The sequence below is a fragment of the Mesoplodon bidens genome, assembly GCF_964165515.1.
Source record: "Mesoplodon bidens genome assembly, contig: HAP1_SCAFFOLD_129, whole genome shotgun sequence".
NCBI classification, from domain to species: domain Eukaryota; kingdom Metazoa; phylum Chordata; class Mammalia; order Artiodactyla; family Ziphiidae; genus Mesoplodon; species Mesoplodon bidens.
Genome location: NW_027671294.1, coordinates 323,523 through 583,396, shown reverse-complemented (window position 1 = coordinate 583,396; position 259,874 = coordinate 323,523). Strand labels below are relative to the sequence as shown.

Sequence of the window (259,874 nt, the reverse complement as noted above, 5' to 3'; positions counted from 1 at the left end):
TGAATCAAATTCTTAGGTGCAAATTTCACAAAAACATTGGAAGACTTCTATACTGAAAATAACAAAATATCATTGAAAGAAATTAGAGGGTCTAAATAAATGGAAAAATATCCCATGTTCATCAGAAGATGAACAGTATTGTTAAGATGACAGTACTCCCCAAATTAATCTAATGATGCAATGGAATCAGCATCAAAATCCCAGCTGGCTTCTTTGTAGAAACTGACAGGCTGATCCTATAATTCATGTAGAATTGCAAGGGACCTTGAATAGTCAAAACAAGCCTGAAAAAAAAGTTGGAGGATCCATATTTCTCCATATAAAAGCTTACTACAAAGCAATGGTAATGAAGATGGGGGAAGGGTAAAGGCATACAGGTAGATATCTAAAACAGTAGAATAGAACTGAGCATTCAGAAACTCATAGGTCCATACTCAACTGATTTTTGACAAGGGCATCAAGGCCATTCAATAGAGAAAGAGTAATTTTTTCAATAAGTGATGTTGGAACAACTAGATTACCACATGTAAAAGAATAAAATTGGACCTTTACCTCATAACTTATACAAAAATTAACACAAAATGTATCAAAGACCTAAATGCTAAGAGCTAAATCTATAACACTCTCAAAAGAAAACATGGGGGTATATCTTCAGGATCTCAGATTTGGCAATATATCCTTAGACATGACATCAAAAAAATAAGCAATAAAAGAAAATAAATTGGGCTTCATCAAAACTAAAAGCATTTGTGCTTCAAAGGACACTATCAAGAAAGTGAAAAGGCAATCTCAGAATGGAAGAAAATATTGGTAGATCATATATCTGATAAGGGCATTGTATATATTTTATTTATTTATTTATTTTTTTTTTTGTGGTATGCGGGCCTCTCACTGTTGTGGCCTCTCCCGTTGCGGAGCACAGGCTCCGGACGCGCAGGCTCAACAGCCATGGCTCACGGGCCCAGCCGCTCCGCGGCATGTGGGATCCTCCCAGACCGGGGCACGAACCCGTGTCCCCTGCATCGGCAGGCGGACTCTCAACCACTGCGCCACCAGGGAAGCCCAGGGCATTGTATATAGAATATGTAAAGAACTCTTACAACTCAATAATAAAAAGGCAAAGAACCCAATTTAAAAATGGGTGAAGGATCTGAATAGACATTTTTTCCAAGGAAGATATACAAATGACTGAGAAGCACATCAAAAGATACTCCACATACTTTCAAGATTCTCTCTTTGTCCTTTGGCAGTCTGACTGTGATGTGTCAAAGTGTTGTAACATTGATTATATCCTATTTGAATTTCATTGACTTCTTGGGTGTGTAGATTGATGTTTTTCATCAGATTGAGAAATTTCAACCATTATTTCTTCAAATATTTTTTCTGCCCTCTTTTCTCTTGCTTCTCCTCTGGGACTTTCATTACACGTTGGTTGATATGCTGAATGGTATCCTACAAGTCTCTGAGACTCCATTCATTATTTTTTTTTCATCCCTTAACTTTCTGTTCTTTAGACTGAATAATCTACATTAATCTACACCAAATTCAGCTGATCCTTTCTTCTGCAGCCTCAATTGTGCTGTTGAGACCCTCTAGTAAAATTTTCATTTCAGTTATTTTACTTCTCAACTCCAGAATTTCTATTTGGTTGTGTGTGTGTGTGTGTGAATTTTTGTCAAGCTTTCATTTAACTCTTTAAATATGGTTTCACTTAGTTCACTTAGTTCTTTAAACATATTTCTAATACCTATTTGATGTCTCTATGAATTGCACCCAATATCTGGGCTTCCTTAGGGACAGTTTCTATTGACTGCCTTTTTATCCTGTGTATAGCCACACTTTCCAGTTTATCTGCACGTCTTATTTTTGTTGTTGTTGAAAACTGGACATTTTAGATAATATATTGTTCTGATACCACCTCCTGGGGTTGTTGTCATTTCTGGCTTCCTAGGGATTACCTTGGGTCAGCATAGTTTAGTAGTCAGTCAGATTGAATGCTGCTGAAACTGCACTCCGTCTTGAATGTGACTCGAACTCAGCCAAAACTCAGATTGGGACTTGAACCCATGATCCCTGACTTAGGAGACGACTCACACCCACTGTCTTTTAATTGAAACTGCTCACCTGGTGTCAGGACTTATTGAAGCTCAGGTTCTTTTTTCTCAATGCAGAAAGAATTCAGTGTGAGGCAAAGTGATTGGCAAAGAGTGAGCTTATCAGCATAGAATGCTTGTGAGAGATACAAATGGGCAGGCAAGGGAGCACAGCAGCCCCAAGAACAAAGCAGGCTATGTTTTTATAATCAAAGAAAAAGTGGGGAGGGGAGAAGACCACTTTCTTCCTCATTTTGTGGTAGATATCAAGGCTTACATCATTAGTTCCTCCTTTGGCCCTATATGGTCTAAATGGGACTGTCATGGTACTATTTAAACATACGTATATTAGCAGAGGGGTGGTAACATATACTAAAATATGGTACTCCATATCAGGTTTCAGTATAATGTCCCCTTTCACCTAGTTTTTTTCCCCTTTCACCTATATTCCTGCCTTGGCCACATGCAGAAATGCTACTCTTCGAGAACCATTAACTCCCTGAATTCATGTAACAAGATTCAGAACCCATATCTACTGTCTTGCATTTTAATTATCAGGACTTGTGGCTTGAGTGTGCCTGGTGCTTGAATGTGCCTGGTCTTCCTTCAAGTAGTGTAGATTGTTGCTAGGTTACTGGATTCTTTTCTTGCATGGTCATTAGCTTACAACAGTCTTGCAGACTCCCTTAAAATTCTCTCCCTGTCTTCAATCCTCCAGTGGGATAGTCAAATTAACCATTTAATTACCCTACTCTATCACTTTGAGTTGGTTAGGCTTCCATTCAGTGCAAAGGTGATCTATGTATGGGTTAGGGAATGCATTCAAAATTCAGGGAGTTAACAAGTCTGCCTGGTCTTTCACTTCTTGCTTGCACAGGGTCTAAATGTCAGTCAGATATGAACAGTAGACTGGGGTCCTCTCTGGTGTTTCCTGTGTGTGAATGTAGGCCTACCCATGTGCACAGCTTTCCAAATCAGCAGGAAAAAGTCAGAGTTTTCATATCCTTATTTGAACTGTCTTATTCCCTTCATTTTAAACTTTTGGCTGGTCTCTTGCTTGCCCCTATTGTTATTACAGCCTTAGGCAGCTTCCGTGTTGGCATTTGACTGTTTGCTACCAAGCACTATTGTTTTTAACAGAGCTGTGGACATGGGGTTTTTCCTTGGAACTCCAAATCATATCAGTCCCTTCTGGCACCAGCAAGGTCTATAATACCATGTTGCTGAGTCGGGGAAAGTGAGGATGGAACAAGTTCCAAGTTAAAATGTCACAGACCATATTGTTCTTACCGAGGCTCAGTAGTTTTTCTTGAATAAATGTTTCTCAACTTGTATACCTCTAGTAAATTTCCAGAGTTCTGAAATGGTTGTTTCTAGTAATTCATCAGTTTTTTAGTTGTTTCTTTTGGAGAAAAGATTTGTCAAGGTCTTCTATCTGTTCTTCTGGAAACTCTTCATGAGTATAATTAAAATTTTTCTAATATTTATGTTTAAAACATAAAAAGAACAGGTAAAATTAATATTAAATTGTTTTATTTAATCCAATATATCAAATTATCATTTAAACATGTAACATATAGTTTTTCCTGCTTTATTGAGATATAATTGACATATAACATCATGTAAGTTTACGTTGTACAATGTGATGATTGCTACAAGTATATATTGTGAAATGATTGCCACAATAAGGTTAGTTAACACTTTCATCACCTCATATAGTTACCATTATTTTTTGTGCAGTGAGAACATCTAAGATCTACTCTCTTAGCAACTTTCCTGTATACAATATGGTATTGTTAACTACAGTCACCATGCTGTACATTAGGTCCAGAGAACTTATGTACCCTATAACTAGAAGCTTGTACCATTTGACAAACATCTCCACATTTCCCCTACTTCCCAGCCCCTGGCAGCCACCAAGCTACCTTTTTTTTTTCTGTGAATTTGGCTTTTGTACAGTCCATATAAGTGAGATCATATAGTGTTTGTTTTTCTCTGTCTGACTTATTTTACTTAGTTAATGCCCTCAAGATTCATCCATGTTGCAAATGGCAGGATTTTCTCCTTTATTACAGCCAAATAATATTCCACTGTACATATATCAAATTTTCCTTATTCATTTAAATTTTGAAGGACACTTAGGTTGTTTCTATGTCTTGGCTATTTTGAATAATGCTGCAATGAACATGGAGGTGCAGATATCTCTTTGAGACAGTGAATTCATTTTCTCCAGATGTATACACAGAAGTTGGATTTCTGGATTATATGGTAATTCTGTGTTTAATTTTTTGAGGAACATCCATAGTGTTTTCCATAGTAGCTGCACCAACTTACATTCCCACCAACAGGGCACAAGGATTCCCTTTTCTCTATATCCTTGCCAACACTTATCTCTCTCACTCTCTCTTTTTTTGATAACAACCATTCTAACAAGTGTAAGGTGATATCTCATTGTAGTTTTGATTTGCACTTCCATGATTAGTGATGTTGAGTACCTTTTCGTGTACCTGTTGACCATGTATATCTTCTTTGGAAAAAAAATGTCTATTCAGGCCCTTTTCCAACTTTTAAAGTGGATTATTTGTTTTTGCTTTTTTGCTATTGCATTGTATGACTTCTTATGCATTTTGGACATTAACCCCTCATCAGATATATGGCTTCAAACATTTTCTACCATTCAGTAGGTTGCCTTTTTATTTTGTTAATTTTTGTGTGTCTGGTGCAGAAGCTTTTTAGCTTGATATAGTCTTATGGGTTTATTTTTGCTTCTGTTGCTTGGTGCTTTGGTGTCCAATACAAAAACTCATTGCCAAGCCATGCCAGGAAGATTTTTCCTGTAATTTCGTTTAGAAGTCCTATGATTTCAGATCTTACACTTAAGTCTCTAATTCATTCTGTGTTAACTTTTGTGAGAAGTGTAAGAGGGGGGTCCGATTTTATTCTTTTGCATGTGAATATCCAGTTTTCACAACACCATATATTGAGGAGACTATCCTTTCCCCATGAGTGTTCTTGGCTCTCTTGTCAAATATTAGTTGATCATATACATGTGGGTTTATTTCTGGGCTCTTGATTCTGTTCCCATGAGTCTCTGTGTCTGTTTTTGTGCCAGTACCATACTGTCATAATTACTATAGCTTTATTAGTATAGTTTGAAATCAGGAAGTGTGATGTCTCCAGCTTTGTTCTTCTTTCTCAGGATTTCTTTTGCTATTTGGGGTCTTTTGTGGTTCCCTATGAATTTTAGGATTGTTTTTATCTATTTCTGTGAAAAATGCTATTGAAATTTTGATAGAAATTGCATCAAATCTATATGGCTTTAGGTAGTATGGACATTTTAACAATATTAATTCTTCTGATCCATGAACATGGGATATTCTTACATTTATTTGTGTTCTCTTCAATTTCTTTCATCACTGTCTTATAGTTTTCAGTGTAGAGATCTTTCACCTCCTTGGTTAAATTTATTTCTAAGTATTTATTTATTTATTTATTTATTTATTTTGGCTGTGCCTTGTGGCTTGTGGGATCTTAGCTCCCAAACCAGGGATTGAACTCGCACCCTCGGCAGTGAAAGCACAGAGTGCTAACCACTGGACCACCAGGGAATTCCCAATATTTTATTGTTTTTGATGCTATTGTAAATGGGAGTGTTTTATTTGATTATTTTTAGCTAGTTTATTGCTAGTGTATAGAAATGCAACTGATTTTTGTATGTTGACTTGGTTATATAAATATTGTTAATAAAATACATTACATTTTTTAAAATACTGTCTTTGCAATCTGATATATATTTTACACTTACAGCTCATCTTAATTTGGATTAGTCACAATTTAAGTGTCTAATAGCATATTGGCTAGGGGCTACTATACTGAGCATGCAGCTCTAACATTTGTTAGAGTAGAGAAAAGCAATTGATTTTTAATATCAATCTTATGTCTGGTCACTTTGTTAAACTCTCTTGTTATGTCTAATTTTCTGTCTTTGGATTCTTTTAGATTTTCTATATATAAGACCATATCATCTGCAAATAATAATGGACTTGTTTCACCTGTTCCAACCATTACACCACTTATTTTTCTTCTGTTCCTGTGATGTCTAAGACAGTTATAAATAGAAGCAGTAATAGTGGGCAACACTGTCCTGTCTGATTTTACAGGAAATATTTCTAAGATTTTGCCATTAAGATAGATATGTAGAACAGGTTTTTGGTAGCAACTTTTCACTAGATTAAGGTGGTTGCCTTCTATTTCTAATTTGCTTAATTTACAAACACACACACACATTCTTGGTAGGCATTTAATTTGCTCTTTATGCTTCTTTTGACATGGTCATATGCTTTTTATAGTAATATAAAAATTATATTTAGATATTCTCTAACTTAAGCTACCTTTGCATTTCTGATAAAACTTTCATATCTATACATTTTGGTCATTGTTGTTGTTTGCAAACTTTTTTTAAAAGGATTTTTGTATCTGTGTCCATGAAATAAGTTGGGTCTCTCTCTACTCTCCTTTAATTCATTATCCACACAGAAGTTCTAGTAATCTTTGAAAAATATTAAACTGATTACTCTATATAAGGCTATCAATAATTTTAAATTTTAATTAAAAAAAATCCAAATTCATTACTATGACCTATAAGGCTTTACAAAATCTGGCTGCATCTTATGCTATTCTCCATTGCCTTAAGCTTTTTTCAACACTACTCAGTATTTTTCTGGAGATCCTAGCACATCAAAGCAAGAAAAAGAAATAAATGAATTTCAAAGGAAGAAACAAACTATCATAATTGTGGATGTTAGTGTATATATGTACAAAATGCAGTATAACCTATAAATTATGAACAAGTCTGATGGATGTAAAATCATGTAAAAAAATCAAATATTTCTATATGCAAGTAACAAATTGTTGGAAAGTTAAATTTGAAGGATGCCATTTTCATTAACATAAAAAATCAGGTAGCTGAGGGACTTCCTGGTGGTCCAGTGGGTAAGACCCCGTGCTCCCAATGCAGGGGGCCCGGGTTTGATCCCTGGTTGGGGAACTAGATTACACATGCCTGCTGCAACTGAGTCCGCATGCTGCAACTACGAGTCGCATGCTGCCACAACTAAGAAGTCTGAATGCCACAACTAAAGATCCTGCATGCCGCAACCAAGACCCGGCGCAGCCTAAATAAATAAAATAAGTAAATATTTTTAAAAAGTCAGATAGCTGAGAGTAAACTTAACACAATATGCATAAAACCTCTATGGCAAAAATGATAAAAACTTTACTAAGATACCTTTGAAAGACCTAAATAAAGTTATACCAAATTCACTGGGTGAAGGACTCAATATTTTTTTAAAAAAACTGCCAGTTCTTTAAACATTGACCCATTAGGTTCAAAGCAGTCACAAGCAAAATCAGAATGAGACTTTTTTTGTACACTGACAAGCTGATTCTAAAAGATCTATGAAACTACAAAGGGCCCAAATAGCCAAGTGACTTGAAGAAGAATAAGGTAGGGGACATGTTCTAATATTATAGTAAGTCTATAGTCATTAACAGAGTATGGTATTAGCACAAAGGTAGGTAAACCAATGGAACAGAATAGAGAGCCCAGAAACAGAAATCTATACGTTGGGTCCCCCAGGAAACAGACCCTGAGACTCTGAGATTTGTGGCAAGAAGTTTATTAAGGAATGTTTTGGGGCATAACACCTCTAAAAATGTAAGAGAAGCAGGGTTGGGTGGAGGTGATCTCCAGCTGATCCTCTTAGGAAATCTAGTTCTGAAGTCACCTTTCACAGTTGTCCCAGTTGAGTCCAGATATTTATGTTCACACATTGACTAGCCATTAGAAGTAGGCTGACACCAGGGAAAGCATGTAACTTCAGATAAGAAGCTTCTTTTGGCTGAAGGCATTTTCTGGAGAGTGAATGAGTTATAAGCCAGCAAAGCCCAGACTTTCTAGCAGCTGGAGGAACGAGTGCCTTGGTCCTGAAGTGGGATCTGGGTAGCACTCTATCCTCTTCTACTACTCAGATCCACCTCCTTCATATAAATCCACTCCATCCAGAACAACTCTTCCAGGATTCTGGTTGTTCTCTTCTGAGGAATAGAGGTAGGCTAGTGGGATGAAGTATATATAGCACCTTCCACTACAGCTGGTTCCCAGGTCACAGCTGGTAACCATGTTCTCCTTCTTCCACAACTGGCTGAAGTGTTTCAGTGCAGCTGACTTTTATGACTCATGTTCACATTGTTCACATACCAGGTAGGAAAATAGAGATTTCACCAAGGGGAAAAGAAAGATTCTCTTCGTCTTCGGCTAGCTCCTTTACTGATCTTGGTGACTCACCTGGTGAAGTAAGTCAGACCTTCAACCCTGTGTGGTCTGAGCCCCTAGTCACTGTGTCCTTCTCAGGTCATTGCTGCTATACTTGTCCATTTACTGTCAAGACTGGAAAATAGAGTCCCAGGAGCACCAAGTGGATCATCTCAGTGTCTAACATGTTCTTCCTGTCTCCATCGTGTAACAGCAATCCTGCCTCCTCCTAATGGTCGGGGTCAGTATTCTGACTCACTCCTTTCCCTCTTGGCACAAGCAGCACAAAGGGAATGGGCAGCAGTCGTAGCTTAAAGTTTTATGGGACTCTTTCTGTGTCCATGTGGGAGCACTCTCCCTCTGAGAATGAAGACCTCTGGAACAATGGAGCATAGAGTTGTGGGGAAATAGAGCACAAATTCCCCTCATAGCATATTTTTCCCCACCACAGATACCTCTAATACCAATAGGTCAGCCAGCTTGTATAGCCCAAGTGGCAGGGCTGTGTACACCGAAGCCTAGACCTACTACATAGCCATTTCCTGCTCTGAGCTCCATTTCTGAATAACTTCTTCTACGGCAGTGCTGTCACTGGAGGATATTCACCACTGAGCTTCTTGGTGATGCTGGTGACCCTCTCAATAGCACTTCTCTTATCACTTTAGTAAATGCAGCATCCTCCAGGCCCTCCTACAACACGTAGTCAGCTGATGAGTTTTCTGGTCTTATAGAATATGTTCCCTCTAGCATGCCCACTTCTGGGTCTTTTGATTCCTTCCTATACCATTTTCCACAGCATTTCCAGCATTTGTACTTTACATAGTGTGATGGCACTTTTTCTAAGCTTCTAAGAGCAATTCTAGAAGCATACTAGATTTGCCTCTCAGGGTCCTTGCCAGGATATTAAAATCCTGTGTCACAGGTGAGTTCTCCCATATTGATAAACTCTCCCTCTTCCAAGCTTCTGTTTCACCGACCTGCTCACCCTGGCCTCTTTATCTAGTACCTGGAGGATTCAGGTCCATATATACTCTTTCAGCTCTCACCAGTATTTGTTTGCAAGGTCCTGGAGCTTATTTTTCCCACAGTCCCTTTCTTCACTTAACAGGCCTAGGACTTCCCTGGCCAGGTTAGTTGTTGGTCACCTGAGGGGAGGTGTGGGAGGACCCTGAGTAAGGCGAATGCTGACTTGTGAAGCAGAAGTCTCAGTATCTTCAAGCATGGGGGGCAGCACTGGCCTTTTACAGGGAAGAGTAGGCTACTTCTGCATGCCCAGAAGGCTCAGAGCATTCTAAGAATTCAAGATACTTGAGTGCATCAACTCAGATAGCCTTATTCCAAGTGTCAGGTCCTACCCCTTCCCACATAGGGTCCTGACCACGGCATAGAAGACTTACTGGGGTTGAGAAGTCAACCTCTGAATTTCTACTACTCTTATAATTAAGTCCTGTGAATGTTGGCTATGCACTCTTTCTGGACTTAGTGATTGCTTATGTATTTGCCTTGTGAGTTTTCTTTACCCTGGGTATGGGCAAACTATGGCCAGGGTGGCCAAATCCAGCCTGTTTTTTGTAAATAAAGTATTATTGGAACAGTGCCATGCTTGTTCACTTACATATTTTCTATAGTGGCTTTTGCACTATAACTGCAGAGTTGAAAAGCTGTGACAGGCTGAATGATCCACAAAGACTAAAATAGTTACTATCTAGCCCTATACTGAAAAAGTTTGTCAACCCTGCTTATACATTTCTTTTTTTTTTCTTCCCAGATCTTACATTTGCTTTTATACTTATTTCATTGATTCTGTGATACATTTTTTTTCCAATTTGGGAATATGATTTTTTAAAAACATAGCAATAATCCCTGTAACTAAATAATTATACATTGGTCAGATTATTTCCTTGGGATAACTTCCTGGAAGTGGAATTCCAGTAGAAGTGTGTACACATTTTTTAAGACTTTCTGATACATACCCCAAAAACTTTATATCACAAGATGATATTTTTTTATGTTTTCCAAGTCAATAGGCAAAAAAATATACCTTGCTTTAAAATGAACATATCTGTTACAACTTAAAAACCCCAAATATTTCAAAAACCTTGCTTCTACTTTTCAATATGTTCTTTTCTGTGCATGCATTATATCTCACAATTTAAAATGAAAAAAAAACCTTTCCGTTATCTACATAATCTGAGAATGTATATATTACATGCCATTATTATGCTTTCATGTTAATAATTCTTTGTTGTATAAAACCATCCTAAATATTTACAAATGCCCTTCATGGTGGAGACATCACACAATAGCCTATAATTTGGTCTTGGGAATTACTTGAGTCATACTAGAGAAACCTGGAACTCATAAATCTTGTCTCACTGTCTTACCCCCTTTCACATTGCTGCAGGCTAATTCATCAGTCCAAGGAGCACCACAAGATAGCTGTCTGAGGGCCATCAAAAGTGATCTGAAAAGTTCTTTTCTGTATCTGAGACATGACCTTGGGAATAGGGCAACACTGGGGAGAGTTAAACGAGGTGACTTGTTCAAGGGAAAGGTGATATGTGTTTACCATTCGGGGGCATAATACCTTTTTAACATGGGAGTGTAGGCATGTAAAAGAGCAGATGGGTCACTGGAGATCTTTACCTAGACATGAGAAGATTGAATAGGTTTGTGCATGAACATATTCACTAACACACAATTCTGGTTATGTGTCTAATACAGGGGTGGATTCTTTGGGGAATGATAAAGAGGTGGTAGCTACAGCCCCCTCCTCCGTGTGTGTGTGTGTGTGTGGTGTGTGTTTAATGAAGGGGGAGGGATATGTCATGGTAATGCATGAAGATATTTTACAAGGGTGATGGGAAAACTGGCCTTTTTTTGCATCCTTTTTGCTGTGGTAGATCTATATTCTTTTTTTCTCCCTGCTCCTCTTCCCCCTTCCCTGCTTTGTTATAAGTATTGCCTTTTTAAACAGCTGAGAAGGAGGGTGAGGGTAGTGTCATATTTTGAGCTGAATCACAGGGAACTCAGGCTCTTAGGTACATATGGAAGCGGTGGCATTCTGAGAGATTTAGGGATAGGATATTTCAGACGGGGAGTTAAGGAATTCAGTGAATGGAAGCTCCTGAGAGAAGTTTTTGAGCTGGCTGGTGACAACTTTAGGTCTTCTTGGTCTCAATCAGGTTGAAGCTACCTTTTTGAGTCAACAGCTCACTTTTCCTTATTTTTGTTCTCTTTCTTATAGGGTAGAGAGTATTTTGTGGAGAAAAATAGATGATAGAACTGCAAAATATAACCGCAAGAATGAGGTGTAGGCTTCCCAACTAGAATATTAGGAGCCATATCTGCATCTAGTGAAGGGATGGGTCCCATTCTTGGTTAACATCCTTAATGTGAAGTTGCATTATGTCACTTTCATATTATTTTCCTTAAATAAGAAACGTGGCTGCTTTTGGCCAAGAATTCTGTTAATGCTGATTCTTTTGTTCATGTCTTCATGTGCCATGTAGATTGGGATTAGTTGTCTTCAGTGACCATATGTTTCCATAACTTCTGTTTTCTTAAGCCAATCCCAAGCTGGGGAAAGTTTACCAGAGAGACTTTTCAGAAAAATTAGATCAACATAAAAATAATGATTTTTTAAATTAAAGATATATGTTCTCATTTTATTCCAATGTAAAATGAACCTAGGAATAGTAATATTATATTAATTTTCAGGAGCTATAGTGGAATGTTCTGATGGTAGGGGTTCATTTTCCCTTTTACCTGATATTCATTTTTTAAGTTATTGAGGTATAATTGACATATAATATTATATTAGTTTCAGGTGCACAATGTAATGATTTGATATTTGTATATATTGCAAAATGATCACAAGAAGTCTAATTAACATCCATCACCATATGTTGTTACACATTTGTGTTTGTGTCATAAAACTTTTAAGATCTATTTTCTTAGCAACTTTCAAATATGCAATACAGTATTAATAACTATAGTCACCATGCTGTATGTTACATCTCCATGACCTATCTATTTTATAATTGGAAGTTTGTGCCTTTTGACTTCTTCACCTATGTTGGCCTTCCCCCCACACTGTGTTTCCCCCTCCCCACCTCTCACCCCACCTTCACCTCTGGCAACCTCCAATCTGTTCTCTGTATCGATGAACTCTGTTGGTTTTTTTTAAACATTCTACATGTGAGATCATATAGTACGTGTCTTTCTCCCATAAAAATAGCTTACTGATGCAGGGAATGCTAACTGTCCCTAAATCTACTTTTTCCTACTTCCTCAGTAATAGTTCTCCTCCCCAATATTTAGCAGCTGATAGTCAGACTAAAGACTCTATTTTGCCAACTCTGTTGCAGATTGGTAAGGCCTTGTGAACAAATTTCAGGCAATGATAAGTAAGTAGAAATGTTCCTAAATGTTGAAGGTATACATTTCTATTCTCCTTCCTCCTCCTGCTGGCTGTGATGCAGATGTCATCACATCCGCTAGAGCAGGAATCCACAACCCGTGGGCTGGCTGGCTGTTCTAGAAACAAGGTTTTATTGGAAATCAGCCTTGCTTATTTATTTACATATTGTGTATAACTGCTTTTGTATTACAAAGATGGAGTGATAAGTTATGACAGAGACCATATAGCCAGCAAAGCCTAAAATATCGAATATCTGGCTCTTTAAGCAAAGTTTACTGACTCCTGGGCTAGAGCATGAATTGCCTTCTTGGACCACAAAGACACTGAGAAAACAGTACGTTACAACTTAATGTTCTTTTATCTGGGGATTTCTTTTAATATATAATGTTATCTATGTACCTATTTTTAACTGATAGCTTGATGAAGGGATCATATCACTAATTATAGTTTATAATATTTTCTGTGCATCTTAGCCATGAACGTTTTATTAATATTTGATTGAACTTTTAATTGGGTTTCTTATTAAAACTAATTTAAAAGTAAATTTGGTATTAAGACCTGGGAAGTATATACATTCCAAAGTTCCATCTGGGTGATGGTTGGAGGCACAGGCATGGACAGGGTCAGTGGACGGACAATGGAGGGACATGGGCATGGGTGAGGATGGAGTCCTGGGGGGCAGCAGAGTTTATGGGGTGGGTGTAAGAGACAGTGAAGGAGACTGAGAAAAAGAGGCCAGAGATTCAGGAACAGAACCTGGGGTGAGCAGCAGATCTCAGGTACCATATAAGGGGAGAGAACTGAGTTGTGTCAAGAATTGTGTTAAAAGCTAAAGAAAGGACACATTGGATAAAGAATGAGGAAAAAAATGAATTAAAAAGTTAGGAAGTCTTTCATTTTCAAGGAAATGCAAATTAAAACCATAATAAGGTATGATATCACAGCCCCTAGGATGGCTAAAATCAAAATGTTAGAGAATAACTAGTCTAGTGAGACATGTAGAAACTGGAACCCTTGTCCACTGCTGAGAGAATTAAAATGGTACAGTCTGATAGCATCTAAATGTTAAATATGGAGTTACCACATGACCATATGACCTAGTAATTCTACTTCTAGGTATATATCCAAGAGAAATGAACACATGTTCACATAAGAACTTGTTCATGAATGTTCTCACCAGTGTTATTCATAATACCCAGAAGGTGGAAATAATCCAGATGTCCATCAGCTGATGAATAATGAACAAAATGTGGCATATCCATACAATGGAATATTATCTGGCAATAAGAAGCATTGAAGGGGGCATCCCTGGTGGCGCAGTGGTTGTGACTCTGCCTGCCGATGCAGGGGACATGGGTTCGTGCCCCGGTCCGGGAAGATCCCACATGCCGCGGAGCGGCTAGGCCCGTGAGCCATGGCCGCTGAGCCTGCGGGTCCAGAGCCTGTGCTCCACAACGGGAGAGGCCACAACAGTGAGAGGGCCATGTACACCAAAAAAAACCCAAAGCATTGAAGTACTAATACACACTGCAACATGGGTGAACCTTGAAAACATTATGCTAAGGAAAGTAGCCAGTCACAAAAGGCCATATATTATAAGATTCCATTCAGATGAAAGAAAATAGAGTGACAGAAAGTATATTAATGATGGCTCAGGGCTGGTAGGGGATGGTGGGAAGATGTGGAGTGATTGCTAAAGGGTATGGGGTTTCTTTTTGAGGTGATGAAAATGCTCTAAAATTGAGTGGTGATGATTGCACATATCTGTGAATATGCTAAAAATGACTGAATTTTGAGCTTTAAGTTGGTGAATTGTATGGTATGTGAACTATATATCAATAAATCTGCTTTAAAAATTAGGATGTCACCAATAGCTTTTGAGGAAGCATTTTAAATAGAGTATAAATAGGTGAGGATAGAAGACTGTGGCATGTGAATGGGAGGTGTGGAGCCATGTAGGGGAAGCAGTTTTGAGAGAAGGTTATTTTAGGTTTGGGACGATGTGAAGCCACTTGGAGAGCAGCAGGAGAATCCTGTAAGTGTAGAGTAAGAGTAGTCACCAAGGGAGAGAAGGTATTTTTAGGTTTGGGACGATGTGAAGCCGCTTGGAGAGAAGCAGGAGAATCCTGTATGTGTAGAGTAAGAGTAGTGACCAAGGGAGAGAAGTGATGATTGATGTAGTTAAGGCCAAAGGAAGTTCTTAGGAGATATAGAGATGGCAAGGTGAACTTTCTGAAACCTGTTTTTTTCCAAAATGTGAGAGAAGAATCCTGGGAGCTCATTGAAAAGAGGAACGGCATCAGATTTATTTTTGTAATCTCGGTATCTAGTTAACTTAATGGTAAAGGCACATTTATTCATTCTCTACACATTTAACAAGGGCATACTCTGTGCCAGGTACAGAGCTCATGGCTGGGGATCCAGCAGGGAGGCCTAACAGATAAATCTCTCATAGAAGTCACATTCAAGTTTGTGGGGTAAAACAGTGCATGGGTTGTGGAGGAGACAGTGTTCACTGAATATTCATGTGCTCCTCTCTTTTTCCCAGCATTCCTTGCAGTGAGGTTGGAACCATGTGACTAAATCTGGCCAATGGACTGTGGGCATTCATAGATTTCTGGTTTAGGCTGTATAAAGCCAGTGTGCAGCCTCCATATCTCCTCCTCTGCTATGGTAACCTTGGAAACCACATGCTCATGAAATAATACTTATCCATATTAACTGCAATATGCTCTCATATCTCCTATTTGTTTTGATTCGCCTTCTCTCCATTTCTCTTTCCGTCTCCTGCCATCTCTTCTTCCATCCCCCTGTCCTGATTTTTCTTTCAAGGGCTGGTTCCAACAGCCTAAACTGATTTCATGAGTGGTTATTAGGCTCTTTGAAAAAAGTATTGTAGATCAGCATTTTCAACATTTAATCTGTACATGAATCATAAGGGATCTTGTTAATGCAGATTCTGATTCAGTGGGTCTGAGTTAGAGCCTGAGAGTTTCTAAAAGGCTCCCAGGTGATGATGGTGCTTGCTCAAGGACCACACTTTATATAGCAAGGTTCTAGAGGGTATTCCTCAACTCTGGTAATGAAATTTCTGACAAAAATTTATTTCTCTGGAATAATGCACACATGCACACGCAACAGATTTGTATGTATGCATACAAACATATGCATATGTATATGTGTCCTCACAGTTGCTTGACAATATATCCCCTCCCAGGCACCCTCAATGGTACCTTTCTTCTTAAAGACAGGATATGTTCAAACTTTTGTTTATTAACTGGTGTTTTAGTAGTGTGCCATTTCCTTATATCTGTTGAGAGGGTGAACACACATAGTCATTCTTGAGAACAGTTATGAATGTCTGTGTGTGGAGGAGAGATGCTAGGGGAAGGAGATCAAAACCTTATGAGAGATGAAGGAAGCTTCTTGTGCCTGGCGGAATTCCCACTCCCTTGCTTGGCTTCATCCAATCTCTGTTACTCATGAGAGCTCTTTTAGAGACATCAGAACATGTAATTCCTGCTGTCTGTAAATGTCTCCTTTGGTTTTCATCTCCTAAATGAAGTTCATCTTCTCTGTGTCTGTTGACATGTGCCATAAGTCTCATCACCTTCCAGTCTCCTAAATCCTCTGCTTTTATTCACAGGACCCTACACTTATGTACGTATTATTATCGTTGGCACGGTTGTTTTCATGACAATACATCAACGTGTTTGCTAACAATGATGAACCTGGGGGAACAACTGATACAAAAATGTGAGCTTTACACAGAGAAGAATTAGCTGAAAGTACATAAATCATCAACATTAATACTATTAAAGTAAGAGCTGACTGTAAGGGCCTCTGTACCGCAGCATTTAGTGTTTTGATGATAACCTTTACATATATACTAATTTTATGTCATTATAGGAGTAATGTTTAGGAGAAAAGCAAAACAAACTTTCTTCAAATATGCACCAATAAGAAATACAATAAATCCTTGAACATCCTCTAATTTAGAGTCAAAAATGCCTTACATTTCCAGTCTACTCTTTTTCTTTTCTTTTTTAAAAATTTAATTGAAAAAATTGAAGTATAGTTGCTTTATAATGTTGTGTTAGTTTCTGGTGTAGAGCAAAGTGATTCAGTTATATATGTGTGTGTGTGTGTGTGTGTGTGTGTGTGTGTGTATATATTCTTTTCCATTATGGTTTATTATAAGATATTGAATATAATTCCCTGTGCAATACAGTAGGACCTTGTTGTTTACCTAATTTATGTACAGTAGTTTGTATCTGCTAAACCCAGACTCCTAGTTTATCCCCCACCTCCCCTTTCCCCTTTGGTAACCACAAGTTTGCTTTCTATGTTTGTGATTCTGTTTCTGTTTTGTAAATAAGTTCATTTTGTATCATATTTTGGATTCCACATATAAGTGATAACATATGATATATGTCTTTCTCTGACTGACTTACTTCACTTAGTATGATAATCTCTAGGTCCATCCATGTTGTTGCAAATGGCAATATTTCATTCTTTTTAATGGCTGAGTAATAGTCCACATTATATATATATATATCTCTCACACATTCTTTTCTTCTTTATCCATTCATCTGTTGGTGGACATTTAGGTTGCTTCTTTGTCTTGGCTATTGTAAATAGTGCTGCTATGAACATTGGGATGCATGTATCTTTTTGAATTATAGTTTTCTCCAGATATATGCCCAGGACTGGGATAGCTGGTAACTCTATATGGTAACTCTATTTTTAGTTTTTAAAGGAACATCCATACTGTTTACCATAGTGGCTGTACCAATCTACATTCCCAACAACAGTGTAGGAGGGTTTGCTTTTCTCTACACCTTCTCTAGTATTTATTTATTTGTTTATTTAAAGAATTAATTATTTTTTTGATTTATTTATTTATTTATTTATTTATTTATTTATTTATTTATTTTTTTTTTTTGCGGTACGCGGGCCTCTCACTGTTGTGGCCTCTCCCGTTGCGGAGCACAGGCTCCGGACGCGCAGGCCCAGCGGCCATGGCTCACGGGCCCAGCCGCTCCGCGGCATATGGGATCCTCCCAGACCGGGGCACGAACCCGTATCCCCTGCATCGGCAGGCGGACTCTCAACCACTGCGCCACCAGGGAGGCCCTTGATTTATTTTATTGTTTTATTTATTTACTTTTTGGCTGCGTTGGTTCTTTGTTGCTGCATGCGGGCTTTCTCGAGCTGTGGTGAGTGGGTGCTACTCTTTGTTTTGGTGCACAGGCTTCTCATTGTAGTGGCCTCTCTTGTTGCAGAGCATGGGTTCTAGGTGTGCGGGATTCAGTAGTTGTGGCACGTGGGCTCAGTAGTTGTGTCTCGCATGCTCTAGAGCACAGGCTCAGTAGTTGTGGCATGTGGGCTTAATTGCTCTGTGGCATGTGGGATCTTCCCAGACCAGGGCTTGAACCTGTGTCCCATGCATTTGCAGGCAGATTCTTAACCACTGCACCACCAGGGAAGTCCTCTCCAGTATTTATTATTTGTAGGCTTTTTAATAATGGCCATTCTGACTGGTGTGAGGTTATACCTCACTGAAGTTTTGATTTGCATTTCTCTAATAATTAGCAACATTGAGCATCTTTTTTGTGTGCCTGTTGGCCATCTGGATGTCTTCTTTGGAGAAATGTCTATTTAGGTCTATTTAGGCCCATTTTTTGATTGGGTTGTTTGGTTTTTTGTTATTGAGTTGTATGAGCTGTTTGTATATTTTGAAAATTAAGCCCTTGTTGGTCACATCACTGGCAAATATTTTCTCCCAGTTTTATGGTTTCCTTTGCTGTGCAAAAGCTTTCAGTTTGATCAGGTTCCTTTTGTTTATTTTTGCTTTTATTTTTATTGTCTTGAGAGACTGATCTAAGAAAACATTGCTATGATTTATGTCAGAGAATGTTTTGCTTGTGTTGTCTTCTATACTTTTCTGTTTTTCCTAATCTCTTATGTGTCTGCTGGCAAAAATCTGAGGAGAACAGCACATGAGCATTTTAACTGGACCCTTGGTTCTGAGCAAAGTTGGCTTCCCCATGCACTAATCTCTGTACTTTAGCCCACAGAGACCAGCATTAGGCATGGCTTTGAATTCTGGTAATGACATATTTCAGCTGATTTGTCAACCAGAACCGTTTGTCAGTGGCCAGCCTCTGTAAGTGGCATAAGGAATCCAGTAAAACAGAACCTTAAATCAGAACGGTAATGATTCATGAAATGTAAAACAAACCTTAAATCTAAAGGGTACTTGAGTACCATCTCTTGGCCATGAGGCCACATACTACAAACTAAGGCAAAAACTGAAAACCTGGAGCGGCCTGATGTATGAGAATAGGAAAGTTGTCCACAGCCCCAAATAAATGGCAGACCACACAATTCTGCCTCCAGAATGGTTAATAAAGGTGTGTGGAGGCTCTTCTCCAAAGATGGCCTTCCAATGAGGCATGCCTCCCTTGACAGACTTTCTGGCAGGTGGGTGTGCCAACAGATGGGTGTTCAGACACACAGATGTCCAGATGTTACTGGCAATCTTGGATCTACATGCCCTTCATGTAGCAAAGACAATCTACTGACACTGGTTGTAGTGAAGGAAAGTAAAGTGCTTATTGCAAGGCATCAAGCAAAGACAAAGGACAGTTCTTGCTCAAAAGACCAGAACTCCCTAATGGCATTCAGGGAAGTGTTTTTAAAGGCAACATTAGGGGTGTGGGTTTCAGGGTGTCTGATCAGCTCATGGACACTCTTCTGACTGGTTGGTGGTGAGGTAACAGGGTGAAGTTTCAAGAATCTGAATCATCAACCTCTGGTCCCAATGAGTTCAGAGTCTGTGTACTTGTGGTCAGCAGTTTCCATCTGGTGGGAATCTGGTTTCTGTAAAAACAACTTAGGAATGTGCGTCAGACATTATTATCTATGTCTTTCAGTGAGAAATGGAAGGTCTGGTGGCTCTGCTATATGGCTGATCTACTGTTTAAATTTTTACCAGTTTCCCTGCCTGACAGCTATTCTTTGTTTCTACATGTTCACATTTTCCTAATCATTAACTCTTGAGCCAGCTTTTGAGACTCAGGGGAGCCTGAAGCAAAGCCTTTTACTTAAGAGAGCCGGAGCACGGGGTGGTGGGCTTGTATACCTGAGAGGGTCCTAAAGAGTCCTGCTTGGTATAACAGACAGACAGATGTTCAGACTGATTTCAACAGATTGACAGATGTTCCGACAGACAAGTTTTGGACACACGGACATTCAGAAACACGATTATCAGACACATGGACAGGGGTTCAGACTGACGTTTAAACAGACTCACATTCAGAAAAATGAACAGATGTTCAGACAGATGGTTGGTTGGACAGATGGATAGATGTTCAGACAGAGAGCCATTTTTGCAGATAAGCATGCAGACAGATGGATGTTCGCACAGACAGACTGATGTTCGGACAGTGGGTGTTCAGACAGATGGACATAAGTTAAGAAAGATGGACATACAAACAGATGGACATTGGAACAGATTGATACACATTCAGACAGATGGGCATTCTTAGAGATGGGTGTTCTGACACACAGATGTTCTGAGATGGACTTTCTGAAAAATGGATACTCTGATAGATTCATATTTAGACAGATTAATATTCAGAAAGACATTTTTACAGATGGACATTCAAACACATGGATACACATTCTGACAGAGAACCTTTCTGGCAGACAGACTTTCTGACAGATGGGCATGTGGACAGATGGGTGTTCAGACAGACCAGTGTTCAGATGGATGGATGTCCCCACTAATGGACAGTTAGGCAGATGAACAGTTATTCACAGAGAGGGAAGTTCAGACAAACAATTCTTCTGACAGACATTTCGGCAGACAGGTGTGCTGACAGACGTTTTGTGGCAACCCTGCATGAAGTGAGTCTATCTATGCCATTTTTTCCAATACCATTTGCTCACTCAGTGTCTCTGTATCACATTTTGGTAATTCTTGCAATATTTCAAACTTTTTCATTATCATTTAATTTGTTATGGTGATCTGTGATCAGTGATCTTTGATATTACTATTGTAATTGTTTTGGGGTGCCAAGAATGGCACCCATACAAGATGGTGAACTTAATTAATAAATGTGTGTGTTCTGACTGATTCATTGACAGGCTGCTCCCCCATCTCTTTCCCTCTCCTAGGGCCTTTCTCTACCTTAAGACACAAGAATATTTAAATTAGGTCAATCTAGAGGCCTACAATGACCTCTAAATATTCGAGTGAAAGGAAGAATCACATGTGTCTCACTTTAAATCAAAAGCTAGAAATGATTAAACTTAGGGAGGAAGGCCTATCAAAAGCTCAAATAGGCCAAAATCTAGGCCTCTTATGCCAAACAATTAGCCAAGTAGTGAATGCAAAGGAAAAGTTCTTGAAGGAAAGTAAAAGTGCTACTCCTTTGAACACATGAATGATAAGAAAGTGAAACAAACTTATTGCTGATATGAAAAGAGTGTTAGTGGTCTGGGTAGAAGATTAAGCCAGCCACAACTTTGCCTTAAGCCAAAGCCTAGTCCAGAGCAAGGTCCTAACTCTCTTCAATTCTATGAGGGCTTTGAGTAGTGAGGAAGCTACAGAAGAAAAGTTTGAAGCTAGCATAGGTTGATTCATGAGTTTACGGAAAGTAGCTGTCTCTACAACATCAAAGTGCAGGGGCTGATGTAGAAGATACAGCAAGTAATCTAGGACATCTAGCTAAGATAATTAATGAAGGTGGCTATATCAAACAACAGATTTTTAATATAGCCTCATACTGGAAGATGATGTCATCTAGGACTTGCATAGCTAGAAAGAAGTCAATGCTTGGCTTTAAGTCTTCAAATGACAGGCTGACTCTCTTATTAGGGGTTAATGCAGCTGGTGATTTGAAGTTGAAGCCAATGCTTATTTACCATTCTGAAAATCCTAGGGATCTTAGGAATTATGCTATATCTACTCTGCCTGTGTTCTATAAATGAAACAACAAAGCCTGGATGACAGCACATCTGTTTTCAAATGGTTTACTGAATATTCTAAGCCCACTGTTCAGATCTTTCACTCAGAAAAAAAGATTCCTTTCAAAATATTACTGCTCACTGACAATGCACCTGATTACCCAAGAGCTCTGATGGAGATGTACAACAAGATTAATGTTTTCATGGCTGCATCCATTCTGGGTCAAGGAGTAATTTTGACTTTCAAGTCTTCTTATTTAAGAAATACATTTTGGGAATTCCCTGGTGGTCAGTGGTTAGGACTCCATGCTCTCATTGCCAAGGGCCTGGGTTCAGTCCCTTTTGGGGGAACTAAAATCCCACAAGCCATGCAGCACAGCAAAAAAAAAAAAGGAAAGGAAAGAAAGAAACACATTTTGTAAGGCTATAGATGCCATCGGTAGTGATTCCTCTGATGGATCTTGGCGAAGTAAATTTAAGGACATTCGTGATTCATGGGAAGAGGTCAAAATATAAACATTAACAGGAATTTGGAAGAAGCTGATTCTAACCCTCGTGGACGACTTTTTGAGAGGTTCAAGACCTCAGTGGAAGAAGTAACTGCGGATGTGGTGGAAATAGCAAGAAAACTAGCACTAGAAGTGGAGCCTGAAGATGTGATTGAATCGCTGCAATCTCATGATAAAACTTAATGGAGGAGTTGTTTCATACAGATGAGCAAGAAAAGTGGTTTCTTGAGATAGAATCTACTCCTAGTAAAGATGCTATGAAGATTGTTGACATGAAAACAAAGGATTAAGAATATTTCATAAACTTAGTTGATAAAGCAGTGGCAGGGTTTAGAGGATTGACTACAATTTTGAAAGAAGGGAGGGTGGGAGGGAGATGCAAAAGGGAGGGGATATGGGAACATATGTATATGTATAACTGATTAAATTTGTTATAAAGCAAAAAATAAAAAAATACTACTTGAATTAAATTTAATCAAATATAATTCAATTATGTTTGAATTAAAAATATTAAATATCCAATGGACAAGAAACGTCAACCCCCTCCCCAAAATATACTTAAATAGGTTTTAAATATCCTCTACACTGTCTGTGATGTATAGTATTGGTTTTTAAAATATATACATATACAGATACATACACACAAATATTTGAAAATGATTAAAGAAAATACCTCAGAATTCATTTCCTTATTAGTCATTTCTATCTCCTTTTGTTTGGCAAGGTGACTGGTCAGGATTCCATCTTGTAAAATTCTGGCATTCTGCTCTCGAGAAAGCTGCCTCTGAGCGTCGTTTCGCTCTTCTACAACCTGGAGACACATTTCATGGGGTTTTTGGTCTCATACCATTAAAAAAAAATGTCAAAAGCTTAAGAGCAGAATTAAAAAAAAAAACTGTTAAAAGGAAGTAGCCTTTTAAAATAAACACAAGGATATTTATCCCACATGAATAACTTAAGATTTTAATTTAAATGACTGCTAAACTTATCACAGAGCAAAAATACAGGGAGATATAGTATTGTGAAAGAAAATTTTTTACAAAGCATTTACCTAGTTCCATCGCAGTCTCAAGGCAATTTACCCTGTATTCTAACATAGAAAAGCCAAAATTAACACATGGATTGGAATTAAGAATATTACTTTCGAATGGACCAAAAATGCCAATCATTATGTTAATCATTAAGCTCAATTTACCTTCCATTCCTCCATTCAGAAAACATACACAGAGCATGTATTAGAAGCTAAGAATGGCAAGAAATTAATAATTTAAGCTATAAATGTCATAGTTCATATTTAGGATGAGATAACACTTTTTATTTGTTTTAAACCTAAATAATATATATTAAATCAAAGAGATATTACAAATAATACTGAGGAAATACTGTTGGAAATTTGAAATTTTCACCAAAGATTAACTTACCTGATTCAGATTATTTCTCACAGTCCTCAGTTCCATGTCTAGTGCTCTGAGACTGAGTTCAAGTTGTTGTTTCATTTCAACTTCTTTACTGTATTGCTCTTCTTTTCTTCTTAACTGCTCCCTAATTTTTTCATATAACCTGTCAGCATTTCTTCTCTTCTTTTTTTCTTGTTTTAGGGTGAATCTGCAGTTAAATATGCTTACCTTAAAATGTGTTTTGTTGGAAAATAAAAAGTTCATTTTATGATCTGGCTCTTCACCCGCTGATTTAGTATCCTAATGAAATTTCTGTTCTCCAGTTTTTTTTTTCCTTTCTAGGTCTCATATTTTTAATTCCTCACTTCAATCTCTTCATAAAGATATATATACTTGAAAGGTAGCAATGAAAAAACATTCTGCCACTTAAGTAAGTTTTAGTCAAGAGTAACTCTGGTGAATAGTGTAGGAAAGAAATTTTGAAATTATTCAGTGAGGTTAGGCCGAAAATTACCCTGTTTTCCACACTGTCATAATTACTCCTCCTTTAGGACAGATAATTTAGTTACTAGTTAAGAAGAGAAGCTGTTGTTTAGAAACAAGTTTATAAGTTCACTAGAAATAAAATTTCAACTTCATATAATACTACAGGTACCCCTAAATGACTTACAGTGCCAGATAAAATCTGCAGATGCCTTTTACAGAACATATATCTTCAGACACTGTAATCCAAGACTAGGCTAGGGAGTCTAATATCTGTTGCCCCACACTTTTTATGTTTCTTCTTTTGTAACATTTTCAACTTGTTGATTATTATCTATTTAATAAATAATTTTAAAGCCCGTAAGGCAGGATCCATATTAATTAATTAAATAGAGAGTATTTTGTGCTTTCAGCACAAACCTGTGAACTAATTTATCTCTGTATGAAAGAGATATTGAATAAACTACTCAGTAATCACCTTCCATTTTTACCTTTTATTTCATCCATGCATATGTTAAGAATAAAACTACATAAATGTTTTTAAAAATTTTGTCTTGAGAAAAATGGCAATTTCATACTTCTGTGGGTGGGAGTGTAAAGAAATATAAACTTTCTGGAGAACAATTTAGAAACATGGATCAAAGACCTTTTTAAAAAGTTCTCATACTTTAACCAAATAACACAATATTAAAGAATTTATTCAAAATAAATAATCAGAAATGTAGAAATGAATTTATAGAAGAGACATTCCTTGTAGCATTAAATATAATACAGAAAAATGAAAAATAACTGAAATTCAATTTGCTAAACAAATAATGACCATAATTCAAAAAGACACAAGCACCCCAATGTTCATTGAAGCACTATTTACAATAGCCAGGTCATGGAAGCAATGTAAATGCCCATCAACAGACGAATGGCTAAAGAAGATGTGGCACATATATACAATGGAATATTACTCAGCCATAAAAAGGAACGAAATTGGGCCACTTGTTGAGACGTGGTTGGATCTAGGGACTGTCATACAGAGTGACGTAAGTCAGAAAGAGAAAAACAAATAGGTATATTAACACATATATGTGGAATCTACAAAAATGGTACAGGTAAACTCATTTGCAAGGCAGAAATAGAGACACAGATGTAGAGAACAAACGTATAGACACCAAGGGGGGAAAGCAGGGGGGTGGGATGAACTTGGAGCTTGGGATTGACATGTATACACTAATATGTATAAAATGGATAACTAATAAGAACCTGCTGTATAAAAAAATAAAATTAAAAAAGATATTACAAAAAAAATGAGGCTTCGTATGGAGGACTTCTGTATGGTCATGAAAATGATGATTTGTAAATATATACATTAAATTATTAGTAGAAGTATCCACTTTTAAGAACTTGCTGTATTATTTCCAAGAATTTCATACTCCACAATACTAATGAAGTTTTCTCCCCTGTAAAATCCAAGCAGGCAAGTTAGCAATTATAAAACTTCCCGTAGTATTAAAGTAAATACACATCTGTAGTATTACAGTAAATAAAAACAGTTCAAATATTTCTTGAAAACCAAGATGTTCAATACCTCAAGCTGCAGAGCTATTGTTCCCACTCCACTTTTTGATGCTCTAACTGTGATTCCATTTCTTTTGTTTCTGATAGCTCCTTTGGTAGCCCAGTAACCTTACTCTCCATTTTTTTATTTTTTCCTGTAAGTAGTTCACAGTAATATTTCTTAAGTTCTATTAATCTTTCATATGAAAGAACTGCATCCTGAATTTTCAATAAGCTAACAGAATCTGCATTAGGAAGAAAACAAAGATAGAAATGAAATATATGAGTAATTTTTATGTATAAAGCACTGTGCATTTTCACCTTCACTCATCCATACATTGAACAAATACATTTTTTGTTTTTTGGCCATGCCGCACAGCATGCGGGACCTTAATTCCCTGACCATGAATTCAAGTGGCTAAATATACAATGCCCCAAAGAGGTGGAGGAAAGAAACAGAAAAAAAATATTTGAAGAAAAGAATGGCCAACAACTTTCTAAACTTAATGAAAACTACAATCCCACAGATCCAGGAGGATCTGGCAAGGAGAGAAGAAGTGGCAGTAAACTATTTTGTAATATTCTTATCCTATATATGATGTGGTACAATATTACTTGAAGGTGGACTGTGATAACCCTAAGTAAAATACCGTAAACCCTAAAGCAACCACTAAAATAGTGAAACAAAAGAGTTACAGTTAATAAACCAAAACAACAAAAAAATAAAGCTACATCATAAAAATTACTTGATTAATCTAAAAGATGGCAGAAAAAGAAAAGGGGAACAAAGAACAGATGGGATAAACAGAAATCAAACAGCATAATGACAGATTCATACCTATTGTATCAATAATCACATTAAGTGAAAATGGTCTGAAAACCTCAATTAAAAAGCAGATTGTCAGGGACTTCACTGGTGGAGCAGTGGTCAGGAATCCACCTGTCAATGCAGGAGACACAGGTTTGAGCCCTGGTGCTCCCACACGTCATGGAGCAACTAAACCCATGTGCCACAACGACTGAGCCCACATGCCACAATTACTGAAGCCCATGGGCCTACAGCCTGTGCTCCACAGCAAGAGAAGCCACCACAATGAGAAGGATGTGCACCACAATGAAGAGTAGCCTCCACTCGCCGTAACAAGAGAAAGCCTGTGCGCAGCAATGAGGACCCAACACAGCCAAAATTAAACAAATAAATAAATAAATAAATTTTAAAGAAAAAGCAGATTGTCAGACTGGATCAAAAAGCAAGACCCAACTGTATGCCACCTATAAGAAATGCACTTTAAACATACAGACATAAATTTGTAATAAGGTTAGAAATAAGATATACCACACTAACACGTGGCAAAACAAAGCTAAGCTAGACTGGCTATATTAATACCAAACAAAGTAGACTTCAGAGCAAAAAACATTATCAGCAATAAACAAGGTCATTTCATAATGATAAGAGTGTCAATTAATAAGAAGCATAACAACCCTAAACGTTTATGCGCCTAGTAATTTCAAAATATATAAAGCAAAACTTGAGAGAACTGCAAAGAAAAATAGACAAATCCACAATTACAATCTGAGATTTCAATACCCCTCAATGAATAAGTGATAGAAAGAGCAGGCAGAAAATCATCAAGAATACTGTAGACTTGAACACCACCATTCTTTTCAAGTAGCCATGGAACACTTACCAAAAGAAGTCTATATTCTGGGTTATAAAATAAAGGAGTAAGTCAAAAGGATTTAAGTCATACAAAGTATGTTCTCTGACCACAAAGCAATCAAACTGGAAATGAAGAACAAAAATATTTCTGGAAAATACTCCAATATTCGAAAACTAAATAACACACATCTAAATAATCCTTGGATTAAAGAGGTAATGAAAAGAGGAATTACAAAGTATTTTGAACTGAATAAAAATGAAAACATAAAATATTACAATTTGTGGAATGCTGCTTACTTGCATGAAAATTTATAGCACTGAATGTCTATATTAGAAAAGAAGGTCTCAAATCAATGACCTTGGGTTCCAATATAAAAATCCAGAAAAAGAGTAAATTAGGGGACTTCCCTTATGGTTCGGTGGTTAAGGATCTGCCTTCCAATCCAGGGGACACGGGTTTGATCCCTGGTCGGGGGACTAAAACCCCACATGCCATGGGGCAACTAAGCCCGCCCACTGCAATGACTGAACACGCAAGCCACAACTAGAGAGCCAGCATGCCGCAACTACAGAGCCCACACACGCTGGAGCCCACACCCAATTTGGAGTGTCACAAATACTGAGCCCACACGCCACAACTAGAGAAAGAAGCCCATGCGTGCAACAAAAGATCCCACGTGCTGCTACAAAGACCTAACGCAGCTAAAAATAAAATAAATAAATAAATATTTTTTAAAAAAGAGCAAAGTAAACCAAAAGCAAGCAGAAGAAAGGAAATAAAAAACATCAAAGAAAAAATCAATGAGAAAAAACAAAACAAACAATACAAAAAAGACATGGAAAATCAATAAGGGACTCCCTGGTGGCACAATGGTTAAGAATCCACCTCCCAATGCAAGGGACACGGGTTGATCCCTGGTCCAGGAAGATGCCACATACCACAGAGCAACTAAGCCTGTGTGCCAAAACTACTGAGCCTGCATTCTACCATCCGCAAGCCACAACTACTGAGCCCGCATGCCACAACTGCTGAAGCCCATGTACCTGGAACCCATGCTCCACCACAAGAGAAGCCACAGCAATGAGAAGCCTGCACACTGAATGAAGAGTAGCCCCCGCTTGCCGCAACTAGAGAAAGCCTGAGCACAGCAATGAATACCCAACAGAGCCAAAAATAAATAACTAAATAAATAATTTTTTAAAAAACCAGTGAAACCAAATATGTTCAGAAGATGAATAAAAGTGATAAACCTCTAGCCAGGCTGATAATGAAAAAAAAAGAGAGAGAAGGCACAAATTACCAATTTCACAGAAATGAGTAATGAGAAATTACTACAGATTCTATAGATATTAAAAGACTGACAGAGTAATATTATGAACATTATGTAAATAAATTTGACAACTCAGATGAAGTAGGTAAATTCCTTGAAAGAGGGAAAATACCAAAGCTCAATCAAGAAAGAACAAATAGGGCTTCCCTGGTGGCACAGGGGTTGAGAGTCCACCTGCCGATGCAGGGGACACGGGTTCGTGCCCGGGTCCAGGAAGATCCCACATGCCATGGAACGGCTGGGCCCATGAGTCATGGTTGCCAAGCCTGCGTGTTGGAGCCTGTGCTCCTCAACGGGAGAGGCCACAGCAGTGAGAGGCCCGTGTACCACAAAAAAAAATAAAAGAAAAAAGAAAGAACAAATAAACTAAATAGCCCTATATCTAAAAAAGAAACTAAAGTCCTACTTAAAGACCTTCCCACAAAGAAAATTCCAGGCCCAAATGGCTACACTGGTGAATTCTACAAAATATTACAACAGTATACACAAAAATATACATATAAATATACATATTTATACCATGGTCCTACCTATACACTCCATGCCATGATGTTCTATTAGCAACATGAAATTCTTATGATTAGAGTAAAGCATCTGGCAATCCTTAAAAGCTGTTTCAGATGACTGAGTTAAGTCATCAAGGTCATCCATAGAATTAATTTGCTCTTTGACCTACAAATAAAAAATACTATTTCACAATGTCCCCAAAATACTTATAAAATATACTAAGTGTACAGAGGTGATAAATATCTCTTTATTAAAGAAAAACACAGATACTTCTTAAAAGAACAGATTTTTATCAAAGGGATAATTTTATCAACAGTGATTCTAAATAATTTTTTCAAAGTAAATGTTTCTACAACAAAGGAAGATTTTCTATTTTTCCACTATACCTTTCACAAAGTAATTTTTTACTACAGGATAAAATTTTTTATAATTAGTTTTTTACTCTACCTTGTTCTTTTCATTAGATGTTTCCTTTGTAGCCCTGAAAAAACAAACGATTCTTTTCAGGCAAATATTAAATACTTAAAGTACAAAGAATACCTAAACCTATTGTTTTTTACATAAAATCTTTGCATTGGTAATTAATTTTCTATAAAAGAGATTAAAAAATAAATAGAAAGAGTAACATTCAAGGACAAAGAAAATACTCCATAATAATATTAACAAAGCATTAAATTAGATTAAGCTGACAATCAAAGGAAAAACATAATGTTACTTGCATTATTTGAAAGGAAGAAATATACAAGGGTTTTTACTTTTTTACTTTTAAACACCCACATGTTGGGGTCATGTCAGCATCAGGGCTGAAAAATAGGTACCTCATAGTATCCCTCCACCACCAGCAACAATTTGGCATCTATCCACAGACAAAAGTGGCTTTGTGGCAGTTGCAGGATCCAGGACCATAAACCAACGGACCTGGGAAGAGTCCTGCCCACCCAAGTGGTAACAGACATACAGACCACAGCCCAGCTGTGGACCCTGCATGGTCCATGAACTTGTTCCAGCCACTCTTAGCAACGTCCAGGGAACCCCTGGAAAACACTGTCTGAGACAATCACCCACAGACGAGAGAGCCTTTGTGGAAATACGGGTTTCCAGCAGAGAAGTGCCAGCATACCACTGGAACAAAAAAATGCAAGTTGGGATACATTGGAGAGGGCAGTTATTAAAGACTGGAAGAGGTGACTGCTACTTCAAATTCAAAGACAGCAATGCAAAACTTCAGGTAACATAAAAAAAATCAAGAAAACATGACACTACCAAAAGATCACAATAATTTTCCACTAGCAAATCCCAAAGACATGGAGATCTGCAATCTACCTGATAGAGAATTCAAAATAGTAGTTTTAAGGAAACTCAGTGAGCGACAAGAAAACACAGAAAGACAACCCAATAAAATCAGGAAAGTAATACACAAACAAGATGAGGAGTTTAACAAAGAGATAGAAATAATAAAAAATAACCAAATGGAAGTTATGGAGCTGAAGAATACAATGAATGAAAGGAAAAATGCAATAAAGAGCACTGACAGCAGAATGGATCAAACAGAAGAAAGAATCTGTGAGTTAAGAGACAGGAGCTTTGAAATTATCCAATCAGAGGAGAATAAAGAAAAAAAGAATGAAAAAGTGGGAAGAAAGCCTACATGAATCACCATATACCATCAAAGGAAATAATTCATAAATCATTGCAGTTCCAGAAAGAGAAGATAGGGAGAAGGTGGCAGAAGCTTATTTAAAGAAAAAATGGTTGAGAACTTCCTAAACCTGGCGAGAGATTTGGATATCCAAGTTCCTAAAGCTCATAGGTCACCAAACAAACTCAAGTTAAAGAAATACTCGCCAGGAGACATTATAACAAAACTGTCAAAAATCAAAGACAAAGAGAGAGTCTTAAAAGCAGCAAAAGTAAAGAGGCTTGTAAATTATAAGGGAACCCCCATAAGTCTAGCAATGGATTTCAAGAGAGTAGGACGACATATTCAAAGTGCTAAAAGAAAAAAACTGCCAACCAAGAATACTCCATCCAGAAAAGTTGTCTTTCAGAAATGAAGGAGAGATAAAGGCTTTCCCAAACAAAGCAAAGCTGAGGGAGGTCATCACCACTAGACCTGCCTCACAAGAAATGCTGAAAGGAGTCTTCAAGCTGAAATCAAAGGATGCTAATTAGTAACATAAAATATATTTAAATATACAACACTCTGATAAAGGTAAGTATACAGTCAAATCCAGAACACTCTAATACTGTAATACGGTGGTGTGTTAACCAATTAACTCTAGTATTAAGGCTAAAGAACAAGAGTATTAGAAATAACTATAACCCTAGAAAAATATAAAATTTGTTAATCATGAACATTAGCTCAAATGAGAACTTGTTTTATAGGAAAATAACAATTATCTATTGTTAAATACTGACATAGGCTTACCTATCAGAATCTTCATTCTCCATGGTAGGAAACTGTTGGTTATTAGTTTTTCTGCTCTTTCTCTGTTGAATTAATCCACTATCATCAGCATCATATATGTTTTCTGATACTTCCATTTCACTACTTTTGTGCTTCTTCTTTGCTTCTTCAACCTTTAATGAAAGTTTGACACCACATATAATTGTTATTACCTTATTCATTATAAAGACCTTTTCATTGTCATTAATTACTTGACTCAGAGTTTGCCCCGGCTTTAAGCAATAAAAATAGTTTTGTGCTTACTTTAATTTTTTTAATTACAAGTCATTGAAATTTTTGTAAAGTCTGCTTCTTTCTGTTTGAGGAAAAGAAATAAAATTTTAAAAATTTCAAAAAGGGCTTTCTTAATGTGGTGCAGCTATTCACATCCACTCTTCCCTGTCTGATGGCAGAGACAGAGAAATAAGAGACAAAGACACAAAATTTGTCCTCTTTGGTCTTTACCACCTGGATTTTGCATTAAACAGCCAAATATAGAGGATGGGACACCTTGGTGCTTCAGTAACAAAAAGGAAACATCCTTCTTTCTGCACTGAAGCTATTCTTCCCCCACTGCCTTTTACAATTCTTTTTTCATTTGGATCCTGGGAATATCAAAAAAGTGACGGTGTTCACTAAAATATATGAACCAAAGTTTACCAAAAAACAGGAGTAGAGTGAAATTGATGAATTGTTAGTTAGTGTGGAATTCTGGAAAATGAGTAATGCCTCCCAATTTCACATTCAATAACCATGAAATTTTACAGCTAAAGGGTACAGAAGCAATTATCTACTTTAGCCCCACTATTTACCAATAATGGGAATAAAAACAAGAAAGGTTCAATGATTTGTCCAAAGCCCCTAAAGTGGCATTTCCTATCATTTCATGGCACCAAAAGAGATGATACAATTCTGTAACACTGAATCTGATAAATTACCAAATGAATTCATCAGATTAATCAGATAAGTTAAAAGTGTGACTTTGGCAAAGTAATTTAATGCCTCAGTTGGGGGTAGGGCTCATCTCTTTTTCTTTTAAAGGAGAATATCTACAGATTTTTGTCTACTTTAAAACTCAGTCAATGCACCTCTTACACAAAAGAGCAAACAAACAAATTAAAAAATCTATTACTGGAAGGAAAAAAAAACCCTCATTGCACATCAAAACTCAGTTTTCTCCTTTGGAGATAAATACTGAATTTGTTTGGCTGAGGGTTTATACTACCTAAATGATAAAATCATACATGTCAAAACTTACCACATTTTATTAAACAACACAATGTAAAGGTCTGACTCAACAGAAACATCTGAGAGTGGTGATTAAAGAATATGTGGGAGTACATGTATTTGTTATTAAAAATATCTTGAAGTGGCCATGTTGGAATTCTAAGTGCCAAGCGATTGAGTAAAGCAGAGAAGATCGCATACACTAAAGCACAATAAAGAGATTAGTTTACCAGGAATACGTGTTTATGTCCCATCTTTCAGTCACTGCTTCCTTCCCATACCATAGAGTGTAATTTATATTTAAAACCCAATAGATTAAAAAAAAAAACCCCAAACCCTAGCTTATTATATTTCTTAAGCAATTTCCTTTGTGGAAATTCTGGCTCAGAAGGTCACATGGTATGTAGCTAAATTAGTTTCCCAGTTCATATAAAAGACTGACAGAGAGAGACTTAGGTTGATTAAGGAACAAAAACCATGAAAATAGTTTCCTATTATTTAGATGGCAGAAGTAATCTATTTCTACACAATTACCTATTTAGCTGACCCCATTTTATTACTAAGTGGAAAATCAGAATGGATCAGATCATTGATAAAGAGAAAGAACAAAGTAGCAGCAAATGAACCTCTATCTCTTTTTGAAGTTGAATTTTCTCTTTTTCCAAAGCCAGGAACTCTACTTGTAACATGCCTATCTCATTCTTAAGCCTTTGCATATCTTGCTGTAATTCTTCATTTAGATACACTTTGGATCTTCTGTTACTATTCAGTGGAGAAGAACTCCCATTTTCTAATTCAGGTTGCATGCTTTTATAGTTATTAGCACTGCAATTATCTGCAAGCAATGGCTTCTGGAACCAGTCTTGTATTGGTATGGTTTTCTTATAAGTATTTGTAACAGCAGAAATATCACGACTTTTTATTTGAATCATGTGTTTCATTTCATTGGAGCGGGCAAGCCATAAATCAAAAAGTCTTTTGGGATTACAAGACTGAGGTATACATCCGAGTCTAATTTCCAATTAGTGGTATTTTGGTTCATATTTTGTAACATTTGCATATCAAACTCTTGGTCTTCTTGCATTTCAAATGTAACTACTGAGTCCCTTACTTTTTTATTTTCTGTATCATTATAAAAACTCTCCTCATTTTTGTTAAAAACATGTTCAGTGTCTGGTTTATCACTTTCATAGTCTAATTTATTTTCATTTAAATAAAGCTGTGAAGATGACGGACAAGAATGTCCCCAAGGCCCAGAGGTTAAATAAGATGGAAAAACATTTTCAAGCCTGGGTTCTTTTTGTTCAGGAAATGCTTGGAATGCTAGAGAGACAAATACTCCAAATGCAACTTTTGCCTGACAGTCAGGTATACTATTTGTCAAATTAGAAGGTATTTCCTTTATGTTTGCTCCTTCTTTAGGGTTATCATGTAGTGGCTCTTCCTCAGGACAAACAGTAATTTTGTATTTTTCAAAAGTTCCACCAATCTTCCACTTTAACTTATTTGTGATGCGTTTGAAGTTATTTTTCCACCCTAATTTGCCTCGTTTGATCCACATTTCCTCATGCTTTTGTACACAAGGAAGTCCTGAACATACAGATATGTCCTCTCTATCACATTCCTTATTCATTTCTGGTTCTTGAGGCATTTTTTGCAGATGCAAAAGCGGAAGATCAATTGGCTTGATTTGATTTTCAGATGTCTTTTCTGTCAGGGTACATGTCTGTAAAATAACTTTATCCTTAAGTAATCAAGGACAGACAAAGAAAAATTAGAAAATAATTAAACTTTAACCATTAAACTTCTTAATCTATGTTTAGCTACTCACAAATCACTGGATTACAACTAAGAAGTGAAAAATAACTTGCCTTAGCCTGAAACAGGAGAAAAACATGAACTCACAAACCCAAGTTTGTCACTGTTTGTTTGAACTAAATAATTCATATATGTTAAATCTACCAAAAATGAATTAGGAGATGATTTTTAATGTTACAAAGCCTTCCTTACTTAAAAATATTTCACCTCACCGTACCTTAAAAAGTCCCTATGTGCACATAAGGATTTTTTTTTCAGGACCAGTAACTGGAGAATAGACAAACCTTAAATTACTAGGAGCCAAAATCAATTAATACCAATCAGAAAGAGGAACAAATTCCTAAATTTTAATGCAAATTATATACTATGATAGTATTATACATTGATGTAATACCTGCTTTCATTCAGTTATATTATATTCTAATATCCACTAATGAAAGTGGATAAAACATTGTTTAATATTATTTATTGGTTTCCTACCCTGAAATGAAATAAATTAGAAAGTTATTGTTTGTACCCTAACAACAAAGGTCCAATTCTGGAAGGTCTGCTTCCTTAATAGGCAATTGGGTTGATTGTATGACCCCTTCTCTCCCTGAGTGTAGATCTTTAGGTCGATTACATAGAGGTCACAAGACAGAATAAATCTTTAATCTTGGCATTAGTGACTGGCAATTTGAAACTGCAAATTTTGAAGAGCTGGGAATGATTTCTCCTTCCATGAATCTAACTCACGGACCATCACTGATATACTGTTCATAATTTCAACTGCTTAATCATACGATTCAGTATTTGATTATCACCTTCTTTATCATATAAGGAAGAAGCAAACAATATTCTGGAAATTTTTTTGCCTCAATTCCAAGGACAAAGTTTAACTATAAATTATAATAGATTCTAACAATATTTTAAGCTTTGTAATTAAAGCACTATAAAAACTAACTATTAAATTATTATCTATCAATTCTACGAGGTTAATTTTGAAAGGTAATTTCACTTGAACTCTGTTGTTAAAACATAGAAAACAATATTGAGCCAGAAATTTACATTTACATTTTTACATACCTGTGAGTGGTTATTTTCACTTCCATCAAGCGTTTCTTGTGCTTCCTCCGATGTTATTTCTAAGTCTAGTTCTGCTGACAAATCTATATGTTTAGTTAAAATTAACTACTTAGAACAGTTAGATAAAAGACATAATCTTTATAAAAATAGATTTAAAAAATTTTATCAAATGACAATTTAAATTAAGCTTAATCTTTAGCTGAATATTTACTTCTTTAAGAAATACTTCTAATTACCTAAAACTCCAACAAACCATCTGGGAAATACCAGATGTCACCAGGTTAGAGGCACACAAACATCTCAAAGATTCATTTACAAATTCATCCACCAAACATCAATGAACAGAACAATCAGAAACCAAACAAAGGGCTTCCCTGGTGGCGCAGTGGTTGAGAGTCCGCCTGCCGATGAAGGGGACACGGGTTCGTGCCCCGGTCCAGGAAGATCCCACATGCCGCGGAGCAGCTGGGCCTGTGAGCCATGGCCGCTAGGCCTGTGCGTCTGGAGCCTGTGCTCCGCAGTGGGAGAGGCCACAACAGTGAGAGGCCTGCTTACCGCAAAACAAACAAACAAACAAACAAAATTTAAAAATACAGGACAAACATAGAAAGTCACAATATACTCTGTTCTCTACTTCATAATAGTACCTATTTAACAACACACCAAGCTTCAACTGCAACGTTATTCATGGTTTCCAAAATTACTGTTACTTTTCATGCTTTTGTCAGTTCCTTAATCTGAAATGTTTTCCTCTACTCTTCTGACAAAGTTCTTTTCATCTTTTAAGACTCAGCCTGCTTTGTGAAGTCCTGCTTGATTACAGCTCTCTTTCCCCAAATAGGTGTCTCTTTCCTAGTAGCTACATTACTACTTTATAGATTTTTCTAGTGTATCTTCATCCCCTGAACTGTAAATTATTTCTTCACATCTATCCTCTTTGCTTCTAGACTGTAGAGGACAATCTCTTGAAATCATCTTTGTATAAACAGTCTTTATTTTACTCAATAATTATTTATTGAGTTCCTGCTCAGTACTAAACATGGACGTTAAAGAAGAATGTAGATAAAAGGTGTCAGGGATGGCTTTTCTAGAGATAATGCCTGAGCTGAGACTTACACAGTGAGGTCAGTCAGATTCAAGGGAATAGAGGGCAGGAAAGGGAGAGAGCATGGAAAGCTGTAGCAAGACAGGCAGAGAAGCATACATAAAACAGGGTGAATATTTGTCTAAAATACAGGGATAGATGAGAGAGCATCACCAGCAGTTCAGAATTCCAGAGCAAAGGACAGACAGAAAGGGCTAGAGAGGGAGAGTCAGGTAGAAGTTAGATTATGAAAGCCTCGTGTCATTCTAAGATGGCTGGACATTAATATGCTTTAAAGAGTGGTTCACGATCACTGGTGCATTTGACATAGATCACTCTAAATGCTGCAGGAGGGATGAATTTGAAGGCCATACAAATAAATAGAGGGAGAAGAATTTGATGGCATTATAATGCAAAAAAAAAAAAAAAAGATGATGCAGGCTTACACTGAGGGACTGTTTCCAGAAATATTTAGGATATAAAATTACCAGGACCCAGCATAGAATAAATCGTTATTAAATAAATAAATGCATGAATCCTGGGCCCCTCAAGAACTAGACTCTGCTTATTACTTTATAAAAGGCATCAACTGAGAAGAGAAATGATCTGCATGAACTGTTTTAAGTTGCTTGTATTTAGTTTCCAGTTTTCCTGTTTCACATCTTCCTGTGTTGAGGGGGCTCGTGTAGGTGTTTCGTTTGAATTTGTGTTTCTTGGACCTACCAAGCTCATGGAGAAATGAGAGCAAACAAGTCACTTGTATAGATAAAAAAAACTTTGAGTTTATAGCTTGTAGTCACTACTCTAGGAGATAACTGAGAATCTTTTGTAAATGTAACATTAATTCCACAGGTAAGGAAAGACAAGAAGATAAAACTATAGGACTGGAAAAAGAAAACAGTGTATGATTTATTACTATAGCCCTGATCATATGACTGATTAAGGGCCCTAAATTAATTGGTATTTATATAGAACATATATTAGATGTGGTTAATCAAGAGACTGGGCATCCTAGTAGAATTAGAATTGATTTTCCTTACACTATCTTTAAATGATCAGCACTCCTTAAAACCAATATCCCTTGTGAACTATTAATTCATTAAAAATAATAAGTTGATATACTATGTGGACACAGCTAAGAAGGAGGGACTATGTAGCAATCCCCAATGACTCCCATTACTGCTGGGAAAGCCAATTCTAAAATATATAAACTCATACAAAATACAAGAAATAGTTTAGTATTTGGTTTTGGAGGTGCTTTTTTCGTTACATTGAATATAGTTTTAACTAATATAGTTTTAACTAATATAGTTTTAACTAATGAATTCAGAGCTAAACAAAAATAAAGCTAAGAAACTACATTTTGAGAAGGGAATCTTGAGATGTCTACCTAGGTTTCCCAACTAGTCCCAAAGTTCTAAATATAATCTTGCTACCCACTCTCAGGTGTATGCTAAATACTAGCCTAACGAACCTATTCTCTCTCCTAATTCCCTTTGTTATTTATTATGTTGCTTTGGTCAGAGGAAGAATGCAAACGTCTTGCTAAAAGACGTTTGGCTGCAGGTTGAATAAAAGGAGTAAACACAAAGCAGATTTTGCCACAAAATGATTTTGGAAACATCAGGATTATGGTGAAGCCATGCCGAGGTGGCCTACGGTTGAGCGCTCTGTGCTTATTTATTACATTGTTTGCTTTCTCTGTTTTCTGGCAGTTGTGACTCACACAGGTCACGAGTGTGTAATCCCCTAACAGAAACAACACTCTGATATTAATCTTTTCTTTATCTGTTAAGGTCATCTGTCCAAATTCTGTGGATGCTGACTGATTTTTGGTCATTGATGGTGACACAAATGGATATTTATCATCAACTTTCAAATGCCCAGCTCTTTGACAAGTCTCATTATTGAGTGACAAACTAGCAGAATCCCACTCTGAAAAATCCGAAAACAAAGTTTCCGTTTATTAGAATGTGAATACTAATACAAATTTGACTAACCTGAACAAATTCTTTCTTCAGAGAAGCAGTCCCATGTCCTCCTCTCCCCCCAAACACACTATTCCTTCATGGCTTATTGTATCTTACACGTCATTGCCATTCATATAGATACGTTAAGTATTGCCTCTCATTTTTTCTAATTTTTAATTTTCTAGTGTTACTTACTTTGATTCACTCATCAATCTCTATTACATATTCTGTATACCTTAAGAGCTTTATTAATAATTACGTTTCTTCAACATATAATTTTTTTCATTAACAAAATTATGTCTAACCATTTATTTTATGTTTAAATATGCATGACAGTATTGTGTGTTCCAGAGACATGGGTTTTAAGAAATCTTTTAATGAATGGTACTACTTTAATACAATGAGATGGTCTTTCTTCAATGTACCAATATCTTCAGAACTCATTTTTTAAGGCTTGGATAAATATCATAAATTTACAAAAGAAATGATAGCCTTGAGTGACTAATTGTTTCCTGGTAAAAATAGGATAAGTCTAGGTCCACACTAGATCCAAAGAGCATACAGTGCCATGACACAGGAAATGAATACATAACAAAATTATTTTCCTTTTTTTTAACGAAAGTAAAATTGTCAGATTTCAATTTCTTAAGACAAATAAGAGCTGTACCAAGATGGTGGAGTAGAAGGATATGCTCTCAGTCCCTCTTGTGAGAACACCAGAATCACTACTAGGTGCTGGACAATCATCGACAGGAAGACACTGGAACTCACCAAAAAAGATACCCAACATCCGAAGACAAAGGAGAAGCCACAATGAGACAGTAGGAGGGGCGCAGTCACAGCAAAATCAAATACCATAACAGGTGGGTGGGTGACTCATAGACTGGAGAACACTTATACCACAGAAGTCCACCCACTGGAGTGAAGGTTCTGAGCCCCACATCAGGCTTCCCAACCTGGGGGTCTGGCAATGGGAAGAGAAATTCCTAGGGAATCAGACTTTGAAGCCTAGTGGGATTTGACTGCAGGACTTTGACAGGACTGGGGGAAAAACCGACTCCACGCTTGGAGGGCACACACAAACTACTGTGCGCAGTGGGACCCAGAAGAAGGAGCAGTGACCCCACGGGAGACTGAACCAGACCTCCCTGCTAGTGTTGGAGGGTCTCCTGCAGAGGCGGGGGTTGGCTGTGGCTCATCGTGGGGACAAGAACACGGGCAGCAGAAGTTCTGGGAAGTAGTCCTTGGCGTGAGCCCTCCCAGAGTCTGCCATCAGCCCTACCAAAGAGCCCAGGTAGGCTCCACTGTTGGGTTGCCTCAGGCTAAACAAACAACAGGGAGGGAACGCAGGCCCACCCATTAGCAGTCAAGTGGATTGAAGTTTTACTGAGCTCTGCCCACCAGAGCAACACCCAGCTCTGCCCACCACCATTCCCTCCCATCAGGAAACCTGCACAAGCCTCACAGATAGCCTCATCCACGAGAGGGCAGACAGGAGAAACAAGAACTACAATCCTGCAGCCTGTGGAACAAAAACCACATTCACAGACAGATAGACAAGATGAAAAGGCAGAGGGCTATGTACCAGATGAAGGAACAAGACAAAACCACAGAAAAACAACTAAATGAAGTGGAGATAGGAAACCTTCCAGAAAAAGAATTCAGAATAATGATAGTGAAGATGATCCAGGACCTCGGAAAAACAATGGAGGCAAAGATCGAGAAGATGCAAGAAATGTTTAACAAAGACCTAGAAGAGTTAAAGAACAAACAAACAGAGATGAACAATACAGTAATTGGAATGAAAACTACACTAGAAGGAATCAATAGCAGAATAACTGAGGCAGAAGAACACATAAGTGACCTGGAAGACAGGTTGGCGGAATTCACTGAGCAGAAGAGAATAAAGAAAAAAGAATGAAAAGAAATGAAGACAGCCTAAGAGACATCTGAGACAACATTAAACGCAACAACATTCGCATTATAGGGGTCCCAAAAGGAGAAGAGAGAAAGAAAGGACCAGAGAAAATATTTGTAGAGATTATAGTCGAAAACTTCCCTAACATGGGAAAGGAAATAGCCACTCAAGTCCAGGACGTGCAGCGAGTCCCATACAGGATAAACCCAAAGAGAAACATGCCGAGACACACAGTAATCAAATTGGCAAAAATTAAACACAAAGAAACATTACTGAAAGCAGCAAGGGAAAAATGACAAATAACATACAAGGGAACTCCCATAAGGTTAACAGCTGATTTCTCAGCAGAAACTCTACAAGCCAGAAGGGAGTGGCATGATGCACTTAAAGTGAGAAAAGGGAAGAACCTACAACCAAGATTACTCTACCTGGCAAGGATCTCATTCAGACTCCACGGAGAAATCAAAAGCTTTACAGACAAGCAAAAGCTAAGAGAATTCAGCACCACCAAACCAGCTCTACAACAAATGCTAAAGGAACTTCTCAAAGTGGGAAACACAAGGGAAGAAAAGGACCTACAAAAACAAACCCAAAAGAATTAAGAAAATGGTCATAGGAACATACATATTGATAATTACCTTAAACGTGAATGGATTAAATGCTCCAACCAAAAGACACAGGCTTGCTGAATGGATACGAACACAAGACCCATATATATGCTGTCTACAAGAGCCCCACTTCAGACCTACAGACACATACTGACTGAAAGTGAGGGGATGGAAAAAGATATTCCATGCAAATGGAAATCAAAAGAAAGCTGGAGTAGCAATACTTATATCAGATAAAATAGTCTTTAAAATAAAGGATGTTACAAAAGACAAGGAAGGACACTATATAATGATCAAGGGATCAATCCAAGAAGAATATATAACAATTATAAATATATATGCACCCAACATAGGACCACCTCAATATATAAGGCAACGGCTAACAGCTGTAAAAGAGGAAATCAACAGTAACACAATAATAGTGGGGGACTTTAACACCTCACTTGCACCAATGGACAGATCATCCAAAATGTAAATAAATAAGGAAACAGAAGCTTGAAATGACGCAATAGGCCAGATAGATTTAATTGATATTCATAGGACATTCCATCCAAAAACAGCAGATTACACTTTCTTCTCAAGTGCGCACAGAACATTCTCCAGGATAAATCACATCTTGGGTCACAAACCAAGCCTCAGTAAATTTAAGAAAATTGAAATCATATCAAGCATCTTTTCTGACCACAACACTATGAGATTAGAAATGAATTACAGTGGAAAAACATAAAATACACAAACACATGGAGGCTAAACAGTAAATTACTAAATAACCAAGAGATCACTGAAGAAATCCAAGAGGAAATCAAAAAAATACCTAGAGACAAATGACAATGAAAACACAACAATCCAAAACCTATGGGATGCAGCAAAAGCAGTCTTAAGAGGGAAGTTTATAGCTATACAAGCCTACCTCAAGAAACAAGAAAAATCTCAAATAAATAATCTAACTTTATACCTAAAGGAACTAGAGAAAGAAGAACAAACAAAACCCAAAGTTAGCAGAAGGAAAGAAAACATAAAGATCAGAGCAGAAATAAATGAAATAGACACAAAGAAAACAATAGCAAAGATCAATAAAACTAAAAGCTGGTTCTTTGAGAAGATAAACAAAATTGATAAACCATTAGCCAGACTCATCAAGAAAAAGAGGGAGAGGACTCAAATCAATAAAATTAGAAATGAAAAAGGAGAAGTTACAACAGACACCGCAGAAAGACAAAGCATCTTAAGAGACTACTACAAGCAACTCTATGCCAATAAAATGGACAACCTGGAAGAAATGGACAAATTCTTAGAAAGGTATAACCTTCCAAGACTGAACCAGGAGAAACAGAAAATATGAACAGACCAATCACAAGTAATGAAATTGAAGCTGTGATTAAAAATCTTCCAACAAACAAAAGTCCAGGAGCGGACGGCTTCACAGGTGAATTTTATCAAACATTTAGAGGAGAGCTAACACCCATCCTTCTCAAACTCTTCCAAAGAATTGCAGAGGAAGGAGCACTCCCAAACTCATTTTACGAGGCGGCCACCATCACCCTGATACCAAAACCAGACAAAGATACGGCAAAAAAAGAAAATTACAGACCAATATCACTGATGAATATAGATGCAAAAATCCTCAACAAAATACTAGCAAACAGAATCCAACAATGCATTAAAAGGATCATACACCATGATCAACTGGGATTTATCCCAGGGATGCAAGGATTCTTCAATATACACAAATCAATCAATGTGATACACCATATTAACAAATTGAAGAATAAAAACCATATGATCATCTCAATAGATGCAGAAAAAGCTTTCAACAAAATTCAACACCAATTTATGATAAAAACTCTCCAGAAAGTGGGCATAGAGGGAACGTACCTCAACATAATAAAGGTCATATATTACAAACCCACAGCAAACATCATTCTCAATGGTGAAAAACTGAAAGCATTTCCTCTAAGATCAGGAACAAGACACGAATGTCCACTCTCACCACTATTATTCAACATAGTTTTGGAAGTCCTAGCCTCAGCAATCAGAGAAGAAAAAGAAATAAAAGGAATATAAATTGCAAAAGAAGAAGTAAAACTGTCACTGTTTGCAGATGACATGATACCATACATAGAGAATCCTAAAGATGCCACCAGAAAACTACTAGAGCTAATCAAAGAATTTGGTAAAGGTGCAGGATACAAAATTAATGCACCGAAATCTCTTGCATTCCTATACACTAATGATGAAAAATATGAAAGAGAAATTAAGGAAACACTCTCATTTACCACTGCAACAAAAAGAATAAAATACCTAGGAATAAACCTACCTAGGGAGACAAAAGATCTGTATGCAGAAAAGTATAAGACACTGATGAAAGAAATTAAAGATGATACCAACAGATGGAGAGATACACCATGTTCTTGGATTGGAAGAATCAATATTGTGAAAATGACTATACTTACCCAAAGCAATCTACAGATTCAATGCAATCCCTATCAAATTACCAATGGCATTTTTTACGGAACTAGAACAAAAAGTCGTAAAATTTGTATGGAGACAAAAAAGACCCCGAATACCCAAAGCAGTCTTGAGGGAAAAAAACGCAGCTGGAGGAATCAGACTCCCTGACGTCAGGCTATATTACAAAGCCACAGTAATCAAGACAATATGGTACTGGCACAAAAACAGAAACATAGATCAATGGAACAAGATAGAAAGCCCAGAGGTAAACCCACACACCTACGGTCAACTAATCTATGACAAAGGAGGCAAGGATATACAATGGAGAAAAGACAGTCTCTTCAATAAGTGGTGCTGGGAAAACTGGACAGATACATGGAAAGAATGATATTAGAACACTCCCTAACACCATACACAAAAATAAACTCAAAATGGATTAGAGACCTAAATGTAAGACTGGACACTATAAATCTCCTAGAGGAAAACATAGGAAGAACACTCTTTGACATTAATCACAGCAAGATCTTTTTTGATCCACCTCCTAGAGTAATGTAAATAAAAACAAAAATAAACAAATGGGACCTAGTGAAACTTCAAAGCTTTTGCACAGGAAAGGAAACCATAAACAAGATAAAAAGACAACCCTCAGAATGGGAGAAAATATTTGCAAACAAATCAACGGACAAAGGATTAATCTCCAAAACATATAAACAGCTCATGCAGCTCAATATTAAAAAAACAAACAACCCAATCCAAAAATGGGCAGAAGACCTAGATAGACAGTTCTCCAAAGAAGACATACAGATGGCCAAGAAGCACATGAAAAGCTGTTCAACATCACTAATTATTAGAGAAATACAAATCAAAACTAGAATGAGGTATCACCTCACACCAGTTAGAATGGGCTTCATCAGAAAATGTAGAAACAACAAATGCTGGAGAGGGTATGGAGAAAAGAGAACCCTCTTGCACTGTTGGTGGGAATGTAACTGATACAGCCACTATGCAGAACAGTATGGAGGTTCCTTAAAAAACTAAAAATAGAACTACCATATGATCCAGCAATCCCACTACTGGGCATATACCCAGAGAAAACCATAATTCAAAAAGACACATGCACCCCAATGTTCACTGCAGCACTATTTACCGTAGGCAGGTCATGGACGCAACCTAAATGCCCATCGACAGACGAATGGATAAAGAAGATGGGGTACATATATACAATGGAATATTACTCAGCCATAAAAAAGGAATGAAATTGGGTCATTTGTTGAGACGTGGATGGATCCAGAGACTGTCATACAGAGAGAAGTAAGTCAGAAAGAGAAAAACAAATATCGTATATTAACGCATATATGTGGAACCTAGAAAAATGGTACAGATGAACTGGTTTGCAGGGCAGAAATGGAGGCACAGTTGTAGAAAACAAACGTATGGACACCAAGGGGGGAAAACCGCAGGGCGTTGGGGATGGTGGTGGGATTAATTGGGAGACTGGGAATGACATGTATACACTGATGTGTATAAAATTGATGACTAATAAGAACCTGCTGTATACATTAAAAAAGAGACAAATCAAAGAAAAAAGCAAGAAATGTAAAAGTGAAAGTTTAAAGCCTGTTTCATCACAAGCGTCCCTTTATCATTTCACATCCATGAGCTCTGTAAATGGTTTAAAACAGTGGTTCTCAAGTGTCACCTGAGCATCCCTGGAGTCCCAAGACTCAACCGTTCAAGGGGTCCAAGAGGTCAAAACTATTTTCACAATAACAGTAAACGTTATTTCCATTCTCATTCTGTTTTAAGTGTACAGAGCAGTTTTCCAGAGACAAGATATGTGATAACGTCATACTTCTAATGGCTAATAGAATGTATGATTGTGTGTGCTTGTATTTTAAATTTTTCAGTTTTATTTTCCAATACAGTAAACATCAGTAGATACAACCTACTTAAACAAAAGTTCCTTGGAATTCTCAATAATTTTTAAAAGTATAAAAGGATCCTATATCTGCATCATAAAAAATAACAAACAAATAAATAAAAGGATCTTAAAGCCCAAAACTTTCAGAATTACTGTTTTAAAAGATTGTGTCTATCAAATCGTCATTAAGGTATGATTACTTTCCCCCACTTTTAATAATCAAAGACCACACACACGCACACACACACACACACACACACACACACACAGAGTCTGCTAATCGAAACATCTGGTTGGCTTAAGCTCATCCGTGTAACACCACTAAAATGAAATAATTAAATTTGAAATACAATTGACATGTTAGCAAGTGAAGCTTTACTCTAGGTTAAGGTCAGAATTCAAATAAGCATTTTATAAAACTGGAAAAATCTTAGAATCTAATAATTAACCTCTGAGAATCCCTAAGAAGTACAGAGATTCCAAACTGAGAACTTTAGGGTATTGAAACGTACATAGAAACATCTGAGTTAAAGCTTACATTTTAAAAATATCTTTTTCTTATGCTTGTAAATATCTTTTTTTCAAAACATGGATACCAACAATAACATGTGCCTTATTTATGTCAAATCCTTCAATTAAACTTGCAAAAACAAAAGAAAAAAGAATTAGGAATATGAAGGCTGTGAGTGTTTCAAATATTTTAGTGTACCTCTTTCCAGAGTGAAATTTGCACTGCAAAATTTACCTGATCTGGCTGTTTGTAAATCCTTCATTCCTACTGCTTTATTAGGAACAGAATCTTTCACTCCAACTGCAGGCTGAATGGGTTTTGAAACAAGTTGATTAATAAATAATGTACATTTGATACAATCTGTAGTTAATAATTGAAGACAAAAGTATAAGTTTTTACCTTCAAGTGAGGATATTTTTCAGGAGAATCTAAAAGGCAAAAGGGACATAGAATCAATTACACGTAACTATGAAAGCCAACTATATATTCATGCAGTTAGTACTGAGCAGAATCCTCATGCTTGGCCTTGGCAGTGAATACTTTAGGTTTTGGTGTTTTGTTTCTTGGGGGAAGTTAGGACTGCAACAAGACAGACATATGAATCCACTATAGATACTGAAGAAAAAATAGGAGTACAGCTTTAACAAAACATGCAGTTAAGATTTCAAAAGTAAGATTATGTTCCAAAAGCCTTTATAAAATAGAAAAATGCACATGTACCAATGTGAACATGCTGATTGATGAGGAGAAAAGTGATCTTTAATCAGAGCAACAAATCATGACCCCGAGAAGGTAAATGTGAAAGCTGATGGTAAAATGCAACAGCACATCTTGAATGCAATACAGCAGCATCATTTACACCATTATACTACAAGTATTTATCATGTTCTTCAATTTGTCCTGTAATATAGGAAGTGCACAGTTGGGATGACAGTTCAGTTGAATGTATAATTCATTTCTCATCAGAGAAAGTGTTATGAACTGATCAGCTTGGATATACACTTGTAGAATTATAGTTCATAAAAATATTCATGTTTTTCCATACCCATGTGGGCTACTGGTATGCCTACATTTCTTGGATCCTCTAGTTTAGTCATCTTAAAGTTTCTCGATCCACTCATGCAAGAAGGTATATAAGGCACATCTAAGAAATAACGTATTATAAGTTTTCAACATCGAAGTACGATTATCAAAAAGGAAAAAGTAAATTTTACTGCCACAGAATTATTAGATATTAAAAATCTTTCATATTTCAAAATCAGTGTAGTATTTACTGAAAATAACAATTTTAGCATTTAGGGAATGAACCCTATTAATTTCTTTTGTTTCCAAAATTAGTTTGGTTCAGTATATCATGCTAATGTTTAAAAGGATTTTTGTGAAACAATTATCAGCAAAAAATTAGCTATCTTAGGGACTCCCCTGGTGGTCCAGTGGTGAAGACCCCATGCTTCTACTGCAGGGGGCACGGGTTCAATCCCTGGTCGGGGAAATTAAGATCCCACATGCCAAGCCAAGCAGCCAAAAAAAACCCCACAAACCTATCTTAAAAAAAAAAAAAAAAAAACAGCCAGTGCTTCCATATTCAAATTAATCTCATTTGAATAACACATACCAACACAACATATATCTTTGATGCCTGATAGTTACAAGGAGGAGCTGGGGTTTACCTCAATTCTAGCACCCACTCCTGCTTCCAGTATTCTCTGGAGCAGCAATGACCTAACCTTGTTTCAGTGTAAATACACTGAAGTCATCTAACGAGAGTTCTCTCAAGTTTCCTCATCACCTCCACAATCACCTCCCTAACACCCTTCTTTCCCCCCTCTTTCCTTTCACTATATTCTTTCCTCTTCAAAGGTAGTCTCTGGATCTGTGGTCTTAATTCTCCCCCTTTGACATTCTTTTTATGGATCATCCCCACCACTTCTTTTTTCCTCTTTGCTTAGCAGTGGCACCTTACCTCTATAAGTTCTACTTCAACGCTTTGCTACCCTCTGGCTATAAACACACTCAGAAAGAAAAACAAAATAATGCTTTTCCTTGATCCTGTTCTGTCTTGAACTATCCAGTGGCTCCTCTTCCAGATTTCTCTCAATGCAAGCCTACACCCTTGCTACTCTGAGAGCTTGTCAGAAATGCACAATCCCAGACCTGCTGCTCAGCATGTGCACTTTTCACAAGGTCCCCAGGGGACTAATGAAAATTTGAGAAACTCTGATCTATCAGTCTGCTTCTACATTCCCACAGTAAGAGTGGGAAAGCTTTGCTGTTCGTCTCTGACAAGTTTCGGTGCTGGAAGCTCACTTCAAATTTGTCTCACGTTTCAAATACTCTTCGCTTCCCTTTTCTAAAGACCTATTTTACTTTGCCCCCGTCCTCCACAGACCCCTGCTTCCTTTTCCTTCATTTACTCCCTGTAACCTCTGCCTCTCTCATTCTTTAGTCCTTCTTTCCTCTTCCTCATTTCCCGACTTTCCTTAGGTTGTAGAGTACCTTGAAACGGAACTAATAATTTAGCTCCTGAAAGGGGACTCTCAATTTAATCTGTGGCTGACACCAGATAAGATACACAGCTTCCTTCCTTTTCTCGTCTTTTTCCTCACTATGCATTTGACAGGTGATTTTCTTTTTTTTTTTTTTTGCATCAACAGTGTTATGTTTTTTAATAGTTTTCAGAATATAAGCTGCATAGCTTTTTAGAATAAAAAATGATATAACTTCAGGTACATGCTTTAGGACACTTGGTTCAACAACAAGCAAACTGTGTCTTTGAGGACCACCTCAAAAGGGTGGCACACTTCACAGTGTAACTTGGTAACAGACATGGAGATAGATGATTCTATCATGGCATGTTGTCTACAAAAGAACATCTGGACACTCAGAGCTTAAATAGAACACAGCACACAGTTAAGTATTCAAGCACTGCTTTTTGGCCAAATAAAAACTGCCTAAAAACTGCTGATGGATTTTTGACAAGAAAAAAAGATGTAGCTGCTTAGTTCTTCTGATACAGCACTTCTTTTCCAGAATGAGACAGGCTCAGTTCAACTTGAAATCAGTGTGAGGAATGATTCTTCCTCTTAACCGACAGGTGATTTTCTTTGGCTATTAGAATATATCAGAATTCCCATTTTAAATCAACATGCTGTCAAATGACTTTTTCATAAAAATATAGTTCTTACCTTCTACTTGTCCATTTAATATATTTTTTCCTCTTTGACCTGCAGCTCCAGATAAATGATCAACATACTTCTCTGGAAGTCTCTCAGAGATACTCTGTTAAAATTGATATTAATAATGAGTTGCATAAAGCTTTCCTAATCCCCTGCTAATAGCTGAAAATACCCTACTTTTTAAAAATTTCCTACTTTACAAGCAATTAGATTTAAAAATAAGAGAAGCATGCATTGAAAACCCAAACATTTAAATAGAAAACTTCATATACACTCTCTAGATCAAGTCTATCTTTTATCCTCATTTGGCTACTGACTCTGTAAACTGAGCATGGAAAGCCAGAGGAATTATTTTCACAGACAAAAAATGTGCCTGACTTACAGGCACATTTCAGCAAAGAATTAACTTCAAAACACCTAACTCTACTTTGCATTCCTTGTCAAACGAAGAGAGTATTTTTTTAAAATATGTGTTTAAATAAATGCTTTAATAAGTACACTTGCTATAAATTTAAAATATTTCTAAAGACAGAAATTTTTTAGTATTAAAATAATATACTTGGCATGAAAAGAAACCATGAAGTATTTCATGTTGAGCATAAACAGAACACTGTAGAAGCTGCTTCATTTAGGTAAACAAGGGCTTATAAGAATCTGTTATTTGATAAAATTTTTATTGATAGGAAAAATAGTTGAATAAAATAGCGAAGTAGTAAGAAAAACTTTTATGTTTAAATAATAGGAGAAAATTTAAATATAGTTATGCAACTCTTCAAAAAAGTACAGCAAGCTTTAATAAGGGAAGAATAAGAACATTTATTTATTAATCATCTAAATGTGCCAAGCTTTTCTTATGCACATTTTATTTTCTACATACAACAACAATGATAAAAGTGATTGTAAGGACAGTTACCCCACTTCCTGTTTCCTGGTCCTTCCAAGATGCGAGAGTGTAATGATGGGATCCGCTGCTCTCTTTGTCCAGAATGTCCCTCCCCTGGACCCTGACGTGACTGGCTCCTTCCCATCCTCCCCTTGGTAGCTTTTCTCACATGCAGATCTTTTCTGACTACCTAAATTCCACTCCCACTCCCATCCCCATCCTAACTACAAACTCTCTCAATGTTGTCTAACGTAACATTCTCCATTTTCTTTGTCTCTCACTGTTGTGGCCTCTCCCGTTGAGGAGCACAGGCTCTGGACGCGCAGGCTTAGCGGCCATGGCTCACGAGCCCAGCCGGTCTGCGGTACGTGGGATCTTCCCGGACCGGGGAACGAACCTGTATCCCCTGCATCGGCAGGTGGACTCTCAACCACTGCGCCACCAGGGAAGCCCTCTCCATTTTCTTTACATGAAGGACTTAACAGTGACTTATAAAGGATTCCTGTTTGGTTTTATGTTCCCACCACTACAGCCTAACCCCTCAATTGGTACAGTCAGTGTCTAACTGCCCAGTACATAGTTGGTATTCAATAACAGGAATTTATTTAAGATCAAAACATTTAAAATGTCGAGAGGACCTCAAGTACCAAAGCACTTGATACCTATAGGAGATCTCCGATAACAGTCTATAGAAACTTAACATACCCCAAGCTAGAAATCCACATGCCCGTTCTAATTTTCCTATTCTTAACACTACTGTCATTTTATTGTCCTTCAGGTTTTAAAAAAGTGCCCCAGCATTTAGTGAGCCACTAATTGCCATTGTGATCATTTTTTAATAGTTTCTGCTTTATAACAAAGTGAATCAGTCATACATATACATCTGTTACCACATCCCTTCCCTCATGCAGCTCCCTCCCTCCCACTCTCCACATCCCAACCCTCCAGGCGGTCACAAAGCACCGAGCTGATCTCCCTGTGGTGTGCGGCTGCTTCCCACTATCTATCACCTTACGTTTCGTAGTGTATATATGTCCATGCACTGTGATCATTTTTGTGTTACATTTCTATAGCACCCTTTACAGTTTACAAGGTGTGTTCACAGCTCTTACAACATCTGTTCCCTACACATACCTGAGAAGTGGGTACCAGTACCATTTTTACGAAGGACGTCACTGACGCTCAACCAGGGTAGACAAGTTTTTCCGAGATCCCACAGCTAGTGACAGAACCAGGATGCTACCATGTCTTTTGACTTTAAACACTGCTGTATCACTGCAGCAGCTACCTATATCTAACAGATCAGGCCCTTCTTATCTCTTTCCATAGCTGTCACCTTACAACAGGTCATCATTACTTTATATTTACGTTACTTCAAGTATGGCTGCCATAAAGGTACTCAACGCACACTAGTTTATCCAAAATGGTGTGTACTTATTAAAACATCGCTAAACCAAACTGTTGTTATTATAACGCCACGTACTTATTATTCCCCATTCTTTTGCTTCTCTTGAAACGTTCCTTGCAGATCTATTTGAAAATCCAAATGTACTAATACTTTCAAGTCTCAGGCACTATCTTTTTCAGGTCTAAGTGGTAAAAAACTACATTTCAACCTGTTTCTCTCTGAACCTCACTAGGAGTTTTACACATCCATATGTACCAAAGAAACATACATTTGCTTGGGAGACTGGGACTGACAGATACACCCTACTATATATAAAATAGATCAATAATGAGGACCTCCTGTATAGCACAGAGAACTCTACTGAATACTCTGTAATGGCCTATATGGGGAAGGAATCGAAAAAAGAGTGGATATATGTATAACTGATTCACTTTGCTGTATATCTGAAACTAACACAACATTGTAAATCAACTATACTCCAACAAAAATTTTTTAAAAAAAGAAAAGAAAAAAGAAACATACATTTGGCCATAGGCTGACCTGGAATAATGCTTCAGTTTTTAGATAAATTTAACTTCAGAACCCAAACTGATTCCTTATGACTTCTAAGCCTTGGTTTTTGCTCTGTGCTACACTGGTTTCATTAGGTGAATCTTGCAAATTAACAAAAGTGCACTATGTGGTAGTTATTATACTTAGCACACAATTATTTAATTAATTACAGGTTAAAAATGTAAGGAAAATCTTTTGATGGGCAAATGCAAAGGTGAGAAAGTAAAGTCAAAGCACCCCCCCTTTTATGTTTTAACATCATTCAGTGCTTATATTTTAAAATAAAAAAAAATAATAATAATAGAAGACAGTACCTCAGAATCCCAAGGTGATTCTATAGCTTCCTCTTCTCCTAATCCTAATGCTGACATCATATCTGTAAAATGCAGCCACAGATACATTAATGAGAACATTTACTACTATGAATTTTAAATACATATATGTCTATCTCCATCCACAAATATTTAAATAAAATAAAGTAGCAGAAAAGAATTTCAGAGGGTTGAGGCATTTTCAGGAAGAAAAAGTTGGTAGTAGTTGGGATACTTCTGAAGAAACGGAGCAAAAGAAATATACTTAAAAAGAAATGGAAAAAAAAAAAGGGCTTCACTGGTGGCGCAGTGGTTGAGGGTCCGCCTGCCGATGCAGGGGATACGTATTCGTGCCCTGGTACGGGAAGATCCCACATGCCGCAGAGCGGCTGGGCCCGTGAGCCGTGGCCGCTGGGCCTGCGCGTCCGGAGCCTGTGCTCCGCAACGGGAGAGGCCATAACAGTGAGAGGCCTGCGTACCGCAAAAAAAAAAAGAAAAAAAAAAAAAAAGAAGTCAAATTGTTATGATCTGTTTGATCCTGTGGAGCACGTTCAATATCAGTATCATTTTCTTGTTCTCCAATTTCTGGATTTGTTGCTCCTTCCTATAAAAACAAAACAAAATAAAACAAACACCTCATTCCAGAAAACATCATATTCATTCATTTGGTCATTCAATCAATCAGTAAGACCACAAACATTTACTGGATCTGTCAAATCATAGGCACTATCCTGGGAGAAAAGCTGGAAATATAAATAAAGACCGATTCTGCTCTGTATTCCAGGAGAAATAGAGCTACATGAAAACAAGTAAGAACAGCAAAGTATCATTCAAAAGCTCTACAACTGATGTGACCAGAGTACAGGAAGGGCACACAAGAAAGAGGAGTCAGTTGTATCTGGGTAGCTCAGGAAATGCTGCAAAGACAGGTCTGTGTCTTAAAAGACACACACAGTGTAGAGCGGGGATGTGAAGGGGATTCTCGAAAAGGAAGCCTGAGCAAAAGGACGAGGCGTGAAACAACATAACAAGTCACGTGGAAAACTAGAACACAGTTACCGGGAATGGTATGGAGAGACAAAACTGGAGGATCAGAGCCAAATCAAAAAAAGCAAGTGTCCTCCTAGAACATGAACATTCTCCTTCATGTGATGGGGATCCACTACATAAGTAGAGGTGTTACATCTTCACAAATATATTTTAGAAAGGTCACTCTGGCAGCAACGTAAAGATGAACATCAGGGGAGCAAAACTAGAAAAGAGCATTTCAAAATTATAAGTGAGAAAGTAATAGGAAATGAAAAATGGTAAGCAGGTAGAAAATACTGAACTTGATGAGCAACAGGATGTGGTGATTTCAGGGAGGGATGGAGTCCAGGATTTTTCCTGCTTTGGTATTTCAGTGATGTTATCTACTAGGATGGGGAAGACAGATGACAGAGTAGCTTACAAAGAGTCAGGAAAGAGGAAAGCATCAGGGACAATGTCTTCAGTTTGGGGCATAACAAATTTGAGGCACCCAGGGGACTTAGAAGAAAGATTTGGATAAATGCATTTGGATTAGTAATAGATAAACTTATTCAGGAAAAGCATATGATGTTAAGATAAATATCTGTAAAATATACTAACCTGGTATAATTAAATGATGCAAACCTATGCAGAGTTCTGAACTTTTGAAAATATAAACAAGACTGGGAAAGAAAACTATGAGATTCAATTTTTCGATTATATATCGCAACATTTGTTTAAGGATATAAAATATACTCTTTCACGAATATGTGCAAATATTCATTTCCTGGATATTATAGCAATAAGCATTTTTAAGTTTAATGAAAAGATTTAATTGTAAAACACCAACTCAAGAGACTACAAGAACACTCCTTTTCAAAAATTAATCTGAAAAGACAAGTTTTAAATTGTAGAAGAGAATGTTTATGTGATTATGGAATTATAAGGCATTTTTAAGTACTACTATGATGTATGAAAGAAATATAAGACCCTATTTTGAGTGTTGCTGTAGATCAAAAAATTGTTTCTTAAAGTCATATAAGACATTCTGGAAGTCTAGGAGCAAATAATTTGAATTGGTAAACTTCAAAATGTTTTTCAAAAATTAGTCGGGGACTCAAGCTTTTTGTGTCAGGTCATCTCTTCCTAACTAGAAAAATTATTATGAAGGTATGTAACCACAGATGACCTGGTGATTTATTATTAACACTTTTATTGAAGTGCACTGGCATTTTAAGAAAACAAGTAGAGATGCCTTATCATTTTGGCCATTAAAAAGATCAATCCCTTTTCTTTGCTGTTAGTAAGATTAACGATAAACAGTTTTGCATAGAACATTTCTACATGTGTGCTGTTTTAATTTTCAATGAAAAGGTCCTTTTTTTTTTTATAATAGTTTTAAGCCCAACGAAGGAGTTATCATCATAGGAGCCACAAACTTCCCAGAGGCATTAGATAAGTAAGTATTAAAATTTTTGTGATATATTCTAGAATAGTGATGAACTTAAAAAATATTGTGCTAAGTGAAGGAAACCCATCACAAAACATCACATATTATATGATTGCTTTTATATGAAATGTCTAGAATAAGCAGATCCATAGCAACAGAAAGGAGTTTAGTGGTTGCCAGAGGTTAGGGAAAATGCGGAATAACTGCCAGTAGATTTGGGGTTTCTTTCAGCTGGAGAAGAGAGGGAGGGGGTAAAAATTCTCTAAAATTAGATTGTGGTGATGGTTGGGCAACTCTGAATATATTAAAAACCACTGGATAACACTACCAAACATAAAACAGATAGCTAGGGGGAAGCAGCGGCACAGCACAGGGAGATCAGCTCGGTGCTTTGTGACCACCTAGAGGGGAGGGATAGGGAGGGTGGCAGGGAGAGAGATGCAAGAGGGAGGGGATATGGGGATATATGTATATGTATAACTGATTCACTTTGCTATACAGCAGAAAATAACACAACATTGTAAAGCAAATTATACTCCAATAATGATGTTAAAAAAAAACAACACTGGGTTTTCGACTTCAAATTCTATGATATGAAAATTGTATCTCAGTAAAGCTGCTAAAAGAATCTTCTCACAACTTAAACATCACAAAGCTTTTGGGTGGGGGGTAGAGAGGATTTTTAGAATAAAATTTACTATAGTTTAAAATTTTTATTGGTTTTATTATATAGAAGTTATTCATACTTTCATTTGATCTAATAGTTGGTTCTTGCCTAAGACTCTAGTTTAACATTTTGTACTTAATAGCAGTAAGATGGATGTGTAGCTCTCATAAGAGGTTGCTGTAGAATTATTTGTTCCTTGACTGGCCGACTTGCATGTCTTTGTCTCTGAAGGGTTGTATGCTATCTAGATGCACACATTTATCCATATGAACCTTTGTTCTGCCTTCTGGTTATTGAAACTGTTCTTTGAGCCACGTTTTATAAGGAACTAATCTGAATATTTATGTTCAAAATAAATATTGGTTGCCATTGTCTTTCCATCTTCTCTTTAGGATGTCAGTCCTGTTGAACTTGACCTTCAGCACAGTCAGCTTATTAATTTATATTTTCTTTTTGTATACTCCCTTTAGCGCCTTAATACGTCCTGGTCGTTTTGACATGCAGGTTACAGTTCCCAGGCCAGATGTAAAAGGTCGAACAGAAATCTTGAAGTGGTATCTCAATAAAATAAAGTTTGATCAGTGTAAGTCTTAATTCGACGATACAGACATTATCTCCATAAAATGGTAATATATCAATCCACCCTGTTTGTGGTCCTTACTCAGGATGTCTTAAAAGACAAATTCCTTTAAATGTCTATTTTTCTCTCCTCTTGTTTGTCCATAAAGTCCATTTCTCAATGAACGTGTGTCCAGAGATTCTGTCATTTTGAATCCCGATTCTAAAGAAAGTTTTCTTTTGAGTACTTAGATAATACTTGATGAAATCTATGTATAAATGTTTCTTTAGATGAATTTAAAATATAAAATAATATAAAAAGAACCTGTATATTATGAGCATAGTACCTCATGATATAGTCACTTTAGGGCCAAAAGAGGGGAAGCAGACTATAAAACAAAACACATGGAAATATTATGGAACTACCTGAGTAATAAAAGCAGCTATTAAAGCTGCGGTATTTTCAAAGATATCTGAATCTATTCTTAAAACCAAATATGTTTCCGATAATAAGGGGGGCTATTATGTCCAAAGTTATTTCAAGATGAAATTCTGAAAACAAAATGTCTATGAATGTGCTTTTTCAGTTTGTGGTTAGGCCATAATTAAAGATTTGTAAATCGTTATCTGGCAACTCTACCTTTCTCTGTTTATCACAACGTTATTTAAATATAAGAACTCTTGTGAAAAAAAAAAAAGAACTTTTGCGATTTGTCCCAATGACAATTTTAATGGTGTGTTTACTAGCAGTTTTGGCTTTTTTCCCCTTAGAATTTAGTGAAGTAAGCTTTTTTAAAATTATAGTTCATGATGGCTATCTTCTTTTTTCATTTGCAATGTTAGTTCTTTATGAAGAGCTTTTTATTAGCTCTTCTGAAATTTTAATATTGTGTCCTGTCTGCATATAGCTGTTGATCCAGAAATCATAGCTCGAGGTACTGTTGGCTTTTCTGGAGTAGAGTTGGAGAATCTTGTGAACCAAGCTGCTTTAAAGGCAGCTGTTGATGGAAAAGAAGTGGTAACCATGAAGGAACTAGAATTCTCCAAAGATAAAATCCTAATGGGTAGGTTTTCTTTTTTTTTTTTCCCAATCTTATACTATTCATTACGTTAGAGAAAAAATTCTTTATTTTAAAATTGCCACTTGGTAATTTTTTGTTTGGTGGTAATTCACTGTTTTTTAAAAAATTTTTATTTATTTATTTATTTATTGGTTGCATTGGGGCTTCGTTGCTGCCTGCGGGCTTTCTCTAGTTGCGGCGAGCCGGGGCTACTCTTCATTGCAGTGCATGGGCTTCTCATTGTGGTGGCTTCTCGTGGAACATGGGCTCTAGGTGCGTGGGCTTCAGTAGTTGTGGCTTATGGGCTCTAGAACTCAGGCTCAGTAGCTGTGGCACATGGGCTTAGTTGCTCCGTGGCATGTGGAGTCTTCTTGGACCAGAGCTCAAACCCGTGTCCCCTGCATTGGCAGGCCGATTCTTAACCACTGCGCCTACAGAGAAGTCCGAGAAAAAACTCTTAATTTTGAGAGAAAGTTTATAAAAAAGAAAGGTATAGAAACATGCAAATATATACTCTAAGAGAGCAACACAGTTTGGCCTGTTACAGAACAAATATATTATAACTTATATTACACTCTTTGGGGGCATGAGTGCCCATGTCTTTCCTCTTGTCTGATATTGCTGATAAAAGAATAGTTAATTTTACTGTTTTTCAGAATTTAATTTTTACTTTAAATCTTGAATTGCCTTCAAAACAGGTTAGTTATGATATTCCTGTTAAATTAGAAGTTTATTTTCTAGAAATAGAATACAGCTTTTCCTTTTGATATAAGGATTAAGATGATAGTTTTTACAGTTTGGTTTTCAGTTGACAAATTATGGTTTACATGTGTTGTAGAGTGGAATCTACTCATTTTTTAAACTTTCAAACTTTTAAAATATTTATTAATGATATTAAATCATATGACTCTAAGAATGACTTTGAGACAAAGGAGCTTCATTCATTTAAATATACCTTCTTAATGGAGTATTTTAATTAAGTAAATTTTTATTCTTAGAGCCTGAGCGTAGAAGTGTGGAAATTGATAACAAAAACAAAACAATCACAGCGTATCATGAATCTGGTCACGCTATTATTGCATATTACACTAAAGATGCTATGCCTATCAACAAAGCTACAATCATGCCACGAGGGCCCACACTTGGACATGTATCTTTAGTTTTTCTTTTCTTTCAAACAGTGCTCCCCAGGAGCTTATGTAGGAAATTGCTGATGAAAACATTTCAAAAGAAAATTCAGCTACTTCCTAGGTGTGTTGATACTTTCTTCTTTAACTTCCTCAACTGTCTTGAAATCAGACATACTTGTGAAATTTACCTGCTAATAAAGGATATCCTTAATATTTCAGATAATATATTTACATTATGAAATGTAATTCAGGAATGACAGCAAAATATAATTCTTAAATATGTAGTTGCTCTTTTCCCCTCAAAACAAATTATGTATCATAGTGACTGGTTCAATAGTTTTTCTAAGTTTTTTCTCATTGAGTACAAGTTTCATTTTCATATCTTTCTAATCATAGACGTTTATTTTTATTTATTTATGTTTTAAATTTTATTTTTGGCTGCGTTGGGTCTTCTTTGCTGCACGCGGGCATTCTCTAGTGGAAGCGAGAGGGGGCTGCTCTTCATTGCGGTGCGTGGGCTTCTCATTGTGGTGGCTTCTCTTGCTGCAGAGCACAGGCTCTAGGCGTGCGGGCCTCAGTAGTTGTGGTACATGGGCTCAGTGGTTGTGGCTTGCAGGCTCTAGAGCACGGGCCCAGTAGTTGTGGCGCACAGGCTGAGTTGCTCCGCGGCATGTGGGATCTTCCCAGACCAGGGCTCGAACCGTGCCCCCTGCATTGGCAGGCAGATTCTTAACCACTGCACCACCAGGGACGTCCCTATAGATGTTTTAAACATTTTTGTGCAACGAGGGACAAACAGTTGTATTGCAGCATTAACTACTTACTATTTATAAACTGCACTTTTGCTTTCCTCATTTTATACATAGCTGGTTTGGTAATCAATCACCATGACCATCTCTATTAAATGCCGCTGAGCTTTCAGCATCATGGTATTAAGTAAGGTCATGAGAGACAAATGATAATTCAGGTTATTAATGTAAGTGTTTCAAAACTGTGTCTGAACTTTTTCTGTTTTTCAATTGTCTAGGTGTACCTGTTGCCTGAAAATGATCGACGGAACGAAACTAGAGCTCAGCTTCTTGCTCAGATGGACGTCAGTATGGGAGGAAGAGTGGCAGAGGAACTTATATTTGGAGCTGATCTTATTACAACAGGTTGGCTGTAAAGAATAGCTTTGGTTCAAATTGTGTTTGTTGGTTTAAAGATTTTTTTTAACTTGAGTTTTATGTATATTTCAAAATTTTAGGTGCTTCCAGTGATTTTGATAATGCAACCCAAATAGCAAAGCAGATGGTCACCAAATTTGGAATGAGTGAAAAGGTAATGGCTAATTTTAATCCTTCCTCATGTATCAAATTTTGATGTGCCAAGTGTCTCTTTGTGAGAGAGGATTCTCATTATAAATTGATAGATTTTCCCCTGTCTCATTCCAAATGGATTTAACAAAGCTGACTCTAAACTAAATGTCATTTTCTGAGAAATGTAACACACTCTTTCCATTCCAGCTGCTCAAACAGTAAGAGTTATTACTTCATGAATTAACCAAATGATAATATAAATTCTTTAGCTTTTTTATTCATATGACATCGAACCTACTTGTTGAGCTTGCTTACTTTGCCCTTTCCACATACTTCACGTTCCAACGTTATCACTGTGGCTCCATAAAGCAATTCCAGTACTCTGTGAATTGTGGATTTCTGGACTAGAATAGCTGCTAAGGTTTTCTAAGAAGGTACTCAGAACGATACTTAGGATTTAAAATTTTCTCTCTTGTTCACACTTTTTAGTATTATACTTTCAGAAGAATAATGAAGTTTTTTTGCCCTCAAGGGCATTTTTATATTGTATTTTTTCCTTGCCCCCATGATATGTATTTTCTTATGTATAGGATAGTACTTCTTCGGTTACATACATTAGTGTTGGAGGTTTTTCTGTTGGATTTCTTTCTTTTCATTGATTTTAGCTTGGAGTTATGACCTACAGTGATACAGGGAAACTGAGTCCGGAAACTCAATCTGCTATTGAACAGGAAACCAGAATCCTTCTGAGGGTAATGATCTTTTTTTTTTAATGTTTATTTATCTATTTAGTCAAAATGTGCCTAAATATTTGGGTGCTTGCAAAAAAACTAAAGTTCCTTTGTTTTATAAAGTTAATAGGTGCACCGTTGCTGCCGTGATTAAATATGTCATAGACTGGATCTTTGACATAGACTAGAACCCCTGATCATAGACTGGATCTTTATTTTATTCTGGCCATAGGCTAAGAACAATTTATATATATATATATATATATATATATATATATGTGTGTGTGTGTGTGTGTATATATATATTTTTAAAATAAATTTATTTATTTTATTTTTGGCTGCATTGGGTCTTTGTTGCTGCATGTGGGCTTTCTCTGGATGCAGCGAGCAGGGGCTGCTCTTCATTGTGGTGGCTTCTCTTGTTGCTGAGCATGGGCTCTAGGGCACGGGCTTCAGTGGCGGTGGTGCGGGGCTTCAGTGGTTGTGGCACGCGGGCTTAGTTGCTTGGCGGCATGTGGGATCTTCCCAGACCAGGGATTGAACCTGTGTCCCCTGCATTGGCAGGCGGATTCTTAAACACTGTGCCACTACGGAAGCCCAGAACAATTTACATTGTGATTTAAATATTCAGTTCTTCTTTAGCTGATATATTTCTAATATTTTATGTATTTTCTTTAATTTGATTATTTTACTTGGACATGGTTATATTCAAAATGTCTACTAATTGTATTGTGTTTATATGAGCTGTGGTTCTCGGTTTTAGTAAATTCATTTTTACATTTTCCACCCAAGTTTATAAGGACAAAAATATAATTCGCTAGTAAAATATTGGCAGAAACATTGTACAGGCAAATATGACACTGCCAAAAATGAAGTGTTATTACTGCCGTTATTCATAAGCTGATAAACTTAATTCAGACTCACCTTTGGAAAGAGAGTTGAAGGATTTAAATGAAAAGTTCAAGGTGGGTTGCAAAAAAAATCAAATGTATGGAAGTCAACGATCACCTCTAATCATACTGTATTACAGTATTGAGAGGTGAGTGTGTTACCAAGTAAAAGAATGGAAATTATATCTTTTCTGGCCATTCTAGATTGAGTAAATTGGTGAAATCTCAAGAGGCAAAAGGAGCAAACTCCCTTTCCTTTTAGCACGTATACTGAAAAGAGAAATAGATTTCTGTGTTCACAGACCTTATTTAGAAAGCAGATGAGTACAGTGTATACTTTTATTTCTTAAGTAGCTTTTTGTTTAAGTAGTCCTCAGTTATCTCTATGATAGACTTTGAGGTTAAAAATGTAACATTTGAAAGTATGAAAGAGTTATCTTTAGGGAACCAAGCTTTTAAATGCATTTATCTTTCATAACTAGAAGTCAATAGATTTTATAGTTTTTTTAGGGTGCATAAAGGCTTTTTATCTCATTTAGGGTTTTTGCTTCTCCTAAGGTTTCTGCCTCTTACATATCTGCTTTGTTTTTCAGGATTTGTATGAGCGAGCAAAACATATCTTGAAGACTCATGCAAAAGAGCACAAGAATCTAGCAGAAGCTTTACTGAACTATGAGACTTTGGATGTCAAAGAGATTCAGATTGTTCTTGAGGGGAAGAAATTGGATGTGAGATGATAGCTCTTGATGCATTGTTGGTTGTATTGCAAGACCATAAGTAGCACTGCAGTAGTCGTATTTTGCAACACTTTTCTCCCATTCTTGGTATCACTCAAGGGTGTGAAACAGTTTGTCAGTCTTTTGTCACATTTATCTAATTTTGATTATTCTCATGATGGACACCTACTGCAAACAGCAATTTATTAAAGAAAATAAAGAACTATCAGGATTGAAAACAGCTTGTTTGAGAAATGTCAATCACTTATTGAGTTGAAAATAAGTAATGATTTTATGGTTGGTTACAGTGCTAGATGTGAATAGAAATTGTGCCGTTATCTCTTGGGAAGTATTTTTACTTAGGAAAATAAAATTCTTGAAGGATTGTTTTTATTTCTAGACAATACCACTTTTCTTTGATAAAGAAATGATGTTATTTGGCTATAGGTAAATCATATTTCTACATACATCAGTGGAAACTTCATTAAGATGCACTTAATTATGATCTAGATTGACCATATATAAAGTGTTTTTTTAAAAATCTAAGAGTAGAGAATTGTGAACCTACAGATTCAGTCGGAATTTAAATGATTATTATAAGCTTTTTAAAATGCAGCTTGCATTTTCATGGTCTTTATTTTTAACATTACTATCACTCTGAAAATGAAGTTTACTTCAGAGCAGCAGTATTTTGTTAAATAAACAAGTAACACACCTCAAATTATGAATAACTGTGTAATTATGCTTTGCGTTAAAACCAAAATAAAACCAAAAACCCAGTCCCATTCAGAGTGAACTTTTGAATTATGCTGTGTTAGAAATGGAAAGTTGTGTTTATTTTTCAGTCAGATTTTGTGAATATGAATGTGTTGTTACAGAATTTACAGATGACTTTATTTAACTCAGTAGAAAAATTATTTTAGAGCACATTGTAGTGGTTTTACAACCATACTATATTCTTGAAGTGATTTTATTAAAATTACCTACAGTTTTCTAGTAACTTTTAAGCTGTATATGGTCTTCGCTGAGGTTGGTAGAGGGAGCTTGCTACATGATATTCTTGCCCTCTATTTGGGTAATTTAAAATTTTGATGTACTTTCAAACTTAGAGAAACATTACCAGAATAATACAAGGAATTCTCATATACCCTTGATTCTGATATACCAGTTATTTTCATTTGCCCGTTTTTTATTGCCCCTGCTTCCTTTCTCCCTTCCTCCTCTCTTCCCTCCCTCCCTCCTTCCCTCCCCTTCTCTCTGTGTTTATATATATATGAGTAGACATGTCTTTGCGTGGACACGTTTTCATTTGTCTTGGTAGACTTCTAGAAATTGCTGTGTGATGTGGTGAGTTTCTGTTTAACTTTTTAAGAACCTGATGAACTGTTTTGAAAGTAACTATATAATTTAATGTTCCAACTACCAGTGTATGAAGGTTCCCGTTTCTCCATATCTTGTACAGTGTTTCTTATAGTCCTGTCCTTTTGACAAAGCCAATCTAGTGGGTATGAAGTAGAATCTCATTGTGGATTTAATTTACATTTCCCTAGGACTAGTGATTTTGAACATCCTCTGCTAGGCTTTTGGTCATTTGTATATCGTCTTTGGAGAAATGTCTGTTGAAATCCTCCCTCCCCTCTTTGGGTTGTTGTCTTCTGTGTTGTAAGAGATCATATATTCTAAAGACAGGTCCTTTATCATATGGATCTTGTTTTTTTGGTTTTTTTTTTTTTTTTTTGGCGGTACACGGGCCTCTCACTGTTGTGGCCTCTCCCGTTGTGGAGCACAGGCTCCGGACGCAGAGGCTCAGTGACCATGGCTCACGGGCCCATCTGGCAGCAGCATGTGGGATCTTCCTGGACCGGGGCACGAACCCATGTCCCCTGCATCGGCAGGCGGACTCTCAACCACTGCACCACCAGGGAAGTCCAATCTTGTTTTTTTTTAATCCAGTCTGAAAATCTCTGTTGTTTGAGTAGGGTGTTTAGTTCATTCATATTTAATATTTATGTAGTGGCTTTTACATCTGCCATTTGCTATTTGTTTTCTGTTTTTCTCGTATCTAAAGAGATCCCTGTGTTCCTCTTCTTCTTTTTTGGCTGCACAGCATGGCTTGTGGGATCTTAGTTCCCCAACAGGAATTGAACCTGGGCCCTTGGTAGTGAGTGCACGGAGTTCTAACCACTGGACTAACAGGAAATTCCCTGTTCCTCCTATTGTGAGTTATGTCTTAGCAGTTGCTCTAGGGATGACAGTACGCATTTATCACTCTTAATCACAGGCTCCTTCAAAATAATACAAGTTTAATTCTGTCACAATGCAGTAAATTTGTTCCAGTATATCTCCTTTTCTTTCCTTTGTGCTATTGTTGCCATGTTATATCTGTACGTGTTACAACAACTTAATACAATTATTAACTACTGGTTTATATAATCTTAAGTCCTCTGTCTTTATCTGGGGATGTCTTTATTTTGCCTTGTTTCTTTGTTTGTTTTGTTTTTTTGCAGTACGCGGGCCTCTCACTGTTGGGCCTCTCCCATTGCGGAGCACAGGGTCCGGATGCGCAGGCTTAGCGGACATGGCTCACGGGCCTAGCCGCTCCGGGGCATGTGGGATCTTCCCGGACCGGGGCACAAACCCACATCTCCTGCATCGGCAGGTGGACTCTCAACCACTGCGCCACCAGGGAAGCCCAACAGTTTATTCTTTAATCACTTTGAGTGTGTCGTCCCACAGCCTCTGATTTCCATTATTTTTGGTGAAAAGTCAGCTGTTAATGGTAATTTTGGTCTCCTTTTCCGATAGGTTGTTTTTCACTTGCTGCTTTCAAGAATTTTTTCTTAGTCTTGTCTTTTAACAGTTTGACTATGATGTGTATAAGTGTGGATATCCTTGAGTTTTTCCTACTTGGGATTCGTTGAACCTCTTGGATCTGTAGATTAATGTTTTTCATCAGATTTGAGACATTTTTGGCAATTATTTCTTCAAATATATTTATTTGCCCTTTCTCTCTTCTTCTGGGATTCTCCTTTCACATATGTTGATCTGGTCTCTGGGGCTTTGTTCATTTTTTTCATTGCTTTTCTCCCTCTCCTCTTCAGATTGAATACTTTCTGTTGATTCAGCTTCAAGTTCACTGATTCTTTCTTCTTCTTTCAACTGCATTTTTCATTTCAGATATTATATTTTTCAGCTCCAAGTTTCTACCTGGTTCTTTCATATACCTTGTATCTCTTTACTGAGATTCTTCATGCATTGCACCATTTTCATCATAGCTCTCATTAATTCTTTAAACATGAATTCCATTAGTTCTTTGAACATGTTCATAATAGCTGCTTTTAAGTCTTTGCTCATTCTAACATCTGGAGATACTCAGTTCCTATTGAATGCTTTTCTTCCTCAGTAAGGGTACACTTTCTTCTTTCGTTGCTTTGTAATCTTGTTGAATTTCAGATAATGTAGCAATTACTAATTCTGAATTTTTCCCCCGAGGGTTGTTCTTGTTTTATTTAGTAACTTGCCACCAGTAAATTTGTGAAATCTGTCTCCACGGCAGTGTGCAGTCACCAATGTCTCTACTCATTTTTTAAAATAATAAATCTTGCTTCCTAAGCATTGCTGCTGGATTGCATAGCTTAGCATATAGCCAAAGACTGGACAGAGGTTGTGTTCAAACCCCATCAGTCAGGCCTCCACTCTGCCAATGGATCTGTGTGGGCTGGCAAGTACATACAGTGCTCAGGTCATTTTCAAGTCTGCTCTGGTCTGAGCTTTCTGATGGGCTTTTTTGCTTCTCCCTTGTGCATATGTGCAGGCTTTGGCAACCATGGGTATGTGGGTGGCCTGAATCAGCTTCAGTTTCCGCTTTGCATGCCTGTACATCTGGAGTATATAGAGTGCTTATCCAACCCAGATGGCTGTCTTACCTCCTAGAACTTCCAGTGAAATCCCTAGCTACTCTGATGTTTGCCCCAAACAGGACTACAACCTCACTGAGCCTTGTTTGCTTACCACTGAGCTCCCAGGTTAACTTACAATGCATCATATCAAATGAGTCCCCTCTGGCAGTGACAACAAGCCTTGTTCCCTGGGTCTGTTGTTGCCCTGGTTGAACTACTGCACCCGTAGACCTGGCCCAGGGTGTGGCAGCACAGTAATCCCACAGGCTCACAGGTTCTTTCCCTAACTGGGTTTCATGAATAAGCACTTCTTAGTTTGTTGTAGATCTTCAGTTAATTTCCAGAGTGCTGAAATGGCTGTTTTATTAAACAGCTTATCCAAATTTATAGCTGCTTTTTAAAAAATGGAGATGATTTGTCAACCTCCTCCCCTCATCATGCCGAAAGTATATTTCCCCAGCTTATTCTGAATCACATTTCAACCAAATCAGTTTAATAAGGATGGACTTTGAGAGGACTTGTAAACTTTTTTAAGCTGTCCATTGAAAGCTACCACAATGCCAGAGTTTTACAAGTAACCTATACCTATTAAATAGATTACTTGTGGTAATTGATACATGTTTTATTTTTAGATATTCTTTGTTCATATTCATTTTAAAGTAAATACTGAGTTACTACAATCTGGCTAGTTATAAGCATTTTTCTTAATGTAAGTATGTAATATTTTAATAAAATATGTTGGAATGTAGATTTGATCTTTGAATTGAAAAAATAACACCTATTCGTGGACATAAAATTTGGAGAGTTGATACATTTGAACTGAGGATTTTATTTCTATGCAGATTCTCCCCCGCCCCCGTTTTGTCACATGAATCCCTATTCTTTTGGGCAAGAATGTGATTCCCCAACACACACCCCTCCCCACCTTTTAAAACAGAAACTTAATTTAGTTATGTATCAATGCTTCATATGGGAATATAATGGGTAGCTAATCCGTTATGAATTTGAGAATGTATTTCATGAAAAAACAAATTACAGAGCTGCCAAAGAGAGAGGGTGAGAGGGAGAGAGGTTGTAAAACCTGGTTTGGGGAACTCGATATGAATCTAATCTCCCGCAGTTCTGGGAGCAGGTATGTAACTCATACCCAGGGAACCTGGAATCTGAAGGAACTCGTAGGTTACTTTGGCTCAGGACAGGAGAAGAACTGCTAATGTGTTGAGACTGTTCTTCACTCTCAGCATTTGCTTTGACAAAGACTGTTTGAGTGCTTATCGAGGACCAGATGTTAGTCAAGCGTGAAAGAGAGAAAATGAGCCCTGGTGGTGGATCCACATTGGATACCGCACAAAAGGCCACTTAGAGGCGTGAACAGGCCTCAGAACAGGATAGTCCAAAGTGGGGCTCTGGATTCCTTAAGAGCTAAGAAGAAAGAATGGAGTACATTCACTTAGGTCAAGGGAGTTACAGGTGAGAACAGCTGTGGGCACAGAAATGCCCCTGAGAGAGAGTCAGCTTTAAAACAATTGCCACATCCAGACTGCTCAAAACCATCTCACATAAGAACTCTACCGCACCCTGCAGTTTTGAACCTGGCAGCATGGGAAACCATAATTAGCCAGCTGAAGGAGGAAGGATGGGATGAGGCAGGAAAGGAGGGGACCATGCCTGCCTTCCACCCCTACTGCAGGTGGTATGCCTGTAGCGTGGCCTAGCTGATTAACTCTGACTTGGCATTTTTATAGTTCTGTATGTTATGTGGGGCTGGACATTGTTTTTCAGTGCTTTGTGAGTTAAAGCAACTCTGGACTTCTTATTACTTGAGAGTAAGGGTTTTCAACCTGGGTTGTGAGAAGAACCTCTGAATATTTAAAAGGGTAGTGGGAGATGAAGTTGCCTTCTAATTATATCCCATGAGTCAAAAATAGTGGTTACATATATTAACAAATTTTTGTTTGAACACTTTTCTGGGTGATATAATTCTATTCATAAGATTTTTCAAAATTGAAATATTTGTGTAATTTCCATCATAATCATGTATGGGATATGTGTGTGAGTAACTATTTTAACAAAGCTTCTAATGTCTTGGTATTTTTTAAAATTTTTATGGAAGTATAGTTAATTTACAGTGTTGTATTTCAAGTGTACAGCAAAGTGATTCAGTTATACATATATATCTATATATATTCTTTTTCAGATTCCTGTCCATTATAGGTTATTACAAGATATTGAGTATAGTTCCCTGTGCTATACAGTAGGTCCTTATCTGTTTTATATATAGTAGTATGTATATGTTAATCCCAAACTCCTAATTTATCTCCGACCACCGCCCCCCTGCTATCCGCTTTGGTAATCATAAACTTGTTTTCTATGTTTGTGAGTCTGTTTCTGCTTCATAAATAAAATAAGTTCATTTGTATCATTTTTTTTAGATTCCACATATAAGTGATATCATGATGTCTTTCTCTGACTTGACTTCACTTAATATAATCTCTAGGTCCATCCATGCTGCTGCAAATGGCATTATTTCATTCTTTTTTATGGCTGAGTAATATTCCATTGTATATGTATGCTACATCTTCTTTATCCATTCACCTGTCAGTGGATATTTATCGAAAAGATACATGCACCCCGGTGTTCATAGCAGCACTATTTGCAATATCCAAAACATCATGGAAGCAACATAAATGTCTTGGTATTTTTATATGATTTTATTTCCTCTTCCCCCTTATATGATATTTTATTGTACTATATTATGGTTCAGTATTCTTTCCCCTTAAAATTCCTATGCAATTTAGTCATGTTATATTTCCATAATCATTATCAGTTTAATACTTTTAATATTGAAATAGCTAATCTAGGGATTTAGTAGAATGATCTATTTATTGTTAAAATGGGGACAAGAGAAACTGCTTTTAGTTGATTACAGCTCTTATTTCCCCCTTTATTCTGTTGATAACATTTTTATGATTATGTTAAAATTCAGGAATTATTTTGTGCGATCTTATTCTTTGCTCTCCATTTTATGTTGGTAAACTCTAAGGTTATATATCCTTGGTCCTTTTAGCTTCTCTCTATATTTTTGTATCATCTGTATGCTGATGACTTCTTAGTCTTTCTCTATAGCCCTTTTCCATTTAGGCTACGTGTCCAACTGTTTTTCTCCATAGCATTTGATTTGTATGTTCATAAGAAGCTGTTATTGGGGACTTCCCTGGTGGTCCAGTGGTTAGGACTCCACACTCTCAATGCAGGGAGCGCAGGTTCAAACCCTGGTCCGGGAACTAAGATCCTGCATGCCACATGGCGCGGCCAAAAGAAAAGAAGAAGAAGAAGAAAAAAGCTGTTCTCTAATTTATTGTTTCTGTGTCTGCCTTTTCCCACCTGGTGTTGAGTTCTAGGAAGGAGTCTTGAACACTGGTATCTCTAAGACTAAAGGCAGTGCTTTATAAGTAGACAGCTAAAAAATCTTCAGTGAGTGAAAGAATAATAGGCATTCAGTAGATTGATCCTAATTCCCCCATCAGGCAGAGCACTGGAACAGATGGGTCAGATTCTCCATAGATGGTTAAATAATGCCATAGAGAACATGAGTAGTAAGTGGTTTTTTCGTCTTTGAAAATATCGCAGTGACTGTAACAATAAAGAAGATATAATGTCTTCCTGAGGAAAATCTGCCTTTTTTTTTGGAAGATAAAATGTGCAAGGTAGGACTGAGTGCCAGGTTAACAGTATCTTTTACATAGAAGGATCTGTTGGGCAGCTCCGAAACCCCGCATTCCCGGCCCCGGGTGAGAGGGCGAAGGAGGAGGCAGGAGGTCGTCCAGCGTGTCCAGGTGTGTGGCTCAAACACCGGCGCACCGTTTTCCCTCTCGAGTCTGCGATAATTTCCAAGCTGAGATATCACAACTCCTCTCCTTCCAAAACATACCTCTTTCGCCTTTTGTTACTATGCTAACTTTGGGAGGATGTTAACCCGTGGTCAAGGTCCGCTCTGCCTGAGTGAGCCAGAGCCCCCGAATCAGCGGCTCCTTTAAACCCGTCCTGTCTGAGCGAAGAACGGACGCCCTCCGGCGACCTACGCGCAGAGGCGGGGCCAGGTCCAAGGCTGAGACCCGGGAGCTGTGAGAGCAGAGACAGGGAAATATCTCTGTGCAGCCTCGGAGGCAGCGGATTAAAGCTCCACGGTCCATTTGATGTGCCCTGCGTCTGTGGAGTGCATGAATGGACAGCGAATCATCCCAAATTGAGGAAGTGGACTTTGAGGACAAGATTTAAGACTTTCCCCCCTTTTCCTCTTTTTACAACGAATTATTCCAAATTAAGGAGGTGGACTTAGAGAGCAAGATTTCAGACTTCTCGCCCTTTTCCTCTTTTTACAACGAATTATCCCAAATTGAGGAGGTGGACTTGGAGAGCAAGATTTTTGATTTTTCCCCCTGCTCTCTTTTTGTGAATGTGTATGTGTAATCTTCTGTGTAAGATTCTCTCTGTATAGCTTTGCTTCCACCATATGTCTCAGGGTTCTATCGGTCCGGTTTTTTTTTTTTTTTTTCAATAATTATTTTCTAATTTTAATAACGCTACTATATTTCATACTTTATTCTATTTTACTTTACCTGCTCTTTCTTTTTTTCCTACTCTCCCTTCCTCCCTCCCTCCCTCCGCTCCTCCTTTCCTTCTTTCTTTTTCTTTCCTCCCTCCCACCCTTCTTCTTTCCACTTTCTTTTTCTTTCCTTCCTCCCTCCCTCCTGTCTTTCTTCCTTTCCTTCCTCCCTCCCTCCCTCCTTTCTTTCCTTCTTTCTTTCCATCCTTCCTCCCTCCCTCCCTCCTTTCTTTCTTCCTTCCTTCCTTCCTTCCTTTCTTCCCTTCTTCCTTTCTTTCCCTCTCTCTTTCTTTCTTCTACTAATTCTTTCTTTCTACTTTTTCTCCCTGTTACTCTGAGCCGGGTGGATGAAAGGCTCTTGGTGCTGCAGCCAGGAGCCAGTGCTATGCCTCTGAAGTGGGAGAGCCAACTTCAGGACACGGGTCCACAAGAGACCTCCCAGCTCCACATCATATCAAGCAGCGAAAATCTCCCAGAGATCTCCATCCCAACACCAGCACCCAGCTTCAGTCAACGACCAGCAAGCTACAGTGCGGGTCACCCTATGCCAAGCAACTAGCAAGGCAGGAACACAACCCCACCCATTAGCAGAGAGGCTACCTAAAAACATAATAAGGCCATAGGCACCCCAAAACACACCACCAGACGTGGACCTGTCCACCAGAAAGACAAGATCGAGCCTCAACCACCAGAGCACAGGAATTAGTCCCCCCCACCAGGAAGCCTACACAACCTACTGAAACAACCTTAGCCACTGGGGTCAGACACCAAAAACAACGGGAACTACGAATCTGCAGCCGGCAAAAAGGAGACCCCAAACACAGTAACATAAGCAAAATGAGAAGGCAGAAAAACACACAACAGGTGAAGGAGCAAGATAAACACCTACCAGACCTAACAAATGAAGAGGTAATAGGCAGTCTACCTGAAAAAGAATTCAGAATAATGATAGTAAAGCTGATCCAAGATTCTATTTCCCAGATCCATAATCTTGGAAATAGAATAGACAACATGCAAGAAACAGTTAACAAGGACCTAGAAGAACTAAAGATGAATCAAGCATCGATTAAAAACACAATAAATGAAATGAAAAATACTCTAGATGGGATCAATAGCAGAATAACTGAGGCAGAAGAACGGATAAGTGAGGTGGAAGATAAAATAGTGGAAATAACTGATGCAGAGCAAAATAAAGAAAAAAGAATGAAAAGAACAGAGGAGAGTCTCAGAGATCTCTGGGACAACATTAAACGCACCAACATTCGAATTATAGGGGTTCCAGAAGAAGAAGAGAAAAAGAAAGGGACTGAGAAAATATTTGAAGAGATTATAGTTGAAAACTTCCCCAATATGGGAAAGGAAATAGTTAATCAAGTCCAGGAGGCACAGAGAGTCCCATACAGAATAAATCCAAGGAGAAATACACCAAGACACATATTAATCAAACTGTCAAAAATTAAACACAAAGAAATCATATTAAAAGCAGCAAGGCAAAAACAACAAATAACACACAAGGGAATCCCCATAAGGTTAACAGCTGATCTCTCAGCAGAAACCCTACAAGCCAGAAGGGAGTGGCAGGACATAATTAAAGTGATGAAGGAGAGAAACCTGCAACCTAGATTACTCTACCCAGCAAGGATCTCATTCAGATTTGATGGAGAAATTAAAACCTTTACAGACAAGCAAAAGCTGAGAGAGTTCAGCACCACCAAACCAGCTTTACAACAAATGCTAAAGGAACTTCTCTAGGCAAGAAACACAACAGAAGGAATATACCTACAATAACGAACCCAAAGCAATTAAGGAAATGGGAATAGGAACATACATATCAATAATTACCTTAAATGTAAATGGACTAAATGCTCCCAACAAAAGACACAGAGTGGCTGAATGGATACAAAAACAAGACCCATATATATGCTGTCTACAAGAGACCCACTTCAGACCTAGAGACACATACAGATTGAAAGTAAAGGGATGGAAAAAGATATTCCATGCAAATGGAAATCAAAAGAAAGCTGGAGTAGCAATTCTTATATCAGACAAAATAGACTTTAAAATAAAGACTATTAGAAGAGACAAGGAAGGACACTACATAACGATAAAGGGATCGATCCAAGAAGAAGATATAACAATTGTAAATATTTATGCACCCAACATAGGAGCACCTCAATACATAAGGCAAATACTAACAGCCATAAAAGGGGAAATCGACAGTAACACAATCATAGTAGGGGACTTTAACACCCCACTTTCACCAATGGACAGATCATCCAAAATGAAAATAAATAAGGAAACACAAGCTTTAAATGATACATTAAACGAGATGGACTTAGTTGATATTTATAGGACATTCCATCCAAAAACAACAGAATACACATTTTTCTCAAGTGCTCATGGAACATTCTCCAGGACAGATCATATCTTGGGTCACAAATCAAGCCTCGGTAATTTTAAGAAAATTGAAATTGTATCAAGTATCTTCTCCGACCACAATGCTATGAGACTAGACATCAATTACAGGAAAAGATGTGTAAAAAATACAAACACATGGAGGCTAAACAATACACTACTCAATAACGAAGTGATCACTGAAGAAATCAAAGAGGAAATTAAAAAATACCTAGAAACAAATGACAATGGAGACACGACGACCCAAAACCTATGGGACGCAGCAAAAGCAGTTCTAAGGGGGAAGTTTATAGCAATACAATCCCACCTTAAGAAACAGGAAGCATTTCGAGTAAACAACCTGACCCTGCACCTAAAGCAATTAGAGAAAGAAGAACAAAAATACCCCAAAGCTAGCAGAAGGAAAGAAATCATAAAGATCAGATCAGAAATAAATGAAAAAGAAATGAAGGAAACGATAGCAAAGATCAACCAAACTAAAAGCTGGTTCTTTGAGAAGATAAACAAAATTGACAAACCATTAGCCAGACTCATCAAGAAAAGAAGGGAGAAGACTGAAATCAATAGAATTAGAAATGAAAAAGGAGAAGTAACAACTGACACTGCAGAAATACAAAAGATTATGAGAGATTACTATAAGCAACTCTATTCCAATAAAATGGACAACCTGGAAGAAATGGACACATTCTTAGAAATGCACAACCTGCCAAGACTGACTCAGGAAGAAATAGAAAATATGAATAGACCAATCACAAGCACTGAAATTGAAACTGTGATTAAAAATCTTCCATCAAACAAAAGCCCAGGACCAGATGGCTTCACAGGTGAATTCTATCAAACATTTAGAGAAGAGCTAACACCTATCCTTCTCAAACTCTTCCAAAATATAGCAGAGGGAGGAACACTCCCAAACTCATTCTACGAGGCCGACATCACCTTGATACCAAAACCAGGCAAGGATGTCACAAAGAAAGAAAACTACAGGCCAATATCACTGATGAACATAGATGCAAAAATCCTCAACAAAATACTAGCAAACAGAATCCAACAGCACATTAAAAGGATCATACACCATGATCAAGTGGGGTTTATCCCAGGAATGCAAGGATTCTTCAATATACGCAAATCAATCAATGTAATACACCACATTAACAAGTTGAAGGAGAAAAACCATATGATCATCTCAATAGATGCAGAGAAAGCTTTCGACAAAATTCAACACCCATTTATGATAAAAACCCTGCAGAAAGTAGGTATAGAGGGATCTTTCCTCAACATAATAAAGGCCATATAAGACAAACCCACAGCCAACATTGTCCTCAATGGTGAAAAACTGAAACCATTTCCACTAAGATCAGGAACAAGACAAGGCTGCCCACTCTCACCACTCTTATTCAACATAGTTTTGGAAGTTTTAGCCACAGCAATCAGAGAAGAAAAGGAAATAAAAGGAATCCAAATTGGAAAAGAAGAAGTAAAGCTATCACTGTTTGCAGATGACATGATACTATACATAGAGAATCCTAAAGATGCTACTGAAAAACTACTAGAGCTAATCAATGAATTTGGTAAAGTAGCAGGATATAAAATTAATGTACAGAAATCTCTGGCATTCCTGTACACTAATGATGAAAAATCTGAAAATGAAATCAAGAAAACACTCCCATTTACCATCGCAACAAAAAGAATAAAATATCTAGGAATAAACCTACCTAAGGAGACAAAAGACCTGTATGCAGAAAACTATAAGACACTGATGAAAGAAATTAAAGATGATACAAATAGATGGAGAGATATACCATGCTCCTGGATTGGAAGAATCAATATTGTGAAAATGACTCTACTACCCAAAGCAATCTACAGATTCAATGCAATCCCTATCAAACTACCAATGGCATTTTTCACAGAACTAGAACAAAAAATTTCAAAATTTGTTTGGAAAAACAAAAGGCCCCGAATAGCTAAAGCAATCTTGAGAACGAAAAACGGAGCTGGAGGAATCAGGCTCCCTGACTTCAGACTATACTACAAAGCTACAGTAATTAAGACAGTCTGGTACTGGCATAAAAACAGAAAGATAGATCAGTGGATCAGGATAGAAAGCCCAGAGATAAACCCACGCACATATGGCCAACTTATCTTTGATAAAGGAGGCAGGAATGTACAGTGGAGAAAGGACAGCCTCTTCAATAAGTGGTGCTGGGAAAACTGGACAGGGACATGTAAAAGTTTGAGATTAGATCATTCCCTAGCACCATACACAAAAATAAGCTCAAAATGGATTAAAGACTTAAATGTAAGGCCAGAAACTTTCAAACTCTTAGAGGAAAACATAGGTAGAACACTCTATGACATAAATCACAGCAAGATCCTTTTGGACCCACCTCCTAGAGAAATGGAAATAAAAACAAAGATAAACAAATGGGACCTAATGAAACTTCAAAGCTTTTGCACAGCAAAGGAAACCATAAAGAAGACCAAAAGACAACCCTCAGAATGGGAGAAAATATTTGCAAATGAAGCAACTGACAAAGGATTAATCTCCAAAATTTATAAACAGCTCATGCAGCTCAATAGCAAAAAAACAGACAACCCAATCCAAAAATGGGCAGAAGACTTAAATAGGCATTTCTCCAAAGAAGATATACAGACTGCCAACAAACACATGAAAGAATGCTCAACATCATTAATCATTAGAGAAATGCAAATCAAAACTACAATGAGATATCATCTCACACCAGTCAGAATGGCCATCATCAAGAAATCTAGAAACAATAAATGCTGGAGAGGGTGTGGAGAAAAGGGAACACTCTTGCACTGCTGGTGGGAATGTGAATTGGTACAGCCACTATGGAGAACGGTATGGAGGTTCCTTAAAAAACTACAAATAGAACTACCATATGACCCAGCAATCCCACTACTGGGCATATACCCTGAGAAAACCATAATTCCAAAAGAGACATGTACCAAAATGTTCATTGCAGCTCTATTCACAATAGCCCGGAGCTGGAAACAACCTAAGTGTCCATCATCGGATGAATGGATAAAGAAGATGTGGCACATATATACAATGGAATATTACTCAGCCATAAAAAGAAACGAAACTGAGCTATTTGTAATGAGGTGGATAGACCTAGAGTCTGTCATACAGAGTGAAGTTAGTCAGAAAGAGAAAGACAAATACCGTATGCTAACACATATATATGGAATTAAAAAAAAAATGTCATGAAGAACCTAGGGGCAAAACGGGAATGAAGACGCAGACCTACTTGAGAATGGACTTGAGGATATGGGGAGGGGGAAGGGTGGGCTGTGACAAGGCGAAAGAGAGGCATGGACGTGTATACACTACCAAACGTAAGGTAGATAGATAGTGGGAAGCAGCCGCAGAGCACAGGGAGATCAGCTCGGTGCTTTGTGACCGCCTGGAGGGGTGGGATGGGGAGGGTGGGAGGGAGGGAGATGCATGAGGGAAGGGATGTGGGAACAGATGTATATGTATGACTGATTCACTTTGTTATAAAGCAGAAACTAATTTAAAAAATAAGTAAATAAACTTTAAAAAAAAAAAAAGAAGGATCTGTTAACTGGATAAAAAGATAACTTTAAGACCTGCAGCATGTGAAACTCCTTAAATATTCTGGATTGATTTCATACAAGATGTGTTTTATCTTTGATCAACCAGTTGCCTCCATTCACAGTCCTGAGGCATGTTAAAGACCAGTTGTTGGTAAACTTGAGATGTTAGGAATGTCTGTATAACTCTCCTGGAAGTTCTGAACTAGGTGATGAAAGAGACAGAGTTGTGAGAAGACAGAGAAAGAAGAGACAAAATATGGAGGATTGGAGAAGATGGTTGCTAAAGAATTTCCAGGAAGAACAAAAGAGAGACTGTTTATATTATTTGGAAATAAGCATCGTTATCTAAAAAGAAACCCAAATCAACTATAACCAAAATATCAAATGACTGAATGATTATAAGAAATTTGTGAATCAAACTATGCAAAGCCTGGGGCTTCCCTGGTATCGCAGTGGTTGAGAATCTGCTGCCAATGCAGGGGATACGGGTTCGATCCCTGGTCCTGGAAGATCCCAAATGCCTCGGAGCAACTAAGCCCGTGTGCCACAACTGCTGAGCCTGCACTCTAAGGCCTGCAAGCCACAACTGCTGAGCCCACGTGCCACAACTACTGAAGCCCACGCTCCTAGAGCCCGTGCTCTGCAACGAGAAGCCACCGCAGTGAGAAGCCCACGCACTGCAAGGAATAGTAGCTCCCGCTCGCTGCAACTAGAGAAATCCCGCGTGCAGCAATGAAGACCCAACGCAGCCTAAATTAATTAATTAATTAATTAAAAAAAAACACTATGCAAAGCCTGATGCACAATGTTTCCTGGTGGATGGAGCATAGCTCCCACCAAGTAGAAGCATCTTGTCAGCATTAACTCTGCTAGGCCAAAAGGTTCATAATATTTTATTTTTAATTTTGTTGGAAGATAATGTTTTATATTGTTATAGCACAAAGAAAACTGACTTCAAAAGTTATCAAAACTTAATGTGATTTTTTTTCTTCCTGTTTGGGAAGTTGATAGGAGGGCAAGTGCATACTTGTACCCTGGTTCCGCTTTCTGTATGCTTCTTCATCCTTGTTAGATTTTAAGATTCTTAGGTTCATGCTTCTTCTTAGTGTCATAAGATCTCAAATCCTCTCATATAAAATTTGAAGAAAGAGTTGTTAAAGGAGTACATATAAGGTAAAAAGAATGTCTCTCTTGGTTGGGTTTTATTAAAAATACACCTGATTTTTAAATATACCTTTTCTAAAAGTGAACTGTTACTATGCTTCTCAGTACCCCGAATCACAAATTTCATTTATCCACCAAAGCTGCTGTTGGTCACTGTTAGAACTGATTATATGGTTAGCATTACATTTTGTAAATTACTTGTGATGCCAAGGTGATGTTTAGGATTTGTGCTTAACTCTGGGGGAAATATTTCTTTAAATGGATAATGCTGATTTTTTTAAGAGGGTTAACATAAATCATAACAGTGGGAAAATAAATTTTGACCAGAACTTTCAAACTATCTCCTATTTCCTATGCACCTAATACCATCAGCATGAAGTCATCCACATAATGGGTAAATTTGATGTCCTGTAAGGTAGTGAGAATATCAAGATCTCGGTGGATTAAACTACCACAGAATTATCAGCATTTGATGAGCAAATGTTGTCTTGAAGCAAGATGATGAAGTTGAACCCCTATCCATATCAAGTAAGAGTAGAAAGCTTCTGGTACCCATGGTTAATTTGTGAACTGATTGTATCCTTTGATCATTAAAAAAAAAATTTAGGGGACTTCCCGGGCGGTGCAATGGTTAAGACTTCGCCTTCCAATGCAGTGCATGTGGGTTTGATCCCTGGTTGGGGAGCTAAGATCCTTCATGCCTCACAGCCAAAATAACCAAAACATAAAACAAGCAATATTGTAACAAATTCAGTGAAGACTTTAAAAACGGTACACATAAAAAAATCTTTTGAAAAAATTTAGTTCCTTGATTGTAAACAATGTTTTATTAATTATTAATATTGAGTATTTTATTTATTAATAAAATTAATTAATTTTATTAATTATGCATGTTAATACCTTATCTGTATTTGCATTTATATATATATATATATTTTTTTTTTTTTTTTTTTTTGCGGTACACGGGCCTCTCACTGTTGTGGCCTCTCCCATTGCGGAGCAGAGGCTCCGGACACGCAGGCTCAGCGGCCATGGCGAACGGGCCCAGCTGCTCTGTGGCATGTGGGATCTTCCCGGACCGGGGCACGAACCCGTGTCCCCTGCATCGGCAGGCGGACTCTCAACCACTGCGCCACCAGGGAAGCCCCATTTATACTTTTTGTGTGTGTGTGGCTGCACCGGCCCTGGCAGCGAAAGCACCAAGTCCTAACCACTGGACTGCCAGGGAATGCCCTATACTAAATTTTTTGGTCACAAATTTTATGTGGCCAAATGTACTGATATCTTCTTTTGACACTTGCATTGTTTTTGTTTGAAAAATCTTCAAAAACTTACAAATAATACCACTCGTCCATATTTTCTTCTAAAATATTTAGTGGTTTCATTAAAAAGACTAAACATTTTTACTAACCTGGAGTTTCTTTTGGTGTATATGTTGAGATATGTAGTTAACTTCTTATCACGAATTGATTTTTCCCAAACCAGTTATTAATAATCTATATCATTCTCATTGATTTGTATAGTTTCTCTTATGTTAATACATTCTCACCTCTTACTGTTTTCCAGTAATATGCTTATTCTTCTGTAGGCTAGTATTTAATAATTATATTTTTATATTTACTAATTATATATTTTATAATCTAACAGAAAATATTTAATTTATCTTAACTTTCTTTAAACATATTTAAAGCTATTTTATTTTAACTAGAAACAAATCACTATATGTCTATGCAAAAGCAACATATGTTTATTGCTGAAAAGTTAGAAAATATAAATAAGAAAATAAATATGAAAGAAGGAACACCTTAGTAGTGAGAGTGGATGTAACTATGCCTCATTCTCCTAACACTGGGTCCCCCACGTGCAAGGTTCTGAGGGGCGATGTTGAGCTTTTGCCCTACCTCCTTCCCCTCTTAGAACCCACTTGGGTCCCAGGTAGGTGACTGAGGTGCTTAATTTGTTTCCAGTGAAAAAAGTTTGGCCACAAAGGGGATGGCCATTACACCTTTCTTGGTACCAACTCCCTATAAAACTAAGAGGTCCTATGTTTGCCACAGACTCTGGAGCAAAAAACGGCTTAAGACTTTATGAAGTAGAGATGCCAACCCATTTTTCTTGTAGATGGAAGTGCATTGCTGGCTGACTGTAGTCATGAGAAAATAAGCTCAGTACCAATAAGAGAATAATAAGAAGAATAAGAGAAAATAAGCTCAGTGCCTTCTCCTCATAGGAAGCAAAGACCCTCGTTGGAAGGGCTAAAGTAGGCACGTTGCCAACTGACGCTCCATATCCTCACAATGCTGGGGGGTCAGGGACACAGGGGATAGTCTGGATTCTATGGGAGAGAAGTATGGAAGTAAAACAGCTGAAATTTTAACTTGCATTCCTAGTGAGTTTCAATGTTTGAGAGTTACAAAGAAAAGTTACAAACACCCCAGTCTGCCTATGGAATCTCAGGAGTCACAGATGGTGTCTACTCTGGCTAGGTAGCGAAGGTAGGAAGAGGGTGAAAATTTTTTCCAGCTATAAACTGCCATGATAAGCAGAAATTATCCTAAGGGGGCCACAGAGACGAGGGGTATGTTGGGCACGAAAATGCTCAGATCAGGTCTCCAGTGCTAGGGACAGGGTAACCAACCATGCCAGTTTTCCCAGGACTGTCTTGGTTTTATCACTGATAGTCCTGTGTCCCAAGAATGCCCCAGTCCTGGACAAACTGGGGAACCTACTTGGAACACATAGTAGACTGACAGCCCCAGCAGCTGTCCTTCTGGATCCACGTCTGCGTCTGTCCTATGCCCATGCTTCCCACGACTGCTCCCAGCCATTGTACCCACAATAGGGGTAAAATACAGGCCCACTCCTGGAAGATGCAGGATTTATTTATCATATGACTTTGGCTCCAGGATTCCCCTTTGGCCTGGCCAGAAATGTTGTTAGAACTGTGCTGCAGTTTTACACTCTCTCTACCCAGTTCTCTTTGTTTCCCTCTATCTCCACTTCTTCCATTCTTCCTAGCTCCCTCCCTCCATAATTTTCTATGGCCACTTAACATATTACCACAAATTTCGTGGCTTAAAACCACACATATTTATAGTATAGTTCTGGAGGTCAGAGGTCTGAAATGATTCTCACTGAGCTAACATCAAGGCTGCATTCCTTTCTGGAGGTTCTAGAGGACAATTAGTTTTCTTGTCTTTTCCGACTTGTAGAGGCCACCTGTATTCCTTGCCTTGTGGCCCCTTCCATCTTCAAAGCCAGCAATGACCTGTCGAGTCTTTCTCACATCATTCTGACACTCCTGCCTCCTCCTTCCACATATGAAGGACCCTTGTGATTACACTGGATCCACCTGAATTTGTTAAGGCATCCATAACATGTTTTTCATCATAAAACAGGTATTACTCTGACATTATTAATTCCATTAACATATGTTAAATAAATATTAAATAAATAATTATGAAATGAATATGCAGGAAACCACCAGGGCATTATTTGAGTCTTAGATAGGCATGGGAGCTCTAAGCAACAACTTTACTTAAAAACAATTTATTTATTTATTTGGCTGTGCCAGGTCTTAGTTGGCAGCACTCGGGCTCTTTTAGTTGCAGCATGTGGCATCTAGTTCCCTGACCAGGGATCGAACCTGGGCCCCTGGCACTGGGAGCGTGAAATCTTAACCCCTGGACCACCAGGGAAGTCCCCAAGCAACAACTTTCTAGAGGGCATCTGTTTGCAAAGAAATCTGGGAATCTTAGCTTTCAAGTGCTTGGGGATCCAGGTAGCATTTGACAAGGACATACAGAAGTTCAGAGTTGGCCTAGCATATACTCCTTGAGTATCCCTGGTCTATACAGAAACACTAGAGTCAACCAAATCTTGACAACCTACCTGGAGTCCTGGTGTGTGGTTCTTATCTCCCTACAGCCTGGTAGTGTCTTTGACCCTCATTCCAGGCTGCATCAGCAAGTGTCAGAGTCTTCTTCAGATGTCACAATAGGGAGCCTTTACCGGTCTCATAGGTCACACTGGGGAGTACTGCGGAGACAAATAGAGGACAAAAGATTATTCTCTGGTTGGGCTATTATAGGAAGAAAATTGTGGGTGATCAGAGTTGAAACCAGTCACACACATCAAAACCATTTGGTGCAGCTAAGCTGGATAGACCTGAGAAATGTTTTTTTGTTTGTTTTTTGTTTTGTTTTTGTTCATTGCTCTTTCACCAGTGAAGACACTGTCCTGGAACCAGCTATCACTTCAACAGGGACCCTGCCTCTCTCGAGAGTTTTTCGGCACAATTGCTTTCTTTCTTTCTTTCTTTTTATTTTTTTGGCTGTGTCGCGTTCCCCAACCAGGGATGGAACTCGTGCTTGCTGCAGTGGAAGCGAGGAGTCCTAACCTCTGGACCTCCAGGGAATTCCCCCAGCAGCAATTTCTGCTGAAGGTCTGGACACCTGACTTCTGAGTCACTAATTCCAAGCAATTTGTTGTCAAATCATTCAACCTACAAAGCACAAAATGGCATTAAACGGCCTCTGAAGAATAAGTACCTAAATTAATATCTACGCATTTGTCTTGCTGTAAAATATGGCTGCCAAACTTTCAAATTTTGCTGGTGCATCTTGTGCAATGGTGGTATCTGTTACTTTTTAATTTGGTTAATCAAAATTCTTAAAATCATTAACATGATTTTGATCTTGAAATCATCAACAAATGTAATAGGAACCTGCTTGAGTTTTGGGATAGCTGGTTTTGTATTAACTGTTGTTGTGAGCCTGCTTCTGCTTCTGTCTGTTTCACCCACAATACCAGGTTTGGTTTAATTGTATTGTAACTGTATAATTACAGTAATTGTATAATTACTGGATCAAGTACCACATTAAAAGGAGTTTCTGTATACAGTCGCCTGTTTCTACCAGTATGGAGTATGGAGTCAACCTATTTTGCTTTATTCCTAAGAAATGGAATAAAGATGGAAACACAAATTGCAGATAGAGAAAGATGGAAGCAAGGGAAAAGATTATTTAAAGTTTGGGAAATTTTAAAGATATGGGACAAGGATAAAGCATAAGAGGTTTCATAACAATGGAGATGATAAGATTCCATAAGGTCACTATGATGATTAGATTTAGGAGTGGGAAACAGATTTGGGTGGATAAAGCAAAGGAGCAAAGAGACTATTAAGAGGAAACACGAAAGTTAGATGTCCCTATTAGTTAGCTAATTACTGAAAAATTTGGCTAATAGAATTTTAGGGAAATTTAGCTATATTGATTTTTTAAATTTGTAGCAACGATCTTATACTTCAATAAAAAACAGAGTACTTGTTTGCATTCTACTTGATTTTTTTCACCTGCATACTATTCTTCAATATTCTTCAATCTATACCAACCAGTTTGTGCCTTCCTTAAGTACTGCCAGAAACTATCAACTCTTTCTCCTGTTACAAAATTATAGCTTAAAAAAGTTCTTCACTCTTGTTGTCAAACGAATACACAGATATCAAACAATAATCGTTTACAAATTATAATGAAAGAATAATATACCATTACAAAAAAAAAAGGGCCCAGATACAGATATATCAAGAAGTGTACAGGATTTACATAATGAAAAAAGCTACCAAAGGCTAATGAAGGACATAAAATAAGACAAATTGAGAGACATAACATGTACCTGGATACACTGATACAAGAGACTGATTCTCAGTTAAAATTCTCTTCACCTAATTACAATCAAAATCTCACTAAGATCTCTCTTTAGCTTGGCATAGTGATTAAAAATTCATCTCAAATAATGTAGAGGTAAACATTTCCAAGAGAATACTGAAAAGGAAGACTAAGGAGGGAAACCTTGGACCTGTAATAGATATTTCTATTTTACACACTACTGACGCTAGAAGAAGCAGACCAGAATGGAAAACCCAGAAACAGAAAAAACATCCGAGAATTAAATGTAAGATTAAGGGGTAAACTAGGTGAGGAAAGATGGATTGTTTGGGACAAGTGGATAACCATTTTTTTAAAAGTTCTCATATGTTACACCATGCTCCAAAATAAATCTTGAATTTAGAGACTTAATTAGGGGAAAATAAAAGCAAAAACTAAAATATAGGTGAAGAAAATGTGCAGACGGAACGCTGGGCCACAGGGGAGGGTCAGGAGGCACGCGGAAACGCGTCTTCATTTCATCTGGAGAAACTGCGTTGGTTTCTCCTAAGTTTGCACTTGATGACACCTGTCGCCACAGTCTCTGGAACCATGAAAACAGCTTTCTGTAGTTCCATCTGTTAAATTCCATGGAGAAAGCCTGGGGCCCAGAGGGATGTGGAAAGGAATAAACTGAGGGATAAGGAGATTTACAGAGTATTTTTAGGGGAGCTCTCTGGGGGACGAGACCTTCTGCATCCTGAAGCTCCACGCCACTCTAGCCCCAGTCGCATGCGAAGACGACTCTCTCACAGGGGAGATTCTAAAATTTGCAAATGTCCAGAAACGCCCAGCCAGCTCGCACCACCGTTGGAAAACAACCCAGCGCGTCCCACAAACAGTCGCAGAGATTTGTGACGTTCGGGCCTCGCACATGCGCACTGGGCACTCCTGCGCTCCGTGCCTCTGTGCGCAAGCGCAGTGACGCCGTCTTACAAGGCGCGCGCGCGCACTGTGTTTAGCTGTATCGCTTGGCTACGGTTATTCTGGGCTGAAAGCTGAGACACCGCGGAGCTTCCCAGCTGGGATGTTGTGGCTAGACCGCGTAGGCTTATCTGTACCGCTAGTGTTAGGCTCAGGAGACTGTGAGAAGCCGAGGGGGAGGGGAGGTGTGTCTGAAGCGTGTAGGCTCTGCGATGAAGAAGATTTTTGGCTTCGGAAGTAAGAAGGGCGAGTCGCCCTTCGGCTCCTCCACCAGCCCGCGGAGAGAGAGCGGTAATCGGGTCAACGCCCGGCCCGAGTACCACATCCGACGCAAGGATCTCGGGAAGGTCCACAAAGCTGCCAGCGTGGGCAACGTAGCCAAAGTGCAGCAGATTCTGTTGCTTGGGAAGAATGGCTTGAACGACAGGGACAAGATGAACAGGTAACCGGGGCGGGCGGGAGGAGGCGGGGCGGGCCTGGGTGGGGCCCCTGCTGTCAGTTTCCCCTCCGAGGCTCGTGGACACCTACGTGGGGTCCCGCGCCCCGCAGACTTTATAGGCAGCAAAAGCCTTAGCTGGTTTCGGGCCCGCTCATGATTCCCCTTATAGAGCACTTTACTGACAGTTTTAAAGTCATTTGGCTGAATGTCAGTAATCACAGAAACGAAATTAAACATGAACAGCATCTTATTTTTAATGTACACATTTTTATACCGTAATGTTATATGTTACAGAGAAGTGCATAATGAGGAAAATAATTCTCATGACAGATCAACTTCTGGACTAAAAGTTCTTCAGATACAATCCCGTATCTTTAAAAAAAATAATTTATTTATTGCTGTGTTGGGTCTTCATTGCCGTGCACGGGCTTCTCATTGTGGTGGCTTCTCTTGTTGTGGAGCACGGGCTCTAGGCGCGCGAGCTCAGTTAGTTGTGGAACGTGGGCTCAGTAGATGTGGAACGTGGGCTAGGTAGTTGTGGCTTGCCGGCTCTAGAGCGCAGTCTCAGTAGTTGTGGCCCATGGGCTTAGTGTCTCTGCAGCATGTGGGATCTTCCTGGACCAGGGCTCGAACCCGTGTCCCCTGCATTAGCAGACGGATTCTTTTTTTTTTAAATTTATTTATTTTAATTTATTTATTTTTGGCTGTGCTGGGTCTTCACTGCTGCACGTGGGCTTTCTCTAGTTGCAGCGAGTGGGGGCTACTGTTCGTTGCAGTGCGTGGGCTTCTCATTGGGGTGGCTTCTGTTGTTGTGGAGCACGGGCTGTAGGTGCGCAGGCTTCAGTAGTTGTGGCATGCGGGCTCCGTAGTTGTGGTTTGCGGGCTCTAGAGCGCAGGCTCAGTAGTTGTGGCACACGGGCTTAGTTGCTCCACAATATGTGGGATCTTCCCCGACCAGGGCTCAAACCTGTGTCCCCTGCATTGGCAGGCGGATTCTTAACCTCTGTGCCACCAGGGAAGCCTGCAGTATCCGTTTTATATCAGTGTACACCTATGTATATATGTTCTCTACTGAAGGACCTTAGAAGACAGCTTTGAAGTGGGAAGATGGCTGTGTCCTTGAATAGGAAGACTCATTTTCTTAAAATGTATGGTCTTCCCATATTTAAACCAAATAGGCATATGGTGGTTTAAAAATTTTTGAGTTACACATGCTTTCTTTATTTGTTGTGATGAAATTAAAAGTTTTATGTAGTAGACAAAGATTTGCCCTTCTAGATATCAAAATGTGCTGTAAGTTCCCACAAATTATTCATTTACTAACAACTGAAAAGACAGATAAGTGAATGGAACAGAATAGAAAATGCCCAAACACCCAAATATATGTAAGACTTTAGAACTTGAACTGATGACATTTCATATTAGAAGGAAAAAATAGTTTGGAAATGGTGCAGGAGTAAACTGCTAACTATTTAGAGAAAAGTAACTAGACCTTTATCTCACAAAAATAAGTTTCAGATGGAGTACAGATCAAAAATTTTAAATATACAAAGTGAGAAAATGACCAGAAGAAAACAAAATTCCTATTTATACATTTTTTTGTGTGCTGACAAAGACCTTCCTAAGAATGACTTCAAAAGCAAGAATTCTGGAGGTTGATTTAACAACATTAAAAAATTAAAACCCTCTGTAGATCAGAAAAGAAGATTAACAAAATAAAAGACAATGAGCTTTTAAAATATATCAACGTATTTGTATCAGGCAAGAAAACATATCTTCACTTTACAGAGAATTCTTTGAAATCAGTAAGGGGAAAAAAACTCTAATTTGAAATTGAGCAACGTACTTTTTTGCATATCCATAAGCGACCAATGGATATAGGAAAAAAATTTAGCATTTCTGGTAAGAAAAGGAATTTAAGTTAAAGAGGAATGAAAAACCATTTTCCCTTCACAAAGTTTGTGAAGATGAAGAGCAGTGGTACTTATACTGCTGTTTAAAGTCTGAGTTGCTTTTGACTTTTCAAATAGGCAATTTGGTGATAAGTACCACATTTAAAAAATGTGTATTCCCTTTACACATCAATTCTCTTTATACAAATTAGAGGTAAATAATTAGAGATAAATTAGAGGTAGGTAACATACAATTTGTTGTTTTCAACACTGCTTAAAATAGCAATGTATTAAGACAAACTCAAAAGATTTTATAAATAAATTGCAGTGTTTCTGGTATGGTATGTTATGTGACCATTGAAGGTGGCATAGATAACAGATGTATGTTGACCTGCAGAGATGTACTTTGGTAGAATATTGAGAAAAAAAATCAATTTCATTATATATAAACACAAGAAGACTATGGTCTTATCTTAGACAAAAATATGTACAAAATATGATAATTTTTGTTATTTCTGAGCACTTGTATTATAAGTGAAGCTTTCTTTTCCTTTTAAAAATATCTGTGATTTCTACAGTGAACATGTACAAAAATTCTAGTAAATGTTTAGTATTAGTGAAATAATCCTGGGAGAGACCAGGAATATGAATCTTGTACAGATAAAAATAATTTCTCACTTTCTATTTTTTTTGGAAGTTTTTCAAGGATTGATATCTTCTGACAACTTTTAACCTCCTCAGAAGTAAAGGGAATCTTTTTATCCATGCCTGTAGATTTTACTAGGTATATATTTCGCTATATACACGTTTTTGATTTTGTGTAGCTTTATTACCTATAATATGTAAATGATTATAGATTAATCATTTTACTTCATTGAAGTCTTATGAAAATAAAAAATAGTTAATGTAAGTGGTGATTATTACTATTGAAAAAGTTTATTAGAGTTTTAGTTGTGTCCTTATGAGAATACAAAATCAAACATACAAATGTAAATGATTATTACTATTGCAAAAGTATTGCTTTACTTCCCAAAAGTTTTCTTTAAAAATATCGAACTCTCCAAAGTAACAACTGACATCAGAAATACAAAGAATCATGAGAGATTACTACAAGCAACTATATGCCAATAAAATGGACAACCTGGAAGAAATGGACAAATTCTTAGAAAAGCACAACCTTCCAAGATTTAACCAGGAAGAAATAGAAAATATAAACAGACCAATCACAAGCACTGAAATTGAAACTGTGATTAAAAGTCTTCCACCAGGGCTTCCCTGGTGGCGCAGTGGTTGAGATTCCACCTGCCGATGCAGGGGACACGGGTTCGTGCCCCGGTCCAGGAAGATCCCACATGCCGCGGAGCAGCTAAGCCCGTGAGCCATGGCCACTGAGCCTGCACGTCCGGAGCCTGTGCTCCACAACGGGAGAGGCCACAGCAGTGAGAGGTCCGCGTACCACTAAAAAAAACAAAAAAAAAAATCTTCCAACAAGTAAAAGCCCAGGACCAGATGGCTTCACAGGTGAATTCCATCAAACATTTACAGCAGAGATAAAACCTGTCCTTCTCAAACTCTTCCAAAATATAGCAGAGGGGGGAACACTCCCAAACTCATTCTACAAGGCCACCATCACCCTGATACCAAAACTAGACAAAGGTGTAACAAAAAACGAAAACTGCAGACCAATATCACTGATGAACGTAGATGCAAACATTCTCAAAAAAACCCTCACAAACAGAATCCAACAGCACATTAAAAGTATCATACACCACGATCAAGTGGGGTTTATCCCAGGAATGCAAGGATTCTTCAGTATACACCAATCAATGTGATGCACCACATTAACAAACTGAAGAATAAAAACCATATGATGATCTCAGTAGATGAATTTTTGACAAAATTCAACACCTGTTTATGATAAAAACTCTCCAGAAAGTAGGCATAGAGGGAACTTACCTCAACATAATAAAGGGCATATATGACAAACCCACAGCCAACATTGTTCTCAATGGTGAAAAACTTAAACCATTTCGTCTAAAATCAGGAACAAGACAAGGTTGCCCACTCTCACCAGTGTTATTCAACATAGTTTTGGAAGTTTTAGCCACAGCAATCAGAGAAGAAAAAGAAATAAAAGGAATCCAAATCAGAAAAGAAGAATTAAAGCTGTCACTATTTGCAGATGACATGATACTATACATAGAGAATCCTGAAGATGCTACCAGAAAACTACTGGAGCTAATCAATGAGTTTGGTAAAGTAGCAGGATACAAAATTAATGTACAGAAATCTCTTGCATTCCTAAACACTAATGATGAAAAATCTGAAAGAGAAATTAAGGAAACACTTCCATTTACCATTGCAACAAAAAGAATAAAATACCTAGGAATAAACCTACCTAAGGAGACAAAAGACCTGTATGCAGAAAACTATAAGACACTGATGAAAGAAATTAAAGATGACACAAACAGATGGAGAGAGATACCATGTTCTTGGATTGGAAGAATCAACATTGTGAAAATGACTATACTACCCAAAGCAAACTACAGTTTCAATGCAATCCCTATCAAACTACCAATGGCATTTTTCACAGAACTAGAACAAAAAATTTCACCATTTCTATGGAAACACAAAAGATGCCGAATAGCCAAAGCAATCTTGAGAAAGAAAAATGGAGCTGGAGGAATCAGGCTCCCTGACTTCAGACTATACTACAAAGCTACAGTAATCAAGACAGTATGGTACTGGTGCAAAAATAGAAATATAGACCACTGGAACAGGATAGAAGGCCCAGAGATAAACCCACGCACATATGGTCACCTTATCTTTGATAAAGGAGGCAAGAATATACAATGGAGAAAAGACAGCCTCTTCAGTAAGTGGTGTTGGGGAAACTGGACAGCTACATGTAAAAGAATGAAATTAGAGGAATGAAATTCCTCTAGAACTCTTAGAGGAAAACATAGGCAGAACACTCTATGACATCAATCACAGCAAGATCCTTTTTGACCCACCTCCTAGAGAAATGGAAATAAAAACAAAAATAAACAAATGGGACCTGATGAAACTTAAAAGCTTTTGCACAGCAAAGGAAACCATAAAATAGATGAAAAGACAATCCTCAGAATGGGAGAAAATATTTGCAAACGAAGCAACTGACAAAGGATTAATCTCCAAAATATACAAGCAGCTCATGCAGCTCAATATCAAAAAGACAAATAACCCAATCCAAAAATGGGCAGAAGACCTAAATAGCCATTTCTCCAAAGAAGATATACAGATTGCCAACAAACACATGAAAAGATGCTCAACATCACTAATCATTAGAGAAACGCAAATCAAAACTGCAGTGAGATATCACCTCACACTGGTCAGAATGGCCATCATGAAAAATCTACAAACAATAAATGCTGGAGAGGGTATGGGGAAAAGGGAACCCTTCTGCACTGTTGGTGGGAATGTAAATTGATACAGCCACTATGGAGAACAATATGGAGGTTCCTTAAAAAACTAAAAATAGAGCTACCATACAATCCAGCAATCCCACTTCTGGGCATATACCCTGAGAAAACCATAATTCAAAAAGAGTCACGCACCACAATGTTCATTGCAGCACTATTTACAATAGCCAGGACATGGAAGCAACCTAAGTGTCCATCGACAGATGAATGGATAAAGAAGATGTGGCACATATATACAATGGAATATTACTCAGCCATAAAAAGAAATGAAATTGAGTTATTTGTAGTGAGGTGGATGGACCTAGAGTCTGTCATACAGAGTGAAGTAAGTCATAAAGAGAAGAACAAATACCATGTTCTAACACATAGATATGGAATCTAAAAAAAAAAAGAAAAAGGTTCTGATGAACCTAGGAGCAGGACAGGAGTAAAGACACAGACATAGAGAATGAACTTGAGAACACGAGGAAAGGGGAAGATTAGGCTGGGACGAAGTGAGAGAGTAGCAGTGACATATATACAGTACTAAATGTAAAATAGATAGCTAGTGGGAAGCAGCTGCATCGCCTGGGAGATCAGCTCGGTGCTTTGTGACCACCTAGAGGGGTGGGATAGGGAGGGTGGGAGGGAATGCAAGAGGGAGGGGATATGGGGATATATGTATACATATAGCTGCTTCACTTCATTATACAGCAGAAACTAATAAATCATTGTAAAGCAATTGTACTCCAATAAAGATGTTAAAAAAATTATTGAACTCTCCTGTTATGTTTATCCATTGTTTAATCCATTTATTCATCAAATATAACTTGAATACCTATTATGTAGCACGTGTTTTCTACTCAGGACCCTGCATCTGTCTCTCAGAACCCTTTCATGCTTAAAAACTTCATGTTGCCCCCTGAGCAAGATGAGAAATTTAAAATTGAAGTATTAAGGCTTCGTCTCAATTGAAGCTTTGCTCCCTTCTTTCAAACAGAAGCATTTCTGAAGGTAGGAAATTGTAAAAGGTAACCTTTACTTGTCCTTTTGAACATTTATAATGGTATTAAATACTAATATTGATCATTGGAAATGTCTGATTTCACACAATCTATAAATGTAAATATTGAATAAAATGAGCCATCCCTATTCATTTGAATCCTGAATTTCCTTTGGCTTAAAGCTTCCTGAAAATCAGAGTTAGAATTACTTTTTTAAAAAATTCTTGTTTTGTTTGTTATTTTAGTTCTCTTTCCCCATGCTGCTTTTATTGTATTATTTTATTTTATTATTTATTTTATCATTTTTAAAATTGAAGTATAGGTGATTTACAGTATTGCTCATCATGCCTTTAAGAACTAAAAGTTATTTAAGTGCCAACCGTGTGACTAGAACTGCAGTAGACCTGTTATATAGATCATTATTTCATTTAATGTAAGGAACCATGAATTGCATGATGCCCCACTATTTTATATATTAATAAGAAATTTTTAAAAATGTTGCCAACTTGCAGATATAGAGAACAAACTAGTGGTTACCAGTGGGGAGAGGAAAGGGAGGAGGGGCAAGATAGGGGTAGGGAATTAAGAGGTACAAACTATTAGGTATAAAATAAGCTACAAGGATATATCGTACAACATGGGGAATATAGCCAATATTTTATAATAACTATAAATGGAATATATAACCTTTAAAAATTGTGAATCACTATGTTGTACCCCTATAATATATAATTTTTATTTTTATTTTTTATTTTTGGCTGTGTTGGTTCTTCGTTGCTGCGCGCAGGCTTTCTCTAGTTGTGGCGAGCGGGGGCTACTCTTCCTTGCGGTGTGCAGGCTTCTCATTGTGGTGGCTTCTCTTGTTGTGGAGCACGGGCTCTAGGCGTGTGGGCTCAGTAGTTATGGCTCGCGGGTCCTAGAGCGCAGGCTTAGTAGTTGTGGTGCACGGGCTTAGTTGCTTTGTGGCACGTGGGACCTTCTGGGATCGGGGCTTGAACCTGTGTCCCCTGCATTGACAAGTGGATTCTTCACCACTGAGCCACCAGGGAAGTTCCATAATTTATAATATTATACATCACCTATACTTAAATTTAAAAAAATGGCAACTTTAGGCACAGAGACGTTATGATAATTAGACCAACAGGAAAAATGAGAACTGAACAAACAAAAAATGCTACCAATTATAGTTGTAAGACATCGTGAATTATAAATTTCATTCCAATGTCAGAGATGTTAAAATGTGAGAAAGTGAGCATATTAGAATCATTGAAGTACAGTGTTCTCTCTAGTCCTCAAGACATATCTTCAAAAGAGGTATAATATCCTTTTACTTAATTGAAATGTTGCCCTTGTAAAATAGTAATAGTAATAATTATGATAATATTACCTAATAATTATTGAGCTGTTATCTGTGCGAGGAACTGTTCTAAACCCTTTGCATGGGTTCTCATTTAAGCATCACAGTGGTGTCCTGTGAGGTAACTACTGCTCTATCCCCATTTTGTTGATGAGGAAATTGAGGCACAGAAAGGCTCAGTGACAGCTAATAAGTGACACAGTTAAAGTCAAATTCAAACCCAAGTTGAGCTGAATCTCAAGGTCATGCTTTTTCTATTCAAGCAGGTTGTTCTTTCGTTAATGTGGAGAGTAAGAAGAGCTAATATATATTGTTCTTTCTCCAGAAGAAAACTAAATATTTGTTTTCAAGGGATAGGAATAGCATGCTATTAAATGTTTTCAATTACATGAACAATTGTATGTTTTGAAATAGTGCACTACTAATTTCCTAAAAACTCCTCTCGGTTTCGTAGGACTGCTCTCCATTTGGCCTGTGCCAATGGCCATCCGGCAGTGGTAACTCTCCTAGTGGAGAGAAAATGCCAGCTTAACCTCTGTGACAACGAAAACAGGACAGCGCTGATGAAGGTACATAGTAGCCAACCATGTCAACGTGAGATGGATTTGATTTAACTACTTAGAATAAAAATGGATTTATCTCATTTAAATATAACGAATTGGTGAAACTTCTGGAATGTTTACTTTGAATTCCTAGAATTTACAGTCTGTTTCTTGGCATAACACTTATAGGCCATACAATGCCAGGAAGAGGAGTGTGCAACTATTCTGCTGGAACATGGTGCCGACCCAAATGTCATGGACGTCAGTGGCAACACTGCTCTCCACTATGCTGCCCTTTATCAGAATATATCACTCGCAGCAAAGCTGCTTTCACATGACGCCAACATTGAAGCAAGCAACAAGGTATAGCTCAACTATATTTACAAAATATTTGCCATACATGGTTGTTTTTTTGTTTGTTTTAGCTGCAGATGTTTTATCTATAATAATATGTACACTGAATACCACCCATCAGGCCCTGTTACCATGGAAACAACTCCAAAGCCAAGTCACGGGCTGGAGAAAGGTGGTGCTCACAGAAAGAGCACAATTCTGTCTCCCAGCCACCCTTCTACCCCAGAAGGAAAATCTTCCCATTAGGATATGCCTGGGAGTGGCATCGAGATTCTGATACAGCCCTTGGTTAAGAACAATGGAATGGATGAGTGTGATCTATAAATTCACAGATCTCAAAAATAAGAAATCTCTAGAAGGGTTGGAGTTTGATAGATGCTACTTCCATCAACTCCCTCCTTTCCAACAATATTAGCCTGACTTTTATCTTTCTCTGCCTCTGTAATTGAGAAGGTAAAAGGGATATTATTGGCAATATCTATTGGCTTGAAGAATAACTCCTTTTTCCTTCCAACCACTAATCATTCACTGGCACTCAGAGAGTCTTTAGAAATTTGCTTATGGTGAGTCATTTAATAAGTAGAGTGTGACCCTTTGCGGATTTTGCACCTTTTGTTATCATCCAGGTCATTAGGTCAACAGATGTTTATCACAAACAGGGTTTTCCTGACTGCAGTAAGAGTAAAGCATGAGCCTTCTTTTGGTGAAAGCTGCATGACAGAGTCTTGCAGTGTGTCTGTTAGGTTCACTGGTCCCTGGCATAAGCAAGATGATAGTTTTAAACATCAAAACCCATGAAGTTAGTAACAGTACAGATAGGAATTGTTTTAATAATTTAGTTTCAGCAGTCTTATGAACTAATTATCCATTTGGTTAACATCAGGGAGAATTATAGAAATAGATTGTAGTTTTAACAGGCATTGGAAACATTCTTGAAGTGGGTATTATGAATCTTAATAGCAATTTTTATTACACGTTGGGACCCACTTTGTTTTGTAAAACACATGATACTAAAGAAAGGAAAGTTTTTTTGTTTTTTTTGCGGTACGCCGGCCTCTCACTGTTGTGGCCTCTCCTGTTGTGGAGCACAGGCTCCGGACATGCAGGCTCAGCGGCCATGGCCCACGGTCCCAGCCGCTCCGCGGCATGTGGCATCTTCCCAGACAGGGGCACGAACCCATGTCCCCTGCATCGGCAGGCAGACTCTCAACCACTGCGCCACCAGGGAAGCCCTAAAGAAAGGAAAGGTTTTACATGCAAATATTTGCTTTATACCCACCCGTTTGGAAACACTCACAGCAAACATAAAAACACAAGTGGGCTATAGACTAAACTTGGCCCCTGGATGTGTTTAGCTTTCCTCCACAAATTGAGTCAGCATTTAAAATTTAGGAGACTCATGCAGAAATCTGCATTTCAGGCTTCTCTTAAGGAATCCAATCTGGTCCCCCTTGAGCCCATGCTACTGTTTGGTCTGCCGTGCAAAGGGTGCCCCTTGTGTATGGGGCGCGTTCTCCAGTTTGCTGGCCTCACCTGGGTTCTTCACTTACTTGGGTCACCTACTTTGCCTCCATAAGCATCTGTGTTTCCAATTCCTGTATTACAGTTTATTTTGATAAATATTTCTAGATTTTAAAACAGTCATTAATTTCTAATCTATTTCATATTTTAAAAGAATCTCTTAAGAATGGGATAGAATTTTTCAAGTTAGAATTTATAAGTTGGTTTTTTAAAAAAACTCTCTTTCTTTACATGTTCATGTGAGAATCATACTCCCATTGGACTGTCTGTAAACCTTATGAGGTTAATTGGTTATCATTGGATAGGTTATGCATGTTGCAGACAGTATTATATCTTTCTCCTCAGCATTGTTCCTAAAATATGCAGTTGATTTAATAGTTAAATGATTATCTCTGGAGGAGTGTTTAGAGTGTATAGACTAGTATAGAGCAATAAAATAACTACAATATACCTGATAAATACTGTGATAGAAGCAAAGATCCTTGGAACCGGTAAATGTTGGAAGTGAGTTTTAGAGAATGACTTTGCAGTTAATCATGTGAAGAAGTGAGGAGGAGCATTTTAAAGAGAAGGAAGCAGCACAGGGTGGGTAAGAAGGAAGGGGCTCCTTTTTATTTACTTTCTATATTAGATGTTTAAGTTCAGAGAATCTATTATAAGTTTTAAAATTCAGTTTAGAAATATGTAACTTTGTACATTCTATATAAAGTGTTTCTTCTGTTTTACAGGAGGGCTTCACACCACTTTTACTTGCTGTAAGTGAAAACAAGCAGCAAATGGTGGAATTTTTAGTAAAGAAAGAAGCAAATATACATGTAGTTGATAAGATGAAAAGGTACAGTAGTTTGTTCTTTTTCTTTTTAAAAACCTTAGTGCTGTTCTAGAGTGGTGACAGAAAGATTGAATTAGTAAGAAGAGATTAATGTATAATCAACACATCATCAGGTCGGAAAGCAATTATTCTGACTGTGTATCATGAAAAATAATATAGCAGGATTCATATTCCTTTATAATATTGACTGATGTCATTTGCCACCTGATTTTTTTCTTTTTTTTGGTCATACGATCTTATAATAGCTAAGGGGTTTCATATTAGTTTTATTAGCTTTATAAAGTATGGATTCTACTTTTTAATTTACCTTATGACACAGTATTGACTTTCTTAATTCTTTAATAATAATTTTTTAACCTCTACTTTGTATATATTTTTCCTTAAAAGATGCATGTCTTTGGGATGACTCTTTGCTTTAAATTACTTTCTTTGAAGAATACTGATGTTATTAGGTTATCACAAAGTGATTGTTAATCACTATTACCAGATACTGTGGGCTCATCAGTTTTTATCCTTTTTCATTTCTAGTACTTTTTTTTTTTTTTTTTTTTTTGTGGTACGCTGGCCTCTCACTGTTGTGGCCTCTCCCGTTGCGGAGCACAGGCTCCGGACGCGCAGGCTCAGCGGCCATGGCTCACGGGCCCAGCCGCTCTGCGGTATGTGGGATCTTCCCGGACCGGGGCAGGAACCCGTGTCCCCTGCATCGGCAGGCGGACTCTCCACCACTACGCCACCAGGGAAGCCCCATTTCTAGTACATTTTGATGTTCTTATTTTTAATTGGTGAAGGTAGAAGGAAGAAAGATAGCTTTAATTGGATAAACATTTCCTTCAATGAAGACAAGTCATAGGTAGGTGATAAAGAGGAAAATGATGGGCTTTAGATTCAGACTGGGTTTAATTCCTAGCTTTCCTACTTATTAGGTGTATGACCTTGGGAACGTTACTTATTATCAGCAAATATGTTTCCTGATATGAAAAGGAGAGTAGTATATCCTTCAAGGGTGGTTGTGTGGAAGAAAGATTACATATATAGTATTTCATTTAGTGCCTAGCACATGCTTATCAGCATCCTTAACTGCACCCATGACTGTTTTTATTTCATTATTATTAATATTATTGTTTTAAGCCTGCAAATAGCTTATCCTTAACCTGACCTCTAGCTGATTTTGAAGTATAATATAACAGACTAAGGAAGAAATGGGGAATTCTTCCTTTATATACTCACCTTCTTCAGATAAGTGACCTCAGCATAGCTTCTTGTCCATCAAGGACTTTAAATTAGCAGTTTCTACTACATGCCATCCGAGTGGGACAGGAGGCTTCTTTTTTGTCCCTTCATTTTAGCCTTGGAGGTAATTTACAAAGATGAACACTTGAACGTGTAAATGGTCAGTTCTACATGGATTGGCAAGATATTAACTTGGTAAAGTATATTAAATTAGCTGTTAAGGTAAGTTAGCTAAAGTTCCTAAGGGTGAAATTATCTCTCTGTTATTTTAGAACAGCCCTCATACTTGCTGTAAACAATGATTCAACAAATATAGTCAGGCTGCTTCTTCAAGAAGGTATTGATGTCTTTTCTCAAGATTTCTATGGATGGACCGCAGACGAATATGCTCGTATTTATGGTTTTCATATGTAAGTGTTTACATTAAAATGCCAGTTATCACTAAACTGTGGTTAAAAATAATTTAACTGTTACTTGTTATGTGACAGGTGAGAGTTCTAGTTTGGTGCAGGCAGTTTGGGAATGGTGGTGAGATGTTCCCTATCATCAGCTGGAACCCAGCCAAAAGGCCAGACGAGTTAGATGTAGCAGTGGGCACAGGGTTCTTTATCTCAGGACTTTAAGACTTTATATCCTTAAAGATCCTAACATTATCCATTTCATTCCAAGTGTAACCCCTATGCATGGGGTACAAGTAGTGTCACAGCTCTGATTTTTCTAACTTGTTATTTGGGTCTTGAAGTGTTTAGTTCAGCAGACTATCCTATATTTTCTCTTGGGGACTTACTTCTATACTCTCCCTCTTAAATTTTGCAAGAACCTAAGGGATTCCCTAAGATCAAAGAGACAGTCCTCTTCCATAATTCATCTGGAGGGGAAAAAAAAGGGCATTCTCATCATTCTGTTGCTTGCGTTGATTCTGTTGCTGCAGTGTTGCTACTAAAACTGATCTTAGCAGGGTCTCCTTGGCAGCTGGATCTGGAGTCTGGATGTTGCTCTATAAAGACCTTTAATAATTTTAAAAGAAAAAAAGGAACCGGTCCTGCAGTCGGGTCACGATTGACCTTTGCTCCCAGGATGCCCTTGCTGATTCAGATTCCTCAGTTTTCATGGTGATGCACACTTAGACTTCAAAGTGACAACTTGTTTAGTTCTCATACATATGCCTGTAGCTCAGCCACTGTTCCAAAGCACCAGCACCCAGTTCTGGCACCTGGGCCTCCTAGCGTTAGCCACACACACCCTCCCTGACACACTCAAAAACCTTATGGAGAGCCCACATCTTAGCCTAGATCTTCACGATGAGTTACCCTTTGAGGCTCTTACTTGTCTTTTCTGCTAGCAGATGTCAATGGGAACCGTTTTAGGCTGTCAGAGAGGTTCAAATGCTCCTGCCGGGGGAGAGCAGACTTTCCTTTTTCCTTTGTTACCAGACCTGAACCTCAAGGCTGCTTTATATCCTGTGGGGCACTTTTTCTCAGGTTGTGGAAGGTCCCATATCATCCTCCTCAGAGTAGTGGGTGCCAGCTTGCCTGAGATTCCATAACTGAGGTTGGCCCCTCAAGTGATCTGTTTTCCATGATAATGAAAATCTTCTAAATGATTTACGTCTGCCTCAGCCTTCAAAGTATTTTCAGATTCTGCCTCATAAGGAACCCATTCACCAGAAATCCCTGAATCTCAAGTAGGTTAGTTGGCATTAGGAGAGGTAAGCCCCGTCCAGGACTTGTCAGCATCCATGGTAAAAGTAGGGTTATGTCTTCCAAGTGAACTGGAGATGAACATGGAGCTTAAGCATCCTTCTAAGAAAGATCTGCTGGTTCAGAGTTTGAGTAGGTAGAGAAGGAGTAGTAGTGGTCCAAGCCAGGTCTGGACTTCGATTAGTTTTCTACTCTTGGTGCGATTAGCTGCAATAATGGGGGGCAGTTATGTTATCTAATTTAATGAGGTCATATATTTATAAATAAATTCAGTTACAAATTATAGAATAGCTGAGAGTCCCTGAATTACAAACCACAAAGAAAGGACAGCTAATCACCCTGATTACTGACATTTTTCCTGAAAACTGCAACATTAGAATGTTAAACCTATGAAAGGACACACACATTGGGATTTTAATATGATTTTTACAAATTAATTTATATATTATTTATTTTTGGTTGCATTGGGTCTTTGTTGCTGCACGCGGGCTTCCTCTGGTTGTGGTGAGCGGGGGCTACTCTTTGTTGCGGTGCGCGGGCTTCTCATCACGGTGGCTTCTCTTGTTGTGGAGTTCGGGCTCTAGGCGTGTGGGCTTCAGTAGTTGTGGCGCGTGGGCTCAGTAGTGGCTCGCGGGCTCTAGAGCTCCGGCTCAGTAGTTGTGGCGCACGGGCTTAGTTGCTCCGCGGCATGTAGGATCTTCCCGGACCAGGGCTCGAACCCGTGTCCCCTGCAATGGCAGGCGGATTCTTAACCGCTGCGCCACCAGGGAAGTCCCACAATCGAAGTTTTGGTAATAGCTCTGACATTGTCTGAAGTGATCAAAGAATTTAATATATTTGGTAATTGTTTTTCATATTAGTATTAAAATAGTAATGTTATTTATCCCATTTTTAATACATAGCAACTGCCAACTGATTTCTGAATATAAAGAAGAAAAGAGACCTAAAACTCCTTCTCAAAGTAGCAACCCAGGTAAGACGTCTGATAGTGAATTACTCTTGGTGACCCTACCATAGATAAAGTAAGAGTGAGGAAGCTTTAATAATGAAAAAGCAATGAAAAAAACCAGTGTGTAAACTGCATGTATATTTTTATTTTTTAAATTAATTTCTTAACAGTCTAGTATTCAGAATTGTTTAAGAAGTTAATTGTAGGTAATTTAAAATCAGACAGTGTTGTCTGAAAAGAAATCCACATATTTAATCATGGTCCCTAAAATCCCATATTAAATCTTTGCGTAAATAAGAAAAAAGATTTTTTGGTTAGTACGTTGTATGTTTCCTGTATAATCACATGAATATTAGTTATTGTATAGTGATTAGCCTCACTCAGGCAAGCTGGCCTCCACTTCTCTGAGGAGGATGATATGGGACCTTCCACAACCTAAGAAAAAGTGCCCCACAGGATATAAAGCAGCCTTGAGGTTCAGATCTGGTAACAAAGGAAAAAGGAAAGTCTGCTCTCCCCCGGCAGGAGCATTTGAACCTCTCTGACAGCCTAAAACGTTTCCCATTGACATCTGCTAGCAGAAAAAACAAGTAAGAGCCTCAAAGGGTAACTCATCGTGAAGATCTGGGCTAAGATGTGGGCTCTCCATAAGGTTTTTGAGTGTGTCGGGGAGGGTGTGTGTGGCTAAGGCTAAAAAAGTTACCATCTTTAAGCCTGGGAACTCAACAGTACCTTCCTGGTACTTTAAACAAATGGCAAACAAGAAGAACTGCAAAGCTGAGCCAGTGTGCAGTGTACCAAGAAGAGATTATTTTTGAAAGCTACCTACGGATAGTACAGAAGTCAGAAAAGCAATGCCTGGTAGCAAAGCACTGGTTGTTTTCCACATTATTGTACCAGCGAGGTCTCGCTATTACCAACTTCATTCCTCACAAGTCCAAACAGAGTGAGATAGCCTGACTTCATTAGAACCAGATGTTTTCTTCTGTGTGTTGGATAATTGTCATGACACTATAATTTTGTTAGAACGAGATGCTCTGTTGCCATTAGTTAAAGGATTATCATAGTATTCAAATAGCCCAACTGGAGACTCAGCAAATTCTAATAAAAGCACAAAGATACTTCACATTAAGAAATACACTATTGTGTTCCCTAGATGTGGCACCTAGCGCATTGTACAATCTGTATGAGGACACCTCTAACATAGTAGACCTGTGTCCATCAAAGAACTTCTGTAGGTTGGTTTTACACGTTAGAGGAGATACAGAAATGAAATAGAGCTTTGGTCTTCAAGGTGCTCATAATAGAGTTGTCCCTGGTTAATTTCAGTATTTTTTTAAATGTAATTTTCAAAGAAAATATTCTAATTTATTTGTTAATTTGTCCACTTAACAAATAACTAACAAGTATCTTTTAGGTACTAGGCACTATTCTGATGTCACAGGATGCAAGCATTTAAAAAACGCAGTCCTTGGGCTTCCCTGGTGGCTCAGTGGTTGAGAGTCCACGTGCCGATGCAGGGGACACGGGTTCATGCCCCGGTCCGGGAGGATACCGCATGCCGCGGAGCGGCTGGGCCCGTGAGCCATGGCCGCCGAGCCTGCGCGTCCGGAGCCTGTGCTCCGCAACGGGAGAGGCCACAGCAGTGAGAGGCCCGCATACTGCAACAAAACAAAACAAAACAAAAAAAACACGGTTCTAGGGCTTCCCTGGTGGCGCAGTGGTTGAGAGTCCGCCTGCCGATTCAGGGGACACGGGTTCGTGCCCCGGTCCGGGGAGATCCCACATGCCGCGGAGTGGCTGGGCCCGTGAGCCATGGCCTCTGAGCCTGCGCGTCCAGAGCCTGTGCTCCACAACAAGAGAGGCCACAACAGTGAGAGGCCCGCGTACTGCAAAAAAAAATTAAAACAAAAATTAGAAAAATAATAAAAAACACAGTCCTTGCCCTCTAGGAGCTTGTTATTATAATGATAATTTTTATTATTTAGTATACTTTATTCTGTGCTTACTATGTCCCAGAGCCCACTAGGAGTTTATAAATTGTCTTTATGTATTTTTTTAAGTTGGTGTTTCATATGTGCCAGATATTTTAAGTCCATGGTGAGGAATTAGAGTTTTTAAAAAGTGCGTGGACTTTAAGGTAAGCGTGCAGAGTGAGGAGAAGTTTGCCAGGTAAAGAGGCAGAAGGACAGCGTTTGGCTGGAGGAACGTCTATCAAGATCACATGTTTTGCAGAAAGAACAGCAGTTCACAGGCTGAGATGTACGAGTGGACTTGGCAGGATTTATGAGCAGTTCAGTTTTGCTGGTGCAGAAAGGGTGCTGCGGGGATGGTTGGTAAAGAACACTTGAGGAGGGGCTGGAGAAAAGTAGGGCAGGCACTGAGCTCCACAGCGGGACAAACGGAAGGTCTGCTGGGGACAATCTGAGTCACATACTGCGGGGATCCTCCTCAAGGAATTTGAGTACCAGCCAATGACGAAAAGATATCAGTGGAATTACAAAACCCTTAACTGAGGACTGAGGGTCTTGAGATGGAGGGAAGTAGCAGTATTCCACATAGATCAGTCTCTATGTTTTAAAAAAAAATTTTATTTATTTATTTATTTTGGCTGCGTCAGGTCTTAGTTGTGGCGTGCAGACCCCTTGTTGCAGTGTGCGGGCTCCTCTCTAGTTGTGGCGTGTGGTAGATCAGTTCCTATATTTGTTCATCTGAGTGTGCTAAATAAAACTCTCATTCAAAATAAAAATTAAAAAGGAAAAACAAAAAAAAGAAAAGTAGGAGAGGATGGTGGTGATGTTGCAAAAAAATTTTTTAATGAAAATTTCAAGGAGGGAGTATCAATTATATCAAGTAAAATTACTGAAAAGAAAGTTGGATTTAACTCTTAAAAGTTCTTTGGTGGTAACCTTTTCATAAGGACAATTTAAGAGTCATAACATCTACTTTTTACATGAGTGGTACTTCTGATGTCCAAATATGGAAAAATCATCACATCTACCAAGGTCCTACCTAAGTTTTTCATAACAGCGGCCGCTGCCCACGCAGGGTCAGCAAAAACAGTCTGACCTGGTGAGTACGCTTGCCCCCGTTTTCCCAGAGTTGTCAAAACCTGGGAGTGGGACTTCACTGGTGGTCTAGTGGTTAAGACTTCTTGCTTCCACTGCAGGGGGCATGGGTTTGATCCCTGGGGAACTAAGATCCTGCATGCCGCTCGGTGTGGCCACAAAAACAAAAACAAAACAAAAAACCTGGGAGTCAACTGTGAGGAATTAAATCCTGCTTAGTTGGAGAAAATTAACTGATCTTTTCATTTTCTTTATAGGAACTTTCATACTTTAGAACATATTATCAATCATCAGAATTCTTTGGTTTTTTTCTGGTTGAAATAGGATTGTTGTTTGTTTCAATTACTTTCTGACGTCAGTGTTTCATCTAGACCTTTTATGCCTTTATTCAAATGTGTATAGAAATACAGGCAAATACCAAGAAAAACAGATTTGAGGAAGGTTATTCTGTGAAATAACCTGACTGTAATCACATATAACACATCAACCCAAATAATACAGACTTCATGTAAACAATGCAACTGTTTGAGAGGTTCCCCAAACCACACCAGGTTCGGCTCTTCCATAGAACTCCCAGGACTCAGCATGTGGTTGTACTCATGCTTGTGATTTATTACAGTGAAGGAATACCAAGCAAACTCAGCAAAGGGAAAAGGCACACGGTGCGAAGTCTGAAGGAAACCATGCGCAAGCTTGCAGGTGTCCTCTCCCTGTGGAGTTACTGCATGTGCTTCATTCCCCCAGCATCAGATTATGACAACACATGTGAAATGTTGTCCAGCAGTACCAGAGTCTCTCCCTCCCTCCTTCCCTCCCTCTCTTTTTTTGTTCATCAGCTTAAGAAACAATGACATATGACTTACAAGCTGAAAAAGCATGATTTCTATAATCATTTGCCACATAATGGGAAGGGTTGAGAAAAATGACATCCCTCACTACTACACAGCACTAACTGTTTGGACCATGCTGCTCTATGTGGTGGTGGGTCCAGATAGACTCTCGAGCAATGGAAGGAGACAGTCTCAAGAGATTATACTTTTAAAATGTATATATATTGAAAACTTAAAAAAAATTCAACTTCTCCATCCTCACCATCCAGTTGACCCCATTTGCCCTCCCCCGCCTCCCTTTCAGGAGATTATCCTTTATAAAACTGGAATTACAAAGTCTTTCATGCTTATCTTGCAATTGGAAATAGGGCCAGAAAGAGTTTGTTTCCTGTGTTTTGCCATGCTCTAAAGTACAGCGCCTGTAGACCAGGCTTCCTTGTGACAGGGCGTTTTCACCCTGAACTGAAGAGCCGGAGAAGTTGTTACGTGATGGCAAACTACATGTATTCTGTACGCACTGCTCTGAGTGATGGAAGTCCAGAAATATCATGCTATTTAAGTTTGCTATTGTCAGTTTATGGTACTGATTCTACTAATGATACCATTTTCTGTCAGTCTCACAGTTTGGTTAGGATTATGGTCATTGTAAACAGCACTTCACTTTTAGGTAACAAATTTTGATAAATACTGTTCTTTTTTTTTGCATATGATAAATGTAAAGGAGGGGAAATGGCTCTCATGCATAATTGCCTAGCAGTGGTATAATCAGCATTCACTCTAGTATACTGTCCAGGTGTGATTCCAAAGGAATACTTTTTTAAAATTAATTAATTAATTAATTTTATTTTTGGCTGCGTTGAGTCTTCGTTGCTGCACGCAGGCTTTCTCTAGTTGCGGGAGTGGGGGCTACCCTTTTTTGCGTCACGCGGGCTTCTCATCGTGGTGGCTTCTGTTGCGGAGCACAGGCTCTAGGCGTGCAGGCTTCAGTAGCTGCAGCACGCGGGCTCAGTAGTTGTGGCTCGTGGGCTCTAGAGCTCAGGCTCAGTAGTGTGGCACACGAGCTTAGTTGCTCTGCAGCATGTGGGATCTTCCCGGACCAGGGCTCGAACACGTGTCTCCTGCATTGGCAGGCAGATTCTCAACCACTGCGCCCCCAGGGAAGCCCACAGAGGGATACTTTTTAACAAAGCATCAGTCTTACACTTTTAATATTCTGTATTTTTCTATTGTTGATTTAAAATGTGTTTTACTTTTTCCTTTAACAGTGGTTAAGAATTCTGAAGAAGAGTCTTTAAGCAGGTAGGATTTTATGGATTTTTAAAACTTGTATGTTTAACTAAGGGAACATGGAGAAAAGAAACTAATGTTTGTTGAGTGTTCTACTCTGGGTTAGACACTGTATTATGTGCTTAAATTTGTTACATCATAGAGTCATCACAATCGCTTTACAAAGTAGCTGTGCTATATAGCTTACTTTAATTAATTAGGCAGCTGTGGTTTGGAGGGCTTGGTTAATTGACCCATGATTCCATAGACAACAAGTTGCTGACCTGTGATGTGACGGTCAGCCTCAGATCCACTCTCATGTCCTTCAGCAGAGATTGATAAGTACCCGTGTAGCACTGGGGTCAAGATACAGACCCAAATCAGATCAACTCAGAAAGTCAATTTTAGTTATGTACTAACTCTGATTTAGAGTTTTCCTAAGAAGCCTGGTTAGTCCAAGCCTTTGTCCTGATATATTTGACAATTGCAGTGGTAACTAGTATCTTGTATTTACCATTAAGGTGTTATGGCAGATCTCAGGTAGCTGAGGCCTCAGAACCATAGGGTTTTATACAAGCAAGACCTCATTAGGCAGGTCTCCTTAGATATAACGATGTCTACTCTCCTTAAGGTAAATTAGTTTTCTATAAGAGAAGAGTATCTGCCTATAGACCATGTTATGTTAATTAAATTCAACATCTACATAGAGCATCTGTCTAGTTGATTTCTCTACTTACTGCCTTCCCAGTCTGGTTTTGGTTTTCCCTTCAGGGTAGTACCCTTGCCTGGTTCTCTGAAGTTTTTTTTTTTTTCCTAGAGCCTTTTTTCTTTTCTTTTTTTTTTTTAAATAAATACATTTGTTTATTTGTTTATTTTTGGCTGCATTGGGTCTTCGTTGCTGCGCGTGGGCTTTCTCTAGTTGCGGCGAGCAGGGGCTACTCTTCGTTGTGGTGCACGGGCTTCTCATTGCAGTGGCTTCTCTTGTTGCAGAGTGCTCGGGCTTCAGTAGTTGTGGCATGTGGGCTCAGTAGCTGTGGCTCATGGGCTCTAGAACACAGGCTCAATAGTGTGGCTCACAGGCTTAGTTGCTCTGGGGTATGTGGGATCTTCCCAGACCAGGGCTCGAACCCGTGTCCCCTGCATTGGCAGGCGGATTCTTAACTACTGTGCCACCAGGGAAGTCCCGAGCCCATCCTTGATTCAGGAACCATTGCCTTCACAGGCTGAAATCTTAAAGGTTGGAGACTGCCATTGAGCAGGCCTCAGGGGTGAGTCACAGGGGTGATTTGGGAGGGGAGCCTATAGGAAGGAAGATATTTAGGCAGTACATAGGGAAAGAGAGGCACAGCTGCCAGGACTCTGTTTCTACAGTACTGTCTCTGCTTTGGGATCTGAGTGCCTATGAGGGTTTTTAAGAGCTAGCTATTCATGTGGACCTGAATAAGGCAGGACCTGTATAGGAAAACTAAGTAGACTTTATAATTTTTAATGTTTTAATCTCTCTGGGAATGGTTTAACATATAAATTAGACATATAAATTTGTTCTTTGACTTTTGTACATTTAACTTTCAAACATTTCAGGGGACTCCCTGTACTGTTTAGAGTAAAGGGAAGGAATGGGGCCTTCTTTTTTTTTTTTTAACACATTTATTTATTTATTTAATTTTTGGCTTCATTGCTGCGCACAGGCTTTCTCTAGTTGCGGTGAGTGGGGGCTACTCTTCGTTGTGGTGCACGGGCTTCACATTGTGGTGGCTTTTCTTGTTGCGGAGCATGGGCTCTAGGCATGCGGGCTTCAGTAGTGGTGGCGTGTGGGCTCAGTAGTTGTGGCTCGCCGGCGCTAGAGTGAAAGCTCAGTAGTTGTAGTGCACGGGCTTAGCTGCTCCGTGGAATGTGGGATCTTCCCAGACCAGGGCTTGAAGCCGTGTCCCCTGCATTGGCAGGTGGATTCTTAACCCCCTGCGCCATCGGGATAGCCCCGGGAGCCTTCTTTAATAAGTGGTTTCCCTGCTGGAGAACCAAGACTGCCATTTTTGATGGACACAGATTACTCTTTGAACCAGGCACGGACAATGGAGAAGGAACAGCATATCCTTCTACTTTGTTTTAGGTCATCAGGTTTGTTCCAGTTCTGGTAAACAAAAGTTATGTTACCCATTAATTGGGTTTTCAGTTCAGGTTTTAGGACTTTTGGTGAAAACAAATTATTCTTAGGCTCTGCCAGTATATTGGCTGTCACCCTTTGTTATGGGAACTAAGAATGGGTCTTAGCTAGATATTTCATAGGTTGGGAGAGATGGAAGCAGAAATAGGTAACTAAAAGGTTTTCCAAAACAGAGGCCACATTTTAATGATGTCAGAAAACATCATTTAATATATAGATAACCAACCTTTCACTTGATTTTGTTTGTTTGTTTTCGGTTAAAGAAATGAAGTCACTCATTTTTGTTATATATTTTTGCTCTGAAGCCTTTCCAACAAACCTGGTGTTGATTCATGGCCTACATCAGATGATGAAGACTTAGATTTTGATACTAAGGTAAAGTTCTCTCCTGTGAAATTAGTTTTCCTGCTTTGAATTTAGTTTTGTGTAGTATTAACTTTTAAAGTTTAGCAGTGGTCTACCTCTCATTGTTTTATGTTTGTAGTAGAAAGTTGGTCAGAGCAAACCATTTTATAAAAATATGACTAGTTGAATTTTTTTTTTACTTTGCTAAATACTGAAGGTCGGGGCTGAAAAGGAAATGGGCTGGGAAGTAGATAGTGAGAGGAAAAGTGTATTGGGAAGCACTTTCCCACAAGGGAGGAAATACGAAATTTGGTCAAGGATAAGGATTCTTACTGTGACTTTTCAACCATACTGACGTGATTTATATATACTCATGCTTAAATGAAATCTTTAGTGGATACAGTTACTTACTGTAATAATCATAGAATTTTCCTGGGGCCTTTCAGTTCCAAAACTATGTAGCATATATCATCTAGTTCTTTTTTCTTGGACAATTTTTATTTTGGTATCATAGAGTTGTTAGGAGAGAGCTTTTTTTTTCTCTGTTTCTGTCTTTGGTTCTGCATTAAGCCTAAAATAACAGTCGAAATTATGGAAATTTAGAAATTAAAATTCTGTTTCTCAAAATCCATATTATGAAGGGATTTCGCTGTGTTTTCTGAAGCATTCCATTAAGCGTATATTCAGGGAATTCCCTGGTTGTCCAGTGGTTAGGACTCCACGGTCTCACTGCCAAGGACCCAGGTTCAATCCCTGGTCGGGGAATTAAGATCCCACAAGCGGTGCAGGATCTTATTTCCCCGACCAGGGGTTGAACCCATGCCCACTGCAGTGGAAGCATGGAGTTTTAACCACTGGATCGCCAGGGAATTCCCAATACTTCTTATTCTTAAAGCTCTTGTTTTCTTCTCTAGAATGTCCTGAAACCAAGCTTAACAAAGCTAATGAGTGCTTTTCAGCAATCCAAGAAAAACAGTAAGTTATTTGAAGACTGTCCTTCTTGTGTTATTCACTGATTTGAAATTACGGATGTTCTCATGTACTCCACCTTGTTTTCACTATAGTAGAAGCAAAATGTGGCATCGTGAGACCAGAAGAGAGAACCTTCTTTGAGCACAATAGTTCTGATAGTGGAAATGAAGATGTGGTCAAAACCTTTCCCAAACCATCAATCCAGGGCATCTCTCATCCTGCTTTCCCATCACCTGAACCTCTCCCAAAACCTCTCAAGTCTTTAGCAGGCCTTGGTCTTACAAAGGTAAGTTGTTCTGTTTTGTTTTTAACTTTTTTTTCTGTGCTTTTTCACATACCAGCCCCCTGATTCTTACAGTGATGAAAAGGATCCCTTACAGAAATGGAATTCCTCAAGATCATGATAGAAAACAGTGTAATAACAAGAGCAATATATGTGCAGGATTGAGATTTATGAACGTTGGTGGCAGTAAACCATTCTGAAGTATGCCATTATGAAAGGAAAGAATGAGAAAGCAACTAGAAAGAACAACTAGATGAGTATGAAGATGGGGAGGGGGATGAAGGGGAATAATTCATTTAAGAAGGACAAGATGAATTTAAAGATTGAATGAGGGTCAAGATGAGAGAGATTATTATACAAACAACAGAAATAGTGGGGTTAAGTGAGAGCAGGAACTCTATATTATAAAATATGATAGAAATTATTTCAAATTCAAATTAACAAGAGAAAATCAGGTCATGGGAAAAAATGCTCATACTCTTTTGAATGAAATATAGTTGATTTTTATGAAGAACTGAAAGAGAATTTGATCCTTACCTTTTTTTGGTTGTTGTTGTTTTTTAATTGAAGTGTAATTGATTTACAATACTGCGTTAGTTTCAGGTGTACAGCAAAATGACTTGGTTATACATATATATGTATATATCTATATTCTTTTCAATTCTTTTCCATTATAGTTGACTACAAGGTATTGAATATAGTTCCATGTGGAAGTTAGTTTTAATTTGAAGTTTTTTCCTTTTTAAAAAATTCTCACTTTTAAATTAATAAGGTTATGTCTTATATTTAATCTAGCAAAACCTTTGTTCATAGATAATGCAAGAAGAGCTCTGTTTTAGGCCTTATCAGATTTATTATGAATTAAGAATTTGGGGCCCTTCTGTTTCTTGTGGTTTCTTACTTACTGTTTGGTATATACTTAACTAATTTATCTTACTATTTGGAATCATCTTGGTAGGTGTTTTAGATCTTTTTGAGAATAAACAGAGAGGAAGTAAATAAGTATTTTATCTAGGCTTTCACTAAGATTATAATTTCTAATTGTGTAAATGAGGTTCTTAATTTCAAGTCATTAAATGAGAAAATTTTAAACTGCAACAGTCTTAAAGAAAAAACTATAGAAATCATTTTTTCTGGAGAGATTCTGATTTATCTTTTCCTAGTAATATCTGCACATAATGGGCCCATATACACACATCAAATGAATGAAAGCACAATTTATGATTTTTTTCTAATATAAACTACTTGTTATTATAAAATAATAAGGAAGGAAAAATTACCAGCAGAGTGTACAAAATTATCTTTGCAAGATAATTTTTTACTTTTTAAAATATCTCCAGCAGTAGGTACATTTCATGTTATTCTTGAGAAACTTTATTAACTTCAGTATTTATGGTTAAACTAGCATGTAAATATTTTGTTATACAAGTTAAACTAACATGTAAATTTTTTCATATCTAAAACCCAGGAATCCTGGTTACTTGATTTTTTAGTCCCTTTGTTCTTCCCTCATGTGAATATTGGGTCCTGTTTGTTAATCATAGATGTATCTGAGAACTTTTAAATCTCCAACTTGGATAATCATAGTTTTACTAATTTTTTTTAGTTCTATATCATTTCCCCAATCTTTAACTGCCATTCTATAAGGCGTAGATAGTAAGAGTTATTAGCGTGCTGTTCACAGGTGAATAAGGGAACCATGTGAATTTTAAAATAGGGTTTTATATTTCTTCCATACATCATAGTAGTACTTAAAAATGCCTCATAATTCCATAATCACATAAACATTCTCTTCTACAATTTAAAACTTATCTTTTACGATTAATTTTTGAAAAGGAGTTTTCCTGTAGTCTCTTGAGTTGGTGTTTTATAATTAAATCTTTTCATTAAACTTAAAAATGCTTATTGCTATAATATCCAGGAAATGAATATTTGCGCATATTCATGAAAGAGTATATTTTATATCCTTAAACAAATGTTGCAATATATAATCGAAAAATTGAATCTCATAGTTTTCTTCCCCAGTCTTGTTTATATTTTCAAAAGTTCAGAACTCTGCATAGGTTTGCATCATTTAATTATACCAGGTTAGTATATTTTACAGATATTTATCTTAACATCATATGCTTTTCCTGAATAAGTTTATCTATTACTAATCCAAATGCATTTATCCAAATCTTTCCTCTAAGTCCCCTGGGTGCCTCAAATTTGTTATGCCTCAAACTGAAGATATTGTCCCTGATGCTTTCCTCTTTCCTGACTCTTTGTAAGCTACTCTGTCATCTGTCTTCCCCATCCTAGTAGATAACATCACTGAAATACCAAAGCAGGAAAAATCCTGGACTCCATCCCTCCCTGAAATCACCACATCCTGTTGCTCATCAAGTTCAGTATTTTCTACCTGCTTACCATTTTTCATTTCCTATTACTTTCTCACTTATAATTTTGAAATGCTCTTTTCTAGTTTTGCTCCCCTGATGTTCATGTTTACGTTGCTGCCAGAGTGACCTTTCTAAAATATATTTGTGAAGATGTAACACCTCTACTTATATGGTGGATCCCCATCATATGAAGTTCATGTTCTAGGAGGACACTTGCTTTTTTTGATTTGGCTCTGATCCTCCAGTTTTGTCTCTCCATACCATTCCCGGTAACTGTGTTCTAGTTATCCACGTGACTTGTTATGTTGTTTCATGCCTCGTACTTTTGCTCAGGCTGCCCTTTCTAGAATCCCCTTCACGTCCCTGCTCTACACTGTGTGTGTCTTTTAAGACATAGACCTGTCTTTGCAGCATTTCCTGAGCTACCCAGATACAGCTGACTCCTCTTTCCTGTGTGCCCTTCCTGTACTCTGGTCACATCAATTGTAGAGCTTTTGAATGATACTTTGCTGTTCTTACTTGTTTTCATGTAGCTCTACTTCTCCTGGAATACAGAGCAGAATCGGTCTTCTATTTATATTTCCAGCTTTTCTCCCAGGATAGTGCCGATGATTTGATAGATCCAGTAAATGTTTGTGGTCTTACTGATTGATTGAATGACCAAATGAATGAACATGATGTTTTCTGGAATGAGGTGTTTGTTTTGTTTTGTTTTTATAGGAAGGAGCAACAAATCCAGAAATTGGAGAAAAAGAAAATGATACTGATATTGAAAGCACTCCACAAGAGCAAACAGATCATAACAATTTGACTTCTGTTGATGGAGCTCAGAAAAATAATAGGAGTGGTGAGTTAGTGAATATTTATGAATTTTTTTCTATGCTTAAAGGCTAGTCTAAAAACATCTAAAGTGTGTAGATCCAAATTTACTACCCATTTCTTTCTTTTTATTTTTTCTGCGGTACGCGGGCCTCTCACTGCTGTGGCCTCTCCCGTTGCAGAGCACAGACTCCGGACGCGCAGGCCCAGCGGCCACGGCTCACGGGCCCAGCCGCTCTGTGGCAGGTGGGATCTTCCCGTACCAGGGCACGAATCCGTATCCCCTGCATCGGCAGGCGGACCCTCAACCACTGCACCACCAGTGAAGCCCTTTTTTTTTTTTTTCCATTTCTTTTTAAGTATATTTCTTTTGCTCCGTTTCTTCAGAAGTATCCCAACTACTACCAACTTTTTCTTCCTGAAAATGCCTCAACCCTCTGAAATTCTTTTCTGCTACTTTATTTTATTTAAATATTTGTGGATGGAGATAGACATATATGTATTTAAAATTCATAGTAGTAAATGTTCTCATTAATGTATCTGTGGCTGCATTTTACAGATATGATGTCAGCATTAGGATTAGGAGAAGAGGAAGCTATAGAATCACCTTGGGATTCTGAGGTACTGTCTTCTATTATTATTATTTTTTTATTTTAAAATATAAGCACTGAATGATGTTAAAACATAAAAGGGGGGGTGCTTTGACTTTACTTTCTCACCTTTGCATTTGCCCATCAAAAGTTTTTCCTTACATTTTTAACCTGTAATTAATTAAATAATTGTGTGCTAAGTATAATAACTACCACATAGTGCACTTTTGTTAATTTGCAAGATTCACCTAATGAAACCAGTGTAGCACAGAGCAAAAACCAAGGCTTAGAAGTCATAAGGAATCAGTTTGGGTTCTGAAGTTAAATTTATCTAAAAACTGAAGCATTATTCCAGGTCAGCCTATGGCCAAATGTATGTTTCTTTTTTCTTTTCTTTTTTTAAAAAATTTTTGTTGGAGTATAGTTGATTTACAGTGTTGTGTTAGTTTCAGATATACAGCAAAGTGAATCAGTTATACATATATCCACTCTTTTTTCGATTCCTTCCCCATATAGGCCATTACAGAGTATTCAGTAGAGTTCTCTGTGCTATACAGGAGGTCCTCATTATTGATCTATTTTATATATAGTAGGGTGTATCTGTCAGTCCCAGTCTCCCAAGCAAATGTATGTTTCTTTGGTACATATGGATGTGTAAAACTCCTAGTGAGGTTCAGAGAGAAACAGGTTGAAATGTAGTTTTTTACCACTTAGACCTGAAAAAGATAGTGCCTGAGACTTGAAAGTATTAGTACATTTGGATTTTCAAATAGATCTGCAAGGAACGTTTCAAGAGAAGCAAAAGAATGGGGAATAATAAGTACGTGGCGTTATAATAACAACAGTTTGGTTTAGCGATGTTTTAATAAGTACACACCAGTTTGGATAAACTAGTGTGCGTTGAGTACCTTTATGGCAGCCATACTTGAAGTAACGTAAATATAAAGTAATGATGAGCTGTTGTAAGGTGACAGCTATGGAAAGAGATAAGAAGGGCCTGATCTGTTAGACATAGGCAGCTGCTGCAGTGATACAGCACTGTGTTTAAAGTCAAAAGACATGGTAGCATCCTGGTTCTGTCACTAGCTGTGGGATCTCGGAAAAACTTGTCTACCCTGGTTGAGCGTCAGTGACGTCCTTCGTAAAAATGGTACTGGTACCCACTTCTCAGGTAGGTGTAGGGAACAGATGTGGTAACAGCTGTGAACACACCTTGTAAACTGTAAAGGGTGCTATAGAAATGTAAGACAAAAATGATCACAGTGGCAATGAGTGACTCACTAAATGCTGGGGCACTTTTTTAAAACCTGAAGGACAATAAAATGACAGTAGTGTTAAGAATAGGAAAATTAGAACGGGCATGTGGATTTCTAGCTTGGGGTATGTTAAGTTTCTATAGACTGTTATCGGAGATCTCCTATATGTATCAAGTGCTTTGGTACTTGAGGTCCTCTCAACATTTTAAATGTTTTGATCTTAAATAAATTCCTGTTATTGAATACCAACTATATACTGGGCAGTTAGACACTGACTGTACCAATTGAGGGGTAAGGCTGTAGTGGTGGGAACATAAAACCAAACAGGAATCCTTTATAAGTCACTGTTAAGTCCTTCATGTAAAGAAAATGGAGAGAGCTTCCCTGGTGGCGCAGTGGTTGAGAGACCACCTGCCGATGCAGGGGATACAGGTTCGTTCCCCGGTCCGGGAAGATCCCACGTACCGCAGACCGGCTGGGCTCGTGAGCCATGGCCGCTAAGCCTGCGCGTCCAGAGCCTGTGCTCCTCAACGGGAGAGGCCACAACAGTGAGAGACAAAGAAAATGGAGAATGTTACGTTAGACAACATTGAGAGAGTTTGTAGTTAGGATGGGGATGGGAGTGGGAGTGGAATTTAGGTAGTCAGAAAAGATCTGCATGTGAGAAAAGCTACCAAGGGGAGGATGGGAAGGAGCCAGTCACGTCAGGGTCCAGGGGAGGGACATTCTGGACAAAGAGAGCAGCGGATCCCATCATTACACTCTCGCATCTTGGAAGGACCAGGAAACAGGAAGTGGGGTAACTGTCCTTACAATCACTTTTATCATTGTTGTTGTATGTAGAAAATAAAATGTGCATAAGAAAAGCTTGGCACATTTAGATGATTAATAAATAAATGTTCTTATTCTTCCCTTATTAAAGCTTGCTGTACTTTTTTGAAGAGTTGCATAACTATATTTAAATTTTCTCCTATTATTTAAACATAAAAGTTTTTCTTACTACTTCGCTATTTTATTCAACTATTTTTCCTATCAATAAAAATTTTATCAAATAACAGATTCTTATAAGCCCTTGTTTACCTAAATGAAGCAGCTTCTACAGTGTTCTGTTTATGCTCAACATGAAATACTTCATGGTTTCTTTTCATGCCAAGTATATTATTTTAATACTAAAAAATTTCTGTCTTTAGAAATATTTTAAATTTATAGCAAGTGTACTTATTAAAGCATTTATTTAAACACATATTTTAAAAAAATACTCTCTTCGTTTGACAAGGAATGCAAAGTAGAGTTAGGTGTTTTGAAGTTAATTCTTTGCTGAAATGTGCCTGTAAGTCAGGCACATTTTTTGTCTGTGAAAATAATTCCTCTGGCTTTCCATGCTCAGTTTACAGAGTCAGTAGCCAAATGAGGATAAAAGATAGACTTGATCTAGAGAGTGTATATGAAGTTTTCTATTTAAATGTTTGGGTTTTCAATGCATGCTTCTCTTATTTTTAAATCTAATTGCTTGTAAAGTAGGAAATTTTTAAAAAGTAGGGTATTTTCAGCTATTAGCAGGGGATTAGGAAAGCTTTATGCAACTCATTATTAATATCAATTTTAACAGAGTATCTCTGAGAGACTTCCAGAGAAGTATGTTGATCATTTATCTGGAGCTGCAGGTCAAAGAGGAAAAAATATATTAAATGGACAAGTAGAAGGTAAGAACTATATTTTTATGAAAAAGTCATTTGACAGCATGTTGATTTAAAATGGGAATTCTGATATATTCTAATAGCCAAAGAAAATCACCTGTCGGTTAAGAGGAAGAATCATTCCTCACACTGATTTCAAGTTGAACTGAGCCTGTCTCATTCTGGAAAAGAAGTGCTGTATCAGAAGAACTAAGCAGCTACATCTTTTTTTCTTGTCAAAAATCCATCAGCAGTTTTTAGGCAGTTTTTATTTGGCCAAAAAGCAGTGCTTGAATACTTAACTGTGTGCTGTGTTCTATTTAAGCTCTGAGTGTCCAGATGTTCTTTTGTAGACAACATGCCATGATAGAATCATCTATCTCCATGTCTGTTACCAAGTTACACTGTGAAGTGTGCCACCCTTTTGAGGTGGTCCTCAAAGACACAGTTTGCTTGTTGTTGAACCAAGTGTCCTAAAGCATGTACCTGAAGTTATATCATTTTTTATTCTAAAAAGCTATGCAGCTTATATTCTGAAAACTATTAAAAAACATAACACTGTTGATGCAAAAAAAAAAAAAAAGAAAATCACCTGTCAAATGCATAGTGAGGAAAAAGACGAGAAAAGGAAGGAAGCTGTGTATCTTATCTGGTGTCAGCCACAGATTAAATTGAGAGTCCCCTTTCAGGAGCTAAATTATTAGTTCCGTTTCAAGGTACTCTACAACCTAAGGAAAGTCGGGAAATGAGGAAGAGGAAAGAAGGACTAAAGAATGAGAGAGGCAGAGGTTACAGGGAGTAAATGAAGGAAAAGGAAGCAGGGGTCTGTGGAGGACGGGGGCAAAGTAAAATAGGTCTTTAGAAAAGGGAAGCGAAGAGTATTTGAAACGTGAGACAAATTTGAAGTGAGCTTCCAGCACCGAAACTTGTCAGAGACGAACAGCAAAGCTTTCCCACTCTTACTGTGGGAATGTAGAAGCAGACTGATAGATCAGAGTTTCTCAAATTTTCATTAGTCCCCTGGGGACCTTGTGAAAAGTGCACATGCTGAGCAGCAGGTCTGGGATTGTGCATTTCTGACAAGCTCTCAGAGTAGCAAGGGTGTAGGCTTGCATTGAGAGAAATCTGGAAGAGGAGCCACTGGATAGTTCAAGACAGAACAGGATCAAGGAAAAGCATTATTTTGTTTTTCTTTCTGAGTGTGTTTATAGCCAGAGGGTAGCAAAGCGTTGAAGTAGAACTTATAGAGGTAAGGTGCCACTGCTAAGCAAAGAGGAAAAAAGAAGTGGTGGGGATGATCCATAAAAAGAATGTCAAAGGGGGAGAATTAAGACCACAGATCCAGAGACTACCTTTGAAGAGGAAAGAATATAGTGAAAGGAAAGAGGGGGGAAAGAAGGGTGTTAGGGAGGTGATTGTGGAGGTGATGAGGAAACTTGAGAGAACTCTCGTTAGATGACTTCAGTGTATTTACACTGAAACAAGGTTAGGTCATTGCTGCTCCAGAGAATACTGGAAGCAGGAGTGGGTGCTAGAATTGAGGTAAACCCCAGCTCCTCCTTGTAACTATCAGGCATCAAAGATATATGTTGTGTTGGTATGTGTTATTCAAATGAGATTAATTTGAATATGGAAGCACTGGCTGTTTTTTTTTTTTTTTTTTTAAGATAGGTTTGTGGGGTTTTTTTTGGCTGCTTGGCTTGGCATGTGGGATCTTAATTTCCCCGACCAGGGATTGAACCCGTGCCCCCTGCAGTAGAAGCATGGGGTCTTCACCACTGGACCGCCAGGGGAGTCCCTAAGATAGCTAATTTTTTGCTGATAATTGTTTCACAAAAATCCTTTTAAACATTAGCATGATATACTGAACCAAACTAATTTTGGAAACAAAAGAAATTAATAGGGTTCATTCCCTAAATGCTAAAATTGTTATTTTCAGTAAATACTACACTGATTTTGAAATATGAAAGATTTTTAATATCTAATAATTCTGTGGCAGTAAAATTTACTTTTTCCTTTTTGATAATCGTACTTCGATGTTGAAAACTTATAATACGTTATTTCTTAGATGTGCCTTATATACCTTCTTGCATGAGTGGATCGAGAAACTTTAAGATGACTAAACTAGAGGATCCAAGAAATGTAGGCATACCAGTAGCCCACATGGGTATGGAAAAACATGAATATTTTTATGAACTATAATTCTACAAGTGTATATCCAAGCTGATCAGTTCATAACACTTTCTCTGATGAGAAATGAATTATACATTCAACTGAACTGTCATCCCAACTGTGCACTTCCTATATTACAGGACAAATTGAAGAACATGATAAATACTTGTAGTATAATGGTGTAAATGATGCTGCTGTATTGCATTCAAGATGTGCTGTTGCATTTTACCATCAGCTTTCACATTTACCTTCTCGGGGTCATGATTTGTTGCTCTGATTAAAGATCACTTTTCTCCTCATCAATCAGCATGTTCACATTGGTACATGTGCATTTTTCTATTTTATAAAGGCTTTTGGAACATAATCTTACTTTTGAAATCTTAACTGCATGTTTTGTTAAAGCTGTACTCCTATTTTTTCTTCAGTATCTATAGTGGATTCATATGTCTGTCTTGTTGCAGTCCTAACTTCCCCCAAGAAACAAAACACCAAAACCTAAAGTATTCACTGCCAAGGCCAAGCATGAGGATTCTGCTCAGTACTAACTGCATGAATATATAGTTGGCTTTCATAGTTACGTGTAATTGATTCTATGTCCCTTTTGCCTTTTAGATTCTCCTGAAAAATATCCTCACTTGAAGGTAAAAACTTATACTTTTGTCTTCAATTATTAACTACAGATTGTATCAAATGTACATTATTTATTAATCAACTTGTTTCAAAACCCATTCAGCCTGCAGTTGGAGTGAAAGATTCTGTTCCTAATAAAGCAGTAGGAATGAAGGATTTACAAACAGCCAGATCAGGTAAATTTTGCAGTGCAAATTTCACTCTGGAAAGAGGTACACTAAAATATTTGAAACACTCACAGCCTTCATATTCCTAATTCTTTTTTCTTTTGTTTTTGCAAGTTTAATTGAAGGATTTGACATAAATAAGGCACATGTTATTGTTGGTATCCATGTTTTGAAAAAAAGATATTTACAAGCATAAGAAAAAGATATTTTTAAAATGTAAGCTTTAACTCAGATGTTTCTATGTACGTTTCAATACCCTAAAGTTCTCAGTTTGGAATCTCTGTACTTCTTAGGGATTCTCAGAGGTTAATTATTAGATTCTAAGATTTTTCCAGTTTTATAAAATGCTTATTTGAATTCTGACCTTAACCTAGAGTAAAGCTTCACTTGCTAACATGTCAATTGTATTTCAAATTTAATTATTTCATTTTAGTGGTGTTACACGGATGAGCTTAAGCCAACCAGATGTTTCGATTAGCAGACTCTGTGTGTGTGTGTGTGTGTGTGTGTGTGTGTGCGTGTGTGTGGTCTTTGATTATTAAAAGTGGGGGAAAGTAATCATACCTTAATGACGATTTGATAGACACAATCTTTTAAAACAGTAATTCTGAAAGTTTTGGGCTTTAAGATCCTTTTATTTATTTGTTTGTTATTTTTTATGATGCAGATATAGGATCCTTTTATACTTTTAAAAATTATTGAGAATTCCAAGGAACTTTTGTTTAAGTAGGTTGTATCTACTGATGTTTACTGTATTGGAAAATAAAACTGAAAAATTTAAAATACAAGCACACACAATCATACATTCTATTAGCCATTAGAAGTATGACGTTATCACATATCTTGTCTCTGGAAAACTGCTCTGTACACTTAAAACAGAATGAGAATGGAAATAACGTTTACTGTTATTGTGAAAATAGTTTTGACCTCTTGGACCCCTTGAACGGTTGAGTCTTGGGACTCCAGGGATGCTCAGGTGACACTTGAGAACCACTGTTTTAAACCATTTACAGAGCTCATGGATGTGAAATGATAAAGGGACGCTTGTGATGAAACAGGCTTTAAACTTTCACTTTTACATTTCTTGCTTTTTTCTTTGATTTGTCTCTTTTTTAATGTATACAGCAGGTTCTTATTAGTCATCAATTTTATACACATCAGTGTATACATGTCATTCCCAGTCTCCCAATTAATCCCACCACCATCCCCAACGCCCTGCGGTTTTCCCCCCTTGGTGTCCATACGTTTGTTTTCTACAACTGTGCCTCCATTTCTGCCCTGCAAACCAGTTCATCTGTACCATTTTTCTAGGTTCCACATATATGCGTTAATATACGATATTTGTTTTTCTCTTTCTGACTTACTTCCCTCTGTATGACAGTCTCTGGATCCATCCACGTCTCAACAAATGACCCAATTTCATTCCTTTTTTATGGCTGAGTAATATTCCATTGTATATATGTACCCCATCTTCTTTATCCATTCGTCTGTCGATGGGCATTTAGGTTGCGTCCATGACCTGCCTACGGTAAATAGTGCTGCAGTGAACATTGGGGTGCATGTGTCTTTTTGAATTATGGTTTTCTCTGGGTATATGCCCAGTAGTGGGATTGCTGGATCATATGGTAGTTCTATTTTTAGTTTTTTAAGGAACCTCCATACTGTTCTGCATAGTGGCTGTATCAGTTACATTCCCACCAACAGTGCAAGAGGGTTCTCTTTTCTCCATACCCTCTCCAGCATTTGTTGTTTCTACATTTTCTGATGAAGCCCATTCTAACTGGTGTGAGGTGATACCTCATTCTAGTTTTGATTTGTATTTCTCTAATAATTAGTGATGTTGAACAGCTTTTCATGTGCTTCTTGGCCATCTGTATGTCTTCTTTGGAGAACTGTCTATCTAGGTCTTCTGCCCATTTTTGGATTGGGTTGTTTGTTTTTTTAATATTGAGCTGCATGAGCTGTTTATATGTTTTGGAGATTAATCCTTTGTCCGTTGATTTGTTTGCAAATATTTTCTCCCATTCTGAGGGTTGTCTTTTTATCTTGTTTATGGTTTCCTTTCCTGTGCAAAAGCTTTGAAGTTTCACTAGGTCCCATTTGTTTATTTTTGTTTTTATTTACATTACTCTAGGAGGTGGATCAAAAAAGATCTTGCTGTGATTAATGTCAAAGAGTGTTCTTCCTATGTTTTCCTCTAGGAGATTTATAGTGTCCAGTCTTACATTTAGGTCTCTAATCCATTTTGAGTTTATTTTTGTGTATGGTGTTAGGGAGTGTTCTAATATCATTCTTTCCATGTATCTGTCCAGTTTTCCCAGCACCACTTATTGAAGAGACTGTCTTTTCTCCATTGTATATCCTTGCCTCCTTTGTCATAGATTAGTTGACCGTAGGTGTGTGGGTTTACCTCTGGGCTTTCTATCTTGTTCCATTGATCTATGTTTCTGTTTTTGTGCCAGTACCATATTGTCTTGATTACTGTAGCTTTGTAATATAGCCTGACGTCAGGGAGTCTGATTCCTCCAGCTGCGTTTTTTTCCCTCAAGACTGCTTTGGGTATTCGGGGTCTTTTTTGTCTCCATACAAATTTTACGACTTTTTGTTCTAGTTCCGTAAAAAATGCCATTGGTAATTTGATAGGGATTGCATTGAATCTGTAGATTGCTTTGGGTAAGTATAGTCATTTTCACAATATTGATTCTTCCAATCCAAGAACATGGTGTATCTCTCCATCTGTTGGTATCATCTTTAATTTCTTTCATCAGTGTCTTATACTTTTCTGCATACAGATCTTTTGTCTCCCTAGGTAGGTTTATTCCTAGGTATTTTATTCTTTTTGTTGCAGTGGTAAATGAGAGTGTTTCCTTAATTTCTCTTTCATATTTTTCATCATTAGTGTATAGGAATGCAAGAGATTTCGGTGCATTAATTTTGTATCCTGCACCTTTACCAAATTCTTTGATTAGCTCTAGTAGTTTTCTGGTGGCATCTTTAGGATTCTCTATGTATGGTATCATGTCATCTGCAAACAGTGACAGTTTTACTTCTTCTTTTGCAATTTATATTCCTTTTATTTCTTTTTCTTCTCTGATTGCTGAGGCTAGGACTTCCAAAACTATGTTGAATAATAGTGGTGAGAGTGGACATTCGTGTCTTGTTCCTGATCTTAGAGGAAATGCTTTCAGTTTTTCACCATTGAGAATGATGTTTGCTGTGGGTTTGTAATATATGACCTTTATTATGTTGAGGTACGTTCCCTCTATGCCCACTTTCTGGAGAGTTTTTATCATAAATTGGTGTTGAATTTTGTTGAAAGCTTTTTCTGCATCTATTGAGATGATCATATGGTTTTTATTCTTCAATTTGTTAATATGGTGTATCACATTGATTGATTTGTGTATATTGAAGAATCCTTGCATCCCTGGGATAAATCCCAGTTGATCATGGTGTATGATCCTTTTAATGCATTGTTGGATTCTGTTTGCTAGTATTTTGTTGAGGATTTTTGCATCTATATTCATCAGTGATATTGGTCTGTAATTTTCTTTTTTTGCCGTATCTTTGTCTGGTTTTGGTATCAGGGTGATGGTGGCCGCCTCGTAAAATGAGTTTGGGAGTGCTCCTTCCTCTGCAATTCTTTGGAAGAGTTTGAGAAGGATGGGTGTTAGCTCTCCTCTAAATGTTTGATAAAATTCACCTGTGAAGCCGTCCGCTCCTGGACTTTTGTTTGTTGGAAGATTTTTAATCACAGCTTCAATTTCATTACTTGTGATTGGTCTGTTCATATTTTCTGTTTCTCCTGGTTCAGTCTTGGAAGGTTATACCTTTCTAAGAATTTGTCCATTTCTTCCAGGTTGTCCATTTTATTGGCATAGAGTTGCTTGTAGTAGTCTCTTAAGATGCTTTGTCTTTCTGCGGTGTCTGTTGTAACTTCTCCTTTTTCATTTCTAATTTTATTGATTTGAGTCCTCTCCCTCTTTTTCTTGATGAGTCTGGCTAATGGTTTATCAATTTTGTTTATCTTCTCAAAGAACCAGCTTTTAGTTTTATTGATCTTTGCTATTGTTTTCTTTGTGTCTATTTCATTTATTTCTGCTCTGATCTTTATGTTTTCTTTCCTTCTGCTAACTTTGGGTTTTGTTTGTTCTTCTTTCTCTAGTTCCTTTAGGTATAAAGTTAGATTATTTATTTGAGATTTTTCTTGTTTCTTGAGGTAGGCTTGTATAGCTATAAACTTCCCTCTTAAGACTGCTTTTGCTGCATCCCATAGGTTTTGGATTGTTGTGTTTTCATTGTCATTTGTCTCTAGGTATTTTTTTGATTTCCTCTTGGATTTCTTCAGTGATCTCTTGGTTATTTAGTAATTTACTATTTAGCCTCCATGTGTTTGTGTATTTTATGTTTTTCCACTGTAATTCATTTCTAATCTCATAGTGTTGTGGTCAGAAAAGATGCTTGATATGATTTCAATTTTCTTAAATTTACTGAGGCTTGGTTTGTGACCCAAGATGTGATTTATCCTGGAGAATGTTCTGTGCGCACTTGAGAAGAAAGTGTAATCTGCTGTTTTTGGATGGAATGTCCTATGAATATCAATTAAATCTATCTGGCCTATTGCGTCATTTCAAGCTTCTGTTTCCTTATTTATTTACATTTTGGATGATCTGTCCATTGGTGCAAGTGAGGTGTTAAAGTCCCCCACTATTATTGTGTTACTGTTGATTTCCTCTTTTACAGCTGTTAGCCGTTGCCTTATATATTGAGGTGGTCCTATGTTGGGTGCATATATATTTATAATTGTTATATATTCTTCTTGGATTGATCCCTTGATCATTATATAGTGTCCTTCCTTGTCTTTTGTAACATCCTTTATTTTAAAGACTATTTTATCTGATATAAGTATTGCTACTCCAGCTTTCTTTTGATTTCCATTTGCATGGAATATCTTTTTCCATCCCCTCACTTTCAGTCAGTATGTGTCTGTAGGTCTGAAGTGGGGCTCTTGTAGACAGCATATATATGGGTCTTGTGTTTGTATCCATTCAGCAAGCCTGTGTCTTTTGGTTGGAGCATTTAATCCATTCACGTTTAAGGTAATTATCAATATGTATGTTTCTATGACCATTTTCTTAATTCTTTTGTGTTTGTTTCTTTTTCACACTTTAAAAACTTTATTTATATAAAAAAAAACTCATTTGTTTTTAAAAGCATTAACAAGAGAGAAAGAAAAACAGAAAAGGTATGGAGCAGAAGACATGCCCCTTAGTAGTGTTCTGTGGGAAGGTGGGATTTTTGGTTCTCTGAAATTGAACGTTTAGTGTTTTTATAAATGAAAAGGAAAAAACAAACAGCTTTAACTTTAAGTCCCCAAAAGCCCATGGCTGTTCTATTACCCACACCCCACCGACAAAAAGAGCACCAGGAAAAGAGCAGCAGAAGACAAGAGAAATGAAGAGTGGAGCCACATCTGGATGGGGGCGATTTCCCTTGTGCAGTATGCTCTTAGGGTCACAGAGAGGAAAAGGCTCCTTTTTGCCAGAAAAGGAGTGGGATGAAATGTGAAGGGGAAAAGGGGTAAATAAGGAATTTTAATGCAGAGGGGAAGGGGGGTGGTGGGTTGTGCACTTTTCTCCTACCCCAAAGCCTCAATATATAAAGGAAGGGAGAGGGAGGAGGATAAAGATTTCCAGTTGCATTAAACAGAGCTTTTAGATTGAGGGGAGGAGTAAAAGGCAAATAAGGGAAAGGGTTAAAAAGAAATCAACCGCATAGCAGCTGATTCCTCTAGCCCAACCTGCTAATATACACTAAACTAAAAGGAGGAGGTACAGGGGTGGTGGGGGGTCGGGGAGGGGGATATGGACACGACTTCCTTATAACCACTTCAGAGATGACAATCATTCTGGGCAGCTAAGGAGTAAGAGCCACACCACTCACTCCTCCCACCAATCTCATCTGGAGGTTCATCAGAACAGGATTTTTGCAAAATCCCAACATATACAGTTGAGGAAAACCTTCTGTGGCTAAAATTAGAGGCTATTCCAATTCCCAGTGGAGAGACTGAGGTTCTCTAGGTCACCTCTCCTCTTCTTTCTGCTATTTAGGGCCAAGAAGTAGGTAAGAAAGCAACAAGTTTACTACATTTTGACAGAATTAAACTTGTATTATTTTGAAGGAGCCTGTGATTAAGAGTGATAAATGCGTACTGTCATCCCTAGAGCAACTGCTAAGACATAACTCACAATAGGAGGAACAGGGAATTTCCTGTTAGTCCAGTGGTTAGAACTCCGTGCTCTCACTGCCAAGGGCCCGGGTTCAATTCCTGTTGGGGAACTAAGATCCCACAAGCCATGCTGTGCAGCCAAAAAAGAAGAAGAGGAACACAGGGATCTCTTTAGATACGAGAAAAACAGAAAACAAATAGCAAATGGCAGATGTAAAAGCCACTACATAAATATTAAATATGAATGAACCAAACACCCTACTCAAACAACAGAGATTTTCACACTGGATTAAAAAAAAAAAAAACACACAAGATTGGGCTTCCCTGGTGGTGCAGTGGTTGACAGTCCGCCTGCCGATGCAGGGGACATGGGTTCGTGCCCCGGTCCGGGAAGATCCCACATGCCGCGGCCATCTGGGCCCGTGAGCCATGGTCACTGAGCCTGCACGTCCGGAGCCTGTGCTCCGCAATGGGAGAGGCCACAACAGCGAGAGGCCCGCGTACCGCCAAACAAAAAAACAAACAAACAAACAAAAAAAACAAGATCCATATGATAAAGGACTTGTCTTTAGAATATATGATCTCTTACAACACAGAAGACAACAACCCAAAGAGGGGAGGGAGGATTTCAACAGACATTTCTCCAAAGACGATATACAAATGACCAAAAGCCTAGCAGAGGATGTTCAAAATCACTAGTCCTAGGGAAATGTAAATTAAATCCACAATGAGATTCTACTTCATACCCACTAGATTGGCTTTGTCAAAAGGACAGGACTATAAGAAACACTGTACAAGATATGGAGAAACGGGAACCTTCATACACTGGTAGTTGGAACATTAAATTATATAGTTACTTTCAAAACAGTTCATCAGGTTCTTAAAAAGTTAAACAGAAACTCACCACATCACACAGCAATTTCTAGAAGTCTACCAAGACAAATGAAAACGTGTCCACGCAAAGACATGTCTACTCATATATATATAAACACAGAGAGAAGGGGAGGGAAGGAGGGAGGGAGGGAAGAGAGGAGGAAGGGAGAAAGGAAGCAGGGGCAATAAAAAACGGGCAAATGAAAATAACGTATATCTGAATCAAGGGTATATGAGAATTCCTTGTATTATTCTGGTAATGTTTCTCTAAGTTTGAAAGTACATCAAAATTTTAAATTACCCAAATAAAGGGCAAGAATATCATGTAGCAAGCTCCCTCTACCAACCTCAACGAAGACCATATACAGCTTAAAAGTTACTAGAAAACTGTAGGTAATTTTAATAAAATCACTTCAAGAATATAGTATGGTTGTAAAACCACTACAATGTGCTCTAAAATAATTTTTCTACTGAGTTAAATAAAGTCATCTGTAAATTCTGTAACAACACATTCATATTCACAAAATCTGACTGAAAAATAAACACAACTTTCCATTTCTAACACAGCATAATTCAAAAGTTCACTCTGAATGGGACTGGGTTTTTGGTTTTATTTTGGTTTTAACGCAAAGCATAATTACACAGTTATTCATAATTTGAGGTGTGTTACTTGTTTATTTAACAAAATACTGCTGCTCTGAAATAAACTTCATTTTCAGAGTGATAGTAATGTTAAAAAAAAAAGACCATGAAAATGCAAGCTACATTTTAAAAAGCTTATAATAATCATTTAAATTCCGATTGTATCTGTAGGTTCACAATTCTCTACTCTTAGATTTTTAAAAAAACACTTTATATATGGTCAATCTAGATCATAATTAAGTGCATCTTAATGAAGTTTCCACTGATGTATGTAGAAATATGATTTACCAATAGCCAAATAGCATCATTTCTTTATCAAAGATAAGTGGTACTATCTAGAAATAAAGACAGTCCTTCAAGAATTTTATTTTCCTAAGTAAAAATACTTCCCAAGAGCGAAAGGCACAATTTCTATTCACATCTAGCACTGTAACCAACCATAAAATCATTACTTATTTTCAACTTAATAACTGATTGACATTTCTCAAACAAGCTGTTTTCAATCCTGATAGTTCTTTATTTTCTTTAATAAATTGCTGTTTGCAGTAGGTGTCCATCATGAGAATAATCAAAGTTAGATAAATGTGACAAAAGACTGACAAAGTGTTTCACACCCTTGAGTGATACCAAGAATGGGAGAAAAGTGTTGCAAAATACGACTACTGCAGTGCTACTTATGGTCTTGCAATAAAACCAACAATGCATCAAGAGCTATCATCTCACATCCAATTTCTTCCCCTCAAGAACAATCTGAATCTCTTTGACATCCAAAGTCTCATAGTTCAGTAAAGCTTCTGCTAGATTCTTGTGCTCTTTTGCATGAGTCTTCAAGATATGTTTTGTTCGCTCATACGAATCCTGAAATACAAAGCAGATATGTAAGAGGCAGAAACCTTAGGAGAAGCAAAAACCCTAAATGAGATAAAAAGCCTTTATGCACCCTAAAAAAACTATAAAATCTATTGACTTCTAGTTATGAAAGATAAATGCATTTAAAACCTTGGTTCCCTAAAGATAACTCTTTCATACTTTCAAATGTTACATTTTTAACCTCAAAGTCTATCATAGAGATAACTGAGGACTACTTAAACAAAAAGCTACTTAAGAAATAAAAGTATACACTGTACTCATCTGCTTTCTAAATAAGGTCTGTGAACACAGAAATCTATTTCTCTTTTCAGTATACGTGCTAAAAGGAAAGGGAGTTTGCTCCTTTTGCCTCTTGAGATTTCACCAATTTACTCAATCTAGAATGGCCAGAAAAGATATAATTTCCATTCTTTTACTTGGTAACACACTCACCTCTCAATACTGTAACACAGTATCATTAGAGGTGATCCCTGACTTCCATACATTTGATTATTTTTTTTGCAACCCACCTTGAACTTTTCATTTAAATCCTTCAACTCTCTTTCCAAAGGTGAGTCTGAATTAAGTTTATCAGCTTATGAATAACGGCAGTAATAACAGTTCATTTTTGGCAGTGTCATATTCGCCTGTACAATGTTTATGCCAATATTTTACTAGCGAATTATATTTTTGTCCTTATAAAATTGGGTGGAAAATGTAAAAGTGAATTTACCAACACCAAGAAGCACAGGTCATATAAACACAATACAATTACTAGGCATTTTGAACATAACCATGTCCAAGTAAAATAATCAAATTAAAGAAAATACATAAAATATTAGAAATATATCAGCTAAAGAAGAACTGAATATTTAAATCACAATGTAAATTGTTCTGGGCTTCCGTAGTGGCACAGTGGTTAAGAATCCGCCTGCCAATGCAGGGGACACGGGTTCAAGCCCTGGTCCGGGAAGATCCCACATGCCGCGAAGCAACTAAGCCCGCGCGCCACAACCACTGAAGCCCCGCACCACAGCCACTGAAGCCCGTGCCCTAGAGCCCATGCTCAGCAACAAGAGAAGCCACCGCAATGAAGAGCAGCCCCTGCTCGCTGCAACTAGAGAAAGCCCACATGCAGCAACAAAGACCCAATGCAGCCAAAAATAAAATAAATATATTTATTTTAAAATATATATATATACATATATGTGTGTGTGTGTGTATATATATATATATATATATATATATATATATATATATATATATATATATATATATATATATATATATATATATATAAATTGTTCTTAGCCTATGGCCAGAATAAAATAAAGATCCAGTCTATGATCAGGGGTTCCAGTCTATGTCAAAGATCCAGTCTATGACATATTTAATCACGGCAGCAGCGGTGCACCTATTAACTTTATAGAACAGAGGAACTTTAGTTTTTTTGAAAGCACCCAAATATTTAGGCACATTTTGACTAAATAGATAAATAAACATTTAAAAAAAGATCATTACCGTCAGAAGGATTCTGGTTTCCTGTTCAATAACAGATTGAGTTTCTGGACTCAGTTTCCCTGTATCACTGTAGGTCATAACTCCAAGCTAAAATCAATGAAAAGAAAGAAATCCAACAGAAAAACCTCCAACACTAATGTATGTAACAGAGGAAGTACTATCCTATACATAAGAAAATACATATCATGGGGGCAAGGAAAAAATACAATATAAAAATGCCCTTGAGGGCAAAAAAACTTCATTATTCTTCTGAAAGTATAATACTAAAAAGTGTGAACAAGAGAGAAAATTTTAAATCCTAAGTATCGTTCTGAGTACCTTCTTAGAAAACCTTAGCAGCTATTCTAGTCCAGAAATCCACAATTCACAGAGTACTGGAATTGCTTTATGGAGCCACAGTGATAACGTTGGAACGTGGAGTATGTGGAAAGGGCAAAGTAAGCAAGCTCAACAAGTAGGTCTTCGATGTCATATGAATAAAAAAGCTAAAGAATTTATATTATCATTTGGTTAATTCATGAAGTAATAACTCTTACTGTTTGAGCAGCTGGAATGGAAAGAGTGTGTTACATTTCTCAGAAAATGACATTTAGTTTAGAGTCAGCTTTGTTAAATCCATTTGGAATGAGACAGGGGAAAATCTATCAATTTATAATGAGAATCCTCTCTCACAAAGAGACACTTGGCACATCAAAATTTGATACATGAGGAAGGATTAAAATTAGCCATTACCTTTTCACTCATTCCAAATTTGGTGACCATCTGCTTTGCTATTTGGGTTGCATTATCAAAATCACTGGAAGCACCTAAAATTTTGAAATATACATAAAACTCAAGTTAAAAAAAATCTTTAAACCAACAAACACAATTTGAACCAAAGCTATTCTTTACAGCCAACCTGTTGTAATAAGATCAGCTCCAAATATAAGTTCCTCTGCCACTCTTCCTCCCATACTGACGTCCATCTGAGCAAGAAGCTGAGCTCTAGTTTCGTTCCGTCGATCATTTTCAGGCAACAGGTACACCTAGACAATTGAAAAACAGAAAAAATTCAGACACAGTTTTGAAACACTTACATTAATAACCTGAATTATCATTTGTCTCTCATGACCTTACTTAATACCATGATGCTGAAAGCTCAGCGGCATTTAATAGAGATGGTCATGGTGATTGATTACCAAACCAGCTATGTATAAAATGAGGAAAGCAAAAGTGCAGTTTATAAATAGTAAGTAGTTAATGCTGCAATACAACTGTTTGTCCCTCGTTGCACAAAAATGTTTAAAACGTCTATAGGGACGTCCCTGGTGGTGCAGTGGTTAAGAATCTGCCTGCCAATGCAGGGGGCACGGTTCGAGCCCTGGTCTGGGAAGATCCCACATGCCGCGGAGCAACTCAGCCTGTGCGCCACAACTACTGGGCCCGTGCTCTAGAGCCTACAAGCCACAACCACTGAGCCCATGTATCACAACTACTGAGGCCCGCACACCTAGAGCCTGTGCTCTGCAACAAGAGAAGCCACCACAATGAGAAGCCCACGCACCGCAATGAAGAGCAGCCCCCTCTCGCTTCCACTAGAGAAAGCCCGCGTGCAGCAAAGAAGACCCAACGCAGCCAAAAATAAAATTTAAAACATAAATAAATAAAAATAAACGTCTATGATTAGAAAGATATGAAAATGAAACTTGTACTCAATGAGAAAAAACTTAGAAAAACTATTGAACCAGTCACTATGATACATAATTTCTTTCGAGGGGAAAAGAGCAACTACATATTTAAGAATTATATTTTGCTGTCATTCCTGAATTACATTTCATAATGTAAATATATTATCTGAAATATTAAGGATATCCTTTATTAGCAGGTAAATTTCACAAGTATGTCTGATTTCAAGACAGTTGAGGAAGTTAAAGAAGAAAGTATCAACACACCTAGGAAGTAGCTGAATTTTCTTTTGAAATGTTTTCATCAGCAATTTCCTACATAAGCTCCTGGGGAGCACTGTTTGAAAGAAAAGAAAAACTAAAGATACATGTCCAAGTGTTGGCCCTCGTGGCATGATTGTAGCTTTGTTGATAGGCATAGCATCTTTAGTGTAATATGCAATAATAGCGTGACCAGATTCATGATACGCTGTGATTGTTTTGTTTTTGTTATCAATTTCCACACTTCTACGCTCAGGCCCTAAGAATAAAAATTTGCTTAAGTAAAATACTCCATTAAGAAGGTATATTTAAATGAATGAAGCTCCTTTGTCTCAAAGTCATTCTTAGAGTCATATGATTTAATATCATTAATAAATATTTTAAAAGTTTGAAAGTTTAAAAAATGAGTAGATTCCACTCTACAACACATGTAAACCATAATTTGTCAACTGAAAACCAAACTGTAAAAACTATCATCTTAATCCTTATATCAAAAGGAAAAGCTGTATTCTATTTCTAGAAAATAAACTTCTAATTTAACAGGAATATCATAACTAACCTGTTTTGAAGGCAATTCAAGATTTAAAGTAAAAATTAAATTCTGAAAAACAGTAAAATTAACTATTCTTTTATCAGCAATATCAGACAAGAGGAAAGACATGGGCACTCATGCCCCCCAAAGAGTGTAACATAAGTTATAATATATTTGTTCTGTAACAGGCCAAACTGTGTTGCTCTGTTAGAGTATATATTTGCATGTTTCTATACCTTTCTTTTTTATAAACTTTCTCTCAAAATTAAGAGTTTTTTCTCGGACTTCCCCGGTGGCACAGTGGTTAAGAATCCGCCTGCCAATGCAGGGGACACGGGTTCGAGCTCTGGTCCAAGAAGACTCCACATGCCGCAGAGCAACTAAGCCCATGCGCCACAGCTACTGAGCCTGAGTTCTAGAGCCCATAAGCCACAACTACTGAAGCCCACGCACCTAGAGCCCATGTTCCACGAGAAGCCACCACAATGAGAAGCCCATGCACCGCAATGAAGAGTAGCCCCCGCTCGCCACAACTAGAGAAAGCCCGCATGCAGCAACGAAGACCCAATGCAGCCAATAAATAAATAAATAATTTTTTTAAAAAAAAAAGAGTGAATTACCACCAAACCAAAAATTATCAAGTGGCAATTTTTTAAAAAAAGAATTTTTTCTCTAACATAATGAACAGTATAAGATAGGGAAAAAAAGAAAAAAGAAAACCTACCCATTAGGATTTTATCTTTGGAGAACTCTAGTTCCTTCATGGTTACCACTTCTTTTCCATCAACAGCTGCCTTTAAAGCAGCTTGGTTCACAAGATTCTCCAACTCTGCTCCAGAAAAGCCAACAGTACCTCGAGCTATGATTTCTGGATCAACAGCTATATGCAGACAGGACACAATATTAAAATTTCAGAAGAGCTAATAAAAAGCTCTTCATAAAGAACTCACATTGCAAATGAAAAAAGAAGATAGCCATCATGAGCTGTAATTTTACAAAAGCTTACTTCACTAAATTCTAAGGGGAAAAAGCCAAAACTGCTAGTAAACACACCATTAAAATTGTCATTGGGACAAATCACAAAAGTTCTTATATTTAAATAACTTTGTGATAAACAGAGAAAGGTAGAGTTGCCGGATAACGATTTACAAACCTTTAATTATGGCCTAACCACAAACTGAAAAAGCACATTCATAGACATTTTGTTTTCAGAATTTCATCTTGAAATAACTTTGGACATAAAAGCCCCCCTTATTATCGGAAACATATTTGGTTTTAAGAATTGATTCAGGTATCTTTGAAAATACTGCAGCTTTAATAGCTGCTTTTATTACTCAGGTAGTTCCATAATATTTCCATGTGTTTTGTTTTATAGTCTGCTTCCCCTCTTTTGGCCCCAAAGTGACTATATCATGAGGTACTATGCTCATAATATACAGGTTCTTTTTATATGATTTTATATTTTACATCCATCTAAAGAAACATTTATACATAGATTTCATCAAGTATTATCTAAGTACTCAAAAGAAAACTTTCTTTAGAATCGGGATTCAAAATGACAGAATCTCTGGACACACATTAATTGAGAAATGGTCTTTATGGACAAACAAGAGGAGAGAAAAATAGACATTTAAAGGAATTTGTCTTTTAAGACATCCTGAGTAAGGACCACAAACAGGGTGGATTGATATATTACCATTTTATGGAGATAATGTCTGTATCGTCGAATTAAGACTTACACTGATCAAACTTTATTTTATTGAGATACCACTTCAAGATTTCTGTTCGACCTTTTACATCTGGCCTGGGAACTGTAACCTGCATGTCAAAATGACCAGGACGTATTAAGGTGCTAAAGGGAGAATACAAAAAGAAAATATAAATTAATAAGCTGACTGTGCTGAAGGTCAAGTTAAACAGGACTGACATCCTAAAGAGAAGATGGAAAGACAATGGCAACCAATATTTATTTTGAACATGAATATTCAGATTAGTTCCTTATAAAACGTGGCTCAAAGAACAGTTTCAATAACCAGAAGGCAGAACAAAGGTTCATATAGATAAATGTGTGCATCTAGATAGCATACAACCCTTCAGAGACAAAGACATGCAAGTCAGCCAGTCAAGGAACAAATAATTCTACAGCAATCTATTATGAGAGCTACACATCCATCTTACTGCTATTAAGTACAAAATGTTAAACCAGAGTCTTAGGCAAGAACCAACTATTAGATCAGATGAAAGTATGAATAACTTCTATATAATAAAACCAATAAAAATCTTAAACTATAGTAAATTTTATTCTAAAAATCCTCTCTACCCCCCACCCAAAAGCTTTGTGATGTTTAAGTTGTGAGAAGATTCTTTTAGCAGCTTTACTGAGATACAATTTTCATATCATAGAATTTGAAGTCGAAAACCCAGTGTTGTTTTTTTTTAACATCATTGTTGGAGTATAATTTGCTTTACAATGTTGTGTTATTTTCTGCTGTATAACAAAGTGAATCAGTTATACATATACATATGTCCCCATATCCCCTCCCTCTTGCATCTCCCTCCCTGCCACCCTCCCTATCCCACCCCTCTAGGTGGTCACAAAGCACCGAGCTGATCTCCCTGTGCTGTGCCGCTGCTTCCCACTAGCTATCTATTTTACGTTTGGTAGTGTAACCCAGTGGTTTTTAATATACTCAGAGTTGCCCAACCATCACCACAATCTAATTTTAGAGAATTTTTACCCCCTCCCTCTCTTCTCCAGCTGAAAGGAACCCCAAATCTACTGGCAGTTATTCCCCATTTTCCCTAACCTCTGGCAACCACTAAACTCCTTTCTGTTGCTATGGATCTGCTTATTCTAGACATTTCATATAAAAGCAATCATATAATATGTGATGTTTTGTGATGGGTTTCCTTCACTTAGCACAACATTTTTAAAGTTCATCACTATTCTAGAATATATCACAAAAATTTTAATACTTACTTATCTAATGCCTCTGGGAAGTTTGTGGCTCCTATGATGATAACTCCTTCGTTGGGCTTAAAACTATTATAAAAAAAAAAAGGACCTTTTCATTGAAAATTAAAACAGCACACATGTAGAAATGTTCTATGCAAAACTGTTTATCGTTAATCTTACTAACAGCAAAGAAAAGGGATTGATCTTTTTAATGCCCAAAATGATAAGGCATCTCTAATTGTTTTCTTAAAATGCCAGTGCACTTCAATAAAAGTGTTAATAATAAATCACCAGGTCATCTGTGGTTACACACCTTCATAATAATTTTTCTAGTTAGGAAGAGATGACCTGACACAAGAAGCTTGAGTCCCCGACTAATTTTTGAAAAACATTTTTTCAAGTTTACCAATTCAAATTATTTGCTCCTAGACTTCCAGAATGTCTTATATGACTTTAAGAAACAATTTTTTGATCTACAGCAACACTCAAAATAGGGTCTTATATTTCTTTCGTACATCATAGTAGTACTTAAAAATGCCTTATAATTCCATAATCACATAAACATTCTCTTCTACAATTTAAAACTTGTCTTTTCAGATTAATTTTTGAAAAGGAGTGTTCTTGTAGTCTCTTGGGTTGCTGTTTTACAATTAAATCTTTTCATTAAACTTAAAAATGCTTATTGCTATAATATCCAGGAAATGAATATTTGCACATATTCGTGAAAGAGTATATTTTATATCCTTAAACAAATGTTGCAATATATAATCGAAAAATTGAATCTCATAGTTTTCTTCCCCAGTCTTGTTTATATTTTCAAAAGTTCAGAACTCTGCATAGGTTTGCATCATTTAATTATACCAGGTTAGTATATTTTACAGATATTTATCTTAACATCATATGCTTTTCCTGAATAAGTTTATCTATTACTAATCAAAATGCATTTATCCAAATCTTTCTTCTAAGTCCCCTGGGTGCCTCAAATTTGTTATGCCCCAAACTGAAGACATTGTCCCTGATGCTTTCCTCTTTCCTGACTCTTTGTAAGCTACTCTGTCATCTGTCTTCCCCATCCTAGTAGATAACATCACTGAAATACCAAAGCAGGAAAAATCCTGGACTCCATCCCTCCCTGAAATCACCACATCCTGTTGCTCATCAAGTTCAGTATTTTCTACCTGCTTAGCATTTTTCATTTCCTATTACTTTCTCACTTATAATTTTGAAATGCTCTTTTCTAGTTTTGCTCCCCTGATGTTCATCTTTACGCTGCTGCCCGAGTGACCTTTGTAAAATATATTTGTGAAGATGTAACACCTCTACTTATGTAGTGGATCCCCATCACATGAAGGAGAAAGTTCATGTTCTAGGAGGACACTTGCTTTTTTTGATTTGGCTCTGATCCTCCAGTTTTGTCTCTCCATACCATTCCCGGTAACTGTGTTCTAGTTTTCCACGTGGCTTGTTATGTTTTTTCATGCCTCGTCCTTTTGCTCAGGCTGCCTTTTCTAGAATCCCCTTCACATCCCCGCTCTACACTGTGTGTGTCTTTTAAGACACAGACCTGTCTTTGCAGCATTTCCTGAGCTACCCAGATACAGCTGACTCCTCTTTCCTGTGTGCCCTTCCTGTACTCTGGTCACATCAGTTGTAGAGCTTTTGAATGATACTTTGCTGTTCTTACTTGTTTTCATGTAGCTCTACTTCTCCTGGAATACAGAGCAGAATCGGTCTTCTATTTATATTTCCAGCTTTTCTCCCAGGATAGTGCCTATGATTTGACAGATCCAGTAAATGTTTGTGGTCTTACTGATTGATTGAATGACCAAATGAATGAATATGATGTTTTCTGGAATGAGGTGTTTGTTTTGTTTTGTTTTTATAGGAAGGAGCAACAAATCCAGAAATTGGAGATAAAGAAAATGATACTGATATTGAACGTGCTCCACAGGAGCAAACAGATCATAACAATTTGACTTTTTTTTTTTTTTTTGCGGTACGCAGGCCTCTCACTGTTATGGCCTCTCCCGTTGCGGAGCACAGGCTCAGGATGCGCAGGCTCAGCGGCCATGGCTCACGGGCCCAGCCGCTCTGCGGCATGTGGGATCTTCCCGTACCAGGGCACGAATCCGTATCCCCTGCATCGGCAGGCGGACCCTCAACCACTGCACCACCAGTGAAGCCCTTTTTTTTTTTTCCATTTCTTTTTAAGTATATTTCTTTTGCTCCGTTTCTTCAGAAGTATCCCAACTACTACCAACTTTTTCTTCCTGAAAATGCCTCAACCCTCTGAAATTCTTTTCTGCTACTTTATTTTATTTAAATATTTGTGGATGGAGATAGACATATATGTATTTAAAATTCATAGTAGTAAATGTTCTCATTAATGTATCTGTGGCTGCATTTTACAGATATGATGTCAGCATTAGGATTAGGAGAAGAGGAAGGTATAGAATCACCTTGGGATTCTGAGGTACTGTCTTCTATTATTATTTTTTTTTTATTTTAAAATATAAGCACTGAATGATGTTAAAACATAAAAGGGGGGGTGCTTTGACTTTACTTTCTCACCTTTGCATTTGCCCATCAAAAGTTTTTCCTTACATTTTTAACCTGTAATTAATTAAATAATTGTGTGCTAAGTATAATAACTACCACATAGTGCACTTTTGTTAATTTGCAAGATTCACCTAATGAAACCAGTGTAGCACAGAGCAAAAACCAAGGCTTAGAAGTCATAAGGAATCAGTTTGGGTTCTGAAGTTAAATTTATCTAAAAACTGAAGCATTATTCCAGGTCAGCCTATGGCCAAATGTATGTTTCTTTTTTCTTTTCTTTTTTTAAAAAATTTTTGTTGGAGTATAGTTGATTTACAGTGTTGTGTTAGTTTCAGATATACAGCAAAGTGAATCAGTTATACATATATCCACTCTTTTTTCGATTCCTTCCCCATATAGGCCATTACAGAGTATTCAGTAGAGTTCTCTGTGCTATACAGGAGGTCCTCATTATTGATCTATTTTATATATAGTAGGGTGTATCTGTCAGTCCCAGTCTCCCAAGCAAATGTATGTTTCTTTGGTACATATGGATGTGTAAAACTCCTAGTGAGGTTCAGAGAGAAACAGGTTGAAATGTAGTTTTTTACCACTTAGACCTGAAAAAGATAGTGCCTGAGACTTGAAAGTATTAGTACATTTGGATTTTCAAATAGATCTGCAAGGAACGTTTCAAGAGAAGCAAAAGAATGGGGAATAATAAGTACGTGGCGTTATAATAACAACAGTTTGGTTTAGCGATGTTTTAATAAGTACACACCAGTTTGGATAAACTAGTGTGCGTTGAGTACCTTTATGGCAGCCATACTTGAAGTAACGTAAATATAAAGTAATGATGAGCTGTTGTAAGGTGACAGCTATGGAAAGAGATAAGAAGGGCCTGATCTGTTAGACATAGGCAGCTGCTGCAGTGATACAGCACTGTGTTTAAAGTCAAAAGACATGGTAGCATCCTGGTTCTGTCACTAGCTGTGGGATCTCGGAAAAACTTGTCTACCCTGGTTGAGCGTCAGTGACGTCCTTCGTAAAAATGGTACTGGTACCCACTTCTCAGGTAGGTGTAGGGAACAGATGTGGTAACAGCTGTGAACACACCTTGTAAACTGTAAAGGGTGCTATAGAAATGTAAGACAAAAATGATCACAGTGGCAATGAGTGACTCACTAAATGCTGGGGCACTTTTTTAAAACCTGAAGGACAATAAAATGACAGTAGTGTTAAGAATAGGAAAATTAGAACGGGCATGTGGATTTCTAGCTTGGGGTATGTTAAGTTTCTATAGACTGTTATCGGAGATCTCCTATATGTATCAAGTGCTTTGGTACTTGAGGTCCTCTCAACATTTTAAATGTTTTGATCTTAAATAAATTCCTGTTATTGAATACCAACTATATACTGGGCAGTTAGACACTGACTGTACCAATTGAGGGGTAAGGCTGTAGTGGTGGGAACATAAAACCAAACAGGAATCCTTTATAAGTCACTGTTAAGTCCTTCATGTAAAGAAAATGGAGAGAGCTTCCCTGGTGGCGCAGTGGTTGAGAGTCCACCTGCCGATGCAGGGGATACAGGTTCGTTCCCCGGTCCGGGAAGATCCCACGTACCGCAGACCGGCTGGGCTCGTGAGCCATGGCCGCTAAGCCTGCGCGTCCAGAGCCTGTGCTCCTCAACGGGAGAGGCCACAACAGTGAGAGACAAAGAAAATGGAGAATGTTACGTTAGACAACATTGAGAGAGTTTGTAGTTAGGATGGGGATGGGAGTGGGAGTGGAATTTAGGTAGTCAGAAAAGATCTGCATGTGAGAAAAGCTACCAAGGGGAGGATGGGAAGGAGCCAGTCACGTCAGGGTCCAGGGGAGGGACATTCTGGACAAAGAGAGCAGCGGATCCCATCATTACACTCTCGCATCTTGGAAGGACCAGGAAACAGGAAGTGGGGTAACTGTCCTTACAATCACTTTTATCATTGTTGTTGTATGTAGAAAATAAAATGTGCATAAGAAAAGCTTGGCACATTTAGATGATTAATAAATAAATGTTCTTATTCTTCCCTTATTAAAGCTTGCTGTACTTTTTTGAAGAGTTGCATAACTATATTTAAATTTTCTCCTATTATTTAAACATAAAAGTTTTTCTTACTACTTCGCTATTTTATTCAACTATTTTTCCTATCAATAAAAATTTTATCAAATAACAGATTCTTATAAGCCCTTGTTTACCTAAATGAAGCAGCTTCTACAGTGTTCTGTTTATGCTCAACATGAAATACTTCATGGTTTCTTTTCATGCCAAGTATATTATTTTAATACTAAAAAATTTCTGTCTTTAGAAATATTTTAAATTTATAGCAAGTGTACTTATTAAAGCATTTATTTAAACACATATTTTAAAAAAATACTCTCTTCGTTTGACAAGGAATGCAAAGTAGAGTTAGGTGTTTTGAAGTTAATTCTTTGCTGAAATGTGCCTGTAAGTCAGGCACATTTTTTGTCTGTGAAAATAATTCCTCTGGCTTTCCATGCTCAGTTTACAGAGTCAGTAGCCAAATGAGGATAAAAGATAGACTTGATCTAGAGAGTGTATATGAAGTTTTCTATTTAAATGTTTGGGTTTTCAATGCATGCTTCTCTTATTTTTAAATCTAATTGCTTGTAAAGTAGGAAATTTTTAAAAAGTAGGGTATTTTCAGCTATTAGCAGGGGATTAGGAAAGCTTTATGCAACTCATTATTAATATCAATTTTAACAGAGTATCTCTGAGAGACTTCCAGAGAAGTATGTTGATCATTTATCTGGAGCTGCAGGTCAAAGAGGAAAAAATATATTAAATGGACAAGTAGAAGGTAAGAACTATATTTTTATGAAAAAGTCATTTGACAGCATGTTGATTTAAAATGGGAATTCTGATATATTCTAATAGCCAAAGAAAATCACCTGTCGGTTAAGAGGAAGAATCATTCCTCACACTGATTTCAAGTTGAACTGAGCCTGTCTCATTCTGGAAAAGAAGTGCTGTATCAGAAGAACTAAGCAGCTACATCTTTTTTTCTTGTCAAAAATCCATCAGCAGTTTTTAGGCAGTTTTTATTTGGCCAAAAAGCAGTGCTTGAATACTTAACTGTGTGCTGTGTTCTATTTAAGCTCTGAGTGTCCAGATGTTCTTTTGTAGACAACATGCCATGATAGAATCATCTATCTCCATGTCTGTTACCAAGTTACACTGTGAAGTGTGCCACCCTTTTGAGGTGGTCCTCAAAGACACAGTTTGCTTGTTGTTGAACCAAGTGTCCTAAAGCATGTACCTGAAGTTATATCATTTTTTATTCTAAAAAGCTATGCAGCTTATATTCTGAAAACTATTAAAAAACATAACACTGTTGATGCAAAAAAAAAAAAAAAGAAAATCACCTGTCAAATGCATAGTGAGGAAAAAGACGAGAAAAGGAAGGAAGCTGTGTATCTTATCTGGTGTCAGCCACAGATTAAATTGAGAGTCCCCTTTCAGGAGCTAAATTATTAGTTCCGTTTCAAGGTACTCTACAACCTAAGGAAAGTCGGGAAATGAGGAAGAGGAAAGAAGGACTAAAGAATGAGAGAGGCAGAGGTTACAGGGAGTAAATGAAGGAAAAGGAAGCAGGGGTCTGTGGAGGACGGGGGCAAAGTAAAATAGGTCTTTAGAAAAGGGAAGCGAAGAGTATTTGAAACGTGAGACAAATTTGAAGTGAGCTTCCAGCACCGAAACTTGTCAGAGACGAACAGCAAAGCTTTCCCACTCTTACTGTGGGAATGTAGAAGCAGACTGATAGATCAGAGTTTCTCAAATTTTCATTAGTCCCCTGGGGACCTTGTGAAAAGTGCACATGCTGAGCAGCAGGTCTGGGATTGTGCATTTCTGACAAGCTCTCAGAGTAGCAAGGGTGTAGGCTTGCATTGAGAGAAATCTGGAAGAGGAGCCACTGGATAGTTCAAGACAGAACAGGATCAAGGAAAAGCATTATTTTGTTTTTCTTTCTGAGTGTGTTTATAGCCAGAGGGTAGCAAAGCGTTGAAGTAGAACTTATAGAGGTAAGGTGCCACTGCTAAGCAAAGAGGAAAAAAGAAGTGGTGGGGATGATCCATAAAAAGAATGTCAAAGGGGGAGAATTAAGACCACAGATCCAGAGACTACCTTTGAAGAGGAAAGAATATAGTGAAAGGAAAGAGGGGGGAAAGAAGGGTGTTAGGGAGGTGATTGTGGAGGTGATGAGGAAACTTGAGAGAACTCTCGTTAGATGACTTCAGTGTATTTACACTGAAACAAGGTTAGGTCATTGCTGCTCCAGAGAATACTGGAAGCAGGAGTGGGTGCTAGAATTGAGGTAAACCCCAGCTCCTCCTTGTAACTATCAGGCATCAAAGATATATGTTGTGTTGGTATGTGTTATTCAAATGAGATTAATTTGAATATGGAAGCACTGGCTGTTTTTTTTTTTTTTTTTTAAGATAGGTTTGTGGGGTTTTTTTTGGCTGCTTGGCTTGGCATGTGGGATCTTAATTTCCCCGACCAGGGATTGAACCCGTGCCCCCTGCAGTAGAAGCATGGGGTCTTCACCACTGGACCACCAGGGGAGTCCCTAAGATAGCTAATTTTTTGCTGATAATTGTTTCACAAAAATCCTTTTAAACATTAGCATGATATACTGAACCAAACTAATTTTGGAAACAAAAGAAATTAATAGGGTTCATTCCCTAAATGCTAAAATTGTTATTTTCAGTAAATACTACACTGATTTTGAAATATGAAAGATTTTTAATATCTAATAATTCTGTGGCAGTAAAATTTACTTTTTCCTTTTTGATAATCGTACTTCGATGTTGAAAACTTATAATACGTTATTTCTTAGATGTGCCTTATATACCTTCTTGCATGAGTGGATCGAGAAACTTTAAGATGACTAAACTAGAGGATCCAAGAAATGTAGGCATACCAGTAGCCCACATGGGTATGGAAAAACATGAATATTTTTATGAACTATAATTCTACAAGTGTATATCCAAGCTGATCAGTTCATAACACTTTCTCTGATGAGAAATGAATTATACATTCAACTGAACTGTCATCCCAACTGTGCACTTCCTATATTACAGGACAAATTGAAGAACATGATAAATACTTGTAGTATAATGGTGTAAATGATGCTGCTGTATTGCATTCAAGATGTGCTGTTGCATTTTACCATCAGCTTTCACATTTACCTTCTCGGGGTCATGATTTGTTGCTCTGATTAAAGATCACTTTTCTCCTCATCAATCAGCATGTTCACATTGGTACATGTGCATTTTTCTATTTTATAAAGGCTTTTGGAACATAATCTTACTTTTGAAATCTTAACTGCATGTTTTGTTAAAGCTGTACTCCTATTTTTTCTTCAGTATCTATAGTGGATTCATATGTCTGTCTTGTTGCAGTCCTAACTTCCCCCAAGAAACAAAACACCAAAACCTAAAGTATTCACTGCCAAGGCCAAGCATGAGGATTCTGCTCAGTACTAACTGCATGAATATATAGTTGGCTTTCATAGTTACGTGTAATTGATTCTATGTCCCTTTTGCCTTTTAGATTCTCCTGAAAAATATCCTCACTTGAAGGTAAAAACTTATACTTTTGTCTTCAATTATTAACTACAGATTGTATCAAATGTACATTATTTATTAATCAACTTGTTTCAAAACCCATTCAGCCTGCAGTTGGAGTGAAAGATTCTGTTCCTAATAAAGCAGTAGGAATGAAGGATTTACAAACAGCCAGATCAGGTAAATTTTGCAGTGCAAATTTCACTCTGGAAAGAGGTACACTAAAATATTTGAAACACTCACAGCCTTCATATTCCTAATTCTTTTTTCTTTTGTTTTTGCAAGTTTAATTGAAGGATTTGACATAAATAAGGCACATGTTATTGTTGGTATCCATGTTTTGAAAAAAAGATATTTACAAGCATAAGAAAAAGATATTTTTAAAATGTAAGCTTTAACTCAGATGTTTCTATGTACGTTTCAATACCCTAAAGTTCTCAGTTTGGAATCTCTGTACTTCTTAGGGATTCTCAGAGGTTAATTATTAGATTCTAAGATTTTTCCAGTTTTATAAAATGCTTATTTGAATTCTGACCTTAACCTAGAGTAAAGCTTCACTTGCTAACATGTCAATTGTATTTCAAATTTAATTATTTCATTTTAGTGGTGTTACACGGATGAGCTTAAGCCAACCAGATGTTTCGATTAGCAGACTCTGTGTGTGTGTGTGTGTGTGTGTGTGTGTGTGCGTGTGTGTGGTCTTTGATTATTAAAAGTGGGGGAAAGTAATCATACCTTAATGACGATTTGATAGACACAATCTTTTAAAACAGTAATTCTGAAAGTTTTGGGCTTTAAGATCCTTTTATTTATTTGTTTGTTATTTTTTATGATGCAGATATAGGATCCTTTTATACTTTTAAAAATTATTGAGAATTCCAAGGAACTTTTGTTTAAGTAGGTTGTATCTACTGATGTTTACTGTATTGGAAAATAAAACTGAAAAATTTAAAATACAAGCACACACAATCATACATTCTATTAGCCATTAGAAGTATGACGTTATCACATATCTTGTCTCTGGAAAACTGCTCTGTACACTTAAAACAGAATGAGAATGGAAATAACGTTTACTGTTATTGTGAAAATAGTTTTGACCTCTTGGACCCCTTGAACGGTTGAGTCTTGGGACTCCAGGGATGCTCAGGTGACACTTGAGAACCACTGTTTTAAACCATTTACAGAGCTCATGGATGTGAAATGATAAAGGGACGCTTGTGATGAAACAGGCTTTAAACTTTCACTTTTACATTTCTTGCTTTTTTCTTTGATTTGTCTCTTTTTTAATGTATACAGCAGGTTCTTATTAGTCATCAATTTTATACACATCAGTGTATACATGTCATTCCCAGTCTCCCAATTAATCCCACCACCATCCCCAACGCCCTGCGGTTTTCCCCCCTTGGTGTCCATACGTTTGTTTTCTACAACTGTGCCTCCATTTCTGCCCTGCAAACCAGTTCATCTGTACCATTTTTCTAGGTTCCACATATATGCGTTAATATACGATATTTGTTTTTCTCTTTCTGACTTACTTCCCTCTGTATGACAGTCTCTGGATCCATCCACGTCTCAACAAATGACCCAATTTCATTCCTTTTTTATGGCTGAGTAATATTCCATTGTATATATGTACCCCATCTTCTTTATCCATTCGTCTGTCGATGGGCATTTAGGTTGCGTCCATGACCTGCCTACGGTAAATAGTGCTGCAGTGAACATTGGGGTGCATGTGTCTTTTTGAATTATGGTTTTCTCTGGGTATATGCCCAGTAGTGGGATTGCTGGATCATATGGTAGTTCTATTTTTAGTTTTTTAAGGAACCTCCATACTGTTCTGCATAGTGGCTGTATCAGTTACATTCCCACCAACAGTGCAAGAGGGTTCTCTTTTCTCCATACCCTCTCCAGCATTTGTTGTTTCTACATTTTCTGATGAAGCCCATTCTAACTGGTGTGAGGTGATACCTCATTCTAGTTTTGATTTGTATTTCTCTAATAATTAGTGATGTTGAACAGCTTTTCATGTGCTTCTTGGCCATCTGTATGTCTTCTTTGGAGAACTGTCTATCTAGGTCTTCTGCCCATTTTTGGATTGGGTTGTTTGTTTTTTTAATATTGAGCTGCATGAGCTGTTTATATGTTTTGGAGATTAATCCTTTGTCCGTTGATTTGTTTGCAAATATTTTCTCCCATTCTGAGGGTTGTCTTTTTATCTTGTTTATGGTTTCCTTTCCTGTGCAAAAGCTTTGAAGTTTCACTAGGTCCCATTTGTTTATTTTTGTTTTTATTTACATTACTCTAGGAGGTGGATCAAAAAAGATCTTGCTGTGATTAATGTCAAAGAGTGTTCTTCCTATGTTTTCCTCTAGGAGATTTATAGTGTCCAGTCTTACATTTAGGTCTCTAATCCATTTTGAGTTTATTTTTGTGTATGGTGTTAGGGAGTGTTCTAATATCATTCTTTCCATGTATCTGTCCAGTTTTCCCAGCACCACTTATTGAAGAGACTGTCTTTTCTCCATTGTATATCCTTGCCTCCTTTGTCATAGATTAGTTGACCGTAGGTGTGTGGGTTTACCTCTGGGCTTTCTATCTTGTTCCATTGATCTATGTTTCTGTTTTTGTGCCAGTACCATATTGTCTTGATTACTGTAGCTTTGTAATATAGCCTGACGTCAGGGAGTCTGATTCCTCCAGCTGCGTTTTTTTCCCTCAAGACTGCTTTGGGTATTCGGGGTCTTTTTTGTCTCCATACAAATTTTACGACTTTTTGTTCTAGTTCCGTAAAAAATGCCATTGGTAATTTGATAGGGATTGCATTGAATCTGTAGATTGCTTTGGGTAAGTATAGTCATTTTCACAATATTGATTCTTCCAATCCAAGAACATGGTGTATCTCTCCATCTGTTGGTATCATCTTTAATTTCTTTCATCAGTGTCTTATACTTTTCTGCATACAGATCTTTTGTCTCCCTAGGTAGGTTTATTCCTAGGTATTTTATTCTTTTTGTTGCAGTGGTAAATGAGAGTGTTTCCTTAATTTCTCTTTCATATTTTTCATCATTAGTGTATAGGAATGCAAGAGATTTCGGTGCATTAATTTTGTATCCTGCACCTTTACCAAATTCTTTGATTAGCTCTAGTAGTTTTCTGGTGGCATCTTTAGGATTCTCTATGTATGGTATCATGTCATCTGCAAACAGTGACAGTTTTACTTCTTCTTTTGCAATTTATATTCCTTTTATTTCTTTTTCTTCTCTGATTGCTGAGGCTAGGACTTCCAAAACTATGTTGAATAATAGTGGTGAGAGTGGACATTCGTGTCTTGTTCCTGATCTTAGAGGAAATGCTTTCAGTTTTTCACCATTGAGAATGATGTTTGCTGTGGGTTTGTAATATATGACCTTTATTATGTTGAGGTACGTTCCCTCTATGCCCACTTTCTGGAGAGTTTTTATCATAAATTGGTGTTGAATTTTGTTGAAAGCTTTTTCTGCATCTATTGAGATGATCATATGGTTTTTATTCTTCAATTTGTTAATATGGTGTATCACATTGATTGATTTGTGTATATTGAAGAATCCTTGCATCCCTGGGATAAATCCCAGTTGATCATGGTGTATGATCCTTTTAATGCATTGTTGGATTCTGTTTGCTAGTATTTTGTTGAGGATTTTTGCATCTATATTCATCAGTGATATTGGTCTGTAATTTTCTTTTTTTGCCGTATCTTTGTCTGGTTTTGGTATCAGGGTGATGGTGGCCGCCTCGTAAAATGAGTTTGGGAGTGCTCCTTCCTCTGCAATTCTTTGGAAGAGTTTGAGAAGGATGGGTGTTAGCTCTCCTCTAAATGTTTGATAAAATTCACCTGTGAAGCCGTCCGCTCCTGGACTTTTGTTTGTTGGAAGATTTTTAATCACAGCTTCAATTTCATTACTTGTGATTGGTCTGTTCATATTTTCTGTTTCTCCTGGTTCAGTCTTGGAAGGTTATACCTTTCTAAGAATTTGTCCATTTCTTCCAGGTTGTCCATTTTATTGGCATAGAGTTGCTTGTAGTAGTCTCTTAAGATGCTTTGTCTTTCTGCGGTGTCTGTTGTAACTTCTCCTTTTTCATTTCTAATTTTATTGATTTGAGTCCTCTCCCTCTTTTTCTTGATGAGTCTGGCTAATGGTTTATCAATTTTGTTTATCTTCTCAAAGAACCAGCTTTTAGTTTTATTGATCTTTGCTATTGTTTTCTTTGTGTCTATTTCATTTATTTCTGCTCTGATCTTTATGTTTTCTTTCCTTCTGCTAACTTTGGGTTTTGTTTGTTCTTCTTTCTCTAGTTCCTTTAGGTATAAAGTTAGATTATTTATTTGAGATTTTTCTTGTTTCTTGAGGTAGGCTTGTATAGCTATAAACTTCCCTCTTAAGACTGCTTTTGCTGCATCCCATAGGTTTTGGATTGTTGTGTTTTCATTGTCATTTGTCTCTAGGTATTTTTTTGATTTCCTCTTGGATTTCTTCAGTGATCTCTTGGTTATTTAGTAATTTACTGTTTAGCCTCCATGTGTTTGTGTATTTTATGTTTTTCCACTGTAATTCATTTCTAATCTCATAGTGTTGTGGTCAGAAAAGATGCTTGATATGATTTCAATTTTCTTAAATTTACTGAGGCTTGGTTTGTGACCCAAGATGTGATTTATCCTGGAGAATGTTCTGTGCGCACTTGAGAAGAAAGTGTAATCTGCTGTTTTTGGATGGAATGTCCTATGAATATCAATTAAATCTACCTGGCCTATTGCGTCATTTCAAGCTTCTGTTTCCTTATTTATTTACATTTTGGATGATCTGTCCATTGGTGCAAGTGAGGTGTTAAAGTCCCCCACTATTATTGTGTTACTGTTGATTTCCTCTTTTACAGCTGTTAGCCGTTGCCTTATATATTGAGGTGGTCCTATGTTGGGTGCATATATATTTATAATTGTTATATATTCTTCTTGGATTGATCCCTTGATCATTATATAGTGTCCTTCCTTGTCTTTTGTAACATCCTTTATTTTAAAGACTATTTTATCTGATATAAGTATTGCTACTCCAGCTTTCTTTTGATTTCCATTTGCATGGAATATCTTTTTCCATCCCCTCACTTTCAGTCAGTATGTGTCTGTAGGTCTGAAGTGGGGCTCTTGTAGACAGCATATATATGGGTCTTGTGTTTGTATCCATTCAGCAAGCCTGTGTCTTTTGGTTGGAGCATTTAATCCATTCATGTTTAAGGTAATTATCAATATGTATGTTTCTATGACCATTTTCTTAATTCTTTTGTGTTTGTTTCTTTTTCACACTTTAAAAACTTTATTTATATAAAAAAAAACTCATTTGTTTTTAAAAGCATTAACAAGAGAGAAAGAAAAACAGAAAAGGTATGGAGCAGAAGACATGCCCCTTAGTAGTGTTCTGTGGGAAGGTGGGATTTTTGGTTCTCTGAAATTGAACGTTTAGTGTTTTTATAAATGAAAAGGAAAAAACAAACAGCTTTAACTTTAAGTCCCCAAAAGCCCATGGCTGTTCTATTACCCACACCCCACCGACAAAAAGAGCACCAGGAAAAGAGCAGCAGAAGACAAGAGAAATGAAGAGTGGAGCCACATCTGGATGGGGGCGATTTCCCTTGTGCAGTATGCTCTTAGGGTCACAGAGAGGAAAAGGCTCCTTTTTGCCAGAAAAGGAGTGGGATGAAATGTGAAGGGGAAAAGGGGTAAATAAGGAATTTTAATGCAGAGGGGAAGGGGGGTGGTGGGTTGTGCACTTTTCTCCTACCCCAAAGCCTCAATATATAAAGGAAGGGAGAGGGAGGAGGATAAAGATTTCCAGTTGCATTAAACAGAGCTTTTAGATTGAGGGGAGGAGTAAAAGGCAAATAAGGGAAAGGGTTAAAAAGAAATCAACCGCATAGCAGCTGATTCCTCTAGCCCAACCTGCTAATATACACTAAACTAAAAGGAGGAGGTACAGGGGTGGTGGGGGGTCGGGGAGGGGGATATGGACACGACTTCCTTATAACCACTTCAGAGATGACAATCATTCTGGGCAGCTAAGGAGTAAGAGCCACACCACTCACTCCTCCCACCAATCTCATCTGGAGGTTCATCAGAACAGGATTTTTGCAAAATCCCAACATATACAGTTGAGGAAAACCTTCTGTGGCTAAAATTAGAGGCTATTCCAATTCCCAGTGGAGAGACTGAGGTTCTCTAGGTCACCTCTCCTCTTCTTTCTGCTATTTAGGGCCAAGAAGTAGGTAAGAAAGCAACAAGTTTACTACATTTTGACAGAATTAAACTTGTATTATTTTGAAGGAGCCTGTGATTAAGAGTGATAAATGCGTACTGTCATCCCTAGAGCAACTGCTAAGACATAACTCACAATAGGAGGAACAGGGAATTTCCTGTTAGTCCAGTGGTTAGAACTCCGTGCTCTCACTGCCAAGGGCCCGGGTTCAATTCCTGTTGGGGAACTAAGATCCCACAAGCCATGCTGTGCAGCCAAAAAAGAAGAAGAGGAACACAGGGATCTCTTTAGATACGAGAAAAACAGAAAACAAATAGCAAATGGCAGATGTAAAAGCCACTACATAAATATTAAATATGAATGAACCAAACACCCTACTCAAACAACAGAGATTTTCACACTGGATTAAAAAAAAAAAAAACACAAGATTGGGCTTCCCTGGTGGTGCAGTGGTTGAGAGTCCGCCTGCCGATGCAGGGGACATGGGTTCGTGCCCCGGTCCGGGAAGATCCCACATGCCGCGGCCATCTGGGCCCGTGAGCCATGGTCACTGAGCCTGCACGTCCGGAGCCTGTGCTCCGCAATGGGAGAGGCCACAACAGCGAGAGGCCCGCGTACCGCCAAACAAAAAAACAAACAAACAAACAAAAAAAACAAGATCCATATGATAAAGGACTTGTCTTTAGAATATATGATCTCTTACAACACAGAAGACAACAACCCAAAGAGGGGAGGGAGGATTTCAACAGACATTTCTCCAAAGACGATATACAAATGACCAAAAGCCTAGCAGAGGATGTTCAAAATCACTAGTCCTAGGGAAATGTAAATTAAATCCACGAGATTCTACTTCATACCCACTAGATTGGCTTTGTCAAAAGGACAGGACTATAAGAAACACTGTACAAGATATGGAGAAACGGGAACCTTCATACACTGGTAGTTGGAACATTAAATTATATAGTTACTTTCAAAACAGTTCATCAGGTTCTTAAAAAGTTAAACAGAAACTCACCACATCACACAGCAATTTCTAGAAGTCTACCAAGACAAATGAAAACGTGTCCACGCAAAGACATGTATACTCATATATATATAAACACAGAGAGAAGGGGAGGGAAGGAGGGAGGGAGGGAAGAGAGGAGGAAGGGAGAAAGGAAGCAGGGGCAATAAAAAAGGGCAAATGAAAATAACGTATATCTGAATCAAGGGTATATGAGAATTCCTTGTATTATTCTGGTAATGTTTCTCTAAGTTTGAAAGTACATCAAAATTTTAAATTACCCAAATAAAGGGCAAGAATATCATGTAGCAAGCTCCCTCTACCAACCTCAACGAAGACCATATACAGCTTAAAAGTTACTAGAAAACTGTAGGTAATTTTAATAAAATCACTTCAAGAATATAGTATGGTTGTAAAACCACTACAATGTGCTCTAAAATAATTTTTCTACTGAGTTAAATAAAGTCATCTGTAAATTCTGTAACAACACATTCATATTCACAAAATCTGACTGAAAAATAAACACAACTTTCCATTTCTAACACAGCATAATTCAAAAGTTCACTCTGAATGGGACTGGGTTTTTGGTTTTATTTTGGTTTTAACGCAAAGCATAATTACACAGTTATTCATAATTTGAGGTGTGTTACTTGTTTATTTAACAAAATACTGCTGCTCTGAAATAAACTTCATTTTCAGAGTGATAGTAATGTTAAAAAAAAAAGACCATGAAAATGCAAGCTACATTTTAAAAAGCTTATAATAATCATTTAAATTCCGATTGTATCTGTAGGTTCACAATTCTCTACTCTTAGATTTTTAAAAAAACACTTTATATATGGTCAATCTAGATCATAATTAAGTGCATCTTAATGAAGTTTCCACTGATGTATGTAGAAATATGATTTACCAATAGCCAAATAGCATCATTTCTTTATCAAAGATAAGTGGTACTATCTAGAAATAAAGACAGTCCTTCAAGAATTTTATTTTCCTAAGTAAAAATACTTCCCAAGAGCGAAAGGCACAATTTCTATTCACATCTAGCACTGTAACCAACCATAAAATCATTACTTATTTTCAACTTAATAACTGATTGACATTTCTCAAACAAGCTGTTTTCAATCCTGATAGTTCTTTATTTTCTTTAATAAATTGCTGTTTGCAGTAGGTGTCCATCATGAGAATAATCAAAGTTAGATAAATGTGACAAAAGACTGACAAAGTGTTTCACACCCTTGAGTGATACCAAGAATGGGAGAAAAGTGTTGCAAAATACGACTACTGCAGTGCTACTTATGGTCTTGCAATAAAACCAACAATGCATCAAGAGCTATCATCTCACATCCAATTTCTTCCCCTCAAGAACAATCTGAATCTCTTTGACATCCAAAGTCTCATAGTTCAGTAAAGCTTCTGCTAGATTCTTGTGCTCTTTTGCATGAGTCTTCAAGATATGTTTTGTTCGCTCATACGAATCCTGAAATACAAAGCAGATATGTAAGAGGCAGAAACCTTAGGAGAAGCAAAAACCCTAAATGAGATAAAAAGCCTTTATGCACCCTAAAAAAACTATAAAATCTATTGACTTCTAGTTATGAAAGATAAATGCATTTAAAACCTTGGTTCCCTAAAGATAACTCTTTCATACTTTCAAATGTTACATTTTTAACCTCAAAGTCTATCATAGAGATAACTGAGGACTACTTAAACAAAAAGCTACTTAAGAAATAAAAGTATACACTGTACTCATCTGCTTTCTAAATAAGGTCTGTGAACACAGAAATCTATTTCTCTTTTCAGTATACGTGCTAAAAGGAAAGGGAGTTTGCTCCTTTTGCCTCTTGAGATTTCACCAATTTACTCAATCTAGAATGGCCAGAAAAGATATAATTTCCATTCTTTTACTTGGTAACACACTCACCTCTCAATACTGTAACACAGTATCATTAGAGGTGATCCCTGACTTCCATACATTTGATTATTTTTTTTGCAACCCACCTTGAACTTTTCATTTAAATCCTTCAACTCTCTTTCCAAAGGTGAGTCTGAATTAAGTTTATCAGCTTATGAATAACGGCAGTAATAACAGTTCATTTTTGGCAGTGTCATATTCGCCTGTACAATGTTTATGCCAATATTTTACTAGCGAATTATATTTTTGTCCTTATAAAATTGGGTGGAAAATGTAAAAGTGAATTTACCAACACCAAGAAGCACAGGTCATATAAACACAATACAATTACTAGACATTTTGAACATAACCATGTCCAAGTAAAATAATCAAATTAAAGAAAATACATAAAATATTAGAAATATATCAGCTAAAGAAGAACTGAATATTTAAATCACAATGTAAATTGTTCTGGGCTTCCGTAGTGGCACAGTGGTTAAGAATCCGCCTGCCAATGCAGGGGACACGGGTTCAAGCCCTGGTCCGGGAAGATCCCACATGCCGCGAAGCAACTAAGCCCGCGCGCCACAACCACTGAAGCCCCGCACCACAGCCACTGAAGCCCGTGCCCTAGAGCCCATGCTCAGCAACAAGAGAAGCCACCGCAATGAAGAGCAGCCCCTGCTCGCTGCAACTAGAGAAAGCCCACATGCAGCAACAAAGACCCAATGCAGCCAAAAATAAAATAAATATATTTATTTTAAAATATATATATATACATATATGTGTGTGTGTGTGTGTATATATATATATATATATATATATATATATATATATAAATTGTTCTTAGCCTATGGCCAGAATAAAATAAAGATCCAGTCTATGATCAGGGGTTCCAGTCTATGTCAAAGATCCAGTCTATGACATATTTAATCACGGCAGCAGCGGTGCACCTATTAACTTTATAGAACAGAGGAACTTTAGTTTTTTTGAAAGCACCCAAATATTTAGGCACATTTTGACTAAATAGATAAATAAACATTTAAAAAAAGATCATTACCGTCAGAAGGATTCTGGTTTCCTGTTCAATAACAGATTGAGTTTCTGGACTCAGTTTCCCTGTATCACTGTAGGTCATAACTCCAAGCTAAAATCAATGAAAAGAAAGAAATCCAACAGAAAAACCTCCAACACTAATGTATGTAACAGAGGAAGTACTATCCTATACATAAGAAAATACATATCATGGGGGCAAGGAAAAAATACAATATAAAAATGCCCTTGAGGGCAAAAAAACTTCATTATTCTTCTGAAAGTATAATACTAAAAAGTGTGAACAAGAGAGAAAATTTTAAATCCTAAGTATCGTTCTGAGTACCTTCTTAGAAAACCTTAGCAGCTATTCTAGTCCAGAAATCCACAATTCACAGAGTACTGGAATTGCTTTATGGAGCCACAGTGATAACGTTGGAACGTGGAGTATGTGGAAAGGGCAAAGTAAGCAAGCTCAACAAGTAGGTCTTCGATGTCATATGAATAAAAAAGCTAAAGAATTTATATTATCATTTGGTTAATTCATGAAGTAATAACTCTTACTGTTTGAGCAGCTGGAATGGAAAGAGTGTGTTACATTTCTCAGAAAATGACATTTAGTTTAGAGTCAGCTTTGTTAAATCCATTTGGAATGAGACAGGGGAAAATCTATCAATTTATAATGAGAATCCTCTCTCACAAAGAGACACTTGGCACATCAAAATTTGATACATGAGGAAGGATTAAAATTAGCCATTACCTTTTCACTCATTCCAAATTTGGTGACCATCTGCTTTGCTATTTGGGTTGCATTATCAAAATCACTGGAAGCACCTAAAATTTTGAAATATACATAAAACTCAAGTTAAAAAAAATCTTTAAACCAACAAACACAATTTGAACCAAAGCTATTCTTTACAGCCAACCTGTTGTAATAAGATCAGCTCCAAATATAAGTTCCTCTGCCACTCTTCCTCCCATACTGACGTCCATCTGAGCAAGAAGCTGAGCTCTAGTTTCGTTCCGTCGATCATTTTCAGGCAACAGGTACACCTAGACAATTGAAAAACAGAAAAAATTCAGACACAGTTTTGAAACACTTACATTAATAACCTGAATTATCATTTGTCTCTCATGACCTTACTTAATACCATGATGCTGAAAGCTCAGCGGCATTTAATAGAGATGGTCATGGTGATTGATTACCAAACCAGCTATGTATAAAATGAGGAAAGCAAAAGTGCAGTTTATAAATAGTAAGTAGTTAATGCTGCAATACAACTGTTTGTCCCTCGTTGCACAAAAATGTTTAAAACGTCTATAGGGACGTCCCTGGTGGTGCAGTGGTTAAGAATCTGCCTGCCAATGCAGGGGGCACGGTTCGAGCCCTGGTCTGGGAAGATCCCACATGCCGCGGAGCAACTCAGCCTGTGCGCCACAACTACTGGGCCCGTGCTCTAGAGCCTACAAGCCACAACCACTGAGCCCATGTATCACAACTACTGAGGCCCGCACACCTAGAGCCTGTGCTCTGCAACAAGAGAAGCCACCACAATGAGAAGCCCACGCACCGCAATGAAGAGCAGCCCCCTCTCGCTTCCACTAGAGAAAGCCCGCGTGCAGCAAAGAAGACCCAACGCAGCCAAAAATAAAATTTAAAACATAAATAAATAAAAATAAACGTCTATGATTAGAAAGATATGAAAATGAAACTTGTACTCAATGAGAAAAAACTTAGAAAAACTATTGAACCAGTCACTATGATACATAATTTCTTTCGAGGGGAAAAGAGCAACTACATATTTAAGAATTATATTTTGCTGTCATTCCTGAATTACATTTCATAATGTAAATATATTATCTGAAATATTAAGGATATCCTTTATTAGCAGGTAAATTTCACAAGTATGTCTGATTTCAAGACAGTTGAGGAAGTTAAAGAAGAAAGTATCAACACACCTAGGAAGTAGCTGAATTTTCTTTTGAAATGTTTTCATCAGCAATTTCCTACATAAGCTCCTGGGGAGCACTGTTTGAAAGAAAAGAAAAACTAAAGATACATGTCCAAGTGTTGGCCCTCGTGGCATGATTGTAGCTTTGTTGATAGGCATAGCATCTTTAGTGTAATATGCAATAATAGCGTGACCAGATTCATGATACGCTGTGATTGTTTTGTTTTTGTTATCAATTTCCACACTTCTACGCTCAGGCCCTAAGAATAAAAATTTGCTTAAGTAAAATACTCCATTAAGAAGGTATATTTAAATGAATGAAGCTCCTTTGTCTCAAAGTCATTCTTAGAGTCATATGATTTAATATCATTAATAAATATTTTAAAAGTTTGAAAGTTTAAAAAATGAGTAGATTCCACTCTACAACACATGTAAACCATAATTTGTCAACTGAAAACCAAACTGTAAAAACTATCATCTTAATCCTTATATCAAAAGGAAAAGCTGTATTCTATTTCTAGAAAATAAACTTCTAATTTAACAGGAATATCATAACTAACCTGTTTTGAAGGCAATTCAAGATTTAAAGTAAAAATTAAATTCTGAAAAACAGTAAAATTAACTATTCTTTTATCAGCAATATCAGACAAGAGGAAAGACATGGGCACTCATGCCCCCCAAAGAGTGTAACATAAGTTATAATATATTTGTTCTGTAACAGGCCAAACTGTGTTGCTCTGTTAGAGTATATATTTGCATGTTTCTATACCTTTCTTTTTTATAAACTTTCTCTCAAAATTAAGAGTTTTTTCTCGGACTTCCCCGGTGGCACAGTGGTTAAGAATCCGCCTGCCAATGCAGGGGACACGGGTTCGAGCTCTGGTCCAAGAAGACTCCACATGCCGCAGAGCAACTAAGCCCATGCGCCACAGCTACTGAGCCTGAGTTCTAGAGCCCATAAGCCACAACTACTGAAGCCCACGCACCTAGAGCCCATGTTCCACGAGAAGCCACCACAATGAGAAGCCCATGCACCGCAATGAAGAGTAGCCCCCGCTCGCCACAACTAGAGAAAGCCCGCATGCAGCAACGAAGACCCAATGCAGCCAATAAATAAATAAATAATTTTTTTAAAAAAAAAAGAGTGAATTACCACCAAACCAAAAATTATCAAGTGGCAATTTTTTAAAAAAAGAATTTTTTCTCTAACATAATGAACAGTATAAGATAGGGAAAAAAAGAAAAAAGAAAACCTACCCATTAGGATTTTATCTTTGGAGAACTCTAGTTCCTTCATGGTTACCACTTCTTTTCCATCAACAGCTGCCTTTAAAGCAGCTTGGTTCACAAGATTCTCCAACTCTGCTCCAGAAAAGCCAACAGTACCTCGAGCTATGATTTCTGGATCAACAGCTATATGCAGACAGGACACAATATTAAAATTTCAGAAGAGCTAATAAAAAGCTCTTCATAAAGAACTCACATTGCAAATGAAAAAAGAAGATAGCCATCATGAGCTGTAATTTTACAAAAGCTTACTTCACTAAATTCTAAGGGGAAAAAGCCAAAACTGCTAGTAAACACACCATTAAAATTGTCATTGGGACAAATCACAAAAGTTCTTATATTTAAATAACTTTGTGATAAACAGAGAAAGGTAGAGTTGCCGGATAACGATTTACAAACCTTTAATTATGGCCTAACCACAAACTGAAAAAGCACATTCATAGACATTTTGTTTTCAGAATTTCATCTTGAAATAACTTTGGACATAAAAGCCCCCCTTATTATCGGAAACATATTTGGTTTTAAGAATTGATTCAGGTATCTTTGAAAATACTGCAGCTTTAATAGCTGCTTTTATTACTCAGGTAGTTCCATAATATTTCCATGTGTTTTGTTTTATAGTCTGCTTCCCCTCTTTTGGCCCCAAAGTGACTATATCATGAGGTACTATGCTCATAATATACAGGTTCTTTTTATATGATTTTATATTTTACATCCATCTAAAGAAACATTTATACATAGATTTCATCAAGTATTATCTAAGTACTCAAAAGAAAACTTTCTTTAGAATCGGGATTCAAAATGACAGAATCTCTGGACACACATTAATTGAGAAATGGTCTTTATGGACAAACAAGAGGAGAGAAAAATAGACATTTAAAGGAATTTGTCTTTTAAGACATCCTGAGTAAGGACCACAAACAGGGTGGATTGATATATTACCATTTTATGGAGATAATGTCTGTATCGTCGAATTAAGACTTACACTGATCAAACTTTATTTTATTGAGATACCACTTCAAGATTTCTGTTCGACCTTTTACATCTGGCCTGGGAACTGTAACCTGCATGTCAAAATGACCAGGACGTATTAAGGTGCTAAAGGGAGAATACAAAAAGAAAATATAAATTAATAAGCTGACTGTGCTGAAGGTCAAGTTAAACAGGACTGACATCCTAAAGAGAAGATGGAAAGACAATGGCAACCAATATTTATTTTGAACATGAATATTCAGATTAGTTCCTTATAAAACGTGGCTCAAAGAACAGTTTCAATAACCAGAAGGCAGAACAAAGGTTCATATAGATAAATGTGTGCATCTAGATAGCATACAACCCTTCAGAGACAAAGACATGCAAGTCAGCCAGTCAAGGAACAAATAATTCTACAGCAATCTATTATGAGAGCTACACATCCATCTTACTGCTATTAAGTACAAAATGTTAAACCAGAGTCTTAGGCAAGAACCAACTATTAGATCAGATGAAAGTATGAATAACTTCTATATAATAAAACCAATAAAAATCTTAAACTATAGTAAATTTTATTCTAAAAATCCTCTCTACCCCCCACCCAAAAGCTTTGTGATGTTTAAGTTGTGAGAAGATTCTTTTAGCAGCTTTACTGAGATACAATTTTCATATCATAGAATTTGAAGTCGAAAACCCAGTGTTGTTTTTTTTTAACATCATTGTTGGAGTATAATTTGCTTTACAATGTTGTGTTATTTTCTGCTGTATAACAAAGTGAATCAGTTATACATATACATATGTCCCCATATCCCCTCCCTCTTGCATCTCCCTCCCTGCCACCCTCCCTATCCCACCCCTCTAGGTGGTCACAAAGCACCGAGCTGATCTCCCTGTGCTGTGCCGCTGCTTCCCACTAGCTATCTATTTTACGTTTGGTAGTGTAACCCAGTGGTTTTTAATATACTCAGAGTTGCCCAACCATCACCACAATCTAATTTTAGAGAATTTTTACCCCCTCCCTCTCTTCTCCAGCTGAAAGGAACCCCAAATCTACTGGCAGTTATTCCCCATTTTCCCTAACCTCTGGCAACCACTAAACTCCTTTCTGTTGCTATGGATCTGCTTATTCTAGACATTTCATATAAAAGCAATCATATAATATGTGATGTTTTGTGATGGGTTTCCTTCACTTAGCACAACATTTTTAAAGTTCATCACTATTCTAGAATATATCACAAAAATTTTAATACTTACTTATCTAATGCCTCTGGGAAGTTTGTGGCTCCTATGATGATAACTCCTTCGTTGGGCTTAAAACTATTATAAAAAAAAAAAGGACCTTTTCATTGAAAATTAAAACAGCACACATGTAGAAATGTTCTATGCAAAACTGTTTATCGTTAATCTTACTAACAGCAAAGAAAAGGGATTGATCTTTTTAATGCCCAAAATGATAAGGCATCTCTAATTGTTTTCTTAAAATGCCAGTGCACTTCAATAAAAGTGTTAATAATAAATCACCAGGTCATCTGTGGTTACACACCTTCATAATAATTTTTCTAGTTAGGAAGAGATGACCTGACACAAGAAGCTTGAGTCCCCGACTAATTTTTGAAAAACATTTTTTCAAGTTTACCAATTCAAATTATTTGCTCCTAGACTTCCAGAATGTCTTATATGACTTTAAGAAACAATTTTTTGATCTACAGCAACACTCAAAATAGGGTCTTATATTTCTTTCGTACATCATAGTAGTACTTAAAAATGCCTTATAATTCCATAATCACATAAACATTCTCTTCTACAATTTAAAACTTGTCTTTTCAGATTAATTTTTGAAAAGGAGTGTTCTTGTAGTCTCTTGGGTTGCTGTTTTACAATTAAATCTTTTCATTAAACTTAAAAATGCTTATTGCTATAATATCCAGGAAATGAATATTTGCACATATTCGTGAAAGAGTATATTTTATATCCTTAAACAAATGTTGCAATATATAATCGAAAAATTGAATCTCATAGTTTTCTTCCCCAGTCTTGTTTATATTTTCAAAAGTTCAGAACTCTGCATAGGTTTGCATCATTTAATTATACCAGGTTAGTATATTTTACAGATATTTATCTTAACATCATATGCTTTTCCTGAATAAGTTTATCTATTACTAATCCAAATGCATTTATCCAAATCTTTCTTCTAAGTCCCCTGGGTGCCTCAAATTTGTTATGCCCCAAACTGAAGACATTGTCCCTGATGCTTTCCTCTTTCCTGACTCTTTGTAAGCTACTCTGTCATCTGTCTTCCCCATCCTAGTAGATAACATCACTGAAATACCAAAGCAGGAAAAATCCTGGACTCCATCCCTCCCTGAAATCACCACATCCTGTTGCTCATCAAGTTCAGTATTTTCTACCTGCTTAGCATTTTTCATTTCCTATTACTTTCTCACTTATAATTTTGAAATGCTCTTTTCTAGTTTTGCTCCCCTGATGTTCATCTTTACGCTGCTGCCCGAGTGACCTTTGTAAAATATATTTGTGAAGATGTAACACCTCTACTTATGTAGTGGATCCCCATCACATGAAGGAGAAAGTTCATGTTCTAGGAGGACACTTGCTTTTTTTGATTTGGCTCTGATCCTCCAGTTTTGTCTCTCCATACCATTCCCGGTAACTGTGTTCTAGTTTTCCACGTGGCTTGTTATGTTTTTTCATGCCTCGTCCTTTTGCTCAGGCTGCCTTTTCTAGAATCCCCTTCACATCCCCGCTCTACACTGTGTGTGTCTTTTAAGACACAGACCTGTCTTTGCAGCATTTCCTGAGCTACCCAGATACAGCTGACTCCTCTTTCCTGTGTGCCCTTCCTGTACTCTGGTCACATCAGTTGTAGAGCTTTTGAATGATACTTTGCTGTTCTTACTTGTTTTCATGTAGCTCTACTTCTCCTGGAATACAGAGCAGAATCGGTCTTCTATTTATATTTCCAGCTTTTCTCCCAGGATAGTGCCTATGATTTGACAGATCCAGTAAATGTTTGTGGTCTTACTGATTGATTGAATGACCAAATGAATGAATATGATGTTTTCTGGAATGAGGTGTTTGTTTTGTTTTGTTTTTATAGGAAGGAGCAACAAATCCAGAAATTGGAGAACAAGAAAATGATACTGATATTGAACGTGCTCCACAGGATCAAACAGATCATAACAATTTGACTTCTTTTTTTTTTTTTTTCTTTTTTTTTTTGCGGTACGCAGGCCTCTCACTGTTATGGCCTCTCCCGTTGCGGAGCACAGGCTCCGGACGCGCAGGCCCAGCGGCCACGGCTCACGGGCCCAGCCGCTCTGCGGCATGTGGGATCTTCCCGTACCAGGGCACGAATCCGTATCCCCTGCATCGGCAGGCGGACCCTCAACCACTGCACCACCAGTGAAGCCCTTTTTTTTTTTTCCATTTCTTTTTAAGTATATTTCTTTTGCTCCGTTTCTTCAGAAGTATCCCAACTACTACCAACTTTTTCTTCCTGAAAATGCCTCAACCCTCTGAAATTCTTTTCTGCTACTTTATTTTATTTAAATATTTGTGGATGGAGATAGACATATATGTATTTAAAATTCATAGTAGTAAATGTTCTCATTAATGTATCTGTGGCTGCATTTTACAGATATGATGTCAGCATTAGGATTAGGAGAAGAGGAAGGTATAGAATCACCTTGGGATTCTGAGGTACTGTCTTCTATTATTATTTTTTTTTTATTTTAAAATATAAGCACTGAATGATGTTAAAACATAAAAGGGGGGGTGCTTTGACTTTACTTTCTCACCTTTGCATTTGCCCATCAAAAGTTTTTCCTTACATTTTTAACCTGTAATTAATTAAATAATTGTGTGCTAAGTATAATAACTACCACATAGTGCACTTTTGTTAATTTGCAAGATTCACCTAATGAAACCAGTGTAGCACAGAGCAAAAACCAAGGCTTAGAAGTCATAAGGAATCAGTTTGGGTTCTGAAGTTAAATTTATCTAAAAACTGAAGCATTATTCCAGGTCAGCCTATGGCCAAATGTATGTTTCTTTTTTCTTTTCTTTTTTTAAAAAATTTTTGTTGGAGTATAGTTGATTTACAGTGTTGTGTTAGTTTCAGATATACAGCAAAGTGAATCAGTTATACATATATCCACTCTTTTTTCGATTCCTTCCCCATATAGGCCATTACAGAGTATTCAGTAGAGTTCTCTGTGCTATACAGGAGGTCCTTATTATTGATCTATTTTATATATAGTAGGGTGTATCTGTCAGTCCCAGTCTCCCAAGCAAATGTATGTTTCTTTGGTACATATGGATGTGTAAAACTCCTAGTGAGGTTCAGAGAGAAACAGGTTGAAATGTAGTTTTTTACCACTTAGACCTGAAAAAGATAGTGCCTGAGACTTGAAAGTATTAGTACATTTGGATTTTCAAATAGATCTGCAAGGAACGTTTCAAGAGAAGCAAAAGAATGGGGAATAATAAGTACGTGGCGTTATAATAACAACAGTTTGGTTTAGCGATGTTTTAATAAGTACACACCAGTTTGGATAAACTAGTGTGCGTTGAGTACCTTTATGGCAGCCATACTTGAAGTAACGTAAATATAAAGTAATGATGAGCTGTTGTAAGGTGACAGCTATGGAAAGAGATAAGAAGGGCCTGATCTGTTAGACATAGGCAGCTGCTGCAGTGATACAGCACTGTGTTTAAAGTCAAAAGACATGGTAGCATCCTGGTTCTGTCACTAGCTGTGGGATCTCGGAAAAACTTGTCTACCCTGGTTGAGCGTCAGTGACGTCCTTCGTAAAAATGGTACTGGTACCCACTTCTCAGGTAGGTGTAGGGAACAGATGTGGTAACAGCTGTGAACACACCTTGTAAACTGTAAAGGGTGCTATAGAAATGTAAGACAAAAATGATCACAGTGGCAATGAGTGACTCACTAAATGCTGGGGCACTTTTTTAAAACCTGAAGGACAATAAAATGACAGTAGTGTTAAGAATAGGAAAATTAGAACGGGCATGTGGATTTCTAGCTTGGGGTATGTTAAGTTTCTATAGACTGTTATCGGAGATCTCCTATATGTATCAAGTGCTTTGGTACTTGAGGTCCTCTCAACATTTTAAATGTTTTGATCTTAAATAAATTCCTGTTATTGAATACCAACTATATACTGGGCAGTTAGACACTGACTGTACCAATTGAGGGGTAAGGCTGTAGTGGTGGGAACATAAAACCAAACAGGAATCCTTTATAAGTCACTGTTAAGTCCTTCATGTAAAGAAAATGGAGAGAGCTTCCCTGGTGGCGCAGTGGTTGAGAGTCCACCTGCCGATGCAGGGGATACAGGTTCGTTCCCCGGTCCGGGAAGATCCCACGTACCGCAGACCGGCTGGGCTCGTGAGCCATGGCCGCTAAGCCTGCGCGTCCAGAGCCTGTGCTCCTCAACGGGAGAGGCCACAACAGTGAGAGACAAAGAAAATGGAGAATGTTACGTTAGACAACATTGAGAGAGTTTGTAGTTAGGATGGGGATGGGAGTGGGAGTGGAATTTAGGTAGTCAGAAAAGATCTGCATGTGAGAAAAGCTACCAAGGGGAGGATGGGAAGGAGCCAGTCACGTCAGGGTCCAGGGGAGGGACATTCTGGACAAAGAGAGCAGCGGATCCCATCATTACACTCTCGCATCTTGGAAGGACCAGGAAACAGGAAGTGGGGTAACTGTCCTTACAATCACTTTTATCATTGTTGTTGTATGTAGAAAATAAAATGTGCATAAGAAAAGCTTGGCACATTTAGATGATTAATAAATAAATGTTCTTATTCTTCCCTTATTAAAGCTTGCTGTACTTTTTTGAAGAGTTGCATAACTATATTTAAATTTTCTCCTATTATTTAAACATAAAAGTTTTTCTTACTACTTCGCTATTTTATTCAACTATTTTTCCTATCAATAAAAATTTTATCAAATAACAGATTCTTATAAGCCCTTGTTTACCTAAATGAAGCAGCTTCTACAGTGTTCTGTTTATGCTCAACATGAAATACTTCATGGTTTCTTTTCATGCCAAGTATATTATTTTAATACTAAAAAATTTCTGTCTTTAGAAATATTTTAAATTTATAGCAAGTGTACTTATTAAAGCATTTATTTAAACACATATTTTAAAAAAATACTCTCTTCGTTTGACAAGGAATGCAAAGTAGAGTTAGGTGTTTTGAAGTTAATTCTTTGCTGAAATGTGCCTGTAAGTCAGGCACATTTTTTGTCTGTGAAAATAATTCCTCTGGCTTTCCATGCTCAGTTTACAGAGTCAGTAGCCAAATGAGGATAAAAGATAGACTTGATCTAGAGAGTGTATATGAAGTTTTCTATTTAAATGTTTGGGTTTTCAATGCATGCTTCTCTTATTTTTAAATCTAATTGCTTGTAAAGTAGGAAATTTTTAAAAAGTAGGGTATTTTCAGCTATTAGCAGGGGATTAGGAAAGCTTTATGCAACTCATTATTAATATCAATTTTAACAGAGTATCTCTGAGAGACTTCCAGAGAAGTATGTTGATCATTTATCTGGAGCTGCAGGTCAAAGAGGAAAAAATATATTAAATGGACAAGTAGAAGGTAAGAACTATATTTTTATGAAAAAGTCATTTGACAGCATGTTGATTTAAAATGGGAATTCTGATATATTCTAATAGCCAAAGAAAATCACCTGTCGGTTAAGAGGAAGAATCATTCCTCACACTGATTTCAAGTTGAACTGAGCCTGTCTCATTCTGGAAAAGAAGTGCTGTATCAGAAGAACTAAGCAGCTACATCTTTTTTTCTTGTCAAAAATCCATCAGCAGTTTTTAGGCAGTTTTTATTTGGCCAAAAAGCAGTGCTTGAATACTTAACTGTGTGCTGTGTTCTATTTAAGCTCTGAGTGTCCAGATGTTCTTTTGTAGACAACATGCCATGATAGAATCATCTATCTCCATGTCTGTTACCAAGTTACACTGTGAAGTGTGCCACCCTTTTGAGGTGGTCCTCAAAGACACAGTTTGCTTGTTGTTGAACCAAGTGTCCTAAAGCATGTACCTGAAGTTATATCATTTTTTATTCTAAAAAGCTATGCAGCTTATATTCTGAAAACTATTAAAAAACATAACACTGTTGATGCAAAAAAAAAAAAAAAGAAAATCACCTGTCAAATGCATAGTGAGGAAAAAGACGAGAAAAGGAAGGAAGCTGTGTATCTTATCTGGTGTCAGCCACAGATTAAATTGAGAGTCCCCTTTCAGGAGCTAAATTATTAGTTCCGTTTCAAGGTACTCTACAACCTAAGGAAAGTCGGGAAATGAGGAAGAGGAAAGAAGGACTAAAGAATGAGAGAGGCAGAGGTTACAGGGAGTAAATGAAGGAAAAGGAAGCAGGGGTCTGTGGAGGACGGGGGCAAAGTAAAATAGGTCTTTAGAAAAGGGAAGCGAAGAGTATTTGAAACGTGAGACAAATTTGAAGTGAGCTTCCAGCACCGAAACTTGTCAGAGACGAACAGCAAAGCTTTCCCACTCTTACTGTGGGAATGTAGAAGCAGACTGATAGATCAGAGTTTCTCAAATTTTCATTAGTCCCCTGGGGACCTTGTGAAAAGTGCACATGCTGAGCAGCAGGTCTGGGATTGTGCATTTCTGACAAGCTCTCAGAGTAGCAAGGGTGTAGGCTTGCATTGAGAGAAATCTGGAAGAGGAGCCACTGGATAGTTCAAGACAGAACAGGATCAAGGAAAAGCATTATTTTGTTTTTCTTTCTGAGTGTGTTTATAGCCAGAGGGTAGCAAAGCGTTGAAGTAGAACTTATAGAGGTAAGGTGCCACTGCTAAGCAAAGAGGAAAAAAGAAGTGGTGGGGATGATCCATAAAAAGAATGTCAAAGGGGGAGAATTAAGACCACAGATCCAGAGACTACCTTTGAAGAGGAAAGAATATAGTGAAAGGAAAGAGGGGGGAAAGAAGGGTGTTAGGGAGGTGATTGTGGAGGTGATGAGGAAACTTGAGAGAACTCTCGTTAGATGACTTCAGTGTATTTACACTGAAACAAGGTTAGGTCATTGCTGCTCCAGAGAATACTGGAAGCAGGAGTGGGTGCTAGAATTGAGGTAAACCCCAGCTCCTCCTTGTAACTATCAGGCATCAAAGATATATGTTGTGTTGGTATGTGTTATTCAAATGAGATTAATTTGAATATGGAAGCACTGGCTGTTTTTTTTTTTTTTTTTTAAGATAGGTTTGTGGGGTTTTTTTTGGCTGCTTGGCTTGGCATGTGGGATCTTAATTTCCCCGACCAGGGATTGAACCCGTGCCCCCTGCAGTAGAAGCATGGGGTCTTCACCACTGGACCACCAGGGGAGTCCCTAAGATAGCTAATTTTTTGCTGATAATTGTTTCACAAAAATCCTTTTAAACATTAGCATGATATACTGAACCAAACTAATTTTGGAAACAAAAGAAATTAATAGGGTTCATTCCCTAAATGCTAAAATTGTTATTTTCAGTAAATACTACACTGATTTTGAAATATGAAAGATTTTTAATATCTAATAATTCTGTGGCAGTAAAATTTACTTTTTCCTTTTTGATAATCGTACTTCGATGTTGAAAACTTATAATACGTTATTTCTTAGATGTGCCTTATATACCTTCTTGCATGAGTGGATCGAGAAACTTTAAGATGACTAAACTAGAGGATCCAAGAAATGTAGGCATACCAGTAGCCCACATGGGTATGGAAAAACATGAATATTTTTATGAACTATAATTCTACAAGTGTATATCCAAGCTGATCAGTTCATAACACTTTCTCTGATGAGAAATGAATTATACATTCAACTGAACTGTCATCCCAACTGTGCACTTCCTATATTACAGGACAAATTGAAGAACATGATAAATACTTGTAGTATAATGGTGTAAATGATGCTGCTGTATTGCATTCAAGATGTGCTGTTGCATTTTACCATCAGCTTTCACATTTACCTTCTCGGGGTCATGATTTGTTGCTCTGATTAAAGATCACTTTTCTCCTCATCAATCAGCATGTTCACATTGGTACATGTGCATTTTTCTATTTTATAAAGGCTTTTGGAACATAATCTTACTTTTGAAATCTTAACTGCATGTTTTGTTAAAGCTGTACTCCTATTTTTTCTTCAGTATCTATAGTGGATTCATATGTCTGTCTTGTTGCAGTCCTAACTTCCCCCAAGAAACAAAACACCAAAACCTAAAGTATTCACTGCCAAGGCCAAGCATGAGGATTCTGCTCAGTACTAACTGCATGAATATATAGTTGGCTTTCATAGTTACGTGTAATTGATTCTATGTCCCTTTTGCCTTTTAGATTCTCCTGAAAAATATCCTCACTTGAAGGTAAAAACTTATACTTTTGTCTTCAATTATTAACTACAGATTGTATCAAATGTACATTATTTATTAATCAACTTGTTTCAAAACCCATTCAGCCTGCAGTTGGAGTGAAAGATTCTGTTCCTAATAAAGCAGTAGGAATGAAGGATTTACAAACAGCCAGATCAGGTAAATTTTGCAGTGCAAATTTCACTCTGGAAAGAGGTACACTAAAATATTTGAAACACTCACAGCCTTCATATTCCTAATTCTTTTTTCTTTTGTTTTTGCAAGTTTAATTGAAGGATTTGACATAAATAAGGCACATGTTATTGTTGGTATCCATGTTTTGAAAAAAAGATATTTACAAGCATAAGAAAAAGATATTTTTAAAATGTAAGCTTTAACTCAGATGTTTCTATGTACGTTTCAATACCCTAAAGTTCTCAGTTTGGAATCTCTGTACTTCTTAGGGATTCTCAGAGGTTAATTATTAGATTCTAAGATTTTTCCAGTTTTATAAAATGCTTATTTGAATTCTGACCTTAACCTAGAGTAAAGCTTCACTTGCTAACATGTCAATTGTATTTCAAATTTAATTATTTCATTTTAGTGGTGTTACACGGATGAGCTTAAGCCAACCAGATGTTTCGATTAGCAGACTCTGTGTGTGTGTGTGTGTGTGTGTGTGTGTGTGCGTGTGTGTGGTCTTTGATTATTAAAAGTGGGGGAAAGTAATCATACCTTAATGACGATTTGATAGACACAATCTTTTAAAACAGTAATTCTGAAAGTTTTGGGCTTTAAGATCCTTTTATTTATTTGTTTGTTATTTTTTATGATGCAGATATAGGATCCTTTTATACTTTTAAAAATTATTGAGAATTCCAAGGAACTTTTGTTTAAGTAGGTTGTATCTACTGATGTTTACTGTATTGGAAAATAAAACTGAAAAATTTAAAATACAAGCACACACAATCATACATTCTATTAGCCATTAGAAGTATGACGTTATCACATATCTTGTCTCTGGAAAACTGCTCTGTACACTTAAAACAGAATGAGAATGGAAATAACGTTTACTGTTATTGTGAAAATAGTTTTGACCTCTTGGACCCCTTGAACGGTTGAGTCTTGGGACTCCAGGGATGCTCAGGTGACACTTGAGAACCACTGTTTTAAACCATTTACAGAGCTCATGGATGTGAAATGATAAAGGGACGCTTGTGATGAAACAGGCTTTAAACTTTCACTTTTACATTTCTTGCTTTTTTCTTTGATTTGTCTCTTTTTTAATGTATACAGCAGGTTCTTATTAGTCATCAATTTTATACACATCAGTGTATACATGTCATTCCCAGTCTCCCAATTAATCCCACCACCATCCCCAACGCCCTGCGGTTTTCCCCCCTTGGTGTCCATACGTTTGTTTTCTACAACTGTGCCTCCATTTCTGCCCTGCAAACCAGTTCATCTGTACCATTTTTCTAGGTTCCACATATATGCGTTAATATACGATATTTGTTTTTCTCTTTCTGACTTACTTCCCTCTGTATGACAGTCTCTGGATCCATCCACGTCTCAACAAATGACCCAATTTCATTCCTTTTTTATGGCTGAGTAATATTCCATTGTATATATGTACCCCATCTTCTTTATCCATTCGTCTGTCGATGGGCATTTAGGTTGCGTCCATGACCTGCCTACGGTAAATAGTGCTGCAGTGAACATTGGGGTGCATGTGTCTTTTTGAATTATGGTTTTCTCTGGGTATATGCCCAGTAGTGGGATTGCTGGATCATATGGTAGTTCTATTTTTAGTTTTTTAAGGAACCTCCATACTGTTCTGCATAGTGGCTGTATCAGTTACATTCCCACCAACAGTGCAAGAGGGTTCTCTTTTCTCCATACCCTCTCCAGCATTTGTTGTTTCTACATTTTCTGATGAAGCCCATTCTAACTGGTGTGAGGTGATACCTCATTCTAGTTTTGATTTGTATTTCTCTAATAATTAGTGATGTTGAACAGCTTTTCATGTGCTTCTTGGCCATCTGTATGTCTTCTTTGGAGAACTGTCTATCTAGGTCTTCTGCCCATTTTTGGATTGGGTTGTTTGTTTTTTTAATATTGAGCTGCATGAGCTGTTTATATGTTTTGGAGATTAATCCTTTGTCCGTTGATTTGTTTGCAAATATTTTCTCCCATTCTGAGGGTTGTCTTTTTATCTTGTTTATGGTTTCCTTTCCTGTGCAAAAGCTTTGAAGTTTCACTAGGTCCCATTTGTTTATTTTTGTTTTTATTTACATTACTCTAGGAGGTGGATCAAAAAAGATCTTGCTGTGATTAATGTCAAAGAGTGTTCTTCCTATGTTTTCCTCTAGGAGATTTATAGTGTCCAGTCTTACATTTAGGTCTCTAATCCATTTTGAGTTTATTTTTGTGTATGGTGTTAGGGAGTGTTCTAATATCATTCTTTCCATGTATCTGTCCAGTTTTCCCAGCACCACTTATTGAAGAGACTGTCTTTTCTCCATTGTATATCCTTGCCTCCTTTGTCATAGATTAGTTGACCGTAGGTGTGTGGGTTTACCTCTGGGCTTTCTATCTTGTTCCATTGATCTATGTTTCTGTTTTTGTGCCAGTACCATATTGTCTTGATTACTGTAGCTTTGTAATATAGCCTGACGTCAGGGAGTCTGATTCCTCCAGCTGCGTTTTTTTCCCTCAAGACTGCTTTGGGTATTCGGGGTCTTTTTTGTCTCCATACAAATTTTACGACTTTTTGTTCTAGTTCCGTAAAAAATGCCATTGGTAATTTGATAGGGATTGCATTGAATCTGTAGATTGCTTTGGGTAAGTATAGTCATTTTCACAATATTGATTCTTCCAATCCAAGAACATGGTGTATCTCTCCATCTGTTGGTATCATCTTTAATTTCTTTCATCAGTGTCTTATACTTTTCTGCATACAGATCTTTTGTCTCCCTAGGTAGGTTTATTCCTAGGTATTTTATTCTTTTTGTTGCAGTGGTAAATGAGAGTGTTTCCTTAATTTCTCTTTCATATTTTTCATCATTAGTGTATAGGAATGCAAGAGATTTCGGTGCATTAATTTTGTATCCTGCACCTTTACCAAATTCTTTGATTAGCTCTAGTAGTTTTCTGGTGGCATCTTTAGGATTCTCTATGTATGGTATCATGTCATCTGCAAACAGTGACAGTTTTACTTCTTCTTTTGCAATTTATATTCCTTTTATTTCTTTTTCTTCTCTGATTGCTGAGGCTAGGACTTCCAAAACTATGTTGAATAATAGTGGTGAGAGTGGACATTCGTGTCTTGTTCCTGATCTTAGAGGAAATGCTTTCAGTTTTTCACCATTGAGAATGATGTTTGCTGTGGGTTTGTAATATATGACCTTTATTATGTTGAGGTACGTTCCCTCTATGCCCACTTTCTGGAGAGTTTTTATCATAAATTGGTGTTGAATTTTGTTGAAAGCTTTTTCTGCATCTATTGAGATGATCATATGGTTTTTATTCTTCAATTTGTTAATATGGTGTATCACATTGATTGATTTGTGTATATTGAAGAATCCTTGCATCCCTGGGATAAATCCCAGTTGATCATGGTGTATGATCCTTTTAATGCATTGTTGGATTCTGTTTGCTAGTATTTTGTTGAGGATTTTTGCATCTATATTCATCAGTGATATTGGTCTGTAATTTTCTTTTTTTGCCGTATCTTTGTCTGGTTTTGGTATCAGGGTGATGGTGGCCGCCTCGTAAAATGAGTTTGGGAGTGCTCCTTCCTCTGCAATTCTTTGGAAGAGTTTGAGAAGGATGGGTGTTAGCTCTCCTCTAAATGTTTGATAAAATTCACCTGTGAAGCCGTCCGCTCCTGGACTTTTGTTTGTTGGAAGATTTTTAATCACAGCTTCAATTTCATTACTTGTGATTGGTCTGTTCATATTTTCTGTTTCTCCTGGTTCAGTCTTGGAAGGTTATACCTTTCTAAGAATTTGTCCATTTCTTCCAGGTTGTCCATTTTATTGGCATAGAGTTGCTTGTAGTAGTCTCTTAAGATGCTTTGTCTTTCTGCGGTGTCTGTTGTAACTTCTCCTTTTTCATTTCTAATTTTATTGATTTGAGTCCTCTCCCTCTTTTTCTTGATGAGTCTGGCTAATGGTTTATCAATTTTGTTTATCTTCTCAAAGAACCAGCTTTTAGTTTTATTGATCTTTGCTATTGTTTTCTTTGTGTCTATTTCATTTATTTCTGCTCTGATCTTTATGTTTTCTTTCCTTCTGCTAACTTTGGGTTTTGTTTGTTCTTCTTTCTCTAGTTCCTTTAGGTATAAAGTTAGATTATTTATTTGAGATTTTTCTTGTTTCTTGAGGTAGGCTTGTATAGCTATAAACTTCCCTCTTAAGACTGCTTTTGCTGCATCCCATAGGTTTTGGATTGTTGTGTTTTCATTGTCATTTGTCTCTAGGTATTTTTTTGATTTCCTCTTGGATTTCTTCAGTGATCTCTTGGTTATTTAGTAATTTACTGTTTAGCCTCCATGTGTTTGTGTATTTTATGTTTTTCCACTGTAATTCATTTCTAATCTCATAGTGTTGTGGTCAGAAAAGATGCTTGATATGATTTCAATTTTCTTAAATTTACTGAGGCTTGGTTTGTGACCCAAGATGTGATTTATCCTGGAGAATGTTCTGTGCGCACTTGAGAAGAAAGTGTAATCTGCTGTTTTTGGATGGAATGTCCTATGAATATCAATTAAATCTACCTGGCCTATTGCGTCATTTCAAGCTTCTGTTTCCTTATTTATTTACATTTTGGATGATCTGTCCATTGGTGCAAGTGAGGTGTTAAAGTCCCCCACTATTATTGTGTTACTGTTGATTTCCTCTTTTACAGCTGTTAGCCGTTGCCTTATATATTGAGGTGGTCCTATGTTGGGTGCATATATATTTATAATTGTTATATATTCTTCTTGGATTGATCCCTTGATCATTATATAGTGTCCTTCCTTGTCTTTTGTAACATCCTTTATTTTAAAGACTATTTTATCTGATATAAGTATTGCTACTCCAGCTTTCTTTTGATTTCCATTTGCATGGAATATCTTTTTCCATCCCCTCACTTTCAGTCAGTATGTGTCTGTAGGTCTGAAGTGGGGCTCTTGTAGACAGCATATATATGGGTCTTGTGTTTGTATCCATTCAGCAAGCCTGTGTCTTTTGGTTGGAGCATTTAATCCATTCATGTTTAAGGTAATTATCAATATGTATGTTTCTATGACCATTTTCTTAATTCTTTTGTGTTTGTTTCTTTTTCACACTTTAAAAACTTTATTTATATAAAAAAAAACTCATTTGTTTTTAAAAGCATTAACAAGAGAGAAAGAAAAACAGAAAAGGTATGGAGCAGAAGACATGCCCCTTAGTAGTGTTCTGTGGGAAGGTGGGATTTTTGGTTCTCTGAAATTGAACGTTTAGTGTTTTTATAAATGAAAAGGAAAAAACAAACAGCTTTAACTTTAAGTCCCCAAAAGCCCATGGCTGTTCTATTACCCACACCCCACCGACAAAAAGAGCACCAGGAAAAGAGCAGCAGAAGACAAGAGAAATGAAGAGTGGAGCCACATCTGGATGGGGGCGATTTCCCTTGTGCAGTATGCTCTTAGGGTCACAGAGAGGAAAAGGCTCCTTTTTGCCAGAAAAGGAGTGGGATGAAATGTGAAGGGGAAAAGGGGTAAATAAGGAATTTTAATGCAGAGGGGAAGGGGGGTGGTGGGTTGTGCACTTTTCTCCTACCCCAAAGCCTCAATATATAAAGGAAGGGAGAGGGAGGAGGATAAAGATTTCCAGTTGCATTAAACAGAGCTTTTAGATTGAGGGGAGGAGTAAAAGGCAAATAAGGGAAAGGGTTAAAAAGAAATCAACCGCATAGCAGCTGATTCCTCTAGCCCAACCTGCTAATATACACTAAACTAAAAGGAGGAGGTACAGGGGTGGTGGGGGGTCGGGGAGGGGGATATGGACACGACTTCCTTATAACCACTTCAGAGATGACAATCATTCTGGGCAGCTAAGGAGTAAGAGCCACACCACTCACTCCTCCCACCAATCTCATCTGGAGGTTCATCAGAACAGGATTTTTGCAAAATCCCAACATATACAGTTGAGGAAAACCTTCTGTGGCTAAAATTAGAGGCTATTCCAATTCCCAGTGGAGAGACTGAGGTTCTCTAGGTCACCTCTCCTCTTCTTTCTGCTATTTAGGGCCAAGAAGTAGGTAAGAAAGCAACAAGTTTACTACATTTTGACAGAATTAAACTTGTATTATTTTGAAGGAGCCTGTGATTAAGAGTGATAAATGCGTACTGTCATCCCTAGAGCAACTGCTAAGACATAACTCACAATAGGAGGAACAGGGAATTTCCTGTTAGTCCAGTGGTTAGAACTCCGTGCTCTCACTGCCAAGGGCCCGGGTTCAATTCCTGTTGGGGAACTAAGATCCCACAAGCCATGCTGTGCAGCCAAAAAAGAAGAAGAGGAACACAGGGATCTCTTTAGATACGAGAAAAACAGAAAACAAATAGCAAATGGCAGATGTAAAAGCCACTACATAAATATTAAATATGAATGAACCAAACACCCTACTCAAACAACAGAGATTTTCACACTGGATTAAAAAAAAAAAAAACACAAGATTGGGCTTCCCTGGTGGTGCAGTGGTTGAGAGTCCGCCTGCCGATGCAGGGGACATGGGTTCGTGCCCCGGTCCGGGAAGATCCCACATGCCGCGGCCATCTGGGCCCGTGAGCCATGGTCACTGAGCCTGCACGTCCGGAGCCTGTGCTCCGCAATGGGAGAGGCCACAACAGCGAGAGGCCCGCGTACCGCCAAACAAAAAAACAAACAAACAAACAAAAAAAACAAGATCCATATGATAAAGGACTTGTCTTTAGAATATATGATCTCTTACAACACAGAAGACAACAACCCAAAGAGGGGAGGGAGGATTTCAACAGACATTTCTCCAAAGACGATATACAAATGACCAAAAGCCTAGCAGAGGATGTTCAAAATCACTAGTCCTAGGGAAATGTAAATTAAATCCACGAGATTCTACTTCATACCCACTAGATTGGCTTTGTCAAAAGGACAGGACTATAAGAAACACTGTACAAGATATGGAGAAACGGGAACCTTCATACACTGGTAGTTGGAACATTAAATTATATAGTTACTTTCAAAACAGTTCATCAGGTTCTTAAAAAGTTAAACAGAAACTCACCACATCACACAGCAATTTCTAGAAGTCTACCAAGACAAATGAAAACGTGTCCACGCAAAGACATGTATACTCATATATATATAAACACAGAGAGAAGGGGAGGGAAGGAGGGAGGGAGGGAAGAGAGGAGGAAGGGAGAAAGGAAGCAGGGGCAATAAAAAAGGGCAAATGAAAATAACGTATATCTGAATCAAGGGTATATGAGAATTCCTTGTATTATTCTGGTAATGTTTCTCTAAGTTTGAAAGTACATCAAAATTTTAAATTACCCAAATAAAGGGCAAGAATATCATGTAGCAAGCTCCCTCTACCAACCTCAACGAAGACCATATACAGCTTAAAAGTTACTAGAAAACTGTAGGTAATTTTAATAAAATCACTTCAAGAATATAGTATGGTTGTAAAACCACTACAATGTGCTCTAAAATAATTTTTCTACTGAGTTAAATAAAGTCATCTGTAAATTCTGTAACAACACATTCATATTCACAAAATCTGACTGAAAAATAAACACAACTTTCCATTTCTAACACAGCATAATTCAAAAGTTCACTCTGAATGGGACTGGGTTTTTGGTTTTATTTTGGTTTTAACGCAAAGCATAATTACACAGTTATTCATAATTTGAGGTGTGTTACTTGTTTATTTAACAAAATACTGCTGCTCTGAAATAAACTTCATTTTCAGAGTGATAGTAATGTTAAAAAAAAAAGACCATGAAAATGCAAGCTACATTTTAAAAAGCTTATAATAATCATTTAAATTCCGATTGTATCTGTAGGTTCACAATTCTCTACTCTTAGATTTTTAAAAAAACACTTTATATATGGTCAATCTAGATCATAATTAAGTGCATCTTAATGAAGTTTCCACTGATGTATGTAGAAATATGATTTACCAATAGCCAAATAGCATCATTTCTTTATCAAAGATAAGTGGTACTATCTAGAAATAAAGACAGTCCTTCAAGAATTTTATTTTCCTAAGTAAAAATACTTCCCAAGAGCGAAAGGCACAATTTCTATTCACATCTAGCACTGTAACCAACCATAAAATCATTACTTATTTTCAACTTAATAACTGATTGACATTTCTCAAACAAGCTGTTTTCAATCCTGATAGTTCTTTATTTTCTTTAATAAATTGCTGTTTGCAGTAGGTGTCCATCATGAGAATAATCAAAGTTAGATAAATGTGACAAAAGACTGACAAAGTGTTTCACACCCTTGAGTGATACCAAGAATGGGAGAAAAGTGTTGCAAAATACGACTACTGCAGTGCTACTTATGGTCTTGCAATAAAACCAACAATGCATCAAGAGCTATCATCTCACATCCAATTTCTTCCCCTCAAGAACAATCTGAATCTCTTTGACATCCAAAGTCTCATAGTTCAGTAAAGCTTCTGCTAGATTCTTGTGCTCTTTTGCATGAGTCTTCAAGATATGTTTTGTTCGCTCATACGAATCCTGAAATACAAAGCAGATATGTAAGAGGCAGAAACCTTAGGAGAAGCAAAAACCCTAAATGAGATAAAAAGCCTTTATGCACCCTAAAAAAACTATAAAATCTATTGACTTCTAGTTATGAAAGATAAATGCATTTAAAACCTTGGTTCCCTAAAGATAACTCTTTCATACTTTCAAATGTTACATTTTTAACCTCAAAGTCTATCATAGAGATAACTGAGGACTACTTAAACAAAAAGCTACTTAAGAAATAAAAGTATACACTGTACTCATCTGCTTTCTAAATAAGGTCTGTGAACACAGAAATCTATTTCTCTTTTCAGTATACGTGCTAAAAGGAAAGGGAGTTTGCTCCTTTTGCCTCTTGAGATTTCACCAATTTACTCAATCTAGAATGGCCAGAAAAGATATAATTTCCATTCTTTTACTTGGTAACACACTCACCTCTCAATACTGTAACACAGTATCATTAGAGGTGATCCCTGACTTCCATACATTTGATTATTTTTTTTGCAACCCACCTTGAACTTTTCATTTAAATCCTTCAACTCTCTTTCCAAAGGTGAGTCTGAATTAAGTTTATCAGCTTATGAATAACGGCAGTAATAACAGTTCATTTTTGGCAGTGTCATATTCGCCTGTACAATGTTTATGCCAATATTTTACTAGCGAATTATATTTTTGTCCTTATAAAATTGGGTGGAAAATGTAAAAGTGAATTTACCAACACCAAGAAGCACAGGTCATATAAACACAATACAATTACTAGACATTTTGAACATAACCATGTCCAAGTAAAATAATCAAATTAAAGAAAATACATAAAATATTAGAAATATATCAGCTAAAGAAGAACTGAATATTTAAATCACAATGTAAATTGTTCTGGGCTTCCGTAGTGGCACAGTGGTTAAGAATCCGCCTGCCAATGCAGGGGACACGGGTTCAAGCCCTGGTCCGGGAAGATCCCACATGCCGCGAAGCAACTAAGCCCGCGCGCCACAACCACTGAAGCCCCGCACCACAGCCACTGAAGCCCGTGCCCTAGAGCCCATGCTCAGCAACAAGAGAAGCCACCGCAATGAAGAGCAGCCCCTGCTCGCTGCAACTAGAGAAAGCCCACATGCAGCAACAAAGACCCAATGCAGCCAAAAATAAAATAAATATATTTATTTTAAAATATATATATATACATATATGTGTGTGTGTGTGTGTATATATATATATATATATATATATATATATATATATAAATTGTTCTTAGCCTATGGCCAGAATAAAATAAAGATCCAGTCTATGATCAGGGGTTCCAGTCTATGTCAAAGATCCAGTCTATGACATATTTAATCACGGCAGCAGCGGTGCACCTATTAACTTTATAGAACAGAGGAACTTTAGTTTTTTTGAAAGCACCCAAATATTTAGGCACATTTTGACTAAATAGATAAATAAACATTTAAAAAAAGATCATTACCGTCAGAAGGATTCTGGTTTCCTGTTCAATAACAGATTGAGTTTCTGGACTCAGTTTCCCTGTATCACTGTAGGTCATAACTCCAAGCTAAAATCAATGAAAAGAAAGAAATCCAACAGAAAAACCTCCAACACTAATGTATGTAACAGAGGAAGTACTATCCTATACATAAGAAAATACATATCATGGGGGCAAGGAAAAAATACAATATAAAAATGCCCTTGAGGGCAAAAAAACTTCATTATTCTTCTGAAAGTATAATACTAAAAAGTGTGAACAAGAGAGAAAATTTTAAATCCTAAGTATCGTTCTGAGTACCTTCTTAGAAAACCTTAGCAGCTATTCTAGTCCAGAAATCCACAATTCACAGAGTACTGGAATTGCTTTATGGAGCCACAGTGATAACGTTGGAACGTGGAGTATGTGGAAAGGGCAAAGTAAGCAAGCTCAACAAGTAGGTCTTCGATGTCATATGAATAAAAAAGCTAAAGAATTTATATTATCATTTGGTTAATTCATGAAGTAATAACTCTTACTGTTTGAGCAGCTGGAATGGAAAGAGTGTGTTACATTTCTCAGAAAATGACATTTAGTTTAGAGTCAGCTTTGTTAAATCCATTTGGAATGAGACAGGGGAAAATCTATCAATTTATAATGAGAATCCTCTCTCACAAAGAGACACTTGGCACATCAAAATTTGATACATGAGGAAGGATTAAAATTAGCCATTACCTTTTCACTCATTCCAAATTTGGTGACCATCTGCTTTGCTATTTGGGTTGCATTATCAAAATCACTGGAAGCACCTAAAATTTTGAAATATACATAAAACTCAAGTTAAAAAAAATCTTTAAACCAACAAACACAATTTGAACCAAAGCTATTCTTTACAGCCAACCTGTTGTAATAAGATCAGCTCCAAATATAAGTTCCTCTGCCACTCTTCCTCCCATACTGACGTCCATCTGAGCAAGAAGCTGAGCTCTAGTTTCGTTCCGTCGATCATTTTCAGGCAACAGGTACACCTAGACAATTGAAAAACAGAAAAAATTCAGACACAGTTTTGAAACACTTACATTAATAACCTGAATTATCATTTGTCTCTCATGACCTTACTTAATACCATGATGCTGAAAGCTCAGCGGCATTTAATAGAGATGGTCATGGTGATTGATTACCAAACCAGCTATGTATAAAATGAGGAAAGCAAAAGTGCAGTTTATAAATAGTAAGTAGTTAATGCTGCAATACAACTGTTTGTCCCTCGTTGCACAAAAATGTTTAAAACGTCTATAGGGACGTCCCTGGTGGTGCAGTGGTTAAGAATCTGCCTGCCAATGCAGGGGGCACGGTTCGAGCCCTGGTCTGGGAAGATCCCACATGCCGCGGAGCAACTCAGCCTGTGCGCCACAACTACTGGGCCCGTGCTCTAGAGCCTACAAGCCACAACCACTGAGCCCATGTATCACAACTACTGAGGCCCGCACACCTAGAGCCTGTGCTCTGCAACAAGAGAAGCCACCACAATGAGAAGCCCACGCACCGCAATGAAGAGCAGCCCCCTCTCGCTTCCACTAGAGAAAGCCCGCGTGCAGCAAAGAAGACCCAACGCAGCCAAAAATAAAATTTAAAACATAAATAAATAAAAATAAACGTCTATGATTAGAAAGATATGAAAATGAAACTTGTACTCAATGAGAAAAAACTTAGAAAAACTATTGAACCAGTCACTATGATACATAATTTCTTTCGAGGGGAAAAGAGCAACTACATATTTAAGAATTATATTTTGCTGTCATTCCTGAATTACATTTCATAATGTAAATATATTATCTGAAATATTAAGGATATCCTTTATTAGCAGGTAAATTTCACAAGTATGTCTGATTTCAAGACAGTTGAGGAAGTTAAAGAAGAAAGTATCAACACACCTAGGAAGTAGCTGAATTTTCTTTTGAAATGTTTTCATCAGCAATTTCCTACATAAGCTCCTGGGGAGCACTGTTTGAAAGAAAAGAAAAACTAAAGATACATGTCCAAGTGTTGGCCCTCGTGGCATGATTGTAGCTTTGTTGATAGGCATAGCATCTTTAGTGTAATATGCAATAATAGCGTGACCAGATTCATGATACGCTGTGATTGTTTTGTTTTTGTTATCAATTTCCACACTTCTACGCTCAGGCCCTAAGAATAAAAATTTGCTTAAGTAAAATACTCCATTAAGAAGGTATATTTAAATGAATGAAGCTCCTTTGTCTCAAAGTCATTCTTAGAGTCATATGATTTAATATCATTAATAAATATTTTAAAAGTTTGAAAGTTTAAAAAATGAGTAGATTCCACTCTACAACACATGTAAACCATAATTTGTCAACTGAAAACCAAACTGTAAAAACTATCATCTTAATCCTTATATCAAAAGGAAAAGCTGTATTCTATTTCTAGAAAATAAACTTCTAATTTAACAGGAATATCATAACTAACCTGTTTTGAAGGCAATTCAAGATTTAAAGTAAAAATTAAATTCTGAAAAACAGTAAAATTAACTATTCTTTTATCAGCAATATCAGACAAGAGGAAAGACATGGGCACTCATGCCCCCCAAAGAGTGTAACATAAGTTATAATATATTTGTTCTGTAACAGGCCAAACTGTGTTGCTCTGTTAGAGTATATATTTGCATGTTTCTATACCTTTCTTTTTTATAAACTTTCTCTCAAAATTAAGAGTTTTTTCTCGGACTTCCCCGGTGGCACAGTGGTTAAGAATCCGCCTGCCAATGCAGGGGACACGGGTTCGAGCTCTGGTCCAAGAAGACTCCACATGCCGCAGAGCAACTAAGCCCATGCGCCACAGCTACTGAGCCTGAGTTCTAGAGCCCATAAGCCACAACTACTGAAGCCCACGCACCTAGAGCCCATGTTCCACGAGAAGCCACCACAATGAGAAGCCCATGCACCGCAATGAAGAGTAGCCCCCGCTCGCCACAACTAGAGAAAGCCCGCATGCAGCAACGAAGACCCAATGCAGCCAATAAATAAATAAATAATTTTTTTAAAAAAAAAAGAGTGAATTACCACCAAACCAAAAATTATCAAGTGGCAATTTTTTAAAAAAAGAATTTTTTCTCTAACATAATGAACAGTATAAGATAGGGAAAAAAAGAAAAAAGAAAACCTACCCATTAGGATTTTATCTTTGGAGAACTCTAGTTCCTTCATGGTTACCACTTCTTTTCCATCAACAGCTGCCTTTAAAGCAGCTTGGTTCACAAGATTCTCCAACTCTGCTCCAGAAAAGCCAACAGTACCTCGAGCTATGATTTCTGGATCAACAGCTATATGCAGACAGGACACAATATTAAAATTTCAGAAGAGCTAATAAAAAGCTCTTCATAAAGAACTCACATTGCAAATGAAAAAAGAAGATAGCCATCATGAGCTGTAATTTTACAAAAGCTTACTTCACTAAATTCTAAGGGGAAAAAGCCAAAACTGCTAGTAAACACACCATTAAAATTGTCATTGGGACAAATCACAAAAGTTCTTATATTTAAATAACTTTGTGATAAACAGAGAAAGGTAGAGTTGCCGGATAACGATTTACAAACCTTTAATTATGGCCTAACCACAAACTGAAAAAGCACATTCATAGACATTTTGTTTTCAGAATTTCATCTTGAAATAACTTTGGACATAAAAGCCCCCCTTATTATCGGAAACATATTTGGTTTTAAGAATTGATTCAGGTATCTTTGAAAATACTGCAGCTTTAATAGCTGCTTTTATTACTCAGGTAGTTCCATAATATTTCCATGTGTTTTGTTTTATAGTCTGCTTCCCCTCTTTTGGCCCCAAAGTGACTATATCATGAGGTACTATGCTCATAATATACAGGTTCTTTTTATATGATTTTATATTTTACATCCATCTAAAGAAACATTTATACATAGATTTCATCAAGTATTATCTAAGTACTCAAAAGAAAACTTTCTTTAGAATCGGGATTCAAAATGACAGAATCTCTGGACACACATTAATTGAGAAATGGTCTTTATGGACAAACAAGAGGAGAGAAAAATAGACATTTAAAGGAATTTGTCTTTTAAGACATCCTGAGTAAGGACCACAAACAGGGTGGATTGATATATTACCATTTTATGGAGATAATGTCTGTATCGTCGAATTAAGACTTACACTGATCAAACTTTATTTTATTGAGATACCACTTCAAGATTTCTGTTCGACCTTTTACATCTGGCCTGGGAACTGTAACCTGCATGTCAAAATGACCAGGACGTATTAAGGTGCTAAAGGGAGAATACAAAAAGAAAATATAAATTAATAAGCTGACTGTGCTGAAGGTCAAGTTAAACAGGACTGACATCCTAAAGAGAAGATGGAAAGACAATGGCAACCAATATTTATTTTGAACATGAATATTCAGATTAGTTCCTTATAAAACGTGGCTCAAAGAACAGTTTCAATAACCAGAAGGCAGAACAAAGGTTCATATAGATAAATGTGTGCATCTAGATAGCATACAACCCTTCAGAGACAAAGACATGCAAGTCAGCCAGTCAAGGAACAAATAATTCTACAGCAATCTATTATGAGAGCTACACATCCATCTTACTGCTATTAAGTACAAAATGTTAAACCAGAGTCTTAGGCAAGAACCAACTATTAGATCAGATGAAAGTATGAATAACTTCTATATAATAAAACCAATAAAAATCTTAAACTATAGTAAATTTTATTCTAAAAATCCTCTCTACCCCCCACCCAAAAGCTTTGTGATGTTTAAGTTGTGAGAAGATTCTTTTAGCAGCTTTACTGAGATACAATTTTCATATCATAGAATTTGAAGTCGAAAACCCAGTGTTGTTTTTTTTTAACATCATTGTTGGAGTATAATTTGCTTTACAATGTTGTGTTATTTTCTGCTGTATAACAAAGTGAATCAGTTATACATATACATATGTCCCCATATCCCCTCCCTCTTGCATCTCCCTCCCTGCCACCCTCCCTATCCCACCCCTCTAGGTGGTCACAAAGCACCGAGCTGATCTCCCTGTGCTGTGCCGCTGCTTCCCACTAGCTATCTATTTTACGTTTGGTAGTGTAACCCAGTGGTTTTTAATATACTCAGAGTTGCCCAACCATCACCACAATCTAATTTTAGAGAATTTTTACCCCCTCCCTCTCTTCTCCAGCTGAAAGGAACCCCAAATCTACTGGCAGTTATTCCCCATTTTCCCTAACCTCTGGCAACCACTAAACTCCTTTCTGTTGCTATGGATCTGCTTATTCTAGACATTTCATATAAAAGCAATCATATAATATGTGATGTTTTGTGATGGGTTTCCTTCACTTAGCACAACATTTTTAAAGTTCATCACTATTCTAGAATATATCACAAAAATTTTAATACTTACTTATCTAATGCCTCTGGGAAGTTTGTGGCTCCTATGATGATAACTCCTTCGTTGGGCTTAAAACTATTATAAAAAAAAAAAGGACCTTTTCATTGAAAATTAAAACAGCACACATGTAGAAATGTTCTATGCAAAACTGTTTATCGTTAATCTTACTAACAGCAAAGAAAAGGGATTGATCTTTTTAATGCCCAAAATGATAAGGCATCTCTAATTGTTTTCTTAAAATGCCAGTGCACTTCAATAAAAGTGTTAATAATAAATCACCAGGTCATCTGTGGTTACACACCTTCATAATAATTTTTCTAGTTAGGAAGAGATGACCTGACACAAGAAGCTTGAGTCCCCGACTAATTTTTGAAAAACATTTTTTCAAGTTTACCAATTCAAATTATTTGCTCCTAGACTTCCAGAATGTCTTATATGACTTTAAGAAACAATTTTTTGATCTACAGCAACACTCAAAATAGGGTCTTATATTTCTTTCGTACATCATAGTAGTACTTAAAAATGCCTTATAATTCCATAATCACATAAACATTCTCTTCTACAATTTAAAACTTGTCTTTTCAGATTAATTTTTGAAAAGGAGTGTTCTTGTAGTCTCTTGGGTTGCTGTTTTACAATTAAATCTTTTCATTAAACTTAAAAATGCTTATTGCTATAATATCCAGGAAATGAATATTTGCACATATTCGTGAAAGAGTATATTTTATATCCTTAAACAAATGTTGCAATATATAATCGAAAAATTGAATCTCATAGTTTTCTTCCCCAGTCTTGTTTATATTTTCAAAAGTTCAGAACTCTGCATAGGTTTGCATCATTTAATTATACCAGGTTAGTATATTTTACAGATATTTATCTTAACATCATATGCTTTTCCTGAATAAGTTTATCTATTACTAATCCAAATGCATTTATCCAAATCTTTCTTCTAAGTCCCCTGGGTGCCTCAAATTTGTTATGCCCCAAACTGAAGACATTGTCCCTGATGCTTTCCTCTTTCCTGACTCTTTGTAAGCTACTCTGTCATCTGTCTTCCCCATCCTAGTAGATAACATCACTGAAATACCAAAGCAGGAAAAATCCTGGACTCCATCCCTCCCTGAAATCACCACATCCTGTTGCTCATCAAGTTCAGTATTTTCTACCTGCTTAGCATTTTTCATTTCCTATTACTTTCTCACTTATAATTTTGAAATGCTCTTTTCTAGTTTTGCTCCCCTGATGTTCATCTTTACGCTGCTGCCCGAGTGACCTTTGTAAAATATATTTGTGAAGATGTAACACCTCTACTTATGTAGTGGATCCCCATCACATGAAGGAGAAAGTTCATGTTCTAGGAGGACACTTGCTTTTTTTGATTTGGCTCTGATCCTCCAGTTTTGTCTCTCCATACCATTCCCGGTAACTGTGTTCTAGTTTTCCACGTGGCTTGTTATGTTTTTTCATGCCTCGTCCTTTTGCTCAGGCTGCCTTTTCTAGAATCCCCTTCACATCCCCGCTCTACACTGTGTGTGTCTTTTAAGACACAGACCTGTCTTTGCAGCATTTCCTGAGCTACCCAGATACAGCTGACTCCTCTTTCCTGTGTGCCCTTCCTGTACTCTGGTCACATCAGTTGTAGAGCTTTTGAATGATACTTTGCTGTTCTTACTTGTTTTCATGTAGCTCTACTTCTCCTGGAATACAGAGCAGAATCGGTCTTCTATTTATATTTCCAGCTTTTCTCCCAGGATAGTGCCTATGATTTGACAGATCCAGTAAATGTTTGTGGTCTTACTGATTGATTGAATGACCAAATGAATGAATATGATGTTTTCTGGAATGAGGTGTTTGTTTTGTTTTGTTTTTATAGGAAGGAGCAACAAATCCAGAAATTGGAGATAAAGAAAATGATACTGATATTGAACGTGCTCCACAGGAGCAAACAGATCATAACAATTTGACTTTTTTTTTTTTTTTTGCGGTACGCAGGCCTCTCACTGTTATGGCCTCTCCCGTTGCGGAGCACAGGCTCAGGATGCGCAGGCTCAGCGGCCATGGCTCACGGGCCCAGCCGCTCTGCGGCATGTGGGATCTTCCCGTACCAGGGCACGAATCCGTATCCCCTGCATCGGCAGGCGGACCCTCAACCACTGCACCACCAGTGAAGCCCTTTTTTTTTTTTCCATTTCTTTTTAAGTATATTTCTTTTGCTCCGTTTCTTCAGAAGTATCCCAACTACTACCAACTTTTTCTTCCTGAAAATGCCTCAACCCTCTGAAATTCTTTTCTGCTACTTTATTTTATTTAAATATTTGTGGATGGAGATAGACATATATGTATTTAAAATTCATAGTAGTAAATGTTCTCATTAATGTATCTGTGGCTGCATTTTACAGATATGATGTCAGCATTAGGATTAGGAGAAGAGGAAGGTATAGAATCACCTTGGGATTCTGAGGTACTGTCTTCTATTATTATTTTTTTTTTATTTTAAAATATAAGCACTGAATGATGTTAAAACATAAAAGGGGGGGTGCTTTGACTTTACTTTCTCACCTTTGCATTTGCCCATCAAAAGTTTTTCCTTACATTTTTAACCTGTAATTAATTAAATAATTGTGTGCTAAGTATAATAACTACCACATAGTGCACTTTTGTTAATTTGCAAGATTCACCTAATGAAACCAGTGTAGCACAGAGCAAAAACCAAGGCTTAGAAGTCATAAGGAATCAGTTTGGGTTCTGAAGTTAAATTTATCTAAAAACTGAAGCATTATTCCAGGTCAGCCTATGGCCAAATGTATGTTTCTTTTTTCTTTTCTTTTTTTAAAAAATTTTTGTTGGAGTATAGTTGATTTACAGTGTTGTGTTAGTTTCAGATATACAGCAAAGTGAATCAGTTATACATATATCCACTCTTTTTTCGATTCCTTCCCCATATAGGCCATTACAGAGTATTCAGTAGAGTTCTCTGTGCTATACAGGAGGTCCTTATTATTGATCTATTTTATATATAGTAGGGTGTATCTGTCAGTCCCAGTCTCCCAAGCAAATGTATGTTTCTTTGGTACATATGGATGTGTAAAACTCCTAGTGAGGTTCAGAGAGAAACAGGTTGAAATGTAGTTTTTTACCACTTAGACCTGAAAAAGATAGTGCCTGAGACTTGAAAGTATTAGTACATTTGGATTTTCAAATAGATCTGCAAGGAACGTTTCAAGAGAAGCAAAAGAATGGGGAATAATAAGTACGTGGCGTTATAATAACAACAGTTTGGTTTAGCGATGTTTTAATAAGTACACACCAGTTTGGATAAACTAGTGTGCGTTGAGTACCTTTATGGCAGCCATACTTGAAGTAACGTAAATATAAAGTAATGATGAGCTGTTGTAAGGTGACAGCTATGGAAAGAGATAAGAAGGGCCTGATCTGTTAGACATAGGCAGCTGCTGCAGTGATACAGCACTGTGTTTAAAGTCAAAAGACATGGTAGCATCCTGGTTCTGTCACTAGCTGTGGGATCTCGGAAAAACTTGTCTACCCTGGTTGAGCGTCAGTGACGTCCTTCGTAAAAATGGTACTGGTACCCACTTCTCAGGTAGGTGTAGGGAACAGATGTGGTAACAGCTGTGAACACACCTTGTAAACTGTAAAGGGTGCTATAGAAATGTAAGACAAAAATGATCACAGTGGCAATGAGTGACTCACTAAATGCTGGGGCACTTTTTTAAAACCTGAAGGACAATAAAATGACAGTAGTGTTAAGAATAGGAAAATTAGAACGGGCATGTGGATTTCTAGCTTGGGGTATGTTAAGTTTCTATAGACTGTTATCGGAGATCTCCTATATGTATCAAGTGCTTTGGTACTTGAGGTCCTCTCAACATTTTAAATGTTTTGATCTTAAATAAATTCCTGTTATTGAATACCAACTATATACTGGGCAGTTAGACACTGACTGTACCAATTGAGGGGTAAGGCTGTAGTGGTGGGAACATAAAACCAAACAGGAATCCTTTATAAGTCACTGTTAAGTCCTTCATGTAAAGAAAATGGAGAGAGCTTCCCTGGTGGCGCAGTGGTTGAGAGTCCACCTGCCGATGCAGGGGATACAGGTTCGTTCCCCGGTCCGGGAAGATCCCACGTACCGCAGACCGGCTGGGCTCGTGAGCCATGGCCGCTAAGCCTGCGCGTCCAGAGCCTGTGCTCCTCAACGGGAGAGGCCACAACAGTGAGAGACAAAGAAAATGGAGAATGTTACGTTAGACAACATTGAGAGAGTTTGTAGTTAGGATGGGGATGGGAGTGGGAGTGGAATTTAGGTAGTCAGAAAAGATCTGCATGTGAGAAAAGCTACCAAGGGGAGGATGGGAAGGAGCCAGTCACGTCAGGGTCCAGGGGAGGGACATTCTGGACAAAGAGAGCAGCGGATCCCATCATTACACTCTCGCATCTTGGAAGGACCAGGAAACAGGAAGTGGGGTAACTGTCCTTACAATCACTTTTATCATTGTTGTTGTATGTAGAAAATAAAATGTGCATAAGAAAAGCTTGGCACATTTAGATGATTAATAAATAAATGTTCTTATTCTTCCCTTATTAAAGCTTGCTGTACTTTTTTGAAGAGTTGCATAACTATATTTAAATTTTCTCCTATTATTTAAACATAAAAGTTTTTCTTACTACTTCGCTATTTTATTCAACTATTTTTCCTATCAATAAAAATTTTATCAAATAACAGATTCTTATAAGCCCTTGTTTACCTAAATGAAGCAGCTTCTACAGTGTTCTGTTTATGCTCAACATGAAATACTTCATGGTTTCTTTTCATGCCAAGTATATTATTTTAATACTAAAAAATTTCTGTCTTTAGAAATATTTTAAATTTATAGCAAGTGTACTTATTAAAGCATTTATTTAAACACATATTTTAAAAAAATACTCTCTTCGTTTGACAAGGAATGCAAAGTAGAGTTAGGTGTTTTGAAGTTAATTCTTTGCTGAAATGTGCCTGTAAGTCAGGCACATTTTTTGTCTGTGAAAATAATTCCTCTGGCTTTCCATGCTCAGTTTACAGAGTCAGTAGCCAAATGAGGATAAAAGATAGACTTGATCTAGAGAGTGTATATGAAGTTTTCTATTTAAATGTTTGGGTTTTCAATGCATGCTTCTCTTATTTTTAAATCTAATTGCTTGTAAAGTAGGAAATTTTTAAAAAGTAGGGTATTTTCAGCTATTAGCAGGGGATTAGGAAAGCTTTATGCAACTCATTATTAATATCAATTTTAACAGAGTATCTCTGAGAGACTTCCAGAGAAGTATGTTGATCATTTATCTGGAGCTGCAGGTCAAAGAGGAAAAAATATATTAAATGGACAAGTAGAAGGTAAGAACTATATTTTTATGAAAAAGTCATTTGACAGCATGTTGATTTAAAATGGGAATTCTGATATATTCTAATAGCCAAAGAAAATCACCTGTCGGTTAAGAGGAAGAATCATTCCTCACACTGATTTCAAGTTGAACTGAGCCTGTCTCATTCTGGAAAAGAAGTGCTGTATCAGAAGAACTAAGCAGCTACATCTTTTTTTCTTGTCAAAAATCCATCAGCAGTTTTTAGGCAGTTTTTATTTGGCCAAAAAGCAGTGCTTGAATACTTAACTGTGTGCTGTGTTCTATTTAAGCTCTGAGTGTCCAGATGTTCTTTTGTAGACAACATGCCATGATAGAATCATCTATCTCCATGTCTGTTACCAAGTTACACTGTGAAGTGTGCCACCCTTTTGAGGTGGTCCTCAAAGACACAGTTTGCTTGTTGTTGAACCAAGTGTCCTAAAGCATGTACCTGAAGTTATATCATTTTTTATTCTAAAAAGCTATGCAGCTTATATTCTGAAAACTATTAAAAAACATAACACTGTTGATGCAAAAAAAAAAAAAAAGAAAATCACCTGTCAAATGCATAGTGAGGAAAAAGACGAGAAAAGGAAGGAAGCTGTGTATCTTATCTGGTGTCAGCCACAGATTAAATTGAGAGTCCCCTTTCAGGAGCTAAATTATTAGTTCCGTTTCAAGGTACTCTACAACCTAAGGAAAGTCGGGAAATGAGGAAGAGGAAAGAAGGACTAAAGAATGAGAGAGGCAGAGGTTACAGGGAGTAAATGAAGGAAAAGGAAGCAGGGGTCTGTGGAGGACGGGGGCAAAGTAAAATAGGTCTTTAGAAAAGGGAAGCGAAGAGTATTTGAAACGTGAGACAAATTTGAAGTGAGCTTCCAGCACCGAAACTTGTCAGAGACGAACAGCAAAGCTTTCCCACTCTTACTGTGGGAATGTAGAAGCAGACTGATAGATCAGAGTTTCTCAAATTTTCATTAGTCCCCTGGGGACCTTGTGAAAAGTGCACATGCTGAGCAGCAGGTCTGGGATTGTGCATTTCTGACAAGCTCTCAGAGTAGCAAGGGTGTAGGCTTGCATTGAGAGAAATCTGGAAGAGGAGCCACTGGATAGTTCAAGACAGAACAGGATCAAGGAAAAGCATTATTTTGTTTTTCTTTCTGAGTGTGTTTATAGCCAGAGGGTAGCAAAGCGTTGAAGTAGAACTTATAGAGGTAAGGTGCCACTGCTAAGCAAAGAGGAAAAAAGAAGTGGTGGGGATGATCCATAAAAAGAATGTCAAAGGGGGAGAATTAAGACCACAGATCCAGAGACTACCTTTGAAGAGGAAAGAATATAGTGAAAGGAAAGAGGGGGGAAAGAAGGGTGTTAGGGAGGTGATTGTGGAGGTGATGAGGAAACTTGAGAGAACTCTCGTTAGATGACTTCAGTGTATTTACACTGAAACAAGGTTAGGTCATTGCTGCTCCAGAGAATACTGGAAGCAGGAGTGGGTGCTAGAATTGAGGTAAACCCCAGCTCCTCCTTGTAACTATCAGGCATCAAAGATATATGTTGTGTTGGTATGTGTTATTCAAATGAGATTAATTTGAATATGGAAGCACTGGCTGTTTTTTTTTTTTTTTTTTTAAGATAGGTTTGTGGGGTTTTTTTTGGCTGCTTGGCTTGGCATGTGGGATCTTAATTTCCCCGACCAGGGATTGAACCCGTGCCCCCTGCAGTAGAAGCATGGGGTCTTCACCACTGGACCACCAGGGGAGTCCCTAAGATAGCTAATTTTTTGCTGATAATTGTTTCACAAAAATCCTTTTAAACATTAGCATGATATACTGAACCAAACTAATTTTGGAAACAAAAGAAATTAATAGGGTTCATTCCCTAAATGCTAAAATTGTTATTTTCAGTAAATACTACACTGATTTTGAAATATGAAAGATTTTTAATATCTAATAATTCTGTGGCAGTAAAATTTACTTTTTCCTTTTTGATAATCGTACTTCGATGTTGAAAACTTATAATACGTTATTTCTTAGATGTGCCTTATATACCTTCTTGCATGAGTGGATCGAGAAACTTTAAGATGACTAAACTAGAGGATCCAAGAAATGTAGGCATACCAGTAGCCCACATGGGTATGGAAAAACATGAATATTTTTATGAACTATAATTCTACAAGTGTATATCCAAGCTGATCAGTTCATAACACTTTCTCTGATGAGAAATGAATTATACATTCAACTGAACTGTCATCCCAACTGTGCACTTCCTATATTACAGGACAAATTGAAGAACATGATAAATACTTGTAGTATAATGGTGTAAATGATGCTGCTGTATTGCATTCAAGATGTGCTGTTGCATTTTACCATCAGCTTTCACATTTACCTTCTCGGGGTCATGATTTGTTGCTCTGATTAAAGATCACTTTTCTCCTCATCAATCAGCATGTTCACATTGGTACATGTGCATTTTTCTATTTTATAAAGGCTTTTGGAACATAATCTTACTTTTGAAATCTTAACTGCATGTTTTGTTAAAGCTGTACTCCTATTTTTTCTTCAGTATCTATAGTGGATTCATATGTCTGTCTTGTTGCAGTCCTAACTTCCCCCAAGAAACAAAACACCAAAACCTAAAGTATTCACTGCCAAGGCCAAGCATGAGGATTCTGCTCAGTACTAACTGCATGAATATATAGTTGGCTTTCATAGTTACGTGTAATTGATTCTATGTCCCTTTTGCCTTTTAGATTCTCCTGAAAAATATCCTCACTTGAAGGTAAAAACTTATACTTTTGTCTTCAATTATTAACTACAGATTGTATCAAATGTACATTATTTATTAATCAACTTGTTTCAAAACCCATTCAGCCTGCAGTTGGAGTGAAAGATTCTGTTCCTAATAAAGCAGTAGGAATGAAGGATTTACAAACAGCCAGATCAGGTAAATTTTGCAGTGCAAATTTCACTCTGGAAAGAGGTACACTAAAATATTTGAAACACTCACAGCCTTCATATTCCTAATTCTTTTTTCTTTTGTTTTTGCAAGTTTAATTGAAGGATTTGACATAAATAAGGCACATGTTATTGTTGGTATCCATGTTTTGAAAAAAAGATATTTACAAGCATAAGAAAAAGATATTTTTAAAATGTAAGCTTTAACTCAGATGTTTCTATGTACGTTTCAATACCCTAAAGTTCTCAGTTTGGAATCTCTGTACTTCTTAGGGATTCTCAGAGGTTAATTATTAGATTCTAAGATTTTTCCAGTTTTATAAAATGCTTATTTGAATTCTGACCTTAACCTAGAGTAAAGCTTCACTTGCTAACATGTCAATTGTATTTCAAATTTAATTATTTCATTTTAGTGGTGTTACACGGATGAGCTTAAGCCAACCAGATGTTTCGATTAGCAGACTCTGTGTGTGTGTGTGTGTGTGTGTGTGTGTGTGCGTGTGTGTGGTCTTTGATTATTAAAAGTGGGGGAAAGTAATCATACCTTAATGACGATTTGATAGACACAATCTTTTAAAACAGTAATTCTGAAAGTTTTGGGCTTTAAGATCCTTTTATTTATTTGTTTGTTATTTTTTATGATGCAGATATAGGATCCTTTTATACTTTTAAAAATTATTGAGAATTCCAAGGAACTTTTGTTTAAGTAGGTTGTATCTACTGATGTTTACTGTATTGGAAAATAAAACTGAAAAATTTAAAATACAAGCACACACAATCATACATTCTATTAGCCATTAGAAGTATGACGTTATCACATATCTTGTCTCTGGAAAACTGCTCTGTACACTTAAAACAGAATGAGAATGGAAATAACGTTTACTGTTATTGTGAAAATAGTTTTGACCTCTTGGACCCCTTGAACGGTTGAGTCTTGGGACTCCAGGGATGCTCAGGTGACACTTGAGAACCACTGTTTTAAACCATTTACAGAGCTCATGGATGTGAAATGATAAAGGGACGCTTGTGATGAAACAGGCTTTAAACTTTCACTTTTACATTTCTTGCTTTTTTCTTTGATTTGTCTCTTTTTTAATGTATACAGCAGGTTCTTATTAGTCATCAATTTTATACACATCAGTGTATACATGTCATTCCCAGTCTCCCAATTAATCCCACCACCATCCCCAACGCCCTGCGGTTTTCCCCCCTTGGTGTCCATACGTTTGTTTTCTACAACTGTGCCTCCATTTCTGCCCTGCAAACCAGTTCATCTGTACCATTTTTCTAGGTTCCACATATATGCGTTAATATACGATATTTGTTTTTCTCTTTCTGACTTACTTCTCTCTGTATGACAGTCTCTGGATCCATCCACGTCTCAACAAATGACCCAATTTCATTCCTTTTTTATGGCTGAGTAATATTCCATTGTATATATGTACCCCATCTTCTTTATCCATTCGTCTGTCGATGGGCATTTAGGTTGCGTCCATGACCTGCCTACGGTAAATAGTGCTGCAGTGAACATTGGGGTGCATGTGTCTTTTTGAATTATGGTTTTCTCTGGGTATATGCCCAGTAGTGGGATTGCTGGATCATATGGTAGTTCTATTTTTAGTTTTTTAAGGAACCTCCATACTGTTCTGCATAGTGGCTGTATCAGTTACATTCCCACCAACAGTGCAAGAGGGTTCTCTTTTCTCCATACCCTCTCCAGCATTTGTTGTTTCTACATTTTCTGATGAAGCCCATTCTAACTGGTGTGAGGTGATACCTCATTCTAGTTTTGATTTGTATTTCTCTAATAATTAGTGATGTTGAACAGCTTTTCATGTGCTTCTTGGCCATCTGTATGTCTTCTTTGGAGAACTGTCTATCTAGGTCTTCTGCCCATTTTTGGATTGGGTTGTTTGTTTTTTTAATATTGAGCTGCATGAGCTGTTTATATGTTTTGGAGATTAATCCTTTGTCCGTTGATTTGTTTGCAAATATTTTCTCCCATTCTGAGGGTTGTCTTTTTATCTTGTTTATGGTTTCCTTTCCTGTGCAAAAGCTTTGAAGTTTCACTAGGTCCCATTTGTTTATTTTTGTTTTTATTTACATTACTCTAGGAGGTGGATCAAAAAAGATCTTGCTGTGATTAATGTCAAAGAGTGTTCTTCCTATGTTTTCCTCTAGGAGATTTATAGTGTCCAGTCTTACATTTAGGTCTCTAATCCATTTTGAGTTTATTTTTGTGTATGGTGTTAGGGAGTGTTCTAATATCATTCTTTCCATGTATCTGTCCAGTTTTCCCAGCACCACTTATTGAAGAGACTGTCTTTTCTCCATTGTATATCCTTGCCTCCTTTGTCATAGATTAGTTGACCGTAGGTGTGTGGGTTTACCTCTGGGCTTTCTATCTTGTTCCATTGATCTATGTTTCTGTTTTTGTGCCAGTACCATATTGTCTTGATTACTGTGGCTTTGTAATATAGCCTGACGTCAGGGAGTCTGATTCCTCCAGCTGCGTTTTTTTCCCTCAAGACTGCTTTGGGTATTCGGGGTCTTTTTTGTCTCCATACAAATTTTACGACTTTTTGTTCTAGTTCCGTAAAAAATGCCATTGGTAATTTGATAGGGATTGCATTGAATCTGTAGATTGCTTTGGGTAAGTATAGTCATTTTCACAATATTGATTCTTCCAATCCAAGAACATGGTGTATCTCTCCATCTGTTGGTATCATCTTTAATTTCTTTCATCAGTGTCTTATACTTTTCTGCATACAGATCTTTTGTCTCCCTAGGTAGGTTTATTCCTAGGTATTTTATTCTTTTTGTTGCAGTGGTAAATGAGAGTGTTTCCTTAATTTCTCTTTCATATTTTTCATCATTAGTGTATAGGAATGCAAGAGATTTCGGTGCATTAATTTTGTATCCTGCACCTTTACCAAATTCTTTGATTAGCTCTAGTAGTTTTCTGGTGGCATCTTTAGGATTCTCTATGTATGGTATCATGTCATCTGCAAACAGTGACAGTTTTACTTCTTCTTTTGCAATTTATATTCCTTTTATTTCTTTTTCTTCTCTGATTGCTGAGGCTAGGACTTCCAAAACTATGTTGAATAATAGTGGTGAGAGTGGACATTCGTGTCTTGTTCCTGATCTTAGAGGAAATGCTTTCAGTTTTTCACCATTGAGAATGATGTTTGCTGTGGGTTTGTAATATATGACCTTTATTATGTTGAGGTACGTTCCCTCTATGCCCACTTTCTGGAGAGTTTTTATCATAAATTGGTGTTGAATTTTGTTGAAAGCTTTTTCTGCATCTATTGAGATGATCATATGGTTTTTATTCTTCAATTTGTTAATATGGTGTATCACATTGATTGATTTGTGTATATTGAAGAATCCTTGCATCCCTGGGATAAATCCCAGTTGATCATGGTGTATGATCCTTTTAATGCATTGTTGGATTCTGTTTGCTAGTATTTTGTTGAGGATTTTTGCATCTATATTCATCAGTGATATTGGTCTGTAATTTTCTTTTTTTGCCGTATCTTTGTCTGGTTTTGGTATCAGGGTGATGGTGGCCGCCTCGTAAAATGAGTTTGGGAGTGCTCCTTCCTCTGCAATTCTTTGGAAGAGTTTGAGAAGGATGGGTGTTAGCTCTCCTCTAAATGTTTGATAAAATTCACCTGTGAAGCCGTCCGCTCCTGGACTTTTGTTTGTTGGAAGATTTTTAATCACAGCTTCAATTTCATTACTTGTGATTGGTCTGTTCATATTTTCTGTTTCTCCTGGTTCAGTCTTGGAAGGTTATACCTTTCTAAGAATTTGTCCATTTCTTCCAGGTTGTCCATTTTATTGGCATAGAGTTGCTTGTAGTAGTCTCTTAAGATGCTTTGTCTTTCTGCGGTGTCTGTTGTAACTTCTCCTTTTTCATTTCTAATTTTATTGATTTGAGTCCTCTCCCTCTTTTTCTTGATGAGTCTGGCTAATGGTTTATCAATTTTGTTTATCTTCTCAAAGAACCAGCTTTTAGTTTTATTGATCTTTGCTATTGTTTTCTTTGTGTCTATTTCATTTATTTCTGCTCTGATCTTTATGTTTTCTTTCCTTCTGCTAACTTTGGGTTTTGTTTGTTCTTCTTTCTCTAGTTCCTTTAGGTATAAAGTTAGATTATTTATTTGAGATTTTTCTTGTTTCTTGAGGTAGGCTTGTATAGCTATAAACTTCCCTCTTAAGACTGCTTTTGCTGCATCCCATAGGTTTTGGATTGTTGTGTTTTCATTGTCATTTGTCTCTAGGTATTTTTTTGATTTCCTCTTGGATTTCTTCAGTGATCTCTTGGTTATTTAGTAATTTACTGTTTAGCCTCCATGTGTTTGTGTATTTTATGTTTTTCCACTGTAATTCATTTCTAATCTCATAGTGTTGTGGTCAGAAAAGATGCTTGATATGATTTCAATTTTCTTAAATTTACTGAGGCTTGGTTTGTGACCCAAGATGTGATTTATCCTGGAGAATGTTCTGTGCGCACTTGAGAAGAAAGTGTAATCTGCTGTTTTTGGATGGAATGTCCTATGAATATCAATTAAATCTATCTGGCCTATTGCGTCATTTCAAGCTTCTGTTTCCTTATTTATTTACATTTTGGATGATCTGTCCATTGGTGCAAGTGAGGTGTTAAAGTCCCCCACTATTATTGTGTTACTGTTGATTTCCTCTTTTACAGCTGTTAGCCGTTGCCTTATATATTGAGGTGGTCCTATGTTGGGTGCATATATATTTATAATTGTTATATATTCTTCTTGGATTGATCCCTTGATCATTATATAGTGTCCTTCCTTGTCTTTTGTAACATCCTTTATTTTAAAGACTATTTTATCTGATATAAGTATTGCTACTCCAGCTTTCTTTTGATTTCCATTTGCATGGAATATCTTTTTCCATCCCCTCACTTTCAGTCAGTATGTGTCTGTAGGTCTGAAGTGGGGCTCTTGTAGACAGCATATATATGGGTCTTGTGTTCGTATCCATTCAGCAAGCCTGTGTCTTTTGGTTGGAGCATTTAATCCATTCACGTTTAAGGTAATTATCAATATGTATGTTCCTATGACCATTTTCTTAATTCTTTTGGGTTTGTTTTTGTAGGTCCTTTTCTTCCCTTGTGTTTCCCACTTTGAGAAGTTCCTTTAGCATTTGTTGTAGAGCTGGTTTGGTGGTGCTGAATTCTCTTAGCTTTTGCTTGTCTGTAAAGCTTTTGATTTCTCCGTGGAGTCTGAATGAGATCCTTGCCAGGTAGAGTAATCTTGGTTGTAGGTTCTTCCCTTTTCTCACTTTAAGTGCATCATGCCACTCCCTTCTGGCTTGTAGAGTTTCTGCTGAGAAATCAGCTGTTAACCTTATGGGAGTTCCCTTGTATGTTATTTGTCATTTTTCCCTTGCTGCTTTCAGTAATGTTTCTTTGTGTTTAATTTTTGCCAATTTGATTACTGTGTGTCTCGGCATGTTTCTCTTTGGGTTTATCCTGTATGGGACTCGCTGCACGTCCTGGACTTGAGTGGCTATTTCCTTTCCCATGTTAGGGAAGTTTTCGACTATAATCTCTACAAATATTTTCTCTGGTCCTTTCTTTCTCTCTTCTCCTTTTGGGACCCCTATAATGCGAATGTTGTTGCGTTTAATGTTGTCTCAGATGTCTCTTAGGCTGTCTTCATTTCTTTTCATTCTTTTTTCTTTATTCTCTTCTGCTCAGTGAATTCCGCCAACCTGTCTTCCAGGTCACTTATGTGTTCTTCTGCCTCAGTTATTCTGCTATTGATTCCTTCTAGTGTAGTTTTCATTCCAATTACTGTATTGTTCATCTCTGTTTGTTTGTTCTTTAACTCTTCTAGGTCTTTGTTAAACATTTCTTGCATCTTCTCGATCTTTGCCTCCATTGTTTTTCCGAGGTCCTGGATCATCTTCACTATCATTATTCTGAATTCTTTTTCTGGAAGGTTTCCTATCTCCACTTCATTTAGTTGTTTTTCTGTGGTTTTGTCTTGTTCCTTCATCTGGTACATAGCCCTCTGCCTTTTCATCTTGTCTATCTGTCTGTGAATGTGGTTTTTGTTCCACAGGCTGCAGGATTGTAGTTCTTGTTTCTCCTGTCTGCCCTCTCGTGGATGAGGCTATCTGTGAGGCTTGTGCAGGTTTCCTGATGGGAGGGAATGGTGGTGGGCAGAGCTGGGTGTTGCTCTGGTGGGCAGAGCTCAGTAAAACTTCAATCCACTTGACTGCTAATGGGTGGGCCTGCGTTCCCTCCCTGTTGTTTGTTTAGCCTGAGGCAACCCAACAGTGGAGCCTACCTGGGCTCTTTGGTAGGGCTGATGGCAGACTCTGGGAGGGCTCACGCCAAGGACTACTTCCCAGAACTTCTGCTGCCCGTGTTCTTGTCCCCACGATGAGCCACAGCCAACCCCCGCCTCTGCAGGAGACCCTCCAACACTAGCAGGGAGGTCTGGTTCAGTCTCCCGTGGGGTCACTGCTCCTTCTTCTGGGTCCCACTGCGCACAGTAGTTTGTGTGTGCCCTCCAAGCGTGGAGTCGGTTTTTCCCCCAGTCCTGTCAAAGTCCTGCAGTCAAATCCCACTAGGCTTCAAAGTCTGATTCCCTAGGAATTTCTCTTCCCATTGCCAGACCCCCAGGTTGGGAAGCCTGATGTGGGGCTCAGAACCTTCACTCCAGTGGGTGGACTTCTGTGGTATAAGTGTTCTCCAGTCTATGAGTCACCCACCCACCTGTTATGGTATTTGATTTTGCTGTGACTGCGCCCCTCCTACTGTCTCATTGTGGCTTCTCCTTTGTCTTCGGATGTTGGGTATCTTTTTTGGTGAGTTCCAGTGTCTTCCTGTCGATGATTGTCCAGCACCTAGTAGTGATTCTGGTGTTCTCACAAGAGGGACTGAGAGCATATCCTTCTACTCCACCATCTTGGTACAGCTCTTATTTGTCTTAAGAAATTGAAATCTGACAATTTTACTTTCGTTAAAAAAAAGGAAAATAATTTTGTTATGTATTCATTTCCTGTGTCATGGCACTGTATGCTCTTTGGATCTAGTGTGGACCTAGACTTATCCTATTTTTACCAGGAAACAATTAGTCACTCAAGGCTATCATTTCTTTTGTAAATTTATGATATTTATCCAAGCCTTAAAAAATGAGTTCTGAAGATATTGGTACATTGAAGAAAGACCATCTCATTGTATTAAAGTAGTACCATTCATTAAAAGATTTCTTAAAACCCATGTCTCTGGAACACACAATACTGTCATGCATATTTAAACATAAAATAAATGGTTAGACATAATTTTGTTAATGAAAAAAATTATATGTTGAAGAAACGTAATTATTAATAAAGCTCTTAAGGTATACAGAATATGTAATAGAGATTGATGAGTGAATCAAAGTAAGTAACACTAGAAAATTAAAAATTAGAAAAAATGAGAGGCAATACTTAACGTATCTATATGAATGGCAATGACGTGTAAGATACAATAAGCCATGAAGGAATAGTGTGTTTGGGGGGAGAGGAGGACATGGGACTGCTTCTCTGAAGAAAGAATTTGTTCAGGTTAGTCAAATTTGTATTAGTATTCACATTCTAATAAACGGAAACTTTGTTTTCGGATTTTTCAGAGTGGGATTCTGCTAGTTTGTCACTCAATAATGAGACTTGTCAAAGAGCTGGGCATTTGAAAGTTGATGATAAATATCCATTTGTGTCACCATCAATGACCAAAAATCAGTCAGCATCCACAGAATTTGGACAGATGACCTTAACAGATAAAGAAAAGATTAATATCAGAGTGTTGTTTCTGTTAGGGGATTACACACTCGTGACCTGTGTGAGTCACAACTGCCAGAAAACAGAGAAAGCAAACAATGTAATAAATAAGCACAGAGCGCTCAACCGTAGGCCACCTCGGCATGGCTTCACCATAATCCTGATGTTTCCAAAATCATTTTGTGGCAAAATCTGCTTTGTGTTTACTCCTTTTATTCAACCTGCAGCCAAACGTCTTTTAGCAAGACGTTTGCATTCTTCCTCTGACCAAAGCAACATAATAAATAACAAAGGGAATTAGGAGAGAGAATAGGTTCGTTAGGCTAGTATTTAGCATACACCTGAGAGTGGGTAGCAAGATTATATTTAGAACTTTGGGACTAGTTGGGAAACCTAGGTAGACATCTCAAGATTCCCTTCTCAAAATGTAGTTTCTTAGCTTTATTTTTGTTTAGCTCTGAATTCATTAGTTAAAACTATATTAGTTAAAACTATATTAGTTAAAACTATATTCAATGTAACGAAAAAAGCACCTCCAAAACCAAATACTAAACTATTTCTTGTATTTTGTATGAGTTTATATATTTTAGAATTGGCTTTCCCAGCAGTAATGGGAGTCATTGGGGATTGCTACATAGTCCCTCCTTCTTAGCTGTGTCCACATAGTATATCAACTTATTATTTTTAATGAATTAATAGTTCACAAGGGATATTGGTTTTAAGGAGTGCTGATCATTTAAAGATAGTGTAAGGAAAATCAATTCTAATTCTACTAGGATGCCCAGTCTCTTGATTAACCACATCTAATATATGTTCTATATAAATACCAATTAATTTAGGGCCCTTAATCAGTCATATGATCAGGGCTATAGTAATAAACCATACACTGTTTTCTTTTTCCAGTCCTATAGTTTTATCTTCTTGTCTTTCCTTACCTGTGGAATTAATGTTACATTTACAAAAGATTCTCAGTTATCTCCTAGAGTAGTGACTACAAGCTATAAACTCAAAGTTTTTTTTATCTATACAAGTGACTTGTTTGCTCTCATTTCTCCATGAGCTTGGTAGGTCCAAGAAACACAAATTCAAACGAAACACCTACACGAGCCCCCTCAACACAGGAAGATGTGAAACAGGAAAACTGGAAACTAAATACAAGCAACTTAAAACAGTTCATGCAGATCATTTCTCTTCTCAGTTGATACCTTTTATAAAGTAATAAGCAGAGTCTAGTTCTTGAGGGGCCCAGGATTCATGCATTTATTTATTTAATAACGATTTATTCTATGCTGGGTCCTGGTAATTTTATATCCTAAATATTTCTGGAAACAGTCCCTCAGTGTAAGCCTGCATCATCTTTTTTTTTTTTTTTTTGCATTATAATGCCATCAAATTCTTCTCCCTCTATTTATTTGTATGGCCTTCAAATTCATCCCTCCTGCAGCATTTAGAGTGATCTATGTCAAATGCACCAGTGATCGTGAACCACTCTTTAAAGCATATTAATGTCCAGCCATCTTAGAATGACACGAGGCTTTCATAATCTAACTTCTACCTGACTCTCCCTCTCTAGCCCTTTCTGTCTGTCCTTTGCTCTGGAATTCTGAACTGCTGGTGATGCTCTCTCATCTATCCCTGTATTTTAGACAAATATTCACCGTTTTATGTATGCTTCTCTGCCTGTCTTGCTACAGCTTTCCATGCTCTCTCCCTTTCCTGCCCTCTATTCCCTTGAATCTGACTGACCTCACTGTGTAAGTCTCAGCTCAGGCATTATCTCTAGAAAAGCCATCCCTGACACCTTTTATCTACATTCTTCTTTAAAGTCCATGTTTAGTACTGAGCAGGAACTCAATAAATAATTATTGAGTAAAATAAAGACTGTTTATACAAAGATGATTTCAAGAGATTGTCCTCTACAGTCTAGAAGCAAAGAGGATAGATGTGAAGAAATAATTTACAGTTCAGGGGATGAAGATACACTAGAAAAATCTATAAAGTAGTAAGGTAGCTGCTAGGAAAGAGATACCTATTTGGGGAAAGAGAGCTGTAATCAAGCAGGACTTCACAAAGCAGGCTGAGTCTTAAAAGATGAAAAGAACTTTGTCAGAAGAGTAGAGGAAAACATTTCAGATTAAGGAACTGACAAAAGCATGAAAAGTAACAGTAATTTTGGAAACCATGAATAACGTTGCAGTTGAAGCTTGGTGTATTGTTAAATAGGTACTATTATGAAGTAGAGAACAGAGTATATTGTGACTTTCTATGTTTGTCCTGTATTTTTAAATTTTGTTTGTTTGTTTGTTTGTTTTGCGGTAAGCGGGCCTCTCACTGTTGTGGCCTCTCCCACTGCGGAGCACAGGCTCCAGACGCACAGGCCTAGCGGCCAGGGCTCACGGGCCCAGCTGCTCCGCGGCATGTGGGATCTTCCTGGACCGGGGCACGAACCCGTGTCCCCTTCATCGGCAGGCGGACTCTCAACCACTGCGCCACCAGGGAAACCCTTTGTTTGGTTTCTGATTGTTCTGTTCATTGATGTTTGGTGGATGAAATTGTAAATGAATCTTTGAGATGTTTGTGTGCCTCTAACCTGGTGACATCTGGTATTTCCCAGATGGTTTGTTGGAGTTTTAGGTAATTAGAAGTATTTCTTAAAGAAGTAAATATTCAGCTAAAGATTAAGCTTAATTTAAATTGTCATTTGATAAAATTTTTTAAATCTATTTTTATAAAGATTATGTCTTTTATCTAACTGTTCTAAGTAGTTAATTTTAACTAAACATATAGGTTTGTCAGCAGAACTAGACTTAGAAATAACATCGGAGGAAGCACAAGAAAGGCTTGATGGAAGTGAAAATAATCACTCACAGGTATGTAAAAATGTAAATGTAAATTTCTGGCTCAATATTGTTTTCTGTGTTTTAACAACAGAGTTCAAGTGAAATTACCTTTCAAAATTAACCTCTTAGAATAGATAGATAATAATTTAATAGTTAGTTTTTATAGTGCTTTAATTACAAAGCTTAAAATATTGTCAGAATCTATTATAATTTATAGTTAAACTTTGTCCTTGGAATTGAGGCAAAAAAAATTTCCAGAATATTGTTTGCTTCTTCCTTATATGATAAAGAAGGTGATAATCAAATACTGAATCGCATGATTAAGCAGTTGAAATTATGAACAGTATATCAGTGATGGTCCGTGAGTTAGATTCATGGAAGGAGAAATCATTCCCAGCTCTTCAAAATTTGCAGTTTCAAATTGCCAGTCACTAATGCCAAGATTAAAGATTTATTCTGTCTTGTGACCTCTATGTAATCGACCTAAAGATCTACACTCAGGGAGAGAAGGGGTCATACAATCAACCCAATTGCCTATTAAGGAAGCAGACCTTCCAGAATTGGACCTTTGTTGTTAGGGTACAAACAATAACTTTCTAATTTATTTCATTTCAGGGTAGGAAACCAATAAATAATATTAAACAATGTTTTATCCACTTTCATTAGTGGATATTAGAATATAATATAACTGAATGAAAGCAGGTATTACATCAATGTATAATACTATCATAGTATATAATTTACATTAAAATTTAGGAATTTGTTCCTCTTTCTGATTGGTATTAATTGATTTTGGCTCCTAGTAATTTAAGGTTTGTCTATTCTCCAGTTACTAGTCCTTAAAAAAAAATCCTTACGTGCACATAGGGACTTTTTAAGGTACGGTGAGGTGAAATATTTTTAAGTAAGGAAGCCTTTGTAACATTAAAAATCATCTCCTAATTCATTTTTGGTAGATTTAACATATATGAATTATTTAGTTCAAACAAACAGTGACAAACTTGGGTTTGTGAGTTCATGTTTTTCTCCTGTTTCAGGCTAAGGCAAGTTATTTTTCACTTCTTAGTTGTAATCCAGTGATTTGTGAGTAGCTAAACATAGATTAAGAAGTTTAATGGTTAAAGTTTAATTATTTTCTAATTTTTCTTTGCCTGTACTTGATTACTTAAGGATAAAGTTATTTTACAAACATGTACCCTGACAGAAAAGACATCTGAAAATCAAATCAAGCCAATTGATCTTCCGCTTTTGCATCTGCAAAAAATGCCTCAAGAACCAGAAATGAATAAGGAATGTGATAGAGAGGACATATCTGTATGTTCAGGACTTCCTTGTGTACAAAAGCATGAGGAAATGTGGATCAAACGAGGCAAATTATGGTGGAAAAATAACTTCAAACGCATCACAAATAAGTTAAAGTGGAAGTTTGGTGGAACTTTTGAAAAATACAAAATTACTGTTTGTCCTGAGGAAGAGCCACTACATGATAACCCTAAAGAAGGAGCAAACATAAAGGAAATACCTTCTAATTTGACAAATAGTATACCTGACTGTCAGGCAAAAGTTGCATTTGGAGTGTTTGTCTCTCTAGCATTCCAAGCATTTCCTGAACAAAAAGAACCCAGGCTTGAAAATGTTTTTCCATCTTATTTAACCTCTGGGTCTTGGGGACATTCTTGTCCGTCATCTTCACAGCTTTATATAAATGAAAATAAATTAGACTATGAAAGTGATAAACCAGACACTGAACATGCTTTTAACAAAAATGAGGAGAGTTTTTATAATGATACAGAAAATAAAAAAGTAAGGGACTCAGTAGTTACATTTGAAATGCAAGAAGACCAAGAGTTTGATATGCAAATGTTACAAAATATGAACCAAAATACCACTAATTGGAATTTAGACTCGGATGTATACCTCAGTCTTGTAATCCCAAAAGACTTTTTGATTTATGGCTTGCCCGCTCCAATGAAATGAAGCACATGATTCAAATAAAAAGTCGTGATATTTCTGCTGTTACAAATACTTATAAGAAAACCCAACCAATACAAGACTGGTTCCAGAAGCCATTGCTTGCAGATAATTGCAGTGCTAATAACTATAAAAGCATGCAACCTGAATTAGAAAATGGGAGTTCTTCTCCACTGAATAGTAACAGAAGATCCAAAGTGTATCTAAATGAAGAATTACAGCAAGATATGCAAAGGCTTAAGAATGAGATAGGCATGTTACAAGTAGAGTTCCTGGCTTTGGAAAAAGAGAAAATTCAACTTCAAAAAGAGATAGAGGTTCATTTGCTGCTACTTTGTTCTTTCTCTTTATCAATGATCTGATCCATTCTGATTTTCCACTTAGTAATAAAATGGGGTCAGCTAAATAGGTAATTGTGTAGAAAAAGATTATTTCTGCCATCTAAATAATAGGAAACTATTTTCATGGCTTTTGTTCCTTAATCAACCTAAGTCTCTCTCTGTCAGTCTTTCATATGAACTGGGAAACTAATTTAGCTACATACCATGTGACCTTCTGAGCCAGAATTTCCACAAAGAAAATTGCTTAAGAAATATAATAAGCTAGGGTTTGGGTTTTTTTTTTTAATCTATTGGGTTTTAAATATAAATTACACTCTATGGTATGGGAAGGAAGCAGTGACTGAAAGAAGGGACATAAACACGTATTCCTGCTAAACTAATCTGTTTATTGTGCTTTAGTATATGCAATCTTCTCTGCTTTACTCAATCGCTTGGCACTTAGAATTCCAACATGGCCACTTCAAGATATTTTTAATAACAAATACATGTACTCCCACAGATTCTTTAATCACCACTCTCAGATGTTTCTGTTGAGTCAGACCTTTACATTGTGTTGTTTAATAAAATGTGGTAAGTTTTGACATGTATGATTTTATCATTTAGGTAGTATAAACCCTCAGCCAAACAAATTCAGTATTTATCTCCAAAGGAGAAAACTGAGTTTTGATGTGCAATGAGGGTTTTTTTTTCCTTCCAGTAATAGATTTTTTAATTTGTTTGTTTGCTCTTTTGTGTAAGAGGTGCATTGACTGAGTTTTAAAGTAGACAAAAATCTGTAGATATTCTCCTTTAAAAGAAAAAGAGATGAGCCCTACCCCCAACTGAGGCATTAAATTACTTTGCCAAAGTCACACTTTTAACTTATCTGATTAATCTGATGAATTCATTTGGTAATTTATCAGATTCAGGGTTACAGAATTGTATCATCTCTTTTGGTGCCATGAAATGATAGGAAATGCCACTTTAGGGGCTTTGGACAAATCATTGAACCTTTCTTGGTTTTATTCCCATTATTGGTAAATAGTGGGGCTAAAGTAGATAATTGCTTCCATACCCTTTAGCTATAAAATTTCATGGTTATTGAATGTGAAATTGGGAGGCATTACTCAATTTCCAGAATTCCACACTAACTAACAATTCATCAATTTCACTCTACTCCTGTTTTTTGGTAAACTTTGGTTCATATATTTTAGTGAACACCGTCGCTTTTTTGATATTCCCAGGATCCAAATGAAAAAAGAATTGTAAAAGGCAGTGGGGGAAGAATAGCTTCAGTGCAGAAAGAAGGATGTTTCCTTTTTGTTACTGAAGCACCAAGGTGTCCCATCCTCTAAATTTGGCTGTTTAATGCAAAATCCAGGTGGTAAAGGCCAAAGAGGACAAATTTTGTGTCTTTGTCTCTTTATTTCTCTGTCTCTGCCATCAGACAGGGAAGAGTGGATGTGAATAGCTGCACCACATTAAGAAAGCCCTTGTTGAAATTTTTAAATTTTTATTTCTTTTCCTCAAACAGAAAGAAGCAGACTTTACACAAATTTCAATGACTTGTAATTTAAAAAATTAAAGTAAGCACAAAACTATTTTTATTGCTTAAAGCCGGGGCAAACTCTGAGTCAAGTAATTAATGACAATGAAAAGGTCTGTATAATGAATAAAGTAATAACAATTATATGTAGTGTCAAACTTTCATTAAAGGTTGAAGAAGCAAAGAAGAAGCACAAAAGTAGTGAAATGGAAGTATCAGAAAACATATATGATGCTGATGATAGTGGATTAATTCAACAGAGAAAGAGCAGAAAAACTAGTAACCAACAGTTTCCTACCATGGAGAATGAAGATTCTGATAGGTAAGCCTATGTCAGTATTTAACAATAGATAATTGTTATTTTCCTATAAAACAAGTTCTCATTTGAGCTAATGTTCATGATTAACAAATTTTATATTTTTCTAGGGTTATAGTTATTTCTAATACTCTTGTCCTTTAGCCTTAATACTAGAGTTAATTGGTTAACACACCACCGTATTACAGTATTAGAGTATTCTGGATTTGACTGTATACTTACCTTTACCAGTGTGTTGTATATTTAAATATATTTTATGTTACTAATTAGCGTCCTTTCAGCATTTCTTGTGAGGCAGGTCTAGTGGTGATGACCTCCCTCAGCTTTGCTTTGTTTGGGAAAGCCTTTATCTCTCCTTCATTTCTGAAAGACAACTTTTCTGGATAGAGTATTCTTGGTTGGCAGTTTTTTTCTTTTAGCACTTTGAATATGTCGTCCTACTCTCTTGAAATCCATTGCTAGACTTATGGGGGTTCCCTTATAATTTACAAGCCTCTTTACTTTTGCTGCTTTTAAGACTCTCTCTTTGTCTTTGATTTTTGACAGTTTTGTTATAATGTCTCCTGGCGAGGATTTCTTTAAGTTGAGTTTGCTTGTGACCTATGAGCGTTAGGAACTTGGATATCCAAATCTCTCGCCAGGTTTAGGAAGTTCTCAACCATTTTTTCTTTAAATAAGCTTCTGCCACCTTCTCCCTATCTTCTCTTTCTGGAACTGCAATGATTTATGAATTATTTCCTTTGATGGTATCTGGTAATTTATGTAGGCTTTCTTCCCACTTTTTCATTCTTTTTTTCTTTATTCTCCTCTGATTGGATAATTTCAAAGCTCCTGTCTCTTAACTCACAGATTCTTTCTTCTGTTTGATCCATTCTGCTGTCAGTGCTCTTTATTGCATTTTTCCTTTCATTCATTGTATTCTTCAGCTCCAAAACTTCCATTTGGTTATTTTTTATTATTTCTATCTCTTTGTTAAACGCCTCATCTTGTTTGTGTATTACTTTCCTGATTTTATTGGGTTGTCTTTCTGTGTTTTCTTGTCGCTCACTGAGTTTCCTTAAAACTACTATTTTGAATTCTCTATCAGGTAGATTGCAGATCTCCATGTCTTTGGGATTTGCTAGTGGAAAATTATTGTGATCTTTTGGTAGTGTCATGTTTTCTTGATTTTTTTTATGTTACCTGAAGTTTTGCATTGCTGTCTTTGAATTTGAAGTAGCAGTCACCTCTTCCAGTCTTTAATAACTGCCCTCTCCAATGTATCCCAACTTGCATTTTTTTGTTCCAGTGGTATGCTGGCACTTCTCTGCTGGAAACCTGGATTTCCACAAAGGCTCTCTCGTCTGTGGGTGATTGTCTAAGACAGTGTTTTCCAGGGGTTCCCTGGACGTTGCTAAGAGTGGCTGGAGCCAGTTCATGGGCCATGCAGGGTCCACAGCTGGGCTGTGGTCTGTATGTCTGTTACCACTTGGGTGGGCAGGACTCTTCCCAGGTCCCTTGGTTTATGGTGCTGGATCCTGCAACTGCCACAAAGCCACTTTTGTCTGTGGATAGATGCCAAATTGTTGCTGGTGGTGGAGGGATACTATGAGGTACCTATTTTTCAGCCCTGATGCTGACATGACCCCAACATGTGGGTGTTTAAAAGTAAAAAAGTAAAAACCCTTGTATATTTCTTCCTTTCAAATAATGCAAGTAACATTATGTTTTTCCTTTGATTGTCAGCTTAATCTAATTTAATGCTTTGTTAATATTATTATGGTGTATTTTCTTTGTCCTTGAATGTTATTCTTTCTATTTATTTTTTAATCTCTTTTATAGAAAATTAATTACCAATGCAAAGTTTTTATGTAAAAAACAATAGGTTTAGGTATTCTTTGTATTTTAAGTATTTAATATTTGCCTGAAAAGAATCGTTTGTTTTTTCAGGGCTACAAAGGAAACATCTAATGAAAAGAACAAGGTAGAGTAAAAAACTAATTATAAAAAATATTATCCTATAGTAAAAAATTACTTTGTGAAAGGTATAGTGGAAAAATAGAAAATCTTCCTTTGTTGTAGAAATATTTACTTTGAAAAAATAATTTAGAGACACTGTTGATAAAATTATCCCTTTGATAAAAATCTGTTCTTTTAAGAAGTATCTGTGTTTTTGCTTTAATAAAGAGATATTTATCACCTCTGTACATTCAGTATATTTTATAAGTATTTTGGGGACATTGTGAAATAGTATTTTTTATTTGTAGGTCAAAGAGCAAATTAATTCTATGGATGACCTTGATGACTTAACTCAGTCATCTGAAACAGCTTTTGAGGATTGCCAGATGCTTTACTCTAATTATAAGAATTTCATGTTGCTAATAGAAGAACTTGGCATGGAGTGTAAAGGTAGGATCATGGTATAAATATTTATATTTATATGTATATTTTTGTGTATACTGTTGTAATATTTTGTAGAATTCACCAGTGTAGCCATTTGGGCCTGGAATTTTCTTTGTGGGAAGGTCTTTAAGTAGGACTTTAGTTTCTTTTTTAGATATAGGGCTATTTAGTTTATTTGTTCTTTCTTTTTTTTTTTTTTTTTTTTTTTTTTTGCATTATGCAGGCCTCTCAGTGCTGTGGCCTCTCCCATTGCGGAGCAGAGGCTCCGATGCACAGGTTCAGTGGCCATGGCTCATGGGCCCAGCCACTCCATGGCATGTGGGATCTTCCTGGACCCGGGCACGAACCCGTGTCCCCTGCATCGGCAGGTGGACTCTCAACCCTTGCGCCACCAGGGAAGCCCTATTTGTTCTTCTTGATTGAGCTTTGGTATTTTCCCTCTTTCAAGGAATTTACCCACTTCATCTGAGTTGTCAAATTTATTTACATAATGTTCATAATATTACTCTGTCAGTCTTTTAATATCTATAGAATCTGTAGTAATTTCTCATTACTCATTTCTGTGAAATTGGTAATTTGTGCCTTCTCTCTCTTTCTTTTTTTTTTCATTATCAGCCTGGCTAGAGGTTTATCACTTTTATTCATCTTCTGAACATAGTTGGTTTCACGGGTTTTTTAAAAAATTATTTATTTATTTTAGGCTGTGTTGGGTCTCAATTGCTGTGCTCAGGCTTTCTCTAGTTGCGGCAAGCGGGGGCTACTCTTCGTTCAGTGTGCGGGCTTCTCATTGCTGTGGCTTCTCTTGTGGTGGAGCATGGGTTCTAGGTACATGGGCTTCAGTAGTTGTGGCACGTGGACTCAGTAGTTGTGGCTTGCGGATGGTAAAATGCAGGCTCAGTAGTTTTGGCACACAGGCTTAGTTGCTCTGCGGTATGTGGCATCTTCCTGGACCAGGGATCAAACCCGTGTCCCTTGCATTGGCAGGTGGATTCTTAACCATTGTGCCACCAGGGAGTCCCTCATTGATTTTCCATGTCTTTTTTGTTTTCTTTGTTTTGTTTTTTCTCATTGATTTTTTCTTTGATGTTTTTTATTTCCTTTCTTCTGCTTGCTTTGGGTTTACTTTGCTTTTGTTAAAAAAAATATTTATTTATTTATTTTATTTTTGGCTGCGTTAGGTCTTTGTAGCAGCACGTGGGATCTTTTGTTGCACTGCATGGACTTCTCTCTCTAGTTGTGGCATGTGGGCTCAGTATTTGTGACACTCCAAATGGGGTGTGGGCTCCAGCGTGTGTGGGCTCTGTAGTTGCAGCATGCTGGCTCTCTAGTTGTGGCTTGCGTGTTCAGTCGTTGCAGTGGGGGGGCTTAGTTGCCCCATGGCATGTGGGGTTTTAGTCCCCCGACCAGGGATCGAACCCGTGTCCCCTGGATTGGAAGGCAGATCCTTAACCACCGAACCATAAGGGAAGTCCCCTAATTTACTCTTTTTCTGGATTTTTATGTTGGAACCCAAGGTCATTGATTTGAGACCTTCTTTTCTAATATACACATTCAATGCTATAAATTTTCATGCAAGTAAGCAGCATTCCACAAATTGTAATATATTGTTTTCATTTTTATTCAGTTCAAAATACTTTGTAATTCCTCTTTTCATTACCTCTTTAATCCAAGGATTATTTAGATGTGTGTTATTTAGTTTTCGAATATTGGAGTATTTTCCAGAAATATTTTTGTTCTTCATTTCCAGTTTGATTGCTTTGTGGTCAGAGAACATACTTTGTATGACTTAAATTCTTTTGACTTACTCCTTTATTTTATAACCCAGAATATAGTCTTCTTTTGGTAAGTGTTCCATGGCTACTGGAAAAGAATCGTGATGTTCAAGTCTACAGTATCCTTGATGATTTTCTGCCTGCTCTTTCTATCACTTACTCATTGAGGTGTATTGAAATCTCAGATTGTAATTGTGGATTTGTCTATTTTTCTTTGCAGTTCTCTCAAGTTTTGCTTCATATATTTTGAAGTTACTAGGCGCATAAACATTTAGGGTTGTTATGCTTCTTATTAATTGACACTCATCATTATGAAATGACCTTGTTTATTGCTGATAATGTTTTTTGCTCTGAAGTCTACTTTATTTGGTATTAATATAGCCAGTCTAGCTTAGCTTTGTTTTGTCACATGTTAGTGTGGTATATCTTATTTCTAACCTTATTACAAATTTATGTCTGTATGTTTAAAGTGCATTTCTTATAGGTGGCATACAGTTGGGTCTTGCTTTTTGATCCAGTCTGACAATCTGCTTTTTCTTAAAAATTAATTAATTTATTTATTTGTTTATTTTTGGCTGTGTTGGGTCTTCATTGCTGCGCACAGGCTTTCTCTTGTTACGTGGAGTGGAGGCTACCCTTCATTGTGGTGCACAGGTTTCTCATTGCGGTGGCTTCTCTTGCTGTGGAGCACAGGCTGTAGGCCCATGGGCTTCAGTAATTGTGGCATGTGGGCTCAGTCGTTGTGGCACATGGGTTTAGTTGCTCCATGACGTGTGGGAGGACCAGGGCTCAAACCTGTGTCTCCTGCATTGACAGGTGTGTTCCTGACCACTGCGCCACCAGTGAAGTCCCTGACAATCTGCTTTTTAATTGAGGTTTTCAGACCATTTTCACTTAATGTGATTATTGATACAGTAGGTATGAATCTGTCATTATGCTGTTTGATTTCTGTTTATCCCATCTGTTCTTTGTTCCCCTTTTCTTTTTCTGCCATCTTTTAGATTAATCAAGTAATTTTTATGATGTAGTTTTATTTTTTTGTTTTTTTGGTTTATTAACTGTAACTCTTTTGTTTCACTATTTTAGTGGTTGCTTTAGGGTTTACGGTATTTTACTTAGGGTTATCACAGTCCACCTTCAAGTAATATTGTACCACATCATATATAGGATAAGAATATTACAAAATAGTTTACTGCCACTTCTTCTCTCCTTGCCAGATCCTCCTGGATCTGTGGGATTGTAGTTTTCATTAAGTTTAGAAAGTTGTTGGCCATTCTTTTCTTCAAATATTTTTTTTCTGTTTCTTTCCTCCACCTCTTTGGGGCATTGTATATTTAGCCACTTGAATTCCTGGTCAGGGAATTAAGGTCCCGCATGCTGTGCGGCATGGCCAAAAAAAAAAAAAAAAATGTATTTGTTCAATGTATGGATGAGTGAAGGTGAAAATGCACAGTGCTTTATACATAAAAATTACTCATATATTTCATTTCTATCTTTGTTTTCTTCCTAATGCAGATTCTGTTAGCTTATTGAAAATTCAGGATGCAGTTCTTTCATATGAAAGATTAATAGAACTTAAAAAAGATTACTCTGAACTACTTACAGAAAAAAATAAAAAAATGGAAAGTAAGGTTACTGGGTTACCAAAGGAGCTATCAGAAACAAAAGAAATGAAATCACAGTTAGAGCATCAAAAAGTGGAGTGGGAACAAGAGCTCTGCAGCTTGAGGTATTGAACATCTTGGTTTTCAAGAAATATTTGAACTGTTTTTATTTATTGTAATACTACAGATGTGTATTTACTTTAATACTACGGGAAGTTTTATACCTGCTAACTTACCTGCTGGGATTTTACAGGGGAGAAAACTTCATTAGTATTGTGGAGTATGAAATTCTTGGAAATAATACAGCAAGTTCTTAACAGTGGATACTTCTACTAATAATTTAATGTATATATTTACAAATCATCATTTTCATGACCATACAGAAGTCCTCCATATGAAGCCTCATTTTTTTTGTAATATCTTTTTTTTAATTTTATTTTTTTATACAGCAGGTTCTTATTAGTTATCCATTTTATACATATTAGGGTATACATGTCAATCCCAAGCTCCAAGTTCATCCCACCCCCCTGCTTTCCCCCCTTGGTGTCTATACGTTTGTTCTCCACATCTGTGTCTCTATTTCTGCCTTGCAAACCAGTTTACCTGTACCATTTTTCTAGATTCCACATATATGCGTTAATATGCGTATTTGTTTTTCTCTTTCTGACTTACTTCACTCTGTATGACAGTCCCTAGATCCAACCACGTCTCAACAAGTGACCCAATTTCGTTCCTTTTTATGGCTGAGTAATACTCCATTGTATATATGTGCCACATCTTCTTTAGCCATTCGTCTGTTGATGGGCATTTACATTGCTTCCATGACCTGGCTATTGTAAATAGTGCTTCAATGAACATTGGGGTGCTTGTGTCTTTTTGAATTATGGTCATTATTTGTTTAGCAAATTGAATTTCAGTTATTTTTCATTTTTCTGTATTATATTTAATGCTACAAGGAATGTCTCTTCTATAAATTCATTTCTACATTTCTGATTATTTATTTGGAATAAATTCTTTAATATTGTGTTATTTGGTTAAAGTATGAGAACTTTTTAAAAAGGTCTTTGATCCATGTTTCTAAATTGTTCTCCAGAAAGTTTATATTTCTTTACACTCCCACCCACAGAAGTATGAAATGGCCATTTTTCTGAAGACAAAATTTTTAAAAACATTTATGTAGTTTTATTCTTAACATATGCATGGATGAAATAAAAGGTAAAAATGGAAGGTGATTACTGAGTAGTTTATTCAATATCTCTTTCATACAGAGATAAAATTAGTTCACAGGTTTGTGCTGAAAGCACAAAATACTCTCTATTTAATTAATTAATATGGATCCTGCCTTACGGGATTTAAAATTATTTATTAAGTAGATAATAATCAACAAGTTGAAAATGTTACAAAAGAAGAAACATAAAAAGTGTGGGGCAACAGATATTAGACTCCCTAGCCTAGTCTTGGATTACAGTGTCTGAAGATATATGTTCTGTAAAAGGCATCTGCAGATTTTATCTGGCACTGTAAGTCATTTAGGGGTACCTGTAGTATTTTATGAAGCTGAAATTTTATTTCTAGTGAACTTATAAACTTGTTTCTAAACAACAGCTTCTCTTTTTAACTAGTAAATAAATTATCTGTCCTAAAGGAGGAGTAATTATGACAGTGTGGAAAACAGGGTAATTTTCGGCCTAACTTCACTGAATAATTTCAAAATTTCTTTCCTACACTATTCACCAGAGTTACTCTTGACTAAAACTTACTTAAGTGGCAGAATGTTTTTTCATTGCTACCTTTCAAGTATATATATCTTTATGAAGAGATTGAAGTGAGGAATTAAAAATATGAGACCTAGAAAGGAAAAAAAAACTGGAGAACAGAAATTTCATTAGGATACTAAATCAGCGGGTGAAGAGCCAGATCATAAAATGACCTTTTTATTTTCTAACAAAACACATTTTAAGGTAAGCATATTTAACTGCAGATTCACCCTAAAACAAGAAAAAAAGAAGAGAAGAAATGCTGACAGGTTATATGAAAAAATTAGGGAGCAGTTAAGAAGAAAAGAAGAGCAATACAGTAAAGAAGTTGAAATGAAACAACAACTTGAACTCACTCTCAGAGCACTAGACATGGAACTGAGGACTGTGAGAAATAATCTGAATCAGGTAAGTTAATCTTTGGTGAAAATTTCAAATTTCCAACAGTATTTCCTCAGTATTATTTGTAATATCTCTTTGATTTAATATATATTATTTAGGTTTAAAACAAATAAAAAGTGTTATCTCATCCTAAATATGAACTATGACATTTATAGCTTAAATTATTAATTTCTTGCCATTCTTAGCTTCTAATACATGCTCTGTGTATGTTTTCTGAATGGAGGAATGGAAGGTAAATTGAGCTTAATGATTAACATAATGATTGGCATTTTTGGTCCATTCGAAAGTAATATTCTTAATTCCAATCCATGTGTTAATTTTGGCTTTTCTATGTTAAAATACAGGGTAAATTGCCTTGAGACTGCGATGGAACTAGTTAAATGCTTTGTAAAAAGATTTTCTTTCACAATACTATATCTCCCTGTATTTTTGCTCTGTGATAAGTTTAGCAGTCATTTAAATTAAAATCTTAAGTTATTCATGTGGGATAAATATCCTTGTGTTTATTTTAAAAGGCTACTTCCTTTTAACAGTTTTTTTTTAATTCTGCTCTTAAGCTTTTGACATTTTTTTTTAATGGTATGAGACCAAAAACCTCATGAAATGTGTCTCCAGGTTGTAGAAGAGCGAAATGACGCTCAGAGGCAGCTTTCTCGAGAGCAGAATGCCAGAATTTTCCAAGATGGAATCCTGACCAGTCACTTTGCCAAACAAAAGGAGATAGAAATGACTAATAAGGAAATGAATTCTGAGGTATTTTCTTTAATCATTTTCAAATATTTGTGTGTATGTATCTGTATCTGTATATATTTTAAAAACCAATACTATACATCACAGACAGTGTAGAGGATATTTAAAACCTATTTAAGTATATTTTGGGGAGGGGGTTGACGTTTCTTGTCCATTGGATATTTAATATTTTTAATTCAAACATAATTGAATTATATTTGATTAAATTTAATTCAAGTAGTATTTTTAATTTAAATCCATTTGTCTCCAACAGTCAAGGAGTGACATACAATAGCCTCATCCAAGGAGAGGCTTTTAATATTTTCCATAGGAACTGATGAACTTTTCATAATCTCAAAACTACTGCTACCATCTAGAAAAGTCTGCACCCTGATGGCGGTTTAGGCAGGGAAGACCATGTGTGCTCCACCATCGACCACACTACCCGACCAAATCCCAGCACTGAATACGTTCTTGCCCTCTGCTTTGGAGTGGACATGTCAATCACTATGCACCTCATCATTTTCAGTGTCTAAATCAGAGTCTGTTCTTGGCTTCACTGTCATTTCTTTAACCAGTACCCCATCAATGACATTTTCACATCACTTACAATTTTTCAGTATCATAAAAGCTGCAACATTTGTTGTAAAAAAATATATATATATATATATTTTGCAGTACGTGGGCCTCTCACTGTTGTAGCCTGTCCCATTGCGGAGCACAGGCTCCGGACGCGCAGGCTCAGCGGCCATGGCTCACGGGCCCAGCCGCTCCGCGGCATGTGGAATCTTCCCGGACCGGGGCACGAATTCATGTCCCCTGCATCGGCAGGCGGACTCTAAACCACTGTGCCACCGGGGAAGCCCGTAAAAACATTCTTCAGCACTTAAAAAAATTATTTCCTTAGAATAAACTTACAAAATTACCAAAAAAAAAAAAAAAAGAGAAAACCCCAAAACAAACAAACAAAGCAACATTATGGTTTTTGGCAGTGATTTCACTTCCTTGGTAGATTAATAGAGAGGTTAGTTTATCCCTTCCACTGATGGTAAGGCGGAAAGGTATAGCCAGTTCAGAGACGGTCTTTTGGATGTCATTCTTCTACTTGTGAGAAAATTAACACTTTGCTCCATGTAGTGTCCTATTTCAGTACAAGAACTTTTGAAAATAGTGATAGATATGCCATAATATTTATTTAGTGATAATTTATTGATAAGTATTTTATTTTTAGTGAAACAGTTCATTGTATTTCCCCCTACCTTACTATTTTAAGCATTATGAAGAGAGAATAAAAGTTATTGCAGCAGCGAATAATCTCACGATTTTCTAAGATCTCTATAAATTTTACCTTATTTACCACTAGTGTATGCACCATAGTGAAATATAAGGCTCATTTCATATTTATATGTTTGTACTAGAGAACTAGCTGTGGTTTGGTGTAAGAGGACTCATAGTAAAGTCAGAAGACCTAGAGAAAAGCCTGCAGCTTGCTTGTATTTTTGACTTCCTCATTTCCAGGACTGTCATAGCTAAATGAGTTAATTGATGTTTGTAGAAGTGCTTAGTACATTTATCAGTAGATGTGATTCTTGTAACTGACTATAAAAATATTAGACACGTAGAATATTTATAGAATAGTCTAAGGACTATATAAATATTAGAAACATAGAATATTTATGGAATATTCTCAGGAAAAAAAATTTTAGGAAATTTAATCTGTCGAAATATATACAGAGCTAAGGCTTTTACTATGGGGTAGTTGTATAGGTTAGAGAGCACATGTAATTTTTTTTAAGCTAGCAGGTGGTATTTTAGTTTATTTTTTATTGAAGTATAGTTGATTTACAATACTGTGTTATTTTCAGGTATACAGCACAGTGATTCTGTTATATATATATATATATATATATATATATATATATATATATATACCTTTATAGATTCTTTTTCCAAATATTGAGTGTAGTTCCCTGTGCTACACAGTAGGTCATTGTGTGTTATCTGTTTTTTATATAGTAGTGTGTATATATTAATCCCAACCTCCTAATGAATCCCTCCCCCTCTTTCCCCTTCAGTAACCATAAGTTTGTTTTCTACGTCTGTGAGTCTCTTTCTGTTTTGTAAATAAGTTAATTTGTATCATTTTTTTAGATTCCATGTATAAGCAATATCATATGATATTTGTCTTTCTGTCTGGCTTACTTCGCTTAGTATGATAGTCTCTAGGTCCATCCATGTTGCTGCAAATGGCATTATTTCATTCTGTTTTTATGGCAGAGTAGTATTCCACTGTATAAATATATCACATCAGATGCAATTTTTAAGTATAGTCAGATTTATTAATCTTTTACTTTAAGCCTTCTGGGTTTGTTATAATTTAGAGAAAGGCCTTTCCAATTCTGAGCTTCTTAAGAATTCTCCTGTGGTTTGTTTTTCACTTTCGTGGTTTCATTGTCTTCAATTAAATTTTTGAACTTTTGAAGATTTCTGCTTGTAAGAAATCTGAGGTTTGTATCCAACCTTATTTTTTCCAGTTGGATATCCACTTATTGCAGCCTTTTCATTGTATAAACATATAGGTTAGTCTTTCAGAGGAAATCATGAAATGTCAATTTATTGAGTACTAGCTAAAAATCTCCTTTATTTCACTTAGGTGTCCGATAGCCCTGAAAAAGAAAAAGATCTGTTACATAAAAACCACATGTTGCAGGATGAAGTTGCCATGCTAAGACTGGAAATCGACACAATAAAATGTCAGAACCAGGAAAAGGAAAAGAAATATTTTGAGGACATTGAAATTGTAAAAGAAAAGAATGATGATCTTCAAAAGACAATAAAACTGAATGAGGAAACATTAACAAAGACAATATTCCAACATACTGGACAGCTTAATGTTCTGACAGCTGAGAATACAATGCTAAACTCTAAGCTGGAGAATGAAAAACAAAGCAAAGAAAGACTGGAAACAGAAGTGGAATCCTACCGTTCTAGACTGGCTGCTGCGATACATGATCACCATCAAAGTCAGACATCAAAAAGAGACCTGGGACTTGCCTTCCAGAGACCAAGAGATGAGTGGTTACACTTGCAGGACAAAATGAATTTTGATGTGTCTAACCTGAAAGATAACATTGAGATGCTTTCCCAGCAACTTTCTCAAGCTGAAAGTAAATTCAGTAGCCTAAAAACCAAGTTCCATCACACGAGGGATGCTCTCAGAGAAAAGACTTTGGTGTTAGAACTTGTACAGAGAGACCTAAGCCAAGCACAGTGTCAAAAGAAGGAACTTGAACACATGTATCAAAGCGAACAAGGCAAAGTGAATAAATACATTGGAAAGCAGGAATCCTTAGAAGAGAGATTATCTCAACTCCAGAGTGAAAACATATTGCTCAGACAGCAACTGGATGATGCGCAAAACAAAGCCGACAGTAGAGAGAAGACAGTAATTAACATCCAAGACCAGTTTCAGGAGATTGTGAAAAAACTTCAAGCTGAAAGTGAAAAACAAGGTCTGATGCTGGAGGAAAGGAACAAGGAGTTAATCAATGAATGTAATCATTTAAAAGAGAGAATGTATCAGTATGAAAATGAGAAAACAGAAAGAGAAGTAAGTATCCAAGAAGAGAAATAATTCTCAGACTTCCTGAAAGAAAATTCAAAGTGATTTTGATTATGGCTAAATGTTGAATCTAGTTGAATAGAAATAATATATAGACTATAAATCTATAGACTGTAAATCAGCCTAAAAGCATACCTTGTATCCAGCAAATAAAGAATTAGACGTGAGAGGTGCTTTACTTTGAGTAGAGACATTGTGTCACCTATGAAATTTTAAGAGATTAAGTTATAAATTGTTAATGGGTATAGACAGGTATTAGTAATTTACTCTTCTACTGCTAAGCTAATAATTTTAATCTTTATGTCACCACATTTTAGTATCATGATGAAGCAGATAAATGAAATGCTCAGATCTAAAATGAATTATTTTGAAATTAAGGTTCAGTTGTGTGTATTTCCTTGACAGTCAATTCCAGATTTCCCAAATGAACTGATGTGTTGATGCCATATCTCATAGTACTTTTCCTTCAGTAGCTTGTCATAACTTTTTAGTTGATATAATTTTATTTTTATTCGTGTCAATTTGAATTAATTTGAGAAATAGTTCAGCCTCAAACCATGTATTCTTATGACCTCTCAACTCTTTAAAGGCATCTACTTTTCATTAAATCATAATTTGGGATTAAAGTAGTGAGCTTTAGCAAAACTATACTTGATTTAATCTTCCCACTTCTATTTATAATTTACTTGGAACATTTTTACAAATAATTTGCTCATAATTCTCATTTCAAGGCTCAGTTACTATCATTTGGATATAAATCTGTTCAATACAAAGAGAATTGTAGCTCTCTGTGACTTATTAATTTGGCACTGGACTCCCATTTTCAGACTAGTGAGGGGTGGCAGATTCATGAGTAGCAGGAATAGGGTGTGGAACAGGGTCATAGAGGCTGCTATCGGGAGGCAGAGGGAGGCCCTGAAGGTCTCATTTTAATTCTAGGAATTAAAATGGGAATGACCTCATTTTAATTCTGAGATAGGAATCTATTGAGCACTGGATTGAATATGTGAGGATCTCTGAAGTTAATGGAAGCCTCCAGTAGAGAAGAGGGAAGATGTTCCCACCACTCGTCCCACCTACACACCCATTTCTTTCTGAGACTTGAGGAGGTCCTCAAGCTCAGCAAATTGATCGGGAAGGGCGGGGAGTGGATAGTGGGACTGAATCCATTGTCTAAGTAACTTAATAGCGATAAGGCCGGAGGGTAACACCTTCTGTGTCTTAAACCAAATTCAGTGAGCAGGAAGGTGCACATACAAGAAGAAGGAGACAAATTGATGTCTCTGGTGATAGTTTTCAAAGTACATAGGTTGGAGTTATCTATTATTAACATAATAATAAGGTAATTTATAAAATCAGTGACAGAGTATCTTATTAGGCACTTGTGAGACAACTTCAACAAGAACTGGCTGATACCCTAAAAAAGCAATCTATGTCAGAGGCTTCACTGGAGGCCACGTCACGTTATCATACTAATTTAGAAGATGAGGCACAGGATTTAAAGAAAAAATTACGTCAAGTCACAAGTCAGGTATGTATGAAATTTAACATGTCAATACTTAATGTATAGGATAAAGTGTTATAGGACACTAATTTTCATGGACGGCTTTCTTTTGTATTTTCGTTACAAGTACATTTATTACAATTTTGTTATCTTTATAATGCACTTGTTTCTTAAACTCTGACTTTCATCCTGCCGTTTGCATTATATATTTTTTCTTACAATATTTACCCTTAGGAAAGTTGAGAATTGTGCGTGATTCCTCACAGAAGTTGAGAGACTTTTTTTTTCTATTAAACAGTATTTTTTAGTGATATCTCTACTACCATGATGAAGCAAGCCAGATAAAATCAGAGGATAATGTTTAATGGAATGTTCCATAAAATTGTCATTTTTCATCTTCACTTTCATGAATGGATGTAGTATCTGTGTGTATTTATTTCATGGATTTCAGAATAACGTGTGCAGAAAGGTCATTATACAAACCAGTTGAAGTTAGGCATTGCCTTCATTTTCTTTTCATTTTAGATATATTGTAAAAACGTAGAGATACTCAGATCGTGTGTAGTATGTACACCCAAAATACAAAATTAAGAAAATTATCTAGATCCTGCCATTGTATTTTTAAGAAAACTATTGAGATAATTCACATATCATATAATTCACCCATTTAAAATGTGTAGTTCAACCTCTCCATGTATATTCAGAGAGTCGTGCACTTGGCATCAATTATAGAGCATCTCCATCACCCCCAAAGGGAAACCCTGCATCCCTTAGCCATCACCCATGGCCCCCATCTCCCTCAGCCCCAGCAACCACCAGTCTAATCTCTGCCTCTGTAGATGTGCCTATTCTGGGTATTTCATATAAATGGAATGACACAGTATGTAGTCCTTTGTGATTAGCTTTTCTCATTTGACGTAACATTTTCGAGGTTCATCCATGTTATAGCGCGTATCAGTACTTCCATTTCTGTTTATTGTCGAACAGCACGTTATGTGGCTAAGCTGTTCATCCATTCATCAGTTGATGGGCCTTTGGGTTATTTCCACCTTTGGGCTGTTAATAATGCTGCTGTGAACAGTCATTTACAAGTTACTGTGTGGACATAATTCTTATCTCCCTGCTGTTGGGTTTTATCCTCTGAGTTAATTGGCTGATTTCACCTTTTCTTGGCCTTTACTCATGCTGTCCTTTCTGTCTTTACAGTTTCTTTTCCTCCTGCCTAATCCTCCATTTATTCAGACCTGGCCCCCAGTCTTCTCCATGAAGCTCTCTCTCTGACTGTCCTAGCTCTCATTGACCCTGTCATCTAGTCTGTGAAGAACACTTTAGCCCTTAATTTTACACTGTTTTAATTTTTTTTCATGAGAGAGAATCTCATCTAAGTATAAATTTGTCTAACAGGGAATATTTATTGATATGCACGGCACCTGTCTTGCATAAATTGAAAATATTTTAGCTTAACAGTTGCTAGGATACAATTAAGTACTTTATACCATACCAATAAATTTTTCTTGGAGATATTGATATAATCTTTTATTAAAATGTATTTTAAGCAATTAAATATACAATTAAAAGCTCTTAATCTAATAGAGGAGAATTGTTCAATTAAATGCTCTTTTTTTTCCCCCTCACTCTGGAAAAAAAAATCTAAATTTGCCTTCCTTCATTATGCAGCCAGAACTGGGGATTTTCACATTGATAGCATTTCACCAACTGTAAAGCTCTGTGGATAGCTTCTCCAATATCCATACCACGTAACCTTAATTTTCTCATCCGAGTGCTTTCTAGACATAACCAGTTGCTGGGAGTGAATTGATTCAGACCTTTGATTTAGCAGTAGGGTGATATTTCCATGCCAGTGACTTAAACCTTCCTCTGATGGTCATGTAAGTTATGTACCACTCAATCCAGGAGGTGCTATTTGCATATTAGTCCATGATCACTGCCCACTGAGTAGTACAGAGAGGAAGTAAGTTATAAATTATTATAAGTGGAGAAAAGGACTAGTGGAATCAGTGAAAGTTTTTGAAGCACTGGGCACATACATTCTGGTCCTCATGCTCCCTGTTTACGGCCAATTTCAGTGGGATGGAGAATGATTTCAGTGTGACTTGTACAGGAGACCACTTCTGTTGGCATGCCATCTGCCTAAAATATCAAATTGTTTAGAACATAAAATACAGCAATAGTAATAATTCTGATTGTAAACACTTAGCATTTACTATGTGCCACGTACTTTTCTAAATACGTTATGTATACCCCCCCAATTTAATCTTCCCGACATCCCAGTGAGGTCAGTGCTATTATTATCTTCATTTTACGGCTGGAGAAACTGAGACACAGAAAATTTAAGTAATTTGCTCAAGGACATACAGCAAATAACTGGTGGAATTGGGACTCAGACCCACGCATTCTGGCTCCTGTGTAGATACTACCTCTCACACTAGTCCCTGAAGCATCTAGTTGTCACCAACAGTAGTGTGTAGTGTGAACGTTCATAATCACTGAAAGAGCTGTGGTCATTCACATATGTGGATATTTAAAATTATAGTTGGTATAGAGCGTGGAATAAAAAATAGAAATGTCTTTCCCCATTTGGCCAATTTATAAATTTGTGTATTTATTTGATAAAATATAATTTAAAGCATGAATGATGTTGTGGTTTAGTACGAGAAGTCAGTAACTTGTAAAGGGCCAGATAGTAAATATTTTAGGCTTTGTGGTTCACAAGGTGTCTGTTGTAGCAACTCAACTCTGCTGTTGCAGCAGGAAAGTAGCCATAAACAATATGCAGATGAAAGACATAAAAACAGATGATGGCGGATTTGCTAGATTATCAGTAATTTAAAAAAACTTTTCTCCTTTTAGTTGCAAGAAGCACAGGATCGGTGTACAGAGGCCATGAGATGTGCTGAGAAGACGCAGGATCACATCCAAAAGTACAATTTAAAGCAGCACAGAAAATAACTTAAGTATAAGTATAGAGCAGATAAGCAGTATAGTATGAGAATTATATCAGTTATGACAATAAATACATCATTGTAAAGCTGGGTAAACATTTCAGCTTTGAGCTATTTTGAAATGCATAATTTTTCTCCATTATTTCTAAATTTTTCACATTATCCACAGAACACAACTAGAAAACGGCACAATTGCCAAATCATCTACTTTTCAAAATTCTAAGAATGTATGTAATTGAACCTGCAGGTGTTTGTTCAGAAACTGTGTGGTATTTTAAAATCTATGTGTGAGAGTAATTATTTTAAAATATGCATTTTAGGCTTGAAATTGAAAATGCCAAGTTAAAAGCTACAGTCAAAAAGCAAGCGGACAAAATTGAAGAGCTTCAGAAAAACCTGTTAAGTACAAGTTCAGTAAGTCAATCTCTTAATTTCTGTCATGCTGAAAAGGAATTTTAATTTTTTTACTAGTAATATATAAGAATATTTTGGACAATATGAAAAGTCTCATTGATAAAAGAGTTTATTTTTATATTGATACTACTTGCTACTGGTAGCATAATTCCTCTTTAGAGAGGAAGTTGACTGAAATAATAAAATTGATTTTTATAGTAAGACTTTAATTAAAAAGATGGTGACAGTCCAAAAGCAATATTTTATATATACCACATTTTGTTTATTCATTCATCTGTCAATGAACACTGTGATTTTTCCACCTTCTGGCTATTGTTAATAATGCTGCTATGAACAGTGGTACACAAATATCTGTTTGAGTCCAGAAATTTGAGTAATGATTTGATCTAGAATTCTGAACTTCCCTTGTAATCTAAACCCTCCAGTGCTATTTTGAGAATGAATTACATATAATGTTGTAGTTCATTTTCTTTATCAAGAATGAATACTAGGTCACTATGCAAGCATTTTTCTGAAAGGAATGTATTTTTTCCTTTCTTGGATTTTATTTTACTTTATTTTTTAAAGATTTTTTTGATGTGGACCATTCTTCAAGTCTTAATTGAATTTGATACAATACTGCTTCTGTTTTATGTTTTGGTTTTTTGGCCAGGAGGCATGTGGGATCTTAACTCCCTGACCAGGGATCAAACTTCCTGCATTGGAAGGCAAAGTCTTAACCACTGGACCTCCAGGGAAGTCCCCATTTTTTCTTTAAAAAAAGAAAAGAGATGCCAGTGGAAAAGCAGAAATGGCTGCTCAATCAGGGCCTTACATAGTAACAGGTGCTCCTAGCATGGCAAGTTCAGGAACAATTTTTCTCCCAGACACTTGAGTTAATCAGCCTTTCAAAGGTGTAACAGCCAGTGTTAGAAAAGACTGATGTGTAATCCAGGATTCCAATTTATCAATGTATAGTGAAAGCTATGTAATTATTTACCATGCAGAAAGGAATTCTCCTGCCGTTTATACTCTCCTTTGTAGGGAAGCTACCTATGATTTAAAAATCAGAAGATTCTATTGTGAACCCTAAGTTGGAGGGATGAGGTAGATGCACCTATCAACTCGTTTCTTTCCATCACAATAGTTAGATTCATGCAGTGTCATTATACAGATATACCTGTCAGGGGGACTAGAACATTCTATTGACTGGCCCTTCTTGTGTTCAAAGAAACATTGAAAATTATTTTTTCTAGACTTGATATGCATTAGTCACATTGTATTAGCATACTTTTCATACGAGTGACAACACAATATGTTGACAAAAGGAGTCTCATGTGAATGAGAGTGCCAGATGTCCCCTTACATTGTCAAACACATCTATTCGGGTATCAGAAATTGAAAATTGTGTAAGGATACCCCACACTGTTTAAGCGTATTAAAAAAAATAATGAGGGATTTTCTGTAGATTCCTATAGAAATGAGTTAGGATTATGACATAGAATTATTGGCCACTTTAAGGTCTACACAAATCAAAAATTTAATGAGAGAGCTTTTCACCAACTCAGTCAGTAGCCCTGGCTTCTCCTAAAGTTCTCATCTCAGGAATCCCCAGGCCAGAGCCAACCTGAGTTAAGATATATGGTCAACACAGTGTTGAGATGAAGAATCTGGGCTGGGAAGAAGAGAGAGCTCTAGCTGACTCAAGACTCCAAACAATATAGTTGAGTATTCACCTGAAAGGAGTGTCAGAAGACTTCCATAAGGTCAGGTCTCTATGGAGTAGGAAATCATTCAAAAGAAAACAAGGGCAGGGACTTCCCTGGTGCAGTGGTTAGGAATCCACCTGCCAATGCATTGGACATATGTTTGATCCCTGGTCCGGGAAGATCCCACATGCCGGGGAGCCACTAAGCCCGTGCACCACAACTACTGAGCCTGCACTCTAGAGCCTGCGAGCCACAACTACTGAGCCCATGTGCTGCAACTACTGCAGCCCACGTTCCTAGAGCCTGTGCTCTGCAACAAGAGAAGCCACTGCAGTGAGAAGCCCACGCACCACAGTGAAGAGAAGGCCCCACTCACCTCAACTAGAAAAAGCCCACACGCAGCAACGCAGATCCAATGCAGCCAAAAAAAAAAAAAAAGAGAAGAAAACAAGGACAAATAATTGATAATCTGATCCTTGTGAAAAACTTTCACATTGTAAAAGAAAATAAAGACAAAGTATGCTGGTCAACATCCTAAGGGTGAGGTTGCCCCCCACGATTAGAAAATAACACTACACTCAAAGTAACACCAATAAGAATAAACGTAAAGTGTCCAAGAATAGCTCTGTACAAGGATAATCCACACTGAGTAATGGCTCATGAGTGTGGCTGAGGATGTTGTCTATGAGGAGCAAGAAGGGGGAGAGAAAAGTACAGGTGATCTCAGCAAATGGGTCAAGGCTGGAAAGGCAGGTTTGGGAATCTGGTACGAAGCCTTGAGATGTAAGGAGCCCTGAGAGAATTTAGGAAGGGTCAAGGACTGAACATCAAGGGTTACTGTCATTCAGACTGAGGTGGGCTCAGAGGAGCAGAGGCAGAGTGTGGTCATGTTCGCGGTTGCTGCTGAGAAGTGAAGCAGGGTAAGGACTGAAGAAGAAACGGTTCTTGATGACCCTCAAAACTTTTAGTGGAGTTACAAGATTGAAAGTCAATTTAGTGTAAAAGAAGAGAATAAGTGATGAAAGATGAATTATGGATGAGACCATGCATTAAAGAATGTAAGTGTCCCGGGCTTCCCTAGTAGCGCAGTGGTTAAGAATCCACCTGCCAATGCAGGGGACACGGGTTCCAGCCTTGGTCCGGGAAGATCCCACATGCCGCAGAGCAACTAAGCCTGTGCGCCACAACTACTGAGACTGCGCTCTAGAGCCCGCAAGCCAGAACTACTGAGGCCATGTGCCTAGAGCTCATGCTCTGCAACAAGAGAAGTCACTGCAATGAGAAGCCCACGCACCACAACGAAGAGTAGCCCCTGCTCACCACAAGTAGAGAAAGCCCGCACGCAGCAACAAAGACCCAACACAGCCAAAAATAAATAAATAAATTTAATTAATTAATTTAAAAAAAGAATGTAAGAGTCCAGTAGCGGAAGTGAGGGAGAAAAAGGATGAGAGAAAAAGCTACAAGAATCAAGAAGAAGTTACTTTTTTTTTTATGCGGTACGTGGGCCTCTCACTGTTGCGGCCTCTCCCGTTGCGGAGCACAGGCTCCGGTCACGCAGCCTCAGCGGCCATGGCTCACGGGCCCAGCCACTCTGAGGCATGTGGGATCTTCCCGTACCGGGGCACGAACCCGTGTCCCTTGCATCAGCAGGCAGACTCTCAAACACTGCGCCACCAGAGAAGCCCGAAGTTACATTTTTATTTAGTGTACAGAAGACTTAAACTTTATTTAAAGAGAAGAATGGTTAATAGAAATGGAGAAATTGTAACCTATGGAAGAATGCTTACAGAGAATGAAAGGCTTTATCTTGTGTGGGAATTTTTCAAAGATTATATTAGTAAGATGTGATTTAACAAAACCTGGAATATCTTAAACCATTGATGAAAATGTTTCTAGGGCATCTTTAGAAACTAAAACGTAAATATAACCACTCTTTAAAAAAATTTCATTAACGTGTAAAAACCTCTGGGTTATTTATTTACTTATTTATTTATTATTATTATTATTATTTGGTTGCTCCAAGTCTCGGTTGCAGCAGGCGGGCTCCCCAGTTGCAGCAGGTGTGCTCCTTAGTTGTGGCATGCAACCTCTTAGTTGCGGCCTGCATGTGGGATCTAGTTCTCTGACTAAGGATTGAACCCAGGCCCCCTGCATTGGGAGCACGGAGTCTTATCCACCATGCCACCAGGGAAGTCCCAAAACGTCTGTTTTTAACAAATAAATTTTGGCAATTTAAATTCTAGAAAAATGATGAAATGATGAAAATGAAAAATCAATATAAGCTGTTTCAAGAAAAGTCATTATTTTTGAAATCTGTCCTTATTGGCATCAGGTTTATAAACTGTGTTTCACTATAAACGTATATTACTCATGAATTCATGAGAAGTAATATTTTTAAGAAAGAAGAGTAAGTCTCTAGGTTTTAAAAAAATAATTAATTTTTTTTGAGGATGAAAAGGAGAAATTAAAGAAATATATTGAGTTAAAACAGTGTCTGGAATATAGTTTGGATCACGTAATGAAGAAAAATACTGAACTAGAAAAAGAGATTACTGGGTAAGATTTTAATATTTCTGATAATTTCAACAATTAATTGATTTAACTATAATTTTGTTTTATTAAAACCTTAGATACAAATTCATTTTATATGTGTATATTCATACTTAAACAAATCATCCATCCTATTTAAAAGTTTACTTTAGAAACTCACAGCACAATCTGAAACTGTTTTGAGTGCCCCAGTATTACAGTTCCTCTTTAATGATTTCTAAAACAATAACAATAGTGTGCCTTGCATATAGTAATGTCACTCTGCTCTTCATCATCTACCTTGAATTTTTATGTCTGCAAGATATCTTTGCTCTTTTTGGGTAATCCTGCCCTCTTTTAGTTGTGTTCTTCCCCTTCAGCGTTCAAGTATTTTAATATCTAAAAACCCATTTGTGTCACTGTTTAACAACATCAAAAACTATCTTGATTTTGCTTATGTTTTCTTTCTGCTCTAAACTTTTAGTTCTAAAATATACATACAAAAACATATGTATGACTTAAAGAATAATAAAATTAATGTTCATGTTTTGACCACTCAGATTATAAAAAAAAAAAAATAGAGTGTTTCCCAATGTCTGTGATGCCTCCACATGGCTTCCTTTCTGGTTATTTGCTGAGCACAGTTTGCCCTCAGCATCCACAGATTCAACCAACCTCAGATTGAAGGTATTCAGGGGGAAAAATATTCCAGAAAGTTCCCAAAAGCAAAACTTGGATTGGCCTCAGGTGGCAACTATTTCCATAGAATTTATTTACATTGTATTTATAACTATTTACATAGCACTTACCTTGTATTAGGTATTATAAGTGATCTAGAGATGATTTAAAGTATACAGGAGTATGTGCTTAGGAGGACTTGAGCATCTGTGGATTTTGGTATTGTACTTATGGTTCTTCCCTGATTCTCATTAGTATTTTTCTCTCATTTAATTTTCTCTACATTGCTTGGCATTTTGTTAACATTGTGCTGGGCAAGATTTCTAGATCTCTTAAAACAGCTTGAAGAGACTGGTACACATTCTCTCTCTGCTGATTTCCTTTTTTATGAAGCTCAGCCTGGTTTTCTTCTCCATCAGCTCAGACTCCAAAGATTTTTCTTTCTTGTTTCTTTTTCTATTTTGAGTGAGTGAGTGTCGATGATTTTTTGTGTGTTATTTCTTTGCTTCTTGTAGAGGCTGTGGTCAGTAGGTACCAAAATGTCTTTTTGTGTCTTTTCAAAACATTCATATATGATATGCTCTTCTTCTTCAGCTTGGATACTGATGTCTGGTTTACAACTAGTATTTAATAATAAGTTAGTATTTCATATTAACATACTAAAAGTGGATACTAATAGCAGCTTCCTTTTAAGAACCGTATAATATATGTATACACATACTATATTGACTCTTTACTTAGCATGTGTCATAAAATTTTTCTTCATATTATTTACCTAAGATTATAAGTTAGTTATTATGCTTTCAAACCATATTAGATTAGAACAGATGAGAAAGGATTATAATTTATAGAGTTTATTTTATATGATAGAACATATATCTGTTTAAATAGTTATTAATTATCTACTCTTAAAGAACTTGACTTATTCATTCTATGCATTTCTACAGACTTAAGAAACTCTTAAAAATGCCAAGAAGGAAGTTAAATGAATATGAAAATGGAGAGCTTAGTTTCCATGGAGATTTAAAAATCAGTCAAAGTGAAATGGATATTCAGATTAATATGCTAAAACATAAGGTAATTTTTAATCAGTTTTGGGACCCAAAAGTCACTTAATTGGGGGAAATATAAATCACTCCATGCTTTGAGCAGTGAAACATAGATTTGTCTCTTAATTTTTTAGACTTGATACCAGTAAAAAAGACAGCTTTTTCCTATATAATTTTTCCATAAAAAGGGCACACTGTTGACTGTTTGTGTCTTGAAGCATGGCTAGTGATCTGAAGCTGAGCAGCACACCATTACCCCAAAGCATCCATTATTTTTTGCTGACAGCTTTTTTGAAGTATAATGAACATACCATGCAGTCCACTCATTTAAACCGTACAATTCAGTGACTTTTAGTATATTCAAAGAGTTATACAGTTATCACCACAATCAATTTTAGACCATTTTCATCACCCTAAAAAGAAACCCTATACTTTTTAGCCATCACCCTGTGCCAGTTTTCCCTTCCTCATATTCCCAGCCCTAATACCACGACTGTACTCCCTGTTTCTATAGATTTGCCTATTTTGGATATTTCATGTCAGTGGAATCACAGAATATGGGGTCCTTTGTGACTGCCTTCTTTCATTCAGCATAATATTTTTAAGGTACATCTGTTTTGTAGCGTGGATCAATACTTTCTTTCTTTTTATTGCTGAATAATATTCATTTGTATGGACATACCACATTTTATTTATCCATTCATCAGTTGATGGACCTTTGGGTGGTTTCCACTTTTTTGGCTATTGTTAATAATGCTGCTATGAACATTCATGTCCAAGTTTCGGTGTGAACATATTTTTTTCATTTCTTTTTGGAATATACTTATGAATGGAATTGCTGTATCATATGGTAACTCTGTTTAAACTTTTGAGGAATTGCCGTACTGTTTTCCAGAGTGGCTGCACCATTTTACATTTTTGTCCAAAGTGTGTAAGCATTCCAATTTCTCTACATGCCTGCCAACACTTGTCATTACCCGTCTTTCTGATTATAGCCATCCTAGTAGGTGTGAAGTGGCATCTCATTGTGGTTTTGATTTGCGTTTTGCTGTTGACTAATAAGGTTGAGGCAGTTTTCATGTGCTTATTGTCTATCTGTGTATCTTCTTTGATGAACTGTCTATTCAACTTTTTGCCCATTTTTAAGTTGGATTGTCTTTTTATTATTGAATTGTAAGAGTTCTTTTTGTATCCTAGATACAAATCTTCGATCGGATATAGGATTTTCAAGTATTTTCTCTCATTCAGGAGGTTGCCCTTTCCCCTTCTTGATGGTGTCCTTCAAAACACGGAAGTCTTTAATATTGATGAAGTTCAGTTAGTCGATTTTTGTCTTTTGGTGTCATATCTAAGAATTGCCAAATCCAGTCATGAAGATAAACACCTGTGTTTTCTTCTAAGAATTTTGTAGTTTTAGCTCTTGCATATTGACTTAATTTCTACATATGGTATGAGGTAGAGGTCTAATTTTATTCTTTTGTATGTGGATATTCTGTTGTCCCAGTACCATTTGTTAAAAAGACTATTCTTGTCTCATTCAATTATTTGGCACTCTTACAATCAGTTGGCCGTAAATGTGGGGCTTTCCTTTTAGATCCTCAATGGTAACGCATTGATCTATATGTCTGTCCTATGCCAGTATCAAGTCAGATTTTATGAGAATTCTTTCTTCGTCATCTTGCATCTTACCAGTTGTTTTATGTAATAATAAAAAGTCAGTGTAGTGGAATGTCTTTAACTCTACTTCCGTGGAGGTTTTTTGCCTCTTGAAGGAGCCTGTGGCCAGCTTATGCCTCACTGACCCCATGACACAATGGGAAGTAGGTTTACAAAGGTAAAGTCCATTCCTTTTTTTCTCCCTCCATTCAGACCTTTAGTCTCTCACCCAGTGCCTCCCACTTCACTCCAGTTTCCATCAAATCTTGGTCACGAGATCTGCTGACTTCGTCTGCTATCTGCTTCATTATGTTTAGCTCATTATAATTCATAGACTCATCCATAGGTTTCACCATGTAGGAGAAGATTAAGTCTGGGCTGTCAGCTTTCCTCGTTGGAAGTCTCTCTAAGCCATCATGTTGCAATTCACAATTAAATCATCTTTTGATGTGGTTCTTGTGTATAACACTCGTGCTGATCTTGTTCTTGACGTAGATCCTGCGTTCTCAGAAACCACAGTTCCCTGTATCTACCTTCTTTGATTGAAAAAGAAAGAGATGCATAGCTGTACTTTATAGCTTAACACATAATGAATAGAATAACTATTTCATCCCATCCAAAGAAAAATTTTTAAGAGTATAACTGTTAAAAACCAGGTAGGGCTTCTCTGGTGGTGCAGTGGTTAAGAATCTGCCTGCCAATGCAGGAGACAATGGTTCGAGCCGAGGTCCGGGAAGATCCCGCATGCCATGGAGCAACTAAGCCCATGCACCACAACTACTGAGCCTGCACTCTAGAGCCCGCAAGCCACAGCTGTGGAACCTGTGTGCCACAACTACTGAAGTCCATGCACCTAGAACCCGTGTTCCACAACAAGAGAAGCCACCATAATGAGAAGCCTGTGCACCCCAACAAAGAGTAGCCCCTGCTCGCCGCAACTAGAGAAAGCCTGTGCACAGCAACGAAGACCCAACACAGCCAAAAATAAATAAAATAAGTAAAATAATTTTTTTAAAAAAGGTAATAATTTATCTGGGACAAATAATCGATTAGTAATTTGAATTTCAAAATTTCAAAGCCAGTTTGTATGATATAGAGAAGCACTGTGGTACAATGTAGAAATGAGATATCCTACCTTCCCTTACAAACAAGCTTTAAGTAAGGTAAAGGAAAAATTGTATTTAATTATATACTGCCAAAGGACATTCCATTTGTTTTACTACTGAGAAGATTAAAAATGCTTCCATGATGTTTTATTTCCTCTCTGAGGAAAGGACAATGAAGATTGAGTCCTAGATTAATAAATATTCAAAGTTGCCTATCCCTTAGAATTTCAGTTAATTGAGATGAGGTAAAAAAGTCTGATTTTCGTAATTAAACTGACGATTTCTAGTTGTTTTTCAACTATTATACTTCATATGTCTCCTTGCTTACCAATCTTCCTTATCTTCAAACTTGAGGGGAAATTCTGAAGAGGCATACCTGCCTATTTGTAAGAAATTGTAAGTGAAGGGAACCTGCCCAAAACTTCCTCCTGAATAGTTCTTAGGTCTTTCTTCTAGTTATCTGCTTCTTCTCATCAGCATTGTTTGTCATTTTAAATTAATCTCAACATTTATTAGATTCCAGTTTATAGGAAACCAATTTCTACTGTGTCTAAGTTATGTTTCTTATTATCTCTTTTTTTCATCCACTTTTCTATCTGTTTTTTCCTAAAAATCTCCTCAAAGTTTAGTAGCTGAAATAAGCAATGTTTATTTTGTTCACAATCTATACTTGGGAAAAGCATATCCAGGACAGCTGGCCTCTCTTCCTGTCAGTTGGAACACCTACCCTGAACACCTAGGCTCTCTTTGTGGCCTGAGCTTCCTCACAACATGGGGCTGGGTTCCAAGGTTAAGAGCCAGGCAGAAGCCTTGTTGCCTTATCTAACCTTGCCTTGCAATTCACACAGCATCTCTTTCACCATATTCTGTTCATTAGGAATAAGTCACTTATGCTTGGCCCATAGTCTACCTTTATTTATGGGATAATTTTTTTCAAAAACTTATGGATACATTTAAAAACCAGCATAATCTACCCACTGGCCACAATTTTTATATTCCTTCCACATGAAGAATACACTTATCCCTACTCAGTTCCCCCACAAGTCTCATTTGTTACGATTTGTTACGGTGTCAGGCTCAGGCTTGAGTCCAGGATCTTACCATCTTTCACCAGGTATGGGTGGGGATGAGGCTCCTGGGTGTGGTTTCTAGAGTATAGCCCCTTGAGTACCAATCCTCTCAGTACTAAGACTTGAGAACTAAAGGGACAAATCTGTCACCCACATAACCAACATTCTGTTAAACTGCTAAAGACTCTCCCCTTCAGAAATGGAAAATGGAAGACATGCTGGTCCATAGCAGTTCTGAAATACAGCCTGATACCTGCTGCCAGCTCTGTGATTAGGACTTAGTCCCGACCATGGAAGTGATTCTCCTTTGCTGTACCCTCTGAGCTCTTTGTTCTGTCCTTTTCATAAGAAATGACCTGTGTTTGCAGCTGAGTAGTGTTTCTCAAGCCAGCAAGGGAAGAAAATGACACTGAAACCTGGAGGAAGGGGGACTTACAGAACTTCTAAGAAAATCCCAGAGGCCTCTTCTCATTTTGTACTGTCTTGGTCTCTGTTAATGCAAGCTAGCAAGCAGTGTTTTTGCTACCACAGTTCTCTTTAAAGCTTTGAATGTCCTGTGAATTTTATTGGGGTTCATGACATTGGAAAAGCTACCCTCCCAAATCTTTTTGAGATAAGCTCTTCCCCTTGGGCTTCTTGTGAAGCTGTTGTAGGATGGTAGGACGGGAAACTTTGTAGGATGATGCCTTTAAAATTCTTATGCTTTTTAAAGATCCTTAAAGGAATTTGAGGCACCAACTTAAGTCTTTCCAGGGTGTTAATAAAGGGTTCTACAGTCTTGGCTTCATCCTTAGACCATGTTTTCCTGGCAGCACCCTAAATCTGATCTTAGCCCAGAAGCTATTTCTCTGTTTTAGCATTATTTGGGCATGGGGAGATGCTGTAAATGGGATACAGATATTTGAACGCAATGAGTCCTGGATCCTTTATATTCAATAGTCTTTTTTTTTTTTTAGCTTATCCCTCTCATCAGTTTTACTTTCAGCTGCTTTGTAGCTAGAGTCCCCCTTCCTCCAGGTTGCAGTGTCATTTTCTTCCCTTGCCTAGAAGCTGTCACCTTCAGCCTCTTCAAGGGCCGTCAGGCTTCCATTAACAGTCTTGCGAAGCCCTGAGAATTTCGTGAGATAAGTGTCCAAGAATTTGTAGACATGTTTTTTTTTCCCTTTTTTTGCGGTACGCGGGCCTCTCAATGTTGTGGCCTCTCCCGTTGTGGAGCACAGGCTCTGGACGTGCAGGCTCAGCGGCCATGGCTCACGGGCCCAGCCGCTCCGCGGTGGCATGTGGGATCTTCCCGGACCGGGGCACGAGCCCGTGTCCCCTGCATCGGCAGGCGGACTCTCAACCACTGCGCCACCAGTTTCAAAACATGTAGACATGATTTTAAACTACCACATCCACTTGCCTTGTCTGACCAAATAATCATTCTGTCTAAAGGGAAGTAGTTCTTCCCAACTCAGTGTCCTTGAAATTCCAGCAAGTTTTTTTGTTTGTTTTATTTAGTATGTTCTCTTATTCTGTGGAAAGTAACAAAGCATTACAAGAATTAATGGCATTTTTTTGTTCAGAAAAATGTATGGATCATCTCGCTAAACTATTACACTGGGAGATGTGATTTCTCCTTAACCCTGCGAAGCATTTCTCCTTGGAATGCAATTCAAATTAGCATAAAATATTTGTAGTTCAGAAAAAAGGCTTATGGTATTAGAAGCCATATTTACAAGACTCATTAGAGTCTGATTTTCCGAGTCTTATTTTGGGAGGCATTTATTAATTCAGCCCCAAATAACTCAATATGATATCCCTAAAACTTTAAAAATCATGGCGGGTTAAGATGGGGGTGGGGAAGGAGTAAGAGGCTTTCTACTAAGAGGTGACTTATAGTCATTTTATGGAGGAAAGGCATGAAACACTAGAAGAATAAAAGTATAAAATCAAATGCAAATTTTGTGTAACAATGATGACAGTGAAGGATATATATTTGTGGCTCTTGGTGGTTTGAACTTTTTTCTTCATTTTCTTAGTAATTCAAGGTCCTACACGCTACAATATAGACACCATTTTATTGTAACTGAATTTATTTTAAAAGTGGATACTGGTTTTGAGTTAGGCTATTCTCAGTCTACGTCCCTAATTACCAAGCGATTTTATTTTATTCATGAAGATTGATGACCTTACAGCAGACCTGGAAACTGCATCTTCAAAATGTCTACATCTGGGTGCAAAAAATCAAGTTCTTCAACAGGAGTTATTATCTATGAAAGTAATGCAAAAGAAATGTGAAAAACTAGAGAAGAATAAAAAGAAGTTGGAACAAGAAGTAGTGAACCTCAGAAGTCATATAGAAATGAATATGATAGAACACAGTCAATTAGAGCAGTATAAACGGGAGGTTGAAGAAAGAGCAAGACAGGATATAATAGAAAAATTAAAAGAAATCAACCTATTTTTACAGGTTAATTTTTTGATCTGTAATGTGCTTTAATTCACTTCACATTTATAAATTACATTTCAGATATATACATTTTATATGTTTCTTCTACTTCCCTTATAGCAGTTTGTTAGTAAATTTCTGGAAGGAAGGTGGCATTTGTTTCTCCCTTTAAATATTTCAGTTTCCATCATTATTCTCACTAAATTGATCTTTCAGAACGATTCTCACTAGGGAATCATTTTATTTTTAAGACCAACTGGTATAAAACAAAACTATTAGGATGAAAAGAAAATATTATGATTTAGAAATTGTACTATACTCTTGGATTATTCTTAGCTGTATTGTTCAATTTAAAAATTTTTAAATTGATCCTATTATTCTTTGAATTATCAGATTACATGAGTACGAATATAAGAAGGATCCAACTTTAATTTTATAATTAAGATTTAATTCAGTTTACATTGATGATAAATATTTTTAAAGTTCAGCTTTTTTTCACATTTAAAATTGCTCTCTGAATCACTGACACAAAACTAAAGGGAACAAATATACTATAATTATTCAGGTTATAATTATTTTAAACATGTATGTTTCTATTTGACTTTAGACACAAGCAGCATCTCAAGAAAACTTAGAGCAGTTAAGAGAGAATAATAATGCTTCAATAAGAAGTCCAATGGAACTGAGAATTAAAGATCTGGAATCTGAACTCTCCAAAATGAAAACTTTTCAAGAAGATTCTACTAAAGCAGAGTTGGAAAAATATAAGCAACTCTACCTCGAAGAACTAAAAGTTAGAAACTCATTGGCAAATAAACTAAAGAAGTAAGTCAAAACGTAGAATCATAGAAAATAAATTTAAATTTAGCTCATTAATTTGCCTCTAAAGCATAATTTTTATTGAGCCAGGTTCATGAGATTAGTAGGAAGTGAAAGCTAACTAGATAGTATAACTTTGGAAAATGATGTTAGTAAGTGAAGTCACCTTTAAAATGTTAGTCCAGTTTGCATCTCCCCACCTTTTTGTTGGTTTTACATAACTTTATTTTTTATATTTTCATATATTGCGTTGGCCAAAAAGTTCATTTGTGTCTTCCCGTAAGATGTTACTGGAAAAACCCAAACGAACTTTTTGGCCAACCCAATAGTTAACCTGATTTAGTCTTTAAGCTAAGTGTTTTTGAAACTTTGTAATTGAGATAAAATTTCTTGTTGGAATTCCCGTAAATAGAAATATTAACGAGTTTAATTATTTTTTGGAAGATTACCGCTTAAACGCAAAGCGTCACATTTTAGCATTTGGTAAATTTACTTTCTTGATTATGATCTTTGGTATCATCGCTAGAGGGCGCCCTGAGACAAACTACTGTATCTGAAGTTTTTCTACTCTACATAAAGGCATGCTTGTGAAATAAGGGGAAAGTAACAGAGGGGCGAAGGGCCGTATAATTCACAAAGTGTCTAAAAATAACACGGTGGCCTGCGTGAGGGTGTGCGTGGAAGACCGCAAGGGCAGATCCCACCCCCAGTGCCTCAGTAACAGTGTTACCGGTACCTGTCCGCAGGCTGTTAGGAACCGGGCCGCACAGCAGGAGGTGAGCGGTGGACGAGCCAGCAAAGCTTCACCTGCCGCCCCCCCATCGCCCCCCGTCGCTCGCATTACCGCCTGAACCATCCTGACAACCCCCATACACCCCCATCCATGGAAAAGTTGTCTTCCATGAAACTGGCCCCTGGTGCCAGAAAGGTTGGGGACCGCTGCTCTAGATTATTCCTCAGTACCGAATGCTTAATTCCTCTGAGGTAATGAGTGAAATGTGTATACAGGGGTGGTGAAAGCAAATGCTTGAAAATGTCTTTGAGGGATGGTTTGTTTTTTCATCCCTGAACTGGTTTACTAAAGGTGGGTGTCTAAGTGCAGCCATCGCAGAAGGCAGCAAGCGTCACCTGTTAAGCCATCTCCATCGCTGACGCCATTTCTCTCCTCTCCCGACTTTGACTGACTTGTTAGTTAAGGATCCCCCAGACACATATATACTTCTTTAGAATAATTTTACACCTAGAATTGTTTATAATAGGTCTGCTCTGACCCATTTTCAGTGTTAAAACGTGGTTTAATGGTTCATTCCATTTACTATTATGGCAATTTAAGAAATGCAAATCATTTACAAATCATTTAGGGAAAATGCAATGAATGAAATTGGTGTTTTGCCATCTTCCCAGGACTAATAAGAAGCTGGCAAAGGTCAGTACCAAACTACTGGTGGAGAAACAGCAGAACAGACCTTTACTCAGCACTCTTACTACGAGGCCAGTCCTGAAGCCACCTTGTGTAGGAAATATTAATAACAGTTTAGTGCTCAATAGATATCTTACTCCAGGAGAAAACTTAGGGATTTCTACCTCAAGTTGGCGCCCTTCACATGAGAGCATGGAGATCTACTGGACCAAGGTTAGTTATATTAGCCTTTTTTCCTTGGGTTTCAGATTTCTGATAATAATTCTTGTTTTTAATTTGGTGAAATTCTGAATTGTTTATTTGACTTACACACACGAAGTAAAAGCCATAATTAATTGTGCTAATAAAGAGACAGAAATTTTATGATTTTTTAAAGTCCCTGGATTTCTCATTTTCAAGAGAGATTTATCATGAACTTTATTCAGTAAATGTAATTAAACTGACAAATTTTAAATTTCTAAAAACTGCAGTTAAATCCCATTTTAGAAATTAAATATTATTGGCTAATAACCAAAGATATACTTTCTAAATGATTTCAGTTTGGCAATGGTTCATAATCATTTTCAAGTTTTGCTGCACCCTAGTTTTTCTACCCCTAAGCATAAGTGAATGATTGGCATCCAAACACTTAACCATATATGGATTTTTTTTTATTTAAAGGAATCCTAGATAAATCCTTTTTGTGAATTAAATAGACTTGTAGCACTAAATAGGTTAATTTCTGGGTTTAAGTTAAATTTTTTTGTCATTTTCGTACATGAGAGTGCATCCTTAATTGCTATTTTACTTAGAGCATTTTTATTGAATTTTTATAAAATGTCTTCCTGAGCAATTGTAGAACATTTCTAAATATGTAAATAAAGCAAATATTTAAACTTTTAAAATGAAGTCCACTTATGTCTCTATCTTGCCATCACCTGGATGAATGATGACTATGATGGGGAGTCTTTATATTGCAACTGGTTTTCATTGTGTATCATTGTTATTAAAATATGCATCTCACTCAGTGCACACGGGGTTATGGTTTTGATGGTGTTTTCATGATGTTCTTGATGCAGAGAACAGTAGGCCTTGTTAAATGACGTCTCAACCTGTTTTCTCATTTGGCTTCACGTCGTAAGAAATCATAGAAGAGCAAAGCTAAGGTTTCTTAGACAGTGCTGTGGCTAAATTGGGTCTAAGTGCTTCAGAGCCATGAAACTGGACTCCAGGGTCGAAAAGAAAATGCATGTCAAGCCCTCTGTCAGTTGCTAAGCATGATGTAAACTTAGAATGTTCTCATGGGTTGTCACCCAAAAAATCAAACAATGTATCATTTTACAAGATGAAGATGAAAGAGTGTGTGAATGCAAAAACAATGTGAGAGAAAATTTCTGCGGGAATTTTTTCCTTTAATTTTTTTGGAGGAAAGAGGCGTTTATTTTTTTAGTAATTCTAGATAAATCGGAAAATAGTTTATTTTAAACTCAATGTTGTAGTTACTAGGTATACATAGTTCCCTTGTGGGGTCTTTGCCAAATCGTGCTGGTTTTAATAAGAGAGATTGAAGAGCACTACTTAACTCTATCAAGGTGCAAAGACATGTCTCCATAATGACTACAGAATGCCGCGGAAGAGTTATTATACAGTTGTTGTTCACCTAATTCTTAGTAAGACTTACAGAAAGAAGGTGCCTTCTGGAATTGCTAGGAATATAATTATTTCTACTAGGAAAACATAAAATAATACTATGAGAGGTGTTAACGTACTGCCTAAATGATAGAAAGAGGTGGGTTTTTGGATGGGACATGATAAAACAATAGCCTTCTAAAGGTTTTAGCTATGATTCTACAAAGTAAAATGTTAAAAATGGCATTAAGATCGCATTTGTTTATCATTCTCCTTTATTTGCAATGTTTTAACATTTTGGACTATTCCTACTGTGAAGTTTTATCTTACTCAGCATTTTCCCCTAACTTTAAGGAAAATAATTATAGCAAAGTACTGCTCTAGGTGTGTGGTTTCAGTTGCACTGGTTGTAGCAGCAAGCTTTCTCCATGTACGTAATACTTAGATTTATTACCTCCCTCACCAGTACATGAAGTTCAGTCTTAGCAGTTGATACCATTGTTGGGGTAGGAGATTACTGCGTATCTGTCTTGCTAATTTTACCCTCAGTTTTCACATTCTAGTTAATTCTGGGATGTTTGGTCCTTTATATCAGAAGTAATTTTATGGTTTTTTTCAATTGTGTTATTTAATTATATTATTATAAAATACAAAAAGTTAACATTAGCCAAAATAGCTACATCACTGTTAGATTTTCTTGCACATAGAATTTTTTCAAGAACTGAAAACTTAAAAACCTATTCCAGACAACTTTATAACAGACACAATCTCACTGGTTTAAAGATTTTTTTTATGTTCAAGAATTTTTAGGTATTTGTGTGCCGAACACGATGCATGGCCACAGTACTTAATAAATGCCCTTTAAATCTGTCTTAAGTAGGAGGATTACATTTTACATTGACTGATTTTGGACTTTTGGTGCATTACTGACACTTTGAAATTTTTTCTAATGATTTATTTAAGTACTTTAAAAAATTGCTCAAATGTCCATTCAGTTTAGCAACTCTCTTTCTAAATGTGGTCATACAAATGCACTGAAGCTAAAACAATTAATATTCCTAAGACTTTGACTTTTTATATGACACAACATTTTGTGTCTCACCAGAATATTGAGTCACATTTCTTTTTAAAAAAATAGGCCTCGTGTTTACATCACCAAGGCAGTGCCTATCCACTCTTGAGTTTTAACTCTAATCAAATTACCACAGTAGTTGAGCTAGTTTCTCATAAGGCACAGGCAGAGTTCAATAAACTTGTTTATTGTCTCAGTTTATTATATCAGTATAATCCTTCTTGTTCCCACTTCATTTTGTCCACATGGACAAATGAGTAGGCATTTTATCTTTTGAAAGATAGAGGTAATAGTTCAACTTCTTAACCGTTCTTTTTCTTTCATTCATTTTTTTTTCCTGTACTTAGTTTTTCAGCTCTTTGATCTACAAATTCTTCCTCAGTTCTTCTCTCTGCAGCAAAATATATGTACTTAATATCTACAGACTGCCAAGTGTAATTTCCTTCATACCTTAGCCTGTTTACAATTGGATAATGAATTGAAGTGGTTTAAATGACTTAATTGTATTACATTTTCGTGACATTTAAAATGAGTGATATCAAATTTTAAAAGTAGCAATAATTACTGAAAATAAATTAACTTTGGAAATGAGTGTGCATGTGTATGTGTGTGGTGTGTATATATTTATCAAATTGGTCTTAAAAAGAGAGTGCAACATTATTTTCCAGCCTGCAGTCTCAGATATAATTTAACAGTAATGCATTACGGTTGGGTGACCGAACACATACTTGTTGTGCTTCATATTGTTACTGGCTTCACTACGTTTCTTTCTAAAATGTTCCTTTCACCTTTCCCCTACTTTATAGTGGGGGTTGTGTTGACCAATGTACATTAATTATAAAGTCAGGGAAGAAGAAGAAAACGTTCCCTCAGTGTCGTGTGGTCCTCTGCCTTGTTGGAGCTGTGGTGGGTAGGTGGCAGATGACACTTCTCTTCCCCTTCTGAGTTCAGCACGCGGGAGTCAGCAGCTGGAGATCAACTAAGGAGCTTTGTTACTGACACATAACTAACGAATTGGAGGACGTGCTTTAGGTGTGCAGTCACAGTGGGCCTCAGAATACTTCATCCCAAATTAGGCCTAAGGGGAGGAAGCAAATGCTTGACCCCCGCCCCAGGGCAGGCTGCTTACTGCGGGCATGAGAGCAGACCCCAGTTCCCGGTGCTGAGGGCACACACACCTTCTCAAAGAAGAGATTCGGAAGCTAGCCAGCACTTCTTAGTTCCTTCTCCCAAATTCACGCATTGGGTAAATCTCCCCTCCTCTCATGAGGAGGGTAGGAGTGTAAGTCCTCACGTTGAAACTTTAGGCCAAGGAATTAGCCTGTAATTTCTGACTGGATTTAAATTCTAATTGAGATTACACTCATGTTTTTTGTACATACAAACTAATGATGAGAGATTGAAGTATGCTAGATAGTAAAGAGAAATCTGTTTTGTGTTCTAAATTTTGCCATAAATAACCCACAACGTGGATAATTCATTTGTTGACTCATTTCGTTAAACCAAGTTTTATTTGGAGGAAACGAATATCCTTTTAAAGAAGAATCTCCTCAGGCTTCCCTGGTGGCGCAGGGGTTGAGAATCTGCCTGCCCATGCAGGGGACACGGGTTCGTGCCCCAGTCTGGGAAGATCCCACATTCCGCGGAGCAGCTGGGTCCGTGAGCCATGGCCGCTGAGCCTGCGCGTCCGGAGCCTGTGCTCCGCAACGAGAGAGGCCACAACAGTGAGAGGCCCAGGTACCGCAAAAATAAATAAATAAATAATTTTTTTAAAAAGAAGAAGAATCTCCTCAATTTTGGGCTGTGTGATTCAACTAAAGATTTTCTCCTTCAAGTTCCCAGTCCTGTGGTTAAAAAAAAAAAAATCTGTGCTTTATAAATTAAATATATTGACTGCTACTAATAGCAGTTATGATAATTTATTCTTGTTCATGCCTTTGAAACATATAATTTAGTTAGAAAGCTACTATTTCATGTCTTATGCATCAAACGTTATTGAGGTACATGACAAAGTTTTACATATTCATTTTCTCTGAGTTATAGTTAAAAATCTATGTGTTTTTTTTTCTTAATCTGTGGAAGTAGCTGGCGTAGAACTCTCTCTAGACTCAGTGAGAAGGCCGTTGGCTATGTGACAAGTTGGCTTTGTGACAAAGTCTCTCTGGCCCTTTGGTACCTCTTTTGTAAAATTAGGGACTTTGACTAAATCAATGACTCTCATACCTTAAAAAATTTTCTTTCAAGGAAAAGAACCTTTCTTTTTAAAAAAAAAATTTTGCATGAAACTGTATTATATAAAACAGAGGCAAATATAGAACTGTTTAGCTAAAGGAGTGGCGGAGACCCTGAAGCTGTGACTTCTTTTTCCTTCAGTCCTGCAGTGTCCTCAGTAGGGACCTTCCATTACTATGGGACATAGTTTGGAAACTACCAGTTGTGAGAGAATCCTTCTAACTAAAAATCTTTAAAATTAAAACTTGCTGATATGTTATTTTCCTGTGTATAATTTTCTCACCTTTCTGTGTTTATGTTAAATGGAACAGTTTAAAGAAAAGTGCAGGTGTGTTCTCCTTATTATTTATTTATTTTTTGCGGTACGCGGGCCTCTCACTGTTGCGGCCTCTCTCGTTGTGGAGCACAGGCTCCGGACGCGCAGGCTCAGCTTCCATGGCTCACGGGCCCAGCCGCTCGGCAGCATGTGGGGTCTTCCCAGACCGGGGCAAGAACCCGTGTCCCCTGCATCGGCAGGCGGACTCTCAACCACTGTGCCACCAGGGAAGCCCTGTTCTCCTTATTAATGTTCGACTTCCAACTACTTCCTCCAGGTGAACATGATCTTCACCTAGAAATCAACATAAGGGTCTTGGAAGTACATATTGAGGAAAAGAGCTTTTGGGGGAAAAGAGAGTAATCTTACACGGGTCATTCCCTAATTCAACACATGTAAAAACGTGACCTACATTGTGCAGTGTTTATTAATGGTAATACAAAATTATTTCAGTAAAGGCTTCTTCCTTCATCTGTTATGAGTTATTAATTTCACAAAACCTGTCTAGTAATGTTGTCACATTATTCATTTCATAGGGCCTCTCTACAGTGCTGTTGTCAGAAAAGTGTTATGGAAAACAGTCTCTGAAAATATTGGGAAACCTGCTAGCCAAAAAATTTGTCTTCGCACCTAAAATTTACAAAGGCGTTGGCTATCATGATATCATTATCATCACAGTGTTTGTCATGTTCAGTATACTATTTGAGACCCTGTTTAGTGAGAGGGTGCCTTTTATAAGAAAGATTTTTAAAAGAACACTCTAGGTGGAGACACTTGTAATACAGTTTGAAATGTTCCCACACATTTCATAATTAAGTAGATAACTATAATTAGTCAAATGTTTCAAAAAGTTGGCCCTAATTTCTAGAATGGAAACAAAGTTACAGTTAAAGAATTATGTATTGTTTTCCTTGTTTCTAATTCTAGAAAGTCATGAATCAGAAACTGAGTTTGAAAACTGGCTCTAGCCTCTACTTTTCCTTTCTTCAAGCAGATTTTCTGAAATAAATGTTTCAGTCCTAATATAGACAGCAAAATACCTTTACTTAATTTTTTGCCCGTAGAATTTTGACATGACATTACAACGGAACCATTTATTCCATTTTATGGATTTAAGATTCTATGTTGAAAAATTATTACCATAGAACATACCTTAAAATTTTAGTTATATAGAAGTGTAAGAAAGGAAAACTCATTTTAAGGAAAGATCCAGTAGAGTAAAAAACTGATTAAACTTTTAGAAAGAGCAATTTTTCTAAGAATTGCAAAGTAATGCATTCATTGTAATATATATATGACTTTAATCGTTTAAACTTGTTTGTACCAATAAGATCAAATATCACCCTCTGAAATTATGTATATTCAGTAGACTGATATTTATTGTACTTTTTATCTGATTAATCTAAATAACATTACATATATATGTTCTTTATTATCTAAAATCAAAATAAGTAGGAATTTATTTTATTTTATTGATGTGATTATTTTTCTATTTAAGCAATCCTCAAATTAGGTCTAGTCTCTAGAAGTATTATTTAAAGGCCACATTTCATAAGCTATACATCATTCCTACAAAAATGTCTCTTGTCTAACTTAAATAATATTTGACTTATTTCAGATGTGGCAGGAGATGGAAAAAAATATAACTAGAGTACTAGAAAAAGGTATGTTGCTGAAATTTATGAATTAAATTTAGACATTGATTTCTGAAATAAACTGTAAATATTCAGTAGTAAATGGCATCTCTTTCCATTGTTTGGATGACAGATACTATTGATAGGTTAAATATCTTTTCTTATACATATCTAATGAAAAAATGTGAAAGAATGAACATTCATAATGAAAAATATCCTGATTCCTCATTGATTCATCATGTTCCACAGCTTTAAAAAAAAATCTCAAAAAATCTATGTATTTCTTTTATTTCTGGCTATATCCTTCCTCTCTACTTCTGCCATCCCTGTGGAACTGTCAACCTGCACACTGACACTATTAGAAAACATGGGGTTTATCAACTTCTCAAGTTTCTGGCAGTGATTAAGGCCAAAAAACCCAGACTCAAGCAGTCACGTTCGTGTAGCTGTCACTTAGTGGCTGACATTAAAATTTCCTGTCATTGACTTTGTCATTGGTTTATCTTTCGCTCTCAGGAAATATTCCAAATTCCTTATCATGGAATAAAAACACCCAAATCAGTTTGGGTCCTGTCATAGTATTCAGCCTTAACTCTTTACTACCTTCCTCTGCCCCTTTGCTCTACATCTAGTCAAATAGACTGCTTGCAATCCCACAGGTGCTCTTCCTCACCTTTAGTCTTTGTATTTGCCTCTTCCCTCCATCTCCCGTACTTTTCCCTTGTCCTTCAGGTATCCACTTACATACCACCTCCACCAAAAAGCTGACAGTATTGACACAAAGCTGGGTGTCACTTCTGAGTGTTCCTTGTACCCTCTTTTATACCTGTCATAGTATTTATGACTCTGTATGGAAATTGCCTGTTTGTCTGTTTTTCCAGTTTATAGCATGATTTTTCAGGGTGGACTGTGTCACCTTCATCTTGTAGTTTCAGTGCTTGTCACAGCACCTTAGCAGATGGTTGTTGAGTAAATGAATGACGAATGAGAAAGCCAGAAGCTCTGATACTCAGCCACAAAAGCAATTAATTCATCGTGCAACCACAGGCAAATTATATACTAGTAATCTTGTATTTTCTGTTATGTCGTGTATAGATACTTTTCATTCTTCTGAACGCTTAGAAAGGTCTCAGGTTTTTTTTTTTACTAACATATATTTAGTTAACTCAAGTATTTTAGGTAAAGAATATAATCCTTTCTTTTTCTTTTCAGCTGCTGCTGAATTGAATCAGCATGCTATAGAGCTTCTCATCTAGGAGCTACTGATGAGTCAAATCTAAATCAAGATCTAGTTTTGAAAACATCACGAGGATATGTACAGATTTTGAAGAAAGATTATATGATCTAAAAGATAAATAGTAAAAATCTCCCTCCTGGGTTGTTTGCATAACATTTTAGTTGTTTCCCGTTAAACATGACGTGAAAATCTTGATTAAAGGAAAATATTTTTGTATTATATGTGTATGATGAAAATTTATATAGTATTTTAAAACATGTTTCTCTGCATCTAACTTACTTTTAATCAGATTTTGTGAATCAAAACACTGTTGAGTTTTACATACTCAAACTGAGCCCTGATACCAGCACCCAGACAACCAAACTTGTCATTAATATATAGTGGTGTTGATTGATAGCTTTTTTCTATTTCCAATTTTATCACGATATACAGACCTAAAGATTTAGACAGACATCATTTGGATATACTGCTGCTATGGCTATTGTCAATGTTTTGGGTTTTTTTTAATATTATTAATTTTTGAGTGTGTTTGGTCTTCGTTGCTGCATGCGGACTTTCTCTAGTTGCGGCGAGCGGGGGCTACGGGCTTCTCATCGTGGTGGCTTCTCTTGTTGCGGAGCCTGGGCTCTAGGCGCGTGGGCTTCAGTAGTTGTGGCATGCGGGCTCTAGAGCACAGGCTCAGTAGTCGTGGCGCACAGGCTTAGTTGCTCCATGGCATGTGGGATCTTCCCGGACCAGGGCGAACCTGTGTTCCCTGCATTGGCAGGAGGATTCTTAACCACTGTGCCACCAGGGAAGTCCTTATTGTCAATGTTTGGATGTATTACAATTGTTCTAGTGTCATGAAACTTAGTATATATAACTTTAAACACTGATTCATAGATCTTTCATGGAGAAATAAAATTTCCCTAAGACTTTTCACCTTTTCTATTTATTTACTTATTTATTTTTGGAAACAGTCTTAGAGAAGAGTTCCAAGCACCAGACTCAAACAGACATTTTCCTAAAACTACCATATCTCCCGTATATTCTCCTAATGTAACATTTATCTTTCCTAAATGTCATTTGTTCTCCCATAAGTGCCCTTCCCTCCCCCCACCAAGAAGTCATGTTTTTCAGAAGATGCCTTTCTCCTACTCCCTGTCACTTAAGTAGTATATAAGCCCCCAGTTGTAGCCAGCCCTTCAAATCACGTTTCTTTGTGAACCCCTGCATGTAGTCATCCACAGTTAAATGTTTTTTTCTCATGGTAATCTGCTTTTGTCAATTTAATTTGCAGATTCCCAATTAATGAACGTAAGAGAGTAGAGGAAGTGTTTTCCTTCCCAACAATTCCAAGAGCTAAAATGTTAGTGACTCTTACTTACATCCTTTATTCCCTTTTCTTCTGTCCTTTCAGTGTACTTAGTTGGCAGAACTTCATAAGAGATTGCTTATCATTCTCCCCCCTTACCTTCACCCAGGCATCTACGTGCTGCTGAAGAAAGTTATTCTACTACTTATATTTAGCTAATTTGCATCTTCTTTCTTCACAAGGTCGATTTCAAATCTCCTCTCTCTGTAAACTTTTCACCCTGTTTTTTCCCTCATGTGTACCAGGCAATCTCATTTCTCACGACAAACTTCTTGAAAGATTTGCCTGTATCCCCACCCGCTCTAGGCTGTCTTCTCCTTCCCGCATTCTCTCAAAACTACTCCGAAGTCACCGATGACTTCCACATCGCTAAATCAAAGTGACACCTTTCCAGTCCTTGTCTAACTGAATTTCTCATTCCTCTTGGCATTCAGTATAACTGACCTCTTTGAGACACTCTCTCCTTTTGGCTGGGCTTTTAATACTCTTTAATTTCATCCTGAATGCACCCACAGCGTATTGTGATCGCAGACCGAGTTCTTATTAATATCTCACAGTAAATACACAGGCCTCCCCCCCCTCCCCCCCGCCCAGGCCTGCACCTGGGGCAACATGGTGAGAACAGGTCAGTTGTTCTAAGTCAGCAGGTGAAGGGCGGGAGGAAACTGGTTTTCCCTGCTGCTTGTGAAGGGGCGGGAGTTAGCCGTCCTTCTCTCCTGGGAAGCATCTCCTCCTCACTCTGGCCTTTGGTATGTAAGTAAAACTGTTACCCATCCCAACAAGGGTCCTTCTGCCCAGTGTCGCCCCCACCAGTAGAATGAGTTGGGTTCAGAAGCAAAAGAAAGCTTTACTCTTTCTTTGATCAAAGAATGCAGAGGCACAAGCTCCCGCTCAAGAGGCCGTGGGCGTGGCTGCTTCACAGGGATCCTCTCAGCAGGGGAGGGGGTGGAGTTCTCGCGGGCAGGCGCAGGAGCAGGCGCAGCTGCTCCCCATCGCAGTGCCCACATGGCCCGCCACCGCCATCTCGACTGGGGGTGTCCTGTGCAGAGTTCCTGCATACGGTCGGACCTCCCACCCCCAGCTGGAGCATTGGCGCAGATATTTCACACCCGGAACTCGGGTCTGAAGTGCTGGATGCGAGGCCTCTGCACGAAGCCCCCTGTAAGCCAGTGAAAGCAGACTAAGCACAAAGGCAAAAAAGGTTAGACGTTATTTTATTACCCAGATTCTATTTTTATTTCCTGGGAACAGCTAATGGGCTTTGCCAGTGATGAAATCTCTCCAGGAGCCAGACCCGGAGTCTTCAAGTTTCTGGGCCTCAGTCCTCCTTGAAATGTGAATTCCTAGGGAGATGGTGCACCTTCGGGGACCTACTCAGAGCTGTAACTATTTGGTCCTCCTGGGGGGATGAGACTTTATGAATCCTTTCAGATCAGAGCAATTAACTAGACAAATGGCTGTAGATGTGAATCTCACACTGCACAGAGAGTCTCAGAGGGCCAGGGCTTTTTACAAGATCGCTGAGGAATCCCAGGAAATTTTGCTTCCCCACAATTCCACCCCTCATTCCGGAAGGAGCTTTAGCCCCAACATCGGCCACTGTAACCAGTCCAACTAAAATTGGTGGGCACCAAATCCTTTGGGTTTGTCTTAGCCAACACTTAATCAGAGCTACAATCAGCAGAACCCTGACTTAGCAAAAGAAGTTGGTCTCAGCTGAACTCCCCCAAATCTCAGGTTCAGGCATCTAGCCAAGTCCCCCAAAGCATTAGGGACGACCTTGGGAAGGCAGGTGGCTTCCTCCTTGTGTTTCCATATTAACCTTTGCTATCTGGCCCAAGGCACTGTAAGGAAGCAAAATTTGTCACCCCTAAACGTGTCTCTTTGGCACGAGAATTATTTTAGGCTGAATACTTTTAAGAAGTGGAAGACTCAGGAAGTCTTTCTTTTTACCACCCCCTTAACTGTTGAAGAGTTTAGATAAAGGGCCCGGTCCAAGAAGACCGCCATCACCAGAGACACCTAGAGGGAATATGGGCTAGGTGCGGTAAAGAGCACTCCAGATTTTTACAGAGAGTTCCAAACATTTGCTTTTCCATCTCCATGTGAATTGCCTTCCTCCACTTTGTAGTCCCAAACCACTACCCATAACATCCTCTTTTGTCTTTAGCTGAAGATGGTATTTAAGGGGAGGTTTTTAGCCATTCTGGTGAGTTACTCAGTTTTCCTGGGTCTCTCCCATGTATACAGGAAGTAAACATGTTAGTAAGCTTTTTTTTTTGTTTTTCTCCTGTTAATCTGTCTCACATCAATTTTATCCTGAGACCACTCAGACGAAATTAGAAGGATAGAGGAAGGTTTTTTTTCTCCCCGACAGCACATACCTTAGTACAGGTAGCGATGCTAATTTACAAGTGGCACAGACTTTGCTTCGCCTGCAAGGAAGGAATCTATGGCAAACTCTGTTATCCATACAATACTAGCCAGTGAGTTGAAGCTCACCTGAATGGCTTCAAGCTGAGGTGGGGTCACTGTGTTAGTCATACTGCTCGCTGCAGGACCGGCCAATAAATTGAGAGACGAGTTGTTGGAGCAAGGAATAGCGACCTTATTTGCAAAGCTGGCAGGCTGAGAAGATGGGAGACTCATGTCCCAAAGAACCATCTAGCCTGAGTTAGAATTCAGGCTTCTTTTATACTGAAAGGGGAGGGAGTAAAGTCAAACACTTCCTGGTTCCCATCAGCCTCCTGAGGGGAGGTGTTACTGTTTTCCTCTTTTTCCTCCCTGCAGTCATTCACAGGTGGGCCTGGTCAGCATGCTTCCTGGGAGCTAAACAAAGGTACTTTAGCTTAATGCTCATTACCTGGGAGGCAGGGTTCCCAGAGATGGGCCATTGTGTATAATTTAAGCTTGTAGGCAACATCCCCTCAGTGATTAACTTGTAATAGAATACGAAGTTTCTTCGCTTTGTATGGTATTGTACAGTTGCTCACTTCAGCAGAAGTCAGGGACAAATTTCATACTGCCTTTTGTGAAAGAAAAATAAAAATGGAGTCGGTAATGTTCCCTAAAGAGGGCTCTCTAAAGTGGAGCTGGGAGGCCATTAAGGGGTGTGACATATGCACGTCTCAGCCTGGATGGAATCTGACCTTTTGACCATTTATTGTCCTAATGAAGTCATCCAGAACATCTGCCAGAAACTCAAGATACTTCTTGGACCCTACCCTAAAATAACTTGTGATCCCTTAAGGACAAGTATTTCCGGACTCGTATCAGAGTCAGTCATAATTCTCATCAGGCAATTTTTGTCAGCCTGTGGCTTTTTGTCTTTATAAGCCCCTGACTCTCTCTCGGAACACTCAGTTTTACGTGAATCTGTGTCTCCCGAATTGAAATTCATTTTTGTTCCTTCCAGTTTTATTGAGATATAATGGACATGCAGCACTGTATAATTTTAAGGTGTACAGCATAATGATTTGACTTATGAGATGATTACCACAATATATTTTACTATAATTATAAACATAACTATATCCCTGTTGCCAGGATATAGTGAAACATAACTATAGCCCTGCTGCTGGAATATAGTAAAATTATTAGTCAGTGTCCTCCAGAGGGGAAATAAAAACAGTATGAGGTTACCTATCTATCTATCTATCTATCTATCATCTATCATCTATCTATCTATCTCTGTCAACAGGTCTGAAATCTGCAGGGTGGGCCTGCAGGCTGTAAATTCAGGGAAGAGTTGATGTTGCAGTCTTGAGTCTGAATCCCCAGGACAATAGTCTGGAAACTCAGGCAGGGTTTCTATGCTTCAGTCTTGAAAAGAGTTCATTCCACTTTGGGGAACCTCAGTCTTTGCTCTTAAGACCTTCAACTGATTGGATGAGGCTCATGGACATTATGGAGGGTAATCAGCTTTATTCAAAGTTACTGATTTAAATACTAATCACATTTAAATACACCTTCACAGAGGGGACTTCCCTGGTGGCGCAGTAGTTAAGACTCTGTGCTCCCGGGACTTCCGGGTAAGATGGCGGAAGAGTAAGACGTGGAGATAACCTTCCTCCCCACGGATACACCAGAAATACAGCTACACATGGAACAACTCCTACAGAACACCTACTGAATGCTGGCAGAAGACCCCAGACCTCCCAAAAGGCAAGAAGCTCCCCACATACCTGGGTAGGGCAAAGCGGAGGGATTCCCGCACAGAGGAGTGGTGCCGAGTGGCACTCACCAGCCCGAGAGGCTTGTCTGCTCGCCCGCCGGGGCGGGCGGCGCTGGAAGCTGAAGCTGAGGCTTGGGCTTCGGTCAGAGCGCAGGGAGAGGACTGGGGCTGGCGGCGAGAACTCAGCCTGAAGGGGGCTAATGTGCCACAGCTAGCCGGGAGGGAGTCCGGGAAAACTCTGGAGCTGCCGAAGAGGCAAGAGACTTTTTCTTCCCTCTTGGTTTCCTGGTGCGCAAGGAGAGGGGATTAAGAGCGCTGCTTAAAGGAGCTCCACAGACGGGCGCGAGTCGCGGCTGAAAGCGCAGAGCCCAGAGACGGGCGTGGGACGCTGAGGCTGCTGCTGCCGCCGCCAAGAAGCCTGTGTGCGAGCGCAGGTCACTGCCCACACCGCCCTTCTGGGAGCCTGTGCAGCCTGCCACTGCCGGGGTCCCGGGATCTAGGGGCAGCTTCCCTGGGAGAACGCACGGCGCGCCTCAGGCTGGTGCAACGTCACGCTGACCTCTGCCACTGCAGGCTCGCCCCGCACTCTGTGCCCCTCCCTCCCGCCAGGCCTGAGTGAGCCAGAGTCCCCGAAGAGGCTGCTCCTTTAACCCTGTCCTGTCTGAGCGAAGAACAGATGCCCTCCCGCGACCTACACGCAGAGGCGGGGCCAAATCCAAAGCTGAGACCCAGGAGCTGTGAGAACAAAGAAGAGAAAGGGAAACCTCTCCCAGCAGCCTCAGAAGCAGCGGATTAAAGCTCCACAATCAACTTGATGTACCCTGCATCTGTGGAATACATGAGTAGACAACAAATCATCCCAAATTGAGGAGCCAGGACTCAGTGCTGTGCCTCTGAGGTGGGAGAGCCAACTTCAGGACACTGGTCCGCAAGAGACCTCCCAGCTCCACATAATAGCAAACGGCGAAAATCTTCCAGAGATCTCCATCTCAACAGCAGCACCCAGCTTCACTCAACGACCAGCAAGCTACAGTGCTGGACACCCTATGCCAAACAACTAGCAAGACAGAAACACAACGCCACCCATTAGCAGAGAGGTGGCCTAAAATCATAAAAAGTCCGCAGACACCCCAAAACACACCACCAGACGTGGACCTGCCCACCAGAAAGACAAGATCCAGCCTCATCCAAGAGAACACAGGCACTAGTCCCCTCCACCAGGAAGCCTACACAACCCACCAAACCAACCATAGCCACTGGGGACAGACACCAAAAACAACGGGAACTACGAACCTGCAGCCTGCAAAAAGGAGACCCCAAACACAGTAACATAAGCAAAATGAGAAGACAGAAAAACACACAGCAGGAGAAGGAGCAAGATAAAAACCCACCAGACCTAACAAATGAAGAGGTAATAGGCAGTCTACCTGAAAAAGAATTCAGAATAATGATGGTAAAGATGATCCAAGATTCTATTTCCCAGATCCAAAATCTTGGAAATAGAATAGACAAAATGCAAGAAACAGTTAACAAGGACCTAGAAGAACTAAAGATGAATCAAGCATCGATTAAAAACACAATAAATGAAATGAAAAATACTCTAGATGGGATCAATAGCAGAATAACTGAGGCAGAAGAACGGATAAGTGAGATGGAAGATAAAATAGTGGAAATAACTGCTGCAGAGCAAAATAAAGAAAAAAGAATGAAAAGAACAGAGGACAGTCTCAGAGACCTCTGGGACAACATTAAACGCACCAACATTCGAATTATAGGGTTTCCAGAAGAAGAAGAGAAAAAGAAAGGGACTGAGAAAATATTGGAAGAGATTATAGTTGAAAACTTCCCTATTATGGGAAAGGAAATAGTTAAGTCCAGGAGGCACAGAGAGTCCCATACAGAATAAATCCAAGGAGAAATACGCCAAGACACATATTAATCAAACTGTCAAAAAGTAAACACAAAGAAATCATATTAAAAGCAGCAAGGCAAAGACAACAAATAACACACAAGGGAATCCCCATCAGGATAAGAGCTGATCTATCAGCAGAAACTCTACAAGCCAGAAGGGAGTGGCAGGACATAATTAAAGTGATGAAGGAGAAAAACCTGCAACCAAGATTACTCTACCCAGCAAGGATCTCATTCAGATTGGATGGAGAAATTAAAATGTTTACAGATAAGCAAAAGCTGAGAGAGTTCAGCACCACCAAACCAGCTTTACAACAAATACTAAAGGAACTGCTCTAGGCAAGAAACACAACAGAAGGAAAAGGCCTACAATAACGAACCCAAAACAATTGAGAAAATGGGAATAGAAACATACATATTGATAATTACCTTAAATGTAAATGGACTAAATGCTCCCACCAAAAGACACAGATTGGCTGAATGGATACAAAAACAAGACCCATATATATGCTGTCTACAAGAGACCCACTTCAGACCTAGAGACACATACAGACTGAAAGTAAGGGGATGGAAAAAGATATTCCATGCAAATGGAAACCAAAAGAAAGCTGGAGTAGCAATTCTCATATCAGACAAAATAGACTTTAAAATAAAGACTACTAGAAGAGACAAAGAAGGACACTACATAATGATCAAGGGATCGATCCAAGAAGAAGATATAACAATTGTAAATATTTATGCACCAAACATAGGAGCACCTCAATACATAAGGCAAATACTAACAGCCATAAAAGGAGAAATCGACAGTAACACAATCATAGTAGGGGACTTTAACACCCCACTTTCACCAATGGACAGATCATCCAAAATGAAATAAGGAAACACAAGCTTTAAATGGTACATTAAACAAGATGGACTTAATTGATATTTATAGGACATTCCATCCAAAAACAACAGAATACACATTTTTCTCCAGTGCTCATGGAACATTCTCCAGGATAGATCATATCTTGGGTCACAAATCAAGCCTTGGTAAATTTAAGAAAATTGAAATTGTATCAAGTAACTTTTCTGAACACAATGCTATGAGAATAGATATCAATTACAGGAAAAGATCTGTAAAAAATACAAACACATGGAGGCTAAACAATACACTACTTAATAACGAAGTAATCACTAAAGAACTCAAAGAGGAAATTAATAAATACCTAGAAACAAATGACAATGGAGACACGACGACCCATAACCTATGGGATGCAGCAAAAGCAGTTCTAAGAGGGAAGTTTATAGCAATACAATCCTACCTTAAGAAACAGGAAACATCGCGAATAAACAACCTAACCTTGCACCTAAAGCAATTAGAGAAAGAAGAACAAAAACATCCCAAAGTTAGCAGAAGGAAAGAAATCATAAAAATCAGATCAGAAATAAATGAAAAAGAAATGAAGGAAATGATAGCAAAGATCAATAAAACTAAAAGCTGGTTCTTTGAGAAGATAAACAAAATTGATAAACCATTAGCCAGACTCATCAAGAAAAAAAGGGAGAAGACTCAAATCAATAGAATTAGAAATGAAAAAGGAGAAGTAACAACTGACACTGCAGAAATACAAAAGATCATGAGAGATTACTACAAGCAACTCTCTGCCAATAAAATGGACAACCTGGAAGAAACGGACAAATTCTTAGAAATGCACAACCTGCCAAGACTGAATCAGGAAGAAATAGAAAATATGAACAGACCAATCACAAGCACTGAAATTGAAACTCTGATTAAAAATCTTCTATCAAACAAAAGCCCAGGACCAGATGGCTTCACAGGCGAATTCTATCAAGCATTTAGAGAAGAGGTAACACTGATCCTTCTCAAACTCTTTCAAAATATAGCAGAGGGAGGAACACTCCCAAACTCATTCTACGAGGCCACCATCACCTTGATACCAAAACCAGACAAGGATGTCACAAAGAAAGAAAACTACAGACCGAAATCACTGATGAACATAGATGCAAAAATCCTCAACAAAATACTAGCAAACAGAATCCAACAGCACATTCAAAGGATCATACACCATGATCAAGTGGGGTTTATTCCAGGAATGCAAGGATTCTTCAATATACGCAAATCAATCAACGTGATACACCATATTAACAAATTGAAGGAGAAAAACCATATGATCATCTCAATAGATGCAGAGAAAGCTTTCGACAAAATTCAACACCCATTTATGATAACAACCCTGCAGAAAGTAGGCATAGAGGGAAATTTTCCTCAACATAATTAAGGCCATATATGACAAACCCACAGCCAGCATCGTCCTCAATGGTGAAAAACTGAAACCATTTCCACTAAGATCAGGAACAAGACAAGGTTGCCCACTCTCACCACTCTTATTCAACCTAGTTTTGGAAGTTTTAGCCACAGCAATCAGAGAAAAAAAGGAAATAAAAGGAATCCAAATTGGAAAAGAAGAAGTAAAGCTGTCAGTGTTTGCAGATGACATGATACTATACATAGAGAATCCTAAAGATGCTACCAGAAAACTACTAGAGCTAATCAATGAATTTGGTAAAGTTGCAGGATACAGAATTAATGCACAGAAATCTCTGGCATTCCTATATACTAATGATGAAAAATCTGAAAGTGGAATCAAGGAAACACTCCCATTTACCATTGCAACATAAAGAATAAAATATCTAGGAATAAACCTACCTAAGGAGACAAAAGACCTGTATGCAGAAAATTATAAGACACTGATGAAAGAAATTAAAGATGATACAAATAGATGGAGAGAGGTACCATGTCCTTGGATTTGAAGAATCAACATTGTGAAAATGACTCTACTACCCAAAGCAATCTACAGATTCAATGCAATCCCTATCAAGCTACCACTTGCATTTTTCACAGAACTAGAACAAAAAATTTCACAATTTGTATGGAAACACAAAAGACCCCGAATAGCCAAAGCAATCTTGAGAACGAAAAATGGAGCTGCAGGAATCAGGCTCCCTGACTTCAGACTATACTACAAAGCTACAGTAATCAAGACAGTATTCTACTGGCACAAAAACAGGAAGATAGATGAATGGAACAGGATAGAAAGCCCAGAGATAAACCCATGGACATATGGTCACCTTATCTTTGATATAGGAGGCAGGAATGTACAGTGGAGAAAGGACAGTCTCTTCAATAAGTGGTGCTGGGAAAACTGGACAGGGACATGTAAAAGTATGAGATTAGATCACTCCCTAACACCATACACAAAAATAAGCTCAAAATGGATTAAAGACCTAAATGTAAGGCCAGACACTATCAAACTCTTAGAGGAAAACATAGGCAGAACACTCTATGACATCAATCACAGCAAGATCCTTTTTGACCCACCTCCTAGAGAAATGGAAATAAAGACAAAAATAAACACATGGGACCTAATGAAACTTAAAAGCTTTTGCACAGCAAAGGAAACCATAAACAAGACTAAAAGACAACCCTCAGAATGGGAGAAAATATTTGCAAATGAAGCAACTGACAAAGGATTAATCTCCAAAATTTATAAGCAGCTCATGCAGCTCAATAACAAAAAAACAAACAACCCAATCCAAAAATGGGCAGAAGACCTAAATAGACATTTCTCCCCAGAAGATATACAGACTGCCAACAAACACATGAAAGGATGCTCAACATCTTTACTCATTAGAGAAATGCAAATCAAAACTACAATGAGATATCATCTCACACCAGTCAGAATGGCCATCATCAAAAAATCTAGAAACAATAAATGCTGGAGAGGGTGTGGAAAAAAGGGAACACTCTTGCACTGCTGGTGGGAATGTGAATTGGTACAGCCACTATGGAGAACGGTATGGAGGTTCCTTAAAAAACTACAAATAGAACTACCATATGACCCAGCAGTCCCACTACTGGGCATATACCCTGAGAAAACCATAATTCAAAAAGAGACATGTACCAAAATGTTTATAGCAGCCCTATTTACAATAGCCCGGAGATGGAAACAACCAAAGTGTCCATCATCGGATGAATGGGTAAAGAAGATGTGGCACATATATACAATGGAATATTACTCAGCCATAAAAAGAAATGAAATTGAGCTCATTGTAATGAGGGGGACGGACCTAGAGTCTGTCATACAGAGTGAAGTAAGTCAGAAAGAGAAAGACAAATACTGTATGCTGACACATATATATGGAATTTAAGGAAAAAAATGTCATGAAGAACATAGGGGTAAGACAGGAATAAAGACACAGACCTACTAGAGAATGGACTTGAGGATATGGGGAGGGGGAAGGGTAAGCTGTGGCAAAGCGAGAGAGAGACATGGACATATATACACTACCAAACGTAAGGCAGATAGCTAGTGGGATGCAGCCGCATAGCACAGGGAGATCAGCTCGGTGCTTTGTGACCGCCTGGAGGGGTGGGATAGGGAGGATGGGAGGGAGACGCAAAAGGGAGGGGATATGGGAACATATGTATATGTATAACTGATGAAATTTGTTATAAAGCAAAAAAAAAAAAAAAAAAAACGACTCTACGCTCCCAATGCAGGGGGCCTGGCTTCGATCCCTGGTCAGGCATCTAGATCCCCCATGCACACCGTTACTAAGAGTTTGCATGCCACAACGAAAGGGCCTGCGTTCCTCAACTAAGGAGCCCACCTGCTGCAACTAAGACCTGGTGCAACCAAATAAATAAATAAATAAATAAAATCATTTCCTCGAAGAATACTTAATGGTATGATAAAGTGCTCCAAATGTGATGTTTATAAAAGCAGGATACAAAACTGTATTTAAATATATATATATATATATATATATATATATATATATATATATTTAAATACCTTCATGGAAACATCTAACTTGTGTTTGACCAAACAGCTGGGATCATAATCTAGCCAAGTTGGCACATAAATTAACTATCACACTGGACAGATATTTTAACTATCAATTTTAAGAAGAATATTGAAATATTCTAATATTTTTCCAGTTCTAGGCTAGGTTTTATGGAGAACCTATAATGCAACCTGTATGTTCCTTCCTGCCCCCCTGCAAGAGGTTTTTATTGTTTTAATTTTTAAAATTTTTTATTAGAGTATAATTGCTTTACAATGTTATGTTAGTTTCTGCTGTACAATGAGGTGAATCAGCTATATGTATACCTATATCCTCTCCCTCTTGGACCTCCCTTGCCCCGACCCCCATCCAACCCACCTAGGTCATCACAGAGCACTGAGCTGAGCTTCCTGTGCTTTATAGCATGTTCCCACTAGCTAGCTATTTTACACATGGTAGTGTATATATGTCAATCCTGATCTCCCAGTTCATCCCACCCTCCCCTTCCTTCCTGTGTCCACATGTCCATTCTCTACATCTGTGTCTCTGTTCCTACCCTGCAAATAGGTTCATCTGTACCATTTTTCTAGATTCCACGTATATGCATTAATATATGATATTTGCTTTTCTCTTTCTGCCTTACTTTACTCTGTATAACAGACTCTAGGTCCATCCACATCTCTACAAATGACCCAATTTCATTCCTTTTCATGGCTAAGTAATATTCCATTGTATATATGTACCACTTCTTCTTCATCCATTCTTCTGTCATTGGACACTTAGGTTGTTTCCATGTCCTGGCTATTGTAAAGAGTGCTGCAATGAACACTGGGGTACATGTGTCCTTTTGAATTATGGTTTTCTCGGGGTATATGCCCAGTAGTGGGATTGCTGGGTCACATGGTATTTCTGTTTTTAGTTTTTTAAGGAATCTCCATACTGTTCTCCATAGTGGCTGTATCAATTACATTCCCACCAACAGTGCAGGAGGGTTCCCTTTTCTCCATACCGTCTCCAGCATTTATTGTTTGTAGATTTTTTGATGATGGCCATTCTGACCGGCGTGAGGTGATACCTCATGGTAGTTTTGATTTGTATTTCTCTAATAATTAGTGATGTTGAGCATAGGAGTTTGTTATTGATTTTGTTGCCAAACCAAACTTGGGTCCACTTGCCCAATGCACAGCAAAGATAATCTACTGACACCAGGTTGTGATGAAGGAAAGTGTGGCGTTTATTCCAAGGTGCCCAACGTGGTGCCAAGCAAGGAGAACAGACGGCTCAGGCTCAATAGACCCAAACTGTCTGATAGCTTTCAGGGAAGGGTTTTTAAAGGCAACATTAGGGGTGAGGATGTAATGTGCCAGATGAGCCTGTGTACATCCTTCTGGATTGGTTGGCAGTGAGGTAACAGGGTGGTGTTTTGGGAATCAACATCAACCATCAGGTTCCAACCGGTCTGAGGTCTGTGGGCTTGTGGTCAGCATGCAGTTAACTTCTTCCACCTGGTGGGATTTTCAGTGTCTGCAAAACAGCTCAAGGGTATATATGGCTTAGAATATTATCTATAGCCCTTGAGGAGGAACTAAAGGTCCTTGACTTTGTTTTATGGCTAAACTATTATTATTTTGTCTTGCTTCACTATTTTCCTTTTTTCTCACTTCCCTAATTACAGTTGCTCTTTGGAACTGGGGGAAAGCCTAGGAGGCTAAAGGTTTTCTACAAACAAGAGGCAGGGGCCATGGGGAGGTCCCCACTGGGCCCTGATCCATTGCAATTAGTTTTTCTTTTTAACAGTGTTTCCCCGCTTATTTTTAATGGATTCAAGAGGAGGGGAGAGGGTTCCTAGTTAGTTTTTCAGTCATAACCCACCTAAACTGGAAGGTCTAGAAAAATCTCTCTCCTTAAAATAAAATAATCTGTGTGTCATATTCCCTCACCTCAGATAGTAAATGCGTGTTATATCATTCGAAAAGCCACAAAACCAAAACCAGCCAATTCCAGAGCTCTAGTCTATGTGCTGGATGCTAGAGATGCAACAACAAATAAAATGTGGCTTCTTCTCTCTAATTGTTTGTTACCGGTTGTCATTTTGAGCCTTATGCTAATGACTCACTGGAGTAAATAAAACAAAATCACTTTATGAACCTGCAAAGAAAATGGGAAGGAAGTAGTAGGAAACACCACTTAGCTTCTGAGATATTTATTAGGAGTTGGAGAGATTTGTTCTAAAGGGATATAAAGCCTTGTTCCAGCAGGAAACAATTAAAAAATTTTTTATTGGAGTATAGTTGACTATACATGGTTGACACAACAATGTTGTGTTAGTTTCAGATGTATAGCAAAGTGAATCAGTTATATATATATATCATACCTATATAGATCCATTATTTTTCAGATTCTTTTCCCATATAGGTTATTACAGAATATTGAGTAGAGTTCCCTGTGCTATACAGTAGGTCCTTATTAGTTAGTTATCTATTTTATATGTAGTATTGTGTATATGTTAATCCCAGTCTCCTAATTTATCCCTCCCCCCCCATGCTTCCCCTTTGGTAAACCATAAGTTTGATTTCAAGATCTGTGAGTTGGTTTCTGTTTTGTAAATAAACTCATTTGTATCATTTTTAAATTAGACTCCACATATGAGTGCTATCATATGATATTTGTTTTTCTCTGTCTGACTTACTTCACTTAGTATGATAATCTCTAGGTCCATCCATGTGACTGCAGATGGCATTATTTCATTCTTTTTATTGTGGCTGAATAAAATTCCACTGTGTATATGTACCACATCTTCTTTATTCCTTTCTCTGTCGATGGGCGTTTAGCTTGTTTCCGTGTTTTGGCTATTGTAAATAGTGCTGCAGTGAATGTTGGGGTGCTTGTATGTTTTTGAATTATGGTTTTCTCAGGGTATATGCCCAGGAGTGGGATTGCTGGATCATATGGTAGTTCTATATTTAGTTATTTAAGGAACCTCTATACTGTTCTCCAGAATGGTTGTACCAATTTACATTCCCACCAACAGTGTAGGAGGGTCCCTTTTCTCCAAACCCTCTCCAGCATGTATTGTTTGTAGATTTTTGATGATGGCCATTCTGACCAGTGTGAGGTGATACTTCATTGTAGTTTTGATTTGCATTTCTCTAATGATTAGTGATGTTGAGCAGCTTTTCATGTGCCTACCGGCCATCTGTGTATCTTCTTTGGAGAAAGGTTTATTAAGGTCTTCCGCCCATTTTTTGATTGCATGGTTTGTTTT

General features: G+C 37.4%; 5 protein-coding genes and 1 pseudogene across 7 annotated transcripts; 2 read left to right on the top strand and 4 right to left on the bottom strand.

Moving 5' to 3' along the window:
• Nucleotides 1-22,991: 22,991 nt before the first annotated feature.
• LOC308611590 (ankyrin repeat domain-containing protein 26-like) lies at nt 22,992-84,265 on the bottom strand. Of its 2 annotated transcripts, XM_081260313.1 has the most exons (14): nt 84,157-84,265; nt 81,653-81,799; nt 52,593-53,060; nt 49,445-49,538; nt 47,305-47,403; nt 46,659-46,687; nt 46,494-46,566; nt 35,797-35,879; nt 31,669-31,820; nt 29,688-29,721; nt 29,264-29,405; nt 25,774-25,987; nt 23,736-23,919; nt 22,992-23,125 (listed from the first exon to the last, which is right to left on the bottom strand). In XM_081260313.1, the coding sequence occupies exons 3-12, from the start codon at nt 52,689-52,691 to the stop codon at nt 25,788-25,790; spliced, it is 1,005 nt and encodes a 334-aa protein (XP_081116439.1). In that variant the 5' UTR covers nt 52,692-53,060; nt 81,653-81,799; nt 84,157-84,265; the 3' UTR covers nt 22,992-23,125; nt 23,736-23,919; nt 25,774-25,787. The 2 variants fall into 2 exon arrangements, with proteins under 2 accessions (XP_081116439.1, XP_081116440.1); XM_081260314.1 differs by lacking the exons at nt 35,797-35,879; nt 46,494-46,566; nt 46,659-46,687; ... (3 more) ...; nt 81,653-81,799; nt 84,157-84,265 and adding an exon at nt 33,540-33,853.
• On the top strand, nt 53,894-62,230 carry LOC308611599 (ATP-dependent zinc metalloprotease YME1L1-like; the record flags this gene model as incomplete). The annotated part of the gene is made up of 9 exons (XM_081260319.1): nt 53,894-53,904; nt 54,994-55,056; nt 56,185-56,297; nt 57,181-57,336; nt 58,332-58,483; nt 59,491-59,617; nt 59,710-59,783; nt 60,427-60,513; nt 61,976-62,230. The coding sequence occupies 9 exons, from the start codon at nt 53,894-53,896 to the stop codon at nt 62,117-62,119; spliced, it is 927 nt and encodes a 308-aa protein (XP_081116445.1). The 3' UTR covers nt 62,120-62,230.
• Nucleotides 84,266-84,461: 196 nt separating the features above from the next.
• LOC308611597 (ankyrin repeat domain-containing protein 26-like) lies at nt 84,462-244,430 on the top strand (annotated as a pseudogene). Its single transcript has 52 exons — nt 84,462-84,832; nt 92,977-93,091; nt 93,254-93,427; nt 95,668-95,774; nt 99,604-99,674; nt 101,796-101,982; nt 103,338-103,417; nt 104,814-104,847; nt 107,284-107,353; nt 108,238-108,298; nt 108,388-108,581; nt 111,680-111,806; nt 112,338-112,399; nt 115,234-115,327; nt 117,369-117,467; nt 118,085-118,113; nt 118,206-118,278; nt 136,205-136,266; nt 139,101-139,194; nt 141,235-141,333; nt 141,951-141,979; nt 142,072-142,144; nt 160,041-160,102; nt 162,937-163,030; nt 165,071-165,169; nt 165,787-165,815; nt 165,908-165,980; nt 183,863-183,924; nt 186,759-186,852; nt 188,894-188,992; nt 189,610-189,638; nt 189,731-189,803; nt 200,417-200,499; nt 201,640-202,395; nt 202,503-202,757; nt 204,477-204,628; nt 206,552-206,585; nt 206,869-207,010; nt 210,292-210,505; nt 212,362-212,545; nt 213,155-213,292; nt 215,922-216,878; nt 218,269-218,421; nt 221,266-221,336; nt 221,678-221,771; nt 225,912-226,018; nt 227,617-227,746; nt 233,712-234,002; nt 234,589-234,806; nt 236,205-236,433; nt 243,067-243,112; nt 244,295-244,430. The product of its transcript is annotated as an ankyrin repeat domain-containing protein 26-like (transcript).
• LOC308611595 (ATP-dependent zinc metalloprotease YME1L1-like) lies at nt 128,348-135,272 on the bottom strand (the record flags this gene model as incomplete). Its single annotated transcript, XM_081260317.1, has 7 exons — nt 128,348-128,467; nt 129,113-129,186; nt 129,279-129,405; nt 130,413-130,564; nt 131,562-131,717; nt 132,577-132,689; nt 135,220-135,272. 7 exons carry the CDS (start codon nt 135,270-135,272, stop codon nt 128,363-128,365), a joined length of 780 nt encoding a protein of 259 aa, XP_081116443.1. The 3' UTR covers nt 128,348-128,362.
• Nucleotides 150,450-159,094, bottom strand: LOC308611594 (ATP-dependent zinc metalloprotease YME1L1-like; the record flags this gene model as incomplete). Its single annotated transcript, XM_081260316.1, has 8 exons — nt 150,450-150,728; nt 152,203-152,289; nt 152,935-153,008; nt 153,101-153,227; nt 154,235-154,386; nt 155,384-155,539; nt 156,399-156,511; nt 159,042-159,094. The coding sequence occupies 8 exons, from the start codon at nt 159,092-159,094 to the stop codon at nt 150,585-150,587; spliced, it is 906 nt and encodes a 301-aa protein (XP_081116442.1). The 3' UTR covers nt 150,450-150,584.
• Nucleotides 174,286-182,930, bottom strand: LOC308611592 (ATP-dependent zinc metalloprotease YME1L1-like; the record flags this gene model as incomplete). The annotated part of the gene is made up of 8 exons (XM_081260315.1): nt 174,286-174,564; nt 176,039-176,125; nt 176,771-176,844; nt 176,937-177,063; nt 178,071-178,222; nt 179,220-179,375; nt 180,235-180,347; nt 182,878-182,930. 8 exons carry the CDS (start codon nt 182,928-182,930, stop codon nt 174,421-174,423), a joined length of 906 nt encoding a protein of 301 aa, XP_081116441.1. The 3' UTR covers nt 174,286-174,420.
• Nucleotides 244,431-259,874: the final 15,444 nt, after the last annotated feature.

Coding starts and splice junctions, on each gene's coding strand:
- LOC308611590 (XM_081260313.1), bottom strand. CDS start 52,691: ATGTTCTCATTAATGTATCTGTGGCTGCATTTTACAGATATGATGTCA. Junction 49,539..52,592: donor AATCACCTTGGGATTCTGAG/GTACTGTCTTCT, acceptor CAATTTTAACAG/AGTATCTCTGAGAGACTTCC. Junction 31,821..35,796: donor GTGAAAATAACCACTCACAG/GTATGTAAAAAT, acceptor CTTTCATTAAAG/GTTGAAGAAGCAAAGAAGAA.